The sequence below is a fragment of the Erinaceus europaeus genome, chromosome 3 (assembly GCF_950295315.1).
Source record: "Erinaceus europaeus chromosome 3, mEriEur2.1, whole genome shotgun sequence".
Classification (NCBI taxonomy): domain Eukaryota; kingdom Metazoa; phylum Chordata; class Mammalia; order Eulipotyphla; family Erinaceidae; genus Erinaceus; species Erinaceus europaeus.
In genome coordinates, this window is record NC_080164.1 from 45,800,089 (window position 1) to 46,088,446 (window position 288,358).

The following is a 288,358-nucleotide window of genomic DNA, read 5'->3' on the forward strand; positions in this document are numbered from 1 at the left end:
CTGGATAGTGTGCCTGCTTTGTTATGTGTGCAACCCAGGTTAGAGCCTGGTCCTCACTGCATTCAAAGACACTTGAGTTCTGTTATCTCTCCTCTCCTCCTCTCCTCTCTTCTCCTCTTCGCTCCTCTCCTCTCCTCTCCTCTCCGCTCCTCTTCTCTTCCTCTCCCTCTCCCTCTCCCTTTCCCTCTCTCTCTCTTTCTGCCAGCCCAGGTGGTAACAAAAAAATGAGTCCCCCATATATAGATAGCATCTGACCTCCACCTTCTTCCTGTGCCCTGCTCCCCAACCCCCCCTCCCTCCGATTTTTAGATAGAGAGGTAAAGAGGCAGAGAGAGACAGAGAAAGAAAGAGACTGAGAGACTGACTACAGCACCAAAGCTTCCTTCAATGCAGTGGGAACCAAGCTCAAAGTTGGGTCACATACTACCTGAGAGCTATTTCGCCAACCGCTCTGCTTTCTCTTTTAACACTCCTTCCCAAGACTCTGTCACCAAAGAAGTTTGGTGTTCAAATTCTGATTCTTTCATTGCTGTGGTTCACTGCTGTGTTTTCTTCCTGAGAAAGTCTGGGCTGTTTACTGCTTAGGTTCTTAGGTAGATATGGATCTAAACAGCATGCTCAGCTGGCCTGGATCATTCAGAGATGGCTTTGGTGCTAGTCACTCCACAATCATTTCCATACAACCAGGAAGGAAGGGGAGGCTGATTATAGTGAAGTGTACTCTCTAAACACATACTCTATAATAAATATGTGGGAAAAAAATGAAAGGGAAAACTGTCTATGGGATTTTACTGGCCATAGTTTTCTAACTTGCACTGGGTGGAGAGCCTGTGATTGACTTGTTTCAGAAGGGATACATGTGGAGATAGTTCATCTGGCAGAGTGCATACCTTACCATGAGCAAGGTGCCAGTTCAAATCCCAGCACCCTTAAGAACTCCATGGCTTCTGCTTCCTCTCCCTCTCCCTCTCCCTCTCCCTCTCCCTCTCCCTCTCCCTCTCCGTCTCCCTCTCCCTCTCTCTCTCTTTCTCCCCCTCCTTACTTCCTCCCTCCCTCCCTCTGCCTCTCTCTTCTTCCCTTTCTCACTATCTGAAATTTAAAAATTAAAAAGATTGAAAAGAGTCAGTTTACAAGCAGCAGCATAACACATAGGCGCGCGCACACACACGCACACACACACACACACACACAGAAAAAATAGAAGAGGAGAAGGAAAAAGAGGGATAATCCTTAAGTTCCAGTCAATTAAAGCAACTATCTCAAAGGCAGCCTAGACCTATTCCTAGTGTTCATCAGGCTGCTTCTACACACAAACAGAATTTTTGATGTTCAAAGGAGACAGCTGCAGTGCCTGTGGGTGAAGGAATGCACATGCACCTCACACAGTTCTCAGGAAGACAGCTAGAATTTCAGTCAGCTCGCAGAGCAAGGTATCCCATACCGTTCAAATACAAAGAGATATCACTGCCCTTGAAGAGAAAATTGTTTCTTTGCTTAAATTTCTTTCCCCCCTCCAGTTCAGGGGGTCTCGTACATGTGTGGTTTCATCTCACCAGGTCACATTTTCATTCAGATACAGAGAAAAAGACACCAAAGCACCAGAGCTTCCTCCAGTACCATAGGACGTCCTATGTGGTACAGGGATTTGAGCCTGGGTGCCTCTCATATGCACCACTCAGTAAATGATCTCTCAGACCTTTTATTTATGAAAGAAAGAGAAAGCAAGAACCAGAGCATTGCTTTGGCATCTGGAGTGCCTTAGGGTCTACCTCATGCATGCAAATCCAGCACTCTAGCCACTGCACATCCTTCCAGGTCACCTAAATCTCACTCTATGTATTTTTTTTTCTGAGTCCTTTTATACCACTGGCTGAGAAAGAAATTCATAGCTCCCGATTTACCTGTGAAGATATTTCCCAACATATATACATGTATATGTGTAATAAAATAAACTGGGGCTGGGGAGATAGCATTGTGGTTATGCAAAAAGATATACATGCCTGAGGGACCAGTGTCCCAGGTTCAATCCCCAGCACTACCAGAGTTGATCAATGCTTTGATAAAAATAAATAAATAAATAAATAAATGAAAAAGAGCTCATTAAAGTTAAGGTTCTTCTTCTAGCGTTTGCCCGGCTAGGAAGGATCGTCAGTTTCCCCAATGAATGGGTACTCACGAGATGCACCACGGGAAGGTTCATCCAATGCATCCCAAAGTTAAGGTAAGGGGGTGTTTCTTTAAACAACAGCTAGATCTACTGATATCAAATACTATGAAAAAATAAATTTTCATTTAGTCCTTCACTAGCCCAATGAGTTTAGTACTAACTTTACTAAAAATATGGAAACTTTAAAACCAATTTATCTTTCATTCAAAATCAGGTTCTGCCACTTACTAGCTGGGTAACAACATTAGTTAAGTTGCTAAATTCACTAGGTCTCCGTTGTTTTCATATAAAAGGGGGGGTAGAACTGATCTGATGATTGTGTGGATAAATGAGATAGACATGATGCCAAAGGCAGAGTATTAACATTTTGGATATTAGTTTTCCTTTTATTTCAATTTAATTTAGAATAAATATTATAAATTCTTTTTAAAAAAATTCCTTGTTTTATGTTTGGCTTAAATGAATAGGATTTTTTTTTTTTTGGTAAAACTATAGATGTAGACTGACTCTTGAAGATGTTGGGGTGAAAACAATGATTTAAGCATAAGAATATACTTTGATTTGGGTTGCTCTTTCATTTATAAAATGATAGCTTCTATCTTGATTAAATAGATTTTCTGGAGGAATGGAGGCACCTGTGCAAAGATCCTAGTTTAAGCCCTTGATTCCCATCTGTACTGGGGGAAGCTTCATGAACAGTGAAGCAGTGCTACAGTTATCTCTTTCTTCCTCTCTGTCTCTATGAGGGGAAAAAAAATAGGAAAAGGAAGTAAGTGACCAACCACTAGTAATGATGGAGCTATCATGTAGCCACTAAGCCCATGTGATTACCCTGGTGCCAAAAAAGTGACTGATTAAAATTTTAAAAATAACAAAATATTTTCTGGGGCCAGGCAGTGGTATGCCTAATCCAATTCTCACATGACCATGTGCAGGGACCCAGATTCAAGCCCTTGATCCTAACCTGCAGAGGAAAATGTCAAGAATAGTAGAGCAGTACTGCACTTGTCTTTCTTTCTTTCCCTCTGTATCTATCAGAAATGGAAAGAAAAAAGGAAAATAAATCATCACTAGGGAGCAGTGGTGAAGTTCTCATGCAGCTACTGAGCCCCAGAAATAAGTCTGGTGACATTTTTTAATTATAAAAAGATTTTCCAATTCTGAATAGAACATGTTCATTCGTTTGATTCTGCTACTACATCCCTTTACCCTCAATTTTGTGTGTAAGCAGGGAACAGAGGGTGAAACTGCTGGGCCTCCCCCCCCCCCCCCAGCTTAGACAAGCACAGTGAACTTGAGGTGCACAATCCAGGAGGAAACAGGCAACAAGTCCATTTTCAGGTCCTAGTTAGGCATCTTGGGAAATAGGAGAAGAGCATATAGAGACTCTGATTATGTCCCTCCTGTAGGGCAGACTAATCTAGAGAGGAGACTGAGGAGCTGCCAGAAACAGGCAGCGCCAATCTGAAAAATGGCACAGATGGTGAAGGGTTTCAGGGGCCCTGAGAGTAAGTTCTAGTGCACACCTGAAAAGTCCTATGTCCCAGGGCCTCACATAAAGCCCTTACTGCGGATTCCTAAGGGTTGAGAAGGCACAGCATCCTCTGACGAATGTATTAAAGAGAATGGCTTCTCAGAAGGAGCAAAAGATAGAGGAGGAGAAGAACTTTCAAAATCTCTTTGTACAGTGGTGCTTGCTGCTCAAATGTTTACGCCACTTGGCCTGGTGCTTCCTCTTTGTAACTAGGTTCCTCAGTTCACATGAAATAGACTCAGCAAAAGTCTTTCAGCTGGGGAAACAACTCCACCCACAGAGCATCAGCTTTACATGACTGAGACTGGGGTTGGATCCATAGAGCCACCACATGTCCCAGAGTGGTGTTCTGACTAGTCTCTCTGCCTCTGTCTCATGTGAGTTTCTCTCTCACGTGCAATAAATAAAATAATAAATATTTAAAAAGGCCATCCTCAGAGTGAGTCATAGGTCAAGGAAACAGAAGTGACTGCCTCCCCCAAGAGAATGGGTCTTCCTTGGTGCAGGTAAGGCTGGGCAGGTCAAAAGAAGGGTTGGTCCTCAAGCCGTAGCACCTAGCGAATGAATATGTTGGTCACTGCCTCTTGTGAAAGGCTGACTGTCTATGAAATGGCCCCGGCGAACCTATACATGATCACCAAGAAACCTATAGTCCTTGCATTCTCTGCTCTGAATGTCTTCCCAAGTTCCCGCCACGTCCCCAAACTCCAGTCCCGGGAATCGGTTCTAGACCACAAATCCAAGCGGGCTACCTAGCTAGCTCCAGCTCAAACAGCTCTCTGAACAGGTGCAGCAGGTGGCAAGCTACTAGCTCCTAGCTGTCTGTGCCCAGGTAGGGTGCGTTGGGATGGAGGTAAAGGAGATTGTGGAAAACTAGACTCCCTGTAGTCAGAGATACGTGTTCACTATCAGTCCCAGGTCAAATGTATAAAAACTGGTGATGACAGAACGCCCGCCAAGTGGCAGGGTGGCTGTGCACTGGCTGCAGGTGTCCCTGAAACCGTTCTTTACTGGGGTGAGACGCAGGTAGAAACCCTGGCTTAATAAATTCTTCACTTGATTGTGGGGAGCACTTTCCTCGAGCCAAGTCCTGGCAGGCGTCCCGGGAAGTTCACAAGTCCTAGTCTGGGCGGAGTTCCCAGTCCTTGGCCTCGAGAGCCCCTCTCCGCAGCGGTCCCCGCAGGTGAGCTGGGCCGGGCGGCTCCGCTCCGCCCCCTGGAGCCGAGAAGCCGCCACTGCGCCTGGACGCCCGGGCTCCCCGGCGAGCAGCGGCCCTGCGCTGGGGGCCCGCGGCCGGCCGCCCCGCTGGGCCGAGCGTGGCGTCTCCTGCCCGGCGCTTCCTGCCTTTTCCTCGCCGTGGGTGCCGGGCTGGCGCTGCCGGGCTCACAGAAGCCCGGGGTTGCCCCGCCCTGCCGGGTGCGCACGGCGTCCCCGCCCCCAGCCCCACACCCCCACCCCGTGTGCCCTTAGGGGGGCACCCCCACGAAGGCGGGAGGGTGGTCCTCCGTGCCCCGGTCGCCGAGTGGCGGAGAGGTGACGGTAACCGCCTTCCCATTTCCGCCCGCCCGACTGCGAGGCCGGGCGAGAGCCAGCGGGTGAGAGCCAGCAGAGGAGCGCTCGCCCGCCCGGTCCTCCCTCCGCCCGCCCGCGCGGGGGCCGGCCCTGCCTCGCCGGCGCCTTTTCCCCCCCGCAGCGCGGCGCAGCTCCGCCACTCGGGCACTGCAGGTAGGGCGGGAGGCTGGAGCGCCCGCTGCCCGCTGCCCGCCGCCCTTAAAATGGTCACCTCGGTCGGACAGCTCGCCCTGTTCGCGCTGGGTACGTACTGCCTGCCGCGCCCCCCCACCCGCGCTTCACCGGGGCCCCCTGTTGCTCTTTGCAAGGTTGGGGGTGGGGGTGGCTCCGCGCGCCCAAGGGAGTCGAGGGAGGCTAAGGCTTTCTAGGGGCTGGAGACTGGGACGCCACCGGATGTCGCTGGGGATCACCAGGAATTTGAGGCGCCCATTCCAAAGTGCCCAGAAGGGTGGGGGAACGTCGAGTGCCCTGGCTGTCCCCGGGAAAGGACCGCCCGGGCCGTGCGTGAGAACGCGTGCCCGAGACTGGGGAGCTCCGTGTGGACGCGCTTGAACTTTAATCCGCAGCGGCTGTGTGTTCCTGCACATGCCCACACCTACCTGCTTACCTGGCCGCCTAGGAGCCCGGGCTCTCCGGCGTGGGCTGCGTGCGCGCTGGGCGAGGGTGACGGGCGACCCCCCTATGTCCCCCTACCCACCCCGCCTACCTGCCTCCGAGCCCCGGCGGCGGGCAGATGTGTGCGCTCTGCAGAGGTTCCCTCGACCTTTGCACTTTTAAGAGCTTTGGAACGCCGGGGTAGGTTTTGGGATTTGTTGTTGTTGTTGTTGTTTAGTTTTGGTGAGGATTAACTGGTCTTTTAATCAAGTTCCCGGGGAGAAGTGGTTTAAATGCCAGCCCAGGGCAGGAGTGAAACCCTAGACCGAGCGATGCCAATTTCCTTGGAGTTTGTTCTAGGAAGGGAACGCGGGGTGGAGGAAGGGAGAGGAAGGTGAACCCCTCAAACCCGGTCAGGTGGTGCAGGAGCCGAGGAGTTCCTCGGCGGGGATGTTCTCAGGTGTGTGATAAGCGGAGGAGACACCCCCGCCACCCCACGCCCGCAGCCCCGCGCCGAGCCGCCGAGCCGCCGAGCCGCCGAGCCGGGTCTCCGCTGTTGCGAAGGTGAATTCACTGCCCAGGTGTCCGGGCCACCCCTGCTGCTTCCGTGAAACGAATCGCTCCGTTGATATCCCTAGTTTAACCCTGTGAAGCAAGTTATTCACGATGGCTAAAGGGTGATCAATTCGATTTTGAGGACTAGGGATTCCCCCTCATCCACTCAAAAAGAGAGAAAAAAAAAGTGTCCAGAGCCGCCGCTTGATTCAGTTCTGTGGACAGTTTCTGGGCTTCGTAGACCCGCCTGTAATCTGGGCATCCTCTCAGGGAAATGCAGAGAACTAGTGGAGCCGATGCGGGGAGCTGTACCCTCGCCAGAACTCACCAACAGGTAGCATGATTGTGGGTGCCTTTCTCCCCTCACCCCTTCTTGTATTGACAATTGTTCTTATTTGATTTTTATTTACTTATTTTGGATAAAGACAGAGAAAAATTGAGAGGGAAGGGGGGGAGGAGGAGAGATGGCAGCAACACTGCTTGTGAAACTTCCTCTCTGCAGATTGGAACCTGGGCTTGAACCCAGTTATTTGAACAGGATAACATGTGTGCTCAGTCAGGTGTGCCACCTGTATCTCTCACTTTTTTTTAAGTGATTAAACATTGTCAGTATGGTGGAAGTCTTCTGTTTGCAACTCCCAATTGTAATGTTTTGTTTGGCTGCAGATATTACTAGTAGTAACAGTAGTAATCTAGTAATCGTAATAGCTAATTTTAGAGCCTTTACTCTGAATAGTACCAGGAACTGTTTTAGGTGCTAAGCATGTATTACCTTTCCACATTAATTTGATGAAGAAAGCATCACCAGCCCTATTTTATAGAAGAGAGGGAAGCACACAGTAGCTGGCCCAGAATTATTAAAATGTTACAAAATGTGGATAGAAAAAGCTGCAGTCAAAAAAGAAAGAAAGAAAGAAGGAAAGGAAGAAATAAAGAAAGAAAGAAAGAAAGAGAAAAAGGGAAAGAAAGAAGGAGAAAAGAAAGAGCTGCAGCCCTGTCTATAGCCACATCTCTCAGGTTTGGGACTTTTTCTTGAAACTAAACTATGTGTAATTCCCTGGAACTTGCTGTTAAATGAGGTTTTCTGTTGGATTTGTATGATGTCAAGGTGGTCTTAGATTACTGAGTGGACAACAGAGGCAGAAAATGCAGAAAGTAAACAAATGGAGGAAGCACTTGGAAATTTCCCTCCGGCCCCTCCTCCCTCATAATAATTTTCCCATGAAGATCCTCCTCACTCATTTTGTCTTTTGCTTAAGGGCTTTGAATTCATCTGTGAACCCCTCCAAAAAGTGTGTGTAAAATTTAAAATATTAATATGCAAAATTTACCTCATATAACTCCAAAATAAAGGCTTTTAGAAAAAGTGGAGGAGGGGACCAAGGTTATGGCACACCTTGTTGAGCCCCATATCCCGCCTGCAGGGGAAGCTTCATGAGGGGTGAAACAGTGTTTCAGGTGTCTCTTTTACACTCTCCTTCTCCATCTCTCCTCTCCTCTCAATTTCTGTCTCTACCCAAAATTTTAAAAATATTTTTAAAAAGAAGAGAAAAGGGCAGGAGTCATTTATGCCATTGCGGGTATGTGTTAATTCCTTATTTATTTTTGGAGAGAAAGAGAGACATCACAGCACCAAGCTTCCTTCCAGGCTCAAACCTAGAACTAGTGCAAGACAAAGCAGCACACTATGCGTGTGATCTAGCTCATCAGCTTCCATGCATTTAACAGTCATTGGTTCTATGCATTTGCTTGAATATCTCTCCCCCTCCTCGTTTTCTGCTACATTACTAAATACTCATCACGTCACATGTATCTCTAATCTGCACATTTCTCCCAGAGCTGCTTTCCTCTTTTTTTTTTCCTCTTAAATTAGTTGACAGCTGTTCCAGGCATATCAGCCAGTATTCCATCCCTAAGATGCAGAAGCCTGAGATCTCTCCCCACCTTCAGGACAGCCTGAGAAGGAACTTGCTGTTAAAAACCTCTGTTGGTCAACAATCCTTAGTACTTGGAGCCAGAGCATTAAAGTTTTGGCCAGTGACACGTGGAGACTATTGCTTAAATGGCAACACTGGGACTATAATCCAGATTCCTGTGGTGGCTACTCTCCCATGTTGGGTTTCCATTGTTGGCAGAGCAAACCTCACAGGGGCTTAGCACCTCAGCTTCCACAGCGTCTTCTGCATCCAGAAAGAAAGATGTGTAATCTTTGGCAAGTCAGTTAGTTTCTCCATGCCTTGTTTTTTTCTCATCTGTAAAGTGATAAGATGAATAAAGCTATCAAATAGCTATATATATATATGTGTGTGTGTGTGTGTGTGTGTGTGTGTGTGTGTGTGTGTATGTATGTATATAGATCTTACTAAATAGATTTAATGGACATAAAATGGTGCCTGAATAAGAGCTTATTTTTTAATTTAATTTAATTATTATTTTTTTGCCTCCAGGGTTATTGCTGGAGCTCGGTGCCTACACTACGAAGCCACTGCTCCTGGAGGCTATTTTTCCCATTTTGTTGCCCTTGTTTGCTTGTTGTAGTTGTTATTGTTGTCATAGCTGTTGTTGTTGGATAGAACAGAGAGAAATGGAGAGAGGAGGGGAAGACAGAGAGGAGGAGAGAAAGATAAATACCTGCAGACCTGCTTCATCGCTTGGAAAGCAACCTCCTGCAGGTGGGGAGCCGGGGGCTCGAAACAGGATCCTTATGCCAGCCCTTGTGTTTTTTGCCATGTGCGCTTAACCCACTGTGCTACTTCCCGACTCCCAGAGCTTAATTTTTTTTAAAGATTTATTTATTCTAATTTTTAATTGAGAGAAAGAAAGCATCCTCTGTTATGACATGTGAGGTTCAGGGATCTAACCTGAGGCCGTATATATACGTGCTCTACTGTGGAATCACCTACGCATCACTTAACTTTCTTTTTTTTTAAATTTTTTTATGTATTTATTTATTTTCCCTTGTTTTTTATTGTTGTTGTAGTTATTGCTATTGTTATTGATGTTGTCATTGTTTGGACAGAGAGAAGTGGAGAGAGGAGGGGAAGACAGAGAGGGGGAGAGAAAGATAGACACCTGCAGACCTGCTTCACAACCTATGAAGCGACTCCCCTGCAGGTGGGGAGCTAGGGGCTCAAACTGGGTTCCTTATCCAGGTCCTTGCATTCGGCGCCATGTGCACTTAACCCGCAGCGCTACCACCTGACTCCCCAAGCCTACAGGCACCCAGTATTCCTAGGCGGTCTCCCATCCAAGTACTAACCAGGCCTGACCCTGCTTAGCTTCCAAGATCAGACGAGATTGGGTGTGTCCAGGGTGGCATGGCTGTAGAGTCACTTAACTTTAATGCCATCATCATCACCCTTGTTATTTTGAGTCCTCAAAGTTCCAGCTATGTTGTGGCGATTCTGTGACTGGGAGAGATTGTCTTTTTTTCTTTTCACATCTTCCAGTTCCCTACCTTTCCTAACCCAGAATAATACCACCCAACCTAAAAAACTCCCGGATGATTTGAGTGAATATCATTTGGCAGATGACAGGTGCAAGGAAGTTTGAAAGTTATCTTGGGTGTCATGAATTCTTTCATTTTTGATACAGAGCATTTGTATTTCCTTCATAACATTCAGAAACTTGTTATTTATTGAAGTCAGTGCTAGGTTCCAGTTTTCTCCTTTGTAAAGTGGGAACAATAAACTATACCCACCTTACAGGTTGTGGGAATCAAATGAAATGAAAAACGTAAAAGCTCTTTATAAACTATAAACATAAAAGCCCCCACACAAAGTGAAATTGATTTTACAGCACAAAAACGGGTTTTACTTTAAGCTATGAGACACTTTTTGTTTTATTAAAGTAGCACTGGTTTGTAACTTTGTTTAGTTTTCACAGGATGATAAATCAACACCTATCGTATACACTGCATTGTGTTCACTACCAAAAGTCCATTTTCCACCCAATTCCCCATACAATTGACCACCCTCCCCCCCCCTTTTTTTTCCTTTGGCCAGAAACAGGTTTTTATAAACCAGAAGTAAACATCTTTATGGTAGCTTCCAAAAGTAGACCTGGATGTTGGCTTAAAATTGGAGCTGTCCTTAAGGACTGGTAGAAATGTAACATGTCAGCTTCCTAGTGGATTTGGATCTCAGAGGCCAGTAGGAGGCATGTAAGATGTCTTTCACAGTAGATGGTAGAGGTTTGCCCAGAACACATTTCCCTTGTTGGGCAACAGAACTGGGAATATTCACTTGGACAGTGGACTATAAAGGTGTATATGGAACCCTTAGAAAGCTAAATTTCCCATATTTGCTTTTCTGATTCTTCAGGATAGAGTGCTCTTTCTGTGGGTACCTAATGTCCCCTGCAAAGAGGATCTTTCTTATAAGAGTAAATGATGCTTCATGTGTGGTAACATGAAAAACAGCTGACTTTTCCATTTGACATATCTCTAAGGACCTTTTGAAAATGTATTTGGAACAAGATCCTACTCTTTGGGCTGCCCACTAAATGGCATGGGGAAATGGGAAGTCGAGGTTGGGGCAACCAAAATGGAAATAACCCAACACACTGAATTGGATGTCTTGTCCTCAGTTTCACATGCATATCCCCTGTAATAGTCACAATCACCTGGAGGGCTTGGTAAACCAGATTGCCCCACAGGAGTGGGAGGGTTAGCATGTCTAGCCAGTTCCCAGATGTGGCTTCTGCCTCTGGTGGAGAAAGAAAGGGAAGGACACTGACAAAAGCTGCCATAGTCATTTGCTATTAGAGAGACTTCTGGTTGAACGATTTGCGTTTTATCTAAAGTACATTCTGATGCTGATAAATTCTCGCTATGGAATTATGATCCATTCTTGAAGGCCTTTTTCCAGCCTTCCTTGCTTACCAGGGAAGAGTTAGAACTTCTAGATCCAAAGTGAGATGTCCTAATGATTCTAAGTGTTCCTTTGTACTTGCCCGGGAATCATCTCTTAACAATGCATATACTAAAACCAGACTGAAGTAGAAAAGATTAGCATGGCCCCTGCACAAGGATGACCTGAAAATTTATGAAGCTGTCCACATTAAGAACTGTCAACCTAAGGAACATCTGAAAAAATGCTCCAAGTCATTGATTGCCAGAGAAATGCAAATAAAGACAACAATGAGACACCACTTCACTCCTGAGAGGATGCCATACATCAGAAAAGGTAGCAACAAATGCTGGAGAGGTTGTGGGGACAAAGGAACCCTCCTGCACTGCTGGTGGGAATGTAAATTAGTCCAACTCCTGTGGAGAGCAGTCTGGAGAACTCTCAGAAGGCTAGAAGTGGATCTACTCTATGACCCTGCAATTCCTCTCCTGGGGATAGATCCTAAGGAACTAAACACACCCATCCAAAAGACTTGTGTCTACCTACGTTCATAGCACAATTTGTAGTAGCCCAAACTTAGAAACTACCCAGGTGTCCAACAGATGAGTGGCAGAGAACGTTGTGGTGTATATACACAATGGGATATTACTCAGCTATTAAAAATGATGACTTCACCTTCTTCATCTTGGATGGAGCTTGAAGGAATCATGTTAACTGAGATAAGCCAGAAAGAGAAGAATGAATATGGGATCATCTCACTCATAGAAGTTGAAAAACAAGATCAGAAGGGAAAACACAAAGCAGAACTTGGACTGGAGTTGGTGTATTGCACAAAAATAAAAGAATCTGGGGTGGGGGTGAGGGTTCAGGCCCTGGAACATGATGGTGGGGGGAGGGGGGAATGATCCTGTCCACTGCTGGTTAGTTATTAGCCTCAGTCATCATTTGTGGGATAATCCCCTGTGGCTCAAGATACTATTCTTACACAAATATGTAGGATTTCAGTTTGATTCCATTATTTTGTATTTTTTACCCTTATTGTTGATTTTTTCATGTTTCTTCTACCAATATTTATTGACTGAACATTCTGTACTGGAATGCTTCTAAATACTGGGAAGTTAGTTAGACAGCACCAAGAGCTAGTCCAAGTCCATGACCTTATGAAGCTTGTATTCTAGAGGTGAAACTTTTTCTCTATTTTCATAGGTTATTGCTGATATTTAAAGACTTTTAAGTTATTTTGTTCTTATAAAAATACATTTTTCTTATAGATTGTTTTTTTTTTTTTTTTTGAGGGGATTGTTTGTTGTCACCAGGCAGGATTACCACTGGGTCTCAGTGCCTACATAACTCCACTGCTTCTGGTGGCTTTTTTTTTTTTTTAAATAAAAGGTGAGAAGCAGACGGAGATGGAGAGAAAGAGATAGAAAGGAGAAATACCTACAGCACTACTCTACTGCTCATCAAGTTTCCCTCCTACAGGTGGAAATTTCTATAAATTTTGTTCATTCTAACCACCTTGTAATTATCTGCTAGATTTTACCAGGAATAATAGTTCCCTTCCACTTAATATTTTTATCTCATTATATTTTCCAGTAGTGCTGACTAGCTGTATGAGAATAGCACTTTTTAAAAGCCAGTGCATAGTTTCTTGACTTAATGAAATTGTATGTATCAGTTAACAGTTAAGTATGAAGATGATTTTTGGTTATGTTATTTATGAGTATATATATATTTAAATACAAATATTTGTGAAATATATACATGCTTATGTACATATATTCCTTATGCTAATAAAATATAGCCCTTGTCATAACTTGCCGAAAGATGTGATTTTTACTTTAGTCTTTTAAAGCAGGAAAAATAATATGTGTTATTTCATTTTTTTCAAGTGTCTTGAGGATATTTACTGACTATTCTGTAAAAGCCATGTTTAAATTTCTGGCATGAACCCTTCTTGACTATGTGATGTTATTCTCTGTATGTACTTCTAGGTTTGACTCATTTAAAATACTTGGGGACTAGTTTTCTTTTTTTAGATTTTGATAACAGCATTATGTCAGCTTTATATAAAATTTTAAGACATTTCATCTGTTTTGTGCTCTAGAATAGTTGAAATATCAAAATCAATGATTTTGTGAAGGCTTGGAAGAAATTTCTGGCAAAGCTTCTGGGCCTGGTCCCTTTTTGGTAACTAATTGAAGTTTTATACTTTTTAGAATCAGTTTTGACAGTTAATTATCTCACAGTCTATTTGATTCACATGTCTAATTTTTATCATTGACTTATAAATGGGTTCCCTTTAACTTAAATTTTTCTTTTGCATCTGTGGCCTGGTTAATGTGACTTTGCCACATAGGAAATTAAGTAATCATGTAGACCTCCAAAATAAAACATTTTAAAGTTTACATTTCTTGATAATGATATTTGGGGGGAAGAAACATCATCTTAATCATTAAACCAATTTTAGTAGGAACTATCATATTTAATTGTGTTCTCAGAAGCCCAGGTAAATAACTAGCATGTTAGAATAGTGTTTTGGTAATGCTATTTCTGATTTGGATGTTGTGTGACATTGTAATTTCTATTAGTGGCTGCTAAATAGTTTTCTGATAGCTCCTTAAGCTTTTTAAAACTTAAAAAATTGAAAATACACTGTTGAGTCCACTAGATACTACTGCAGTGTTTGAAGAAAGATGACACCTATGTTTATGAGGATGGGGGAGTGTTACTTGCTTTATTATATATTTTTTCTAGCTTTCTTTTATTTTTAAGATAAGTACTTCCAGATTAAAATACTGGATCCTTACAAAAAGATCATATTTCATACTTGGGTTCTTTGACGTCCTTAGTCTTGAGTTTGAGTGAGGTCAGTAAACAGTTCTCTTGGATGTGTAGAGGGTAGATGTACCTTTACTGCTCTTTCATCATCTCTTGCCAGGTCTAAGGCATTCTCTATGTAGTTACTCTACTTCCAAGAGGTACAGGAGATTATCTGGCTAAATGGTACAGGTAATGTGGTGACACAAAAGCAGCCAAAGCTGATAAATGAGAGGTTTTCAATTACATACTCCCCTCCCCTCCAGACCTTGGCAACCAATAAGGGAAACACAAACAGGACCCTTTTCTAAGTTGAAAGACCTGTAATTTTTTTATTTCTTTTTTATTTATATAATTTTTATTTATAAAATGAAAATATTGACAAAACCATAGGATAAGAGGGGTACATTTCCACACAGTTCTCACCACCAGAATTCCATATCCAATCCCCTCCCTTAATAGCTTTCCTATTCTTTATCCCTCTGGGAGTATGGACCCAGAATCATTATGGGGTACAGAAGGTCTGGCTTCTGTAGCTGCTTCTCTGCTGACCATGGGTGTTGGCAGGTCGATCCATACTCCCAGCCTGTCTCTTTCTTTCCCTAGTGGGGAATCGATCTGTGGAGGTGAAGCTCCAGGACACATTAGTGGGGTCATCTGCCCAGGGAAGTCAGGTTGTCAGCACGGTAATTTCAGGAACCTGTGGCTGAAAAAGAGTTAAGATAGAAAGCAGAACAAATTGTTGACTAATCATGAACCTAAGGGCTGGAATATTGCAGATGAAGATTTGGGGTCTTCATTTTAGAAAAAGCTAGTAGGTCTATTTTAGGTATATTCCAAGGGGCCCATGATTTTACTAGTTTTTGTCTGAGCCTAATATCTAATATGCAGGTGGACTCAGGTTATTGTCTGGGGAGATGGTATCACAGTTGGAAAAAGGGCTAGAAAGCTGGATCAGGGAAGAGAGTAGCTCCCAAATAATGGGAAAATTATATAAATATTATTAACTGTAAGCCCCATTGGTTTGATCTGGGGCCCATGTTCAGCATAGGAGCCTCTGTAACCTCTGTATCCCTGTAGGTCTGAGCTCACATTCTGTGGTCATGGCTAGGAACATTCAAGGTTGCAATAATTTCAGGACCCATCTTCCTTGAGTGTTAGATAAGAGTATGTTGTCCAACCTCCCTTCAGAGAATGGAACATTCCCTACTCTTGTTGATCCACATTGAGGACAAGGACTTATAGGGCCCCACAAAGGGGTCCATTACGTTGTTCCTGATGGAGATGACCAGTGACAAGTGGTAAGAGGGATCTGTTAGAGGTCTAGGTTCATCATGTCTGTGTGGGAATCCCAGGACTCCCCAACTAGGACCCCAGGTCATGGAGTGGCCTGGTAGTGACTAAAGAGTCATCATTAAAGTATGCCAGTCTCTGGCTCTTATTCAGCTTTTGTAGCCCTTACTTTGTCTGACATGGTTAGCTTTGGAGTGATTGAGGGACGTGTAATAGGAGCTAGGTGAGGAGGGTACGCAGGTCTTAGTAGAAACTATTTCATTAGGTACTTTATGGAGTCTTTTTGGTTCTTTCTAACTTTCTTGCTTGATTTATTGACTCACTGCAAACTATTATGCACTTTTGCTTTAAGAATATATATATTCCCTCAACTTGTGGATACATGTATACATAAGTGCTATCCCATGGGCCCTGGTCTATATCTAGGTTTTGATGTTTTGTTAAGAAGTTCGTCACCCGAAATGGAATTAAGGAGTCCTATGAGCTAGGAAAGGTCTCACCAGAGTAATGAAGCTGAAGGGTTGACATTCCATGTCTGACGTCTCTGGGCATGGTTCGAAGTGTAACATGCCGAGGTGGTACTGGTTGCATTACTTAGGTTGGGATCAGCAGATACAGTATCAGTTGCTATGAACTGAGAGAAGCATGCAGGAAAGTGAGCCCCACCCTAGAGGTTTCAGGCCTGGGAAAAATATGGGCTTTATAGAGAAAGCAAGTGGAAGGTTCCTTTTGTCAAGGTTTAAGAAGGCAATAGATAGTTATTGCTATAACCAGATTATTTGGCAGTTAGGTTAACTTTGAAAATCCCATTGTTAGGGCTTGCTGTATCATACGAGACCTCACTATAATTTATGTCCTTTTATGCTATTTACAGATAGCTGTATCTTATAAAGTAATGCCACCAGTTGCTTCTATTCTCCCTAGTCTGAGTTTTTAGGAGATTGAATATTTCAAAGAATAAGTCATTATTAGAAATGTATTAACAATTTGAGACCACTGTTAAAATTCAGTTTGATTACCACTTTGAAGTTTTAAGTGCTTAGATTGAAGGAACATATACTCAGAGCTATGGTCTACACAGAAAAGAAGTTTGAGACATTTGATCCATTTTTCCACTTTCATATTAATTAAATAGTGATTTATGAGACTATAAGTTAATAGGAATGTTTATTAACACCATCTGCACCACCAAGGTCTGTGTCCCTCCCCCCGCAACCCCTCTCCCAGTGAAGCTAACCATTAACCTTCACCCTCCACCCAGAGATTTTTACTTTGGTGCCCTACTCCAAACTCAGTCAGATTCTGCTTCGAGTTTCCCTTTCTGTTCTTCTTTCTTAATTTCTGTTTATGAGTGGGATCACCCCATACTCATCTTTGTCTTTCTGACTTAGCTCACTTAACATAATTCCTTCTAGCTCCATCCAAGATGGGTCAGAGAAGGTGGGTTCATTGTTCTTGATAGCTGCATAATATTCCATTGTGTATATATACACAGCTTTCTCAGCCATTCATCTGTTGTTGGGCACCTGGTTTGCTTCCAGGTTTTAGTTATTACAAATCGTGTTGCTATGAACATAGATATACACATATCTTTTTAGTTGGGTGTTATGAAGTTCTTAGGATATATCCCTAGGAGAGAAATTACAGGGTCATATGGGAAGTCTACTTCTAGCCTTGTGAGTTCTCCAGACTTCTCTCCATAGAGGTTGAGCCAACTTAAATTCCTAACAGCAGTGCAGGAGGGTTCCTTTGTCCTCACAACTTCTCCAGCATTTGTTGCTGTTGTTATTTTTGATGTATGACATTTTCACAGGGGTGAGGTGGTATCTCAATGTTGTCTTTATTTTCATTTCTCTGACAATCTGGAGCAATTTTTCATGTGTTTGTTAGCCTTTTGGATCTCTTCTATAGTGAATATTCTGTTCATCTTTTTTGCCCATTATTTATTTATTTATTCCCATTTGTTGCCTTTGTTGTTTTACTGTTGTAGTTACTGTTGTTGTTATTGATGTCATCATTGTTGGATAGGACAGACAGAAATGGAGAGAAGAGGGGGAGATACAGAGGGGGAGAGAAAGATAGAAACCTGCAGACCTGCTTCACCGCCTGTGAAGCAACTCCTCTGCAGGTGGGGAGCCGGGGGCTCGAATCGGGATCCTTATGCCGGTCCTTGTGCTTTGCACCATGTGTGCTTAACCCGTTGAGCTACTGCCCAACTCCCTTCTTTGCCCATTTTTAATAGGGTCATTTGCTTTTTTTGTTGCTAAGTTTGGTGAACTCTTTGTATATTTTGGTTATTAGTCTCTTGTCTGATGTATGGCATGTGAAGATCTTCTCCCATTCTGTGAGGGAAGACCTGTAACTTATATTGTGGCAGTGGGTCTTAGGAATCATCATAGGAACTGGAGGGACATAGCCTGTCCACCTTGTTGGTCATCAGACTCACTTTGGAAGCTCCAGGTTGCAGAGCCCTTTTCACGTTGGGATCCTTTATGGGTCGTTTCTGCATTGAAGGAGCACATATTTGGTCCGTTTACATGCTATACACACTCCCTGCCAGTAGATTTAAACAATGACAGATGTTTTTTGCACATAGCAGACCTTGGGTGTTATAATTAGGGTTTCAGGAGATGAATCATAGGTCCCTGAACTGGAATGAAAGCAAGCCTGGGGCTTGAGCATTCTGTGGGGGGAGCTAAGGTCAACTTGCAGATCATACAGATGAGGAAATCATTCTTAACCTGGGCTTTCCCTAAATCTCATCAACCACTCTCCTGGCTCCCAGAGAAACCCCCTTCCCCACCCCCAAGTAACTTTTGGAACAGCCACTGTGCAGGCCACTTAGTGTTTGCCCTCTGGTTAATCCATCCCTGAATAGGCCATTCATGAGGAGAAGCTCATTCTCTGTAGCCTTGGTTAAATACTACTCACTTCTCTCCAAATAACTTTGAAATCAGATTCAAGAAGTAAAAACATCTAAAAAATAGCCCCAATTCGTTCACCAGAGATGTCCTGTTGCTTTAATTAGCAGGTGTCTTATCAGATCTCTTTCTGCGTTTGGACATAGATATTTGTAAATTCTTTTTTTCTCTCTTTAAAAATGCCATTTAGGGGGCCAGGTGGTGGTGAACCTGGTTGAGCAGACATATTACAATTAGCAAGGACCCAGGTTCAAGCCCATGGTCCCACCTGCAGGGAGAAAGCTTTGCAAGTGGTGAAGCAGTGCTGCAGGTGTCTCTCTGTCTCTCTCCCTCTCTGTCACCCTCTACCCTCTTGATTTCTGACTGTCTCTATCCAATAAATAAATAAAGATTTAAAAAAATTAAAATGGCATTTGGTAAATTATGTTTTAAAATCTTTTCACTTGAAGTATATAGAAAAAACCATTAAAATGTATCAACCTAGTATTTTTAAATTACTATAATACATTCCAGTATACAACTATAATTGCCTATTTATCCATTCCTTTTTGATAGAGATGTAGGTATTTCATACTTCAAATATTTAAACTTGAAATGAGAATTCTTACAAAGTCATTGCAATCATCTTTTAATTATTTTTATGGGCAAATCCTCAGAAATGGATTACAGGTCAAAGGCTACATTACTTTTTTTTTTTTGGCTCTTAATTTGTTTTGATAATCTGTTTTCATAAACTATACAAATTTATGCTTTCATCACCTACCACTATATGATTATCATAAAACTTGTCTACAATGTAGATTATAATTTTTCAAACAATAACCTGTTTCAATTTTATTTATTTATTTTTTACTGAGGTAACATTCACTTACATGACTCCATGTAATTAAGGGGTACAACTTCACACCTCTTCAAAATATGTTTAAGGGGCCAGTGAAATAGCTCATTTGGATAGTGTGCTGCCTTGCCAAGCACTTGACCCAGGCTCGAGCCCAGCTCCCACTGCACTGAAGGAAACTTTAGTGCTATGGTCTCTTTCACTCTCTCTGCCTCTGCCTCTATCTTAAAAGAGAAGAAAAGGAAAGAAAAGAGTGTTACCACACCTACACCATACCTATAACCAAACTACTGTTTAATCAAAACCAAAAGCTTGCACAATTAAAGGCTTTGGGGCTGTATGTGCGGCCTATTTATGTCCTAGATTATGTTTTGGGGAGTTTAGTTGTTTTCTTAACAATCTATAAGCAGTCTTTAAAAAAAGATGTATGGCATTTTCTTCTCTCGTTTTCCTTTTAAATTGATACGTGTTGTGTTTGGGTTAAGAGAGGTATGGTCTTGTTTTAACTTTTAAGGATGTAAAATGTGTTCATAATTTCTTTATGAAGAAGTCACAAAGTAGAAGACTTGTGTGCAGTAGAAGTCTTGGGGGTAGGAAAGGATTTACTATGATCTTTGACCCCTCACTCCCCTTAAACTTTTATGTTTATTGTTTATGCTTATGTATTTTATGTATATATTTATGTTTGTGTTACTTTTTGAATTTAATTTTCAATTCCTTTTGGTTTATCTTTCAATGTGCTAAAGAGCAAAGCCAGGGCCTCTGCATGCACTTTGCTGCTTCACAATCCATGGAGTTCCCCTTCTTGTACTCGGTGCTCTCGTGTGGTGCCAGGAGCCCATTCACTGCTGCTTGTGTGGAAAGTATAGATTTTACCCACTGAGAACCTCTCCAGCCCCCTTAATTTTAATTCCTTAGAGATGTATTTTGGTGTAAGGTTTGATATAATTATGTAACTAGCCTCTTGCCAAATAGTAATCTAGTTACTCTAACACCATTTGCTAAATATGTTTTTTTCTACTTACTGATTTTAAGTTCCAGAATTTGGTCTTTTTGTTGATTTTTTTTTTATTCTGCTCTTATTAATCTGAAGCTCATCTCTTTTTTAATTAGTTATTTAATAATCTGCAAAGATAACAGGGATATAATTTCATACTGTTCCCACCACTAGAACTCTGTGTCCCCATCCCCCCCCCACTGGAAAATGCAGCAGTTCTCCCAAGGTCACAGATATTATTTCTATAAATATAAATTATATATATATATTTGCTCATTTTTTACTATGGTCCTGCCTTCTCTTCCTTTCTGAGTCATATTTACACCTATTACTACTTCTGACTGTCCTTCCCTTTTTCCTCTTTTCTCTCAGAATCCTGATAGAATAGAGGTTAAGAGCCCTCTGGTCATCTTCCCCTAACATTTATCCCCCTCTGGGCATATGGATCAAGATTCTTTATGGGCAGCAGAAGGTGGGAGGTCTGGCTTCTGTAATTGCTTCTCTGCTGAATATGGGCATTGGCAGGTCGATCCACACCTCCAACCTGTTTCTGTCATTCTCTAGTGGGGTAGGGCTCTGGAGAGGTGAAGTTCTAGGACACATTGATGAGGTTGTCTGCCCAGGGAGTTCAAGATAGAATCCTAGTAACACCTGAAACTTGGTGGCTAAAAGGCAGTATGTTTAATAAACAGGAAATAAAAAAATAGGAATAGAGCAAATGAGGAAAGGGATTTCGGGTGGAAAGAAGCTAGTAAGCTATTTTATGTATTTCCTAGGGACCCATGACTTGAGTAAATTTTGCTTAACCTTGATAGCTAAGATGGAGGTAGACTAAAAAAATTGTCTGATAAAATAGTGTCAGAGTTGAGACTAGAACTAGGAAGCTGGATTAGGGCAGAGAATAGCTCCCAAACTTGAAGAAAATATATAAATACAATGAACTGTTTACCACATCAGTCTGACCCATGGCCCAGATATATTCATTCATATTTAGCAGAGGAGCTGTGTAACCTCCAAGTCCCTGTCAGCCTATGAAACTCATCTTTTCATTAACCATTCTTTCAGATTGGGAGCATATCACTGCCCCAGGATGTCAGGGCAGAAAATATTAAAAACTCAGAAAGTAGTACTGTATTCTCCCATTAAAGACAAACATCAACTTCCCTCCCCACTAGAGTGTTTTGGAGGAAGAAACTTGCAGTGGTGGTGAGAATTAGTTCCATGTTTTGATCTTTGGGGAGAAAGAATGACTTACTTCATTCCTCACCTTGGTTGAATACTGATGCGCTTTGGGTCTCACTTACCAAAAAGCATTCTTGGTGAACTTATGTTCTTCTATTTTTTCTGGAACTGCATGCTTAGATGGAATTGAGAGTATGAGAACTGACCTAAATTCTCCATGTGGCATTCTGGTTTACTGACTCTATAATATATACTTCCATGTCCCCTTCTCAAATGGGAGAACTATGGAATATAATTGCAACCATAGACCAAACCTCACTTATATCCCTGGAATAAGGAATAATTGTTTAAATTGTAACTTAATTAGCTAGATATAGCCTTGATTTATTGTTTTTTTATTATCTCTTTATTTTTTGGATATAGACAACTAGAAATCAAGAGGGGAGGAGTAAGTAGGGAAGGAGAGAGGAAGCCACCTGCAGCACTGCCTCACCACTTGCAAAGCTTCCCCTCTTCAGGTGGGGACCGGGGCCTCAAACCTAGGTCCTTGCTCATTGTCACTAACGTGTGGTCAATAAGACCTGGCTCCTCTATAACCTTGTTTTGTATATTAAAGTGAACTCAGGTTGCTAGTTGATAGAATACAAGATGGAAACATCAAAGTTAATTTTAGGGTATAAGCCTTAAAATAGTATTTTCCCCTTTGAGTATTTTAAACTATGCCCCCAGACTCTACAGAAATGAATATGAACTTATCTTTGCTGTTCAGTCAGTTTCAATGGAAAATTTTGATAAGTACTGTCTCACATATGGATGACTAATCTTCAAATACTTGAAGTATAGCAAAACAGTAGCTAATTGGTAGGTGTGGTGAGTTGCATATATACATACATATAGGTGTGAAACTATGCTCCTAAAATTTTATAGTATTGTAAACCAACATTAATCAGTTAAAAGGTACAGTCACTCATACAGTTTTATCATCCAGCTACTTAACTTGGATTCAATTTACCTTTCTTTGTCTAAGTTTTCCTAAAATGAACATTTTGATTGATTTTCTGGGTGAAGATTGAACCCAGGGTCTTAGGCATGCAAGGTATTCTCTCTATTACTGAGCTACATTCCTGCCCCTAGATTATTGATTTTCTGTTATTCTACTTTTCTAATATATTTATTCAGTGCTTTACATACCCTTCGAAGCTCTGCTTTTACTACATCCCACACAATTTTATGAGTTGTATTTCCATTTTACTTAGTCAAAATGAAGACAAAAATATTTGTCTTCTTTTGAAATTTCTTCTTTTGGTCTCTGTTATTTAGAAGTGTGTTTAATCTCCAGTATTAGGGAAATTTCCAATAACAGTTCTGTTATCAGTTTTTAGTTAAGCTCCATTTGTGGACTGAAAGCAGATACTGTATTTCTGTCCCTTTAAAAGTATTAAGCATGCTATATAGCCCAGAATGTGCTGTCCTATTGGTTGTTCATATGAGTTTAAGAAGAACTGTTATTGGATGAAGTAGTCTATAAATGTCAGTATGTCAAGTGACTGATGGTATTGAGTTCAACTATATTCTTTTTTAAAAAAAATTTTAATATTTATTTTCCCTTTTGCTGCTCTTGTTGTTTTTCATTGTTGTTGTAGTTATTATTGTTGTTGGATAGGACAGAGAGAAATGGAGAGAGGAGGGGAAGACAGAGAGGGGGAGAGAAAGACACCTGCAGATCTGCTTCACCACTTGTGAAGCAACTCCCCTGCAGGTGGGGAGCCGGGGTCCTGAACCCAGATCCTTACTCTGGTCCTTGCACTTTGCGCCATGTGCGCTTAACCCGCTGCGCTATCACCCGACTCTCTCAACTATTCTTAATGATATTTTTGCCTGCTAGATCTGTCCATTTCTGCAAGAGGGTGTTGAAGCCTTAAACTATAATAGTGGATTCAATAGTTTCTCCTATTATTTTTAAAAATATTTGTTTATTCCCTTTTTGTTGACCTTGTTTTTTTATTGTTGTAGTTATTGTTGTTGTTGTTATTGATGTCGTCCTTGTTGGATAGGAGAGAGAGAAATGGAGAGAGGAGGGGAAGACAGAGAGGGAAGAGAAAGATAGACACCTGCAGACCTGCTTCACCACCTGTGAAGCGACTCCCCTGCAGGTGGGAAGCCGGGTCCTCCAACCGGGATCCTTATGCAGGTCCTTGTGCTTTGTGTCACGTGCACTTAACCCGCTCCACTACTGTCTGACTCCCTCTCCTATTATTTTTACCCCCTATATTTTGCTGTTGTGTTGTTAGGCACACATATATTAACGTATGGAAGCTATTTCAAAGTCTCTTGGTGCCTGAAGGTCATCACCAGCCATTGCATTATCCCCATGTGGTACCTGTAGTGGATGCTAGAGTCCCCTGTAAAAAGAATGTTTCAGTGAGTAAAGTTTTCTTCCTGATCTAAGCAGACTCTGCCCTATTTGAATGTGTGGAGAGAAACCAATATAAGAGGGCACTAATCCAAGTTTGTGGGCTTGTGCTCAATTAGACCAAGGTAGTAGGACCTACATTGATTGAGTCCATTATTTTAAATATTCTTATTTCAAACCCTCTGTAGGTTGTAGAAGGTTTTGGCCAGTGGACTGGTTATGCACCAGTAAACCACTTAAAAGTTAGATATTTATGCTTAGGGATACAACATCAACTCCCTATGTAATGTGAGCTTATTTCCTTGTGAAGTATCTCTTTCCCTTACTGTGGAACAGAGGAAAAAATAAACAAAGCATTTCTTTTTAACTTAATTAAACTTGTTGGATTTCAGATAAAAGGCAGAACATTTTCTATTTAACAGTAACAACAAAGGCATTGGGAGTATCTCAGCTGTCATCCCATGTAGAATACACCCAAATGATCAAATAATAGTCATGATTTTTGTGCACAGAACCTGTTATAAATTTTGATTCTTATTTCATCTGTGGTAACTGCTTTATTCACCTTATGCTGTACCGTAGAGCCAAAGAGATGAATAATAAAACTAAGATTTCTCAGCTCAAAGTGAGGTATGCTATTTATTTGGATTCTTTTATTACATATATAATGCATATGGCAAGCATTTAACTATGTATCAGACCCTCTACTGTGCTCTGTGATAATTTTGTTGTTTTCTTTAGACTTACTTACTTAAAGAGAGATTGAGGGGGAATGATCATCACTCTGGCATATGATGCCAGGGACAGAACTTGGTACCTCAGGTCTGCAAGTCCTGTGCTCACTCACTGAGCTGCATCCCCAGACACTGGTCTTGGTGATAATAGATGCCACAAAGGGGCAGGACCTAATCTCTGCCCACAGCCCCTAAATTCTTTATATCAGTATATTGAGGCAGAAGCAGACACACTATTTACCACAGTAACATGAGAAACACAGTGAATACTTTGGGCTCAAGAGGTGGTTCTTTGATGTGACAGGACAAGACATTCTTTCCTGAGGAGATGACAGTACCCTGGCACATGCTGATTTCTTTGTGTGCTTTACATTTTACACAAGCTCCTTTAACCCGTCTAGTGATCCTATGAGATATCATGACTACCCCCATTTTATAGATGAAGTAAACAAGGCACAAAAATGTTAAGTAACTTAATGCACCAGCCAGTGAGTGGAAGAACATGGGTTTGAACATAGCGCCCTCCCTCCCTCCTGGCCATCCTGTTTTCCTGCCTCTCTGTACCTGTCATGGAAGCTCCCTGGAGTCACCTCCATTTCTTTTTTTTTTTTAATTTGACAAATAAAAATTATTTAATAGTGAAATTTTTCTTCTTTCTCCACGAGTACATGTCTTTTACATAACCATTATGCTACCCTCCTCAATAATAGTGAATCATTTAATTTTTTAATGATTTTTATTAGTGATTTAACAATGATTAACATGATTGTAAAAATAACAGGGATACAATTCCACACAGTTCCCAGCATCAGAGTCCTGTGTCCCATCCCTTCTATTGGAAGCTTCCCTATTCTCTGTCCCTGTCTGAGAGTATGGACCAAATTTCTTTATGGGGAGCATAAGGTGGAAGGTCTGACTTCTATAATTGCTTCTCCTCTGGACATGGATATTGGCAGAAGACCACTATCTTGTAGCAGACATGAGGCTGAATGTAGTCAAGCTTTCAGGCAACGCTGCTCCTAAAAATTGACCATATTGAAAAATTGCCATGCAAGTGACTGAAAAGGAACATGACTGTGACTGTGGGAGTCGAGTGGTAGCTCAGCAGGTTAAGCGCAGGTGGCCTTAAGCACAAGGACTAGCTCAGCAGGTTAAGCACAGGTGGCCTTAAGCACAAGGACTGGCATAAGGATCCTGTTTCAAGCCCTGGCTCCCCACAAGCAGTGAAGCAGGTCTGCAGGTGTCTGTCTTTCTCTCCTCCTCTCTATCTTCCACTCCTCTCTCGATTTCTCTCTGTCCTATCCAACAACATCAATAATAACTACAACAATAAAACAAGGGCAACAAAAGGGGATAAATAAATGTGGTTTTTTTTCTAAAAAAAAAAAAAAAAAAAAAGGAGCATGACTGCTGATTCCCAGTGCTGTGAAATACAAAGAAACATATCTGGTTAAGTTTCCCCACCCACCACCTGAGTTCAGATATTTAGAAAACAGATAACCAGATGAGATTTGCTACTTGATAAATTTTGTTGTGACCAGCAGACTTTTAATAATAAATTTGCTGGTGGAGGCCCATTTGTAATTCTACTATATATTTTAACCAGTGTTTGTCTGAAAGGGTACTGTCTTCTGTTTATGCAGTGAGCCTCTCACTGCGTGACACGTGTGAGAATTTCAGCACTTGTAAACTACTGCCTCTCAGCCCCTATACAAGGTACTGGCCTTGCCACCCTCTCACCTTACTGCTGTACCTCACATGTTAATGTTTTCCCCAGATAATAACAGAAGATGTCAAGTGTCTTTAACACTTTGACACTTTCAGTTCTCAACTAAAGATAGAATCTATATTAGTACATTTGCTAATAACTGGCTTACTTTAAATCACCTCACCCCCAGCTTTAGCAATGGTGTGCTCACAAAATACAGGCCTCCTTATTGACTTGACAGAATAGCAGATCAGGACGAAAGTCATATTTTCTGCTACCCTGCATGTAGGGACTGCCTTCATTCAGCCAGCAACAATATTTCCAGGGGCCTTTGCACCTTTGATAGAGGCTGATCCCCAGGTGTTTGAGCAGAGGCAGGGTGCACATTTCCACAGATGCTTATTAAAAGTGATTTCTCCCCTCTAGGTAAAGGAGCTGTCCAATATTTACTTTTTTTTTAAATTTATTTATTCCCTTTTGTTGCCCTTGTTGTTTTATTGTTGTAGTTATTATTGTTGTTATCGTTGTTGGATAGGACAGAGAGAAATGGAGAGAGGAGGGGAAGACAGAGGAGGAGAGAAAGATAGACACCCGCAGACCTGCTTCACCGCCTGTGAAGCGACTCCCCTGCAGGTGGGGAGCCGGGGTTCGAACCGGGATCCTTATGCTGGTCCTTGTGCTTTGCGCCACTTGCGCTTAACCCGCTGCACTACAGCCCGACTCCCCCCAATATTTACTTTTAAGTAAAAGAAAGAGACTTTTTTTTTTAAATTGCCATCTGGGTTATCACTTGGATTCTGTACCGGCACTACAAATCCACCACTCCCAGTGATCATTTTCCCCCTTTTTTAATTTGTATTTTTCCCCTTCTATTTTGTTTTGATTGGACAGAGAGAAATTGAGAGGGGAAGGGAAGAGGGCAAGAGAAGGACACCTGCAGACCTGCTTCACCAATCCTGAAGTGCCCCCCACACACAGGTGGGTGGGTGTGGGGTGGAGGGGGAAAGACTATTTTAATATAAATAATTACTAGAGCAGGTGGTGGTACATCCAGTAGAGCACACGTTACCACACACGAGGACCCATGTTCAAGTCCCCGGTCCCCACCTGCAGGGGAGAAGCTTCACAAGCAGTAAAGCAGTACTACAGGTGTATCTCTCAATGTCCTCCTAGCTATTGATTTCTCTCTGTCTCTATCCAAATAAATAAAGTACTTATAAAGTTAAAAAAAAAAAAAAGATCTCTTCCACTGTTGTGCTCCACCCCCAAGTTGATGGTTAATAATCTGCTAACTATGGGATAGCCCATCCTCCTGGCCCAGCCCGGAACAGAAAGGTTGATGTTGTATGAGGCTAAACTACCCTCTGAGATTTAAACACACAGATGATAACTGCTTATAAAAAGTCTGTTGTTTTCTGAGCAGAGGGCCTTCTTGCACTTCTCGTGGCTTTTTTTCCACACTGTGCTCTATAACATAGACTTTCTGGCTCTTCACTTGATTCACTTAATCTCTTACTGACCCATTAGCTAACATTTCTTCCTCTCGTTGATGCTCTTTAGTTGTAATATTTAAGGGAAAAGGGAAGAGCTAGCCTTTTGGAACAAAGAGGTCCTTTGGGTTCAAGGTTTTTTCTCCTAATTTTTTTAAATGTATTTGTTCTTATTTTTAGATAGAGAGCAAGAGAGTGAAATTGAGAGGAAAGGGGAAGAGAAAAGAGGAGACACACCTGCAGTGCTTCACTGCTTGTGAAGCTCCCCCAGCCCCCACTCTTCCTTACAGGTAGGGTCCAAAAGTCTTGAACCTGGGTCCTTACACATTGTAATATGTGCACTTTTACCACCGCCCAGCCCCTGAGCTCAAAATTTCTTCATCTTTTCAGCTTGTATCTTGGAACCCAAGAAACCAAAATTACTCGAAGCTGGTGAGCAATACCAAGGCTAACAGTTTAGTGGAGTAAACCTCCTTGTTTCCCAGCAGTAAAGAAAACAAATGTGCTTAATCACTCATAGATGTGCTTCACCTACTAATCAGGGAATGACACTTTCCGGCTGTTTTCTGTTCTCCTGTGGGAGGAACCGCCCGAAGCAGGGAGCGGGTTCTGCTCCAGTGAGTGACTGTTCACAGGCCAAGGATGGAGACGGCCTGTCTGAGAGAGGCAGCTCCCAGCTCAGAGAAGCCCGTGAGTCTGTCTTTCTGATGATCAGTTTATCTGAGCTCACAGCCTTGAGAAGTGAGCCACTGGGGTGTTGGAAGGGGTATTTTTTGTTTGTTTTTGTTTTATCTCAGAAAATAGGATCCAATATGTTTCTTTCCCTTGAGTGTAGCTCATTAAACGGTGTGTAGTGGCTGCCCTTGTTAAGTGAGGGAGAGTGTCAAGCCCCTTCTCTGCGTGTGGTCTTCATCCCAAGGGTGCTGGGCCTCTGAAGACTGGTCCAGGCTCAGCCAAGAAAACTTTTGCGGGCCCATGAGATCATCTGACTCAACTGCCAGCAGAGCACAAGTGGGCAAATGGCCTCACTGTCTGGCCTTGAAGATAAAGGTGTAAGCTTCCAAATAAGATAGCTAGAAAGCATTGGAGAAATCTGGATTGGGGTCGGGTGGTTGCGCATCTGGTTGAGTGCATGTGTTACTATGCACAAGGATCCAGGTTCAAGCCCCTGGTCCCCACCTGCAGGGGGAAAGCTTCGCAAGAGGTGAAACAGGGCTGCAGGTGTCTGTCTGTCTCTCCCTCTCTGTCTTTCCCTTCCTTTCAATTTCTGGCTGTCTCTATCCAGTAAATAAATAAAGATAATAAATTTTTTGAAAAGAAACCTGGACTGCTCTAAACTATAGACACACCGTTCTTGGTTTCCTCCCCTCTGGCTTCTTTCATAAACGCTTCTGTCACCATACTCATCTTGGTTAGTTATCACCTGATGAGTTATTTGCAGAAACTTTAGAGGCAGACATTTTCTGAAAATCTAGGATTTTGTTTACTTAAAAAAACCTTTTCCTAGTGGTCCAGGAGGTGGCGCAGTGGATAAAACATTGGACTCTCAAACATGAGGTCCTGAGTTTGATCCCCAGCAATGCATGTACCGGAGGGATGTCTGGTGTTCTCTCTCTCTCTCCCTCTCTCTCTCTTTCCTGTCCCTCTCATTAATAAATAAGTAAAATATTTTTTTAAAAAAACTTGCTGGAGCAGGAATTATACAAAGAGACTTTCATGCCTAAGATTCCAAAGTCCCAGGTTCAAGCCCTCATACCACCATAAGCCAGACGTGAGCAGTGCTCTAGGGAGAGAAAATATTTTTTCTTAAAAAAAAAAAAAAAACATAAGTAGACAGTCTCTAGGATATTGTGAGAACTATGGTGGTTGTAGCTGTGACGGAGTTCAGAACTTTGGTGGTGGATACAGTGTGGTATGCAATCTTGTACACCACTATTAAATTACTAATAAACACATAAATGCCTTTTGCCTTGGTACCTGGCAGTGGTGCACCTAGTAGAATACATGTGTCACAGTGCACACCAACCCAGGTTCAAGGCCCTGGCCCCTACGTGAAGGGAGAAAGCTTCATGAGCTGCAGGTAGCACTACTCCCTCCTTCTCTGTCTCCCTCCTTCATTCTTGATTTCTGTCTCTATGCAATAAAGGATTTTTTTTAACTAAAAGAATTCTTTTTTTTTAATTTTCTTTTTTTTTATTTAAGAAAGAAGACATTAACAAAACCATAGAATAAGAGGGGTACAATTCCGCACAATTCCCATAACCCGATCTCCATATCCCATCCCCTCCCCTGATAGCCTTCCCAGTCTCTATGTCTCTGGGAGTATGGATCCAGGGTCGTTGTGGGTTACAGAGGGTGGAAGGTCTGGCTTCTGTAATTGCTTCCCCGCTGAACATGGGCATTGACTGGTCGATCCATACTCCCAGCCTGTCTCTCTCTTTCCCTAGTAGGGTGGGTCTCTGAGGAAGCAGAGCTCCAGTACACATTGATGGGGTCATCTGTCCAGGGAAGTCTGGTCAGCATCTTGCTGGCATCTGGAACCTGGTGGCTGAAAAGAGAGTTAACATACAAAGCCAAACAAATTGTTGAACAATCATGGACCTAAAGACTGGAATAGTGCAGATGAAGTGTTGGGGGGTATTCCCTGCATGCTCTTGTGTGCTTCTGCTTTCGGGTATATATTTTTCCCCCTAGTTTATGGGCACAGGTGAACCTATGCTCTATCTCAGGGGACCTGGACTATATCTAGGTTTGGGGACTTCATTGGGGAGTGGAACACCTGGAATGGAATTAGAGAATACTATGAAAGGAAAGGTCTCACCCGAGTGATGAAGCTGAAGGGTTGTCATTCCACACCTGAAGTCTCTGGGGAAGGGGGGTAGTGGAGGTGGGGGGGTGGGGGGGGGTGGGACACAGTCTTTTGGTGGTGGGAGTGGTGTTTATATACAATCCTATTAAAGTGTAAACATATAAACCACTATTTAATTAATATGAGAGGGGAAAAATTGATCATATATCTAGAATTTCTTAAAACACAGACTGTCTTTTTAATACATAGGCTGTCTTTGATATGTTGACTCTCTCAAAAGCCTAGACCAGGGAAAACAGAAGCAACCGGTAGCACAGCTATATACAAGATGCTGGGTGTTGTACCCCAAACCCTAACAAAGGGACTTTCCAAAGTTAACCCTATCACCAAATAATGTGACAATAACAATAGCTATCTAATGTCTTCTTGAACCCTAAGACAACAGGAACCTCACATTTCCACTATAGAGCCTATATTTCCCCCAGTCCTGGAACCTTAGGGTGGGGCCCACTTTTCTGCATGCTGCTCTCAATTCAAATCAAATAATATTGCATCCACAGATCGCAACCTAATCAACGCAACGAGTGCCACCCCAGCATGCTTCCCTTCAGACTGTGAAAGAATTATTTTAAAGCTCTTTTGCTTTGAGGAGTTGGATATGAACAACTATTAGAGACTTCAGCCTGGTCTCCCTTTTACTGTATGTTTAAAATAAAAACTCCTCTCTTGTTTTGTGGCCATAGGAATAGGTATGTCAGTCTGGCTTCTTGCGTGTTTCATGCAGAAGTTTCATTTGCTACTTCATGGACTTTTTATTTCACCTGTCTCCTGCACCTATTTTCAACTTCAATGTTTTGTGTACAATATCTAACATTTAATCATTGACCAGTATGTTTTCATTGATAAACAATTTACTCTCAGAGTTCTCCTCACTCCTCTCTTCCTTTTTTTTCCCTTCCTCACCCCCTTAGTACCTAATTTGATATAACAATAGATTTTTTTTTAGGATGGAGGAAGTGATACCTGAGCTTTGTATTTACTTTCCTGCTTGAGAGGGAAGCACCTTTTCCTTAAGAATGAGAAAAAAAGGCATGTGTTTCCAAGGAAGTGGTTGCAGATGCCCTCATTTATGTTGCTAGCATTTCATGGCTTTTTTTAGACAGAGAAAGTGTGTGTGTGTGTGTGTGTGTGTGTGTGTGTGTGTGTGTGTGTGTGTGTGTGTGTGTGTGTATTGGTAGAATTCTGATTTTTTCTCTTTATAGAAGGATTAGTGGTTTACAGTCAACAGTAAAATACAATAGTTTTTATATGCATAACATTTCCACATAACAATATAACCCCCACTAGTTCCTCCTCTGCAATCATGTTCCAAGACCTAAGCCTCCCACCCCCGTCCAGCCCAGAATCTTTTACATTGATGCAGTAGAATTCTGGTTTTTTAAAAAAAGGTATTCCATAAACCCAGTGATGTACCTATGTAGAAGTGCTCCAGTGTTTTGTTAAACACGATTAGCATCTCAGCACAGCCACACTCATGAGAGTGTACACTGGTATGTGCTATCATCATTGAGGACACTGGGGGATTTGCCTTCCTTCAAAGTAAGAGGCAGAAAACCGCAACTAAAACTGGATGTCAAAGCGATGTTGATGTACAGGTCTGCTGATCTTGGGCCCTTGTTGAGTTAAAAGCTGGAGTGTCCTGGCTATCTGCTAATCTGAGAGCACTCATCTGCATAAAAGTCCACTGCGGTGGTAGGACAGAACTCAGAGCAGTGAGCAGTGTTGGGGTCTGTACTTTGCTGTGTGATGGAGGAAAGACACTATTGCACCAAAGCTTCCCCTAGTGCAGTGGGGGCCTGGCTCAAACACATACACATTGCAAAACAGATACACCAGCCAAGTGAGCCATGTTGCCAACACTCGTTCTTGCTACTATTGTATTCTGTGCCCTCCATCAACAGAGCTGATGCCAAGTTGACAGCAGATCGAAAATAGCATTTCCAATTTATCCTCAGCTGGGAGACAGCACATTGAGGATTTGGCATGTTACTTTAGAAACCACAGGAGTAAAGCCATTTGTCCTGAAACCAGGATACTAGATTTCCTGAACTGTCCCAAGGCTGTCCAGGTTCCTACCTGTGCCTGTCAACTTCTCCAGGGTTTTCTGACAGACCCTTGACTCACTGACATCCCCTTCCACTGAAGTCACCTCTACTGCCTCTTCCGATGCTCATTTCCATAGGAATCATGGCTCTCTACTTCCAGAGAACATTAGGGTACACAGTGACCCTGCCTGGTCAGTTGCTGATGAAAGCTGGCCATTGCTTCTTCCTGGGAACCTCTGTCTATAAACATTTATTGAGCACAACTCTAATGTATATTTCACTTTATGTCAGAACTAATTGGGCTTCTTGTCCTCCCTGAACTTGCAGTGGGCTAGAATTCATAGCCATGGCAAAAGGTTGCCCAGGAAGTGAGCTTCATTGTCTCAACATTCAACTGAGCTGATGAGGCAAACGGTGATGCCAAGAAGTAGGTGGCTCCATGGAAGGTTGAGCAGTGTCCTTACATTTGCAGCAAAGTCCAACCCAAGCTAGTTAAGGCATCAATCACCTTCCTAGGAGATGGATCTCTTACTTAAACTTAGGGGATCAGTTGGACTGGACAATTCAGAATGTGGAGTAGAATAATCTGACTTCAAAGTGTTGTAATTAACACCAGCTGGTTTCTGTTTTTAGTGAACTATCCATTTAGAGGAGTTTCAGGTTTATAGAAAAATTGAGTAGAAAAAGGAATGTTTCTGTCTGCTCTCTCCCATTGTCCCGTTTTTCTTATTACTAACATCTCACTTGAATGTGGTACATCTTCTGCAATTGATTAGCCAATATCTGTATGTTATTATTGACCAAAATTAATGGTGTTTATTAATAAAGTCCACTATACACTAAAGTCTCTAGTCTATGCTAGGTTTTATCCTTTGTGCTGGGTTTTCAGTGAGTTCTGATAAATGTGTGTAATGACTTGTGCTCCCATTAAAGCCCTATAGTGAATAGTCACATTGCTTTAGAAACTCTGGTGTTTCCTTATTCTTCCTGCCTCCTCTCACACTCAGACCCCGACAACCACTGACCCTTCTTCTAGCCCCACGTTTTCTGTGGACATACCTTTTCAGTTATTGGGGGAAATGCATGCCAACCTTGATGCTGCACTTGATGATGAAACTGTGTGTAGTTTTACTGGAACCCCATAGACTGTCCTCGAATGTAACTTCCTCTTTGCACGAGCTAGTTTAGGGTCCCACATAGCTTCTACTTTGCTGTGTCTAATTTTTCTAGATGATAAAAATATGGTGAATGTTAATAATCCAAACCCCTCTGCTCACATACTTTAATCTGAGACATAACCGTGCAGACTTGCCTCCTACATTCTCCTTTTTACCGTTCTCTTGTTTCTGCAGGAACTAAAACATCCTAATGAGGAACTTCTTCTCCTGCCTGCTGCTGCCTCCTTTTGCTTCTCATCTCTGTCCTTCACCCAACAATAGAAAGAATTAAGTAGGAAAGGGGCAACTGAAGAGTTGGTGTGGGAGACCTCATTAACTTTTTTCCACTGGAGGGCTATTAAATCTTTCCTTGTTTCCTTTTGTTATCCTCAAAAATATTTCTAAGTTGACACCACTAGAATCTGCATGATACTCTCCAGCTTAAAAATGTGGAGACAATTCTACCTTGACTCATATTGATTTGTCTCCAGAGTTAGCCAGAACTCTCTCCATATGACTAAATACACCTGGGCATTCACTGAATAGTTTGGTACATGTGGCTGAAAGAACAAGCAGTGAGCCCAAGGGAAATTCATCAAGGTTTCTAAAATTGGGCAGCAGACCAAGAGACAGTCCAACTCATCATCTCCCTTGTCATCTCCCTCCCTCTTGGGGCTCCTGGGAGTCTCTTTGGAAGCCCATGATTATAAAACATGGAGTGGGTTTTGTTTGTGGCTCATCAGTCTTCTTACTTTATAGGTAGGCTTCATGTTGTGCAACCCAAGTGCTTCAGGTTAGTACTGAGAAACAGACAGATGCACATAAAATGGAGAGAACTTCTGGTTGGGGAGGGAGCATCCCAGTTAGCCACAGTCCCACTGTAAGCCTTCCTGAGATCTTTGAAAGACAGTCAGGCATTGCTTGTCCATTCACAGGTTCACTCCATTTCCTCAGAATTTGGGGTTCTTCTACATATGTACAGTCAGAGGCTGAGTGACTCATGGTTGAAGAGATTTTGTCTGTGGGATCCAGAATTTCCCAGTAGGGTGCATTATTAGCATCTTGAGCAGGACAAAGGCCTGGACATTACAGAAATTTAATATCCCTGACCTGGCCCACTAAATACCAAGAATTCTTCCCTCTCCCCCTCCCCCGCCCCGGTCATTGTGACAGTCAAAAACTAGCCCACTGATTCCCAAATATCCCACTGCTAGTGGTAAGAACCCTTGTGCTGAGCAGTGGTCGAGGGTCGTAGAGAATGAGGTCATTCTAAACTCTTCCTGACCACTCTTCATCCGGGCTCTTTTTAGCAACTGGTTGTTAGCCAGGTCCTTTCTCACATCCTCTCTGCTCTCCCTCCTCCTCACTTCCAACACCCAAAGAAAAGAATGTAGCCATCTTTCCTGTCTACAGTGTGGTGTAGGTTGAGAAATGTAGGGTTATAAGGACCCCGGGTGTTTTCCCCTTAGTTCTGGAAAGTCTACAGTTCTGGGTATTTGTTTCCTCCCTCTGGACCCTGATTCTCATCAGCAGCCTTAATCTTGTCGGATGAGTTCTCCAAAGGGGTGTCCCGAGGCCAGCTCCCAGAACACAGGGCAAGCCTGACCTTGTTGCTCAGCATTAATGCAGAGCTATTCACTATTATACACACACACATACACACACACACACACACACACACACACACCACCCCACTCCACACCACATCACACACCACACCACACCACATCACACCACACACACCAGTGCTGCATTGACCTGAAATTCCACCAAGTGACACTGGTGTTTATCTTGGCCTGAACCCCAAGCCTGGCAGTGCTTTCTGCAGGGTGGTTCCAGGGGTGTCCTGAGTTTGTGGAAAGGGGGAAGAGATGAATTTGTCATCGTCAGGCTACTCACATGGAGGAAATGGGGCAAAGTTCAAGGATTGCTTATTTTTCACCTCCTCCTCACATATAACCTACTTCCCTGCCATTCTAGCCATGGCAGGGCTGCTCTGTGGGTCTGGGCCCACAAGCAAAGCTCCTGCTGACCTGGTCCCCAGGATAGAATTCTGGGGCCACCACAAGACCAGGAACTGGGGGTGGGGGGGGTGCACATCCACGGCAGAAGGGTTTGTAATATTACAGGGAACCTTTCCCAGAGTTGGTGTTTAAGTCCTGAACTTTCTTTTGGGCTGGGCTCCTCTGACTGGGTTCACAGCACCAAAAGGCCTAATCTCTGCAGATCTCTGTCTGCCTCTCATTCCCCTGGGACTCTAGAAGAGCAGCCCTTCCACAGACACCTTGAGGCTGCTGCAGTCAGTGTCTGTCAGATGGAACAAGTTTCCTCTGTGCTATAGCTTGGCAGAGCTTCTCACAGTCTCAGAGATCTGCCCTGGTAGAGCCTGTTGGTGATTCAACAGACAGGGAACTCCAGCCAGCCCAGGAAGCTCAATGGTACTGCCCTGATACCCTACCATCTCCAGCCAGGCACTCCGCCAGCCAGCAAGTCCTACGGAAGAGGAAGTTTGACTCAGTCCCCAGTCCCTGGTCCAGGTCTTTGATAAGGCTTTATCTCTGCCAAGGAAAGGACTGCTTCCTCCTCACACACCAGGGTGTGGTGCAGGCCTACAAGGCTGCACAGAAATTGCTCAGCGCATCCTGGTTAACTCTTGGAGAAAGATACTTTGCCCTAGTCTATCACTTGCCCTAGTCTATAACTTAAAGGTGGAATTCCCTTCAGACTCCAGATCAGTGAGTGGCATTGTCTTCTGAAGCTTGGAGTGGGTAGGGGTGTTAGGAGCATAGCATGGAGGTTGGCTGTGCAGCACTGTGAGCTGTGTATGACGCTTGCTAGCTCTCAGGAGCTAAGGGGTCTCACCAGCTAATGCCTGCCGCCTCCTGCCAAGCTTTCTGCAGCCTTCTTATTGAGTCACGTATTTTCTGCTTTTCTGCGAGTCAGGAGAAGCTTGTGTTATGTCCTCTCACAGCTGCATTGCTTTCCCATTGCCTTTTATTTTTTTTTGGGGGGGGGAGCATCAGTCCTGCCCTTGATTGGGACTCCAAAGAACTTTGTGCCTTTTGCAAATATTTTATTTTGCCCTTTGAAACAGGGAAAAAAAGATAGTCATCAATGGGAGGGAGGGGTGCCCAGGCTGGGGTGAGGAGGTTTTCAGGGAGATGCAGTGTGAGTGGGTGTCAGGAAGGGGCAGGCATGGTGTCTGCTGGAGTAGTGGGGGCGGGGGGGAGGGTGATCAGCATCAAGCAGGATCTGAAAGGCCAAGGAGAAATGAGATTGGGACAGCAGGAGGGTTTGAACAGATTCATGTATTTTCAAGATCTGGGGCATGCTGGCTGGCTAGGAAGCATGAGGAGTCTGTGTGGAACGCAAGGAGTGTGTTTAAATTATCTCCTTGGTCAGGCAGTGGTGCCCCCAGTTAAATACATATGCTACCTTGTGCAATGACCTTTGCAGGTTTGAGCCCTCGTTCCCCACCTGCAAAGAGAGAAGCTTCACGATCAGTGAAGAAGGTCTACAGGTGTCTATCTTTCTCTCTCCCTCTCTACCTTCCCCCTCTCAATTTCTCTCTGCCCTATCAAATAAAATAGAAAGCAAAAATATATATGGCCACTAGAAGCAGTGGTTTCGTAGTGCCAGCACCACGCCCCTGTGATAACTCTGGTGGGAAATTAATCAACTAATTAATTAAAAAACTTATCTCCTCATCCAGACTTTAAACTCCCTGTGGCTTTACCTGAAGAGCCCCTGTAAACATAGTGTTAATAAACATTCCTTGGGCTGCTCCATCCAATACCTTTCAATGCGCCCCACACCCCTCCCATCCCTGCTGTCTCCTTCTTGGGGTCACCTTTATAAGAAACAGGTCTTCCTGTTTTCTTATTAAAGGCTTTAGGAAAAGCCTACAGCATGAGTTGGGAATGTGAAAATAAAATACCCAGGGGGTTGGTTAGTGGTGCACATGGTTGAGCACACGTGTTACAATGCAGGAGGACCAAGGTTCAAGCCCCCAGTCCCCAGAGGGACTGCAGAGGGAAAACTTCACAAGTGTCACTTGCAGCAGTGCTGCAAGTGTCTCTTCTCTTCTCTCTCTCTCTCTCTCCCTTTATATCCCCCTTTCTTCTCACTTTCTGGCTGTCTCTATCAAATAAACAAAGATAATAAAAAAAATTTTTTTAAGGATAAAGCAAATACCCCAGGGGTGTGGAAGTCTACATTGTAATCTTAACAATCTTGTAATATACTATTGATAACCAATAAAAAATATTTTAAAAGTAATAATAAAATAAAATAACCCAGCAAAGAGTAAAACTCCCTCATTCCTCCATGAATTTCTCTGTAGTCTAGCTACTACCTTGAATTAGAAGACACGTTTAAACTCACCACCCACTCTCATGATGGTGCAGCCAAACATGTATAATTGTGTCCAAAACTTGACTGGGAGGATGTTTTCTCATAGTTTGTTGGGAGTCAGGCGGTAGCGCAGCGGGTTAAAAGCACGTGGCGCAAAGCACAAGGACCGGCGGAAGGATACTGTTTCAAGCCTCCGTACCCCATCTGCAGGGGAATTGCTTTACAGGTGGTGAAGCAGGTCTGCAGGTGTCTATCTTTCTCTCCCCCTCTCTGTCTCCTCCCTCCTCTCTCCATTTCTATCTGTCCTATCCAACAATAACATCAATAATAACAATAATAACTACAACAACAATAAAAACAAGGACAACAAAAAGGGAAAATAAAAAAAGAGTTTGTTACAGAATGTGTAAGAACAGAAACTTTCAATCTACTCTCTTTCTCTGTAAAGACCTATAACTTTTACTATGTAACATCACCGTGCAGTGGTCCTGGTCCTCAGTACACAATTGCTGAATGAATGAATGAATGCCAGATTCCCAGTGTTCTCCAACTCCACTGAAATCATCATAAGAAACAAAACTTGGGGCTGGGCAGTGGCACACTGGGTAGAGCACACATGTTACAATGTGTTTCTTTACCAGGCTAAAAAATATAAATAAATAAATAAATAAATAAATAAATAAATAAATAAAAACCAGGCTCAAGCTCCCCTATGCTACCTGCAAGGGGTGGAAGCCTCATGATCGAGGAAGCAGTGCTGCAGGTATCTCTCTTCCTCTCTCCCTCTCTATCTTCCCTTCTCTATTTCTCTCTGTCTTTATCCAAAATAAATAATTTAATTTAAGGGGGAAAAAAAAGAAGCACAACTATGGCAGTGACTGTGGGAATCTCAGAGAGAAGTGAGAAAGGACTTGCTGAAGACCAGCTGGCCTTCCCATTCTCCATCTGCCCACTTGCAGAACTTGTACCTCTTCACCTGTTTTCAAGGTTGTGGCTGCCTAGAAAAATCAAGTCCACATACCTTTAGTGCTGGGGATCAAACCCATTGACCTCCTACGTATAAGGGGAGGGGGGAAAATGTATTTAGGAGTGAGGCATCGTGGCAGGTGCAAGGGTGGGAATGAATGTGGCACAGACTGCACTCGAGGGAATCACAGATGAGGTGTGAAAACTTCGTAACAGCTCTGAGAAAGAAATGATTCTTTCTGACATTTGAATGAGTCTCTTGGGAGAAAATCTGATTCTGATGGGTGGAGGAATGGGCTTGCTAACTTGAGAGGAGCACGATATTAGCAGTTAACTCCCAGCAACAGCAGACCATTTGTCACATGTTCTTTGTGTACCACTCCCGCATAGTGTGTGTTTCTCACATGTACCCTCAGCTCATGTCTACAGTAGCACTGTGTGGAAAATGGATAGCTTTCTCTCTTTTTGCAGTAAAGGAAACCAAGGTGGAGGGAACTAAGCAAAAGGCACACAGGTATAAGGGTTTCAGTCGGGGTCTTCTCTAGTGTAAGCTCTAGGCAGGGCAGCTTGTGTGCAAGGACAAGAGGGACAGTGCCAGACAGCTGGAGTCAGAACGTGGGACAGGAGTGACTGGGAGGGCTAGGTAGATTTGGGCTTTAGACTAGGTTTTGCACCTTAAATCTCTGCTCGGGACTTTGAATAGCGTTCTGTCAGTGAGTGAATCCATGAAGACTCTGGGAGTTTAGAGCAAAAAGAGTACTGCTTTAGAGCCCTTAGGTAGCTCATTCTGGCAAGAAGAGCAAAGATTTTTAAAAAATAATAAGTTGTTGTCAGCAAAACCAGTTAGGCAGCTATTGTGAGAGCCCTGGAGAGATGATGAGGCCCAAATTGGGACACTGGCAGTAGGGATGCAGGGGGATGGATAAGATGGACCAAGCGGAGGTAGAATATGTAGGAGGCCTTGGCTTAGATGTGGGCTGGATAGGGAGAGGGAGGGGTTGGTGATGACTGTCGGGTCTTCATCCCCACCCAGGTCTTAGGAGGAGGAGACAGAGCAGGTCAGGGTGCATCTATTTTTGAACGCATGGTTTACGTATAGTGCAGAGGCATAGAGAATGACTGGAGTTAGAGATCATTCTTGGGATGTGGAGACAGGGACAATGTCTGTGGGGGTCTGGGAGCCAGGTGGTGCTTTTTATAACTCATACTCATCTGCCTTTGCTATGGGTGGAAGCTTCCATCTTTCTCTGTTAGAGTGGTTATTATTGCAGTCAAATCTGTCTTGGACATGTTGACAGCAAAACACACCTCAGTTTTTTTTTTTTAATTTGTTCACTGTCAGTGTTCAGTAAACATTTCACTATTATAGATAAAGAGCAAAGTTTAACCTTCAAAAGGCATAATATTCCAAAATTGGAATATTTTGGAATTGAAACAGCAATGACCTGGAGTCAAGTGTCCCTGGAGCCTCAAGTAAAATCTGTCATTGCAGTCCTGTTGGTGAATCCAGGCGAGAAGAAGGGCTGGAGGGTCATGACCCACCTCCTCATTCCTGAACTGCCTGGAAGTTATGATGACACAAGTCAAAGAGAAAAACCTGGATAAGACACCACTGACTGTCATGAGACACCATTGACTGACTACTCACAGCAGCCTGGGGACTTTGCCCCATTTCATTTCATCTTTGCAATAGTCATGTGTGGAGATGTTATCTTTATTTATAGATGAGGGCACTGAGGCTCAGTGAGGTTAGATAAGAGAATCACAGTCTCACAGGTAAGGAGTAAGCAAGGCTCACTCACTTCTGCTATGCTTCAGTAAGTCCTGAATTGAAATTAGAAAACAATTGGAGTTTGTAATGTAAGTCAACACCTCCCCGTCTTGTGTACCTCCTTGATCCTGAAGGTTCATTCTGAATACTTTTGGTTTTTCCCAACTGCAAGTCTATTGAGGTGGATGTGGAAAATGCCCCCAAGCATTCAGCTAGATTTGTTTTCCATGATATCATAATCATGGGGTATTGTCTTAGCCTCACCAAGTTGAAATTGGATGTTCATGACCACCCCAAGTGTCACTAAAGGAAGGACAACTGAAAGTCATAAACATACTCACCCAAGTGCGTTCTTTATGGAGTATGAGCTTCTGTCATCAGCCAGCATCGAGAAGCCTGCACTGAAAATGCTGCAATGGAAAGTGCCCATTTAGTCTTAAGATTTTTCCCAGCTTCTGACATTTGACATCATGCTAAACTCAAAAACAAAAAATTATCATAAATCAAGCATACTCATTAAAACAAACATAGCATTCATTTTTGCTGGATTCCCATTCAAGCCAAAGAATCTGCTTACAAAGTGCTGGAATGTGTCTTAGGAGGAAGATGGAAAAATCCTATCACTTCTTAGGTACCTGGAATTTAGAGACAGGTCAGATCTTCTGCCACAACTCTGTGAATTAAAGATAAATAACTGGAGTAAATGAAGTTGAAGTGACTTGAAGAAGGTGATAGCATTCATAGATAACTCTAGTCCCTGGGCTCTCCTTCAGTCTGCTTTCTCTTGGCTGGCTTACATCCAGGAGAGAAGAGAGGAAGTAGTCTTTTCTAGCAAGTCTGTGATCTTTGTGTTTCACAGGGTAAGCAAAAACAAAATCAGGCCAGCTGGGCCTATAAAATGATCTCACATGTCTGTCACTTAGAAGCTGGGTGAGCTTGGGCAGATTACTTCATCTCACCTCTAAAATGGGATTGTATTAGTACCTACTTTCTAGGACTTGTTTCAGGTTATTGATTGAGATGATACAGGCCATGTAGTCAAGCAAATGTTGCTACTGTTCTTATTAATAACAGTGTCAGCCTTGATCCTATGACATGGCTAATGGATGGCAGAAGAAAGCTTGGAGACCAGCCAGGCTCCAGTGCTCTTCCTTTCACCATCAGACCACTGGCATAGAAATGTCTTCCTATGGTTTACTGCACTAAGCAAAAGATGCTGGGGGTAGAGGGGAGGGGTAAAGATGGAGAGGGTTTTGGGGTCCTGGTGCATAATGGTGGAAAAAGACCTGAATTGAGGTTGAAAATGTTCTGCAGACACCTGCTACAAGGAGATGAGCAATTGTACCCAGATGTCAGCAACTGTAAACCATTAACTCCCAATAAAATGATTAAAAAAGAAAAGAAGATAAAAGTCTTCCTAGATGATTAAAAAAGAAAAGAAGATAAAAGTCTTCCTAGATAATTTGTGCATCAGCATGGCAGTCTTTGGGTACCAATGCCAGGACCTTACTGGAAGGTTTATAACTAAAGGCCCCCTGCTCCCTGTGTAGTTGGTCTCTTTTCTGTGTGTGTCAGGATTTGCCACCTAAAACCCAACACTGACCCTTTCAAATAATTTATTGCTAAGTGTTCCAGATGCTGGAATAGTGAAAAAAGGAGCCCTCTGTCCCATGATCCCATCTGCTCAAGTTGATTCATTCCTGTGTCACATATTTCTAAATTCCCTCTTTCCTTCCCCAGAGTTTTCCTAATCCCATCTGACAAGTTCTGCCAAAAGTTCTTCTGTAGCTGTGCCTGACATTCTCTCATGTCACTGTTGTCTCTCTAAGGAGGACTACATGAGAACTGTTTCCTCTAACTTGGGGAGAAACTGTGGTCTCTCTTGGGTCCATGTTCTTTACACTGGGATTCTGGGTTGCCTTGTGACCAAGAGCTTCCTTGCTTCCTTTGTTGATGGTATTGATGAATAGTCTCTCCTAGGGCCAGGCTTCTGGTCTCCTAGTTCTGCCAGCCTCCCTCCTGACCCTTGCCTGCAATCCATTCCCTTTTTCTTTCTTGCCAAATCAGTTCTTACCCTAATATCAGCATTTTCACTCAGATAGCAAAAGCTCTTGCATTTGAAAATACTGATAAGGGGACCAGGACATAGCTCACCCAATAGCTGTGGACCTTACTATGCATTCTCAAGTTCCACATGTGGATGACCGAGAGGTGCTTTGGTGTCCCTCCTCTCTGTATCTCTCTCTCTTTTGCTTCCTCCTTTCTCCCTTTTTCTCTAAATAAATGGGGTGGGGGCGGCTGGGAGGTCACTTAGTATTATTGTACAAGAATGAGACCCTTAGTTCACGTTTCAGTGCCTCATTAAAAAAAAAAAAACTGTTAAGGGACCATGGAGGTGGCTTAGTGATAGAGTTCCTGCCATACACATGTGGGGCAGCAAGGAAAGCTTCACAGGTCATAGGGTGGTGTGCTTTCTCTCTGTACACATCTGTACACACACACACACATACACACACACACTCTGTCTCTCTCTCTCTCTCGACAGAGATGGCAGAAAGTATGAGAGACCACAGCACAAAAACTTTCTTTCATGTGGTGGGGACTGGGTTCAAACCTAGGGCGCTCAGGTGGCAATATTCAAGTGAGCTATTTCACTGGCTTGGTGCACTGTTCTCCTTCTCCTACTCTCAATCTCTCTCGCTGTCTCTCTTTATCTCTCACTCCATAAAAAAAAAAGTTGGGGGCCGGATGGTGGCGCACCTGGTTGAGCGCACACGTTACGATGTGCAAGGACCTGGGTTCAAGCCCCCAGTCCTCACCTACAGGGGGCAAGCTGCACAAGTGGTGGAGCAGTGCTGCAGGTGTCTCTCTGTCTCTCACCCTCTCTATCCCTCCCTTCCCTCTCAATTTCTGACTGTCTCTATTCAATCGATAAATAAAGATAGTTAAAAAAAAAGTTGGGGCAGCAGGGAGGTAGCTCAGTGGTAACGTGCATGCACGAGATTCTGGCTTCAGTCTGTAGCACAGTGTGAAAAAAGAAAATAAGTTTAAAAATAAATAACTAAAAATACCTGTACAAACCATACAGTGCCGCAGTGTTTGTTGTGCACTTAAAATCCTGCCATATTTGGGGATGAAATGTTGGAATATCACTCATAAGGGAAGTTGCTACAGAACCTGCACCAGCAGCCCTGCTTCTGTTGACCCACTTACACTTATTTACACATATTTCCCTACCCACATGGCTATCCAATGGATGCCACAGTAGACTTCCTGCTGAGTTGCAGGATTCTCTCTCCTCACCACTCACCACTTCCTGAGCTCCTGGTTCTGCCCCTCTTAACCCCCAGCCCCTAGTTTAGTTGGAGAGGAAGAGGGATCTGGCAACAGACTAACAGCAGTGCCCACTCCTGCCTCTTATTCTGAATGCCCTCTGCGCCCATTCTGTGTTAGCTCTGGCTTTGCACACCTTTCCTGATTCTTCCTCTAAATCCTCCATCCAAAAGGACCTGCAGCATCTTTTCTCCATTCTCCCCATATGTCCCTGACACTGAGCCCCACTTTCACCCTTTCACTCAGGAAACCTGACTCGGGATCCCCAAATGGATGGGCTGCAGAGCTCTTGATTTCCCAGGGGGAAATAGCTCACTGGTTTATACAGTGGAATAGGTAGGATCCTGGAAGCAAATACTACTTCAGAGTCCTGAGCCCCTAGGGCAAGGTCAACTCTTATGGAGTGACGGGGCCTTAGGAGGCTTCACTCTGATCCAGGCACTAGAGCTGGGTGTCCAAAGGGGTGCTGGCCACCAGGCTGCTGATGTGTGCAAGAGGATGGGCCAGTAATCCTGCCTCATTTTATATTCTTTCTGCTGGATTGTTTTTCAATCAGAACACCGCACGGCTCTGGTTTATGGTGGTGATAGGGATTGAACTTGGAACCTCTGGTGCCTCAGGCATGAAAGTCAGATGTGATATTAATGGTACTATCTGCCCAGTTCTGGGAGAAGCATACTCAGCCTCTTGTAGCCTCAGAAGAGTTGGCCTTGCCCTGCTCAAGTCTCTGCAATAGTATTTGCTTCCTGGCTCCTACCTACCCCCTTAATTATTTTCCTTAGGAAATCAGGAGCTCTCTTTCCCATCCATTTGGGGATCCCCTGATCTAGGCTTCCCAAGTAAAGGAGTGAAGGTGGGGTTCAGTGTCAGGGAAGCATAGGGAGGATGGAAAAAATGCTGCAGGTCTTTCCAGACAAAAGATGTGAGGGATGAGGGGCAGCAAGGAATAGTGTACAGGGCAAGAGCTAATGCAGGCCCTGGAGACTTTGATCTGAATTCCAGACAGTAGAATCACAGGCTCCACACGCCTTGTCCTTCCTGGAGAGCAGGCCTGGGTCTACACTGGGGTGGAGGCATCAACCTTTCATAGTTTATCTTCAGTTATATGTGGTTTTACCCCTCACACTTAACCGCTTTTCTTTTTTCTTTGTAAGGTTCTCAGTCTAGGTAACCCCACCCCACCCCCCACGCTCCAGGAGCTATTTAAATAGAAATGGGAGCAGCTAAAAAGAACCTTGGGGTCCTGGTGCATGATGATGCAGAAAAGGCTAGGTTGTGGGTGTGTGTTCTGTAGAGAATTTCCCCAGGGAGATGAGAAACTGTACCCATGCAGCTGCACTGCAAACCATTAGCCTTCCAGTAAGAATGATTAAAAATAATAATAAACAGAAATGGGAGGCTGGCAGGAGCTGCTTGGAAGGCACATGTGCTCGGAAGGTGGCCCTGGGAGTCCACCTCCCTAGGCCCAAGGCCTGTGGCAGACCCAGCTTTGGCCATGGGCTGTGGCCACCATCTGAATGAATGTTGTCTCCCTGGAGCCACTTGTGTACAACTGTCCCCACAGCTGTGCTGGCCCCCACGCAAGTGCCCCAAATCACCTTTGTTACTGATAAGCCTCAGAGTCCCCAAGGTCCCTGTTACTAGAAGACCTTCACACAGCTCAGTTCTTCCACACTCGGCCCAGGTACCTGACCCACCTGATTGGGGGTCTGCACATTCACCTCTGCCCCCCCCCCACCCCAAAATGACCTTATTCAGAATGCGGGAAATAGTGCCCTCTGGAAGAGATGGATTAAGTCCCACCTGCTAGACCTACAACAGAATCTTTGTTTGGACTCATGGTGGGGTTGGGGGGGGGGTGTATATAACTGGAGTGTTCACACTTAGCAGTGTGGCCTGACACACTGCACTCAGTGGACCACTGTGAGGTTCACAGTTAAACACTGTCTTAGAACTACATGCACCTAGGGAGTCGGGCTGTAGTGTAGCGGGTTAAGCGCACATGGAGCAAAGCGCAAGGACCAGCTTAAGGATCCCAGTTAGAGCCCTCGGCTCCCTACTTGCAGGGGAGTCACTTCATAAGCAGTGAAGTAGGTCTGTAGGTGTTTATCTTTGTCTCCCTCTCTCTGTCTTCTCCTCCTCTCTCCATTTCTCTCTGACCTATTCAACAACAACAGCATCAATAATAACTACAACAATAAAACAACAAGCACAACAAAAGGGAATATATAAATATTTAAAAAAAAAAAAGAACTATGTGCACCTAACTGGTTGCACAGCACCTGGCCCCTACACTGTCTTAGACATGGGAGTTGGTCAGACTCAAGTTTAGATTTGGCTCCGGAGCTTGGGCAAATATCCTTTCTATTTGTCTGGTTTTTTATTGCCCCAAGATTATTGCTAGGGTTCTGTGCCAGCACTACAAATCAGCTACTCCCAAGAGCCAGTTTTCCTCCCCCACCACTTTTTTTTTCTTTTCTATTTTATTTGATAGGACAGAGAGAAATTGAGACGGAGAGAGAAAGATAGGCACCTGAAGACCTGCTTCACTGCTTGTGAAGCATGCCCTCCTACAGATGGGGGACAGGGGCTTGAACTCAGGTCCTTGCACATGGTAATGTGTGTGCTCAACCAGTTGAATTATTGCCCAGCCCCTAGGCAAATGTCCTTTCAAAATTTCACATTCCTCACCTGTAAAAACCAGGTGTTTCCATAGGTTAGAATAAAAGACAAAACATCAGCTTTTTTAAATTTTTTATTATTTTTTAAATATTGTGTTTATTTTAATGATAAAGAGAGACACCAGAACACTGCTTAGCTCTGGCTTATGGTGATGTTGGGAATTGAACTGGGACCTCAGAGCCTCAGGCTTGAAAATCTCTTTGTATAACCATTATGTTGTCTCCTCAGATCTGTCATCAGTTCTTCTGAGGACAAAATCAGGTAACACATGTAAATTTTCCCCACTGGGCTGGGAACCGGTACCATCCAGATCACTGGAACCTCACACAAGTGGCCCCCACCCCCCAGGGGTAAGAACAACCTGCCTGTCTCAGAGCTGGAAAACTTTTAGGAAGCTCATTCATAGAAAAGGAGAGCAGCAGCCCCACCTCACTTCACAGGGCCTCAGCTCAAGTGGTGTCTGCATCAGGATTGCAGGGAAGAGCCCAGCACATTAAGAAGTTATAGTCCAGGTTGGAGAGATATCTCACTGAGTAGGGCATGTGCCATGCTATGCCCACAGTCCAACTTCAAACCCGAGTACCACATGGGTGATTACTGGAGGAAGTTCTAGTGCAGTGAAATCATGCATATATATAGCCTTATCTAGGGGACAGGGGGGCGTTGTTTGCCATGGGAGTGGGAGGGGATAGAAAGGAACTATTCTTCTCCTATTGCTCAAATTATGAATAAAACCCAGTGTCCTTCATCTATAGGGCATAGTGGTATTACAAACTCAAATTAGTTCCCCAGACACTTTTGTGTGTTTGGCAGCTGAACACTAGCAGGTAAGGTGTGGAGGGAATGTAGTCACTTGTCCCCAAAGCTAGGGGAGCAGTCAGTTTCTTCCACACTCTTAGAGAATTGGTATTGGCTCTGCTCAGTCCTGTCTGGGGTTGAAATGTACTTGCTTTCTTGTCTTGGTTTTGCTAAAACAGAGGCAGACACGAAGCTGACTGCACTTCCTCTGACTGATGTGGGGCACAGAGGGAGGTGGCAAGATAATTCATTCCTTTCAGGGACACTTTGTGACAGGCAAGTGGCACTTCCTCTAGACAGGTATGCAAAGCATTCTGTGTCATTCTTTATGTCACTGCAGGTCACTGTCTGGCTTTGGCCCAGAGTGGTTTGTGGTGGGGCCAGCAAAGTCAGCTCACAAAGGGGCCCCAGCTGACAGTGTAGAGTTAGGCTTTTCCCAGCTTCGGCAGGAATGCCTCACTTTTTTGCCTGGCATGTGGATTGTACTCTCAGCCTTTTAGCTATGTCCAGGGGAACTAGACACTAGTTTCTAGTGTGCTTTCTAGTGTTACTGAGCAGCCAGGGAAAAAAAAAAAAAAAGCACTGTGAAAAAGTGATTTTATTTTCTCTCCTCACCCCTATTTCCAGTGCCCCCCCCACACACACACACACCTCTCCCTCCCAACCCCTTCAACCAAATATCTGGTTCAGGACTCTGCAGGAACTTTTGGGAAATCAATGCCAGTCCTCCGAAAGCAGTCTGAAGTTTTCATGATGTTTCTCATCTGAGTACCTGAAGGAATGCTGTGAGCCCGACTGCTTTCTCCCTTCAGATGTGCTTCTTTCCAGAGAGCTTGGGACTTTTGTGTCTATGCCCTGAGTGGAAAGGGGTAAGGAAGGCCCAGGGACTGCCTAGCAGGACTGCAACGGTCCTGCCCCACATGATGGAGGCCTAGCAGAACAGCGTGCACTTTGTTTTCCTGTGTCATCCTGCCTTTCTGAGCAAATGGTGGTAGTATCCTTTTGCGTCTCAGTTTTAGGAAGTCTTATGTAGTTCATGCTGATTGCATAACTGGTGAGAGGTTCCTTCTTCACTGGAATTGCGCTGCTGTTTTTCCAGAAACCTCAGCTACTGTAATGTGGGGGGCACATGCGGTCATTTGCTGGTGGTTGTGGCTTCCTGGAGATATAGCCTCTGTGGTCATTATACATAGTCTCACACTCAGACAGACTCCAAGTTTGGTATTTAATGCTATATAGATGCACCTTGTCATTCTTAATAGTTTCCCCCACCCTTTAGATTTGCATCTTGTAAATGGAATCCAGTGGAACCATGGACTGTGGGCTGGGGACTTGGAGCCTTTCTCCCCTTGGTGGGTTCTTATCCCTGCCACACTCCACCCTGCTGGACCCTGGACACCAAAAAGGTTAAGATAGCTACGTACAAAAGAAGAATGGGGAGGAGAAGGAGGAGGAGAGGAAAGCATTGTACTTCTTCCCTCCTCCTTCTCCTTCTTCTTCTCCTTCTTCTTCTTCTTCTTCTTCTTCTTCTTCTTCTCCTCCTCCTCCTCCTCCTCCTCCTCCTCCTCCTCCTCCTTCTCCTTCTCTTCCTCCTCCTCCTTCTTCTTCTTTTTATAAAATGGAAACATTGACAAGACCATAGGATAAGAGGGGTACATTTCCACACAATCCCCAGAGCTCCATATGTAATCCCCTCACTTAATAGCTTCCCTATTCTTTAACCCTCTGGGAGTATGGACCCAGGGTCATTGTGAGGTGCAAAAGGTGGAAGGTCTGGCTCCTATAGCTGCTTCTCTGCTGAACATGGGCATTGGCAGGTCGATCCATACTCCCAGTCTGTCTCTCTCTTTCCCTAATGGGGCAAGAGTCTGGGGAGGCGGGGCTCCAAGACACATGGTGGGGTACTTCTTATGGTAGTTTTTCCATACCTTTTGAAATAAGGGTCCCACATTTTCAAATTGCCCTGAACCCCACAGATGTTGCAGCCAGCCCAGTCTCATGACCACAAGGGAACTGCCCCCTTCTTTTCCTGAGAAAAGTTATGGACTGGGCAGACTCTTATCTTTTTCTTCTTCTTGCCCTTCACAGGTATCTTGTTGGCTGTGTGCCAGGCCCTGGAGAACACCACATCCTCCCTGAGTGGTGAGTCATGTGCTCTTGCTGTGGGGTGGCCTGTGGCTATGGGGACACATGGAGAACTAGGGATGGTGGGGGGGGGGCAGAGCAGGGCAGGTTTGTGGAGCCTGAACTCTAAGCTTCTTCCCAGGCCCTCTGCCCGCTGAGCTCATGTGGGCACAGCAGTTCCGGCACTTCTCTGCCTCCTGTCTGAGGAGTTGAAGTCAAACTCATAGGTGATCTTAACTGCAGGTCCCATGTGTGCTGTTCCCAACTGTCCTAGTGCCAATACCTCTCCCGTCTCTCCACTGTTCGACAATAATGTGGCAAGAATGCTGGAAAGCAGAGTCTGTGGGATCCACATGCTCAGACACCTCCCCTTTTTGTAAGCCCAGATAATAATCCGCTTAAAAAAGAATCCAGATTTATGGATTTTGCTGGTCTGTTTCTGCCTCCTGATCTTTTTAAAAAAATTATTAGTGATTTAATATTGATTTATAAAATTATGAGATAACAGGGGTATAATTCCACACTGTTCTCACCACCAGAGTTCTATGTCCTCATGCCCTCCAGTGGAAACTGCATTCGCTCTCCCAAGGTCACAGATATGGGTTGGCTATTATTTCTATAACTGTCTATATATATGTATATGTACATGTACATGTACATATACATATACATATATATATATTCCCATTTTTTCCTATGGTCCTGACTTCTCTTTCTAAGTCACACTTATACCTATTGCTACTTCTGAATGTCCTCCCTTTTTTCCTTTTCTCTTTCTGGAATTGGAGTCAAGATTCCTCTGGTCATCTTCCCGTATCATTTCTCCCTGACTGGGAGTATAGATCAAAGTTCTTTATGGAGTGCAAAAAGTGGGAGTTCTGGCTTCTGTAATTGTTTCTTCACTGTACATGGGCCTTGGCAGATCAATCCATACCCCCAGCCTGTTTCTCTCTTTCCCTAGTGGGGTAGAGCTCTGAAAAGGTGAGGTTCCAGGACACAATGGTGAGGTCATCTGCCCAGGGAAGTCAGGATGGAATCATAGTAGCATCTGCAACTTGATGGCTGAAAGGCAGTAAGATAAAAATCAGGACAAAATATTTAATAAATAGGAACCAAAAAAGTAGGAATAGAGGAGGTGAGTCTGCGGACTGCCTAGTGATCTTTTATTAGTTATTTTCCAGTTTACCTTTTGACATTTGTAGTCATGTTTTCCATGTCTCACTTTAAGGTGCCTAGATTAAGAGATGAGAAAGTATGAGGCGTGTCAGAGGCTCACCATTGGTGGCCAGAGATGCTACAGACACTGCTCATCATCTCTAGCCTTTGTCCCTGTGAGCTAGTATTTTCATATAATTAGTCATAGCAAAGGATCTGTTTTGATTCCTGTGTTGTGCATTTTTCCATGTTGCTGGAAAGTCTTGAAATTTATCCTTTTCAAATGTCATGATGTTCCAAAAATAAAATGTCATGATGTTCCATTAAAACATTAAAACAGCCGTGTGTAACTTCATTAAGTAGTCCCCATTGACTATTTATATTGCCTCCAGTTCAAGTCATAATGTAACACCTCCATGTACAGAAACTTTTCCCTTCTTTTGTATGATTTCCTTATGCTAGATCTCCAGTAGCAAGAATAAATATATGTATGTTCCTTGGTACAAATTGCCAAATACCCTTCCAAGTGAAATGAGCTGACTTTTTGTTTTCTGCTAGTGATGCATGCTTGTGTCAGTTCCACTATTCCCTCCTGACACGGAGTATGCTCCCATCTGTTACTGAAATACCCCCTATTGCTCTGTCTTCCTGATTGTCTCAGGGAGTCTACACAGGGGAGGAGGTGCTGTTTCTTCATATATTCAGAAACTCTAACCAACTCCACAGGACCCCTGGTATCTTGCTCTTCTCTTCCATCCCTTACCCTCCTGACACACTGGAAGTGATGTTGCTACTCCCACAGGGTGCCACTCCTTCTGCAGCCCCTCAGCCTTCTCTCTGAGCTGTTGTCCTTGATACTCTTGACCTCCCTAGGTTTCCAGACTACTTGGTGGTCCATGATATCACTTATACACACACACACACACACACACACACACACACACTTTTCCTCTGCATTATAGCTGCTTTGTTAGGAATGCTTCTAGGATCAAGGGCCTGCCAGCACTTGTCCCCAGGTTGCCCCAGATGTATCCTTAGCCCCTCCAGGTCCTGATAGACTAAAAACCAGGTTCTTTATTGAGTCACTTGCAGGTGATGACAAGTGCTGACGTGACCATCCACGAAGAGGCAGTACACCAGATTACAAAACTTCCCCACAAGTCTTCTTCCATTCAGATGGATAAGACCTCTGAGCATGTTGTACCTCAACCTGTTTCCTCAGGAGCTTTCTCTGACTTCTGCCTAGGCCTTCTGGGGGCTTCCTGGTCTTTTCTGGAAAGAACTACATTTACTCAAAAATGACTGTCCTTGCTGTGGTAGTGGCCAACCTCTGTTCTGTCTTCACTTTCTGGATTTCTTTCCTGGGGTGGGGGGGAGAAGAGAGAGGTTGATTACATGCATATAGTTGTGTCCACTACATTGTATGTTGCTTTGTAACTGGCCAAGTGCTACCCAGTGACCCCATAGAGTGGGTGAGGACAGAGATTGTGCCACAGTCTCTAGTTTCTAGGGAATCTTGAGGTCCTGGAATCAGTGGTTTGTGGAGAAAAGAAATACGCTGCCCATCTGCCTCCATGCTACTCTCGGTTTGATAAATCACTTAGCTATGGAATTTAGAGGTTAACGATGGTTTTTTTTCCAGTTTTCTTTACTCTCTTACCCTGCCCCCATTGGACCCAGACATGAATCTAGAGAGAGCTGAGCTAGGAGATGAGTCCAAATGTGACAACTGTGTCATAGCCACTCTCATAAAGACAAAGACAATGACTACATGAGACTTGCTTGCTTAATTTTCTCTTCCCTAGAAAAACTTTCTTCCCTCCTAGGAGACTCCTTGGTTCCTGATAGGCCTTGATCACCACCCCCTCTCTGTCCTCACCAGACATAGTTGAAAGCCTGTGGTGGTTGCAGTTCGAACTAGGGGTCACACCCACCAACCACACTTCCCTAGCAGTGGAGTGTGGGGATTTAACACTTGGTTAATATACCACATAAAACTTGTGTTAGTACAAATTATAGAGGGGCTGGGTGGTGGCACACCTGGTTGAGCATACATGTTACAATGAGCAAGGACCCAGGTTCGAGCCCTCTGGTCCCCACTTGCAGGGGAAAAGGTTTTATAAGTGGTGAGGCAGTGCTGCAGATAAATCTTTCTCTCCCCCTCTACCTCCCCCTTCTCCATTTCTGGGTGTCATGATACAACAAGTAAATAAAACTGGAAAAAATGTAAATACATACTGTAGAAATCCACAGACACAGAAGAGAATAGGGGGATCAGTCCCCATGTACCCATCTCCTGGCTTTAATCACTAGCATTGCTCTGATATGTTTCTTGTAGTCATCACCAGGAATTCTAGGATGATGTTTTTTTCCCCTCAAAAATACAGAAAGGCAGAGAGAGAAGGAAAGAAACCACAACAATGAAAATCCTTTCAGTGCAGTGGAGGCCAAGCATGAACCTGGGTCACATACATGGATGGCTAATTAGCATACTTGTCAAGTGAACTATTTAGTGGGCCCTGACATTTTTCTCTCATCTCCCCACCTTTTTAGGTGTTGTTTTTTGCTTTTCTGGGATATTTTATACCACAAAACCCACAATAGTTCTTTTTGGTTAGATCTTAAATATGGGAAGCAGGTGATGCTATATTCAGTGTTGTGGCACTTCATTCTGATTTGCATTTGCTTTAGTATTTTCGTATTTTGTGTTCTCCGGTTTTTTTTTTTTTTTTTTCAGGTAAACACTGTCTTGCAAAAGGTGCTTATTTATAAGCTGGGAGGTTGATTTTCACAGTGACACACTCCAAACCCCTTATTCTCTGGGTGCTATGGGCTCATTTACTAAACTCTAGAGCTACCCAGGTTGGTATAAAGATAGTGCTAGGGCAGCTGTCGCAAGGACTTCGCAGTGATGCACATGTGCAAGTGGGCCTACTCAGCATGAAACCTTCATGTTTTGATGGGTCAACATAGAAAAAAAATAGCCAAGTCTGTGTGCCAGTGAAGGGTGATACATGGTGCTGGTGGAACAGGCATTAGTCCCATGAAAATAATTTGTGCTTTTTGACAAAAAAAAAAAATTCCGTGTTTGTATTATACAATTGTCCTGCCCTTTCCTAATGAAGCTTCATTAGTTTCTTCTCCTCTTTCTTTTTCTTAGATCCCCAAATGTAGGGTAGATGATGCCATAGGCACAGAAAACTGACATTATTGTCATCAGCAAATGCTCCCCAGGCAGCTACTTTGGGTGAGATGTTGGAAAGCTACTAGAAGCTGAGGTCAGGAGTCTTGGGTATAGGGCCCAACTGGATTCAGTTTTGCCATGTCTCAAGGCAAGTTTATTCATCTGGATCCTGTTTGGATCTTATTTCCCTCATCTATTGGATTTGAATCAGGACTAGCGCCTGTAAGATTTTTCATATGACTATTTTGATAGTTTAGTAAGACTACTTGGAAAACTGTTGAGGGTCATAAGGCTGTCTTCAGATTGTTGAGAAATATAGCAGTGACCAATTGGTGATACCTACCCTAGACCCAACACACGAAAATGGTCATGTGATTACCATTAGTGTAGTTTAATTCTTTTGGAAGCAGATGCTATTTACCTTCAAGTTCAGGCATCCTAAGTATGGGGACATACAAAAAAGCAGTCTTTCTTTGTCCTTGTCCTCAAGGAGTCCGCCACAAAGGGGCAGCTCATAAGGAGAACCTCAAAATAACAGAAGGCAAACTCAGCTGACTGTCTAGTGCAGGATTTAGAAAAAAATTTGCTCCAGGAGTGAAACAATACAGTTAGTCTGGGGCTTGGGACAGACAGTTTTCAGCTGGTTGGTTGTGGCTTTGTAAAGCATACAGAGAAACATTAGCTGGAGGCAGGGTAAGGATGGCAGCGCCCACAGCTGAGAACATCAGTCACACCCTCTAAAGGAAGGTGCTATGATGTATCTTCAAAAGGCACCTTTTAATATCCCTTAAAAGGGACAGAATGCACCCAGTTAAGTTGTTGGGTGACTGCTTGCTTAACCCTCCCAAATATTGCAGTGTTCCCAGGCTGCTCATCTGGTTCTCATATTTTCATGAGACTCACTCTGATGACCTAGGGGTGTGGTGAGGGCCCTGTTCAGGCACCTGGGAACCAGGTCCCGGCTTCCTCCTGCTGTCTGCCTTGCACGATCTGGGTGCTTGGGGTGGTTCTTTTAACCTCTGAACCTCTCCTTCCCCTAGCCTGTGTCTAAGGACACCCACCTGGAATCAGGGAGTGTCTGAATGCTTTTGAACACTTCCTTAATTTAGTGTCTGGGAGACTTTTCAGAGGCAGTGATGAAAGAACATGAAAACTCAGAGTGGTGTTATTCATGGGAAGGTCACCATTATCAGCTTGCTTGGGGAGATGGTGGTCAGATCCTTGTGGGGACATTAGATTTAACTATGTTGAGAAGGCGAGTTTGGACCTGGGGTGAACAGAGGAAGGTCAAAGCAGATTATAGGGAAAAATCTTTGAAGGTGTTACTTGTTTGGAAAACAGGTAGAACATGGGTCAGCCAGAAAGCAAGGGATCTGTTTATTGCTCATCTTGCTTAACAAAAGCTATTCAGAAGAGCAAAGTGCTTCCCCGTTCCATTGTGTGGAGTTTTCCCACGTGGAGCTGAAATCATTCTAAAATTAGAAGGCTCACCTGTTCAACGAGGTACTTGGGTCACTGTTCCAAATATGTCTATAGCACAGGAGATTTAGTATGTCTTCACATGGGAGTAAACACACACACACACACACACACACACACAACTGCAAGTGCTAAAACTCAAGTTCCTTGAAGGATGAAGCAGTCTTATTCTCTTATATTTCTCCAGCAGGAAAAGAATGCGGGATTAGTTCTTTTCTCTCTAGGATTTATTTACCTTTGTGATGATCCATTTTCTTATTTTACCTTCTACTTTTTGCAAGAAAATTATGTTGGGTCAGAGGGAAGGTTGTTCAAAGTAGTAGACAAGCCATAAGACATGGAATCAAGGATTATCATTCTGACTCACTAACTGTGACTTCAGTAGAGTTAGCTCTTAAATCTTCCTGAACTATGGTTCCCCCTACCTTCAAAATGAGTGGGATTAAGGCAGTATCTTTTCAAACTGAGTCACAAAATCACTTTAATGAGTCATGACTAACTTTTTAATGAGATAGGTAGTTCAGAGTAGAGAATTTCAGAGTACATTACATAAAGAACAGGTACTTTTTAATGATGCTCTTGTTTTAGTTATGCATGGATTCATATATTGGTATTCTGCAGCATTTTACTTGTGTAAGTATATAATACTTCTCTAGAATTTTCAGATTTTTTTCTTTAGTCTAAGAACTTGAACATTCCTGGGAGATAGTATAGTGATTATGCAAAAGACTTTCATGCCCAGTGCTCCCAAGTTCAATACCTAGCACTACCATAAGCTAGAGCTAAGCAGTGCAGTGCTCTGGTTTCAAAAAAAAGAGCTTAGACACTTTTAGTATAAATATTTTATAGTTATATATACACAAACACACTTAATCTTCTCTTAGTCTTTCAGACTTCTCCTTTATCACCATTGATTTGACAGAATTCTTTTCATCTAGTCTTTCCAAACATTCCAGCTTATAATAGAAGAAGAATAATAGAAACAAATAGCTCTTCCCTTATGCAACGGTATTTCATTAATTTACATAATATGTAATTATCAATAAATTACACAAATACAATAATGAGTACAACTGACATAAATGGGTTTAGGAACAAACACAAATGTCCTCTTAGTAGATATACAGCTTGACTGGTAAAAACAGAAATGGGCTGGTAAAATAGATTAGTATTCAACTATCTCAACTTCTTACACAGAAGACATTGGCTAGATGTTTAAGAAAAAGAATGGAGAATATGAGATTGAATAAATCAGTAGTTTAGTTAAAATTGATCTTGATAAGAGGGAGGGGGAAGCAAATTATACAGTTCATAGGTTGTAAGATTCTAGGCCTAGAGCTGGGCAGACAGCATAATGTTTATGCCAAAGATTTTCATGCCTGAAGTTCTGAGGTCCCAGGTTTAATCCCCAACACCATGATATACACCAGAGCTGACCAGTGTTCTGGTCTTTTTCTTTCTATATCTTCTTTTTTTTCTGTATATCTCTCTTTCATTAAAAAAAAATTAGGGGAGGGAGAACACAAAGTGAAACATGGACTGGACATGGTGATTTAGGTGAGTATTAAACATGAGTCTTGCCATTAAAGGACACAAGGCCAAGCAGATAATGTTGATGGCTTTTACATCACAGAGTAAATCACAAGCATAGAGAGGCATAACTTACCCAGATAGATTTATGTAGAGGAAACACCTACTTCTACCATACTCAGACTTTTTAGTTTTTATGGAAGTGTCACACTATTTGTAAATATATAGTATAGAACTATCTGTGGTATATGTATGTACGTGTTTGTATATGCATTATGTATGGATATACTATGTGTACTATTTTTTCTATGATAAAGTTTGAATTATAAATTACAGTAAATACCACAACAACTAATAATAAAATAGGACAATTATAATAATATACTATAATAAAATTACACAAATGTGGTCTCTCATAATAATCTTAGTACATACGTAACATTTCTAGCTGCAGTTGACCCCAAGTAACTAAAACTATGAAAAACTAAATTTGTTAAAATGTTAAGCTACATCTTGCTAGGTTTGGCCTGTGGTGCTGGGATGGTTTTCCATCGAACTGGTCACTCTTCTGGACTGGTTATCAGTTGTGAAGTTAGAAAAGATGATCTCTGCCAGCCACATTGTGTTGCAAGAGTAGATCCCAACTACCTATCAGCCAAGTAGGAAGCAGGTAATTTAAGGAGTCAGGCCTCTATAAATCCACAAATGGGTTGAGTGGCTTGGATCCAAGTTGTGGAGCAGCCAGGCTGATGATAGGACTTAGCTGCGGGAGTTATGAGCCCTGTACTCTGGCCCTGTACCTACTATGAGGATAGTTCTACAACCAGCCCAGTCCTCTGCCTTCTAGCTCAGTCTCAAGAGGGAATGAGATTGACTCTTCTAGTCAAAGGGTCTCATAGCAGGTGGAAGAGAAAGGAAGGGAAGGGAAGGCCACAGGGTAGCCAGGTGCCAGTGCTGGGTAGGCCCCTCATCAGACCTGGAGGAGGCCAAGGCCAGTGGCACTCATCCAGAGTGACATTTGTCACTGAGTCATCTATTCAATCAACAACTAATTTTCATTTAAAAATTATTATTATTGTTTTAACATCAGTTTATAAAATTGAAAGATTTCAAGGGTATAGTTTCATACACACATATGTGTGCATGTGTGTTTGCACATGTACAACTTACCACACCCACCACCCACGTTGCTGTGCTCACACCCCACTTCCCTCTGACAGCAGCCAGTCCACAAGACAGTTTGGTTAGTATGTGTTTGTGAGTTCACTTGCTTTAGTTATGCTATACATCCTATAGTTGTCTTTCCCCTTTGCTTACTTAAGTTACTTTTTGCTTACTTAGTTAACAAAAAGTTGTTGAGTGCTGACTATGTGCCTGACCCTAACTACAGTAGAAAAAGGCTCTGTTCGCAGAGACTCTATGCTCCTCTCTGGTGGAGATAGGCATAGTATATTTTTTTCATCTGTGTCATATTTTTGAGAGTGGCAATACTGAATGCTAGAGTGTCAGGTTTATATTTTATTAATGAACAGGCATCTTGGCTTTCTGGGAAATTCCTTAGTACTAGTAACCAAGAACTTTAAAATTGTTCATACTCTGTGGCCCAATAGTTACAAGATGTTAGGTGATTATCCATCATCATGAAATGATATCAGTTTAAATGTCAACAAGTAGGAGATTGTTATGAAACAGGAATAGTGAAATCTTTTTAAAACCATGTTGACAAATAATATTGATATGGGGAAGTGAATATAATAGATATATAAATAGCAAAGTAGTATGTAAAACTAAATGAAATATTATCTCAGTTTTATAAATTATGCTTAGTTGTAAACATAAAGCCAAACTTAAAGTACAGGTTAATATGTTTTGGTTATAATTACATTGTGAATCAAGACCTATTTCTTTGCAGTGCTCATGTCACCTTGAGTAAAGTCCTGAGGTTGTAGTTCTCACATTTCAGGAGCATTAAGAATCGTCCTACTGACTATTTTTAAATATAGGTTCATGGACACACACATACACACACACCAGCATGCAGCCCAGAAATCTGTACTTCTAATTTGCATCCACATTCTGCTATAGCCAAGCAAGAAGAAGCAGAGTGATGCTATCCTGGAAACTAAGGTGTAGCATCACTTTCCTAGCCCTGGATCCCTTGCTGAATGATGCTGTTTACTGGGAGTCTAACTGTTTGGGACTAATTTTGAAGCATTCACGCAGGAGATCACAAAGTCTCAGAACTTGAGACCTCTACTCTAAACACTTCCTTTCTCATGAGCCTTGCTGTAATGAAATGCATGCAGTGACTTGTGAGTAGTGTAAGTCCAAATCTCCAGCTTCTAAGTTTGGGGAAGAGCCTGGAGTTATCAGGTTACTTACTGATGAAGGACCTTTAGGCTACTATAAACTATCCAGACTCCAGTGTCCTCTGTACTGTTTAAACCACCATTTGATTTGCCGATTCTAAATTTCTGTTTCCTTTCTCAACAGTTATGGCCCTACACCTTCATCAGAATGTTGTACATACCTGGCCATTTTGTCATAAGCTGCATTGTCTAAAATCTTTCTTTTTAAAAAATTATTGGTGATTTAATATTAATTTACAAAATTTTAAGGTAACAGGTATAAATAATTGCACACTATTCCCACCACCAGAATTCTGTGTCCCCGTGCCCTCCATTGGAAACTGCACTAGTTCTCCCAAGATCACAGATATGGGTTGACCATTATTTCTATAACTCGTTAAATGTAGTAACAGTATGTCCTAGAGTCGTAAGAGTTAAATCAAGTGAGCCAGTCTCTTGCCTTTATCTAGTTTTTGTAGTCCTTTCTTTATCTATGATATACCCCTCCCACGCCGACTCCCTTGCCTTACATAGTAGGCAATTTTGAGATCTTGAAAGTGGAAGATGTTAGATCTTACTGTGAAATTTGCCACTTAAAAAAAATCTCCCAGTAAGACTTACAAGAACTATGGTGGTTATCTTTGGGAGTTGGGAGGGTAAGGACACAAAACTTTAGTGGTGGGTATAGTGTGTAATTGTGTTAAATAAATGCAGTCTAGCACAGTGAAAGCCCTAAACATCGAGATACACGCCTAGCCAAATTACAGCCAGTTTATAGTAGTATTGTAGGCATAGTGCCAAGGATTTAACCCTAGGTCAGTACTTCCCAACTTTATTCAGAATAAAGGCCCAATTTGAATACCAAAAGTACATGAGTTGATAGGTGTGCCTTTAGTGCTAATATACTACAACTGCTGTGAGAACTCAGCCACACTTGAAAATAAAATTGTATTGATTTCAGTAGAATTCACATAGTAACCATACAAGCTAGCACTTACAAAACTTTATGCTCTGGATACTGGTCTATATGTCCTCATTTAACTCCTACAACTAAGAACATACTGTTACCACATTTTACAGTTGACAGAACTGAAGCACAAAGAAACTTACCCAAGATCACATAGTTAAAAAACCATCAGAGGAGGCCTAGTGTTAGTGCAGTGGATTAAGTGCACATGGTGCAAAACACAAGGACCGGCATAAGGACCCCAATTCGAGCCCCCAGTTCCCCACCTGAAGAGGGAGTCTCTTCACAAGCGCTGATGCAGGTCTTTCTCTCCCCCCTCTGTCTTCCCTTCTCTCAATTTCTCTCTGCCCTATTCTTCCCTTCTCTCAATTTCTCTCTGTCTTATCCAACAACAATGACAGCAGTAGAGACAACAATGATAAACAACAAGGGCAACAAAAGGGGAAAGGTGGCCTCCAGGAGCAGTGGATTCATAGTGCAGGCACAGAGCCCCAACAATAACCATAGAAGCAAAAAACAAACAAAAAAAGCCATCAGAGCTGAGATTTGAACCCAGATTACTGCAGATTCTAAGCATGTTGCTTCAACTAGGCTTTAAAAAGAGATTTTAAGACAGAATCTCAGGATTAAAAGTATTGTGTGAGAGAGAATTACGAGCACCTTTTATAAAGTAACTCTGTGGTTCTCTTTTCTTCCCTTTCTTAGGACATATATAGAACTACTTTTTTGGATTTTTTAATTCTCCATGCACTAAAGACATGTTTTGTTTTTTTGTTTGTTAGATAACATTGGTTTATATCATTGTACATGTTTTCAGCAGTGCCTTTTCATACTTCTTCAAAAGTATACTATCAAAACCACAGCTATCACCAAAGTTCTGAAATCTCTTCACCACTGTTGGGTCCGTTGCCTTAGTGTCCCTCCATCTCCTACCTACCCACCCCCTTGACTATCTCAATCTAAGGGTTAGTTTTAGATTGGTGTTTAGATATGCATCCTAAACACCAAAGGTGGGCGCAAGGAATAACATCATTGCAAGACTGGCCAGCTCCTCATGGGGCGCGAGCGCTTCCACACTACGATCATCATCTCTGGCATTATGCTATTCCACTGCAGAATACTGTGCCCCAGTATGGTTCCGTAGCCCCCATGTCCACTTGGTCGATTCCAAATTATATTCCTCCATGAGGATAATTTCTGGAACCATCCGTTCCACCCCGGTTCCATGGCTGCCAGTTCTTAGCAACATCGCCCCGCCAGATATTCGTCGGGATGCAGCATCATCTAAGTTCATTTCCCACGTCTACGCTCAACCGGACCTGCCAATATACGCGGATATCTTCACCCACCCTGTCCAACACTTGACGTCTCGTCATCCAATCTGGTCTCCTACGCCTACACTGAACTTCTCTGTTCCAGACTCTTGGAAACAAGAGTTGGCAGTCAGCTGAGGTAAAGAACAAACACCTCATCACAGACCCCTGCAAGCGTCAACCTGGCTTTGACCTAGCACATTATGATTGGGCCCTCCTCAATCGCTATGGAACAGGCCATGGCCGGTGCGCCGCTATGTTCCATCGCTGGGGAGCCAGAGACGACCCGAACTGCCCCTGCGGCTACAGACAGACTATGACCCACATAGTCAACGACTGCCACCTCTCCAGATTCAAAGGAGGTCTCGAAACTTTACATCAGGCTCAACCTGACGCTGTTGACTGGCTACGGAAGAAGGGCAAACGCTAGAAGAAGAATGCATCCTAAAATGACATATGAGTATGTATGTATGTGTGGACACATATGCATGTGTGAATGTACCTGTGTGTGTAAATATAAGCTTTAAATATGTGTTCTTTTTTTTTAATTATGAGAGAAAGGCTGGAGATCAAACCCAAGGTCACACCAAGGCAAGGCATGTGCTCTACTGGTGAACCAACTCCTTGGCCCTTGTTTAATATTCTTAACACAAAGCTATGCAGCTTTCCTTTTCTGCACTTATTCTTTCATTCAGCAAAGACTAAGTTCATTTCATGTCATGTGCTGAGACACAGAGGGAACAACTAAAACATCATACTTGCCCTTGAAAACCTCACCTGCACACCCAGTTGAGCACACACGTTATCATGCGCAAGGGCCTGAGGTTCAAGACCCAGCTCCCCACCTGCAAGAAGGATGCTTTACAAATGGCGAAGCAGGTCTGCAGGTGTCTGTCTTTCTCTCTCCTTTTCTATCTCCCCTTCCTTTCTTCAATTTCTCTTTGCCCTGTCAAATAAAATAGAAAGGGGAAAAAAAAAAGGAGAAAATGTCCGCCAAGGAGTGAATTTGCTGTGCAGGCACCAAGCCCCAGCAATAATCCTGGTGGCAAAGGTAAAAAAAGTCTCTCATTTACTCAGAACAGAATTGTCTGGTCAGCAAAGAGTGATACTCTGTGGAGTACTGGTGGGGGGGTACTGAAGGGGGAGAAAAAGGAACTCAGTCTTATTCTTTAGGAGACATCAGGGAAAGGAAGTGATTTCTGAACTGCATTAGAGGCTGAAGTGGAGTTGGGCAAGCAAAGTCTGGAAGAATGCATACTTTGTGGATATGGAATGAGTTTGGAAGAAAGAAGTAGCCAGAGGAAGGAAATTATGCATGAACTCTGTTCTGAAGTATATAGATTGCTGATATTATTTTAAATATTTTGCATAGGGGGCAGGATGGTGGTGCACCTGGCTGGGTGCACATGTTAACATATGCAAGGGCCCAGGATCAAGCCCCCAGCCCCCACCAGCAGAGGGGAAGCTTCACAAATACTGAAGCAATACTGCGGGTGTCTCTTTCTCCCTCTCTGTCTCCCCCTCCTATCTCAATTTCTCTCTGTCCTATTAAAAGTATGGGTGGGGGGGATGGCCAACAGGAGCAATGGATTAATTGTGCAGGCACCAAGCCCCAGCAGTAACCCAGGTGACAATAAATTAATTAATTAATTAATTAAATGCTTTGCACCGATCTAGTCATGAATTCCTAAAAGGATCTTTTCACAAATTGGTCTAAGATCTCTATTACTGGGTTTGTGAAGTAGGGGAGATCAGATCCCATAAGACTCCCAAGTTCACAAAGTCCATGTGACTTAAAATACAGTCCTTCCACTCTTTCATATTATTATGAGCAGTTATCCCTCCCTTTTTTTTTTTTATGCCTTAGGTGTGTATCCAGTGGGTCTGGCTTCTAGATTAGACATTCTTACTTTATTCTAAGAACTTACACTTTATTTGATTTCAGCCTCTCATTAGAAGGTGGTAGAATTGTACCTTTCTTTTCTTTTCTTTCTTTATTTATTTATTGTTGTAGTTATTACTGATGTCGTCATTGTTGGATAGGACAAAGAGAAATGGAGAGATAATGGGAAGACAGAGAGAGGTAGAGAAAGACAGACACCTGCAGACCTGTTTCACCGCCTGTGAAGCGACTCCCCTGCAGGTGGGGAGCTGGGGGCTTGAACCATATCCTTATGCCAGTCCTTGCACTTTGTACCACATGCGCTTAACCCGCTGCGTTACACCCCACTCCCAGAATTGTGCCTTTCTATCTATTTGACTTTGCCTTGATGAAAAGATGCCTAAAGATAAAAATCATAAAGTTTGCACAAGGTTTACAGTAGAGTCCAGAGCAAGCCAGTCTGTTAACTAATTTCTGCTCCAGCTTCTCCATCTGGAAAGAGGAGAGAATAGCAGAGCATAGCCATCACACAGCTAAGCAAGATGATCTGTAAACTACTTGATCTATGTCAGATGCATATTAAGTTCTAAGAAAATATTTTTCGTATAGATCTTTTCATTTAAATTTACAAGGAAACAATGAAGTAATGTGAGAAAAGGTTTCTGAAAAATCTAGATGGCCTGAATTGTAGGTGGCTGGGAAGTGAGTAGAGTTTAAAGACACAAAACAGTGAGTGAGTGGAGGAGTTTCCTCTCAGGGACATGCCCTTGGAACTTGAAGGATGGTTGAAGGAAGCCCTACTTTGCTTTTGGGGAAGTGGTGTTATGGAATCTACCTCTCTAGTAGCTGTCCAAACATTAAGTGTTTCCTTTTAGAATAGTGTTAGCCATAGCAGAGGAAATAATAACCTGCCCCTTTAGTGACACTTATGAAAGATGTGGGACATGTTACTCTATTGTGAGCTGTAAGATTTAAAGAAACTAGAGACAACCACTGGGTATGCCATGCAGAAAGGCTGAAGACCAGAGAAATCACATCACTGGGCAGAAACAAGACATAGGAGCTCCCCCCCCCTTCTCTAGGACAGATGTCACAGCACATGTCACAGGAGCACAGCAGTGAGGGTGGCAGGTTTCTTATCTAAGTTCATGTTCTCATTGTCTATGTGGAATCTCTTTGATGCCAATGAGCAGATAAAGCAGAAATGAATTTCTCTCACTTCATGTGAAGGGTTCAGAGAGAGGTTGATGATCACATGTGGGGACTATTTATAGAGTTTTTTTTTTTTGAGTAGAGTAATTTTTTTTCTTTTTTTTCTTTTTTATTTAAGAAAGGATTAATTAACAAAACCATAGGGTAGGAGGGGTACAATTCCACACAATTCCTACCACCCAATCTCCATATCCCACCCCCTCCCCTGATAGCTCTCCCATTCTCTAACCCTCTGGGAGCATGGACCCAAGGTCATTGTGGGTTGCAGAAGGTAGAAGGTCTGGCTTCTGTAATTGCTTCCCCGCTGAACATGGGCGCTGACTGGTCAGTCCATACTCCCAGTCTGCCTCTCTCTTTCCCTAGTAGGGTGGGTCTCTGGGGAAGCGGAGCTCCAGGACACATTGGTGGGGTCTTCAGTCCAGGGAAGCCTGGCAGGCATCCTGATGACATCTAGAACCTGGTGACTGAAAAGAGAGTTAACATACGAAGCCAAACAAATTGTTGAGCAATCATGGACCCAAAGCTTGGAATAGTGGAGAGGAAGTGTTAGGGGGGTGCTCACTGCAAACTCTAGTGTGCTTCTGCTTTCAGGTATATATTTTGCAGTAGTTTACGGATATGTGTGAAGATATGCTCGCTCTCACAGAAACTGGTGTATATCTAGGTTTTGGGACTTTGTTAGAAAGTGAACCACCTGAGATGGAATTAGAGTATACTATGAAAGGAAAGGTCTCACCCGAGTAATGAAGCTGAAGAGTTGTCATTCCACATGTGAAGTCTCTGGACACAGTCTGAAGTGAAACATATTGAGGTGGCAATCGTTGTGTTGTATATATAGAGATTTATATGAGAAAAAGTTCACTTCTAATTTCCCTTTTGACTATGATTATTTAAGAAACATTTGAGAAACTTAAGTACAGGTCAAAATGTATCAAGATAGAAAAGTGATTAGATAAAGTGAGAGTATTCATAATTGTGGGACTAGAATTATGGGGATTAAATGGCTTTGGGGATTGACTAGGTAACAACATGGATGGGGCAGAAGAAATATATCTTTTTAAAAAAGTTTTATTCATAATTTAATACTGATTTACAAAATTATAACAAAGGTATAATTCCGCACTGTTCCCACCACAAGAGTTCAGTGTCCCCATTCCTCCCCTGGAAACTGCATTAGTTCTCCCAAGATCACAGATATGGGCTGACTATCATTCCTATAACTACCTATATTTACATATATTTGCCCATTTTTTTCCTATGGTCCTGCCTTCCTAAGTCAACACCTATGCCTATTGCTACTTCTGAATATCCTTGTTTTTTTCTCTTCTCTTTTCGGGTCCTAAAGGAATTGGAGTTCAGAGCCTACTGGTCATCTTCCCCTAACACTTCACCTCCTCTGGAAGTATGAACCAGAATTCTTTTTGGGATGCAAAAGGAGAGAGTTCTGGCTTCTATTATTGTTTCTCCTCTGGACATGGGCCTTAGCAGGTCGATCCATCCCTTAAGACTGTTGTTATCTTTCCCTAGTGGGGGAATATAGCTTTTTTAAAGGGGGTGGAGGGATAGTTCTTTGTTACCTTTGAGAAAGAGGACACTAAGGATCCTTGCTTTGATTCAAGTTGACTTGCTTTTTAGAATTCTCATGGCTCAATATGATCACTTATTGCAAAGGGCTAAGCTAGGCACCAGGATGGACTAGGGCCATTCATTCCCTGTCCCGGAGTCCTGAAAGTGTACGGGGTAAGAAATACCTGGAAACCCTCACTGGAATGAAGTGACTGCCACCAGAGGTATAAATAAAGGACTGGATTCAAGCTGCCCTCTGCTTAGGGAAATTGGAGAAATCACCCCAGAAAAGCAAAAGTTTTAAAAATGTGTATTTATTTAATGTGAGAGAACCAGAGCGTCGCTCTGGCACATGCAGTTCTCAGGATTGAACTTGGGACCTCACACATGAAAGTCCTGAACTCTACCACTGAGCCACTAAGCAGGATTTTTTTTTAAACCTGACTGTTTTTAAAAAATTATTTGTTTTTTATAGAGACAGAGACATGGAAGAGGCTAGGGGAATAGGAGTTGAGACGAGTCACCTGTAGCACTGCTTCAACACTTGCAAAGCTTTTCCCCGAGGGTGGGGGCTGGGAGTTTGAACCGGGGTCCTTGCACATTGCAATGAATGTACTCAACCAGGCGTGTCACCACCCAACTCTATCTAAATATTCTCTAGACTATTTCTTAACCAGTGAAATTTAATATCTGTCAGGAGTTCTGACATGCAATGAAAAGCCAAAGCCTCCTATTACCCCTGTATTCCTTGGCATGACTCATGCTGATTTTGCCCACAAATGGCTTCCCTAGAAGGAAGAACACCTGTGATTAGGATTTTGCAGAGGAGGCACCAGACGGCTTGTTTATACTGTGCTTCAGGGAGGTTGCTCAGCAGAGCTGCCCTTGCTGCTTCCCAGTCACCTCTTAAGCTAAAATCAGCAGCTTTGGTAAAGAGTGCTGGCACCGTAGAGCTCTCAAAGTAGTAGCTCCCATAAAGTGTCATAGTGTGAATCAGCCAAAGACTCTGCAAAGGTACCTTTTTTGCCATTATATTTGCCACTTACTTTTTTAACTTGACTTACACAGAGGGAGAGAGAAGGTGAGAATCAGGATATTGTTTGGAAAGAGCTCTGACAGTGTCAATCAGTATCTTAAAACACCAATATATTTTTATTAGTGTTAAAAATTTTTTTTTAATTTGGCACATAGAGGCTGTTCAGTTCATGTCTTGTAAGTGACTAAGTGTCCAATGCTCTGGTCAGTTGCCTGTGAGCCCTCCTTGAAAACAGTATGTCAGGCTGGATGGTGGTGCACTGAGTAGAGCACACATGTTCCTATGCACAAGACCTGGGTTCATGCCCACAGTCCCCATCTCCCCTCTCTATTTCTCTCTGCTTTTATAAAAGAAAAAAAAATGGTCACCAGGAGGTGTAGATTTGTCAGGCAGGTGCAGAGTCCTAGTGATAACTCTGGTAACAATAGGAAGGGAGGGAGGGAAAGAGGAAAGGAAGAGAGTGTATCTTTAGAACCTCTGTCTAGAACTGCATTGTTGCAGTGGTGTTGAAGTTACATTGTTACATGTGGTGTTGAAGTGCTAGCCCCATGGCTTATCCCAGTTGAGCCGTGTTAAAACATAGACTACGCATCAGCTTTTTGAGGCTTTGTAAATAAAGAAGAGTGAATGATATTTTATCAGTAAATGGTCATGTTGTTCATTGATTCATTGAGATTGTTTTGACTGTGCTAAGCTAAATGGAATATTCAAATAAATTTCACCTTTTTCCCTCTAAAGGTGACTACTAAAAAGTATAAGATTACCTTGTGTTGGTTTACATTCACTTTTACTGGACAGCCCAGCTCTAGAACCCTATAGCACATTTGTGTTCATTTTCACCACTTTCCTCCATCCTGCATCTTTGCCTAAATGTCAGCTCTCCTGGGTCACACTGCAATAATACTCCCTAGCCCATCTGTCTGGTGCTTTTTCATGTCACCATATGTGTGAAAATGTTCTGTTTAGGGAGTGTTGACTTGGTCCTATAAGATCCTGGTCATTTATCTCTTTGGATTAAAAAAAAAAAAAGTTCCTCTTTTGTCTCACACTCCCCCATTATTGAAATATTTGTTCTTTCCCCTGCTCCTTAAGGACAAGGGGACTGATGATATTTTATCTCAGTATACAGTGAACACTTGATAAATGCTTGACACAGTAGGTACATAGTAAAAGTTGAGTGAATGAATTCACTTGCTATAGCTTACCCATTTCTGTGTAAGGAGCACAGCAAGTTAATTTAGCATTGGGTTTGCTTCTAAAAGTTGGAAGCCACTGGCTTCTAGCTTAAAGACCTAGAGGGGCCAGGCCAAAGCATACCCGGTAGAGCACACATAGAAAGGGAGAAAGATACCTGCAGCACTACTCCACTGTGCATGGAGCTTCCCCTCTGCAGATAGGGACCTGGAGTTTGAACCTGCAACCCCACATCATCTGTGTGCAGCCCCCACCTCCTCCTCTAGCAGCAGATCACACCTCTTCCCTCCTTATCCTTCATGCCCCAACACTGACTTTTTCTCTAGGCTTTTAAACTTGCTCTTCCTTCTACCTTGAGGCACTTTCCCAGACTTACAGGTCCTTGGGTCTCAGATCTGCTTCAGCTTCTTGGAGAGGTCTTCCCGGATTGGTGTCCTTTTACCCAGCTCTCCATCACATCTCTGCTCATTTCTTCTGTGGCACTCACTACTGTCTGTAATGATTTCATGTGTTTATTTACTTATCTGTGTCCCTAGAGGGCAGGGATCTTGTCAGTCTAGTTCACCAATGTATCTCCAGTGTCCAGCACAGTACTTGGCACATACAAGCCACTTGATACTCAGTGAGTGAGTGAGTGAGTGAGTGAGTGAGTGAGTGAGTGAGTGAGTGAGTGAGTGAAGGAAAGAAGTGAATGAATATAAGGCACCATACCAAGTACCTTTCATCATGCTACAGACTTACAGCATGAGAGAACTAAGGCCTGGAGTGTTTCAGGGGCATGCCCAAGGAAGAATTAGACAATAATAGTGAGCTGAGATTTAATCTACCTCTCCCTACCTGAAAAGTTCATACAATACTAAGGTTTTGGGGAGTCAGGCAGTAGCACAGCGGGTTAAGTGCAGGTGGCGCAAAGCGCAAGGACCAGCGTAAGGATCCCGGTTAAAGCCCCCTCTCCCCACCTGCAGGCAGTCACTTCACAAGCAGTGAAGCAGGTCTGCAGGTGTCTATCTTTCTCTCCCCCCTCTCTGTCTTCCCCTTCTCTCTCCATTTCTCTCTGTCCTATCCAACAACAACAACAACAATAATAACTACAACAATAAAACAACAAGGGCAACAAAAGGGAATAAATAAATAAATATTTAAAATTCTTTTAAAAATTACTAATTTTTTTTCATTTTATTTATTTATTTATTTTGGATAAACACAGAGAAATTCAGTGGGAGGGGGATATAGAGAGGGAAAGAAAGAGACACCTGTTTCACCATTTATGAAGTGCTGCTGTCCTCCCACCCTTCTGCCCTCCACAAAGGAGACTAAGGGCTTGAACCTGGGTCCTTGCACACTGTAATGTGTATGTGTGTGCACCACTGCCCAGCCACTCCATATTAAACTTTTGCCTTCTCTGTTCTCATAGCTTTGTTTGTGGGAAGTGATGTATTCATTCTTGTGGTTCAAAACTTGCCGTCCATGACCTTTGAAATGGCTCATTTCCCACTGTTTTGCACAAAATATCTTGGTGATAATGGGGAAGAATTCTGGTGGAAGCAGTTCTAAGGAGGAATAGCTATTTTAAAGTCTAGTTTCTGGATAACAAAACAATGAATCTAATTGTGACAGCACTTGGAAAGCAGGCCCACACTCTATAGACAGCAGTGAACTGTTTAACTATATACCTGGCCAATACACACAGACCACCATAATTCCTGTTAGAAATATTGAGTATCTTATAAGGTGTGAGTAAGAAAATAATCAATGATTTCCCTATCAACAATTAATAAAATATTGTGGAAAATATTTTTATTTTATTTCCTTTCTATTTTATTTGATAGGACAGAGATAAATTGAGAAGAGGAGGGGAAGTTAAGCGAGGGAAAGAGAGGGGCCAGGCGGTGGTACACCTGGCTGAATGCACAGGTTAGGTGGTACACCTGGCTGAATGCACAGGTTACAATGCACAAGGACCTGGGTTCAAGCCACCAGTTCCCCCTGCATGGAGAAAGCTTCACAAGTGGTGAAGTAGTAATGCAGGCCTCTCTCTCTCTCTCTCTCTCTCTCTCTCTCTCTCTCTCTCTCTCCCCCTCCCTCCCTCCCTCCTTTTCCCTCCCTCTCTCTTTTTCCATATATATCTATCCCCCTATCAATTTCTCTCTGTCTCTAGCCAATAAATATTTTTAAAAGGTGTGTTCAGCATCCATTTGAAGGATACTGTAAAGCCTTTCTCTGAAGAGGTTTGACTAGGTAAAGAGACTTGTGCTTTGAGAACAAAGCAGAATGTGGTAAAAAAAAAAAAAATGTTAGTTCTCCCCCCTTTTTTACTTTAGAAACTTAAGGCAGTTCAAGTTAGTTTTCCCATGGGTCATGATGAATCACTAAGTGATTCTAAAGTTTGCCTTTATGAATAAAGCAGCAAAAAATGTTGATTAAACGAGTAGAGGGAGTGACACCACCAAATATCAATAAATAGCATAAAATTGCATTAATTGAAACATTGTAAGTCTGACACAAATATACATTCATTAGCCACAGTGGAAAGCCCCAGAAAAAGTTTTTCCATATAAGTAGTTGACAGTTTTTAAAAAGTAATTATTTATAAGGGGGGAGAGGGGAACTCCAGAGCAGTACTATGGCTCGTACAGTGCCAGGCAGGGATCAAACTCAGGACCTCATGCTCAAGGGTTCAGAGCTTTATCCACTTCACCACCTCTCAGGCCATAACACGTTTTAAATAAATAGTTTTTTGTATCCCTAAGGAATAGACAGGGTGATGTCACAAATGAATTCTGGGTTATATACCAAACATTGAAAAAGAGAAAAGGTTAGAGCTTGCAGGTGCTACCATGATTCCATCCTGAATTCTCTGGACAGACTACCTCACCAATGTGTCCTGGAACCTTACCTCTCCAGAGCCTTACTCCACTAAGCACCAGGTTCCAGATACTACCATGATGCCAACCGGACTTCTCTGGGCAGACGACCCACCAGTGTGTCCTAGGGCTCTGCTTCCCCAAAGTTCTGCCCCACTAGGGAAAGAGAGAGACAGGATGAAAGTATGGATCAACCTGCCAATGCCCACATTCATCAGGGAAGCAATTACAGAAGCCAGACCTCCTACCTTCTGCACCCCATAGTGACCCTGGGTCCATACTCCCAGAGGGTTAAGGAATAAGAAAGCTATGGGGAGTTCTGTGTCCCCATTCCCTCCACTGGAAACTGCATTAGTTCTCCCAAGATCACAGATAATGGGTTGACTATTATTCCTATAATTATACTTGATCTTAGCCAAAAGGCTAAGAAGTGATTTTTCTATAACTATCTATCTATATTTATATATATTTGCTCATTTTTTTCTATGATTCTGTATTTTCTCCCTTTCTAAGTCACACCTTCAGTGTCCTTCCTCCCCCCACCCCAAGTCCTGATGCAATTGGAGTTCAGAGCCCTCAGGTCAGTTTCCCCTAATATTTACCACTGGAAGTATGAACCAAATTAATGTATGATATTTTTATACCTACCTATTTATTCATTTATTGGATAGAGGCAGAGAAATGGAAAAGTAGGAGGGATAGAGATAGGAAAACAGACGCCTACAGAACTGCTTCATACCTCTTAAAGCTTCCTCCTGTAGGTGAGGGCCAGGCATTTGAACCCAGGTCCTTGCACAATGCAACATGTTCGTTCTACCAGATGTATCACCTGACCCTGGCCCTGATGAATATCTTTCACGCAGAAAGTACTTTAAAGCCAGTAAGTTTTCCTTTGGCTTACCATACCAGTAGGAGACTATGCAAATCATTTAAAGAGATTAAGTCACAAAATAGCCAATAGACAGAAAAGATATTTTGCTTTGTTAAGTCCTCCAAGAAATACAAATAAATTCATTGCATTTTCATTGATCAAATGGGTAATGATAAAAATAATTCATGTCCAAGGTAGATAAGGCTGGAGACTCCTGCTGTTGGGTGTGTCAGTTGTTACAGCTTTTATGAAAGCGATTTGGTAACCCACACCATAAAGACTAAAATGCCCTGCTTACCTGTAGACCCAGTAATACCACTTCTAAGAATTTATCCTAAAGAAATAAACATGGGTAGATTTGTGTCAAGACTTAGTGACAACAATGTTCATTGCAGCAAGATGTTTACCAGGAAAACTCCAAGCGTTGAGGTGCTGTGAGGTGCCCAGGAAGGTTTAGAAGTGCTTTGAATTGTCAGGGCAGGGTTTGTTCTGTATTACTGGACTACGTAATGTTCAGGTCATTAAATGAAGGCCAAGTGAGACATACATGTAAATGGCAGTGATGCATTCGATGGCCTGGCATTTGAGCATTTTGATTAGTGATTTACAAAATTGTAAGATACCAGAGTCCGGTGCCTGTATCCCCCTCCAAAATAAACTGCTATAGTTCTCCCAAGGTCATAGATATGGGTGGGAGACATATTTAGTCTTTCGTTTTTCCCCTTTGTTTTTATTCACTTCTATGACCCTGCCTTCACTTCCTTTCTAAGCTGCACCGACATCTATTGCTGCTTCCAGGTGTCCTTCCCGTTTTCCTCATCCCTCTCAGATAAGAGAAAAAGCACCTGCCTCCCTCTGGTGTTTTCCAGATTCTCTTCCCTTTCGATGATGGTATAAAACAAACATTCCAGGTCCCAGTAGGCCTGGGTTCAGAACCCTCTGGTCATCGTCTCTTAACATTTCCCCTCTCTGGAAGCATGTACCAAAATTCTTTTGGGGGTGCAGAAGGAAGGTGTCCTGGCTTTTGTAATGCTTCTCTGCTGGACACGGATGTTAACTGGTCAATCCATACCCCCAGCCTGTCTTTCTCTAGTAAAGTAGGGTTCTGGAGAGGTGAGGTTCCAGGACATATTGGCGAGACCATCTATTTAGGGAGATCAGGATGACATTGTAGTAGCATCTGCAACTTGGTGGGTGAAAAGCACTAGGATATAAAGCAGGATAATATGTTTAATAAACAAGGGCCAAAAGGTAAGAATAGTGTGAATGAGAATAGGGACCCTAGGGTGGAAAGAAGAAGGGTGTCTATTTAAGGTATGTTTCTAGGAGTTGGCAATTTGTTTTTATGGAAGACTTTTAGATGTGTATCTTTCAGGAAATTTTGGAGCCAAATTTCTTTCTTAACATTTTGTTATTTGACACCTGTTAAGGATACTACTGGTGAACATAGTCTTTTTTTTTTTATTTCAACTTACCTTGCCCATTGGACTATAATTATACAAACAGGATGTGTTGCTTTCTTCTTCATACTGCTTTACCTAATTTTGCATGTTTGAAGGACATTAGACTTGCAAATATTTTTCTGCAGACAAGAAAAGGAATGAGTGGACAAACAGAAGAAGGTTCTTTTTGTTTAGTGTAGTAGACTGAATAATGGTTTCCCCCCAAAGATGTCCATATCCTGAGCTTCAGAACCTGTGAAAATGTCTTACAAAGCAAGGGGGACTTTGGAAGTTAATTAAATTAAAGGCCTTGAACCAGAGGTATTCTGCTGGTAGAGGAAGGGATGGTGCAGGTAAAAGTCAGAGGAGGAGAAATAAAGGAAACAGATTCTGTAGTGCAGCTTTAAGACAAATAATTCTGGCAAGAACTCTCAAAGATGGAAAAGTTAAGAAGAGAGTAATTTCCCTAGAATCTATCGGAAAAACCAGTCCTGACGACACTGATTTTAGCTCCAGAAGAGTCCTTCCAAGCTTTTGACTTACAGAATGATAAATGGATGTTATCTTAAGTCACTGAGTTTGTGGTAGTTTTTGATGGTAGCAGCAGATAACAATTATATTTGGGGGGGGAGGAAAAAACAAACTTACATTTGAACCATAGTTTGGTTCTGAGTGAGATGTTCAGAGACCTAAATTCTGGTCACAGACTTGGGAAAGCCACCTCTCTGGATCTTGTATTTTCATCGCTACACTCCTTACTCTAAAGTTCTGTTCCTCCTTAAACATTTGTTTACCATCATTAAACTCATCATTGTTGTGACACTGATAGTTATGGGTGAGATTACTCAATAGATTTTAGTTTATTTGTTTTGGACGTTAGCTATGCTATTGTTAGCATTTTGCCTTTTGGGGTGTGTGTGCCTGGGTGTGTGGTGTTCTCTTATGGAAGATCCCAGAGTATTGCAGTGGAGGCAAGTAAAGACATACACAGGTTAAAAGCCACCAGGACCATATTAAATGGAGAGCAAAATACACCTGACAGGTGGCGGCATAAGCCTCACAGAGTGTTCACAACGATCCTTCTTAGGACTTTCTAGAAGATCCATCCTACTCAGACCCCTGCTCCAAATTACTGCAAAGATATGCACATATAGGTTGAGGTTATAATGTTAGTTCAAGACTTAACAGCAAAAGAAACTAGTGTCCACAATCACTGTAGCCAACCTACAAACCAGAAGGGAAAGTGGGATTTAGTCTTCTCTTCTCACATACTGTCTTCTCTCTGACCCATAGAAGAGGCACAGTAAATGTAACTAAAGAATTTGTTGGGGCCAGGTGGTGGTGCACCTGGTTGAGTGCATAGGTTACCATGCACAAGGACCCAGGTTTGAACCCCTAATGCTCACCTGCAGGAGCAGAATTTTGCTAGTGGTGAAGCAGTGTTGCAGGTGTCTTTCTGTCTCTCTCCTTCTCTATTTCCCTCTCCCCTCTCAGTTCCTGTCTCTATCCAACAAATAAAGACAGTTTTAAAAAAGTTAAGGGTGCGAGGTGGCCGTGCACCGGGCTAACATACATAATACAAAGTGCAAGAACCCACACAAGGATCCCAGTTCAACCTCCCCTTCCACCTGTGGGGGAGGTCACTTGGCAAGCGGTGAAGCAGGTCTGCAGGTGTCTGTCTTTTCTCTCCCCCTCTCTATCTTCCCTTCCTCTCTCAACGTTTCTCTGTCCTATTCAATAAAAATTTAAAAAGAAATGGGAAAAATGGCCTCCAGAAGTAGAGGATTCCTAGTGCCGGCACTGAGCTCCAGCGATAACCCTGGAAACAAAAAAGAAAAAAAAGTTAATAAACAAAGAAAGAAAATTGGTTTTTTTTAAAAAGGCATTTACACTGAGAGTTTATCATTTGATAACACAAAGTATATAGTTGCTTCACTCTTGTTTGTGAGCATTTGGGGGCACTATCTGTAATTCTTTCCTCTAATGTAAGCACAAGAACTTCCTAATCAAGATTCAGTAGTGTTTGAGTTTTAATATATTAAAGAGAATTATGCACATCTTCTTTTCATGTAAGTGTTTGTGTTCATAAGGGAGAGAACATTACTCTTATCACCACTAGAAAAAAACCACAGTAGAACTTAGCATTTATATATACCAGGGGAAAATACATCTGTTTTTATTGAGGAATGACATAAAAGACACCTTTGTTTTTCAGGGTACTTTTAAAGCACAATTGGTGATTTAAAAGCATGGAAAGGGTGTGGGGGTCATAGTTATAACTTGTCATCCCAGCATGTGGAGAGGTTGTGAAATAGAACTGGGGTTTTGAAGTTAAACACAGAAATATGGAAAACCCCTACTTTCTACAAATTCAGCACAATAAGCAAAGGGGCTATCAGTAAGTTTTCTTTCCTATAGTAAGTTTTCTTGTACAGGTTAAAAAAAAAAGTAAAATAAAAATAAAAAACTAGTCACTAGTTGGAGTAAAAATTTTGTAGTTTAAATATTCCACCTACAAAAAAAAAAAAACAGAGACAGAGCTCATCTGTGCAGCTCATTTCCTGGATTTGTGAATTTTTTTTAATGTTTATTGAATTATTTATTCCCTTTTGTTGTCCTTGTTTTTTTATTGTTGTAGTTATTGATGTTGTTGGATAGGACAGAGAGAAATGGAGAGAGGAGGGGAAGACAGAGAGGGGGAGAGAAGGATAGACACCTGCAGACCTGCTTTCACTGCCTGTGAAGTGAACCCTCTGTAGGTGGGGAGCCAGGGGCTCGAACCAGGATCTTTACACAGGTCCTTGTACCACCTGCACTTAACCCGTTGCACTACCGCCCAACTCCCGGTTTGTGACTTCTTGATCATAAGGAATAAAAGTGGTGGCCCAGAGTTTTCCAAGGAATGAGAATAAAAAATTTGGTGGTTGCAGTACCTTCCCCAGTAGCATTTCTCCATGGTAAGGAAGTTGTATGTGAGCCTTTTCTTAGTGGGTCAGAGGAGAACAAGGAGGGATTTTCATTCAGTAGAGGGAGCCTTTCTGAGATGAGTAGTAGTACCAGCAGCTATGTGAATGACATGCTTTTAAATCACCATCACCAGAAAAGCCACATAGCTTGTTGGGGACAGTCCACATTTGTGCCCTTTTTGAATGGTGTTTTGAAAGAAAAAAAAAAAAACAAACAAGAATTCCATAGGCTCATAAGCAATTTAAGGAGAGTCATGAACACACAGGTGCACTAAGATGGAGCTCTTATTATCTACATATCAGTGTTCCGCTTTGTCTAACAAATGACTTAAGGTCTCCTCCCTATCTCCCCACCCATTCTGCTCATTTGATATATTCTTTTTCTACCCTCAAGACCCTCCCTGCCTACAGGATATTATTAAGCCTACCAGCTAAACCCCTCGCAACAGTTGCTAAGGAAGTTCCTACCTTTCCCAGCCACCTTTTACCTTTCTCTGTTCCTTTCCTAACCATGTATGGTATTGTCAAGCCACTTCCATTTCCGAATTGCCACTTCCGTTTTCCGGCCTTTAAGAGCTTGGGTGGGGAAATGAATAAAGATTTTGAACTGCCTCACCACCACCATCTCAGTTCCTGGGTCATCTCTCTCACGTCGGTGACCTGGCAAGAAAAGCCACATGGCTGGGGACAGTCCACATTTGTGCCCTTTTTGAATGGTGTTTTGAAAAAAAAAACAAGATTTCCATAGGCCCATAAGCAATTTAAGGAGACTCATGAACACACAGGTGCACTAAGATGGTGCTCTCCTACATGGAATCTATCTCCTTTGCATACTTGGAGTAGGGTAACTGCTAGAAAATGTGGTTTGGGTGTGGGGCAGGAGAGGGGAAGGAGGTTGTTGATTCACTGTGCTCCTCTAAACTGAAAATTGCTGATTCTGCCCAACCCAACACTTCCTTGCTGTCCTGTTTTGGTGTGATTTTGGCCTAGGGGGTTCTCTTCTACCCCTTGGTTGGCACTGCATAGCTGAAGACTAACTAGCTTGACAGATGCCCCATCCAATAAGTAGTTCAGGACCTTGTCCTCAGCACCACTCAGAGAAATGTGCTAGGTTTCTGGTGGGGCTGTGGGAGCCAACAGTGCCTCCTTTCGGATAAAAGGGTGGGTGTTTAAACTCCATGCTGCCCCTGGGCTTGGAAGACTACATACTAACCATTTTTTCTGCTGTCAGTTCCCACTGAATATGGCCATGTTCTACATAAAAATTTGATATGATTGGAGAAATCTGTGCCAGGCCTCACTTTATATTTTCCACCGTCAGTTTTATGAATGGTTGGAATTGAGAAGAAAGGCACTCAATGGTACATGTCTTCACATGGCAGTGCTGGCATGCTACAGGCCCAGGTTAACCTGGAGCACTAGAAGCCCCTGGACTTTTCTTCTGCACTGATGTCCTGCCTAGGTGGCTGGAACGTTAGGGCAGATGCCTTTTCATAGCTCACCTATGAGTTTAAAGCAAATAAGGCAGGAAGTGAGAGAGAGACCAATTCATACCCCCTTGATTATTTTTTCAACATGATGCTGAAAGACATTTGTGTTTTTTGGAAGTTCTGTTCCCTGGCAGTGAAATAAGACTTCCTTTCTAGGCTAGAAGGATTGATGTCCAACTACATTAAAGGAGTTGTGAGTAAAAGGAAACTCTGTATTCTGCAATGAACACAAGAACTTCCACTGTTGCTTGTGTAACTGTAGTACAAAGAGCATTATCGAACCTGAAATCTGCAGTTCAGAAAATAAAATTGTGCTAATATAAGCCTGAAGAATAAAGATATCCCCATTTTCTGTGATTTTAAAACTATTATATGGGCCTGGGGAGGTAGCATAATGGTTATGCCTAAAGACTTTCATGCCTGAGACTCCAACATCCCGGGTTCAGTTCAGAGCACCACCATAAGCCAGAGCAGAGCAGTGAACTGGAAGGAATAAAAAGCACTATACTAGAGAGAAGGTTTTTTCTTTTTTCTTAGACACAAAGTAGGATGAAGATAGCTAGAGAGTATAGCTGCCAGGGAGATTGTTTAGTGGTAGAGCACAGGACTTGCAAGCTTGAGTTTAATACCCAGTACTGCATATGCCAAAGTGATGCTGTTGTCTCCCTCTCTCCCACTCCTCCTCCTCCTTCTTCTTCTCTCTCTCTCATTATATAAATAGATATTATAAGTGTGCTATTCATCCTTTTTTATTTTACTTAAAAACAATAATTTCTGCCTTATCTACAGTTTTGGTTTTTATGATTTCAGTTAAGTGGTCCAAAAACATTACATGTGGTAAGCTATTTGAGAAAGAAAATGAGACCATACTCATATAGCTCTTATGACAAGTATGATCTTGTAATAATTCTGTTGGGGCTGTTAATCTCTTGCTGAACCTAATTTATAAATTACACTTTAACATAACAATGTGTTTATACCCAGAATTTGCACCCAGAGCTGTGCCAGAGTGGCCAGGCTAGCAGCCCTCGAGGGCACATGCACTCTGATGCCCTGCACTGCCTGCCTCCCTCGGCAGGTGAACACCTTCTCCCCCCACCTGTCAGAAAGGTGGGCGTTGGAATGCTGCTACCAGGCACCCTGGCCTCACTCAGCCTGGCGTTTCACACACCCATTCCTTAGCCTCATTCTCTGCCCATTTCATTCCTCTTCCCACGCAGTGTTTACTAAAATCTCTCCTCCCCACCAGATGAAGCCGGAGACCAGGGTTCCTTGGGCTGCCTGGGGAATGTTCCCACAACCAGGCGAGCCGCCAAAGCAGAGAATACAGGTTGCCACCCCGTAGCCCACAACACCTGGCCTCCCACTTGAGAGGAAGGACCCCATTTCCACCTTGGAAGTGACCAATGTTCCCACAGGCAAGGAAACCCTCTTTTCTTTCAGAGTTGCCATAAAGTGAGCAAACAAAAACAACAACAAACCTTACAAGGAAAAGACTAGAGAGCTAGGCAGCTGTGCCATTTGTTTACAGAGCAGGGTATAGAAGTCAAGAGAAAAGTTAGGCATGCACAAAAGTTCCCAGATCCCAGTATCCTGGATGTTCCAAGAAAGGGGCCTCCCTCCCCCCCCTTTAAGAGAGACAGAGTTAGAAACCACAGCACTGAGCACTAGACTCAAGGCAAAGAAGAGCATTTTGCTCAGTGCTTCCCATTCCCTCTCATCACCTAGAAAGGTCTGCTTCACAGCCATAACCTCATGTTAATTTACCTGAATTCAAGAAACCTTAGGTGTAACAAGAAAACTTAGGTAGTGTATTGCACCAAAGTAAAAGATTCTGAGGTGGGGGTCAGGGGAGGGTTCAGGTCCTGGAACATGATGGCAGAGGACCTAGTGGGGGTTGTATTGTTATGTGGAAAACTGGGAAATGTTATGTATGTACAAACTACTGTATTTACTGTTGACTATAAACCATTAATCCCCCAATAAAGAAATTTTAAAAAGGCAAAATAAAAAGAAAAGAAACCTTAGGCCTAGGCTCAACCTTCTCAGCTAGGCTCTCTCTGCACAGAGTGGGTGACTCTGTAGAACTGCCACTTGAGACTGATAACAGCCATATGCAAACTGACCCAAACTCCATTTTCATGCACTACTGCTCTCAAGTCAACAAGTCAAAAGTCTATCATGGGCCCTGTTTTTTTTTTGTTGTTGTTTTGTTTTGGTTTGGTTTTTTTTGGTCACCTCAGATCTACTCTGCCTCTTCCTGACCCCACCCCAAGTACTTGTGTCTCTCTCTACCTTCCCACACACATTCCACACTGAGGGGAACAATTCCATATGTTAGCTATGCCTCTCAAGATCCTGTGTTCAAGCTGACCTACAACATGTGTTCTCAGATTAAGCCAGTCACATTAAAACAATTATCTCCTTATTCTTTATCCCTTCAGCAACTAAGCATATATTAAAAATAGATAGTATGTTTTAATTTCTTTAGGACTCCATCATCCTCAAAAGAGTATCTCAACTACCATTTAACTTTTGATAAAATTTTAATACAAAAGAAACCTTTAACTATGTAGGGGGAGGTTATTATACAGAGGAGTAAGCTGGGGCTCAGAGGAGGGAGTGGCTTGGTCAAAATCATCAACAGTGGGGGTATCCAGGTCACCACCACACTGCCAATTCAGAGTGTTTTGTGTCATCGTGCAGCCAACCCAGTCACACTACTACAGCTTGTAGTGCCTGATACTGCAGTAGGTCAGTGTGACTGGAAGTCTCTGCAGATCCTATCAAAAATGGACAACACTAAGCCAGGGGAGTTACACAGAAATAATGAACTCAGCAATGGTTATTTTGTGTGGGAGTTCTTTGGGGCTTTATTGCAGGGAACTGAGTTAATGCAAAAATCTTGTTTGTGACTAGAGTGATTTTACATTTAAATGGTCCATTTCTAATTTAATTTGTAGTATCAGTCTCTGGAAGATTTAGATATGAAGGAGGAAACTTGTCATTGACGCTGAAGTTCATCTAGAAAAAAATAAGTAGATGAGAATATTTTGTCTTTTTAAAATTGAGGGAGGGAGCAAGGGAAGTAATCAATTTATACTGATAGATAGTAAATTATATTACAAAGTTACAGTAAATAAATTGGTTTGGTGAGAATATGGAGCTAGAATCTCAATTGCATTAAAAGGAATGATCATAAAAAATGAGAGTATAACAAAGATAATTATGTCAAATCAATGGGAAATCATGAGACAGTCATTAACTGTTATTGTAGTAATTGACTGTTTAGAATTTAATAAGTTATACACTACAAACTAAAATAAATTGTGGGTGGTATAGAATGAAATGTAAATAATAAAATAGTAGAAGGAAATGTAGGTAAATATTTGTATAATTTCTTTAAACCTTTTGGGTTTTGCTTTTGTTTTTTGAGACCAGAGCACTACTCAGCTCTGGTTTATTGGTGGTACAGGGAATTGAACCTGGGACTTTGGAGCCTCAGGCATGGAGGTCTGTTTGCTTAACCATTATGCTATCTACCCCCTATGTATTTGTATAATTTAAGGAATGGAAATCCCCTAATCATAGTCAAGGTGACTTCTACATGACTAAACTGAAGATGTAAACCACAAATTATTTGAAATGCATATGTAACAGTATGTATAGTTACCATTCTTAATATTTTAATTAGTTCTTATAAGTAAGCAGGAAATAACATAGAAGGTGAAAAATAAGCAAAGGTATAAACACCTAATTAACCAAAACTGAAAAGCAAATGCTAGATAAATTATTTGATATGATAAAATATAAATATGATATAAAACTGTTTAACATCATCGTTTATCAAGAAAATGAGATTCCTACATACGTCTGCAAAATTAGCAAAAAGGGAAATGAAAGGCAGTATCTAGTACTGGGAAGAATTTGACAAAACATTGTCTCCTCCTCATGGAAATATACATTTATAGTCCCTCCTGGGACTATACATATTCTAGAATGCAGCTTGACAATGTCTTAGGAGTCTTAAAAATGAGCACCCTTTTGTCACACTAATTCACTTCCCAGGAAATAATTATAATTGTGCGAGAACATAGATCTTTGTGGAAGGATAATCATTTCTGGAGTGAGATATTAGAAAATTATCCCAGAGACTGGTTAAAGAAAATTTCAGTCATTGAAAGTTATCTTGGAATGTCATGCTGAGTTGAATAAACACCATTATTTCACTCTTTATTGGGGACAGAGTATGACACAGAATAACAGTACTACTCTGAAATATTAAGTGCTTGTGGAATTTCTACTTATTTATTTTTTTGTCCTTTCTTTGTGCTTTTCAGCTCTCGTGTTTGTTTGTTTTTTCTCAAACATATTTTGCTTTTGTAAGTTCAAAAGTTATTAAACAAAAAAAAAAAAAAGGCAGAGGTACATATGTGGAAATAAGTAGGACTTAACATAGTTGTTTTTTGAGAGACCACATAGGCAATTATGATTAGGGTCTGGTGCCCACAGGAGAAAGGCACTCTAGAGGTATCCAAAAAAGAATCAAAGATAAAAGATTCTACCCTTGTTCTCTGACAAGATACTTTTTCTTGAACAATTGTTCCACAAAGTTGCTGTGGAATAGACTAGAATGTTTGTTTCACTACCACAGTCTATAGAGGACAGTTTTGCTATGTTGTCAGGACGCAAAATACAGACTCCTACTTGCAGGAAGTATCTCACAAATGAGTACATGCAGGGAAGATTCACATCAGTGGGCAGTAGAAATCCATGACTTTCTAACTTGATAGGATAGGAAGAAAAAAAGAAAAAAAGAACTCAGGGTACATTGAGTAGGAGGCTTGCTATGTGAGCATTTGCCTTTTAAATACCATCACCTTGCCACCTAGAAGATTAGACAATTCTGAGTAATACCATTGTGAATTGTGGCTTCATGTTAAGTGGTACATTGTTGACACTTATGTAACTTACTAGTAGGTATATAAACAGACCTCCCAACTTCTGAACCCCATAAAGAATTTTGTTCCATATCCCCAGAGAAGATGGCTTGAGGGCTCTGAACTCCAATTCCATCAGGACCTGGAGAGAGAAAAGAAGGGGAAAAAAAAAAAAGGACACTCAGAAGTAGTAGTTATAACTTAGAAAGTAAGAGAAGGCGGGACCATAGAAAAAAATAGATAGATAGATAGATAGATAGATAGATAGATAGATAGATAGATAGATACATAGATAGATAGATACATAGATAGATAGATAGATAGATAGATAGATAGATAGATAGATAGATAGATAGATAGATAGATAGATATAGAAATAATAATCAATGGAAAGTGCACAGACCGGCATCAGGATCCCGGTTGGAGCCCCCGGGTCCCCACCTGCAGAGGGTTCACTTCACAGGCAGTGAAAGCAGGTCTGCAGGTGTCTATCTTTCTCTCCCCCTCTCTGTCTTCCCCTCCTCTCTCGTTTTCTCTTTGTCCTATCCAACAGCAATGACAGCAATAACAATAACAGAGGGAAAGCTTTACGAGTGGTGAAGCAGGGCTGTAGGTGTCTCTCTCCCTTTCTGTCTCCCTCTCCTTTCTCAGTTTCTCTCTGTCTCTATCCAATAATAAAAAATAAAATAACAACAATGAAAAACAACAAGAGCAACAAAAGGGAAAAATAATAAATAAATAAATAGAAATAATAGTCAACCTATATCTGTGATCTTGGGAGAGCTAATACAGTTTCCAAGGGAGGGACTAGGGACACAGAGCTCTAGTGGTGGGAAAAGTGTTGATACCCCTATTATCTTATAATTTTTACACCAATATTAAATCAGTAATAAAAATTAATTAGTATATGTAAGTATGTATAATCAATGGCCTATGACAATTCTAGCAGAAATAGACTATAGCCTGCAAAGACAGGAGTAGCAAAAGAGCCACCCTGTTCTAATCAGTATGTCCTTAAGTAGAAATTAAGGCAGATGTCTTCATTTGGGAGTGAGAAAGATTCAAATAAAGCTTGAAAGCCAAAATACACAGAGAAATTGAAAATTAAGGAGCTCCGCTTCCCCAGAGTCCCACCCTACTAGGGAAAGAGGGAGGCTGGGAGTATGGATCGACCTGTCAACTCCCATGTTCATCGGGGAAGCAATTACAGAAGCCAGACCTTCCACCTTCTGCATCCCATAATGACCTTGGGTCCATACTCCCAGAGGGATAAAGAATGGGAAAGCTATCAGGGGAGGGGATGGGATATGGAGATCTAGTGGTGGGAATTGTGTGGAATTGTACCCATCTTATCCTATGATTTTGTTAATGTCTCCTTTTTTAAATAAATTAAAAAAATTTAAAAAAAGAAAATTAAGTAGCACCTTTGGATTGGTCCTTAGTTCTAGTTATAATGTCAAGAATAATTTTAAATTTCACAAAATATTAAAGCAGGCCATAAGTTTTGTGTATCAATTTAGAAGGAAAAGGTTGAATTGAAGAATAATGATGTGCTAATACTACAGACTTACATATCACTTTGGTCACAGTTAAGAGACAAACTTTTAAAGTTTGTAACAGTAAAAGAAGGAAGCAAACTAGACATAGTTCAGCTTTAGGAAAGCAGAGTCTACAAAAAATCAGAGAGAAAAAAAGGTGTAGGAGTCTATACTATAAAGAACCTTGGCTTAAGAAGGTAGAGAGACTTGTACTGCTTCCAAGTTTATAGTCAGGGTGCATGAGAAAGAAGGTATATAAGCATTGAAGGAAAACTCAAGTACATTTGCAGAAGGATTCTCTGGTATACCATTTAGTAAGTTGTGCAGAACAGATGGAAAGAAAGCTATGTCCCAAGAGGTCTAACAAAGAGCATTACTCAAAATGGCACTTAGTTAAGTAAATAAGCACATTGGCACCTTCTGAGTACTAGCAGGTATTAATAAGAAAGTTGTTTTTGGAGCAAAGAAAAAAGGAAAGAATAAGTGCATTATTTGGGGCAAGTGGAATAAGATAAGTACAGAACCAGGAAAAGCCTACTCCTGACTGAAACTTAGTTTTCATTTTTTCTGTCAAGGAAAAGGGTCTCCAAACTAGAGGAGTTAACACATAGTGAATGTGCAGTATAAGACCTATGCATGACCCAGGTTCAAACCCAGCTCTCCCTGCATTTAAGAAAGTTTCAGTGGTCTCTCTCACTCCTTCTTTCTCCATTGCTGACTACCTATCTTTAAAAAGTTGGAATAAGGTTGAATGAGAGTCCTAGAAAAGACTACTTGGTGTCATAAATAAATGCATTTTCAAGGAAATTATAATGTAATTCATTGCATATTAATTACAGTCTTGTACACTAGGGATACTTGTAGTAAAAGTCATTTGGGATTTTTTTAAGTGAATCAGTTGTAAAAACTGCTCAGAGAATAGATAAAGACAAATGTTTCTGATTTTAAGTAAGTAAAACCACCTGCAGATTCTTTAGACTATAGATAGTAAAAGTTAATGATACTCCCAGGAAAATTGTAGACCAAAGTCTCAAGCTCAACAGTAGATTGAGAGTAGCTGGGCATATGAATGAACCCACCAAAAATTGATTCATAGTTAACTAACATATATACATATAAATATATATATGATTTTTATTTAGGAAACACTGACAAAAAGCATAGGATAAGAGGAGTACAACTCCACGCAATTCCCACCACTAGAACTCCGTATCCCATCCCCTCCCCTGATAGCTTTCCTATTCTTTATCCCTCTGGGAGTATGGTCATTATGGGGTGCAGAAGGTGGAAGGTCTGGCTTCTGTAGTTGCTTCCCTGCTGAACATGGGTGTTGACAGGTTGATCCATACTCCCAGTCTGTCTCTCTCTTTCTCTGGTGGAGTGGGGCTCTGGGGAAATGGGGACCCAAGACACATTAGTAGGGTTGTCTGCCCAGGGAAGTCCATTTGGCATCACAGTAGCATCTGGAACCTGGTGACTGAAAGAAGAGTTAATATATAAAGCGAAACAAATTGTTGACTAATCATGAACTTAAAGGCTGGATTAGTGCAGATGAAGATTTGGGTTCTTTGTTTTGTAGCTAGTTAGTAGACCTATTTTAGTTATATTCCAAAGGGCCTATGGCTATACTACTGTTTGTTTGTTTGTTTTGTTTTGTTTCGTTTCGTTCTCTGAGCCTGACATCTGATATGCAGGTGGACCCAAGTTATTGTCTGGGGAGATAATGTCATAGCTGGAAAAAGGACCAGAAAGTTGGATCAAGGAAGAGAGTAGCTCCCAAGTATGGGAAAGGGGTATAATTATTGTTGACTGTAAATCTCATCAGTTTGATCTGACCTGGGGCCCATATTCAGCTTAGGAGCCTATGTGACCTCTGCATCCCTGTAGATCTGAGCTCACATTCTGTGGTGATGAGTAGTAATTTTCCAAGCTGCCCCAATTAGAGGATAGATCAGAAGAGAAATGCTACCAGGATAATGCTAGCAAGATAAGAGAATTTGATCTTAACAAAGCACATGACAAAACCAACATTTTCAGTCAGTTAAAATGGAGAAACATGAGCTTCAAAGGCAGCTGGTTAGTGCAATGGAACAGTGACAGTGAGCCCCTTAAATCAGTGGAACCCCAGGCACACATGACACAGATTCATGTGTTTGCTTTGGAGAAGATAAGGAAGTTTTTAAAGCAGAACATCCCCAGAAAGTGTTCACTGATGTATTCATCTTGACCTGGAGGGAGGTCTCAAAGGTATGCCATTGGAATTTGTCTTTCTTGTCTATTGAGAAATATGAACAAATTGAAAAAGACATATTAGGCAAATTTATCAGATTTAGAGGTAGCACAAAGCCCTGAGTAATAACTGTACAATAGGATCAAGACTCCAAGGGGAAAAAAATATTGAGTTACAATGATGGATCAAAGTCACCTTAAACAGTGACACATTTAACAGTATTTAGGTTAAGAATAATTATTTAATTAGGAAAAATATGAAGCCAAACTTAACAGTAGTTAATGTGGAGAAAAGGTTTTAGTTGACCACAGTCTTTTGGAGTAAACAACATTCCAAGACTGCTAGAAAGATTGGAGAATTGGTTATGTTAGTGTAGAAATCAGGTCATGGAAGGTGGCATCCTACTGTTGTCTGCTCCTATAGCCCAGAGTTGTAGAGCTCTGGGCTCTATTAACTCTGGAGGTTAGTCTGCCTATTTATTTCCCCTCTGTCTTCCCAGTTCTCTCCTGTGTTCCTCATCTGTAAAATGAATAAAGTAGAACTATGTACAGGCTTCTATTTTTGTTTGTTTGTTTAAAGAATTGGCTGAGACAGTACTTGTAAAATTCTTAATACAGAACAAATCATGTTTTTGGTGGTGCTGTTTTCATTGGTATTCTGTGATGGACTATTTTAACAAAGTCAAAAAAATGTATCCTGAGGTTAAAAAAAAAGTCTCATAATGTATATATGAACTTGGAGAATATATTCATTAGTTATTGCCGTGTGATAAATGACTCCCAAAATTTAGCATCTTACTTCTATAAACATTTCTATCTCACACATGTTCTGAAAGTTAGGCGCTCAGGAGCATCTTGGCTAGGGGCTTCTATTCAGAGTTTCTTATATAGCTCGCTGTCAAGATAGCAACACTGTCATCTGAAGGCTTGACTGGGGCCTGAGAATAGCTCACTCACATAAATTGTCTGGAGACCTCAGTATGTGCCACATGGACTTCTCCATTGAGAAGAATCCTAATCACCTGGCAACTTAGTTTCCATAGGGTAAGTTATCTAAGAAAGAGCCAGGAGGAAGTGGCAGTGCTTTTCTTGTCCTAGCCTCTGAAGCCCCATACTGTTCATGTTCTCTTGGTCACACAGACCAACCCTGAGATATTGTGGGAGGAGATTCACAGGGCCATGAATTGCAGGAGCTAAGGATCACTCTGTTGGAGGCTGACCATGATGGGAAAGCTAGTACTATAAAGACTTAATAATGTGGGCACTGACTGTAGGCATATTGAAAGATCATTGTATAGGAAAGGGAGACTAATTCTATGTGACTTCCAAGGACACGATTCAAACCAGTAGTTGGGGGTTTCTGACAAACAGATGTCCACTTGGGCCTCCTTGCTCAGCTAGAATCTGCTGGCTTAGGGGTAGCACAGGCCTGGCCTCCTTTCAGGGAAGTCATATGGAGGTCCTCTGGGTAGGCTAGAAAGATAGACCTGAGCACTTCCATCACTGCTATTTTATTCCTGCGTTAGGGAAGAATTTTGAGAAATGAGACCCTGTAGGACTTTTGTTTCTATAATTTCACTTGTGCTAGCAATGTTTCACTATAATATGAAGCCTTTGTTTCTGTAACAGCATATTGGGTTGTTGGAAAAGACATGGTGCATTTTTGCATAGAAAAGCAGAAAAATATGTCATGACTTTTCTGACAACCCAATAATAGCTTAATGTGACCTTGCAGTTTTCTGGAATTCTTTAATATTTTTCCTTTTTTATTTTTAATTATTTTATTATCTTTATTTATTTATTGGATGGAGATAGTCAGAAATCTAGCACAAGGGAAAGCTAGAGAGGGAAAGAGACAGAAAGAGACCTGGATCCCTGCTTTACCACTCGCAAAACTTTCCCCTCTGCAGGTGGGGACCAGGGGCTTGAACCTGGGTCCTTGTGCATTGCAACATGTGCTCTCAACCAGGTGCGCCACCACCCAGCCCCAATAATATTTTTCCTTTTAAGAACAAAGTTCTGACATAGTTGGTTTACACTTAGCCCATGAGTTTAAATCAGGAATTACCTTTTTTTTTTACATGACAGAGTGTTTTAGATTATGAACAGGGCAGGAACATTGGCACTGTGTGTGTATTACATACATATATAAACATGCAGAAGATATCAGCATATCATGGAAAGAGACATGAGGATACATACATTGCATACTTTTCTGGAGGCTATTGGCCAAGTCTGGCTCAGGCCCACGAGGGGAAACAAGTCTACTAGGTGAGCAGGCAGCAGAACTTTCTGACACTTCACTAGGGATTTCCACAGGGAAAACTGAAAATGCACTCCTCCTTAAATAGACTCCTCGAGGATCTTTTAGATGTTTGTTTGTATAAAGAGACACTGTTATATTGGCCACCCCCTATGAACACAATATACAAAGTGTCTATAGGAACCGAAGGGAGACCTAGGTATATCTCTTTTACTCCTCCTTTCTCCCATCTATCCTTGGATATTCATTTAAATGACTGACCAGTGGAATATGAATCTATTATTAAACTATTATTAAGCTTGTATTTGTACTAGGAGTTCTGAAGAATTTCTGCCCATGAAAGTGCAGATAGAATTCCTCCTGCTCCAGTGCAACAACCATTACTCCAGAAGGTGCAGAAATTCTCGAGCAGATACATTAATAGCCTCCCCAACCTCAGGAGGCCAGAGCATGAAGGTGAAGACTGACCACAAGGCAATGGAGATAGAGGGGATCTGTCTGAATCCTTTTGGAAAGGACACCAGTTAGGGCCACACTGAATGATGAGCTCAATCAGCTCTTCTGACATGGTACAGGTACCTGGCAGATAAGAGGGAAAATCAAATCTGACTCATAGGTAAAACCCTCTGCTATACTCCTTGCATTGAGCTCTACAAAGCTGATTTCTCAGGTATTTGAAGTCAACATATTTATACTTAGGCTTTGCTGTCTTTATATGGACCCCAAGTAGTATACAGCGCTACATGCATAAATAGGCTCTGATAGGACCCACCTTAACATCCCATATACTTTTCATAGTAGAACTTTGTCTGTGGAAATGATGGTGAAAGAAAGTACTGGCCACATGAAAAGACTTATTATGTGGAAATTTCTTGAGAAATTTCAATGACTGTCTCTTCTAAGTAAGAGTTGTTGATAATCCCCTACTTTTGTGGTCAAGACTGAAACTGACATTGCATCTATGAGACCACAGCAGGGAAACAGATACAGAGAGATGAAAAAAAAAATGGCAGTCAATTTTGAACTCACAGTGAGCTACAGATTGGATGTTACAGTAAGTAAAATCCTAGAAAAATAACCTGGAAAACTTCTCCCAGAACTGAAAAGAACACATTATAAAAACTCAAAAATAATTGAGTAATAATTCTGAGGGGGGGAGCAAATAGTTGAAACAATCATCAAAGAAATTTGTCAATGTTTCCTTTTTATAAATACAGTTTTTTTTTAAAAAAAAGAAAGAAATATAACTGTTAAACTGAAGGAAAAAAGCATTGTCCTTAAGATTGAAACTATTAAGTTTTCATTACAGTGAAATTGTAAAATTCTACAAATTGTGACCCAAGTTGTCATTCATGTACAAAGCCTTCAATGAAGCTGGATGAGAAAAATAAAGATGTTCTCAGTTTTACATAATATTTCATCATGTAGACATGTCCCACATGTGCCCTTTCTACATAGAAAGCATAAGTTCAGACCCTCTTCAGTTAAGTAACATATGTATCAAGATAAGAAAACTAAAACAAGAAAAATTAGCTGTAAAATATATATAAATATATATAGATAGATAGGTAATGTGTGTCAGTTTATTTGTACTAGTACAGATGTCAAAAAACGTGAGAGGTGAAGCAGGGCTGCAGGTGTCTCTCTGTCTTTTTCCCTCTCTATCTCCCCCTCTCAGTTTTTCTCTGTCTCTATCCAATAATAAATAAAAATATTTAAAAATAATAAAAAAGAAGTTATACATGAAAGTAATATAATGAGACTGTGAAATCATATGTTAGTAGCGACTGGTAATTAATTATAACTGGAGACAAAAGGGAGAAAGACTAGGATGATAAATTTCTTACCTAGTGGGATATTCAATTTCATTCTTTTTTATTATTTTTATTTATAAAAAGGAAACACTGACAAAAAAAAACACAGGATAAGATGGATACAACTACACACAGTTCCCACCACCAGAACTCCATATCCCATCCCCTCCCTTGAAAGTTTTCCTATTCTTTATCCCTCTGAGAGTATGGACCCAGGGTCATTATGGAGTGCAGAAGGTGGAAGGTCTGGCTTCTGTAATTGCTTCCCTGCTGAATATGGGCATTGGCAGGTCGATTCATACTCCCAGCCTATCTCTCTCTTTCCCTAATGGAATGAGTTACATTTTTAAAAGTTAAAAAAATAACAATCCACTGATGAAACCAAGATACATATATTCTAGATCACTACTAGGAAAACATAGTCAAAAGAACATAGTTTCATATGCAAAAGACAAAAAACAATTAGAAATAATAAGCATTTGTAAAATGCTTATTATTCAGTAGTAAGATGGCAAGTAATTTTCTTATGATTTTTGTATGAGCATGTATTACTCATTTACGTGTTATTACCTTTTAAATCAGCAAACTCTTTGAGGCTGTTATAAAAGTTATTTTAGACATTGAGAATAGGAAAACCATACAAAAGATCAATGAAAGTAAATGTTGGTTCTTCGAAAGAGTAAACAAAATCGACAAACCTTTAGCCAGACTCACAAAACAAAAAAGGGAGAAGACCCAAATAAATCGGATAGTAAATGAAAGAGGAGATATCACAACAGACACTGCAGAAATTCAACATATCATGCGAGGCTTCTATGAACAACTATATGCCACCAAGCTAGAGAACCTGGAAGAAATGAATGATTTCCTAGATACCTACCAACTTCCAAAACTAAGTAAAGAGGAAGTGGATAACATGAACAGGCCCATCACAGCTAATGAAATTGAAACAGTTATCAAAAATCTTCCCAAAAATAAAAGTCCTGGACCAGATGGTTTTACAAATGAATTCTACAAAACTTTCAAAGAAGAACTAATACCTCTACTTTTAAAAGTCTTCCAGAAGATTGAAGACACTGGAATACTCCCTGCCAGCTTCTATGAAGCCAACATCACCCTGATACCAAAAGCAGACAGGGACACAACCAAAAAAGAAAACTACAGACCAATATCTCAGATGAACATAGATGCGAAAATATTGAACAAAATTCTAGCCAACCGGATACAGCAGTATATCAAAAAGATTGTTCATCATGACCAAGTGGGGTTTATCCCAGGCATGCAAGGTTGGTTTAATATACATAAATCAATCAATGTGATCCACCACATCAACAAAAGCAAGACCAAAAACCACATGGTCATATCAATAGATGCAGAGAAAGCCTTTGACAAAATACAACATCCCTTTATGATCAAAACACTACAAAGAATGGGAATAGATGGAAAATTCCTGAAGATAGTGGAGTCTATATATAGCAAACCTACAGCCAACATCATACTCAATGGTGAAAAACTGGAAGCATTTCCACTCAGATCAGGTACTAGACAGGGCTGCCCACTATCACCATTACTATTCAACATAGTGTTGGAAGTTCTTGCCATAGCAATCAGGCAGGAGCAAGGAATTAAAGGAATACAGATTGGAAGAGAAGAAGTCAAACTCTCCTTATTTGCAGATGACATGATAGTATACATGGAAAAACCTAAGGAATCCAGCAAGAAGCTTTTGGAAATCATCAGGCAATACAGTAATGTGTCAGCTTACAAAATTAACATTCAAAAGTCAGTGGCATTCCTCTATGCAAACACTAAGTTAGAAGAAATTGAAATCCAGAAATCAGTTCCTTTTTCTATAGCAACAAAAACAATAAAATATCTAGGAGTAAACCTAACCAAAGAAGTGAAAGACTTGTATACTGAAAATTATGAGTCACTACTCAAAGAAATTGAAAAAGACACAAAGAAGTGGAAAGATATTCCATGCTCATGGGTTGGAAGAATTAACATCATCAAAATGAATATATTACCCAGAGCCATCTACAAATTTAATGCTATCCCCATCAAGATCCCAAGCACATTTTTTAGGAGAATAGAACAAATGCTACAAATGTTTATCTGGAACCAGAAAAGACCTAGAATTGCCAAAACAATCTTGAGAAAAAAGAACAGAACCGGAGGCATCACACTCCCAGATCTCAAACTGTATTATAGGGCCATTGTCATCAAAACTGCTTGGTACTGGAACATGAACAGACACACTGACCAGTGGAATAGAATTGAGAGCCCAGAAATGAGGCCCCACACGTATGGACATCTAATCTTTGACAAAGGGGCCCAGACTATTACATGGGGAAAGCAGAGTCTCTTCAACAAATGGTGTTGGAAACAATGGGTTGAAACATGCAGAAGAATGAAACTGAATCACTGTATTTCACCAAATACAAAAGTAAATTCCAAGTGGATCAAGGACTTGGATGTTAGACCAGAAACTATCAGATACTTAGAGGAAAATATTGGCAGAACTTTTTTCCGCATAAATTTTAAAGACATTTTCAATGAAACGAATCCAATTACAAGGAAGACTAAGGCAAGTATAAACCTATGGGACTACATCAAATTAAAAAGCTTCTTCACAGCAAAAGAAACCACTACCCAAACCAAAAGACCCCTCACAGAATGGGAGAAGATCTTTACATGCCATACATCAGATAAGAGTTTAATAACCAATATATATAAAGAGCTTGCCAGAATCAACAACAAGACAACAAATAACCCCATCCAAAAATGGGGGGAGGACTTGGACAGAATATTCACCACAGAAGAGATCCAAAAGGCTGAGAAACACAAAGGCTGAAAAAATGCTCCAAGTCTCTGATTGTCAGAGAAATGCAAATCAAGATAACAATGAGATATCACTTCACTCCTGTGAGAATGTCATACATCAGAAAAGGTAACAGCAGCAAATGCTGGAGAGGGTGTGGGGTCAAAGGAACCCTCCTGCACTGCTGGTGGGAATGTCAATTGGTCCAACCTCTGTGGAGAACAGTCTGGAGAACTCTCAGAAGGCTAGAAATGGACCTACCCTATGACCCTGTAATTCCCCTCCTGGGGATATATCCTAAGGAACCCAACACATCCATCCAAAAAGATCTGTGTACACATATGTTCTTGGCGGCACAATTTGTAATAGCCAAAACCTGGAAGCAACCCAGGTGTCCAACAACAGATGAGTGGCTGAGCAAGTTGTGGTATATATACACAATGGAATACTACTCAGCCGTAAAAAATGGTGACTTCACCGTTTTCAGCCGATCTTGGATGGACCTTGAAAAAATCATGTTGAGTGAAATAAGTCAGAAACAGAAGGATGAATATGGGATGATCTCACTCTCAGGCCGAAGTTGAAAAACAAGACCAGAAAAGAAAACACAAGTCGAACCTGAAATGGAATTGGAGTATTACACCAAAGTAAAAGACTCTGGGGTGGGTGGGTGGGTGGGGAGAATACAGGTCCATGAAAAATGATGAATGAAATAGTGGGGGTTGTATTGTTAAATGGGAATCTGGGGAATGTTATGCATGTTCAAACTATTGTATTTACTGTTGAATGTAAAGCATTAATTCACCAATAAAGAAATAAATTATTTTTTTAAAAAAAGTTATTTTAGACATGATTAACAATTAAGCTAGATGAAACACCTCTAAGGATAGTGAGATATTATCAAGATATTCTAGGCCAGAGTGGTCTTGTAATTTTCCTTGTTATTGATTTTTTGCAATTGCTGAGATGCAGAGACAGCAATTTGGAGAAACTGTATGACACCTACCTGCTGTGTCAAGAAGATTGAAGTTGTAGTAATTGGTGCTATCTTGCCTTGGTGATTTTTGTTAGGAGGATTTTGATAACCCATTACATTCACATCAGCTGTGTCATTTCAATCAAAATTGCTTATCCTGCTGACTGTTGATTGTTGTGTTGCTTTATATGTTGTTTTGTTCTCAGACTTAACACTAGAAGCAGTAGCCTTTGTCCCATTCTATACTTTGTTTGCTTACAAATTTTGGTTTCAAATATGCAGAACAAGAACAGGTCACCTTGGCCCCGTATTGAGTATCACTACCCTTGTAGAGGATTGTGAGGGTTGTGCTAAGCCTTCTAGGCTGGAGAGTAGATAGGACATACCTTAAAGAACCAGTTAGGGTTTCAAACTGGAGGCTACCAATCAGTCATATTGACTTCAGACTCTTTAATTATAAGACATGTTGAATTTATTTGGGTGAGGCCCCAGAAAGACTGTTAGGAGAATATGGGGGGAAAAATAACATAGTTTATTATGAGGATTTCTCCCTCATCAGAAACTCATTAAACGGCCTAGTGGTAGCACACCAAAGGAGAACACACATTACAGTTGCCAGGGATCTAGGTTCAGCCTTCAGTCCCTACCTGTAGCGGGGGGTGGGGGGGGGGGCTCACAGGTGTTGAAACAGTGCTGCAGGTGTCTCCCTCTGTTTCCCTCTTCCATCTCAGTTTCTGTCTCTACCAATAAATAAATAAGTGGTGGATTTGTTATGCAGGCACCAAGCCCCAGTGATAATCCTAATGAAAAAAAGAAAAGAAGGAAGGAAGGGGGGAAAGAAGGAAGGAAGGAAGGGAGGGAGGGAGGGAGGGAGGGAGGGAGGGAGGATAAAGAAATTCATGAAACAACCCCAAAACACTGTACAGACTTCCAGCATGCATGAGAGTTTAACACTTCCTGGTATAATAGAAATGGCTAAATTCTTTATTTCCTATTCATGTCAAGGTGTGTGCAGGAGTTCCAAGCCTTGAATGTGGTTCTTCAAGAACCCATGCTATTCTGTCTTGTGACTCTTCCCTCCTCCATGTCCTTGCAGGAGTTATCTATTCAGCCAAGATGTAGGAAAAAGAAAAATGGAGATCTTGGGCCAGTAAGAAAATTAACTCATCTGGGAAGATGCCTCTTCTGCCATGTTTGTGACCCAGGTTGAAACACAACCCATATAACACCAAGGGTGGTGTCAGTGCTATGATGGTTTTTGCTCTCTATCTGAAAATGTCACTTTGGATAGGTAAAGCCCATGTGGTGGCAAAAACAATTTTAAGATATCTCAGCTGAGCAGATTTTTTTTTAATTTTTATCTATAAAAAGGAAACACTGACAAAAACCATAGGACAAGAGGGATACAACTTCACACAGTTCCCACCACCAGAACTCCGTATCCCATCCCCTTCCCTGATAGCTTTCCAATTCTTTATCCCTCTGGGAGTGTGGACCCAGGGTCATTATGGGTTGCAGAAGGTGGAAGGTCTGGCTTCTGTAATTCCTTCCCTGCTGAACATGGGCATTGACAGATCGATCCATAGTCCCAGCCTGTCTCTCTCTTTCCCCAGTAGGGTGGGGCTCTGGGAAATAGGGATCCAGGATACATTGGTGTGGTCATCTGCTAGGCAGATTTTTATGGACCAAATTTAGGAGTAACACATATTTCTTCTGTTAATACCCAGTGGCCATAACCTTGTCATGTGATCATATAATTGCAAGGGAGATTGGAAATGTAGTCTGCATGCCCAGGAAGGAAAACATCACAGGTTTGGGAAACTTCCTAGGACCCTCTTTCATCTTCTCAGAATAGTTTCCCTGCTGCCTTCAATTTATTTATTTATTTTTATTAGTGACTTAATAGCGGTTTATAAGATTACAGGGTATAGCTCTATAACACACCCACCACCAAACTTTTGTGTCCCCATCTTCCCAGTGATAACCACCATAGTTCTCACACAGTCATAGAAACAGTTTAACAACTTTCAATTTTTTAAATGATAGGAATGTAGTGGTTTGGAAGTGACATGAATCAAATAGCCTGTGTTCTTTATGGGGTTTGGAGCATGTGAGGTTTCTAGAGGCCAAACTTGAGGTCAGCTTTTACTAAATATCTTTCATATGAGCATTGTCTATCTTCTCTATGTTACTCATGTCTCTGTACTCCTTACCCACTTTTAGTGATAAAACACAAAACATGATTTATCTTTTGTGGGTTCAAATGTAGATTCCGTAAGGCCAGCATTCTGAAATACTGTAGCTCTTTCTGTGAGCAACACGATAAAAATAAGATTCTTTAAGCTTTTTTATAGTTTGGAATTTTAATTTTAAAATAATGTTTATGTTCAAAACTCTAAATTTTTCATTTTATAAGATTTGGAAAATGACAAAAGAGAAAATGATTATCTATAACCTATCACTTCTTAATGCCTCAGTATATTACCTCTGGCATGCATATATATATATATATATATGTATATTTGTAACAAAAAAAGTTTATTAATAGAACAGTAAATGAAGTCAAGACAAATAGAAAAGAACAGTAAATAGGAAACATATACTCCATGGAGTGTCAGTCCTTAGGATAAAACTTCTCAGAATATAATTTTTTTTATTTTAATGAGAAAGACATAAAGAGAAAGACCAGAACACTGCTTAGCTCTGGTTTATGGTAGTTCTGGAGATTGAACCTGAATATAATTTTCATTAAAAGATTTTTATCAGGGAATCGGGCGGTAGCGCAGTGGGTTAAGCACAAAGCACAAGGACTGGCCTAAGGATCCCGGTTCAAGCCCCTGGTTCCCCACCTGCAAGAGAGTCACTTCACAGGCGGTGAAGCAGGTCTGCAGGTGTCTATCTGTCTCTCCCCCTCTCTGTCTTCCCTCCTCTCTCCATTTCTCTCTGTCCTATCCAATGACAACATCAATAATAACAACAACAATGACTACAACACTAAAACAACAAGGGCAACAAAGGGGAATAAATAAATAAAAATAATAAAAAATATATTTTTATCTAAGGACAACCAAAAACCATCAAAATATAAAATTCATGCTGAGTTGTCTGGGAAGTGGTGCAATGGATAAAACATTGCACTCTCAAGTATGAGGTCCTGAGCATTACATGTGCCAGAGCAGTATTCTTTTTTTTTTATGAGATATCTTTTGTTTTTATTTATTTTTTAATTTTGTATTTATAAAAAGGAAACATTGACTAAACCATAGGATAAGAGGGGTACAACTCCACACAATTCCCACCACCAGAACTCCGTATCCCATCCCCTCCCCTGATAGCTTTCCTATTCTTTAACCTTCTGGGAGTATGAACCCAAGGTCATTGTGGGTTGCAGAAGGTGGAAGGTCTGGCTTCTGTAATTGCTTCCCCACTGAACATGGGCGTTGACAGGTCTATCCATACTCCCAGCCTGTCTCTCTCTTTCCCTAGCGGCGAAGGGCAGAGCAGTATTCTTATTCTCTCTCTCTCTCTCTCTCTCTCTCTCTCTCTCTCTCTTCTCCTATTAAGTAAATAAATGTTTAAAGTTGTCTTTTTTTTTTTTTTTTGGTCATCAAAGTTCCAACCACAAATTCACATCTGTTTTTAAGGTTGTTAAACTTGATTTAAATTTATCTCTGGATTCCTTACTTAAAATGAGGAGACTCCTTCACCCACCCAGACTACATCTGTAGACGTTAGATTAAAAGGACATCTGTCAAAAGTTCTAAGGGCATGGAATGTTCCAGAAAGACAGTCATCCCAGTAGTGCCTACATGGATTCAGTGTGAAGGGTTTGAAGGGATTATGGTTCAAAGACTCTAGTAGCGGAAGCATTTTTTCCTAAGGGTACATTCAGGGTTTCCTGCCAACCACATTACCTAACACTTTTCATATTAAGAAAGAGAACAGAGACACACAGAGAAACTGCAAAACCAGGTAGCTCTGGGGTCTAACGGGGTTGTTCCTCCAACAAAGCCAAAAGAGAAATCCCCATCCTGTGGGGCCTCTAGTTCCCAGAGCCACTCACATTCAGGTTCAAAGCTGGCTAATGAGAGCCAAAACATAGATACCCTTGTTTACTTTGTAAGTGGAAATTTGAAATGAAGTATTTTCAGAATGCTGCTTGACACTCCGGAGGTTGTAATTAGAATAAGGGACTTTCTGGTTTGAAGCTATAAAGGAAAGAAATGATCTGTTTCTTTGAAATCATATTACTACATAATAAAAAGGGAGGGAGGATTGGCTTTGGGTCTTCAAAGCAAAATCATGACCTGCAATTTTCTTAATTTGTTTTTTGCTTAAAACTACTGAGGCCAAGATAGGGATAGAAGTAGTAACCTGGGGGCTGGTGAACAGGGTCATGAGAAAGGAAAACAGTTCAGTGGGGAGTGTGGATACTCTTCTGTGTCCTGTGCATTTCGCTTCTGTTTCCATCTCATTTTGATCTATTATGAATGTAGAATGCCATTTAGAGACTGCTTGGGGCGCCTTACACATATCTTTCCCTTCTTGTTTCCTTTGGAAGGGAGGTGGAGGCCCTAGGGAGAGATAGGTGCAGGTAAGATGCCAAGTTGAAATATGTCTTCTATGCATATTCAAATAGTTATGCACAGACTCTGTTTTCAGCCCATACTTCACATGGTTTCACTGAGACTTTATGTTGGATTCCTAAATCTTATTTGCTACTTAAAGCCATTTTGCCTTGAGACTTTAAGCTCTTTTATTGATAATTCTGAAATGGTCCTGAATATGTCATGCTTAATTCCTGATTTGTTTGCTCTCCAAATGAGTTGTCTTAACTGTGGAAGGGTGGCATTTCTTTTTTTTAATATTTATTTATTTATTCCCTTTTGTTGCCCTTGTTTTTTTTTTATTGTTGTAGATGTTGTTGGATAGGACAGAGAGAAATGGAGAGAGGAAGGGAAGACAGAGAGGGGAAGAGAAAGATAGACACCTGCAGAGCTTAACCTGCTGTGCTACCACCTGACTCCCAGGGTGGCATTTCTTTTTTTTTTTTTCCCTCCTCCAGGGTTATTGCTGGGCTGGGTGCCTGCACTATGAATCCACCACGCCTGGAGGCCATTTTTCCCCCCTTTTGTTGCCCTTATTGTAGCTTTGTTGTGGTTATTATTATTGCCCTTGTTGACACAATTCGTTGTTGGATAGGACAGAGAGAAATGGAGAGAGGAGGGGAAGACAGAGAAGGGGAGAGAAAGATAGACACCTGCAGACCTGCTTCACCGCCTGTGAAGTGACTCCCCTGCAGGTGGGGAGCCGGGGGCTCGAACCGGGATCCTTACGCCGGTCCCTGCGCTTTGCGCCACATGCGCTTAACCCACTGCGCCACCGCCCGACCCCCAGGGTGGCATTTCGTAACCCTCAGTTCATTCTCTCTTCCTTCTCCCTCAATCTCTTCCCTCCTCCTCCACCACGTACACCTATACTCACACCCACACATAGAGGTACTGTGTTTCTCATAACATATCTTTGTACAAAGGTAGGAACTTGGTTGTTTGCCTCCTTATCAATACCTTTTCTTTTTTCTTTTTCTTTGCTTCCAGGGTTATCGCTGGAAATGCTAACTCGTGCCTGCACCATGAATCCACTGCTCTAGCAGCCATGTTTTTCCATTATTGTTGTTGTTGCTGTTATGGTGGTTGGCTAGGACAGAGAGAAATTGAGAAAGGTGTGGAAGACAGAGAGGGGGAGAGAAATATTAGACACCTGCAGACCTGCTTCAATGCTTTTGAAGTGACCCCCCTGCAGGTGGGGAGTCGGGGGCTCAAACCAGGATCCCAAACCTGGATCCCTATGCTTCACACTATGTGTACTTTTAAGCCAGTGTGCTACTGCCCCCATCAATATATTTTCTTTCAGATGGTTCTTTCATGTCAGGTGCCTCTTGGGTTTTACCCAAAGAAAGAAATGGCCTGAGAGAGTTAAGTTAGCGCAGATGTTCCCTTAGGCTTCCCCAAGCATCTTGCTTAAAGCTGCAATCACAATTCAAGAGTGCACCTTAGCTCTGTTGTGGGCCAGAAACTCCAGTTTCAGAAGTGAGCATCTCGGTTTGAGCCCCTGGCTCCCCACCTGCAGGGGGAGTCGACTCACAAGCGGTGAATCAGGTCTGCAGGAGTCTCTCTTTCTCTCCTCCTCTCTGTCTTCCCCTCCTCTCTCCATTTCTTTCTGGCCTATCCAACAACGACAACATCAATAACAACTACAACAATAAAACAACAAGGACAACAAAAGGAATAAATAAATAAATAAATAAATAAATAAAATTTTTTTTTTTTATTTAAGAAAGGAGACATTAACAAAACCATAGAATAAGAGGGGTACAATTCCGCACAATTCCCATAACCCGATCTCCATATCCCATCCCTTCCCCTGGTAGCCTTCCCATTCTCTATCTCTCTGGGAGTATGGATCCAGGGTCGTTGTGGGGTGCAGAGGGTGGAAGGTCTAGCTTCTGTAACTGGACTGTGTAGGACTCACTGGAATAAATATTAAAGTAGTGCTGCTATTGAGTTTGAACTAAGGTTATAGTAGTAATCATTTAAATGTACAATTTTTTTTCTAGAAACAATTTTATTTTTCTTTTTTTTATTTTATTAATGATTATATTTATTTATTTTTTTTTTAATTTTTTATTTAAGAAAGGATTAGTGAACAAAAGCATAAGGTAGGAGGAGTACAACTCCACACAATTCCCAACACCCAATCCCCATAACCCACCCCCTCCCATGGTAGCTTTCCCATTCTCTATCCCTCTGGGAGCATGGACCCAGGGTCGTTGAGGGTTGCACTTTTTTTTAAAAAAAGAAGTGAGCATCAAATAGTGGGTGATGTGGGCAGTTGAAGGAGAGGTGGTGGGAGGAGCTTTGTGGAACAACTTAGTGCCATCCTGCAAGCTAGCCTCTACTCTATTTCCAGCTATTCCTCCCTTAACCATCGTCTGTGGATGTTTAAAAATTTCTTTTACATTTATTTGTGTTTTTCTAACCACTGTCCCTTACAGGTATAATAAATTCCATATGTATAGTTTCTCACTCCTCCCCTAAATAAAGTAATACTTCCTCTTGTTTCTCCTATAAGTGCCCCTTTCTGATTACTAAAAGCTGCCTACCAAGTTAACTGTTCCCCTTCCTCACTGCCCCCATGGTTTGTAGGTTTTGATTATGTGCCTTCCCAGAGTTTGGTCTTCTGGATGTGATTGGTGACTTAACTTCTACAGCTCTTTATTTTCCTAAGATCAGGAGGACCTGAGATAAAATGTTAAATTGTAGTACTTTCTTCCCCTGTGTCCACTGGAAAGTTTATCTAGGCATTAATTTTTGTTTCTTCATCTAAAACACAGGGGCTAGTAAGTTTATCACATAGAGTGGTTTTGAGATTTAATATGGTTTTCCTGTCTTTAAAGGGGGAGGAGGTGGTGTTTGTGTGGGAGGGTATGAGACCAGTGTAAGATCAGGGAAAGATGAAGGTCAAAAACTAACCAATACTGGAAAAGATTTCTGAAGAATTAGTAAATCTGTGCTCAGATCATTTTATAAGAAAACTGTGTGTCTCTTAAGTATTCCTATACTCAGAAAATTGAGACTGTGGGTAGGAGAATGGTACTGACAAAAAAAAAAAAAATGGAGCTACCCTCTCCACCCACCCACTCCCCTCATTGTATGGAATGGCAGGAGAATTTATTTGCCTTTATTTTTCTTTTTATTGAGAGAGAGACCAGAGTACTGCCAATTTGTGTGGTGTTGGGAGGGATAGAACCCTATACCTCATGCTGATCCATCTCCCCAGCCCTCAAAATGGTAGTGCAATTTATAGCTATTTTTCCTTCATTGCTAAACAAGCATGAATGTCTCTTCTCTTAAAAGTGAAACTATGCTCTGCTTTTAAATTGCTTTATCTTGATTATTTTTATAAAATATCTACCATTCTTGGTTTTAGTAGTGTGTAGTTAAATTTATCTCACTCTCACCACCACACTAAAGCCCACTAAACAGCAAAACGGAGTTCCCTACCCAGTTTCCCTTGAGAAATAAGATAAGTGCCCTATTCCTGCACAGGTAACTGGAATTACTGTTGTGTTTTCTGCTCCCATGCACTGCCTGTCTCAGGAGACATCTAGATGTGCTATCTTCCATAAAGGGTCGGTTCAGTGGTTGGTTCAGTGGTGTTGCCACAGTCACTAATAGCAGTGCTCTTACTCATCAAGACCATTTATAAAACATACAAGAATTATCAGACTCACCCTGCAAATGCCCAGGGTTCCTGCTCACTAGCCTCTATCTGGAGATGTGCCTCCTGTTCTGCACCATCAGTTTCTCTGAGCCCTGGCTTAGCACTTCTGCTCCCCACTCCCACCATGGGCGTGAGCCTCTGTACCAGCCTTTTCTTGCACACTGGCTCATTTTGCAGGTTCATACACTGCTTCGTGTGAGCTCGTAGTTCCAGGGCTGTAAACTGGGCCTCATAAAAGTGAGCCTCTCCTATCACAGAACTGAGCCCAGAGTTGTGTGCGTCCCTGGGCTGCCCTGAGGTAATTACGCAGCCTTGACACTGAGCACATCCCAGTACAGATCTCAGATGTACACACTCCCTTGTCTTCTCCAACTCCCATCTTCATTGCATTCATCGACTGCCTTTTCTCCTAGACATTCCAGGAGCATTAGTTGACTGCCATTGTAGTGTCTAACGAGAAAATATGCAGTCCCAGGTCAAAAACCTTGGCTGAGAGTTCCTAGAAAAAAGCCCAGCGCTGTTGTTACCGTCAGAAGTTAAAAAGTTCACCATGATATTGGAGGAAGTAGTGAAGTGACTATAAATGATGTAAGCTTTGCAATAGGCAGATGTGTTCACAGTTTCTGACATCTGGAGAAGAGAGTGAGGAGCCTCAATCTCAGCTAGCTCCCACCAACAACTCAGCCGAAAGTCCAATTAGGGCAACTTTGAAAGGGGAGTGACTGCACTTAGTGTGTCAGATGCTGGTCCCCAAGGAACTGTCCAGATGGCTGTCTCCCTGGCCCTTCTGAATCAGAGACCCCCAGTGGATTCAAACTATAGTTTCTGTGTCCCTCAATTGCTATTCCAGACCCTCTTCCCATGATTGGGCCTGAGCTCCAAGCCCCATTAGTGGGTCTATGGTCCCTGGGCAAAGTTTTCATAGCTTCCCCTGAGAACAGCGGTGTCTGCATGATGTACATTTGGTTAACATGGTGAAGAGGCCACTCATAAATTTCAGAGCAACAGGAACTGAGCAGCTTTGAAACTTCAGCTGTGCATGAGCTTAGTATGTGATCTGCTCTGAAAACTAGAACATTTGATTTTCCAATCAGCCCTGGTGCTAATCAGACCCAGAGGAACTAATGCAGAGCCCTGGGGAGTGGAGCCAGCCCTGGGTGTCCTGAGCCTTCACTGCCATACATTTCTAAGTATTTTTCCATAATGTTCCCGATTTTAAGTGTGTAGGCCTTTTTATCCTTCAGTTGAAAATTCTTTGAGTTGTCAGAAAGAAGAAAAAAATGTTTGAAGGGAGAGAGTGGGGGAAGTAATAGAAAAAGGAAAGGAGAAGGCAGAGGGAGGGAGGGAAGGAGGGAAGGAAGAAGAGATGGAGGGATTGAGAGAGGGACTAGGAGATTCATTTTCTGGGAAAATTCTGGAAAACTTGGGAGTTTCCTTGTGAAACTGTCTTTCATAGAAGTAAGTATAGGCAGTTTCACATACCCACCTACCACAAGGAGCTGGTGCTAAGGTACTAAGCAAATCCTCTGCCTATCATGACCACCTGCCCTGGCAGGATTTGTGAGTTGCTGTAGGGAAAGCAAGCACCTGGAAGAGGGCAAACTCAGTGAGTGACAATCCCTCTCCTCCCCTCCGCAGCCTTCCCCAGAATCCTTTCCTCCACCCACCCCCCCCCAAGCATGGTGGAGCTCAGGAACATCAGTGAAAATGCTCTTGTGTGTCTTGACTGACCATGTCACCATGTTGGGGGTTTCTCAACTACTTCTGGTGATATATAAGACAAGAAACTCTGAAAGTCCCCCAACGAGAGCACTTACCCTCACCCCTTTGTGATGCTTTTCATTCTTTGCACAGAGCTGCTCACTGCCTTAGTCCTTAAGGCCTGCAGAAGCCCTGCTGGAGTGGATGAGCACCCACTCATTCTGTGATTGTTCCACCCTGCGGTTGCACAGTGCAGTGAGGGCAAGAGCCCAGATGTGTCTCACCCTTGGTGCAGTTGTCTGGCTCCCTCCTTCCTGTCTACCTACTCTTCAAGTTGGAATCACAGCTCCCCAATCTGCCAAATGTGCTACTGGAGACCCTGCACACCACTAGCAACATCCTATTGCATTTCTTTGCACCTGTGCACAGTCTTGAACTAAGCACTCACTTTTTTTCCTATTACTTATTTGTAATTAATAGCTGGGTACACGATTGTAAGATTACAGTGTATTGTTCCACACCATACCCACCACCAGAGTTCTGTATCCCTACCTCCCACATCCCAAAGATAACCACTATAGTTCTCATAAATCTCTCTCTATATATAAGTATATATAAATTTATATATCTGTAAATCATTATAGCTCTCATAAATCTCGTAAAACAGTTTGCTTGCTGCTTCTTTTTTCTTTTTTCCCCAAGTTCATGTGAATCAGATCTCTAGATGCCATGTAAGTGAAACCATCTGGTAGTTGTTTTTCATCTCTTCACTTACTTCACTAAGCATAGTCACCTCCAGTTCCATCCATTTTGTCCCAAAGGACATAATATCATCTTTTTTCATTACAGAGTAGTATTCCATAGAGTATACATTCCATAACCCCTTTATTTAGTCGTCGGTGGATGAACATTTAGGCTGTTTCCACTCTTTGGCTGCTGTAAGCCCACACTTTTAAAATGTGTCTTGATATCTGCTTTGCCATGTGCATGACCCAGGTTCAAATCCAGCCCCCACTACATTAAAGGAAGCTTCTGGGCTATTTTCCACCCTGTCTGTATGTCTTCTTCCTGACCCCACTGCACATGTGTGTGTACACACACCTCTTTCCCATTTTCACCCCATTTTGTAAAGCCGTCTCAAGTCATTTTTGAGAAGAGGCAGTATATTCATAAATGCAGGTTCCATGAGACCTTGCCACTGAGTTCACTATACATCAGTCAGTTTGGAGAACCGCAGTATCAAAAGACAAATCCAGAGGTTTCCTTTTGGTATGTTCCTATGAACCTGACACCTGACCACAAAAATTTCTTTAAAATATTTTTTAAATAAAACTTATGCAGATTTCAAACGTTAGTGTCACACAAGCTTAAAATGCAGGAATATGTTCAGGAAGGTCACTTTCAGGCCCTCCTGTTTGTTTATATTCCTAAAAGGCCTTTTCTTCTCTCCTTTCCAGTGTAATTCAAGCCTATGTCTCAATTATTTGCCTGCATCCAAAAAATGGTACAATATATCAGTTTTGTTTCAATCAGCTGACTTTAAAAAAAACCGCCTGGATTTGTTACACAGATTCCTGTGCTCCACCTCTAGATCTAATCCAGTCCTTCTGGGGCAGGGCCCATGGACGGGCTTTCCAGCAAACTCCTGGAATATGAAGTTGTGGGTCCACAGACCACACCTTGAGGAAGTGGGATCGGAGCCAGGACAAGAGCCTCCCTCTAACTACTTGGAGGTGGCTGTCTAAAGGCTTTTTGTGGAGCTTATCAAAAGCCTTTTCAATGATCAAATCAAATTAGATGCACTAGTCTCCAGCCCCTTCATATCTCCATTTTCACTCCTTGGTGGGTTTAATGAGTACAGAGGAGCCAGTTGTGTGAATGAACTCCCACACACCCTTCCAATTTCAATTTAACATCTCAGTGCTCACTGTCAGCCCCTTCATCAACTCCTCAGGCCTAGGACTCACAAACAACGGAAATCAGCCAAGGCTACCGGAGCCATTACAAGAGGCTCCTTCCAACCAGCCCAAGCTACAGCTGGGAGCAAGACTGGCCACCCTGGCTTTCTCTGCTTGTCCTCACATTGTGGAAGTAATGGTTAGAGATTACTCAGCCTTGAAGTTACACCTCACCAAATGTATGAGGGTGGGGGGACAGGATATTATGTATCATAGTGGTCTAATTACATATAGAATTTGTTACCATTTTGGAATTGTCAGTGATGATATAGATAAGCTGAGTGTTGTGTACCAATTTGTTGAGAACAGTACTTAATGAGGTTGGAGGAGAGAGGCATAGACATCTATCTTAATGAGGTAGTCAGGAAAATTCTAATACTTCAGCCAACTGGCAGAAGCAGGACTCAAACCTCTAAATTACACACTCATAACCACTAAGGACTCTCACGCTCTCCATAGTAAGGATTCTATTGCATCTTTTGTCTCTGCTTTTTCTACTAGGATTACTAGATTTCCAAAATCATGACAACTTCTGGAAGCAGTTCATAAATGGAGAGCCAGCAGTGAGTTTGATGTTTAGTGGAAGTCTAAAGCCCCTACAAGAGGCAAACAGTCTGCCCTTTCTCAAAAACCAAGAGCTCCAAGGTCTTGCTTTCTTTTAAAAATATATATATAATGAGGCAAGACCAACTCCTCAAATACCCAAAAGCCCATGCCTCCAAACAGAAGAGGACTCTGTAGAAGAAACAGCATAAACTCACATACTGTTTTGAAATACCAACCTACTGTGTCTCACATGTATTGGACTTATCTAGGTGATTAGAGTCTTTAAAAAAATTAGTCCAAAAATGGTATGTTTAGGTCTAATCAACAGATCAGTTTGTTTACTATCCCTTTACAGTGCTTCTGGTTAGCTATTTTTATAGTTGTGAGAAAGCCAAAGAAAACAGTTCCTGAAAGATCTGGTGATGGCCCAGGCTCTGGAGAACTGTGGACTATGTGATTAGGACCTGTCTCTATTTCAAACTTGTCCCTCTTAGCTTTCCCAGTACTGCCTGTGCTGTTCCCAGTAGGATTCTGAGCCTTAGCTGGTCCTCAGAGCATAGGACTAGGCAATATCACACCTGGTAGAGCATACATATTACAGTGTACAAAGACCCAGGTTCAAGCCCCTGGTCCCCACCTGTAGAAGGGATTTTCACAAATAGTGAAGCAGTGCTACAGATGTCTTTCTTTCTCCCTCTATACCTCCCCCACCCCTATTGATTTCTTTCTCTTTCTGCCCAATAAATAAATAAGAAAAAATATCACTCCTGGGGCCGGGCAGTAGGTAGCACAGCGGGTTAAGTGCACATGGTGCAAAGCGCAAGGAGCCACATAAGGATCCTGGTTCGAGGCCCCGGTTCCCCACCTGCAGGGGAGTTGCTTCAAAGGTGGTGAAGCAAGTCTATAGGTGTCTTTCTCTCCCCCGTCTTCCCCTCCCCTCTCAATTTCTCTCTGTCCTATCCAACAACAATGACAACAATAATAGTAACAACAACACTGATAAACAACAAGGGCAACAAAAGGGGGGAAAATGGCCTCTAGGAGCAGTGGATTTGTGGTGCAGCCACCAAGCCCTAGCGATAACCCTGGAGGCAGAAAGAAAAAAAAAATCATTCCTAGCACCACCACTGCAAAGAAATTGAACTACCATTGTTGTGTGCATTCTTCCCAGAGTTTATATCTAAATGTCTCCATGTGTAAATGCTTCATTAGAATCACACTACACAGACCATACAGGAAACATCTCTATTTCATTTACAACAACTAGCATGAGTATCTTTTTTACATTATTCACTGTTCTTCCCCAGCATTGATTTAATGGTTACAAGGTATTCTTATTGAACCTTTCTTCCAGTTGCTTGATTTTAAAAGAGATTTTTAGGAAGGCTGTATTTTAGAAATGATCACTGTCACTATGCAGAAGTAAAATTAGGTCCCCCTTGGTTAAAAGACTTCTAATACTAAAATTACTTTGTTATCTGCATGTAATTGAATTGCACTGAATCTTTTTGGGAGTCTTTTATTTTCTACAAATTTCAATAAATTAAGCTCTGCTGGAAAGCATGCAATATGGGAGTCTGGCTGGTACTAGACTGCCCATTCATACAATATGGGAGTCGGGCTGGTACTAGACTGCCCATTCATACAATATGGGAGTTGGGTTGGTACTAGACTGCCCATTCAAAAGTGAAAATTGAAGAAGGGGTGTTCTCATGGGGACCAGAAATTCCAGCCACTTGTGGACCAGTGAATCAGGGCCAGGGGAAACATCACTCTACTCTACCTACCATGCATGGATAATGAGCCAAACGTCTTTTCTCTCCTCAGCAGAGCCCCCTGTGGCCGCAGCTGTGGTGTCCCACTTTAATGACTGTCCGGACTCCCACAGTCAGTACTGCTTCCATGGAACCTGCAGGTTTTTGATACAGGAGGAGGAACTAGCCTGCGTGTAAGTGTCCCCTGGAGTCCTGGGGTGTGGGGGCTGGGGCAACCCAACAGCCAAGTCAAAGAGTATCCCACGAAATCTATGAACAAAAAGAGAGGGATCCAGGTGGTGGCACACCTGCTTAAGTGCACACATTACAGTGTGCAAGGGCCCAGGTTCAAGCCCCTCCAGGAGGGAAGTTTCATGAGTGGTGAAGCAGTATCTCTCTGTCTCTCTCCTTCATCTCTCCTCCTCATGTCAGTTTTTCTTTGTCTCTATCCAGTAGTAAATAAATAAGTTTTTTTTTTTAAAAAAAAAAAGAGGTACTGGGGGGGTGGCTCCATAGTGAAGCTCATGCCTAGTACTCATGAAGCCCTGGGTTCGAGCCCTAGTACTATAGAAAAACAAAAAAAGACAAAAACCAAATGGAACAGGCTGCAGCAGTAGCAGAGTACAAGACTAAGGTTCTGAGTTTCAACCCTAGCACCCCATGTACTAGACTAGTGGTCTGCTGCTCTCTCCTGCTTTTGCTCTCACTCTGTAGTGAACAAATAAATCAGAATATTTAAAGTGGTCTGGAGAAATAGCATAATGGTTACACAAAAGACTTTCCTTTGATATTTTATTTATTTATGTTGGATAGAGACAAATCAAGAGGAGACATGTCGATCAGATAGGTAAGCCTATTGAAGAGAGCTTTTCCTTTTTAGGCAATGGGAGTCATGCCAGTTTTGAAAAGAAGTTGCTCAAGATGATCTGCAGTCAGTGAGATAGCTGTGGTGAGGCACCTGCCTCACAGTGTGTGCTTTCCTGGCTCAAGCCCCTGGAGGACTATAGTACTGGAGTACTATGGGGAGTCAAGCGGTAGTGCAGCGGATTAAGCGCAGGTGGCACAAAGCACAAGGACCGGAATGAGGATCCCGGTTCGAGCCCTCGGCTCCCCACCTGCAGGGGAGTCGCTTCACAGGTGGTGAAGCAGGTCTGCAGGTGTCTATCTTTCTCTCCCCCTCTCTGTCTTCCCCTCTTCTCCCCATTTCTCTCTGTCCTATCTAACAAGGACGACATCAGTAACAACAACAATAATAACTACAACAACAATAAAAAAACAACAAGGGCAACAAAAGGGAAAATAAATAAATATAATTTTTTTAAAAGAGTACTATGACACCTTGGAAAGCTTTGGTGCTGTGTTCAGTCCCTTCTGCCACCCACCCACCCACCCCCTTTCATTCACTCTCTCTCTTTCCACTCTTTCTCTCTTTCTACTCCTATCTCATTGCCTATCTGTCTCTTCCTCTCTATCTGGAAAAGTTGGCCTGGGGCATTGAAATTGTATATGTGCAGGAGACCCCAAGAGGAAAAAAAGAGGGAACATTTGTCCACTGTAGAATACTGTTAGATGGCCCTATGTTCAGCCTTGGCACTCTTGACATTGGAGCTGGAAAATCCCATGTTGGGGACAGGAAGAGAGATCCTGTATAAGGCATCCCTGACCTCCACCCACTAGACTCCAGTAGCATACCATCCCATCCAGGACCACCAGAAATATCTCCACAGCTAAGAGTGTGGACTGACCTGTCAACGCCCATGTTCAGTGGGGAAGCAATTACAGAAGCCAGACCTTCCACCTTCTGCACCTCATAATGATCCTGGGTCCATACTTCCAGAGGGATAAAGAATAGGAAAGCTATCAGGGGAAGGGATAGGATATGGAGTTCTGGTGGTGGGAATTGGGTGGAAATGTACCCCTCTTATACTATGGTCTTGTCAATATTTCCATTTTATAAGTAAAACATAAGTGGTCCAGGAGGTGGCACAGTGTATAAAGCATTGGACTCTCAAGCATGAGGTCCAGAGTTCAATCTCAGGCAGCACATGTGCCAGAGTGATGTCTCGTCCGTTCTCTCTCTCCATCTCTCTCTCTCTCTCTCTCTTTCTGCCTATCATTCTTCATGAATAAATAAAACACTTTAAAAATAAATAAATAAATCTTTAGAAAGAAATGTCTCCAGACATTTGTAGGTGTCAGGGGAGTAGGAAGGCGCAAAATCCACGCCACACACACCCATTAAGAACCAAGCAAATAGCACTGAATTTTAATCAAAAGCTGGAATTTATTGAGCTTTTGTATATTGCTAGTCAGAATCCATGTATTTACTCATGCAATACTCATAATGAGCCCTGAGCTGTGCTGTGCCTAGGTCATGTAGCAGAGCCTAGATTCAAAGACAGACTGTCTGGCTCCAGAAACTGAGTACTTAGACATGATATTGAAGGGTATCAGATGCATTGTTAGTCCAGGAGAGGGGGTACCAGGAGAGCCTACTGCAGCAAGAAGTGGCAGGTTGTTGTTTCTTCCTCCTGAGACGCAGCTATGTGAGCATGGACAGCCCTAGAAAGGCACACTGGCGACCTTCCTTCTGTGTGTGAGACCCCCAAGTCATGTCTGCAGAGCTAAGAGGTTTCAGGCTGAGAGCCCTCCCCAGCCCATAAATACAAAGCACAGTGATAATGGTAGATACTGTCATTATTCATGATTAGCATTCTCTTTCAAACACACAACCCCCTCCCTGGGGGGACTAATGGGATCCTTTAGTCAGTAGTCAGGTCATTTGTGGAAAAACACTAGAGGCCTCTCAGCCCAAATGTCAGGAAGCTTCCCAGGCAGCAGGCACAAGGCATTTTCCCCTCCAGCAGTACCTGTACCTCTTTGGGAAGAGAGGTTCTGATAAAAACTACCACATTAGGGGCTGGTGCAAGCTTTCTGAGTGTTAGCAACCTCAAGTTTGGGTTACCCAAGGGGCCAAATCAATGGCCTTATCTGTGACTGAGATACTGTCGGGCAACCCCTCCCCAATCCTCTCCCCCTCCAGCCCAACCAGCTTCTGAAAGGGGGGAGGGGCATGAGGGGGAATGCTCTTCTGTTCCTGTCTGGGTCTCAAGTCCTGCCTGCTCTTGGCTCCCGGGAGCTCATTATCCATCACATTTACACACTAATAGATTTTTGTACACAGAGTGACCAGCTGACTCTCCTCTTTCACATCACTATTAACATCACTATTATTTATTTATTGGGTGGAGACAGAAACTGAAATGGAAGGGGAAGATAGCAAAAAGAGACACCTGCAGCACCATTCCACCACTCATGAAACTCCACCCCCCCACCCCCACAGGTAGGGACCAGGAATTTGAACCTAGGTCCTTGTTCTTGATAATGTGTACACTCAGTAGGGTGCACTCCAGCTCAGCCCCATTATTAATGTTAACCCTAGCACTTTGCCTGCAGTGACTATGGAGTCCTCATAGCTCCCCCTCTCAACTTGGGTTTCTCACCCTTGTTGAGTAAATGAGAAAGTAGAAACTCAGACAAATGCAGCAACTTATCCCGAGCTAGCAAATGACAGAGCTGGGATTCATTCCATTCTAACCTCAAAACCATGTTCTTAGTTATTGCCCCAAAGGTCACCTTGCTCTAGCCTCAGAATTTTCAGCTCAGATCACTAAGCTATGTTGTTTCCAGGGGGGAAGGTGTCAGCACCTCCCGCCCCCACACCCCCCCAAGTAAAACTTCCTCCAGAAAAAGAGTAGAGTCAATCCCCAGCAACTTGCCCTGACCACAGACTTTTACCAAGTACTTCCTGTGGGCTGAGTGAGGGGCCCTGCATAAACAATCAAGATCCCCTTGCAGTTTGAAAAAAACTAGCTGTCTTTGGGGAAGGGGGCTGACCATGCAAGTAATGACTGCCAATTCACCACAGTGTCCCTAGTGGATCTTGGTGTCCCATAGTCCCCTGTTAGGTGTGATGGAAGATGATCCTTGCCATTCTCTAATTAAGTACTCAGCATCTTAGAAGTCAGGTTCTGCTTCTCCATGCAGATAGATGAACCCCTCCCACTTCAAAATAAATCATTTCTGCAACTCCCACCTATCCCCACTGCTGTTTGTACTGGAGCAGATGCCAGTCACTGTCATCATCCTACTGCTGCCTCTGGCCTGCTTCCTCCAGCCCTCTTTGCTCACTTTGGTCACCACCATGTGAGTTTGTAAGCTTCCTGAGGACAGAATCATACCTTAGACCTTTTAATATTTGTGGAATCTAAGAGCATGTTCTACTTAATTAATTCCCACTAAATCAGAAACTCTGAACCCTTGCAGAGAGGGCTGTTGGTGAGAAACTTCTACCCTTTTAGGTCTGTGCAGCTGGAAAATGATTAAATTGACACAAGAAAGATAGCATGACAAGACAGACTTCAGTTACACTTGCATAGAGGTTCATACACAGTACAAAGGAGTCTCTCACCTGGTCTTTCTCCTGGGGTTACTTGGTCTAAAAGGATGTAGTAAATGAAGGAGAGAAAAATAACTTTGCAATTTAAAGGAAAAGAAACCTTGCAAGGTTTACTTACATATGCACTGAAAACAGGCCCTGCAGACTCTGACCTGAGGGTTTAAGGCTGTGGTGATTAGGTCTGTTACCTCCTGGGTCACCGCAGAGATTTTTTTTTTTTCCTGTTTTTAGGAAGACAAAGCTAGCACATTCTTTTTTTTTTTAACTTGGCTTATATATTTAAAGATTTATTTATTATGAGAGAGAAAGAGAATGAGCAAGAAACGGGAGAGAGCTGGGATCAGAACACTGCTCAGCTCAAGTATAAGGGGGTCCATGAATTGAATCTTCACCTTCTGGGGCCTCCATCATGCAAGTTGATGCTCTAACAGGCTAAGCTGTCTCTCCCACACTGACACATTCTTGTGAAAACTGAGTTTTCACAAAAATCTGAGGTATTGCTTCATGGGCTTACAGAGAAAACCCATGCAGTCTGAAAAAAGGGAACTCACACTTTCTAAAATGCTGATATCCTTAAGCTTTGTTTTTCATAAGAGTAATAGCCTTGGTTTCCAGAGAATCTAAAGAGATAGCTTATCTTAAAAATACGTGGTTAAAAAAAAAGTCAAAGCAAATTTAAAAAATAAAATAAAACAATTAGATAGTTAGGGGTAGCCAAGAATAATGAAAATCACTCTTAAACATTTACACTTCACATGAAGCTATTTGTATTTAATGTTTCCCTTCAGTGAATCCCCACTCATGCCCAACTTTATCAGAAAACAAATGGAAAAAGATTACCAAAGAAAATAGTGCTATGGAAATACAAGATTAGGATCATAACCCCATTTTTCCCTTGAGATAGACTGCCCAAAACTCATGATATGCTGCCCGTAGTGGCCTTCAGAGAAAGGAATATCACTGAAGGAAGCCATCTATGCAGCAGGTTTTAAGGTTCCCATGTCCACACCAGTAGCAACCAGTTCCTCACCTGTCCACAGTGCTTCTCCGCTGACTGAAATCCTGGACTTAACTTTCCCACAGCAAAGTGTGAAAACAAAGCACTTCGGGCCAAGGAAAACATTCCTCATGGTCCTGGCCACAGCACATTCCAGTAGGATCTGAACAGTCAAACACGCAGAGAGGAGTGACTGCCATCAGCATGTCAGCAGGCTGCCCAAGTGACCCAGAGCACACCTCCCAGGGGTCAGGAAGAGGAATGGTTTCTGCTGGTGCTTGAGTCACCTTTCTGTAGCTCATCTAGCTTCTGGGGTGGGGTGCAGGGGCTACAGGGGCTTAAGAAGTGATGGTATCTGTGGGGGTTACAGGTAGCTCTGTGGAGCACATATTACCATGCACAGGGACCCAGGTTTAAGCCCCCAACTACCACATGGGAGCACCTGTAATAGGGAAGCTTCATGAGCAGTGGTGGAACAGTGCTGCAGTGTCTCTCCTTCTTTCTGTCTCTCTGTCTCTCTCTCTCTCTCTCTGACTCTCCTTCTCTTTCACTGTGTATCTAAAAAAAAAAGAAGAAAAATAAAATAATAATCATTTCTGGGAGGAATGTGGTTATGCAGGCAGTACGCCCCAGTGATAACTCTGGTGACAAAAAAAAAAAAAAAAATCCTGACATCATTACTGCCATCCAGGTGCCTGAAGAAAACACATGTCCTCATTCTCTCCCTCTACCCTCCCCATTAAGTGGACACTGAGATTCAAACACCTGCAGAGCAATTCAGGGCATGGATTTGAAAGTCAGACAGATCTGAGTGCCTTATACCAGTGCTTTGTTTTCACACTTTGCTGTGGGAAAGTTAAGTCCAGGATTTCAGTCAGCAGAGAAGCACTGTGGACAGGTGAGGAACTGGTTGCTACTGGCATGGACACTGGAACCTTAAAACCTGCTGCACAGGTGGCTTCCTTCAGTGATATTCCTTTCTTTGAAGGCTTCTGCAGGCAGCATGTCATGAGTTTTGGGCAATACGTAGTTTGTGTATTACAACAGAAGACTAGCTTTTCAGAGGACTGTACCAAGGACCCATGACCACAGTACATGTAAGGCAACTACATTCCAAGATGGTGCCCACTAGACACATGTGCCCATTTCAATGAATGGATTTCAAGTGTCTCAGTAGCATCAGCCACATTTCAAGTACTTGGCCTCAATGCAGCTAGTGACTGCTCTGTAAATCAGCACAAAATCATCACAGAAAGTTCTATTAAACAGCGCTGGAGATCATTCAAGAACCATTTCCAACAGAGCCTACGAGCTCAACTTGTAGTTGTTATCAGCACCATCACTGCTGAAATCAACTCATTATTACTATCCAGTAGCTGAAGAATGTTGTAAAGCCCTAACTAAAAGGAATAGTGAAAGCCCAGGAAGCCCTTGAGTCAGAGTTTACTCCATCCAACCTCCTCCTCCCTGCCCTGGAGCAGAGAGGCTACAGGATTAGCAAATCCAGTTCTAGGGACCAAGAGTGGGTATACCCAATCCAAGTGCCAAGAGTCACTAAATTCAGTGCCCTAGTCCCACCCCAGCATGTGGAGGTCACCCATGTTAAGGAAAATCTGGCATAAAGCACATTTCTGGGTTGTTGGTTTGTTGGTTTGTTTGTTTTCTAAGACTTATATTGAGAGAGCAACCAGACCACTGCTTTGGCATTATGGTACCAGGGATTGGACCTTGGGTCCCATGTATGCAAGTTCTGCACTTACCCTACTGAATCACCTCCTTTGCCACAGTGATTTCTTTATGTGTTTGTTTATTTTATAAGAAAAACTAGAGTACTGCTTAGTTATGTGCAGTGCCAGGAAATGAACCCCTAGCCTCAGGCTTGCAGTGCCTGCACTATATGCACAGAGCCACTGCCCAGGCAACTCATGCTGTAGTGTGTTAAGTTTGTTTAGTGTCTTTGTTTTTTGTTTGTTTGTTTGTTTGTTTTGTTTTGTTTTATTTACCACAGCTCTGGTTTATGGTGGTGCAAGGGGATTGAACCTGGGGCTTTGGAGCCTCAGGCATGAGAGTATCTTTGTATAACTATTATGCTATCTATCCCCACCCATTTGTTTAGTGTTTTTATCACATCATTAGATGCAGACTCAATGGCACCTAAAGGTAAAGTCGCTTTCTTAAAGTCATACAGGTAGCACATGGGGAATGAGATTTGAATTTGAGCTTACATAGCAGCCTGTCTCCAAAGTCCGTGCTGTAGTTTATCCACTTTTGAGACTCTGCCCTGAGGAAATAGTCTCAGATGCAAGTGGGATGTATACTCAGAGATAATCACCCACCATGATTTACATTATCAAAGTTGAATACAGCCAAAATGATAAGGGTCTAGTGACATAGACTGTGTACTAAATTACTGTGCTACCATCTGAAACACGTTTGGTAGAGTGTCGTTGTTGTTGTTATTGCTGGGGCTTGGTGCCAGCACTATGAATCCACCATTCCCAGCATCCATATTTTCTTTTTTTTCTTTTTTCTATTTCAATTAATAGGACAGAGAGAAATTAAGAATGGAGGGGGAGATTGAAAAGGGAGAGAGAAAGATACTTGCAGACCTGCTTCACCGCCTGTGAAGCATCCCCTACAGGGGTTCAATTTCTGACACTGCACATATCTGAGCAGTGCTCTGGTCTTTCTCATAAAATAAACAAGCCCATGAAGAAATCTTTGTAGCGGGGCCAGGTGGTGGCACACCTGGTTGAGCATACGTATTGCAATGTGCAAGGACCCAGGTTTGAGCCCCTGCTCCCCACCTGCAGGGGGAAAGTTTTGCGAGTGGTGAAGCAGTGCTGCAGGTGTCTCTCTGTCTCTCTCCCTCTCTATCCCCCTTCCCTCTAAATTTCTCTGTCCTGTCAAGTTAAATAAATAAGTAGAGTTTTAAAAATAATAATATATGTAAATATAATTTTAAAATAATATTTATATGTAAAAATAAAATAAATATTGTATAAGTATAGATCTGCATGCATTACCATGCTGCTTTTTTTTTATTTAAGAAAGGATTAATTAACAAAACCACAGGGTAGGAGGGGTACAACTCCACACAATTCCCACCACCCAATCGCCATATCCCACCCCCTCCCATGATAGCTTTCCCATTCTCCATCCCTCTGGGAGCATGGACCCAGGGTCATTGTGGGATGCAGAAGGTAGAAGGTCTGGCTTCTGTAATTGCTTCCCCACTGAACATGGGCGTTGACTGGTCAGTCCATACTCCCAGTCTGCCTCTCTCTTTCCCTAGTAGGGTGGGTCTCTGAGGAAGCTGAGCTCCAGGACACATTGGTGGGGTCTTCAGTCCAGGGAAGCCTGGCCAGCATCCTGATGGCATCTGGAACCTGGTTACTGAAAAGAGAGTTAACATACGAAGCCAAACAAATTGTTGAGCAATCATGGATCCAAAGCTTGGAATAGTGGAGAGGAAGTGTTAGGGAGGTACTCACTGCAAGCTCTAGTGTACTTCTGCTTTCAGGTATATATTTTGCAGTAGTTTATAGATACGTGTGAATATATGCTCGCTCTCACAGAAACTGGTGTATATCTAGGTTTTGGGACTTAGTTAGAAAGTGAACCACCTGAGATGAAAGTAGAGTATACTATGAAAGGAAAGGTCTCACCCGAGTAATGAAGCTGAAGGGTTGACATTCCACACGTTAAGTCTCTGGACACAGTCTGAGCTGAAGCATGTTGAGGTGGCAATCGTTGCGTTGGTTAGGTTGTGATCAGCGGATGCAATATTATTTGGTTTGGATTGGGAGAGGCATATGGGAAAGTGGGCCGTATCCAAGGGTTCCAGGACTGGGGGAAGTAGGGGCTCTATAGTGGAGATGTGAGGTTCCTGCTGTCTTAGGGTTCAAAAAGACAATCGATAGTTAATGTTATCACATTTTCATGCCTAAGACACCAGAGATCCAGGTTCAATCCCCAGAACTACCATAAACCAGAGCTGTACAGTGCTTGGGGTGGGGGGGGAGGGAAGGAAGGAAGGAAGGAAGGAAGGGAGGGAGGGAGGAAGGAAGGAAAGAAGGAAGGAAAAAAGGAAGGAAAGAAGAAAAGGGAAGGGAAGGAAAAAGACAAAGGTAGACTCTTTTTTCTTTTTTTAATAAGTAGTTTAGCTGTCATGTCCATTCTAGAAGAAAAAATTTTAAACCCAGCCTGTGAGGTCTGATGCAAGGATGCTTTTAAGGGAAGTCCCCTGTGGGAAGGAAGCTATCAGACAAGAACCTACACCCCACAAAGGGACCTGTGTGTGAGATAAGCAGTTCTTCAGTTAAGAAGACATGTATGAAGGGAGAAATGCATTATCAGAAGATGGTCATCACTTTTCTTGGGACAAGAAGAGATCTTGAGGGCCAGGAAAATAGCTCACTTGGTTACACTCTGCTTTGTCATGTTTATGACCCAGGGGTGAGTCCTGTCCCCATCATATTGAAGAAGCTTTATGATCTCTTCCTCTATCTTTTGTGTTCTCTCTCTCTCTTTCTCTCTCTCTCTCTCTCTCTCTCTTTCTCCCACCTCTGTCTCTATTAAAAAATAGAAGTATTGAGGAACCATCATACAAGTACCATTAGATCTAGAATGGGGCTTGTCACACCCACTAAAGTTCACAGTTATCATGTGGAGAGCCCAGGTTTGAGGACCCATCCCCCTCCTGTAGGGGAGAAGCTTCATGAGTGATGGAGCAGGATGTAGATGTCCCCCTCTTTTGCCCTATTCCTCTCTATTTCTATCATAATAAAGTAAAATTTTAAAAAAGAAAAAAATGGCTACTGGGAGAAGTAGGTTGATCATGCAAGCACTAAGCCCCAGCAATAGCCCTGGTAGCAAAAAAGAAAAAAAAAATGTGGGAAGGGTGTTTATGACATGGGGAGCTAGACGGGAGAAACAAAGAAGAAGCTGTTCCTGGAATGACAGATGCCAAAGAGCCTCTGTGTAGCAGCAGTACCCATGGTATATCGCCTTGTAGGGTTATCACCCCTTGCAGACTACATGTCTGCTCATGAACCTGACCTCACGCATGCCCTTACTCATCCTCTAGTGGAGCCAGGCCAGTGTGACAGGAAATGGGGATATGAAGTTCACAGATCAGTGGCTTCTTGCATCTTACAATTACCAGGTAGTGGCACTGGTCCAGACTTTAGTCTGTGCTGCTCACACCCAGTAACTGCTGACAGAACTCCCTGAACTAAATGGGGAAGATAATAAAGCAGCTGAAACCTGAGTCTTCCTCTGACTTCACATGTCCTTTTTCTCTCATCATCAGAAATTCTGAATGTACATGTTTAATTTAAAAATAACTTGGCTTTTTATGAACTGCCAAAATGGACTTCATGCTACATAATACATTTGCAGGGCTGGGGAGATAACATAGTGGTTCTGCAAGAGATTTTCATGTCTGAGCCTCTCAGGACCTAGGTTCAATCTCTGGCAATATCATAAGCCAGAGCTGAGCAGTGCTCTGGTAAATAAATAAATACAGCATTTCCTCTCTCCCTTCACTCCCCAAATACTGACACTGTAACAATAACAAGAGGTGTCTCTTTTAAGATAACAAAGCTGATTTGGTTACTCCAAGCAGGAGATATCTGTTTAGAGGAATAGGAACAATTTTACTCACACTTTGCCTCTAATCAAGAACGTTGGTGGGACCCCTTTGGGCATTTTCCTTGGGTTTTGAGCCCCTGAGGAAGTTAAGAGAACTAGATCTTCTGCCTAGAAACCACGTGATGTTGTTTTCTTCCCCAGGTGCCATTCTGGGTACGTAGGTGCCCGCTGTGAGCATGCGGACCTCCTGGCCGTGGTAGCAGCCAGCCAGAAGAAGCAGGCCATCACTGCCTTGGTTGTGGTCTCCATTGTGGGCCTGGCTGTCCTCATCATCACGTGTGTACTGATACAGTGAGTATCTGCTGTCGCTCGGCCAGCTCCCCTGCCCACCCACCCTACCAGGGATGTCTGTGGCACACTCAGATACAGGATCACTTCAGCACGGTTTATTGTTGTGCTGCCTGACTGATGTCAACAAAGTCACAAGGGACTTTAGTGGCAACAAACCTGAGGAAAGAGAGCATTCTGGAAGTCTCTCTCCACAGTGGGCCTACACATCATGGCAGCCAGTATAGAGATAAATGAAGACTCTCCACTCTTGGTTTCAAAATTGTGACAGGGTGTTTAGGTCATCTAGAGAGAATTGGCGATGACTTCGTGCCTTTTCTGGACAGTAGCCTCTTTACAGAAGACATGTGCAAATCCTAAAGCCATGTTGAAGGCCACTGTTATTCTTATGACAAACTAATGATAGCCTTGCCCCCTTTCCCCACTTGTCAGCCCTTCCTCATCCTCCAAAGTTTCCACATGGCATCTTCCAGATGCTTAAAGCAATAGAGACCCTTTCCAGGTGGTTTTTCTTTTTCTGCCCTCCCCCCCCCCCCCGAGTTCTTTGCTTTGGTGCAATACACCACCAGTTCAAGTTTTACTTTGTGTTTCCACTTTCTTTTCTTGTTTATTAAGTTCTGCCCATGAGTGAGATTATCTCATATTCATCCTTCTCTTTCTCACTTATCTCACTTAACATGATTCCTTAAAGCTTTATCCAAGATAAGGTAAAGAATGTGGCTTCATCATTTTTGATAGCTGAATAGTATTCCATAGCTGAATATATACCACAACTTTCTTCGTCACTCATCTGTTGTTAGACACCTATGTTGCTTCCAAGTTTGGGCTATTACAAATTGTGCTGCTTTTAATGTAGATATACACGGGTCTCTTTTCATGTGTTTCTTAACTTTTATCTATTTGCCTGTGTACTCCAAGTAGACTGTTATGCAAAAGGAGAGGCCCTCAGACTGTATCCCCAGTATCTATAGCAGCATATTCCCTGGGAATATCTGGAGATGTATAAATCACAGGGCATCCCCTAGAGAATTGATACCTACGTCTAAGCTGATGATACAGAAGTAATTCACAGAGCTGCTAAAAAGTTGCCGGTCAGCTCAGTGTAGATTAACTCATAGTGAAGAGTGGGCTGTAATACAAGCAGCCCCACAACCCAAGTTGCGTAAGATTTGAGGGATGTAAATAATAGTCTCTGTCCTGTCTGTGTATGGGTTTGTTGCATTAGGGGTGTCTAAAACATACACTTCTGGGGGGTCAGGCGGTGTCACACCTGACTGAGCACATGTGTTATTATGCACAAGGATCTAGATTGAAACCTCTGTTCTTTTTTTTTTTTTTTTCCCTATAATTCTTTTTTTTTTTTTTTTTTTATTTAAATTTTTAATTTAAGAAAGGGAAACCTCTGTTCTATACCTGCATGGGAGAAGCTTCATGTGTGGTGTCGTAATGCTGAAGGTATCTGTCTTTTCCTCTCCCTCTGTAGTCCTCCTCCCCCTCTTAATTTCTCTCTGTCCTATCAAATTAAATAAAATTTTAAAAGTGATAATAAATTCTATAGCATTAATAAAGTAAATTAAAATGAAATAAGATTGGGGGCCAGGCAGTGGCACACCTGGTTAAATGCTTACATTATAGCACAGAGGGTCCCGGATTCAAGATCCTGGTCCCCACCTGCAGGGAGAAAGCTTCACAGGTGGTAAAGCAGGGCTGCAGGTGTCCCTCTGTCTCTCTCTATCTCTGTCTGCCCCTTCCCTCTCAATTTCTCTCTGTCTCTATCCAATAGTAAATGAGCAAATATATTTTTTAAAAGTCATTTCATTATTTTTAAAAATTGAAATAAGATTAAAGCATACATTACTAGTATTGGTAGTGAATGAAGCACCCCTTAGAGCCCCAGATGGTTGTCAGGGCCACTGACCTTGAATCTCATAGCAGGCTGATTGTGTATCCTCACCCATTACTTCCATGGCCCTGTTTATATGGTTAGGAGGGTCCCAGACAGAGCCTCGGGAACAAGGTTGGGCACCCATAAGGGTAGGCACAGAGAGGACTTAAGAGCCAAGGTATTCTGGAGACAGGGCCTATCTAGGCTCCCTGGACAGCCCCTCGTCTTCTCCAGGAAACCACCAATCCTACCACTTCTCATCCTTTCCCAGCCCATCCTTCCCAGAGACCCAAGTTCAGAAGCCCTGAGCCAGAGACTAAGCCGTCACCCCTGGCAGGCAGACTGAATGACCTAGGCCCAGGACTCTTCTGACTTGCAAAGTCAATGAGGAGCAGCTCATCTCATGCCAGAAGAATCAAGAAGAATCAGTTCCACTGTTCTGGGTCACTTCTGATAGGGAAACTGTGGGGCCAGTCTGCTCTGCTCCTGACTGGTTAGCAGTCACTACTGGGTCTGGAAAAATGCCTCTTGATCCTTCCAGCATGGGATGTGCTCATCCCAGCCTGGGCAGCCCCACTGGCCCCTCCTTATCCACCTGGAGCCAAAGTAGATCATTCCAAGACCCCTACTCAGCAATGCCAACCCAAAATTCAGGGATCCAAGTAACTCTCACAGGATAGCGCTGCGAAACCAGGTTACGGATGGGATTGTGAATTCAGTCACACCGCACCCAGAGGAAAGCCCAGCAAACATCTGTTCCCTCCTTTCTATTTTTGAGCTCCTATGAGCTGAAAGCCCCTCCCAGCCTCTATTGGCAGGTGCATCAGTTGCAAGGCTAGAAAGAGTAGGGGAAAAGCCTTCTGCGCTGCCCCAGGTGTTTCCAGGCAACTAATGTCTTACTCAGTGCTTTGTTCCCTGCTCTTCTTTGGGGTTTTCTGGTTCTTTTCTGTGCTTATTCTGCAAGCTGTATACTTTTTCCCATAAAGGGAGGCAGGAGCATTCATAACCTGATGCCTCTGGGCTCTTCAGGGGTTCAGTTTGCCACAACTGGAGAATGTTTTACTCAGAGGAGGATCCAGTGCCTCTAAGATGAGTGGCTCCAATGGCTCACTCTCTCCTTTCCATGGGTCCGTTCCTTTATGATTTTACTGCTGGCTGTACCTGGTAATCACACACACACACACACACACACACACACACACACACACTCACACACACACACCCCTTCAGAGTACTGCAAGCCTGAAGCAACTGCGTACTCCCAATAGCAGTTCTGAGGCTATTACTACATTCAGAGAATTCTCAATTGCTGCTTTTTGGGAAGAGCAGCCAAGTGGATGGCCAGGTTGCCCCATGAGCCCAGAGCAGGGCTGCACAACTAAGGCAGGTACTTCCAGGTAGTCAGCAATCTGCCTCAAAGGCCACTGCCCCATAAGGCCCTCAGTCCCAAGCTGTGTCCATCTTTCTGGAGGCCTCCATAGGAAGGTTGGTTTTGAGGCCAGAGCTGCCCAGTAGATCCTGCACCAGTCAGGCACTCCTGCCAGGCTCCTGCCCAGACTGTGTTCCATGTCTTTGCAGCTGCTGCCAGGTTCGAAAACACTGTGAGTGGTGCCGGGCCTTCATCTGCCGGCACGAGAAGCCCAGTGCCCTCCTGAAAGGAAGGACTGCATGCTGCCACTCAGAAACAGGTAAGAGGCACTATTGACAAAAAGCCTTTTCTCCCTCAGTAGACAGAAAACAGCTTCTCCAGGATAGGGCAGGAGTTCTCAGAGGATGAAGCAGGAAGGAGAAAGCAAAGGGAGAAGATATTGATCCTCCCAAGTTAGATTGTTGATTTTAAGGTGTTCTTTACTCTGAAAGGGGCTCGTTTATTCTTACTGGCAACTGTGTGACTTTTGAAAAGTCACCTAACCTATGTAAGCCTTCATTTTCTTAGAAGAGAGGTACAAATCAATACAAAGTACGTAGCATGGTGTGTCATATGCTAGGCCATAGAAAGGTAATAGATGTTCTCTTCCTCTTGAGACAGTCACCTCCCTTTTAGACTCTTTAAACTCCTAGGTTTTGTGATCTTCATTAAATTTATCACTATTTCGGGAGTCGGGCTGTAGTACAGCGGGCTAAGCGCAGGTGGCGCAAAGCACAAAGACTGGCATAAGGATCCCGGTTCGAACCCCGGCTCCCCACCTGCAGGGGAGTCGCTTCACAGGCAGTGAAGCAGGTCTGCAGGTGTCTATCTTTCTCTCCTCCTCTCTGTCTTCCCCTCCCTCTCTCCATTTCTCTCTGTCCTATCCAACAATAGCAATAACAATAATAACTACAACAATAAAACAACAAGGGCAACAAAAGGGAAAAAATAAATAAAATAAATATAAAAAATTTAAAATAATAATAAAAATAAAAAATAAAAATTTATCACTATTTCATGAATATTTTACCCAACATCCATAAAGAAGTTTGGGCATCTAGATGTGGGACCAATCCTGACATCAGGAACCTTCTTCTGGGTATCACTAACTTGGGGCTCATGGGATCAAATAGCTCTTTTTTTAACAAGTTCTAAAAAAAAAAATTTCTACAACTCCTAAAAATTTACCAGCAAGGTTTCTGGAATACTACTTTGACCAGTAGAGCTGATCACAAAGCTAACATTCATCTTCAAGAAGCAAGGGGTTTGAAAACAGTCACCAAAGTCTAATATAATGTTGGACAGGGAGGTGTGACTATAAAAAGTTGGCTCCAGGAGAAAGAAGGAAAAAGGGAGGGACATTTGGATGTAGTAATATGGTTATGTGTGGCTTGGAGGAGAAGAAAGGACTGAACCTGGAAGAAAAGGGGAGCAATTATGTACAAATGTAAACAGATAGTTGTAGAGATAACAGTTAACCCATGTTTGCAACCTTGGGAGAACTGCTGTGGCTTACAGTGGAGGGACTGGGGATTCAAATTTCTGGTGATGGAGAGGATATAGAATTATATCCCTGTCAACGTGTAATTTTTTAAGTCAATATTAAATAACTAATACAATTAAACAAAAAACAGTTGGCTCCAGAAGCCTAAGTGTGCACAGGAAGGGTGGGAAGAAAGATGACTGGGGAACTGAGGCTGGCATGTTCATTAAAGCTTGTGATGAGGGGCCTGGGTGCACCATGTAGAGCTCTCATGTTTTTTGTTTTGTTTTGTTTTGGTTTTGCCTCCAGGGTTATTGCTAGGGCTCGGTGCCTACACCAGGAATCCACAGCTCCTGGAAGCCATTTTTTCCTTTTTGTTGCCCTGGTTATTTTATCGTTGTTGTAGTTACCGTTGTCGCTGTTATATTGATGTCGTTGTTGGATAGGACAGAGAGAAATGGAGAGAGGAGGGGAAGACAGAGAGGGGGAGAGAAAGATAGACACCTGCAGACCTGCTTCACCGTCTGTGAAGCGACTCCCCTGCAGGTGGGGAGCCGGGGGCTCCAACCGGGATCCTTCCGCTGGTCCTTGCGCTTTGCACCAGGTGCGCTTAACCTGCTGCACTACCGCCCAACCCCCGAGCTCACATGTTTTTATTCACAAGGATTCAGGTTCAAGCCCTGGTCCCCCACGGGCAATGGGGAAGCTTTAGGAGAGGTAAAACAGTGCTGCAGATGTCTCTCTTTCTCTTTCACTCTCTTTCCCACTTCCCTCTCAATTTCTGTTTCTATTCAGTAAATAAAACTTTTTTAAAAAGAAGGGAGAAAAAAGGTTGTGGTGACCTGGCCTGGACAGAACTATACATCTACAGTTCAAATACATGTACCAGGAGTACATGTATTTGTTCTTCAAGAACCATAGAAGTCTGTTCCTTTTGGTTTAGGAATCCTACAGCTCCTGAAGATGTACACCCGTTAGTCCTCTAGTGGCTTAAAGGAGGATGATTTGTGAGTGATGGGGATATACTGATTTGGCCAAAGATCTGCTTAGGGGAAGAGTTCCTAAAGAGGCTTTGACTTACAGAGCAAATGGTACATAAAAACAAAGAGCACAGGGGCAGCAAAATCACTTGGAAAGTATACCTGCTTTGCCATGTGCAACCCAGGTTTGAGTCCCAGCCCCACCATACAGGGGGATGTGTCAGCACCATGGGATAGCGTGCGCTCTGTCTCTCTCTCTCTCTCTCTCTCTCTCTCTCGTGTTCTCTCTTTATCTCTCTGTCTGTCTAGCTAGCTAGCTAGCTAGCTCTGAAAAAGTCAACCCAGAGTGGTGAAGCCTCAGTAAGAAATAATAATTGGCAGTTTCACCCACTTTTTCTAAAGAAGAGGAGAAGAAAATGGGCTGTTGGAACAGCTCACTTGGGTAGTGTGCTGTCTTGCTAGGTGTATGACCCATGTTCAAGTCCAGCCAGTACTTTACAGAAGGAAACTTTGGTGCTGTGTTCTTTCTCCTAAGAGAGGAGGAAGGAAGGAAGGAAGGAGGGAAGGAAGGAAAAAAGAAAGAAAGAAAGAAGAAAGAAAGAGAAAAAGAAAGGAAAAGAAAAGAAAGGAAGGAAAGAAGGAAGGGAGGGAGGGAGAATAACTTGGGTTTCAGAATAATTCCATGGGAGTTTGGCATCAGGACCAACTTTGGGAGAGTTACCCTTTGAACTAGTTAGGTTTTTTTTATTTTATTTTAGTGTGTTTTTTAACACCAACAGAAATTTTGTTTAAATCTTTGAAGCAAAGTTTCTGGGGTTTTTAATTATCTCACAAGATTTATTTATTATTTTAATGTATTATTTTTTGTGTTAATAGTAGGTTACAAGGTTATGGGTTACAGTGTATTGTTCTTTGCGTTTTATTTATTTATACATTGGATAGAGACAAAGAGAAATCAAGAGGAGGAGATAGAGAGGGAAAGAGACAGAGAGACACCTGCAACCCTGCTTCACCATTCATGAAGCTTCCCCCGCTACAGGTGGGGACAAGGGGCTTAAACCTGGGTCCTTAACACTCTGTAATGTGTGCGCTTAGCCAGGTGCACACCTTGTCCCACAGTGTATTGCTCTAAAACATGTTCACAACCAAAATTCTGTGCCTTCACCCTCCAATGGTAACCACCATAGTTCTCATAAAGTCTTAGAGACAATTTGTTAGTTTCTGGTTTCCCCCAGGGTCATGTATTCCAATTCTCTAGGTTCCATAATCAATAGAACAGTCCAGTAGTTGTCTTTCACCTCTTACTTCACTAAGCACATTTAGGCTGCTTCCAGTCTTTGGCTATGTTGGATAAGGCAGCTATATAGAGAGAGGTACATATGTCCCTTTGGTTAAGTGCAAAGAAATGTTTGATAGTAGATTTTGTTCCAGGCATCTGAACCTCAGAAAAGTAGAATGAGGGTTTTGTTATTTCTCTACCCACAATTGAGAAGATACTAGCTTTAAGCCTTGGATGGGCCTCACCTTCCAGAAACCCCCACCAAGGCTAAGCCAGTTCCTCTCCCTGAGATGATGTCTACCTCTACAGCCTCATGTTGCACCAGTGATGCGTGTTGATCCTGAGAGATGAGAAACTTGGCGTGCCTACATATGAGTCCTGCCTGGTCCTGGTTCTGTGGTGTTCCCCAGACCAGGGTGCTCCCTGCCCTCTCACCTCCAGAGGAACTGTGGGAGGGACCAGAGTGGTAGATATCCAGGCTGAGCTGGACTTAGGAGCTGCTGAGAATAGGGTCTTGTTGCTTCATCCAGACAACTACATAAGATGGCTTCAAGGCCACCAACCATTGAGCAACAAATGTTTTCTTATATGGCCCCAGGAAAAGCCATTCTGACCACCAGAGCCCAGGACCAGTTCAAGAACTGCCCTTTCAGCCACCCCCTGGGGTGAACCACCTCCAGTTAAGGCCTTCACCCAACTGTCCGTGCGCGTGCGTACACGCACGCACGCACACACACACACACACGTTGCCATAATACTCCCCATCATCCTTTTTTTTCATTTCTTTATTGGGGGAGATTAATGTTTTACAGTCAATAACAAATACAATAGTTTGTACATGCATAACATTTCCCAGATTTTCACATATCAGTACAACCTACAACCCCCACCAAGTCCTCCTCTCCCTGTGTTCCAGGACCAGAACCTTCCCCCCAGACCACCCCAAAGTCTTTTACTTTGGTGCAATATACCACATCCTTTTTTTTTTAATTGGATAGGAAAGAGATAAATTGAGAGAGGAGAGAGAGATGGAGAGGGAGAGGAAAAGATAGAAACTTATAAACTTGCTTCACAACTCATGAAGCTTCCCCCCTGCAGGCAGGAAGCCTGGGACTCGAACCCCGATCTTTGTGCGGGTAGTACTATGTGCACTTAACCAGGTGCACCACCGCCAAGCCCCACCCCCACCCCCATCATCCTTTCTTTTGATACTGGAAGCAAAATTTCAGAAGCTACTGCCCCTAAGGTTAAGCCTGTAGACTTTGGATTTAGACCTGACAGCCGGAAAGAAGCTGACAACGTTGATAGATAACGCCTCAAAGTTTCTGTCCCAACCTGTCTCCACAGCATGACCAGGGCCTGGCCCACAGTGTTTGAATTGTTCTTCCTTCCTTCCTTACAGTGGTCTGAAGAGCCCAGAGGTAGAGCTCAGCCAGGAGGATTCAGCAGCCAGATGGAGAAAGAACTTCCTGAGGATGGCACATGGGATGCCTGGGACATGCCAGAAGACCTTTCCTGTTCTGCCTGCGGCCACCTGTGCAATCTCTTTATCTCTAAGGGGTCTTCTATCAAAACTCTGTCAAGAACTCTGTCTGTTTGGGGTTATGTGGTGTGACCTAGAGAAGAAATCGACAGACCATCATTTAAAGATTGGTCTGAAACTAACTGCAATGGGATGAACTTTCTGTTTGCCTAGCTAAGGTGTGTGTGGCACTTGGCATCTGTGTTCAGATGTGTGTCTTCTGCCCATCATTGGTGCCAGCGGTGTTTCTCATGGGCCCATTTCCCTCAGCTGCACCTATACTGCCCAACACCGAAGATTCCTGTAGCTGTGACAGTTTTTGTCCTATCCTCTTTGGGGAGGAAGAAGGTAGAGACAAGCTACCTGCTCATTGTGATGTGAAGGTGCCAAGTGTCCCAGAGGAGCCACATCTGTCTTCTATCCAGTCTCTCCCACCAGCTCAGTGTCTTCCACGGACACACTGAGGACCTTCTCAGGCCATCACCACCCTTGGAGATAATGTCTTATTTATTAGATGGATGATAGGTTGTTTTTTTTTTTTTGATCTCTTAAGTCAATGTAAAAAAGCGTAAAACTCTTTCAGACTTCTACATGAATAATGTATGTGGCACTGGCTGTAAAATTATACTGATTAGAAGTGTCTGGCCTCTTCAGAACAGCTAAGGCTTGGGAAAAGCCACTTGGGGCAGGGGGGATGGGAAGGGGGCAGGGCAGAAATAAAAGCAGAAGATGAGTCACTGATGGGAACAAAGACTGGAATTAAGAGGTTGTGCCATTTAAGACATGAAGCAGGTTAATGTCCCTGGATACCTCTTGGTGGACTCTAGCAAGTCCAGCTGAGGAGACTTGCCACCACTGTCGGGGAAAGAGAACGGCTGCCTGTGTTGATGGCAGTACTGATGACAACGTCTGGTGGTTAAATGTGTGCGCTGCCTCGGTGAGCCCATGAAGAAAGAGGAGACTGAGAACAGCATGAGCAGAGTGTCGTGGGCATTTCGGGCCACATCCATGAAAGAGGAGCCAGTTATTTATTTTCCTGGTTGTTGCTAGGTTGATTTGTTGCTTTGCTTGTAAAAGGAGAAATTTAGCTTTCCTATTTACTTTCAAGCATTGAGAGAAATATTCCAGTGACTCTTAATTTTCCATTCAAGATGCTGGTTTTATTTAACAGAAGCTGTAACAAGCCACTTCTGCCATATAGGGCTCAATTTTCTCAGAGGAGAAATGGTTCTGAGTGTCTAGGCCCATTCTGGCCCACTGGGCCTGCCAATGGGAAGCAGTGAACACCCCCCCCACTCAACATTGGGGAGCTCACCCCTAAGAATGTTCTTAAAATTTGGGAAACATAGAGCCAGGCCGTGGCACACCTGGGTGAGTGCAGGCATATATGTTAAAATTTGGGAAACAGACAAGTAGTGAAATAATATACACACTATTTATGTGAGGGAATTCTTTATTCATGAACATCTGGAGAACAAGCTTCTACTATTTAACCCATCAGTGAATCTAACTCATCACATCATAAAAGGGACCTTCAAAATATGTCAAGTTGAAATTTCTACCAGGTAATTTTGTCTTCTCCTAATTCTCCTTCCCTCCTATTTCCATGGATTTCGTCCTCATTTCTTATGACTAAAGCAACTATAGTAGTCAACCCCTATCTGAACCTTGCCACTTTCATTAAATGATGCTGTAGCCAGAGCACTAAGATCAGAAGTGGCATCTCTTCACCAGCTGTCTCCCAACAGTGTAATGGACACAGCTCCCAGGTTTTGTTATAAAAAGAAGCAGGTTTAGGTCTGCACTCCCTACGCTTGTCTTCTTGCAGCAGACCAGTGGGATGATGAGACATTAGTGGAACATGTCTTGCAAAGATTGAACCCAACTGACACTGGTTATAGCCCCCTGTGTGCACTCGCTTTTCTCAGCAGGCTCTCCTGAAAATTGAGAGTCTGACGCAGAGAGATCGATGGAAGTGGAGTCACAGTCATTTAATTTTAGCTTGAGATCACATTGTCACTATGGGACAATCACTTCCCCAGTCTTTCAAGAAGTCTCTGAGGTCCGATTGCCTTCAAAGAGAATTAGCACAAAACATTTTGTTTCTGTGGGGTTCTCTTCACCTAACGGATAAAGTCAAGCCATTAAGCAATCCAAGAACCTTTGTAAAGGTCTGAGAAGAGGAGAATGGAAACAAAGGGAACTTCTCTGCTTTCCTGAAGGAACTTGATATTTAATGTCCATAAATGTACTAGTCCTCAGGTTCAGCCAATCACAGCTTCCCAGATTCTCTCCCTTGTGCCTGTACAACCATGCAGTGAACCATCTGGGACATATACCTCCCTCAAAGTGCCTCCAGAATCATCTTTTTTACCAGTGGGTCTGAAAAATGTTGGAAGGAGAAGGTGGGGCTAACGCAGGCCTGGTTGGGCCTTTGTCCACACCTCAGGATGTGAAAACCTTCCTTCTTTATTGATTTTTTTTTTCAGAAATCAGATAGCCAATAGAATTAGATTCCATGCCAGCTCACTACATTGACATTTATTTTGTTAGCTTTGGAAAATAACCTCTTTTCAGGTTGCAAAATTCACGTTCTATTCCATCTCTAATAAAAATGCCACCTTTTCAGATTTAAAATTTACCTCCCTTTCTATCACTGTAGGCTACCTATTTCCTCATGCTTTAGAAAGCCAAGTGTCCATTATGATGAGGGAATTATTCCTATAAACAGGAACATTATTCCTATGTTACCAGTGTCTATCTCAGGAGAAAAAGAAGCACTTTTAAGAAAGGAGGATGCTTCCAAATCTTTTGTAGAATGTGGGTTCTCCCACTGCTCTATAGGCAGTGACTTCTCTAAACACACAGGCAGGAAACCCCTTCCAGATGATAAGATACACAGCAGCCAGCATGGATTTAGAAGGCACATCTGGATACACATGGCACCAAGGAAGAGCTGAGCTTGTCATTCTGTCCCAGCAGAGGAGGTAGGCAGTAAGTGCCCAGAGTCTGTTTTCCTAGAAATGAAGGAGGAGGCAGGACTGGCAGTCCCCCACCCACACTGATGATGGAGGGGATAAGGCTCTAGAGCTTCTTGAGAAACTACACACTACAGGTGGAAAGAAGTAGCATCTTCTGGTCTTCTAGGGCCAGGATGTCCCAGTGTGCACAGGCCTGCTGGCTGCTCTTCTAGTCAATTTTGGCAGGGATGTATCAACAAGCTTCCAACATTGCTCAGGAGACCTTCCCCAATCTCTTTTTAAATGGCCTGAGTTTTGATTTCTCTCAACCTGCACACTCATTGGCAGTGGAACTGAGGGTAGAGGCAGGATTTGAAAACCCAGGACAAAGATAGATATCACAGAAAGAAGACAAATACACTTACTCTTAATGTTCTAACATAAGACCTGCTCTCTCTAGCCACTGATTATAGCAAAGTTTCCAAAATATTTAATGGTAAACATACACAGTAATAATAAAAAAAAATTCCCCAGTGTAATAACTTACGGAGTGCTCAATTCCTCATTATTGTTATAACCCAATGCCTTTTTTTTAAGAATCTGTTACTCTGATTTGTGTATATGTTGCACTGAAAAGTTAATATTTAAATGTTTTAATTTATTTTGTGTGGTAAGTTAATTTTGATTTCTGTAATGCATTAATGTGATTAGCAATTCCTTTCCTTAATATCTGAATTGTACTTATTTAAAGCATAGTGAGAAATATAAAATACAGTTGTGTTTTACAGTAATGTGCATTGTTCAGTTGTACTGTACCTTGTTTGAAAGGATGAAGGAATGAACTTTTTTTTCCTAAATCAAGACTGGAGCTGTTCTTTCTTAAAGAGATTAGGACATTGCTAAAGCATATAAATATTTACCTCTGCAAATGATGAAAAATTGGATATTTTAAATTAAAATAAGGAAATCCTAAAGAGAACCTCAGCTGATCCATCCCTCTGCCTGAAGAACTTCATCTTCTATGTATTCAACAATATGCTAATAATATGGCGGAAAATATGTAGTACATAATCCCTACCCCAAGGAATTAAGATTTGAGAAGGAAAAAAAAGACATTCAGAAAATGATTCCAGACTATTTCTAGCAAAATACATATAAACCATGCAATCATGAGGGAGAGACTATTACTAGCTGAGCTTCTTCAGATGCGATCCCTGGGCCACCAGCCTCAGTATCACCTAGAAACTTCTAAATATTACAAATTAGCAGACCTCACACCAGGATTATTAAATCCACCTTCCAGATGATTCTGAACTGTGCCATGGAACTCAGTAATGAGATGCACTAAATAGGGTTACAAACAGTTTTTAAGAAAAGCTCTGTAGCAGCTTCTGCAGAGATATGAAAACACAATTTACCCTTAGTGTGCAAGATGACTAGCCATCAGAAAGTGTGGTAGTGAACTAAGGCCTCCATTTATCTAAATCGCCTCTATTCTGCCGAACTGAAGGAAAATCAGGCTTATTCACAGCCTGCCACATTCCCTCATCCACCCACCGCCCTCCCCCCTGCCCAATTTCTATCTGTAAGTATTCTAAAGATATCAACCCAGTTCTTATGAGACTCACTGCACTCGAATTCCCATGGCCAAGCCTCGTCTCTCCTGCATACATGGGCACTTGCAACACAAGGAGCTCAGGGAGATGCAGCAGAAGGGGAAATGGTTGCTGGATGGCTTGAGCTCTTGGTTCCAAGGGAGGTTGAGTTATTTGAGAGGATGAGTTTGTGGAGCCTGCTGTCCAGGTCCTACCCACGTGACCTGGGGGCTGGCCCAGTTTACAGAAAGATGGGAACCTAGAAAACAAGAAATGGCAGAGCTGTGGTGAGGAGAGGAGGGACTGTTTCAGAGATATTTACTGAAACGGAAACTCAAATCCAGGTGCACAACTGCATAGGAGCCCGGGATGAGAGAGGCCTCAACTACCCAGAAAAGGGGAGGGGGGTTTCACCATGGAAAAAGGGATGAGTTGAGGACTAGGCAAGGGAACAACTCCACTACCAAGCGATGATCTTCTCTGCACCTCCCAGAAATTTCTCAGGTCTAAAAATATGGCCTGACTATGTCGCATCTCCTGAACTCAAGTACCCCCCATACCAAAAGACAGCTGTGCCCCACACCACAGCCAAAATCTCTTGTCTGTCTTTATAAAAGAAGCCCCTACTTGAGAAGATGAGTGTTTTGGGGTGAAGGGAGTCCCAGAAATGAAGCTACCTTATCCTGAGCCATGATCACTGGGTCTCAGATATTTGTCTATCTGTCTGTCTAATGACTTAATTAATTAAAAGAGCTGTTGAGATAAAGTCCATAAATTCCCACAGCCTAATATTTTGGAATAAAATCTAGAAAATGAGATAAGGAGAGGGTAATATAAAAAAATATTCCCAGAGAACCAGTAACAAATTGGGCCACCTCCGAGGGTCTTGGTCCCACGATGGCACCTTTAATGGTGGTAAAGGACCCGGAGAAGTGAGAAACTGGTCTTAGGCATGGGGAGGTATCATTCTGGCCTCAAACATTAACCAAAGATAAAAGGTTGTTTTCAACTCTATTAGTGTCTTTTGCAGGTCAGATCACCTGATCCTGACAGCCTCCTGTGCTGACGTTAAGGTGGTCAAGCAACGGCTGGGTGACCACTATGGCACTGGGGTGGGAAGAGGTGGGGCTGGTAAAGGGGAATTTGAGTTAGAAGGCCACTGGGGGCTGGTCACCACCAGCAATCTGACCACTGTCTCCTTCCTGCCTGTGAGTCCCTGGGACACAGCATCCTACTAGAATAGTCTCTGTGAGCCCAGACTTGAGCCTGTTCCCCACTTCCCCTTGTCCTGCACTGAGTACCAACCTGTAGCTAAACCATTCTGTAGGGGTTCCCATGCAGGGATTAGAGCCGCAATAATTCTGGGAAATGGACCTCTGCAACTCTCAAGTGCCTGAATGTGCTGGCTACTTGCACTCTGAGGTCAACTCTCCACCCTGATCCTATTCCCAGGAGGCTGAGCCTTTTACACAGTCTTCCTGGACTCTTGTGACTTCAGCCATTCAGTAGGATGCACTGGAGCAGGGATAGAGAACTTAACCCCCACTTCCCTCCCAGTTCTAGTGCTATTCCCCCAAATTCTTCCCCCCCTCTGACTTCATTACCACCATTTTTTTTTTGGCCTCCAGGGTTATTGTTGGGGGCTCAGTGCTGGCACTAAGTATCCACTGCTCCTGGCAACCTTTTTTTTAATTTTTGTAATATATTTATATAATATTTTTATATATTTATTACTGGAGTGTGACAGAGAGAAATTGAGAGGGGCAGGGGAGGTAGAGAGGGAGAGAGACAGAGACAGCTGAAGCCCTGCTTCACCACTTGTGAAGTTTCCCCCTACAGGTGGAGATCACAGGAGCTTGAATTTGAGTCCTTGCGTACTATACAACGTGTGCTTAACCAAGTGCGCCACCACCTGGTTCCCCCCCTTTCTCATTCAATAGGACAAAGAGAAATTGAGAGGGGGAGGAGAGTTAAAGAGAGAGAGAGACCTGAAGACCTATTTCACCACTCATGAAGCATCCTCACTACAGGTAGCAAGCAGGGGCTTGAACCTGGGCCCTTCTGTGGATCTTTGTGCTTAGTACTGTGTACGCTTAGCCGGGTGTGCCACCACCTGGCCCCCATTACCAGCCCTTCTCTCCATGCCCTCACCCTTCTATTCTGGGGGTCTTAGGGAAGGGAGTAATAACTTGTTACAGTTGCTAGTTTAACTGCCAGTCACACCACCACCATTACCACCCATCACCCTCCTTGCTCTGATTTCCAGGAATGCTTAAACAGAGGCTAAAAATGCTAATGCCTTCAAAAGTGAAGCTGGCAATCTGAATCAGTCCAGCTGCTCATGAAAGCTTGAATGTGCCCAAAGGTGGCAGGGTGTGACCCACTGGAGTGCACAGGCAGCACTCTGAAGGAGGCAATCACTTCTCAGTCCCAGCCCATAGTGGCTACCTACCCCACAGGGAGGTTGGGTTTTCCGTATTGTTGTTGTTGCTGCTGCTTTTGTTTCAAGGAAGCAGGAAATCGGAAGTCTTTCATAGAATCTTTCCTATTCTGAATATGGCTTCTACTTAACAAACCATGCTGTGGTCCCAGCAAAATTTGTCTGCAGGTCACCATCTGTTTCCAGTCTCCACTCTCAAGCTGTTTGCTTGTCTCCCCTCCACCAGACCCTTTCACACCTCTCTGCCTTCGTAGTGCTCTTTACTAGGAATGACTTTTTCTTTTCTTCTGCTTCTAACAAACGTCTAGTTATTTAAGAATCAGCTCACTAATCTATGGTGATTATCTTTGGGAAGCTGGAGGCACAGAACTTTGGTGGTAGGTATGGTGTGGTATAATACCTAGTAGTCGTACAGTCTTGTAAACCACTACTAATCACAATTTTTAAAAAGCTTTCATTTATTTATTAATGAGAAAGATAGGAAGAGAGAGAGAGCCAGGCATCACTCTGGTACATGTGCTGTCAGGGATTGAACTCAGGACCTCATGCTTGAGAGTCCAGTGCTTTATCCACTGCACCATCTCCAGTCCACATAATCACCATTTTTTAAATGATTTTACAAAAAAAGAAAAAAAATGGAATTAATTCACATCACATTTTCTCTCTAAAGTCTTCCATGAATCCCCATAAAGTCCCTTCCCAAGGTACCCAAAGCTTCAGGCCGGCTTCTACTCAAAAAAAAAAAAAAAAAAAAAAACAGATACTCAATCATGGTGCTGCTACTGTTGGTTGACAACTCCTCCACAGTTGTCCTGTGCCTAGGTCCTCAGTGCCCCAAGGTCAAGAACCTCTGTCCTGTGCACCTTTGTTGCCCAATTATTAACTTAAGGCCTAAGGCATGATAAGTAGTGCAGTAACATTTTCTTGAGCAAAGACATGTTATATTGGATTTGGTTGGCTTGGTGTACATCTCTGGAGGCAAAGAAGCAGTGTCACATGGGATCATGTGTTCCTATGGGGCTAAGTTATTGAGACTTCCTACAGCTTCTAAGCTTGTCACTATGTGGGTCGCTAAGTCTTTGTAGCCCTCTGTGATTCCCTAACTAGTTTGAGGAACCTTAGTTCCAGAAAAAAATATCGATATCTTACATGTTCTGGCCAATGGCTTATGGAGAACTTTGTCACTAGTTGGATTTGAAAGGAGTTTTCTTCTTTTTTCCTTTTACTTCCAGCTTTATTGAGATGTAATCTTTTATTTATTTATTTTACCAGAGCACTGTTCATCTCTGGCTTATGGTGGTGCAGGGGATTGAACCTGGGACTTTGGAGCCTCAGGCATGAGAGTCTCTTTGCATAGCCATTATGCTATCTACCCCTGCCCTATTGAGATATAATCGACACATGATATTGTGTAACTTGAAGATGTTCAACATGATGATTTGTAATGTGGATGTATTGTGAAACCATTACCACAGTGGGGTTAGTCAATACTTCCATTGCTTCAGACAATTACCTTTGTGGCGGGGGGGGGGGGGGGGGGGGGCGGGGGAGGGCGGTAATACAGCATAGTGTTTTAACTATAATCACCATGCTGAGCGTTAGATGCCCAAAACATTGCATTTTCTAGTGTCCATTTCCCCATCCTACTCCCAATCCTAACAACCACCATTCTAATTTCTGTTTCTCTTTGAGTTTGAATCTTTTTTCTTTTTAGCTTACACAATAAATAAGATCATGCAGTATCTGTCTTCTGACTTATTTTGCACAGTACAGTGCCCTCAAGAATGTCATAATAATATATTTTTTAAAAAAGAATGTCATAATTGTGGTATGTCCTTTTCTTTTTTTTTTTTTTTTTTTTTTTTTTGCCTCTAAGATAATCGCTGGGGCTCAGTGCCTGCACTATGAATCCACCGCTCCTGGCAGCCATTTTTTTTCATTGTTGTTGTTGCTGTTATTGTTGTTGTTGCTGCTGCTGTTGTTATTGCATAGGACAAAGAGAAACCAAGAGAAAAGAGGAAGACAAAAGAAGGGGAGAGAAAGAGACACCTGCAGACCTACTTCACCGCTTGTGAAGCAACACAAGGAGCAGGGAGCAGAGGGTCCTTACACTTCTCACTATGTGCACTTAACCCAGTGCACTACCACCTGGCCCCCAGTGGCATGTCCTTCCTTCCTCATGACTGAATAAGATAAATAGGTGATAGATACTGGGTTGTTGGAAAAATCGTGACATTTTTCTATGATTTTCTATGCAAAAATGCTTCATGACTTTTATGACAGCCCAATATATTGATGGGAGGGCTGGGCGGGTAGTACACCCACTTAAGCACACATAGTACAATGTATAGATAGGTAGATAAGTAGGTAGGTAGGCAGGCAGGCAGGCAATCATATACAAAATCTTTATCAATGTATCTACCGATAGACATTTGTTTCCTTATGGTAGCTGTGGGATGTTGCAATGAACATGGGAATACAAGTACTTCTTTAAGGCAATGACTTCATTTCCTTCATATATAGACCTAGAAGTGGGGTTGCTGAACTAACATTGTAGTTCTGTCGATATTTTTCAGGAATCTCCATACTGTTTTCCATAGTAGTTACACTTATTTGCATTCCCATTAATAGTGCTCAAGGGTTCCTTCCTTCCCCCTTCTCCACACTGACACCCACACTTATCTCTTGTTAGTGACCCTAACAAGCATGAGGTGATTTCTCATCGGGGTTTTGATTTGCATTTCCTTTGTGATTAGTGATCTTCAGCACCTCATCATATATGTATATGTGCCATTCATTTGTGTATCTTCTTTTCCTTTTTAACTTTTTTTTTTTTTGGTGTGGGGGGGAGCGCCAGAGATCAAACATTAGGATCTCATATCTTCAAAGCATGTGCTCTACCCCTGAGTGACATTCCTGACTCTTTGAAAAAACATCTATTGAGATTCACTTTTTATATCAGATGGCTGTTAATTGCTTTGACTTTCCTATATTTTTGGATATGTTAGCCTCTTTTCAGGCTTGAAAGTATTTTCTGCCATCCTGGCAGGTTGTTTTTTCATTCTGTTGATGGTTCCCTTGATCTTTACAGAAGCTTCTTAATTTGATATAGTCTCGTGCATTTATGTTTACTTGTTTCTTGTGCTGATAAAACATAGCCAAGGACAATGTCAAGAAACTTTTTCCTATGTTTTATTCTAGGAGTTTTAGGGTTTCTGAGCTTACATTTTAGTCTTTCTTCGAGTTAGAGTCATTTTTGTGAGTAGTGTGAGACAGAGATCTGATTTCATTCTTCTGCAGGTGACATCATTTACTGAAGAGACCATTAGTTCCTCCATTGAGTATTCTTGGTTCCATTGTCAAAGCGACTACTGATTCTGCCCCATTGGTCTATGTGTCTATTTTTATGTGGCGGGGATTTCTTTTAATTTTATTTTATTTTATAAAAAGGAAACACTGACTAAACCATAGGATAAGATAGGTACAACTCCACATAATTCCCACCACCAGAACTCCGTAACCCATCCCCTCCCCTGATAGCTTTCCTATTCTTTAACCCTCTGGGAGTATGGACCCAGGGTCATTGTGGGATGCAGAAGGTGGAAGGTCTGGCTTCTGTAATTGCTTCCCCGCGGAACATGGGCGTTGACAGGTTGATCCAGACTCCCAGCCTGTGGAAGGAATTTCTAACCCCTTTAACGTGCTACCATCTCAGTAGCCCAGAGTGCACCTTACTGTGTGTTGTCCTCCAGTTTGAACCCCAGCACCACATAGGAGCACCAAGAGCAAGTACACAGGCAGCAGAGCAGCATCTCTGCTGTCTACAGATCAATCTGGAATTAAAAAAAGAACTTAATAAAAAAATTTAAGGGAGTCAGGCAGTAGTGCAACAGTTTAAGCGCAGGTGGCACAAAGCACGAGAACCAGCATAAGGATCTCGGTTCGAGCCCCCAGTTCCCCACCTGCAGGGGAGTCGCTTTCCCTCTCTTTCCCTCTCTATCCCCCTCCTCAAATTCTCTCTGTCTCTATCCAAAATAAATAAGTAAAATAAAAATATATATATTTAAATTTTTAAGTGGAAAAAGGGAGTTGGGTGGTAGCACAGAGGGTTAAGTGCACATGGCGCTAAGTACAAGGACCACATAAGGATCCTGGTTCAGTCCCCTAGCTCCCCACCTTCAGGGGAGTCGCTTCACAGGCAGAGAAGCAGGTCTGCAAGTGTCTATCTTTCTCTCCCCCTCTCTGTCTTCCCCTCCTCTCTCCATTTCTCTGTCCTATCCAACAACAGCATCAACAACAACAACAATAATAACTACAGTAGTAAAAATAAAACAAGGGCAACAAAAGAGAAAATAAATATTTTTAAAAGATTTTTTTTAAAAAAGAACTTAAAAGTTGACCTAGCAGTGACACAGAAAGAGAAAAAATACCTAATAATTTTTATGCTTTTTTTTAAAAATATTTATTTTGTTTATTTATTCCCTTTTGTTGCCCTTGTTGTTTTGTTGTAGTTATTATTGTTGTTGTTGTTGTTGGATAGGACAGAGAGAAATGGAGAGAGGAGGGGAAGACAGAGAGGAGGAGAGAAAGATAGACACCTGCAGACCTGCTTCACTGCCTGTGAAGCGACTCCCCTGCAGGTGGGGAGCCGGGGTTCGAACCGGGATCCTTATGCTGGTCCTTGTGCTTTGCGCCACCTGCGCTTAACCCGCTGCGCTACAGCCCGACTCCCACCTAATAACTTTTGTCTATTTTTTTTTTCTGGATTTCTTGCTGGATTTTCTGTCTTGCAAAGAAGTTTTTCTTTTCCTACCTCTGTGACTTAGAAATTATTCCAAACTCAGAAAGCTTTTCAATTCAAATTTGAAATAGGTATGAGTCAGGCAACATATGCACACAAGAGGGAAGAGAGAGAATGCTAAAGTTCAAGTTCATTTACAAATAGTTATTTTAGATCAAGTTTTAGATTTTTAATTTGAGGTATGCAAAAATAAAAATTATCATAACTAATAGAACTCTCAGAACTGCAGGGATGAAAAACAGAAAGTGTCGATGACATAATGATAAATCAAGTGAGAAAAGCCAAATGCTTGAACCAATATTTCCTGAAAAGCATTTGATAGAATCCAATCTCCATTTCATATAAAACTATAAAATCAAATAGTAGGAATAGAGATTACTGTCATCACATGATTTTTATTTAAATCAGTGGCTACCATCATTTTTTAAGATTTTATTTATTAATGAGAAAGATAGGAGACAACTAGACATCACTCTGGTACATGTGCTTCCAGGGATTGAACTCAGGACCTCATGCTTGAGAGTCCAATGTTTTATCCACTGTGCCACCTCCTGGACCACAACTACCATCATTCTTAACAGTAAACACTAAATAATTCATTTCCAGTTCATAAAATTTGCACCATCATTATGATTATTTAGTATTATTAGGAATGATGATATGAAACAGAAATTAGGAATATAAATATAAAAGGGGGTCAGATGGTGGCACACCTGGTTGAGCACACATGTTATAATATGCAAGGACCTGGGTTCAAGCCTCCAGTCCCCACCTACAGGGAGAAAGCTTCATGAGTGGTAAAGCAGTACTGCAGGTATCTCTCTCTCTTTCTCTCCCTCTCTCTCTCTCTCTCCTTCCTCCCTTTCAGTTATTCTCTCTCTCTCTCTCTCCAAAATAAATTAAGTAAAATAAATAAAACTATTTTTAGAATAAATATAAATATGGAAAAATGAGAAATATTGTCATTTACTTGTATACTTAGAAATTCCTAGCAAGCAACTGAAAACCAATTGTAGTCCACTTGTTTTGAAAAGTTTTATTTATTTGCTAGAGGGAGAGTGAACCAGAGTATCACTATGGTACATGTGATGCTGGGGGTAAGGCAGAATAGTATTACAACTCCTATGCTTGACCATTGGGCCCCTCCCCAGCCAAATATTGGCAACTAATTTAAAGAGTTTAATTAATTTAATGCTTGGCTAAATATAATATAAGCTTTTCAAGAATGAACAACATTCCTGCTTTCAGTTAATGTCATTTCCTCAGGATGCTCTCCTTCACCCCTCTTAGTTTTATTTGTCTGTGATATGCTTGAATGGTTTCTTTTTTTTTAATTTCTTTATTAGGGGATTAATAGTTTACAGTCAACAGTGAAATACAATAGTTTATACATGTATAACATTTCTGAGTTTTCCACATAACAATTCAACCCCCACTAGGTCTTCCTCTGCCATCATGTTCCAGGACCTGAACCCACACCCCCACCCCAGAGTCTTTTACTTTTGTGCAATACATCAATCCCAGTCCAAGTTCCGTTTATTGTTTTCCCTTCTGACATTGTTTCTCAACTTCTGTCTATGAATGAAATCATTCCATATTCATCCTTCTCTGACTTAACTCAACATGATTTCTTTCAGCTCCATCCAAAATCGGGTAAAGAAAGTGAATTCACCATTTTTAATAGCTAAGTAGTATTCCATTATATAGACCACAACTTACTCAGCCACTCATCTGTTGTTGGACACCTGGGTTGCTTCCAGGTTTGGGCTATTACAAATCATGCTGCTATGAACATAGGTATACACATACCTTTTGGGATGGGTGTATTTGGATCCTTACGATATATCCCCAGGAGAGGAATTTCAGAGTCATAGGATAAGTCCACTTCTAGCCTTCTGAGAGTTCTCCAGACTGCTCTCCACAGGGGATGGATCAATTGACATTCCCACCAGCAGTGAATGAGGGATTCTTTGTCCCCACAACCTCTCCAGCATTTGTTACTGCTACCTTTTCTGGCGTATGACATTCTCAAAGGAGTGAAGTAGTATCTCACTGCTGTCTTTATTTGCATTTCTCTGGCAATCAGTGACTTGGAGTATTTTTTCATGTTTATTGGCCTTTTGGATCTTTTCTTTTTTTAAAGTCTTTTTTCTTTTTCTTTTTTTTTTTTCTCTCCAGGGTTATTGCTGGGCTCGGTGCCTGCACCATGAATCCACCGCTCCTGGAGGCAATTTTTCCCCCTTTTGTTGCCCTTGTTGTTGTAGCCTCGTTGTGGTTATTATTATTGCCATTGTTGACGCTATTCGTTGTTGGATAGGACAGAGAGAAATGGAGAGAGGAGGGGAAGACAAAGAGGGGGAGAGAAAGATAGACACCTGCAGACCTGCTTCACCGCTTGTGAAGCGACTCCCCTGCAGGTGGGGAGCCGGGGCTTGAACCGGGATTCTTACGCAGGTCCTTGCGCTTTGCGCCACATGTGCTTAACCCACTGCGCCACCGCCCGACCCCCTTAAAGTCTTTTTTAACATTTATTTTTATTTATGTATTCCCTTTTGTTGCCCTTGTTATCATTGTTGTTGTTATTGCTGTCGTTGTTGTTGGGTAGGACAGAGAGAAATGGAGAGAAGAGGGGAAGACAAAGATGGGGAGAGAAAGACACCTGCAGACCTGCTTCGTCGCTTATAAAGCAACTCCCAAACAGGTGGGGAGCCGGGTCCTTGTGCTTTGCGCCACATGCACTGAACCCACTGCGCTACCACCCAACTCCCCTTTTGGATCTCTTCTATGGAGAATATTCTGTTCATATCCTCTCCCCAGGTTTGGATAGGGTCATTTGTTTACTTGTCGCTGAGTTTGCTGAGCTCTTTATGTGTTTTGGTTAATTAGACTCTTGTCTGGTATATTCTGTGGGTGGTTTCTTTGTTTGGATAATAGTTCTTTTGCTGTGCAAAAGCTTTTTTTTTTTTTTTTTTTGCAAAAGCTTTTAAATGTGATGTAGTCCCATTGGTTTATTTTTAATTTAGTCTTCTTTGTAATAGGATTTGTTTCATTGAAGATGTCTCTAAAATTTATACAGAAAAGAGTTCTGCCAATATTTTCCTCTAAATATTTGATAGTTTCTGGTCTAACATCCAAGTCCTTGATCCACTTGGAATTTACTTTTGTGTTTGGTGAAATATACTGGTTCAGTTTCATTCTTCTGCATGTTTCAACCCATTTTTTCTAACACCATTTGTTGAAGAGGCTCTGCTTTCCCATTTAATAGTCTGGGCACCTTTGTCAAAGATTAGATGTCCATAGGTGTGGGGGTGCTTGGATGGTTTCTTATTCTCTTCCCTCAATGCTCTTACCAATGTCATGGATACACATGAATTAGTTTGACTTTGATTAGTATTGGTCCCCCAGCAGCATTATAAGAAATGAGTAGGATATCCCTGTCTTTGCAAGTCACTAAACACCAGAGCTTAGAACCTAGTACATGATACTCAAAAATATTTACTAAATGAAATTTCATAGTCTTCTCATTAACAGTGGCGCAGTGGGTTAAGTGCATGTGGCGCAAAGTGCAAGGACCGTCATAGAGATCCCAGTTCGAGCCCCTGGCTCCCCACCTACAGGGGACTGGCTTCACAAGCGGTGAAGCAGGTCTGCAGGTGTCTTTCTTTCCCCCTCTATGTCTTCTCCTCCTCTCTCCATTTCTCTCTGTCCTATCCAACAACAAACAACATCAACAATGGCAATAATAATAACCACAACGAGGCTACAACAAGGGCAACAAAAGGGAGAAAAAATGGCCTCCAGGAGCGGTGGATTCATGGTGCAGGCACCGAGCCCAGCAATAACCCTGGAGAAAAATAAATAAATAACTGTGCCTAAGTAAATTATAAATCATCGCTTAATAAATTGTAACAAAAATATTAAAGATAATATTTATGAAGGTTTTTAGTGACATTGGGGAATATGTATGATTTAAAGTAGCGAAAAAGTTAAAATACAAAATTGTATGTAGAACATGACAGTTATGTATAGAGAAATATAATCTGTAACTTTATAAATACAACTCAATGGTGAATCTTTAGACTGGCAAAGTAATTTCTAAAGTAATAATTCTTTTGCTCTATTTTTCTTTACATTCATCATGGAAAAATAAGTATTTAAAAATATAGCTGGTGTGTGTGTGTGTGTGTGTGTGTGTGTGTGTGTGTGTAAGAGAGAGAAATGCTAGGAGAATGAACCCAGGACCTCAAGTATGATTGATAACATTACTGAGTGCCCTCCTTGGCATAATTTTTTTCACTTTTTCTTTATTAGAAAAAGGTAGAGCTCAGGAGATAGATAGCATAATGGTTATGAAAGGAGACTCTCGCTCATGCCTGAGGCTCCATAGTCCAAGGTTCAATCCCCAGCACCACCATATAAGCCAGAGCTGAGCAGTAGTCTGGTTAAAAACAAAATAAAATCAAAAATTTTAAAAAAGAAAGAAAAAGATAGAGACAGACACAAACAGAGAGAGTGGAAAAGCACCACAAAACCACCAGCCATGGAGTACCCCAGAGCTGTCCATGGTGTTCTCCTGTGAATCTAGGGGCTAGAGCCCAGGGCCTCACATATGGAAAGGATGTGCTCTACTGGGCAAGCTATCTCCTTGCTCCCCACATTTTCTTTATTGTAAAATTAATTCTCATGAACATATTTTCATGCTCAAGTACATAGGTTTATGATTAAGTCTTGGCCTAAGCTTATGTTATTTATTAGAATGAAGGCATTTTGGCCCAGTAGGTGACACTACCATACAGTGCTAAACTTGTAATCATAAGGTACTTATTTCAACTCTGGGCATCACATCGTGGACTTCCAGAGGCAGGGTTACAGAGCAGGAGCAGCTGTGTTTCTCTCCTCTCCTCTCCTGGGTCAACTAGGAATACCAAAGGACACCACCTGGAATCACAACAAGGCAGGACTAGAATGACTTCAGGAAACCACCAACTCACCAGAGAATGCAAACACGTGTGGCTCATGGACAGAAAGAAGCCTAGGGAGAGATTAAGTGGCTGGTAACAGTCCGGCAGTATACCAATTGAGACACCACCTCCAGTCTTTTTCATCAACAAAAAGCTGGCTCAAGGGAGGAGAAGACTCCCCTGAGACTCCCAAATGCAACTGTGAGTCTCCATTGCTACTGCCTTCAAAATCTGGAGCAGCAGCAGGGAGGCCCTGTGCTGACACCAGGGGACAGAGAACTAACAAGGAAATTTAGGAGAAAATCTATACCTCGGTGGCCTAGTGGTGGGGCTGTGAAAGTCTCTTTGCATAACCACTGGGGATTATCTCTATCACACCCTGCTTTATCTCTTGGTCCAGAGTCAATGATTAAGCTAAGAAGCCTACTTATAATTTAAAAGCCCTTAGGCTCACATAGCTTACAGGGAAGAAAAAGAACAAAAGAGGCTTTTAAGCCACTGAGCTCCAACTCAGGGATTAAAATACTACTGAAACAACTGTCAATTTCCACAACTGTGAACCCACTAATTACCTTACTTAGACACAAGTCAATCCAGGCAAGAGTGATCAGTAATTTGAAAAGTATTGAAAGAGGGACCTCATAACATACTATATAGAATGGTGTTAAAATATCTCAGTCTTTGATATCAATAAATGTCAATGGCCTGAATTCACCTATTAAAAAGCATAGAGTAGGAAGATGTACCAGAAAACACAACTCAACAATCTGCTGTCTACAGGAAACCCACCTAATTCAACAAGACAAACACAGACTCAAAGTGAAAGGATGGAAAAATATTATACAAGCTAATGACCCACAAAAAAGGGCAGGAATAGCTATTCTCATATCTGACATAATAATTTTAAAGCAAATAAAATTTAAAAAGATAGGGATGGACACTACTTAATGCTCAGAGTATCAGTCCATCAAGAGGACTTAATAATTATTAACATCTATGCACCCAATGAGAAGCCATCTAAATACATCAAACATCTACTGAAAGTGCTACAGCAATATATTAACAGCAACACAGTCATAGTAGGGGACTTCAACACCCCACTCTCTCAACTCAACAGATCTTACAGGCAGAAAATCAATAAAGACATGAGGGAGCTAAATGAAGAGATAGATAAACTAGAACTATTGGACATTTTCAGAGTCATTCATCCCAAGAAACTGGAATACACATTTTACTCAAGTCCACATGGGTCATTCTCAAGGACAGACCATATGTTAGGCCACAAAGACAGCATCAGCAAATTCAAGAGCATTGAAATCATCCCAAGCATCTTCTAAGACCACAGTGGAATTAAACTAACACTAAACAATCTACAAAAGATTAGTAACAGTCCCAAAATGTGGAAGCTCAACAGTATACTCCTTAACAACTATTGGATCAAAAAGGAAATCAAAAAGAAATCAAAATGTTTTGAGAGTTCAATGAAAATGAAGACACAAGCTAGCAAAATATTTGGGACAGAGCTAAGGCAGTACTGAGAGGGAAGTTCATAGCTATACAAGCACACCTTAGGAAACAAGAAAAAGCACAAATAAACAGCCTGATTGCACATCTTAAAGACCTAGAAGGAGAATAACAAAGGAACCCTAAAGCAACCAGAAGGACAGAAATCACTAAAGTTAGAGCAGAAATCAGTAACACTGAAAATAAGAAAACCATACAAAGGATAAGGGAAAGTAAATGTTGGTTCTTGGAAAGAGTGAACAAAATCAACAAACCTTTAGCCAGACTCACAAAACAAGAAAGGGAGAAGACCCAAATAAACCAGATCGTACATGAAAGAGGAGATATCACAACAGACACCACATAAATTCAACATATCATGCAAGGCTTTAATGAACAACTATATGCCACCAAGCTAGAGAACCTGGAAGAAATGGACGATTTCCTAGATACCTACCAACTTCCAAAATTAAATAAAGAGTAAGTCGATAACTTGAACAGGCCCATCACAGCTAATGAAATTGAAACAGTTATCAAAAACCTTCCCAAGAATAAAAGTCCTGGACCAGATGGTTTTAGAAATGTGTTGTTTTTGCCAGGCTGGCTTCAGGGGCAGGAGACAGAGACGACCAGAGACCCATGGCTGAGCGGAGAAGCAGTATTTCTTTATTCACAAGCGAGTGGGGATACGGTTCAAAAAACCACTCTGATCTAATCACAGCCCCATTCTGTCCTGCATCCTTCTCCTCCTGCGGCAGCATCAGGAACCAAGGAAGTACACATAAGTCAGGGGGCGGGGAGAAGGAAGAAGCGGGAAGCAGCAAGGACTAAACCAAAATCTCCCAGAGGCAGGGGGAGCGAGACCAAACCAATGTAACAGAATGACCATGTAAATAGACCACAACGTCAAGCAATGTAACAGAAGGGGTCCCAGAAGCAGAACTAGAAGCATACCAACACAAATGAATTCTACAAAACCTTCAAAGAAGAACTAATACCTTTTAAAAGTCTTCCAGAAGACTGACGACACTGGAATACTCCCAGCTTCTATGAGGCCAACATCATTTTGATACCAAAAGCAGACAGGGACACAACCAAAAAAGAAAACTACAGACCAATATCTCTGATGAACATAGATGAGAAAATATTGAACAAAATTCTAGCCAACTAGATACAGCAGTATATTACAAAGATTGTACATCATGACCAAGTAGGGTTTATCCGAGGGATGCAAGGTTGGTTTAACATATGTAAATCAATCAGCGTGATCCACCACATCAACAAAAGCAAGACCAAAACCACATGGTCATATCAATAGATGCAGAGAAAGCCTTTGACAAAATACAACATCCCTTTATGATCAAAACACTACAAAAAGTGGGAATGTTGTAATTTAACTTTAAAAGGGTTTGGTTAAAGGTTGCTGGTGCAGTATACAAAGATTCACAATGGGGAGCTGGGAACTGGTTTAAACAATACAAGGTTTATTAGGGTAAAACAGGTAAAAGGCAAAATAATCACCAAGGGTTAAGAGTACGCTAGGTTCATAAAATCTGAATATAGTTATCAAAAGTTTAGTCCCATAAGATGAACAATTATCAGCTCTTGTAAAGGTTGCTCATGGCTATAGAGGGGTCTAAAAGTTTACCAGCTACCAGAGTCACACATGTTCAGTTCCCAGGAGAAGTAGCCATGGCGGGATACCTGGCACACCTCTGTCGAGATGCATCTGACCAGGAGAAGAAGCAGCAGCCAAAGAGTACAACCTGCTCAAAGTTCTGTGTTTTTATACATTTCCTTCTCTGAAGCACCTCCTCAGGGTGACATCATTTGTATGCTAATATCCCCAAACTCCTTTGGGGTCACAACAGGGAATAGATGGAAAATTCCTGAAGATAATGCAGTCTACATATAGCAAACCTACAGCCAACATCATACTCAATGGTGAAAAACTGGAAGCATTTCCCCTCAGATCAGGTATTAGACAGGGCTGCCCACTACCACCATTACTATTCAACATACTGTTGGAATTTCTTGCCATAGCAATCATGCAGGAGCAAGGAATTAAAGGCATACAGATTTGAAGAGAAGTCAATCTCTCATTATTTGCAGATAACATGATAGTATACATAGAAAAACCTAAGGAGGGGGTTGAGCAGTAGCCCAGCGAGTTAAGTGTACATGGTGTGAAGCACAAGGACCTGCATATGGATCCTGGTTCAAGCCCCCAGCTCCTCACTTGCAGGAGAGTCACTTCACAGGTGGTGGAGCAGATCTGCAGGTGTCTATCTTTCTCTCCGCCTCTCAGTCTTCCCCTCCTCTCTCGATCTGTCTCTGTCCTATCTAACGACAGCAACAATAACAATAATAATAATAATAATAATAACCACAACAATGATGGAATAACAAGGCAACAAAAGGGGAAAAAATGGCCTCCGGGACAGTGGATTCATGGTGCAGTCACTGAGCCCCAGCAATAACCCAGGAGGCAAAAAAAAAAAGAAAGAAAAGAAAAGAAAAACCTAAGGAATCCAGCAAGAAGCTTTTGGAAATCATCAGGCAATACAATAAGGTGTCAGGCTACAAAACTAACATTCAAAAGTCAGTGGCATTCCTCTATGCAAACACTAAGTGAGAAGTTGAAATCCAGAAATCAATTCCTTTTACTATAGCAACAGAAAAAATAAAATATCTAGGAGTAAACCTAACCAAAGAAGTGAAAGACTTGTATACTGAAAATTATGAGTCACTACTCAAGAAATTTGAAAAAGACACAAAGAAGTAGAAAGATACTCCATGTTCATGGGTTGGAAGAATTAACATCTTCAAAATGAATATACTACCCAGAGGCATATACAAATTTAATGCTATCCGCATCAAGATCCCAAACAAATTTTTTAGAAGAATAGAACAAATGCTACAAAAGAGAAGAGACCTAGAATTGCCAAAACAATCTTGAGAAGAAAGAACAGAACCAGAGGCATCACACTTCCAGATCTCAAATTGTATTATAGGGCCATTGTCATCAAAACTGCTTGGTACTGAAACATGCATAGACACACTGACCAGTGGAATACAACTGAGAGCCCAGAAGTAAGCCCCCACACCTATGGACATCTAATCTTTGACAAAGGTGCCCAGACTGTTAAATGGGGAAAGCAGAGTCTCTTCAACAAATGGTGTTGGAAAAAATGGGTTGAAACATGCAGAAGAATGAAATTGAACCACTATATTTCACCAAATACTAAAGTAAATTCCAAGTGGATCAAGGACTTGGATGTTAGACCAGAAATTATCAGATACTTAGAGGAAAATATTAGCAGAACTCGTTTCTGCATAAATTTTAAAGATATCTTCAATGAAACTAATCCAATTACAAAGAAGACTAAGGCAAGCATAAACCTATGGGACCTACATCAAATCAACTCTGGGCATCACATATGCCAGAGTAATGCTCTGGTATCTCTCTCTCTCTCTCTCTCTCTCTCTCTTGCCTTCAGGTTTATTGCTGGGTGCTGACACTACAAATCCACTGCGCCTGGTGGCCATTTTGTTTCCACTTTATTGGATAGGACAGAGAAAAATTGAGAGAGGATGGGGAGATAGAGAGGGAAAGAGAAAGATAGACACCTGCAGACCTTCTTCACCACTTGTGAAGTGCCTTCCCTGCAGGTGGAGAGCTGGGGCTCAAACCAGGATCCTTGAGCAGGTCTATGTACTTCATGCTATGTGCACTTAACCCAGTGTGCCACCGCCCAACTCCCTCTTTCTATCTTTATACCTTTCTTCATCTATATCTATATATCTGTACCTATATCTTTAATATAATAGATCATTTTCTAAAAATTAAGTTACTAATGGTACCTAACTCTGGAAAGTTTTATGAGGTTTAAATAAACTCATGCATGAAGACTAGTAGCTCAAAGACTGGTGCATACCAAATGCTCAATGAATAGCTATTGTATTAATTTTTATTAGCAATATAAACAATCTGTATTCCACATCTGTCTGATTTGTTGATGTTACCCTCATTGATCTATGGAGATCATACTATGTGCACATAAAGCAATCTCGTTCAATGCAGGTGTGTTGTGAATGATCTTTGAAGGCAGTTCCCACTACCGTGTCAGGTGTCTGCTAAGGGAACACAGTGGAGATGAGGGGAAGCCAAATGTTCGGAGGGGAGCTGGGCCAGCCAGTTTTCATCATGCCAGCTGCCTGAGAAATGCATGCAGACCTGTGCCCCGCAACTCAGCAGTCATTGCACAAGACCCAGGGAACACACCCTCAGGGAGGTGCACTTAGTCACAAAGCAGGTATAGTGTGTTTGCCAGGGTCCCCACCCCTAAACCAGAGGGCAATGAGAGGTGACAGACACAATAATGAAAATCAGAAGTTCCTGTGGCATCCTCATTCCTCAGGGACTCCAGCAGACCTTCTATACTCACACATCTTCCAGCAGACCCCTTGAATCTGGAAGGGACAGCTTAGAGGGTCCTTCAGTGCTGACTAAGCTTTCTGTGTTGTTACTCAGTAAGCACTTTGCAATGTTCTCCCGCATTGGCAGGAGGCTAACACAGATGCTTTCCTGTCCATCCCAGTGCCGCTAAAGAAACCAGGGGCATATGTGGTTAACACCTAGGAATGGTTCAATGCATACTAATTAGACTTAACCCCAAAGGAGTCATACTCAGAGCACAATTTTTGTTGGATTTGAGTCCAAGGTTCAAGCCCCTGGTCCCCATCTGTAGGGGGAAAGTTCATGAGTGGTGAAGCAGTGCTGCAGGTGTCTCTTTGTCTCTTTGCCTCTCTTTATCTCCCCCACCCCTCTTGATTTCTCTCTGTCTCTATCTAATAATAAATAAGTAAATAACATTTAAAAAAAATAAAAGAGAAAGAGACGAGAGCACTGCCCAGCTCTGGTTTATGGTGGAGCTTTAGATTGAACCTATGATGTCAGAGTTTCATTATTTGTATAACCATTACTTTGTCTACCTAGCCCAATTTTATTTATTAACAACAGAGAGTGGAGAAAGAGAGTACCAGAACATAGCTCCAGCACATGTGATGTTGGGAACCTGGGACCTCATTCTTAAGAGATAAATGCTCTAGTCATTACTTCAACTCTTGAAACTATTATGGTATGCTTTTTAATTTTATATCATGTTTGTCATCTAGAACAGGATTAAGGATCTGTCCTTCAAAAGTTCAAGCTCTTGGGCCAGGTGATGCACCTGGTTAAGTGCACACAGTACATTGCATAGGGACCTGAGTTCAAACTCCCAGCCCCCCCACCTGCAGGGGGAAGCTTCACAAGTGGTAAAGCAGTGGAGCAGGTATCTTTCTGTCTCTCTCCCTCTCTGTCCCCCTTCTCTCTAAATTTCTCTCTTCACTGTCAAATAAAATAAATAAATAAAGTTAAAATTTTTTATTTTTTTACATTTATTTTCCCTTTTGTTGTCCTTGTTGTTTATCTTATTGTTGTTATTGCTGTCATTGTTGTTGGATAGGACAGAGAGAAATGGAGAGAGGAGGGGAAGACAGAGAGGGGGTGAGAAAGATAGACACCTGCAGACCTGCTTCACCGCCTGTGAAGCGACTCCCCTGCAGGTAGGAAGCCGGGGGCTCGAATCGGGATCCTTATGCAGGTCCTTCCACTTTGTGCCACCTACGCTTAACCTGCTGAGCCACACCTGACTCCCTAAAAATATATTTTAATATTATTTCAAAAAAAGTTCAAACTTGCATGCCCATTTCTCTGTATCTTCACTCCCCCTACTCCGCACCCCTAGTCCCCAATTCACCTGTCCCCCAATTTCTGCTTCCAGTATATCCCTATAAATCATAAAATCAGTAAGTAAAAGGATATATCCACCCCAACAAAACGTTTTATTTTTTTTATTTTATTTATTCCCTTTTGTTGCCCTTGTTGTTGTTTTTTTATTGTTGTAGTTATTATTGTTGTTGTTGTCGTTGGATAGGACAGAGAGAAATGGAGAGAGGAGGGGAAGACAGAGAGGAGGAGAGAAAGACAGACACCTGCAGACCTGCTTCACCGCCTGTGAAGCGACTCCCCTGCAGGTGGGGAGCCGGGGCTCGAACCGGGATCCTTATGCCGGTCCTTGTGCTTTGCGCCACCTGCGCCTAACCCGCTGCGCTACAGCCTGACTCCCCCCACAAAACTTTAACAACATTTCAGGTTTCTCTTGAGACATAAGAAGGCCTGACTAACTCTCCTGGGTCACATGTGGCAATAACCACTTGTCTCTAGCTGTTCTTTTTCACTGGGAGAGCAAATATGTTACCATACACAAAGACTCCACCTGCAGGGAGGGAAGATTCATGAGTGGTAGAGCAGGGCCACGGGTGTTTCTCTGTCTCTCCCTATCGCCTCTTTCCCTCACAATTTCTCTCTGTCCTATCATATTATCAATAAATATTTTTTAAAGTGAGTAATATAATCTATTTGCTATGGGAGTTGGGAGCAGGATGTTTCCAGACCTAAGCAATTCACCGGTTTGATGCCACTGCCAACAAACTAGATACTTTTCAACCTTTCTGCTCTGCCAAGCTCAGCACAGTGACTGTATCACCCCTCCCAGGGGCAAGCCAGCTGCTGCAGATTCAGGAATCACACCCACAAATGACAGCATCTGTAAAGAAGGACTTTTCTCCCCCATAGAATGAGTCTTCACTTGGTAAGTTGGTTCTTGGAAGCTGTAACTTTAATTGAAGTGAAAGATAGAGAAGGAAGGTCATTAAACAACAACGAAATGACAGAAAGAAATGGCACTATGTGAGGACCTTCTGTACATCCCCCACCCCACTTTTTTTTTTACCAGAGCAATGCTCAGCTCTGGTTTATGGTGGTGCAAGGTATTGAACCTGGGACTAAGAAACTTTAGGCATGGGAGCCTCTGTATAACCACTATGCTATCTCCCCCCACCACCACCCTGCACATCTCCTTTCATCCTAGAAAGTTATCTTTACCAGGAGCCTCCCTCCTTCTCCCAGCTGCCGAGCAGACTTTCTATCAGTTCCCATTAGCTTGAGCTAATCAAAAGAATAATTACTGTGATCTGTCTGAATCTGGGGGTTCCCATCTGCAGATAAACCGGACAATGACAGCTTCTTCCCTCAGTAAATGAGGTCAACAAATCCCACCTGACAGCAAGGAAGAATGGGGAATAACTGCTGAGTGGATGACTCTTAGCACATCACCTATTAGCAGTGCTCACTTCAAGGCCCAGCTCAAGTACATCTGCCTCTGGACTCTTTTTTTTCCAAGAAACTTTTTATTTTATTTTTTATTTATAAAAAAGAAACATTGGGGGATCGGGCGGTGGCGCAGTGGGTTAAGCGCATGTGGCGCAAAGCGCAAGGACTAGCATAAGGATCCCGGTTCGAGCCCCCGGCTCCCCACCTGCAGGGGACTCGCTTCACAGGCGGTGAAGCAAGTCTGCAGGTGTCTATTTTTCTCTCCCCCTCTCTGTCTTCCCCTCCTCTCTCCATTTCTCTCTGTCCTATCCAACAACGAACAACATCAACAATGGCAATAATAATAACTACAACAAGGCTACAACAACAAGGGCAACAAAAGGGGGAAAAAATGGCTTCTAGGAGCGGTGGATTCATGGTGCAGATACCGAGCCCAGCAATAACCCTGGAGGGGAAAAAAAAAAGAAAAGAAAAGAAAAAAAGGAAAAAAAGAAACACTGATAAAACCATAGGATAAGAGGTGTACAACTCCACACAGTTACCACCACCAGAACTCCGCATCCCAATTCCTTCCTTGATAGCTTTCCTATTCTTTAACCCCATTGGAGTATGGACCCAAGGTCATTGTGGGATGCAGAAGATGATAGGTCTGACTTCTGTAATTGCTTCCCCACTGAACATGGGTGTTGACAGGTCGATCCATACTCCCAGCCTGCCTCTCTCTTTCCCTGGTGGGGCAGTGTTTGGGCGGGGGAGGGGGGAAGTAATAATAGCCACAGGCCCTTTGGAATATGACTAAAATATGCCTACTAGCTATCTACAAAATGAAGGACCCCCCTCCAACTCTTCATCTGCACTATTCAAACCAATAGGTTCATGATTAATCAACAATTTGTTTGGCTTTATATGTTAACTCTCTTTTCAGTCACCAGGTTCCAGATGCTACTGTGATGCCAACCAGACTTCCCTGGATGGACAGCCTCTGGACTATTAACCTGTGGACCAGAACACTGATTATCTAGATACCTTCTTTGTCATTGACAACTCAAAGTCTTGTGGAATTTCCTGAGTGAGCTTAACACAAGGACAAAGTCAACTATCACAGAATGGCAGGTGAATGAGCAGATGAACGAATTAATAAATTAATGAGAAAATGAATAAGTGAATAGTTATATGATCAAAAAGACTAGAGGAGGGATGTAACCAGAAGAAGCCAGCAAACCAGTGCTTCATTCTGGGGAGGGAGAAAGAACTTAGGCTAAGGTTGAAAAATGAATCCTATTTTAGAAATCTCAGTAAATTCTAGTCACTAGCAGAATGTGGCGATAGAGAAACATAACAGGGGGCTAAGTAGTGTAGCACCTGGTTGAGTGCACATGTTACAATATACAAGGACCCAGGTTCAAGCCTCTAGTTCCCACCAACAAGGGAAAAGTTTCACAAGTAGTGAAACAGTGCTTCAGGTGTCTTTGTCTCATTCCTTTTCTAGCTCCCCACTCCCCTCTTAATTTCTTTCTGTCTCTGTGTGTGTGTGTGTGTGTGTGTGTTTTAAGGGATAAGCATGATGGTGCCTCATTTTTTCTATTTCTAGCATAAAGTCTAATTCTATTCATAGGAAATGGAGGGCACAGGCTTTAAGAATAATCAACTTTGGGGCCAGGTGGTAGCACAACAAATTAAGCTCAAGGACCAGTATAAGGATGCTGGTTCAAGCCTCCAGCTCCCCACCTGCAGAGGCTCTGGTCGCTTCACAAGCAGTGAAGCAGGTCTTCAGGTGTCTATATTTCTCTCTCCCTCTCTGTCTTCCCCTCCTCTCTCAATTTCTCTCTGTCCTCTCCAACAACAATGGCAAAAATAATAATAATAACCACAACAATGATTAAAAAAAAAAAACCAAGGCAACAAAAGGGAAAAAATAACCTTCAGGAGCAGTGGATTCATGATGCAGGCACTGATCCCCAGAAATAACTCTGGAGGCAAAAAAAAAGAATGCATTCTCAAATTAGCAATATAGCTCACTTAGATAGTGTGCTACTTTACCATGTATGACATCCACAGCACTAAAGGAAGCTTTGCTGGACAGGGTGAAATTTTTACTGTGCATTTTTCTGCAATTCTGGACTCATTTTCCCTCAGAGCAAATAAAGGATCTGAGCAGGCATATCACAGAAGAATCACAACTGGCCCGTAACATTTACCCAAATTCATTAATAAAATACTTGAATATCAAAATAACACTACATCACTTTCACCTATCAGATAAGCAAAGATAGAAATGGATCTGTTGAGTCCAGGTCCTGCTTCTATGATGGTGTCTTGGGACATGGAAAGAACAGAGATCTACGAGTAGGAATGCAAAAGTCACCAACTTGCAGTTGCTACCATGATGCCAACCTGACTTCCCTGGGCAGATAATTTCACCAATGTGTGCTGCAACCCCACCTTTCCAGAGCCCAGCCCCACTACAGAAAGACGGAAACAGGCTGGGAGTATCCATTGACCTGCCAATGCCCATGTCCAGCAGAGAAGCAGTTTCAGAAGCCAGACCTTGCTCTGTGTGCACCCCATAAAGATCTCTGGTCCACACTACCGGAGGAGTAGGGAAGCCTCTAGTGGAGGGGGTGGTGGTATACAGAACTCTGGTGGTGGGAATTGTGTGGGTTTATACCCATCTTATCCTGCAGTCATATCAATAATTATTAAATAAAATAAATAAATAAATAAATATTTTCAGGCCTGAAAAAAAAAACAAATTAATGAATCTGTGGCCTGGGAAATGACTCAACTAATAAAGCTCAGGACTTGCATACCCGAGGCTCCTAATTCAATCCCTGGCACCACGTGTACCAGAGTAGTGTTCTGACCTCCATCTCTTTCTCTCTCTCTCTCTCTCTCTCTCTCTCTCTCTCTCTATCTATCTATCTCTTCCTCTTTTTCTCAACATGCTGTTTCACATGAAATAAATATATCTTGTCTACGGTCATACCACCCTGAACACACCTGATCTCGTATGATCTCAGAAATAAATATATCTTAGGGGCCAGGTGGTGGCGCACCTGTTTAAGTGCACACATTACAGTGAGCAAGGACCCAGGTTTCAAGCTCTTGGTCCCCACCTGCAGGAGGAAGCTTCACAAACGGTGAAGCAGGGCTGCAAGAGTCTCTCTGTCTCTTTCCCTTACTATCTTCCCCTCTCCTCCCAATTTCTGTCTCTGTCTAATAAATATATAATTTTTTAATTAATGAAATAAATATATATTTAAGAAAAAGACATGAATCTTAACATCCTGTATTAGTAAGGGATTTTTAGATTCTATTCATAGAAATAAAATGTAGAACAGTTATAGAGGGAATAACTTGACAGCTGTTTATAACTGTGACACATTTAATCACTGTCACCCATCTAATGTGAATTTATACTTCAAGAATGTTAACACAAATGTGTAGATATATATATATGAAAAGAGCTGTAAGCTGTATGTAGCAGGGGAAAATGGAAAGAACCTAAGTCTCCAATAATAGGGACTGGTAAAGAGAAGAATGCTATAGACATACCATGGATTTCTATGCAGCCATTAAAAGCAAAGACTTTATTAGTTTTTGCTTGAATCTGACATCTGATATGCAGGTGGATCTAGATTATTGTCTGTGGAGATGATGTCATGGCTGGAAAAAGGGCTACAAAGCTGGATCAGGGAAAAGAGTAGCTCCCAAATATGGAAAAAGTATATAAATGCTGTTGACTGTAAACCCCATCGATTTGATCTGGGGCCCATATTCAGCATAGGAGCCTATGTGACCTGTAGGTCTGAACTTGTGTTCTATGGTCATCCAGTAGGAACAATCCAAGTTGCACCAATTTCAGGACCCACCTTCTTCAGGTGGTAGGTAGAGTTTGTTATCCAACCCCCCGTTGGAAGTTGGGACATTCTCTACCATTATTGATTCACATTGAGGGCAAGGTCCTATGGGGACCTCCAAAGGGATCCATTATGTTGTTCCTGATGGAGATGGCCAGTGATAATGGGGAGAAGAATCTATTTGAGGTCTAGGCCCATCATGTCTGTTTGGGAATCTCAGGACTCCCAACTAGGGCCCCAGCTGATGAGGTGGCCTGATAGTAACTAAAGTGTCATCACTGGGAGTTGGGCAGTAGCGCAGCGGGTTAAGCGCATGTGGCACAAAGCACAAGGACCCACATAAGGATCCTGGTTCGAGCCCTCAGCTCCCCACCTGCAGGGGAGTGACTTCACAAGTGGCAAAAGCAGGTCTGTAGGTGTCTATCTTTCTCTCCCTCTCTCTGTCTTCCCCTCCTCTCTCCATTTCTCTCTGTCCTATCCAACAACAACTACAACAATAAAATAATAAGAGCAACAAAAGCAAATAAATAAATAAATATTTTTAAAAAGAGTCATCATTAAAGTGTGCCAGTCTCTTGTCCTTATTCAGCTTTTGTAGTCCTTACTTTGATAAGGTTAGCTTTGGAATGACTGAGGGAAGTGTAATAGGAAATAGGCAAGGAGGGTATCTAGTTCTAAGTAGGAACCATTTCATTAAGATGTCAGGCTCAGGCGAAAACTAATAATCATGGGCCCTTTGGAATATACCTAAAATAGACCTACTAACTATTTCCAGAATGGAGACCTCAAATCTTCATCTGCACTATTCCAGCCATTAGGTTCATGATTAATCAACAATGTGTACGGCTTTACATGTTAACTCTTTTTCAGCCACCAGGTTCCAGATGCTACCATGATGCCAACCAGACTTCCCTGGACAGACAACCTCACCAATGTGTCCTGGAGCTCTGATTCCCCAGAGCCCTACCCCACTAGGGAAAGAGAGAGGCAGGCTGGGAGTATGGATCAACCTGTCAACACCCATGTTCAGTGGGGAAGCAATTACAGAAGCCAGACCTTCCACTTTCTGCACCCCATAATGACCCTAGGTCCATACTCCCACAGGGTTAAAGAATAGGAAAGCTATCAGGGGAGGGGAGGGAATACGGAGCTCTGGTGGTGGGAATTGTACCCCTCTTATCCTATGGTCGTGTCAGTGTTTCCATTTTATAAGTAAATAATTTAAAAAAAAAAAAAAAAGCAATGACATGGAGATGAAGAGATAGCCCACCCAGCGGAGCACTCACCTTACCATATGCAAAACCTGGGCTCATACCCTGCACCACATAGCTCCTACATAAAGCAAACAAGCAGAAGAGAAAGAAAGAAGAAAAACACTTCAAAACAGTGGGTGGCTTTTTGGGGAGGAGGTGGGCTTGTTTGCTTTTACCAGGGCTCTGCTGGGGCTTTGTAGCTATGCACTTTCACCACTCCTAACAGATCTTTCTTTCTTTCTTTCTCCCTTTCTTTCTTTATATTTTCTTGGGCAGATAGAGGGTAAGAGACTGAGAGAGGAGAGACATCACGGAATGACCCCACCAGTTGTGAAGACTTCCCTTTGCATAGTGCCCCTACATGGTGACCAGGGTTTGAATCCAGTTTCTTGACTATGAGTAAAGTGTGCTCCATTGTGTGAGCTATATCCTGACTCCCTAAAACATTGACATTTAAAAAAAAATTTTTTTTAATGAGACAGATACAGAGAGAGAAACCAGAGCACCACTCAGCTCTGGCTTATGGTGGTACTGGGGATTAAACCTGGGGCCTCAGAGCCTCAGACATCAAAGTCTTTTGTATAATCATTATACAATCTCTACAGCCCAAAACATTGACTCTTAAAGTGAAATCACCATACTAAAAATGCAAATTCTCAAGCCCTAGACTATAAGAATCATAATCTCTTGGAGTGAGGCCCAGTCCTCTAGTGTACAAACCTCCAGGACTCAACCCTAAAGGCAGTGTAGTGGATAAAGAAAGCACTGGACTCTCAAGCATGAAGTCCTGAGTTCAATCCCCAGCAGCACATATACCAGAGTGATATCTGGTTCTCTTTCTCTCTCCCCTGATCTCTCTCAAAAATAAATAAAAATCTTCTTTACAATTACCTCCAGGTTACTCTGATGCTCACTAAACTTTGAGAATCACTACCTTATAAGGAATGTTTATTGATCAGTGGAGAGAGAAGAGACATAGCTGAGGAGAGGAAGGGTCAGCAGGGGTTTCTAGTTACTCATTTACTTCTGCACCATTGGAGAAAATTAATTATGTTCATGAGGGATTCTTCTCAAAGTCATGTGCACATCCTATTCGGTTGTGGTGCCTTACCAGTTGAATCAAATTCTGTGCTCTACTTGGAAAACCCACAGTGTGAAAATTAAAATTTGTGAAGTTAATAACATAGAAAAAGGGCTGCGGAGACAACATAGCGGTTATGCAAAAGACTTTCATGCCTGAGGCTCCGAAGTCCCAGGTTCGAACCTCAGCATCATCCCAAGCCAGAGCTGCTGGGCTAGTGTGGAGGTACCTCTTCCCGTGCGCGTACTCTCTGGGTTGGAGAGAACTCGACCTGAGCCAGCCTGGGCTGCTACTCACTCAGCTATGCAAGGGAGATGACTCATGAACAAAGCTCGTGTCAGCAAGGCAATTCAACTCTTTATTGATCAGGGAGCCCAGGCTTTTAAAGGTCGGACCCAGAAGTGGCAAGTCAGAAATGGAAATGGCTTGACATGGTTTGGAAAGGGATGGAGAAAAGCAAAAAGGGCTGGGAAAAGTAGGAACTTCCTTAGCAACTGTTGAGAGGGTTTTACTGGTAGGATTAATAATACCCTGCAGGCAGGGAGGGTCTTGAGGGTAGAAAGAAGATAGATCAAAGGGATGGAATGGGTGGGGATCTTTCAGCAAAACAATAATTATGTAGATAGGCCATAGTATCGGGAATGCAGGGTGGAGCAGGGGGAGCTGGCTTAATGTTTTAAGGAATGCCAGGCTCCTGGAGGCAGAAAAATGCAGGGTGCTTTGTGAGGCAGGGAGTCTGATAAGAGAGGGCAAATCTGGGGGAGTCATGTCCCTCCTTGCTCAATCTCTCAGTAGAGAGAGAGACTGAGAGGATGATGTCCCCTCAAGTCAAACCCTGCCAAGCTCAACCACATCCTCACAATTTCCCAATGCAGAGCTGCTAATTACTCTTTCTTTCTGTGTATCTTTGTCTCTGTATCTCTCTTTCATTAAAAAAAATAAAATATTCTTTTAAAGATGACATAGAAAGTTATTTACAGGGGGCCAGGCAGTAGCACAGCAGGTTAAGCAAACGTGGCAAAAAGCACAAAGACGGGCATAAGGATCCCGGTTCGAGCCCCTGGCTCCCCACCTGCAGGGGGGTCTCTTCACAGGTGGTGAAACAGGTCTGCAGGTGTCTTTCTCTCCCCCTCTCTGTCTTCCCCTCCTCTCTCAGTTTCTCTCTGTCCTATCCGACAACGAATGATATCATCAACAACAACAATAATAACTACAACAAAGCTACAACAACAAGGGCAACAAAAGGGGGGAAAAAAGGCCTCCAGGAGCAGTGGATTCATGGTGCAGGCACTGAGCCCCAGCAATAACCCTGGAGGCAAAAAAAAGAAAGAAAGAAAGTTATTTACATTACGGGGTAGTTTCTGATATTGCCAGAGTGAAAGAAAAGAAGCCCATGTGTTGGGAATTGACCCTGCTGTGTGAGCTAAAGGAAAGGAACTAAGACTCTGAGCATCCCTTCACGTGTAACTGACGATGACAACAGCCACCACATGTCCTTGCCTGCCGTGGAGAGAAGCAGACAACCCACAGAAAACATGTTACTAAGTATCATATTAGTAGTACCTAGGACTCTTTTTTTATCCAGAACACCAAAGCTCCTTAAAATGTCAAAGTGCTCTCAATAACTTGGTCAACCCACTCCACCTTTCAGAAATATTATTTATGGAAAAAAAATCCAAAAAAAGTAAGGTGATGGTACACCCAGTAGAGCACACATGTTACCGTGCATAAGGACCTAGAAGAAGAAGGACCTAGGTTCAAGTTTCTGGTCCCCACCTGCAAGGGAGAAATCTTCCTGAGTGGTGGAGTAGTACTACAGATGTCTCTCCTTCTCTTTCTTTCCCCACCCCAATATATGGCCACCCAGAGCAGTGGAGCAGGCAATAAGATCTGGCAAGAACCCTACTAGAAAGAAAGAAAGAAAGAAAGAAAGAAAGAAAGAAAGAAAGAAAGAAAGAAAGAAAGAAAGAAAGAAAGAGAGAAAGAGAGAAAGAGAGAAAGAGAGAGAAAGAGAGAAAGAAAAAGAGAGAAAGAAAGAAAGAAAGAAAGAAAGAGAGAAATAAGGAGGAGGCAGGCGGTGAAGCAAGTCTGCAGGTGTCTCCCCCCTGTCTTCCCCTCCTCTCTCTGTCCTATCCAACAACGATGACATCAATAACAAAAACAATAATAACCACTACAACAATAAAAAAAAAGGGCAACAAAAGGGAGAGAGCAAATTTAAAAAAAAAAAAAAAAAGGAGAAGGAAAGAAGAGACAGATGATGACCCTAATAAAGACATCTCTGTCAAAGAGCCTTGACACATGCCTGCCCAGATGGATTTCACTGCTGAAACAAATGAAACCCTGATGAGCCAGCAAATTGGTGCAAATGATTTCTTTCCACCCGTTCCCAAGCCCTGCCGCCTATCCACCTCAAGCCTGCTTTGTGTGTGTCATTTTTTTATGGTCTGTGAAAAGCTTTCTTCTTGTCTCTCACCTCCCTGTCCTCAGACAACAAAGCAGCTTTCTCTATTTGCACAAAGTGCTTGTTGCTTTCTTGATCCATGAGAAAACATGGAACTGAAGAACAATAACATGCTGCTTCTTTCTGCTCCAATAAAAAGGAGTTATGAAACAGAAGCCCGGGGCCAAAGCAGGCTTGCTATCGTATGTTTTGACAAAGAATTTTTTTCTGTCAGCACAGTCCCCAGGCAGGTGGCTGTAAAAGACTCCACGCAGATCATGTCAGATCCATAAATCATGTCATTGGAGGCTCCTGCCCCACTGCTGGGACGCTAGTGTCTAGACTCAGCTAGGTGCTCAAAGTAGCAACAGGACCCCAGCCTCCCATTCAGAAGACCCTAAGTTCTCCTGTAGGAAGAGAGGTGCAGAACCTCCTCCAATTATTTGAGGCTGGAGACCACTGGTGGGGACTGAAGTCCCCAGCCCTGCCCCACCCATCTGGCTGCCATGAAACTTGGCACAAATGCAAGTGGTGTCTCTGGGTTTCCCCACTAACGAACTGATTGATCTGACAGATCTGGAGAGAAGCCCAGGTTTTGTGTTTTGTTTTGTTTTGTTGTTTTTACCTCTCTGGATGATTCAAGGGATTGGCCAGATTTATCAATAAGAACATGTCTTAGAATTATCTAAAAAAAAAAAAAACTCCCTATCCACAAAACCTTGACTGTGTCTAGCACAACTATTCCTGCCACCCATCTTGGCTGTCTGCCCATTCTTCACATGGGCTGTCAAAAGGAGCTCCTACCAGTAGAAACCAATTGCTCCCTTGCCACATCTCTCTCAGCCCCAAAAGGTGAGAAGGAGGGGAGGCAACTGGGTCCAACTCAAAGCTTTGACACTTCCAGTCCATGTGCCTGAGAAGCTGACTTAAGCATTTGAGCCCCAGTTTCCTCTGTTAGGAAGCAGAAATGATGATTGCTGCATAAAGCACCTGGATGCAGGAACAAAACAGACAGGGTGGAGCATCAGCACAGGTCACAGTTATTCACAGGTCTTAGTCCAGAGTTCTACACCTAGTTAATGGGTCTCCCACACTGGTTTCAACATCCTTAGTTCATATTTGACCATTCCTCTGTGTGTTGGGGAAGGAGGAGAATGTGAGGCCCAGTAGGCAGGGTGTAGAATGTGGAGATTTTCTGCTTGAACTATAGGACCTCTGCTATGTGTAGTGTTCACACACACACACACACACACACGCACACGCACACACACACACACACACCTAGAAGATGTTTTTGGTTATTTTTATATTTTTATTTATTTTGGATGGAGATATCAGGAGTGAGGGGGAGATAGTGAAGGAGAGGAAGAGGGAAAGAGGGAGAGGGGGAGACAGAGAGAGAGAGAGAGGGGCCTGCAGACATGCCTTATCACTTGCAAAGCTTTGTTCCCTGCAGATGGGAGCAGGGGCTTGAACTTGGATCCTTGTGCACTATAACATGTGTGCTTAACCTGATGCCCCACCATTTGGCCCCTGATTTTAGAATTTGGACACATACAATTTCACAACTTCAGAATGCTTTTTCATTCACATAGAGAGAGAAGGAGACACACCACAGCACTAGAGCTTCCCCCCACTGCCAAATCACCTCCCATGTGGTGCCAGGGCCCAAACCTGGGCTTTGCACATGGCAAGATTTGCGCCCTCCCCAGTAAGCTATCTTTCTGATCCCCAAGAGTTTCTTTAGAAAAGTGTTTCTGCACTGCAGACTGGGAAGGAGCTGGTGGCTGTGGTATGTCTTATGTGTGTCAGGAACTATACTTCTGATTGAGAATATAAAGATATTGTGACTAAAAAGCAAGGCTTGGGGGGGAACAGGTGGTGACATGCCCAGTTGAGCTCATATTACCATATGCAAGAACCCAGGTTCAGACTTTGGCTCCCCACATGCAGGAAAGAAGTTTCACAAACAGTAAAACAATGCTGCAGGTGGCTATCCTCTCAATTTCTTTGTCTAAAAAGGAAAGAAAGAAAGAAAGAAAGAGAGAGAGAAAGAAAGAAAGAAAGAAAGGAAAGCATGTCCACTGGGAATAGTGGACTATATGTGCAGGCTCCAAGCCCCAATGATAACCCTAGTGGCAAAATAAATAAACAAATAAATAAATAGTAAGATTTGTTCACTTAATTTCCAAAAGGAGCACATTCAAAGGGAAAATGTCACAAGAAGCAGAGTGGTGTTGAGGTGTCTTTCCTTCTCTCTCTCTCTGTCTCTTTCTCTCTCTCTTCCTCTCTCTCTCTCTCTCTCTCTCTGTTTCTCACCCAGTAGAAAGAAAAAAATGACACTGGGAGTGGTGGAGTCATGCAGGCCCTGAACCCCAGCAATAACCCTGGTGACTGTATGTGTGTGTGTGTGTGTGTGTGTGTGTGTGTGTGTGTATAATGGCTCTAAAGACATGGGCAGCAAAGCCACCAGCCTCGGCTTCTACATTCCTGGATGAGAGCCACCACAATAATTTCCATCTGGCCTCTGCTTTTAGGCCTCCTCCTCCTCCTCCTCCATTGGCTACTCCCGCTCTAGATGGAGTCAGCCCTGTGGCACATCAAGGGGGGCAGCCTGACAAGGCATCTCTGTGCCCACGCAGAAACAGCTCTATGCAGCTGGCAGCCTTTGGTAAAGCCACACGGAAAGACTCTCTCAGGCAGCAGCAAGCCGGCGGAGCGCTGATTGGCCCACAGCAGCTCTGTGCCAGGACTGGCTACCTCCTGCCTCCCACCCACTTCAGAAGCAGGGCCTCAGTAACCGCCTTCATGTTGAGCTCTAAAGTGGACCCAGGTGTGGGGAGCTCCTTGTTTTTCAGATGTGGCTTCTGTCCTGCTTTGAATGATGGCCATTGATAAGCCCTCAGCAGCTATCAACCTGCAAGGCTTGATTGAGCCCTTACTATTTCATTTCATGCAGCGGATATGGTTTTCTTCCAAATCATTTTATTAGGGAAGTGGTGATTTACAAGACAGTTGATGTCGTATGGGTATGATTTTTTAATAATCATTTTATTGAGGTATGAGTTTAATTTTTTTTATCTCTCAGAGATAGTTTTCTGCACACCACTCCCACCAGCGGCTTGAGTCCTTCACCATTTTGTACTGGTTCCACAACACAATAGATATTTCTTTAACATGCTCACTTGTACACAGTTACAACCAAATATTCAAATAAAGACAAGGTAGGGAGTAGAGGTATGGGGGGGGGCGGTTGCTGGGAAGTAGTGCACCCAGTAGAGCACACGCATTACCTGGGTTCAAGACCCCAGTCCCTAATTCTGGGGCAGGGGGTAGAGGGGGAGCTTCACAAGTGAAGAAGCAGTGCCGCCACATGCATAAAGAAGAGAGGGGCAACCTTCCAGACACCAAGTTACAGGTGCTACCATGATTCCACCCCAATTTCTCTGGGCAGAAGACCTCACCAATGTGTCTTGGACCCTCACATCTCAGAGCTCTGGTCCACTAGGGAAAGATAGAAACAGGCTGGGGTTATGGATCCACCTGTCAGCCAACGCTCATGCTCAGTGGAGAAGCAGCTACAGAAGCCAGAACTCCTACCTTCTGCTTCCCATAAACAACCTTGACCCATACTTCCAGTAGGGGAGAAATGATAAGAGGACTCTGCACTCCAGCTCCATCAGCACCCAGAGAGTGAGAAGGAAAAGGAGAGGGACATATGGAGGTAGTTATGATGTCATGAGTGGCTTAGAGGGGAAGAGAGAATTGAATCAGAAAGAGAAGGGGCAACTACGTATAAATGTGGACAGATAGTTGTAGAGAAGATGGTTGACCCATGTCTACAACTTTAGGGGAACTGTGGTGGATTGCAGTGGGGAGAGTGAAGATTCAGAACTCTGCTGGTGGCAATGGTGTGGATTCAAACCCCTCTCAACATGTAATTCTGTGATAGAAAAATAAATAAATAAATAAATAAATAAATAAATAAATAAATAAATGAGAGAGGAGTCAAGACTCCAGGACAGAGGTCCCTCTTAGGGATTGAAAGGGGCCCAATTGTTATTCAGGCCCAGTAAGCATTACCAGGACCCTGCTAGGTTGTCTGTTGTTAAAATTTCGGATGCTCTTGCCGGGCCGGCTAGCTTCACGGTGGTGAACAGAGACGCGGAGACAACGGCTGGGCAGGGCAGCTGTATTTCTTTATTCAGGAACAACGATTCACAAACTAAGACAAACTAATCACCAAACAGAACTCTGCTGTCTCTTTGCGGCGGCGCAAGCACTCTTTCTTTTACTCTGGAACTCAGGAACCCTCCAACTCTGGAACTCTGGAACTCTCGTACTTGAGAACCCTCTGAAACTCTGGCACACTGGAACTCTCTCTTACTCTGTAACCCTGAAACTCTCGAACTCAGGAACTCAGGAACTCTGGCTAACTCTGGCACTCTCGAACTCCGGAACCCTCTCCCAGGGTCCCTTGGGGCGGGGCCAAGCAGGCCCGCGAAATTAACAGGACTCATCCAATTCTCTTGGAGGGGGAGGGCTAGAGCAAGCCAATGTAAAGCATACAACAATTCCCCCTTTTCTTTTTAACTAAATGACTATAGTATCAAGGGTGTGGGGTGAACAGAAACATATATAACCAAAACCAGCATGTTGCCAAGGGAAGGCCTGAGGGGGCCATATCTGAAAAAAAAAACATTTCTTGCCTCTGGGGGGCTACTTGCCTCGACGGGCATTTGCATGGGGGCGGGGAACGGCCTAGGGTCCCAAAGGCAGCTGGCTGCAACTTACTTACTATGAAACAAAACTTGTTATTAGCATATCTACTGCACGATCTAACATTTCTAATAGAGAAGGAATTTGAGACTTTTACATATCAACAACGTCTTTTAACCTTTTGTTACACCCATTCAAGATGGAGACACACCCTAGGTGTGGGCCGGAGAGGAAACCTCAGGCATGAGAATAATTAGCATAGCCATTGTGCGATCTACCATTTCTAATAGAGAAGGTAGTGTTTTACATATCAACAAGTCTATTTAACCTTTTGTTTAGACCAACTTAGTTGAAATATATTGATTGTTAACTAATTTTTACCTCAGACTTTAAATGTAAGTTAATTTTTATCTTTATGAGAATTACGTTGAAAACCTTTTTCGTTTATCTTTGACTAGTAAGAATTTAGCCTTAAAGCTACTGTTTACCAAACTTTAAACATACACATAAACATAGTCATTAATACACGAGGAGAGAAACCTTTGTTACGAAGACATGTCATTTTAAACACGAATTTAAATCTGTACTGTCTTAGTTGTTGGGGGGGGGGTTCACCATCCGGAGGTGGCTTCCCGTGTAGCTCCACTTCTAGGAATTGCAGGTTGCGATCTCTGCACGAATCTCTGCGTACTCCAGCTTGTCTGCCTTCAGACCGGACCGGCGGCTGGAGATCTCGTGTGCCCAGTTTCGGCAGGGAGCCCGGGGGTCCGGGAGGCCCGGGATGGTTCCAGAATTCATAGAAAGAGAGCAGGCAGGCCATCTTTGTAGAAGTCGTGAGCCTAGGTGCCCAGGGGTGGCGGCCATGATAGGCCGCCGCGGCCCTGCCCCATGGCCCTGCCATGTCTGCTGCCCTGCTCGCAGTGGCCAAGCAGTGTGGAGGGATCACGCGTCCAGTGCCCTGCGCCACGCGGTGGAGAGCCGGCTCCTGTGGGCTGGCCTCGGGCTCTTGCGTGTTGGCATAGAGCTCCAGCATGTTGGCATTGGGCTCCAGCATGTTGGCATCGGGCTCTAGCGAGCTGGCATCAGGCTCTTGCATGGTGGCGTAGGCCTCCTGCGGGCTGTGGGGCTGCGGGGCTGTGGGCGCGGTTCGCGGGGTTGTCTGGGCGCAGCCGGCTGGCTGACTGTTTAACCAGGTGGAAACGGCAGCTCCGTGCCTTGCCTCCCGCCCGCTGGCTCTTCCCGCTGGCTGTTCTGAGTCCGCCCGAGAGAGTAGAAACCACAGAGTGGTCCAGAGATAAATGTTCCAGAAACAGCAAAACAGTCTCGTGAAGAAAGAGCAGAGGCCTTTGGAGATCTCTTCACAAGCAGAAGAGAAGGCCATCGTGCATAGGTAGCCAAATTGTCTTTACTTATCTGAGAGATGCGCAGGTCAGGTCCACGTGGGCGCCATTTGTTGTTAAAATTCGTAGGCTCTAGCTGGGCAGGTTGGCCTCGGCCGGCTAGCTTCACGGTGGTGAACAGAGACGCGGAGACAACGGCTGGGCAGGGCAGCTGTATTTCTTTATTCAGGAACAACGATTCACAAACTAAGACAAACTAATCACCAAACAGAACTCTGCTGTCTCTTTGCGGCGGCGCAAGCACTCTTTCTTTTACTCTGGAACTCAGGAACCCTCCAACTCTGGAACTCTGGAACTCTCGTACTTGAGAACCCTCTGAAACTCTGGCACACTGGAACTCTCTCTTACTCTGTAACCCTGAAACTCTCGAACTCAGGAACTCAGGAACTCTGGCTAACTCTGGCACTCTCGAACTCCGGAACCCTCTCCCAGGGTCCCTTGGGGCGGGGCCAAGCAGGCCCGCGAAATTAACAGGACTCATCCAATTCTCTTGGAGGGGGAGGGCTAGAGCAAGCCAATGTAAAGCATACGACAGTTGTCTGTCTTTAATCTTCCCAAGAGAGATAATCTGGTGGGATACATTTGTCATCATTCAGTTCAGGGTTCCCAGCTTTGATCTGCCTTTCACCAGGCTACCTCTGGCTACCATGTCAGTGCTCTTGCCCAAACCTCTCTGCTCAAGATGTTTGCAACATCCAGCTGCTGTCCCTTTGGATCCAACACAGCATTCACAATCCACATTCTGTCCTGGTTTCTCTTAGCTCCAGGATGCTTCCATCTTTCTACTCTGCCATCCTCAGTACATTCTGACGAGACTGCCTTCATCATCCCAACATAGCTGCCATGACTCCAAACATCAATATGCAATCACCAGTAAGCGTAAGACAACACCCAGAAAGAGACTTAGGCATTTCTTAATTTATGCTATTCATACTTTACCATGTGGAGCTGAATACTGGTCTATTCTAAAGACAAGAAAAGGGACAGCAGAGACAGCATAATGGTTATGCAAAAAGGGCTTTCATGCCTGAAACACCAAAGGTCCCAAATTCAATCCCCAGCACCACCAAAAGCCAGAACAGAACAGTGCTCTGGGTTCTCTCTCTCTCTCTCTTTCTCTCTCTCTCTATCTGTGTGTGTGTATGTGTTTCTGTATCTCTCTCATTAAGTAAATAAATAAATATTTTTAAAATAATAATAAAGACAAAAAAGGTGGGGAGCAAGAACTAAAACCTAGGCATCATCCAACAGTGTCTCCTCCTATTGGGAATTCATGATTCATTGTGCCTGTTAATTGCCCAGAGCCAAAAACAAAGAGAAAGATAGGGCCTTGCAGGCTCATCTTTTCTAGTGATCAATATGTTCTTGAATGCTTTTTGTTTAGGGTAAAATGCACAAATAGATAAAATAAATTTCCATTGTGGAGAAAACAGAAGGCCCAGTGAGGGGAAGGGGCAGGTAGTCACATGCCATTTTTTTTTCCAGACCACTGCTCAGCTCTGGCTTATGGTGAGGCTGGGGACCATTGGTGCCTCAGGCATGAAAGCCTTTTTGCATAACCATTATGCTACCTCCCCCGCCATTTATCAAAGTGGCTCCTACTCATCCCTTAGAGCCAAATCCAGCCCATCACCTTTTTATGTACAGTGCACAAGCAAGGAGGGTTTTCAGATTTCTTTAATGACTAGGAGGGGGAAAAAATCAAAAGAACAAATGCAAGACATGTGAAGCTTGTCTGAAATTCAAATTCCAGTGTCCGTGAATGACGTCTTCTTGGAAGACAACTGTGCTCACTCATTTACATAATGTCTCTGACTGTTTTCCTGCTTTAACAGCAATCAAATAGCTACGACACAGATCAAATGGCCCGTGAAAACCTAAAATATTGACTAACTGGCCCTTTCCAGTCTAAGCGTGCTGACCCATGTCTTGGACTAAAAGCCCTGGTGGGAGCCCCAGGTTGGGAGGGGTTGGAGAGCGGCTTGCCTAGAGCCTCCAGAAGAGCCATCCCTCAGCCTCTATGCCAGCAAGACTATCCCTTCCCTACTGAGCAGGAAAGGAATATTCTGCTGAATCCACTTAGACCCGCCTTTTCAAACTGGCTGCACATTAGAATCACCTGGGGAGCATTTTCAACATACCAATCTTGGTTCCTGCCCAAATCAATTACAGTAAAGTCTTTGGGGATGGGACCAGGCATCTGTGGCTTTCAAAAGCTCCTGGGTGATTGCAAAATGCAGTCAAGTTTGAGAACCACTGCTAAGAGGTTCCTTTATCAAAGTCTAGCCTCATTTCCAAAAACTTTTTTAATATATATATTAAAAATATGGAACTTTTATTAACTCTTTTTTTATTTATAAAAGGGAAGTATTGAAAAACCATAGGATAAGAGGAGTACAACTCCACACCATTCCCACCACCAGATCTCTGTATCCCATCCCATCCCCTGATAGCTTTCCTATTCTTTAGCCCTCTGGGAGTATGGACCCAAGATCATTGTGGGATACAGAAGGTGGAAGGTCTGGCTCCTGTAATTGCTTCCCCACTGAACATGGGTATTTACAGGTCTATCCATACTCCCAGCCTGTCTCTCTCTTTCCTTAGTAGGGTGGGGTTCTGGGGAGTTGGAGTGCCAGGAATCATAGGTGGGGTTGTCAGCCCAGGGAAGTCCGGTTGGCATCATGTTAGCATCTGGAACCTGGTGGCTGAAAAGAGAGTTAACTTATAAAGCCAAACAAATTGATGAAGAATCATGAACCTAAAGGCTGGAATAGTGCAGATGAAGAGTTGGGGGGGGTCCTCCATTTTGTAGATAACTAGTAGGCATGTTTTAGTTATATTCCAAAGGTGCTGTGGCTATACTAGATTTTTTTTTTTTCCCTGAGCCTGAAATCTGATATGCAGGTGGATCCAAGTTATTGTCTGGGGAGATGATGTCATACCTGGAAAAGGAGCAGAAAGCTGGATCAGGAAAGAGAGCAGCTCCCTAATATGGTAAAGGGGTATAAATATTGTTAACTGTAAGCCCCATCGATTTGATTTGGTCTGAGGCCCATATTCAGCTTAGGAGCCTATGTGACCTCTGCATCCCTCTAGATCTGAGCTCACATTCTGTGGTCATGAGTAGGAATATTCCAAGCTGCCCCAATATCAGACCATCTTCCTCAGGTGTAGCATAGAGTATCTGTCCAGCCTCCCTTCAGAGGATGGAACATTCTCTACCATTGTTGATCCAATTGAGGACAAGGTCCTATGGGGGGCCGACAAAGGGTGTCTATTTTGTTGTTCCTGATATAGATGACCAGTAACACTGGAGAGAGGGATTTATTTGAGGTCTAGGCCCATCATGTATGTTTGGGAATCTTAGGACTCCCCAATTAGGTCCCCAGCTGATGGGGTGGCCTGATAGTGACAAAAGAGTAATCATTAAAGTATGCCAGTCTCTTGCCCTTATTCCGCTTTTGCAGTCCTTGCTTTGCTAAGATTAGCTTTGGAGTGAGTGAGAGAACTGTAATAGGAAGTAGGTGAGGAGAGTATCTAAGTCTAATTAGATACTATTTCATTAGGAACTTTATACTGATTCAGCGCAGACTATTGTGTACTTTTGCTTTCAGGTATATATTTTGCCCTAGTTTATGGATACATGTGAGCATATGCTCTATCTCATGGGACCTGGTCTATATCTAGGTTTTGGAACTTTGTTAGGAAGTGAACCACCTGGAATGGAATTAGAGAATACTATGAAAGGAAATGTCTCACCCAAGTAATAAGGCTGAAGGGTTGACATTCTACGCCTGGACACAGTCTGAAGGGAAGCATGCCCAGGTGGTACTCGTTGAGTTGATTAGGTTGGGATCAGCGGATACAATATCATTTGCTATAAATTGAGAGAAGCATGCAGGAAAGTGAGCCCCACCCTAGAGGTTCCTGGTCTGGGGGAAACATAGGCTCTATAGAGGAAGTGGGAGATTCCTGCTGTCTTAGGGTCAAGAAGACAATAGATAGTTATTGCTATAATCACATTATTTGGCAATTGGGTTAACTTTGAAAAATCCCTCTGTTAGGCTTTGTTGTATCATACACAACATCACCATAATTTGTGCCTTTGACATTATTTGTATATAGCTGTGCCACTGGTTGCTTCTGTTCTCCCTAGTCTAAGCTTTGAAGAGAGTCAACGTATCAAAGACTCAGCCTATGTATTTAAAAGACTCAGTCTGGATCCCACAGCTCATCTGCAGAAGTTAGCTCTACCAAAAGTGAAGAGTAGTGGAGCTTCCAAAGAAAAAAAGTGCAGAGGGTCAACTAGGAATACCAAAGGGGACCACCTAGGACTGCAACAAGACAGGACTAGAATGACTTCAGGAAACCACCAACTCACCAGAGTATGCAAACACATGTGGCTCATGGACAGAGAGAAGCCTAGGGAGAGATTAAGTGGCTGGTAACAGTCCGCAGTTTACCAGCTGAGGCACCACCTCCAATCTGTTTCATCAACAAAAAGCTGGCTCAAGACAGGAGAGGACTCCCCTGAGACTCACCAAATGCAACTGTGAGTCTCCATTGCTACTGCCTTCAAAATCTGGAGCAGCAGCAGGGAGGCCCTGTGCTGACACCAGGGGACAGAGAACTAACAAGGAAATTTAGGAGAAAATCTATACCTCGGTGGCCTAGTGGTGGGGCTGTGAAAGTCTCTTTGCATAACCACTGGGGATTATCTCTGTCACACCCTGCTTTATCTCTTGGTCCAGAGTCAATGATTAAGCTAAGAAGCCTACTTATAATTTAAAAGCCCTTAGGCTCACATAGCTTACAGGGAAGAAAAAGAACAAAAGAGGCTTTTAAAACACTGAGCTCCAACTCAGGGATTAAAATACTACTGAAACAACTGTCAATTTCCACAACTGTGAACCCACTAATTACCTTACTTAGACACAAGTCAATCCAGGCAAGAGTGATCAGTAATTTGAAAAGTACTGAGAGAGGGAACTCATAACTTACTATATAGAATGCTTAAACCAACAAAAAGAAGTATTGGAGAAATGAACCAGGACAAAAGTCCAGCTAAAAGCCCCCCAAAGGGTGAAGCACAAAATAATGAGGTCAACATCCAAACATTAGCTAAGGAAATAATCACAGGAGTGAGTAAAGAGTTTGAAAGAATTGTCATCAGAAATACAGGAACAACAAAAGGGACACTGGAAGAAAACACTAATTATCTCAAGGTTATTAGAGAGCTGAAAGCTGAAATAGCTGAACTAAGAACACAATTAGCTGAACAAGCTAAAACAGTATCAGAACAGGGTAACAAAATAGATGAACTCCAGAAAACAGTAGAGGGGAAAGAGAATAGAATCAATGAGGCTGAAGACAGAATTAGCAAGATTGAGGATGAATTAGAGACAACTAAAAAAGAAGCCAGAGATCTCAAAAAGAGATTAAGAGATACTGAAAACGACAACAGAGACCTATGGGATGACTTCTAAAAACATTATATATGCATTATTGGCTTACCAGAGGAATAAAGAGAGGGCGGGGAAGAAAGCATTCTTCAGGACATAATAGCTGAGAACTTCTCTGGTCTAGGCAACATCAAAGACATAAAGGTTCAAGAAACCCAGAGGGTCCCAGACAGAATTAACCCAGACTTAAAGACACCAAGACACACCATATTTAAAATGGAAAGGAATAAGGATAAAGAAAGGATCCTGAAGGCTGCAAGAGAAAAACAAAGAGTCACCTACAGAGGAACACCCATAAGATTAGCAGCAGACTTCTCCGCACCAACACTATGTAAGGCCAGAAGACAATGGCAAGATATCTATTGAGTGCTCAATGAGAAAGGCTTTCAACCAAGACTACTGTATCCTGCTAGACTGTCATTCAGACTACATGGAAGCATAAAAACCTTCTCAGACAAGCAACAGTTGAAAGAATCCACTATCACCAAGCCTGCCCTGAAAGAAGTTCTGAAAGGTCTCCTATAACAGTCAGACTACCATAAAAGTTTGCACACAAATGACCTAGTGCCTGTCAAATATTTATCTATTTGTTTTGATCATATAGGTTACCAAGGAATCTTGTATTTAAGCAGAAAAAGTTGGTTTGGGTCTGGATTGATATCACTGATTCTCATCACTCTGGACTAAGCAAGCATGGTACTAGGGCTAATTTTCTTCTCAAATACCTCAAAGGAAGGTCACACCACTACCCTGTTTAGCTCTCACTTAAAGAATTTTAGGCTTCTCACAATGTTTTCCTTGTTTCTAGCAAAAGTCTTCGGCCTTAATCTCAATTTTCAGTGGATGGGAGGTATGGAAGAGTGAGAGGAAAGGGGCCTTTGTCTAAGCACTAGACACACAGGCCTTTAACTTTCTTTGAGTGCTATTAGTTAGAAGTGAACAGGCATGTCAAGTACTTGTTACTCACAGGAGGACACACAGCAGTTTCCAAGGGATAGAAATCAGTCTTTGGTCCAGGATAGAGATGAAATTTTGCTCTGGCTGTTCTCACCAATAGTGCAGTCTTGGGGAGGTTAGTTTCCTTGCTCTCGTTTTTCTTATGTGTAAAATAGAAACTGCATCTATGACACAGGTTGTATGAGGAGCAGATAGAATCATGTAGGGCATGGTAGAGCTGGGCCAGAAAAATAGTTCAGATAGATTGTATTTTTTTTTTTTTTGCCTCTTATTGCTGGAGCTCGGTGCCTGCACTATGAATCCACTGCTCCTGGAGGCTATTTTTTTCCCTTTTGTTGCCCTTGTTTTTCTTTTGTTTCCCTTATTGTTTATCGTTGTTGTTGTTGTTGTTGTTGCTGTCATTGTTGTTTGATAGGACAGAGAGAAATGGAGAGAGGAGGGGAAGACAGAGAGGGAAGAGAAAGATAGACACCTGCAGACCTGCTTCACCACCTGTGAAGCGACTCCCCTGCAGGTGGGGAGCCGGGGCTCCAGCCTGGATGGTTACACTGGTCCTTGCACATGCGCCATGTACGCTTAACCTGCCACGCTACCACCCAGCCCCCGATTGTATTCGTTTTTACCATATGTTCTATCCAGGTTTGAGCCCAGCACCACTGCATGAAAGGAAGCTATGGTGCTGTGATCTCTTTCTGTCACTGTATTAAAAAAAAAAAAAACATGGTAGAACTAGAACCATCACAACTACAACTACTATTATTACAATTTCCTTGTCAGATATTGTTGTTATTATTAATATTTATTAATTTATTTACTTGGAGTAAATTTGAGAGGAAATGGTGAGATAGAGGGAGAGATAAGCCTGCCACACTGCTTCACCACTTACAAAGCTTTCCCCCTGTAGGTAGAGACTGGGGCCTTGAACCCAGATCCTCATGCATAGTTCATGTGCACTCAACCAAGTGCACCACTGCCCGGCCCTCACTATTTATTTATAATAGCATAGGACCTTTCCCTGACTTTTACTTTAGATAAAAATCCCACTTTGTTTTTTATTTTTATTTATTTATTGCATAGAGGCAGCCAGAAATTGAGAGGGAAGGGGGTGATAGGGAAAGAGGCAAGAGAGACACCTGCAGCCCTGCTTCACCACTTGTTAAGCTTTCCCCCTGCAGGTGGTGATGGGGGCTAGAACCTGGGTCCTTGTGCACTGTAGTGTGTGAGCTTAACCACTTGTGCCACCACTTGGCCCCTAAAAATCCCACTTTAAAGCTAGCAGTCCCTTCATGAATCCCAGGCATTTGGCATTGGTTGAGTATATGTTTCCAGAGACACTTTTCTGCATGAAGGAAAAAAAAGAGGGACATTGTTCCTGTTTAACTAATAAGGACATAATCCCAAGAACTCCACATCTTTAAGTCTTCTATTATCCCAGAGACCTGCACAAGTGGGAGAGACCAGAGATTACTGAGTTGAGTGCAAACTTGAATTTTACTGCAAATGAGACCTTTTAGGATCTAAATGTTATTGACATGATCCTAAAAGGAAGAGGATAGGATTTTCCAAAGCTCTCCCAGAGTCAGTGACACCCTTTATGTCAAAGTCCCTGATCATCATCAAAAGTCACTTGAGGGTGCTGGGCACTAGTGCAGCAGGTTACGCACATATGGCACAAAATGCAAGGACTGGCATAAGGATTTTTATTTGAGCCCCAGGCCCCCCACCTACAGTGGTGTTGCTTCACGAGCAGTAAAGCAGCTCTGCAGGTGTCTATCTTTCTCTCCCCCTCTCTGTTTTTCCCTCCTCTCTCCATTTCTCTCTGTCCTACCCAACAACAATAATAACCACAACAAAGATAAAACAAGGTCAACAAAAGGGGAAAAAAATAGCCTCCAGGAGCAGTGGATTTGTGGTGCAGGCACTGAGCCCCAAGCAATAACTCTGGAGGCAAAAAAAAAAAAAGTCACTGGAGTGTGGGGAAGAATAAGATTTCCTCATAGCCCTCATCAACATCAAAAATGACCTTGTGGACTTAATTGCTTGCATGTATGTACACATTTCCATTTGTTCCATTTTCCCGACTTCTACAACAGCATGAGGCAGGTGAGCATAAATGGTCTCTGAATGCACACATTCCTGTTGGCAGCTCTGATTTCCTGTGTTCACCATCAACAAGACTAAAGGCACTGCACTCACACTGGTCCCCAGGTTGGGAAAAATTGTTGCCACTATCACAAGGACCAGTGTAAGGATCCCAATTCAAGCCCCTGGCTTCCCACCTTCAGGGGAGTCGCTTCACAAGCGGTGAAGCAGGTCTACAGGTGTCTATCTTTCTCTCCCCCTCTCTGTCTTCCCCTCCTCTCTTGACTTCTCTCTGTCCTATCCAACAACAATGAAGACATCAATAACAACAACAATAATAACTACAACAATAAAAAAAGAAAGAAAGAAGATGGCCTCCAGGATCAGTGGATTCATAATGCAGGCACTGAGCCCCAGTGATAACCCTGGAGGCAAAAAAAAAAATTCTCTCTTATATCAAAACCCAACAGAAGACACATCCAAATTCTCCTATCTCATCTGAATTTTTCAGTTATTTGCTATTATACATAATAACTGTCTTTCTGAGTTGGTTGACTCAAGAGTTTATCTCTCCTGGTAATATCAGAATTTTTTTCTTTTTCTTTAATTTTTCCTTTTATTTTATTTTTCCTAAGATTGGATTCTTTTAAATTATATTTTAATTTGTTTATATTGGATAGAGACAGAGAGAAAGTGAGAGGGTAGGGGAGGTGGAGAGAGAAAGAGACACCTGCAGCCCTGCTTCACCACTTGTGAAGTTTTCCCCCTGTAGGTGGGGACCAGGGGCTCAAAAGTAGTCCTTGCGCACTATATCATGTGCACTCAACCAGGTGCACCACTGCCTGGTCCCAATTTTATTTTATTTTATTACCACCAGTGTTATCTATGGAGCTCAGTACCTGCACTACAAATCCACTGTTTCCAGGCTTTTTTTTTTTTTATCAGATAGAGAAAAACTGAGAGGGGATAGGGAAAGAGAGAGAGAGAAACACAACTTCACTGCTTGTGAAGCTTCCCATTTGCAAGTGAGGACTGGATGTTTGTGCACTGTAATGTGTGCACTCAATCAAGTGCACTATTTCCTGGCCTCAGATTCAGAATAACTTTAAAGCAGACTGGGGGTATGGATCAGCCTGTCAACGCCCAAGCTCAGCAGAAAAGCAGCTACAGAAGCCAGAACTCCTACCTTCTGCTCTCCATAAACGACCTTAACCCATACTCCCAAGGAGGGTGAAGTGACAGAATGAAGATAAGAGGACTCTGCACTCCAGCTCCATCAGCACCCAGAGAGAGAGAAGGAAAAGGAGAGGGACATCTGGAAGTAGTTATGATGTCATAAGTGGCTTAGGGGGGAAAGAGGATTGAATAAGAAAAAGAAGGGGCAACTATGTATAAATGTGGACAGACGGTTGTAGAGAAGATGGTTGGCCCATGTCTACAACTTTAGGGGAGCTGTGATGGATTGCAGTGGGGAGAGTGAAGATTCAGAACTCTGGTGGTGGCAATGGTGTGGATTCAAACATGTAATTCTGTAATGTAAAAATATTTTTAAAAATTTAAAAGAATAACTTTAAAGTGGCAACCTGTGTGGAAAGATAGCATATTGATTATGCAAAATGCTTCCACACCTGAGGCTCAGAGATCCCAGCTTCAACCCTTGGCACCACCACAAACTAGAGCAGTGCTCTGGCTTAAATAACAAATAAACAAACAAAGTGGTACTCAACTTTTCACTATCCAAGAACAATACAGATGGAAGCAACATAATGAAAAGAAATTGTGTTTTTCATTAGCTTGTAATTTTCCTTTAATGGATCTACCTTCTCGTTTCACCTGTCATGGTAAAAGATAGATGGGGTGACTTAATTCACAGAGGTGCTCCAGAGCTCTGGGCACAGGTGACAGCTCTAAAACCCCAGACAAGCATCTTATCTCAATAGGTCCTCCTCCTACCAAAGATCAAGGACCATCCAGAATTCTTCTTAATGAAATTTAAAAACAAAAAAAAATACCATGAATCTTCTAAAATAGTGGTTTTCCTGCCAAAGTTAAAAAAAAAAAGGAAGGAAGGACAAAAGAAAGAAAGAAAGAAAGAAAGAAAGAAAGAAAGAAAGAAAGAAAGAAAAAAAGAAAGAAAGAAAATGTTAGGTGTGCAGTTTCCTGAAGTTTGACATGCTCATTGCCTCATCCAGAATCCCTCTCTTCCCTTGAACCCTCAGACCTCACAGATCAAGCATCACATTAACTACAAGAGAATGCCATCCCAAGTTAAAAAGATAGTTCGCCAGGTTGGGCACATGCCTTATACTGCTATGGCCTAGGGTCAGACCCTAACACTATATGGGAAATGCCTTAGTACCAGGGAAACTTGAGTACTGAAGTGTCTCTCACTTTTTTCTGCCTCTATCTCTCTATATGAATGAATAAAAGTGACTCAAAAGCAGTAAAAGCATGGATGTATGAGGCCCCAGTTCAGAGAGTGGGGGGGGGGGAATAATGCCATCATTTAACCACTACAAAGAACTGAACACTAGGACTCCAACAAAAAGGAATCAAAGACCTAACTGATTCAGAAAGAGATCTACCAGGGTCTGCTTTCTTTTCTTAGCATTTAAATTTTTATTTATTAATTTATTTCTATAAAGACAGAGATAAATGGAGAGGGAAGGGGGGATATAAAGGAAGAAAGAGGAAGCCGGGCAGTAGCACATCCGGTTAAGAGCACATGGTGTGAAAAGCAAGGACTGGCATAAGGATCCCAGTTCAAGCCCCCGGCTCCCCACCTGCAGGAGAGTTGCTTCACAAGATGTGAAGCAGGCCTGCAGATGCCTAGCTTTCTCTCCCCCTCTCTGTCTTCCTTTCCTCTCTTGATTTTTCTCTGTCCTATCCAACAATGACATCAATAACAACAATGATAATAACCACAACAACGATAAAACAACAAAAGCAACAAAAGGGAAAAAAATAGTCCCCAGGAGCAGTGGATTTGTGGTGCAGGCACCAAGCCCCAGCAATAACCCTGGAGGCAAAAAGAAAAAAAGAAAAAAAGAAAAAAAGAAGGAAGCAAGGAAGGAAGGACGACAGTTGCAGCACTGCTTCGCTGATCATGAAGCTTCCTCCCTACAGTGAGGACCAGGGAATTGAACCTGGGTTTATTTGTTTATTTGTTTGCCAGATCACGACTCAACTCTTGAGTATAGTGGTGCCTGGGATTGAACCTGGGATCTCAAAGTCTCAGGCATGAGAGTCTTTTTGCTTAAACATTATGCTATCTCCACTGACCAAATCCTGGGTCTTTCATCATACTAATATGGGCACTCTACATGGTGGGCCACTTTTCCCTTCAGTGACTGTTTGCTAGGAAGGGGTTGGTAGGCCCTTACTAAACGCCACCTTCTCAGAAGAGTCAACTGTACTCCATTTTCTAAAAGCCCTCAGCTTTCCATTAGGGCCAACAGTCCAAAATCCATCTCTCATCCTCTCTACTGGCAGACAATCCAATTTGGGTGCCAAGAAAGTGGTACTTTAGCTTGGGGTGGGGGCTAACAAGTGGAAAGGAAAAGGCACTTAACTACCGCTGTACTCAGTCTTGATGTCAGGGTCTGGAAACTGAAGTGGGGGGATGGAGAAAGGGGAGGGATATTGGTTTGGAAACCACCTTGCACTTTCCAAATCAAACAAGCTGTTTTCTCAAGTCCATGTTCTGTCTCTGTCCCTACTTCTTTACTTCTTTTTTTAAATAGAACAGAGAGAAATGGAAAGAGGAGGGGAGGACAGAGAGGGGGAGAGAAAGATAGACAACTGCAAACCTGCTTCACCGCCTGTGAAGCTACTCCCCTTCAGGTAGGGAACCAGGGGCTCTAACTGGGATCCTTAATGCCCCTTCTGCTTTGCACCACATGAGCTTAACCCACTGTGCTACCGCCCTACTCCCCCTACCTCTCTACTAATTCTTATCTCTCCTAAGAGCTCTCTTCCTCTACCCAAAGTCCCACTTTCATTAGAGTCTAGGGAATTTGCCCTAGGTCCCTAGGACCTGAACGCTCACATGTCTCTTTTACCTGTCCTTGTGTTAAAAACACCAAGAAGAGGGAGTCAGGCAGTAACGCAGTGGGTTAAGCGCAGGTGGTGCAAAGCGCAAGGACTGGTGGAAGGATGCCGGTTCAAACCCCCGGCTCCCCACCTGCAGGGAAGTCGCTTCACAGGCAGTGAAGCAGGTCTGCAGGTGTCTATCTTTCTCTCCCCCTCTCTGTTTTCCCCTCCTCTCTCCATTTCTCTCTGTCCTATCCAACAACAATGACATCAATAACAACAATAATAATAACTATAACAATAAAACAAAAAGGGCAACAAAAGGGAATAAATAAATAAAACACCAAGAAGAGATCAAGGTCCCATCTTCTCTTTGGAGTCTTTCCTGAAAATCACAACCATTTCTGCCTGCTTTCTCTCTTCACTAGGCTTGAAACTGACTGAGTCATTCATGTGAGCACTTGCAGATTTTTTTGTGTAAGTATCCTTTCTTCCTAGGAAAACTGTAACTTTCCTAAAATCTAGAACTGGATCATGCAGTTCTGAGGGGCATGTGACTATCATCACTCTGAACACAGAGGAATTATTTCAACTCAAGGGGCTGGGAACACAGCATAATGGTTATGCAAAAAGACTCTCATACCTGACAGTGTAGGAAGGTGAATCAGAAAGCACAACCTAACAATATGCTGTCTACAGGAAACCCACCAAACTCAGCAAGACAAACACAGACTCAAAGTGAAAGGATGGGAAACTATCATACAAGCCAATGGCCCACAAAAAAAAAAGAGCAGGAACAGCCTTCCTCATATCTGATACAATAGACTTTAAAATAAATAAAATTTTAAAATATAGGGATGGACACTACTTAATGCTCAGAGGATCAGTCAATCAAGAGGAGTTAACAATTATTAACATCTATGCACCCAATGAGAAGCCATCTAAATACATCAAACATCTACTGAAAGAACTACATCAATATATTAACAGCAACACAGTCATAGTAGGGGACTTCAACACCCCACTCTCTCAACTTGACAGATCATTAGGCAGAAAATCAAAAAAGACATGAGGGAGCTAAATGAAGAGATAGATAAACTAAAACTATTGGACATTTTCAGAATCATTCATCCCAAGAAACTGGAATACACATTCTACTTAAGTCCACATCAGTCATTCTCAAGGTAGGCCATATGTTCGGCCACAAAGACAGCATCAGAAAATTCAAGAGCATTGAAATCATCCGAAGCATCTTCTCAGACCACAGTGGAATGAAAATAACACTGAACAGTCAACAAAAGATTAGTAATAATCCCAAAATGTGGAAGCTCAGCAGTATACTCCTTAACAACTATTGGATCAAAGAGGAAATCAAGAAGAAATCAAAATGTTTCGAGAGTTCAATGAAAATGAAGACACAAGCTATCAAAATACTTGGGACACAGCTAAGGCAGTACTGAGAGGGAAATTCGTAGCCATACAAGCACACCTTAGGAAACTAGAAAAAGCACAAATAAACAGCCTGATTGCACATCGTAAACACCTAGAAGAAGAATAATAAAGGAACCCTAAAGCAACCAGAAGGATAGAAATTAACTAAAGTTAGAGCAGAAATAAATAACATTGAAAATAAAATCATACAAAAGATCAACAAAAGTAAATGTTGTTTCTTCGAAAGAGTGAACAAAACTGACAAACCTTTGGCCGGACTCACAAAACAAAAAAGGGAGAAGACCCAAATACATCGGATACGAAATGAAAGAGGAGATATCACAACAGACACCAAAGAAATTCAACATATCATGCAAGGCTTCTATGAACAACTATATGCCACCAAGCTAGAGAACCTGGAAGAAATGGACAATTTCCTAGATACCTATGAACCCCCAAAATAAAGTGAAGAGGAGCTAGATAATATGAACAGTCCCGTCACAGCCAAAGAAATTGAAACAGTTATCAAAAACCTTCCCAAGAATACAAGTCCTGGAGTAGATGGTTTTATAAATGAATTCTACAAAACCTTCAAAGAAGAACTAATACCTCTACTTTTAAAAGTCTTCCAGAAGACTGAAGACACTGGAATACTCCCTTCCAGCTTCTATGAAGCCAACATCACTTTGATACCAAAGTTCATCAGGATCAAGTGGGTTTTATCCCAGGGATGCAAGGTTGGGTTAATATACGTAAATCAATCAACGTGATCTACCACATCAATAAAAGCAAGACCAAAAACCACATGATCATATCAATAGATGCAGAGAAAGCTTTTAACAAAATCCAACAGCCCTTTATGATAAAAAAAAACACTGCCAAAAAATGGGACTAGGGAGTCTGGTGGTAGCGCAGTGGGTTATGCACATGTGGCGCGAAGCGCAAGGACCCGAGTAAGGATCCCGGTTCAAGCCCCCGGCTCCCCACCTGTAGGGGAGTTGCTTCACAGGCAGTGCAGGTCTGCAGGTGTCTATCTTTCTCTCCCACTCTCTGTCTCCCCTCCTCTCTCGATTTTTCTCTGTCCTATCCAACAACGACATCAACAACAATAATAATAATAACCACAACAATGATAAAACAACAAAGGCAACAAAAGGGGGGAAAATGGTTTCCAGGAGCAGTGGATTCATAGTGCAGGCACCAAGCCCTGGCAATAACCCTGGAGGCAAAAAAAAAATGGAATAGATGGAAAATTCCTCAAGATAATGAAGTCTATATATAGCAAACCTACAGCCAACATCATACTCAATGGTGAAAAACTGGAAGCAGTTCCACTCAGATCAGGTACTAGACAGGGCTGCCCACTATCACCATTACTATTCAACATAGTGTTGAAAGTTCTTGCCATAGCAATCAGGCAGGAGCAAGGAATTAAAGGGATACAGACTGGAAGAGAAGAAGTCAAACTCTCCCTATTTGTAGATGACATGATAGTATACACAGAAAAACCTAAAGAATCCAGCAAGAAGCTTTTGGAAATCGTCAGCCAATACAGTAAGGTACCAGGCTACAAAATTAACATTCAAAAGTCAGTGGCATTCCTCTATCCAAACACTAAGTTAGAAGAAGTTGAAATCCATAAGTCAATTCCTTTTACTACAGCAACAGAAACAATAAAATATCTAGGAATAAACCTAATGAAAGAAGTGAAAGACTTGTATAGTGAAAATTATGAGTCACTACTCAAGGAAATTGAAAAAGACACAAAGAAGTAGAAAGAAATTCTATGTTCGTGGGTTGAAAGAATTAGCACCATCAAAATGAATATAGTACCCAGAGCCATATATAAATTTAATGCTCTCCCCCTCAAGATCCCAACCACATTTTTGCTGGATTCTCTTCACCAATCTCCACACACCACCACATGCAAGTAGAGAATGAACAGACTTTCTCAAAGAAACAATTTCTTTAGTTTTGTTAGTCCATTCATGTAGAACAGCACTCTGGGGTTAAAGAGAGACAGACAGACATGAATGAAATGAAGGCTCTGCTGCAGCCCTGGCCTAGGTCCAAGAAAGCAGTGCCCTTCATCCCTGGGGTTAAACAGGCTGCTCCCAACCCAGCTACACTGAGAGGCTCAGGCAGGGGTGGGGTGACACCTCTCTCCACTAAATGCACACTGCCTTCTCACTCTCTCCATAGCTGCAGCTGCTCCCTACAATCTACTCTGGTAGTAACTGCCTATGCTTGGAAAACCACCAAAGCAAAGAGGAAAAACAGCATCTGAGTTGGTAGGAAGTATTGCTTAAAGTCTTGGAAATAGTCAGCCTCCTGATTCTCTAAGAATATAGGCACCAAGTCCTGACTGCAATAAATAAATCAATATGGTCATAAAGATAGCACAGAAATTATATTACTTGGGGGAAAGTATAAGTTGATTTTTTTAAATGCAGCTAGTTTTGTGAATTATGCCCATATTTAGAGGAAACCAAGTAGAAACAAAAAGGAAGCTCAACAAAAATAGATAAATAAATATCACTCCACCTCCCCCTTTTAATAAGAGACTTATCAGATGGACAGGTTTATCTAGAACTTACTAAATAACAAAGATCACAGTGACATCAAGGACCAGGAGGCAGCTCTAGCACAGGAAGCCCATAAATGAGTCTCTGAGCTGGCAGCCAGCACCATTTGGGAGCACTATGGGCAGCACCAGAGAATTCCATGGGTAGTGGAGCAGTGCTTTGATATCTCTCTCTCTCTCTCTGTTTTCTTTCCCAGAAAAGTAAAGACTAGAAAATTGAGCCATGGAAGATGCTTAGAGGTATTGCACACGTACACAAGGCTCTGAGCATATTCTTTGGCACCAAGTTTTTTTTAAAAATCATTAAAACAAAGGAAATTCATGTCAAAATCTTTCTCTAACCTTGCCTGAATTCATTTGACTATTTGCAAATGAGCCATGTCTAACTGCGTATGTGAAAATCTCTATGAATTGAATAAAATTTTGGTTACATGCTGTACCTTAAATTAAATAGAACCTTATCCCATACTAGTCAGAGAAACTAGGAAACATTGGCCACAACACAAAGTCCCAAAACCCACCCTCTGTAGTTACAGCACTAAAGTCTGTTAAGAGTCATTGGAGCAAAACAGTCACTCCACACAGTCTCACATTAGTTTAGGTACCTTCCCAGTTCAGGGCTTGGTGCTTTCATTTCTTCCCACTAATGATTCAGCTTTAGCAGCTCTCTGGGGTTTTCATGGGCCTGACACCAACTACTGCTTCTTGGAAAGTATGACATGTTCAAGGCATCACAAAGGTTACCCACGGCTGCAGTTTTCAGCATGTCTTGTTTAATAGGAGGTAAAACTTTCTTCTCAATATCCAACCACACATGAACTCCAAAGAGGGTTGGTTAGCCAGTGCTAAATAAGGATTTAAAATTTAAAATCTAAAGTCTGTGTGCAGAAAATAAAATATTAATATGGATTGGACTAGAGGGAACACGTTAGATGAGGTCAGTCAGAAGTACAAGGATGAAAGCTGGATGATCTCACTCATAGATGGGCTCTAAGAAACAAAGCAAAAGATAACACAGGGGGGATTCTCAGTGGACTGTGGTCTACCACAGCAGATTCAAAGATTCAGAAGGGGGAAAGGAGGACTACTAGAGGGAAGTTGGGGGCCTAAGTCTCTATGGTAGAATAAGATGATGGTCTGGTTGAGGAAATATACAGATACCTATGTTAGGGAAATGTGGAAATATACCCTTGTGACCACAAAGACCCTGCAAATCAACATTTCCTCAACAAAGTGATACTGGGACTAGAAAAGAAGAGAAGAGAAGAGAAAATATTAATGAGAGGCAAGAGAAATGGCTCATCTGGTGGGTAAAGTGACTGCATTGCCATGTGAGAGAATCAGGTCTGACACCATACAAATGATACTGTGGCAGCAGTGACATATTGGGTTCTGTGATGTCTCCCCTTCTCTCTGTCGCTCTCTACTGACTGAAGGAGGAAAAAAATGAGCCAGAGCCGTGAAATTGCATAAGCACAAGGCCCAAGTTTCACCAAGAAAAAAGAAAAATTCGTGGAATATACAGACAAAAAACACTGTGTTCATGTATATGAATACTTAGTAAACAGTAAGGAGTAAATGAAGGATCTCGTCTAGTTTGCCCAAGCTGGTCCCCATCTTCTGTGGAAAAGTGTAATGACCCCAGGGCCTTTATTCTCTTTATTGGCTTCCTGGAGACCACACCACTGGCTACCAGTAAACAAAGGAAGTGAATGCCCTATTCTTGAATGTGGGATTTTTCTGCTATAATGGCAATGATAGTTACCACCCACATTGGTTTAACAAAAATGGCTAACTGTCTCCCTCCCCTTATAATCAAAAAGAAAACTGACACTGGAATAAAGAAAATCAAAAGAGTCTTAGAGTATATAAATGCAATTAGGTGCCCCCCAACACCGGTGGCTTTGCAACGGAATGCTAATTGTTCTGCAGAAAAAGGACAAGACAGATAAGCTTTTCAGTTGGCTTTTCATTCATTAAGGAAAGGAAGCCCACCAGCCAAACCCTGCTGTTAATATCATAATCAGGGAAAAAAGCCAATTCTGATATACAATAGACTTAAGGAATGAGCAGGGCAGGATGAATCAACCTAACCTGCTGGGAAAACAAATGGGCTGAGATCCAGGTGTGGGAGAGATTTCAAAGTGACTTTCGCTAACCTCATCAAAGCAAGGACTGCAAAAGCTGAATAAGGGCAAGAGACTGGCATATTTTAACAATGACTCTGTAGTCACTATCAGGCCACCCCATCAGCTAGGGCCCTATTCGGGGAGTCCTGAGATTCCCAAACAGACATGATGGGCCTAGATCTCGAATAAATCCCTCTCTCCATTGTTATCGGTCATTCCTATCAGGAACAACACAATAGACCCTTTTGTGGGCCCCCTTAGGACCTTGGCCTCAAATTGGATCAACAATGGTAGAGAATGTTCCATCCTCCAAAGGGAGGATGGACAATATACTCTATGCTACACCTGAGGAAGATGAGTCCTGATATTGGGGCAGCTTGGAACGTTCCTACTTATGACCACAGAATATCAGGTCTAGAGGGATGCAGAGGTCACATAGGCTCGTAAGCTGAATATGGGCCTGAGATCACATCAAATAGATGGGGTTTACAATCAACAACATTTATACACCTTTCCCATATTGGGGAGCTACTCTCTTCCCTGATTCAGCTTTCTGGTCCTTCTGTCAACCATGACATCACCTCCCCAGATAATAACTTGGATCCACCTGCACATCAGACTTCAGGCTGAGGGGGAAAAAAAAAAAAAAAAACACTAGTATAGCCACAGGCCCTTTGGAATATAACTAAAATATGCCTACTAGCTATCTACAAAATGGAGGACCCCCCCCCAACTCTTCATCTGCACTATTCCAACCTTTAGGTCCATGACTGTTGTTATGATTTGTTAACATACAAAGCCAAACGACTTGTTTGGCTTTGTATATTAACTCTATTTTCAACCACCAGGTTCCAGATGCTAGCATGATGCTGACCAGAATTCCCTGGACAGACAACTCCACCAATGTGTCCCAGAGCTTCACTTCCCCAGAGCTCTTTCCCACTAGGGAAAGAGAGAGGCAGGCTGGGAGTATGGATAGACCTGTCAATGCCCATGTTCAGTGGGGAAGCAATTACAGAAGCCAGACTTTCCATCTTCTGCATCCCACAATGACCTTGGGTCCATACTCCCAGAGGGTTAAAGAATAGGAAAGCTATTAGGGGAGTGGATGGGATATGGAGTTCTGTTGGTGGGAATTGTGTGTAGTTGTACCCCTCTTATCCTATGGTTTAATCAATGTTTCCTTTTTAATAAAAAATTAAAATTTTTTTAAAAAGTAACTTTCACAGCCCGGAAGAGAATGGGAAGTCCTGAACTCTTAGAGGAACACTGGTGGAAGCAACTTGTGAGGAAACCTTACAGAGACCACACTTCCTACTATGCCCAACACTAGCCCCTGGGAACATGGAAATGAGCTAGACTGCCATCTCCTACCCTACCTTTCTAGAAATGACAGTCCTTCTCAAAAGAAGAGACTAATGCCCTTGGAATGATCAGAAAATCACCCAGACGTCACTGCCAGTAGCCAGTGATATTCCAAGACTAAGGACAGCCTCCATCCACACACCAAAAATACATTCAAGGAAGGATTAGGGTAGTCTGATCTCATCAGAGATGTGAGAAGGAAGAAATGCTAAATTGGGCACTTAGGGGGACAGATGAGGAAGAACATCCCAAATTGTCGGGGGGCGAGGGCAGTGGAAGGAAAGAGGAAGAAGGAGGTTTCATTACAAAATAGAGTCAGTAGTTGTTTTCTAAGCTAGGGCTTAAGAATTATGGAAGACTCATGAGGGTTTGGTTCTGGTTTTCTTCTATCCTCCTCCCTCTTTTTCTCCTGCAGATGTGCATTTTGTCCAGTTATGAAACCAGAAGACATCATTATGCAATAAGGAAGTAAAGGCAGACCTTTGAATCTCTATGAACTGAATAAAAGTTTGGTTAAATTGCTGCACCTTAAATTAAATAGAACCTTATCCCATACTAGTCAGAGAGACTAGGAAAGATTGGCCACAACACAAAGTCCCAAAACCCACCCTCTGTAGTCACACTCCCTTGTAGTTATAGCACTAAAGTGCTCAGATTGCCTCAGAATAATTTAAAAATGCTTAATGGCTTCCTCCCCTGGAGATATATCCTAAGGAACTCAACAAACCCATCCAAAAAGAATCTGTGTACACATATGTCCTTAGCAGCACACTTTTTAATAGCCAAAACCTGGAAGCAACCAGGTGTCCAACAACAGATGAGTGGCTGAGCAAGTTATGGTATATATACACAATGGAATACTACTCAGCTGTAAAAAATGGTGACTTCACCGTTTTCAGCCGATCTTGGATGGACCTTGAAAAATTCATGTTAAGTGAAATAAGTCAGAAACATAAGGATGAATATGGGATGATCTCACTCTCAGGCTGAAGTTGAAAAATAAGATCAGAAGAGCAAACACAAGTAGAACCTGAACTGGAATTGGTGTGTTGCACCAAAGTAAAAGACTCTGGGGTGAGCAGGAGGGAGAATACAGGTCCAAGAAGGATGACAGAGGACCTAGTGGGGGTTGTATTGTTGTATAGAAAACTGAGAAATGCTATGCATGTACAAACTATTGTATTTACTGTTGACTATAAAACATTAACTCCCCAATAAAGAAATTTTTTTTTAAAAAGCTTATTGGCAAATAAGGGTGACAACTACAACTCCTTACAGGCAGGTAAATCAGGTAGGAGAGAGAGAACTGTGATTCATACTTCCTCACAATAGAAACTAGGCTCCCTGACAGGGTCGGACAGTCCCTAACTCTTCCAGAGCTGGTGACCAAGAGTGTCTCGTGGGTTTAATGAGCTTACTCAACCTACCTTCTCCAGAAGGTGGGGACAGCTCAGAAAAAGAGCACCTCATTGATTCTAGGGAATTCAAATATGAGACATTAAAGACTTCATCCCCCTTTCACAGAACCTATTTCCCTAAGCATGTCATAACTTCAAAATAAACATCCCAGAAGACCAGTCATATGGATAGTCTTCAGACATCACTTGCTCATTGACAGACACAATTGTAAATCCTAAAGAGAGGAATGAACTGTCCAAGCCACAAGCAAATTCCTGTCAAACTGGAACCCAGGCTTCCTGAGTCAATTAAGCCTGTTTATATTAACAAAAGCAGGAATTGGCAAACTACAGGACATTTTTGGAGGGCCCCCAAAAATGCCCTATACACTAATCATGTGGAAATTAATCCACAACAAATCTGGCATCAATCTGACATTGTAAATGTTCAAAAAAAAATGTTGTCATTAACATGTGTTAACTCTCTAAGTAACCTGAGTTTGTTTAAAGTCTAAGGTAAAAATTAGTTAAAAATCAATATATTTTAACTAAATCTGGTCTGAAGATCCTATGCACACCTAGGGTGAGTCTCCATCTTAAATGGGTGTAACAAAAGGTAGAAAAGACGCTATTGATATGTAAAGCTCTCATATACCTTCTCAATTAAAGAGGTAGAACCAGCCTGGCTAGCTGAGTCGGTAGAGCATGAGACTCTTAATCTCAGGGTCGTGGGTTCATGCCCCACGTTGGGCGCCAGATGTCGGGTTACGTCTCAGAGGAGAAAAGAGACCAGGAACTCGTGGCTGAGCAGGAACACAATGCAATGCCTTTATTGATCAGACACAATGCCTTTATATCTTTTGAAATGGAAGTTGCAGGTCGAAAAAGGAAATAGCTAGGAGAAGGGGTGGAGAAAAAAAAAAAAGACAGCGTGAAGGTAAAAAGCTTCCATAGCAGCTATTGTGAAGGTTCTAACCAATGGGATAAACCAATACCCTGCAGGCAGGGTGGATCTCAGGCAAAACAATGATTATGTAAATAGACCACAGCATCAAGCAATGCAGGGGACCTGATGTAACGACCAACATCTTGACATCACACTGGCTTTTGCTGCTCTCCTGCATGTCCCTCCCAGTCTTATTCCAGTTCTTTTTAAAAATGTCTGCATGATATAGGTTTCTGTTCACCCCCACACTGATATTCCTCTGACAGAAATGGAGTCTTTTACAGACATTGACCCATTTATATATGGCCATTAAGAAAGAGGGAGATGTTGGGATATTGTGACGATGTAGTTGAGCTTGGCAGGGCTTGAACCTGAGGGGTGTGTCAATCCTGTTAGTCTCTCTCTCTACCGAGAGGTTGAGCAAGGAGGGACAGTAGAACCCCAAAGGTGTGCATCCTCCTATCAGACTCCCTGCCTCACAAAGCACCCCACATTCCTGATATTATGGCCATTAGATAAAAAGAAATGGGGAGGTGTTGGTCATTACGCTCTTTTCTTTTCTCCACCCCTTCTCCTAGCCATTTCCTTTTCTGACCTGCCACTTCCATTTCAAAAGATATAAAGGCACTGTCTCTGATCCATAAAGGCATTGCATTGCATTCCCACTCAGCCACAAGTTTCTGGTCTCTTCTCTCCCCTGCAATACAACCTGACAGCAAACTGTTTGTTCATTTGTTTGTTTTGCCACCAGGACTATCACTGTGTCTCAAGTCTGCCCGATGACTCTACCACTTCTTGTGGCTTTCTTTTTCTTTTTGATAGATGGTAAGACAGAGAGACAGAGAGAAGGAGAGACACCAGCAGCATTGGCCCACTGTTTGTGAATATTCCCCACTAGAGCTGGGGACTTGGAGCTTGAACCTAGGTCCTAAGAAATGGTAGTATGTGTGCTCTATCTGGTGTACTTGGAATTTCTCTACAAAGATTGGTTGGTTATATTTTGGTCTTTCCATTTTTTATTGTTTTTTTTTTTCTGTCTCCAGGGATACCGCTGGGGCTCAGTGCATCCACCACAAATCCACTGCTCCTGGCAGTCATCTTCCACTTTTGTTGTTCCTGTTGTTGGATAAGACAAAGAGAAATTGAGAGAGGAGGAGAAGGCAGATGCCTGCAGACCTGCTTCACCACTTATAAAGCAACCAGGTGCTGGAACCAGGATCCTTGCATGGGTCCTTGCATTTAGTACTATATGCACTTAACACATTGTGCTACTAGCCAGATCCCCTTTCCAGATTTTTACATCTTTTCTTAAGACAATCATATCATAAAAATTAGAAAAAAGTATTCAGATTTGAAAATAAGTAGAACTAACTCTGTTCATAATCTTCTGTATGGAAAACCCTAAGAGGGGCCAGGTGGTAGCTCACCTGGTTGAATGCACATGTTACAATGCACAAGGACCCTGGTTCAAGCCCCTGCTCCCCACCTGCAGAAAGTTTTGCGAGTGAAGCAGTGTTACAGGCCTCTCTCTCTCTCTCTCTCTCTCTCTCTCTCTCTCTTTCTCTCTCTGTCTCTATCCAACAAATAAATACTTAATAAAAATAAAACATTATTTTTAAAAAAAAAACCCTAAGACATTCACTAAAAATCTGTTGACAACAGAAAGCAAGTTCAAATAAGTTATAATACAAAAGGTCAGGGGCACAAGGACCTGAACAAGGATCCCAATTCAAGCCCTGGATCCACACCAGCAGGGAGGTTGCTTCATAAGTGGTAAAGCAGGTCTGTAGGTGTCTATCTTTCTCTCTCCCTCTCTATCTTTCAGCCCCTCAATATCTCTCTGTCTTATCCAATAAGAAATGAAAAAATGACCACCAGGAACAGTGGATTTGCAGTGCCATCATGGAGCCCCAGCTATAACCCTGGGTAGGGAAATAAATAAATAAATACAGAAGATCAGGGGCCAGGTGGTGATGCACCTGGTTGAGTGCACACATGTGCCAAGACCTGGGTTCAAGCCTCTAATCCCCACCTGCCAGTGGTGAAGCAGGTCTATGAGTGTCTCTCTTCTCTCTCCCTCTTTATATTCCCCTCCCGTCTTGATTTCTCTCTGTCATAGCAAATAAATTAAAAAATAAAAAAGCAGGGAGGCGGAGCTACGAGCAGCAGATCGCTTTCTCTCCTCTCCTCTCCTCTCCTCTCCTCTCCCGTATCAACTAAGAATACCAAAGGAGACCACCCAGACCGAAACAAGACAGGACTAGAATGACCACAGGAACCCAGTAAATCACCTGTGAGTACAAACACACGTGGCTGGTGACAGAGAGGAGAGAGGGGCCTAAGGAGAGATTAAGTGACTGCTAACAATTCAAAAGTTTATCAGTGGAGACACCACCTCCAGTCTGCTCCACAACAAGGGGACAGCTGAAGGGAGGAAAGGACTCCTCAGAGACTCACTAAGTGCAACTCTGAGTCTCCATTGCTACTACCCTCAGAATCTGGAGCAGCAACAGGGAGTGACACCAGGGGACAGAGATCTAACCGGGAAACTCAGGAGAAGACCTATACCTAGGTGGCATAGCTGAGGGGCTGTGAAAGTCTCTTTGCATAACCACTAGATTATCTCTGCCACACCCTGCTTTTATCTCTTGGTCAGTAGTCAGTGATTAAGCTAAGAAGCTTATTGATAGTTTAAAAGCCCTCAGGCTCCCATAGCCTACAGGGAAGAAAAAAAAAAGAGGCTTTTACACCACTGAGCTCCAACTCAGGGATTGAAAAAACTGTTAACATATATAAAATGGTAAAAACAACAAGAAAAAATATTGGAGACTCGAACCAGGACAAGAGTCCAGCTAAAAGTCCTCCAGAGGGTGACGCACAAAACAATGAGTTCAACATCCAAACATTAGCTAAGGAAATAATAATAGGAGTGAGTAAAGAATTTGAAAAAATTGTAATCAGAAATGCAGGAACAACAAATGAGAAAATGGAAGAAAATTCTAATTACCTCATGGTTATTAGAGAGCTGAAAGCTGAAATCGCTGAGCTAAGAAGGCAACTAGCTGAACAAGCTAAAACAGTATCAGAGCAGGGCAACAAAATAGATGAACTCCAGAAAGCAGTAGAGGGCAGAGAGAATAGAATCTATGAGGCTGAAAACAGAATTAGCAAGATTGAGGATGAATTAGAGACAACTAAAAAAGAAGTAAGAGATCTCAAAAAGAGATTAAGAGATGCTGAAAACAACAACAGAGACCTATGGGATGACTTCAAAAGAAACAATATACACATTATTGGCATACCAGAGGAAGAAAGAGAAGGGGAGGAAGAAAGCATTCTCCAGGCCATAATAGCTGAAAATTTCTCTAGTCTAGACAACATCAAATACATAAAGATTCAAGAAGCCCAGAGGGTCCCAAACAGAATTAACCCAGACCTAAAGACACCAAGACATGTCATACTTAGATTGGAAAGGAATAAGGATAAAGAAAGGATCCTGAAGGCTGCAAGAGAAAAACAAAGAGTCACCTACAAAGGAAAACCCATAAGATTAGCAGCAGACTTCTCCATACAAACACTACAGGCCAGAAGAGAATGGCAAGATATCTATCGAGTGCTCAATGAGAAAGGCTTTCAGCCAAGAATACTATATCCTGCTAGACTGTCATTCAGACTAGATGGAAGCATCAAAACCTTCTCAGACAAGCAACAGTTGAAGGAAGCAACCATCACCAAGCCTGCCCTGAAAGAAGTTCTGAAAAGTCTCCTATAAACAACCAGACCACCACAAATAGGACATATATCAAAACACTCTAAAACTCTACAAGAATGGCATTAAAATATCTTCAATCTTTGATATCAATAAATGTCAATGGCCTGAATTCACCTATTAAAAGACACAGAGTAGGAAGATGGATCAGAAAACACAACCCAACAATATGTTGTCTACAGGAAACTCACCTAACTCAACAAGACAAACACAGACCTAAAGTGAAAGGATGGAAAACTATCATACAAGCCAATGGCCCACAAAAAAGGGCAGGAACAGCTATTCTCATATCTGACATGATAGACTTTAAAATAGATAAGATTAAAAAAGATAGGAATGGACACTACTTAATGCTCAGAGGATCAGTCAATCAAGAGGACTTAACAATTATTAACATCTATGCACCCAATGAGAAGCCATCTAAATACATCAAACTTCTACTGAAAGAGCTACAGCAATATATTAACAGTAACACAATCATAGTAGGGGACTTCAACACCCCACTATCTCAACTTGACAGATCATCCAGGCAGAAAATCAATAAAGACATAAGGGAGCTAAATGAAGAGATAGATAAATTAGAACTATTGGACATTTTCAGAGTCATTCATCCCAAGAAACTGGAATACACATTTTACTCAAATCCACATGGATCATTCTCAAGGATAGACCATATGTTAGGCCACAAAGACAGCATCAGCCTATTCAAGAGCACTGAAATCATCCCAAGCATCTTCTCAGACCACAGTGGAGTGAAACTAACACTTAACAATCAACAAAAGATTAGTAACAGTCCCAAAATGTGGAAGCTCAACAGTACACTTCTTAACAACTTCTGGGTCAAAGAGGAAATCAAGGAAGAAATCAAAATGTTTCGAGACTTCAATGAAAATGAAGACACAAGTTATCAAAATATTTGGGACACAGCTAAAGCAGTCCTAAGAGGGAAGTTCATAGCTATACAAGCACACATTAGGAAACAAGAAAAGGCACAAATAAACAGCCTGATTGCACATCTTAAAGACCTAGAAGAAGAACAACAAAGGAATCCTAAAGCAACCAGAAGGACAGAAATCACTAAAGTTAGGGCAGAAATAAATAACATTGAGAATAGGAAAACCATACAAAAGATCAATGAAAGTAAATGTTGGTTCTTCGAAAGAGTAAACAAAATCGACAAACCTTTAGCCAGACTCACAAAACAAAAAAGGGAGAAGACCCAAATAAATCAAAGAGTAAATGAAAGAGGAGATATCACAACAGACACTACAGAAATTCAACATATCATGCGAGGCTTCTATGAACAACTATATGCCACCAAGCTAGAGAACCTGGAAGAAATGAATGATTTCCTAGATACCTACCAACTTCCAAAACTAAGTAAAGAGGAAGTGGATAACATGAACAGGCCCATCACAGCTAATGAAATTGAAACAGTTATCAAAAATCTTCCCAAAAATAAAAGTCCTGGACCAGATGGTTTTACAAATGAATTCTACAAAACTTTCAAAGAAGAACTAATACCTCTACTTTTAAAAGTCTTCCAGAAGATTGAAGACACTGGAATACTCCCTGCCAGCTTCTATGAAGCCAACATCACCCTGATATCAAAAGCAGACAGGGACACAACCAAAAAAGAAAACTACAGACCAATATCTCTGATGAACATAGATGCAAAAATATTGAACAAAATTCTAGCCAACCGGACACAGCAGTATATCAAAAAGATTGTTCATCATGACCAAGTGGGGATTATCCCAGGCATGCAAGGTTGGTTTAATATACATAAATCAATCAATGTGATCCACCACATCAACAAAAGCAAGACCAAAAACCACATGGTCATATCAATAGATGCAGAGAAAGCCTTTGACAAAATACAACATCCCTTTATGATCAAAACACTACAAAAAATGGGAATAGATAGAAAATTCCTGAAGATAGTGGAGTCTGTATATAGCAAACCTACAGCCAACATCATACTCAATGGTGAAAAACTGGAAGCATTTCCCCTCAGATCAGGTACTAGACAGGGCTGCCCACTATCACCATTACTATTCAACATAGTGTTGGAAGTTCTTGCCATAGCAATCAGGCAGGAGCAAGGAATTAAAGGCATACAGATTGGAAGAGAAGAAGTCAAACTCTCCTTATTTGCAGATGACATGATAGTATACATGGAAAAACCTAAGGAATCCAGCAAGAAGCTTTTGGAAATCATCGGGCAATACAGTAAGGTGTCAGGCTATAAAATTAACATTCAAAAGTCAGTGGCATTCCTCTATGCAAACACTAATTTAGAAGAAATTGAAATCCAGAAATCAGTTCCTTTTTCTATAGCAACAAAAACAATAAAATATCTAGGAGTAAACCTAACCAAAGAAGTGAAAGACTTGTATACTGAAAATTATGAGTCACTACTCAAAGAAATTGAAAAAGACACAAAGAAGTGGAAAGATATTCCATGTTCATGGGTTGGAAGAATTAACATCATCAAAATGAATATATTACCCAGAGCCATCTACAAATTTAATGCTATCCCCATCAAGATCCCAAGCACATTTTTTAGGAGAATAGAAAAAATGCTACAAATGTTTCGGAGAATAGAAAAAATGCTACAAATGCTACAAATGTTTTAGGAGAATAGAAAAAAATGCTACAAAAGAATTGCCAAAACAATCTTGAGAAAAAAGAACAGAACCGGAGGCACCACACTCCCAGATCTCAAACTGTATTATAGGACCATTGTCATCAAAACTGCTTGGTACTGGAACATGAACAGACCCACTGACCAGTGGAATAGAATTGAGAGCCCAGAAATGAGGCCCCACACGTATGGACATCTAATCTTTGACAAAGGGGCCCAGACTATTACATGGGGAAAGCAGAATCTCTTCAACAAATGGTGTTGGAAACAATGGGCTGAAACATGCAAAAGAATGAAACTGAACCACTGTATTTCACCAAATACAAAAGTAAATTCCAAGTGGATCAAGGACTTGGATGTTAGACCAGAAACTATCAGATACTTAGAGGAAAATATTGGCAGAACTTTTTTCCACATAAATTTTAAAGACATTTTTAATTAAACGAATCCAATTATAAGGAAGACTAAGGCAAGTATAAACCTATGGGACTACATCAAATTAAAAAGCTTCTTCACAGCAAAAGAAACCACTACCCAAACCAAGAGACCCCTCACAGAATGGGAGAAGATCTTTACATGCCATACATCAGATAAGAGTTTAATAACCAATATATATAAAGAGCTTGCCAGACTCAACAACAAGACAACAAATAACCCCATCCAAAAATGGGGGAAGGACTTGGACAGAATATTCACCACAGAAGAGATCCAAAAGGCCGAGAAACACATGAAAAAATGCTCCAAGTCTCTGATTGTCAGAGAAATGCAAATCAAGACAACAATGAGATATCACTTCACTCCTGTGAGAATGTCATACATCAGAAAAGGTAACAGCAGCAAATGCTGGAGAGGCTGTGGGGTCAAAGGAACCCTCCTGCACTGCTGGTGGGAATGTCAATTGGTCCAACCTCTGTGGAGAACAGTCTGGAGAACTCTCAGAAGGCTAGAAATGGACCTACCCTATGACCCTGCAATTCCCCTCCTGGGGATATATCCTAAGGAACCCAACACATCCATCCAAAAAGATCTGTGTACACATATGTTCTTGGCAGCACAATTTGTAATAGCCAAAACCTGGAAGCAACCCAGGTGTCCAACAACAGATGAGTGGCTGAGCAAGTCGTGGTATATATACACAGTGGAATACTACTCAGCTGTAAAAAATGGTGACTTCACCGTTTTCAGCCGATCTTGGATGGACCTTGAAAAAATCATGTTGAGTGAAATAAGTCAGAAACAGAAGGATGAATATGGGATGATCTCACTCTCAAGCCAAAGTTGAAAAACAAGACCAGAAAAGAAAACACAAGTCGAACCTGAAATGGAATTGGAGTATTACACCAAAGTAAAAGACTCTGGGGTGGGTGGGTAGGTGGGGAGAATACAGGTCCATGAAAAATGATGAATGAAATAGTGGCGGTTGTATTGTTAAATGGGAATCTGGGGAATGTTATGCATGTTCAAACTATTGTATTTACTGTTGAATGTAAAGCATTAATTCCCCAATAAAGAAATAAATTATTTTTTATAAAATAATAAATAAATAAATATTTTTTAATCTATTTTTATTATATTTATTGGATAGAGAGAGCCAGAAATCGAGAGGATAGAGGGAGCTAGGGTTGTAGAAAGAGATAAATAAATAAATAAATAAATAAATAAATACAAATAAAAAAGCAAAAAGTGGCCTCTAAGAGTAGTAGATTTGTAGCACAGGCATCAAGCCCCAACAGCAGCCCTTTGTCAATCAAAAAAAAAAAAAAAAACAGTACTTAGAATGATCTATTTGTAAATTAATTTAATTCCATTCTCAATAGCATCAAAAAAAATAATAAAATGCTTTGGCCTGCTTTACCAGGTTAGGTTTGAGCCCAGCTGTGGTGTCTTTCTCTTTTTCTCTCATCTCTTCCTTGTCTCCCTTTTCTGTCTGAAAAAGTTGGCCTGGAAAAGTGAAGCCCAAAATAGATAGATTAATTAATTAATTAATTAATTTGGAATAAATTTAACCCCCAAAATTAAAAAAGAAGTATGTTCTACTTTCAAATCTATAAAGTATTGGGAAGATCAAGAAAATCTATAATGTGCTGGGAAAATCAAGGAAATCTAAATAAATGGAAAACATCACATGTCCATGAATCAGCAGGCTTAGCACTGTTATTCTGGCAAACTCCACAAATTGGTCACCTTAGTAAAAAACCTATCAGAATCCCAGATGGATTCTTTAAAGAAATTTCAAGAGAATTGAAAATTCATATGATGTTCAAGAGACCAAAAATGACTAAATAATTCTGAAAAAGAACAAAACAGAACTCACACTTCCCAATTTCAAATTTTGCTGCAAATCAGCAGTAACCAAAGCAGTGTGAACAAAGATAAACACAGATCTGATCTAATGGAATAAAATTAAGAGTCCAAAAATAGCATTTTTTAATTGACTTTTAACAAAGGTATCAAGGCCATTCATTCAGAAGGGAGTCAGGGGAGATAGCATAATGGTTATGCAAAAAGACTCTGATGCCTGAGACTTCAAAGTCCCAGGTTCAATCTCCCACACCACCATAAACCAGAGATGAACAGTACTTTGGTAAAACATACAAACAAACAAAAACCCTATAACTTTGGAGCCTCAGGCATGAGAGTCTCTTTGCATAACTATTATGCTATCTCCCTCACCCCCAAAATTAGAGGTTCAGTCACCCATACCACCACAAGCCAGAGCTGAGCAGTGCTCTGACTAAAGAAATCAGGGCTGTGTAGTAGCAGCACCTGGTTGAGCACACATTTTATAGTGCTCAAGGACCTGGGTCTGAGCCCCTGTCTCTACCTGCAGGGGGGAGCTTTGCAAGTGGTTAACTAATGCTGCAGGTGTCTTTCTCCACCCCTCCCTTTTTTTTTTTTTTCTGCCTCCAGGGTTATCACTGGGGCTCAGTGCCTGCACTACAAATCCACTGCTCCTGGAGGCCATTTTTTCCATTTTGTATTGGATAAGACAGAGGGAAATTGAGAGGGGAGGATAGAGAGGGACAGAGGAAGATAGACACCTGCAGACCTGCTTCACCATTTGTGAAGTGACCCCCCCCCACTCCTGCAGGTCGGGAACCAGGGGCTTGAACCAGGATCCTTGGGCTTCGTACTGTGTGCACTTAATCCAATGCACTACCACACCACCCCCTTTCTCTCTACCTCTCTATCTCTCTTCCCTCAAAGTTTCTGACTGTTTCTATCCTATAAATAAAGATATTAAAACAATTTTAATCATTTAGTAAAGAAAGAACAGTTTTTTCAACAAAATATGCCAGATAACTGGGATTCAGGAGGTAGCGTAGTGGGTTAAGCGCACGTGGTGCAAAGTGCAAGGACCGGACTAAGGATCCAGGTTCAAGCCCCAGCTCCCCACTGCAGGGGAGTCACTTCACAGGCAGTGAAGCAGGTCTGCAGGTGTCCGTCTTTCTCTCCCCCTCTCTGTCTTCCCCTCCTCTCTCAATTTCTCTCTGTCCTATCCAACAATGACGACATTAATAACAATAATAACTACAACAATTTTTAAAAGGGCAACAAAAGGGAATAAATAAATAAATATTTTTTAAATAAAACAAAAAATATTCCAGATAACTACATTGTTAAGTGCAATCTTTATCCCACACCATATGGGGTGGGGGAAGTAACTCAGGGCTAAGGAGGTTGCACATTAATTATGAAAAAAAGACTTTCTTGTAGCCTGAGGCTCCAAGGTTCCCAGGTTGAATCTATACATTGCAGCTGAGCAGTGCTCTGGATTAAAAAAAAAAAATGTAATTCAATTGTTCATTAAGGAAGTATAAATCAAAATCACAGTAGTAAGATATGACTTGATACCTGCAAGGATGACTACAAATTAAAAACTGAAAAACAAGGGGCCAGATGGTAGCACACATGGTTAAGTGCACACATCACTGTGCATAAGGAACCAGGTTCAAGTCCCTGGTCCCCAACTGCAAGGGGAAAGCTTTAAAAGTGGTTGAGTAGGGAGCCAGGCAGTAGTGCAGCCGGTTAAGTGCACATGAAACAAAGTGCAAGGACCAGGTAAGGGTCCCAGTTTGAGCCCCCAGCTCCCCACCAGCAGGAGGGTCGCTTCACAAGCGGTGAAGCATGTCTGCAGGTGTCTTTCTCTCCCCCTCTCTGTCTTCCCCTCATCTCTCGATTTCTCTCTGTCCTATCCAACAACAACAGCAATAATAATAACAACAACAAGGGCAACAACAATGGGACAAATGGCCTACAGGAGCAGTGGGATTCATAGTGCAGGCACCAAGCACCAGCAATAATCCTGGAGGAAAAAAAAAGAGTGGTTAAACAGTGCTGCAGGTGTCTCTCTGTCTCTTTCCTTCTCTATTTCCCCCCTTCATCCCTGCTCAATTTCTCTGTCTCTATCCAATAATAAATAAATTTTTAAAAAAGCTGAAAAACTGGCACAGCTATTTACAAGATACTGGATACTATACAGCAAACCCTAACAAAAGGACTTTTCAAAGTTAACCCAATTACCAAATAATATGATGATAACATTAACTATCCATTGTCTTTTGGAACCCTAAGACAGCAGGAACCTCACATCTCCACTATAGAGCCTATATTTCTCCCAATCCTGGAACCTTAGGATAAGGCCCACTTTCCCGCATGCCTCTCCCAATCCATATCAAATAATATTGCATCAGCCGATCGCAACCTAATCAACACAACAATTGCCACCTCAACATGCTTCAGCTCAGACTGTCCAGAAACTTCAGGTGTGGAATGACAACCCTTCAGCTTCATTACTCGGGTGAGACCTTTCCTTTCATATCATTCTCTAATTCCATCCCAGGTGGATCACTTTCTAACAAAGTCCCAAAACCTAGATCTACACCAGGTTCTGTGAGAGAGAGCATATGTTCACAGGTATCCATAAACAAGTGCAAAATATATACCTGAAAGCAGAAGTACACTAGAGTTTGCAGTGAGCACCCCCCCCCAACACTTCCTCTCCACTATTCCAAGCTTTGGGTCCATGATTGCTCAACAATTTGTTTGGCTTTGTATGTTAACTCTCTTTTCAGCCACCAGGTTCCAGATGCCATTAGGATGCCAGCCAGGCTTCCCTGGACTGAAGACCCCACCAATGTGTCCTGGAGCTCCGCTTCCCCAGAGACCCACCCTACTAGGGAAAGAGAGAGGCAGACTGGGAGTATGGACTGACCAGTCAACGTCCATGTTCAGCGGGGAAGCAATTACAGAAGCCAGACCTTCCACCTTCTGCAACCCATAACGACCCTGGGTCCATGCTCCCAGAGGGATAGAGAATGGGAAAGCTGTCAGGGGAGGGGATGGGATATGGAGATTGAGTGGTGGGAATTGTGTGGAATTGTACCCATCCTACCCTATGATTTTGTTAATTTATCCTTTCTTAAATAAAAAATAAATTAAAAAAAGAAATAGAAAGAAAAAGAAAAAACTGAAAAACAACAAAACTTGGTGAGAATATGGAGAAATTGGAATTTCCCATGCAATACAGGTAGAAATATAAAAGAAGGCTATGAAAAGCAGTTTCGGGAGTCGGGCTCTAGCGCAGCGGGTTAAGCGCAGGTGGCGCAAAGCACAAGGACCAGCATAAGGATCTCGGTTCGAACCCCGGCTCCCCACCTGCAGGGGAGTCGCTTCACAAGCGGTGAAGCAGGTCTGCAGGTGTCTATCTTTCTCTCCCCTCTCTGTCTCCCCCTCCTCTCTGCATTTCTCTCTGTCCTATCCAACAACGACAACAACAATAATAACTACAACAAGGGCAACAAAAGGGAATAAATAAATATAAAAAAAAGAAAAGCAGTTTCATAGTTCCTCAAAAAGATAAACGTAGCAATACCATATATTCCAACATTTCCACTCAGATATATACTCAAGAATAACAAAAATATATATTCACGGGAGTAGGGCGATAGCGCAGTGAGTTAAGTGCGCATGGCGCAAAGCTCAAGGACCAGCGTAAGGATACCATTTGAGCACTCCCCCACACCCCCATTGCCCACCCACCCACCCCGCGGGCCCCCATCTGCAGGGGAGTCGCTTCACAGGCGGTGAAGCAGGTCTGCAGGTGTCTGTCTTTCTCTCTCCCTATCTGTCTTCCCCTCCTCTCTCCATTTCTCTCTGTCCTATCCAACGACAGCAACAACAACAACAATAATAATAACCACAACAATGATAAAACAACAAGGGCAACAAAAGGGGAAAAAATGGTCTCCAGGAGCAGTGGATTCGTGGTGCAGGCACCGAACCCTCGCAATAACCCTGGAGGTAAATATATATATGTATGTATATATATATTCACATAGAAACATCCACAGATGTTTATAACAGAAGTATTCATAATAGTCAAAAGACAGAAACAGTATTCCAGGGGGCTGTGCAGTGGCATATATATCACCATGTGCAAGGACCCAGGTTCAATCCCCCATTCCCCACCTGCAGGGGAAATGCTTCATGAGCTTTGAAGCAGGTCTGCAGGTGTCTATCTTTCTCTCCTCCTTTCTATCTCCCCTCCCCTCTCAATTTCTCTCTGTCTTGTCAAATAAAAATAGAAAGGAAAAAAGAGGAAAAAATGGCCACCTGGCTCCAGTGGATTTGTAGTTCAGGCACTGAGTACCAGCAATAACCCCAGTGGCAAAAAGTAAAACAATATTCCATAGATTTATGAGCAGACAAAAATGTAATATATATAATATATACCCAGACACAAGAGTGATATAAGCTACTACTGGGTGAACTTGAAAACATTATGCTAAAAGAAAGCCAATCACAGAGGCCAGGAAGTGGTGTACCCAGTTGAGCACACATGTTACTAGGCACAAGGACCTGGATTTGAGCCCCCACTCACACTTGCAGGAAGAAACTTCATGAATAGTAAAGCAGGTCTTTTTTTTAAATATGTATTTATTTATTCCCTTTTATTGGCCTTGTTTTTTGTTGTTGTAGCTATTATTGATGTCGTCGGTGCTGGATAGGACAGAGAGAAATGGAGAGAGGAGGGGAAGACAGAGAAGGAAAGAGAAAGATATACACCTGCAGACCTGCTTCACCACCTGTGAAGCGACTCCCCTGCTGGTGGGGAGCCGGGCGGTTGAACTGGGATCCTTACGCCAGTCCTTGTGCTTTGCACCACCTGCGCTTAACCCTCTGCACTACAGACTCCCAGTAAAGCAGGTCTTACAGGTGCCTCTTTCTCACTCCCTCTTCATCTCCCCCTCCCTTCTCCATTTCTTTCTGTCTTATTTAATAAAAAAATAAGAAAATAGGGAGTCGGGCTGTAGAGCAAAGGGTTAAGCGCAGGTGACACAAAGCACAAGGACTGGCATAAGGATCCCGGTTGGAACCCCGGCTCCCCACCTGCAGGGGAGTCACTTCACAGGCGGTGAAGCAGGTCTGCAGGTATCTTTCTCTCCTCCTCTCTGTCTTCCCCTCCTCTCTGCATTTCTCTCTGTCCTATCCAACAATGACAACAACAATAATAACTACAACAATAAAACAACAAGGGCAACAAAAGGGAATAAATAAATAAAATAAATATTTTTAATTGTGTTATAAAAAAATAAGAAAATAATTTTTAAAAAAGAAATACATTAAAAAGAAAGTCAATCACAAAAGTAACGTAAGTTGCATGACTCCTTTCGTATGAAAGACCAGAACAAGGAAATTCTAGAGTCAGAAAGTGCATTAGCAGTTGTTTAGGGCTGAGGTGGGGTACAAAGAGAAAATGATTTCTAGAAGGTGGAGAATTTCTTTTGGAAGTGATAAAATGTTCTAAAATTAACTGTGGTGATAGTTACATGATTATGTGTATACTAAGGATCAGTGAGTGGATTGTACACTTTAAAGGGGTGATTTGTATGCTGTGTGAACTACATCTCAATGAAGCTGGAGAGTGGGTCTTTTTTCTTTTTAAAATGATTTTATTTATTTAATTATTATTGAATAGAGACAGAGAAATTGAGAGGGGAGGGAAATTGATAGAGAGGGAGAGAGACAGAGAGATACCTACAAAACCATAGGAGAGTGGTTTTAAAGACTCCATTCCTCCTCCAACTTGCACACACTCACACAAAGCTATGCTGTCTCTACATCCATGCCAGAAGTTTTTTTGGTTTTGTTTTTGTTTTTCAATTTGGTCAACTCATTCACCGACTTTAGGGAACTGACCCTTATTTGAGATTTCTAGGCCCTTTTTGACAGTTGGCGGTAACTTACTCACAGGGCAAAGTAATACTTTGCTAATTACTAAAGCCACAGTTCTGAATCTGGGCCATTTGAAGTTTGGAAAAACACAGTCATGAATTCCCGCAGCCAGGCTTCCATGAAAGGAGACTTCAGCTTGTGATAACTCTCGAGTACATTCCTAGCACACTCCACCCTTCTCTAACACTTTCTTCCCCATTTTAGCAAGTTTCCTTTCCTCTCTTTACCCTCACCTCAACACACTCTGGACCTTGAGGAAAAGGGAAAACATTCCCATCATCCACTTTCCAACTGAACTCAACTGCCTTCAGCCCCAGCATGAGCACCCACACATGCTGCACGCACACACACACACACACACACACACACAGAGAGAGAGAGAGAGAGAGAGAGAGAGAGAGAGAGATCTGAATTAAAAAGCTTTGTGTTATATGTACTAACAAGCTAGAATTTTTGCCATTTTCCTCCATCTCACATTACTTTGTTTCCAAGTGGGCCAACTCAGAAGAAATCCTTCCAGTCAATGGCTTCAGTTTAGATCTAAATATCCATGCCTTTTACTCCAGAGGAATAAGAAACAGACAGAAGAAAAACATGTTGCAACACAGTTATTGCATTATTTCTTTACAGCCAAGGTCTCCAATGGGGGTGGGGCAGGGGATGAAAGGTTTTCATATTTAATGAATAAATCCCTTGTAGTTCTCTTTGGCTTTTCTTTAAAGAGTGTGAAACATATTGCAAATGTTCATTTAATTCTCCATTTGCCAGTCTCTTCTGAAAGAGGGAATTGGAAAAGTAAAACCCATTTCACAGATACAGTTTCAGAAATAAAGACAGCAAGTAACCTGATAAATTTCTTTCTCCCCAAATAAGTTATTTGTCTACAACTTTTTTTTTTGCCTCCAGGATTATTGCTGGGGCTCTGTGCCTGCACCATGAATCCATTGCTCCTGGGGGCTATTTTTTCTCTTTTTTGCCTTTGTTGTTGTTATTGCTGTCATTGTTGTTGGATAGGACAGAGAGAAATGGAGAGAGGAGAGGAAGACAGAGAGGGGGAGAGAAAGATAGACACCTGCAGACCTGCTTCACTGCTCATGAAGCGGCCCTCCTGCAGGTGGGGAGCTGGGGCTCAGGCTGGGATCTTTACTCTGGTCCTTGTGCTTCATGCCCACTGTGTGCACTTAACCCGCTGCTCTACTGCCCAACCAACGCCATGTCTACAACTTTCACTATCATCTTTATTTCTCACTTTTATTTTAATATTCCTCCTAGATTCCCATAACTTGCTTTTCCAAGTCAAACCCTACATCCACACAAGGCTTCTTAGTTTATGATGCATCTACCAAAACTCAGTCTATACTGATCCTTGCTTCTCTGGTGCACATAAAATCAAATCCCAAGATTCATATTCTCTAGTTGTTTCTGTGTGGGTAGAATGTTCTCGAAGAGTGCCATCTTGCAAGATTACTTGGGGAGGAGGGGTTGTTTTCTGTACATGAAGAATTACCTGCTTCTTCAAAACAATGTCTATGACATAATGTAAAATAACCAATAAAGTTTTTACGGGCTGGCGAAATAAATTGCTTGAGTAGTGTGTTGCTTTGCCATGTGCACAACCCAGGTGTGAGCCTGGCACCCCACCACATTGAAGGAAGCTTCAGTACTGTGTTCTCTCTCCCTCTCCCTCCCTCTCTCCCTCTCCCTCTCGTGTGTGTGTGTGTGTGTGTGTGTGTGTGTGTGTGTGTGTGTGTGTGTGCACGCGCGCTTCTCTGCCTATCTCTAAAAAAAAGGTTCAAATAAATGAAACAAAGATGTAATACCTTTAAGGCATGATAAATGAATAACATCTGTTGAGCTCAAATTGAACTGATGCACAAATTAATGGAACTAGAAGGGGAATAATCAATATAGATTATTGGAATAATTGATTAGTTATTTGTAAAATAGGTCAATTTAGATCCTTACCTTACACCATAGCCCAAAATCAATTCCAAAATGATTAAAGAATAAATGGAATAAAATCAAATCATACCTCATGTGGTTAATTTTTCTCTTTTTTTATTTGTTATTAATAGTTTATTACAAGATTGTAAAATTACAATGTATAGTTCCATACCATACCCGCCACCAAAGTTCTGTATCCAGCCTCCCAAAGATAACCACCAGAGTTCTCACAAGTCTTACAGCTTGCTTGCCTCTGTTTTGTTTGGATTTGTTTGTTTGTTTGTTTGTTTTTGTGGGGGAGGACAAGTTCATGTAAATCAGATCTCTGAATTTCATGTGGTTAATTTTATGAGTTATTTTGACTGAGCCATAAGATAATGAGAGGTTTGACCAAATATAATTCTAGATATTTCTGTGAAGACTTGTGGGTAAGATTAAATTTAAACTGGTAAATGAGTCAAGTAGATGGGCCTCCAAATATATTAATATAATATATGTGGTGGGCCACATATATTCAATTGAATATCTGAATGGAACAAAAAGTTAAACATTGTGGTCCAGGCAGTGGCACAGTGGGTAAAACATTGTACTCTCAAGCATGAGGTCCCAAATTCAATCTCTTGCATCATATGTATCAGATGTCTGGTTCTTTCTCTCTCTGTCCTCCTATACTTCTCATTAACAAATAAATAAATAGTTATTGAAAGTAAAGTTAACCCTCCCACCAAGAATGACAATCAAGTACATTGTATATGTATATGCACGAGCCATGGTCACACATCATGATCAACAACGGACCAACAATCATTGTAAAATAACTCACAACTTCAAAATGATAAAATATTATTTTTAATCTTAGCATCAAAGAAATATAATTTCTTTTCTTTTTTTTCTAGAGCACATTCACCTCTGATTTGTACCTCTGGTACTAGGGACTGAACTTTTGTACTCAGAGCCTCAGGCATGGAAATGTAATCTTAAATCTATGGTGACTTAGAATCAAATATCCTACCTATATGATCTTGCTAAAAGGAATAATGGAAACAGACTATGTGTCCTGTGTGGACCTTTACCTCAAAGTTCATAGGAAAGTTGAGAACACCAGGGCTCTAAGAAAGATATTAGAAGCCATCCAAGCTATGCCAAGTCTACAGATGAGAACATCTGGCCCCAGGGGACTAGAGACTTGCTGAGCTTCTCTCAGATGGGAAGAAAGTGAGTCCCCCTTCAGCACATATGTTCATGTCAGCATGTAATACACATGGCCCTGAGAGCTAAAGCAAATATTACATCTTACCAGAGAAACGGCAAAAGATTTTCAAATAAAATAAAATTTTAAAAGATGGACCCAAAGGTGTTTCACTCAGTAGGAGAACAAATGTTTTCTGTATAAGGATCTGGGTTTGAGTCCCTATTCACCACATGGGAAATATTTGCAGGTGGGGAGAGGGGAGCTTCACAAGCTAAAGAGCAGTGTATATGTCTGTTTGTCTCTGTCTCTCTCTTAAATATTTATTTAATACTTATTTATTTACCAGAAACAAGAGGAGGAGAGAGAACCAGAACATCATTCTGGCACATAATGTGCTGGGGATCAAACTCAAGTCCTCATGCTTAAGAGTCTGACACTCCTTGGGATCTGGGAGGTGGTGTAGTGGGTAAAGCATTGCACTCAAAAGCAAAAGTCTGTCACTCCATACACGGCACAATCTCATGGGCCTCTCTCCCTCTCTTTTCCTTTCCCTCTTCCTTTTCGGCTTCTTCTCTCCTTCCCTCATCCTCTGTCTCCTTCCTTTTTCCTCTATTCCCTCTCTATCTCTCTATGTCTTCACCCTTCATCTAAAAGAAAAAAAAAAAAAAGACTCCTAGGGCTGGTGAAGTTCTATAGGCACTGAGATTCATGATGATCTTGGTGGCAAAAAAAGGATGACTGCATTGTATTAATAATTGTCTTTCATTGTTTTTGAGTAAATTGTAGGTGCTGATAAAGATACAAGTAATTTATATCTGCAGAAATGTAAATGAACTATAGCTCCAAAAAAAAAAAAAAAACGCATCTGATTGGACCATAGAGTAGCTCACTTACACAGTGTTCTGCTTTGCTACCCAAGTGGCCCAAGTTTGAGCCTGGCCTCCAGTTGCTTTGAAGGAAGCCTCAGTGTTATGATCTTTTTCACCCTCTTTCTGCCTCTATCTAAAAATGAAATAAAATGGCAACTGATTATTAGCCTTTGCATAATTCAGTTTCGTACCTGCTTATAAATACATGTCAATGTTCCCTATTGTCTATATGTGGGTAGATCTTTAAATTCACCTTTAAACCAATGACAGTGTCTTGCTGCTTCCCTCATTTATTAAAGATTTAAGTGAAATCCTTGATGTGTGTTCATTTTATTTGTATGAAAATCATAACTTACTTTTGAAAAACTACTCATTCCTCTGGGGAGACAGCATAATGGTTATGCAAAAAGACTTTCATGCCTGAGGTTCCAAGGTCCCAAGTTCAATCCCATCACCACCATAAATCAGAGCTGAGCAATGCTATCTGTCTGTCTGCCTCTCTCCCTCTCTCTCTCTCTCTCTCCTCTCCCTATCTTCTCTTATTAAAATAAAATAAGTGGACTTCCAGAGGTGGGGCTATGAGCAGCAGAAGATCTGTTTCTCTCCTCTCCCAAATCAACTAGGAATACCAAAGGAGACCACCTGGGACTGAAACAAGACAGGACTAGACCGACTACAGGAACCCACCAAATCACTGGTGAGTGCAAACACATGCAGCTGGTGACAGAGAGAAGCTGGTAACAGTCCAACGGTCTATCAGTTGAGACACCACCTCCAGTCTGTTCCACCAACAAGGGGACAGATGAAGGGAGGAGAGGACTCCCCGGAGATTCACCAAGTGCAACCCTGAGTCTCCATTGCTACTGCCCTCAGAATCTAGAGCAGCGGCAGGGAGGGACACCGGGGGACAGAGATCTAACCAGAAAATTCAGGAGAAGACCTATACCTTGGTGGCATAGCTGTGGGGCTGTGAAAGTCTCTTTGCATAAACACTGGACTATCTCTGCCACACCCTGCCTTATCTCTTGGTTAGGAGTCAGTGATTAACTTAAGAAGCCTACTTATAGTTAGAAACCCTCAGGCTCCCATAACCTACAGAGAAGGGAAAAAAACAATAAAAAGAGGCTTTTAAATCACTGAGCTCCAACTCAGGGATTAAAATACTATTGAAACAACTGTTAATTTCCACCAGTGTGAATCCACTAATTACCTTACTTAGACACAAGTCAATCCAGGCAAGAGTGATCAGTAATTTGAAAAGTACTAAAAGAGGTAACTCATAACAATATATAAAATGGGCAAACCAACAAGAAGAAATATTGGAGAAATGAACTAGGACAAAAGTCCAGCTAAAAGCCCCCCAAAGGGTGAAGCACAAAATAATGAGTTAAACATCCAAACATTATTAGCTAAGGAAATAATCACAGGAGTGAGTAAAGAATTTGAAAGAATTGTAATGAGAAATACAGGAACAACAAATGAGACTCTGGAAGAAAACACTAACTATCTCAAGGTTATTAGAGAGCTGAAAGCTGAAATCGCTGAGCTAAGAAGGCAACTAGCTGAACAAGCTAAAACAGTATCAGAACAGGGTAACAAAATAGATGAACTCCAGAAAACAGTAAAGGGGAGAGAGAATAGAATCAATGAGGCTGAAGACAGAATTATCAAGATTGAAGATGAATTAGAGACAACTAAAAAAGAAGTCAGAGATCTCAAAAAGAGATTAAGAGATGCTGAAAACGACAACAGAGACCAATGGGATGACTTCAAAAGAAACAATATATATATTATTGGCTTACCAGAGGAAGAAAGAGAGGGAGAGGAAGAAAGCATTTTCCAGGTCATAATAGCTGAGAACTTCTCTAGTCTAGACAACATCAAATACATAAAGATTCAAGAAGCCCAGAGGGTCCCAAACAGAATTAACCCAGACTTAAAGACACCAAGACACATCATACTTAGAATGGAAAGGAATAAGGATAAAGAAAGTATCCTGAAGGCTGCAAGAGAAAAACAAAGAGTCACCTACAAAGGAAAACCCATAAGATTAGCAGCAGACTTCTCCACACAAACATTACAGGCAAGAAGAGAATGGCAAGATATCTATGGAGTGCTCATTGAGAAAGGCTTTCAACCAAGAATACTATATCCTGCTAGACTGTCATTCAGACTAGATGGAGGCATCAAAACCTTCTCAGACAAGCAACAGTTGAAGGAATCAAATATCACCAAGCCTGCCCTGTAAAAAGTTCTGAAAAGTCTTGAATAAATAGTCAGACAATCATAAATAGGACACATATCAGAACACTCTAAAACTCCACAAGAATGGCATTAAAATATCTTCAATCTTTGATATCAATAAATGTCAATGGCCTGAATTCACCTATTAAAAGACACAGAGTAGGAACATGGATCAGAAAATACAACCCAACAATATGCTGTCTACAGGAAAGCCACCTAACTCAACAAGACAAAAACAGATTTAAAGTGAAAGGATGGAAAACTCTCATAGAAGCCAATAGCCCACAAAAAAGGGCAGGAACAGCTATTCTCATATCTGACACGATAGACTTTAAAATAGATAAGATCACGCAGGTGGCGCAAAGCACAAGGACCGGCATAAGAATCCCAGTTCAAACCCCGGCTCCCCACCTGCAGGGGAGTCGCTTCACAGGTGGTGAAGCAGGTCTGCAGGTGTCTCTCTTTCTCTCCTCCTCTCTATCTTCCCCTCCTCTCTCCATTTCTCTCTGTCCTATCCAACGACAACAACAATAATAACTACAACAATAAAACAACAAGGGCAACAAAAGGGAATAAATAAATAAAATAAATATTAAAAAAATAGATAAGATCAAAAAATATAAGAATGGACACTACTTAATGCTCAGAGGATCAGTCAGTCAAGAGGACTTAACAGTTATTAACATCTATGCACCAATGAGAAGCCCTCTAAATACATCAAACGTCTACTGAAAGAGCTACAGCAATATATTAACAGCAACACAATCATAGTAGGGGACTTCAACACCCCACTCTCTCAACTTGACAGATCATCCAGGCAGAAAATCAATAAAGACATAAGGGAGCTAAATGAAGAGATAGATAAACTAGAAATATTGGACATTTTCAGAGTCATTCATCCCAAGAAACTGGAATACACATTTTACTGAAATCCACATGGGTCATTCTCAAGGATAGACCATATGTTCGGCCACAAAGACAGCATCAGCAAATTCAAGAACATTGAAATCATCCCAAGCATCTTCTCAGACCACAGTGGAGTGAAACTAGCACTTAACAATCAACAAAAGATTAGTAATAGTCCCAAAATATGCAAGCTCAACAGTACACTTCTTAACAACTTCTGGGTCAAAGAGGAAATCAAGGAAGAAATCAAAATGTTTCGAGACTTCAATGAAAATGAAGACACAAGTTATCAAAATATTTGGGACACAGCTAAAGCAGTCCTAAGAGGGAAGTTCATAGCTATACAAGTACACATTAGGAAAAAAGAAAAAGCACAAATAAACAGCCTGACTGCACATCGTAAACACCTAGAAGAAGAACAACAAAGGAACCCTAAAGCAACCAGAGGGACAGAAATCACTAAAGTTAGGGCAGAAATAAATAACATTGAGAATAAGAAAACCATACAAAAGATCAACAAAAGTAAATGTTGGTTCTTCGAAAGTGTAAACAAAATCGATAAACCTTTAGCCAGACTCACAAAACAGAAAAGGGAGAAGACCCAAATAAATCAGATAGTAAATGAAAGAGGAGATAACACAACAGACACCGCAGAAATTCATCATATCATGTGAGGCTTCTATGAACAACAATATGCCACCAAGCTAGAGAACCTGGAAGAAATGGACGATTTCCCAGATAACTACCAACTTCCAAAACTAAATAAAGAGGAAGTGGATAACATGAACAGGCCCATCACAGCTAATGAAATTGAAACAGTTATCAAAAATCTCCCCAAAAATAAAAGTCCTGGACCAGATGGTTTTACAAATGAATTCTACAAAACTTTCAAAGAAGAACTAATACCTCTACTTTTAAAAGTCTTCCAGAAGATTGAAGACACTGGAATACTCCCTGCCAGCTTCTATGAAGCCAACATCACCTTGATACCAAAAGCAGACAGGGACACAACCAAAAAAGAAAACTACAGACCAATATCTCTGATGAACATAGATGCGAAAATATTGAACAAAATTCTAGCCAACCGGATACAGCAGTATATCAAAAAGATTGTTCATCATGACCAAGTGGGGTTTATCCCAGGCATGCAAGGTTGGTTTAATATACGTAAATCAATCAATGTGATCCACCACATCAACAAAAGCAAGACCAAAAACCACATGGTCATATCAATAGATGCAGAGAAAGCCTTTGACAAAATACAACATCCCTTTATGATCAAAACACTACAAAAAATAGGAATAGATGGAAAATTCCTGAAGATAGTGGAGTCTATATATAGCAAACCTACAGCCAACATCATACTCAATGGTGAAAAACTGGAAGCATTTCCTCTCCGATCAGGTACTAGACAGGGCTGCCCACTATCACCATTACTATTCAACATAGTGTTGGAAGTTCTTGCCATAGCAATCAGGCAGGAGCAAGGAATTAAAGGAATACAGATTGGAAGAGAAGAAGTCAAACTCTCCTTATTTGCAGATGACATGATAGTATACATGGAAAAACCTAAGGAATCTAGCAAGAAGCTTTTGGAAATCATCAGGCAATACAGTAATGTGTCAGGCTATAAAATTAACATTCAAAAGTCAGTGGCATTCCTCTATGCAAACACTAAGTTAGAAGAAATTGAAATCCAGAAATCAGTTCCTTTTTCTATAGCAACAAAAACAATAAAATATCTAGGAATAAACCTAACCAAAGAAGTGAAAGACTTGTATACTGAAAATTATGAGTCACTACTCAAAGAAATTGAAAAAGACACAAAGAAGTGGAAAGATATTCCATGCTCATGGGTTGGAAGAATTAACATCATCAAAATGAATATATTACCCAGAGCCATCTACAAATTTAATGCTATCCCCATCAAGATCCCAAGCACATTTTTTAGGAGAATAGAACAAATGCTACAAATGTTTATCTGGAACCAGAAAAGACCTAGAATTGCCAAAACAATCTTGAGAAAAAAGAACAGAACCGGAGGCATCACACTGCCAGATCTCAAACTATATTATAGGGCCATTGTCATCAAAACTGCTTGGTACTGGAACATGAACAGACACACTGACCAGTGGAATAGAATTGAGAGCCCAGAAATGAAGCCCCACACCTATGGACATCTAATCTTTGACAAAGGGGCCCAGACTATTACATGGGGAAAGCAGAGTCTCTTCAACAAATGGTGTTCGAAACAATGGGTTGAAACATGCAGAAGAATGAAGCTGAATCACTGTATTGCACCAAATACAAAAGTAAATTCCAAGTGGATCAAGGACTTGGATGTTAGACCAGAAACTATCAGATACTTAGAGGAAAATATTGGAAGAACTTTTTTCCGCATAAATTTTAAAGACATTTTCAATGAAACGAATCCAATTACAAGGAAGACTAAGGCAAGTATAAACCTATGGGACTACATCAAATTAAAAAGCTTCTTCACAGCAAAAGAAACCACTACCCAAATCAAGAGACCCCTCACAGAATGGGAGAAGATCTTTACATGCCATACATCAGATAAGAGTTTAATAACCAACATATATAAAGAGCTTACCAGACTCAACAACAAGACAACAAATAACCCCATCCAAAAATGGGGGGAGGACTTGGACAGAATATTCACCACAGAAGAGATCCAAAAGGCCGAGAAACACATGAAAAAATGCTCCAAGTCTCTGATTGTCAGAGAAATGCAAATCAAGACAACAATGAGATATCACTTCACTCCTGTGAGAATGTCACACATCAGAAAAGGTAACAGCAGCAAATGCTGGAGAGGCTGTGGGGTCAAAGGAACCCTCCTGCACTGCTGGTGGGAATGTCAATTGGTCCAACCTCTGTGGAGAACAGTCTGGAGAACTCTCAGAAGGCTAGAAATGGACCTACCCTATGACCCTGCAATTCCCCTCCTGGGGATATATCCTAAGGAACCCAACACATCCCTCCAAAAAGATCTGTGTACACATATGTTCTTGGCAGCAGAATTTGTAATAGCCAAAACCTGGAAGCAACCCAGGTGTCCAACAACAGATGAGTGGCTGAGCAAATTGTGGTATATATACACAATGGAATACTACTCAGCTGTAAAAAATGGTGACTTCACCGTTTTCAGCCGATCTTTGATGGACCTTGAAAAAATCATGTTGAGTGAAATAAGTGAGAAACAGAAGGATGAATATGGGATGATCTCACTCTCAGGCCGAAGTTGAAAAACAAGATTAGAAAAGAAAACACAAGTCGAACCTGAAATGGAATTGGAGTATTACACCAAAGTAACAGACTCTGGGGTGGGTGGGTGGGTGGGGAGAATACAGGTCCATGAAAAATGATGAATGAAATAGTGGGGGTTGTAAAAAAAAAAAATACGTAAAACAATCAATGTGATCCACCACATCAACAAAAGCAAGACCAAAAACCACATGGTCATATCAATAGATGCAGAGAAAGCCTTTGACAAAATACAACATCCCTTTATGATCAAAACACTACAAAAAATGGGAATAGATGGAAAATTCCTGAAGATAGTGGAGTCTATATATAGCAAACCTACAGCCAACATCATAATCAATGGTGAAAAACTGGAAGCATTTCCCCTCAGATCAGGTACTAGACAGGGCTGCCCACTATCACCATTACTATTCAACATAGTGTTGGAAGTTCTTGCCATAGCAATCAGGCAGGAGCAAGGAATTAAAGGAATACAGATTGGAAGAGAAGAAGTCAAATTCTCCCTATTTGCAAGTGACATGATAGTATACAGAGAAAAACCTAAGGAATCCAGCAAGAAGCTTTTGGAAATCATCAGGAAATACAGTAAGGTGTCACACTACAAAATTAACATTCAAAAGTCAGTGGCATTCCTCTATGCAAACACTAAGCTAGAAGAAATTGAAATCCAGAAATCAATTCCTTTTACTATAGCAACAAAATCAATAAAATATCTAGGTGTAAACCTAACCAAAGAAGTAAAAGACTTGTATACTGAAAATTATGAGTCACTACTCAAGGAAATTGAAAAAGACACAAAGAAGTAAAAAGATATTCCATGTTCATGGGTTAGTAGAATTAACATCATCAAAATGAATATACTACCCAGAGCCATCTACAAATTTAATGCTATCCCCATCAAGATCCCAAGCTCATCTTTTAGGAGAATAGAACAAATGCTACAAATGTTTATCAGGAACCAGAAAAGACCTAGAATTGCCAAAACAATCTTGAGAAAAAAGAACAGAACCGGATGCATCACACTGCCAGATCTCAAACTGTATTATAGGGCCATTGTCATCAAAACTGCTTGGTACTGGAACATGAATAGACACACTGACCAGTGGAATAGAATTGAGAGCCCAGAAGTGAGCCCCCACACCTATGGACATCTAATCTTTGACAAAGGGGCTCAGACTATTAAATGAGGAAAGCAGAGTCTCTTCAACAAATGGTGTTGGAAAAAAATGGGTTGAAACATGCAGAAGAATGAAACTGAACCACTGTATTTCACTAAACACAAAAGTAAATTCCAAGTGGATCAAGGACTTGGATTTAGACCACAAACTATCAAATTCTTAGAAGAAAATATTGGCAAAACTTTTTTTTGCATAAATTTCAAAGACATCTTCAATGAAATGAATCCAATTACAAAAAAGACTAAGGCAAGTATAAACCTATGGGACTACATCAAATTAAAAAGCTTCTTCACACCCCACCAATGTGTCCTGGAGCTCAGCTTCCCCAGAGACATACCTTACTAGGGAAAGAGAGAGGCAGACTGGGAGTATGGACCGACCAGTCAACGCCCATGTTCAGCGGGGAAGCAATTACAGAAGCCAGACCTTCTACCTTCTGCAACCCACAATGACCCTGGGTCCAGAGGGCTAGAGAATGGGAAAGCTACCATGGGAGGGGGGGGATTATGGGGATTGGGTGGTGGGAATTGTGTGGAGTTGTACCCCTTCTACCTTATGTTTTTGTTCACTAATCCTTTCTTAAATAAAAAATTAAAAAATAAATAAATAAAAATAAAAAATAAAAAGCTTCTTCACAGCGAAAGGAACCACTACCCAAACCAAGAGACCCCTCACAGAATGGGAGAAGATCTTTACATGCCATACATCAGACAAGTGTTTAATAACCAACATATATAAAGAGCTTGCCAAACTCAACATCAAGACAACAAATAACCCCGTCCAAAAATGGGAGGAGGACATGGACAGAATATTCACTGCAGAAGAGATCCAAAAGGCCAAGAAACACATGAAAAAAATGCTCCAAGTCTCTGACTGTCAGAGAAATGCAAATAAAGACAACAATGAGATACCACTTCACTCCTGTGAGACTGTCACACATCAGAAAAGGTAACAGCAGCAAATGCTGAGAGGGTGTGGGGTCAAAGGAACCCTCCTGCACTGCTGGTGGGAATGTCAATTGGTCCAACCTCTGTGGAGAACAGTCTGGAGAACTCTCAGAAGGCTAGAAATGGACCTACCCTGTGACCCTGCAACTCCTCTCCTGGGGATAGATCCTAAGGAACCCAACACATCCATCCAAAAAGATCTGTGTACACATATGTTCTTGGCAGCACAATTTGTAATAGCCAAAACCTGGAAGCAACCCAGGTGTCCAACAACAGATGAGTGGCTGAGCAAGTTGTGGTATATATACACAACAGAATACTACTTAGCTATAAAAAAAATGGTGACTTCACCGTTTTCAGCCGATCTTGGATGGACCTTGAAAAAATCATGTTGAGTGAAATAAGTGAGAAACAGAAGGATGAATATGGGATGATCTCACTCTCAGGCCGAAGTTGAAAAACAAGATCAGAAAAGAAAACACAAGTAGGACCTGAAATGGAATTGGCATATCGCACCAAAGTAAAAGACTCTGGGGTGGATGGGTGGGGAAGAATACAGGTCCATGAAGGATGACAGAGGACCTAGTGGGGGTTGTATTGTTATATGGAAAACTGGCATGTGTTATGTATGTACAAACTATTGTACTTACTCTTGAATGTAAAACATTAATTCCCCAATTAAAAAAAAAGTGGAGGGAAAAAAAAAAAGGAGAAACACAAGTAGAACCTGAACTGGAGTTGGTGTATTGCACCAAAGTAAAAGACTCTGAGGTGGGTGGAGGGGAGAGTACAGGTCCAAGAAGGATGAGAGGACCTAGTGGGGGTTGTATTGTTATGTGGAAAACTGAGAAATTTTATGCATGTATTGTATTTAACTATTGCATTTACTGTTGAATGTAAAATATTAATCCGCCAATAAAGAAATAAAAAATAAATAGGGAGTCCGGTGGTAGCACAGCAGGTTAAGCGCAGGTGGTGCAAAGCGCGGGGACCAGAGTAAGGATCCTGGTTCAAGCCTCGGCTCCCCACCTGCAGGGGAGTCACTTCACAGGCGGTGAAGCAGGTCTGCAGGTGTCTGTCTTTCTCTCCCCCTCTCTGTCTTCCCCTCCTCTCTCTATTTCTCTCTGTCCTATCCAACGACAACATCAACGACAAAAACTACAACAACAGAATAGCAAGGACAACAAAAGGGAAAATAAATAATAATTTAAAAAAATTTAAAAATAAATAAATAAATAAAACATTAAGAAAAATATACTTGACTTAAAAATAAAGTCTTTTCCTGAATTCTGTGGGCAGATGACCTCACCAATGTGTCCCAGAATTCACAGCTCCAGATCCCTGCCCCACTAGGTAAAGATAGGAACAGGCTGGGGATATGGGTCAACCTGCCAACATCCATGTCCAGCGGAGAAGCAATTACAGAAGCCAGACTTTCTACTTTCTGTACCTCATAAAGAATTTTGGTCCATACTTCCAGAGAGCTAAATGTTAGAGGAAGATGACCAGAGGGCTCTGAACTTTAATTCCATCAGGTCCTGGAGAAGGAAGAAGAAGGAAAAATAAATGAATAAAAGGAGGGTGGGGTGGGGAAGGACACTCAGAAGTAGGTGTGACTTAGAGAGAAAGAGAAGGCAGAACCATAGGGGGGGAAATGGCCAAAGATAGATAGATAGATAGATAGATAGATAGATAGATAGATAGATAGATAGATATAGGAATAATAGTTGGGAGTCGGGCAATAGCGCAGCGGGTTAAGTGCACATGACCTGAAGCGCAAGGTCGCTGCCTAAGGATTCCAGTTCAAGCCCACGGCTCCCCACCTGCAGGGGTGTCGCTTCACCCTTCTTTCTCTCCCCCTCTCTGTCTTCCCGTCCTCTCTCTATTTCTCTCTGTCCTATCCAACAACAACGACATCAACAACAATAACAAAACAACCAGGGCAACAAAAGGGAATAAATAAATAAATATTTAAAAATTTTATAAAAAGAAAAGAAATAAGTCAACCCATTATATGTGATCTTGGGAGAACTAATGTAGTTTCGATGGAGGGGGTGGGGACACAGAACTCTGGTGATGGGAAAGGTGTGGAATTATACTCCATTATCTTATAATTTTGTGAGTCAGTATTAAATCACCAATAAAAATATAAATAGCCTTTTAAAAAAAGAAAAAATATTAATTAATTATCTATAAGATAAATATAAGTCAGCCATAAAAAGTATGTTTATAAAAAACTGCCTAAGAAGTTGTGTTAATTGAAGCAAGCAAAACACAATATGAACACAATAAGAATATGAAAACACAATAAAAAAATATAAAGGAACTCTAATGGAAAAAAATAAAACTGAGAATAGCAATTGCAAATAAGTATAAGAGTTGTGGGTTGCTGTTTTCTGTTTGTTTTTTTCTTGCTTCTTTATAACTTCCTGCACTGGGCACATTTTTTATAGTGAACAAGATTGTTTTTATAGTTACCAAAAAAATATTTGATGAGGAAAAACTAAAATATATGCAAGTCTCAAAGTAAAACCTGAGACAGTAAGAAACAGGTAGAACAGGGTTCAGGAAACAGACAGCACCTGCAATAAATGACCAAATGCCTTCACAACAGAGAGCCAACTGGCAGCTTGCCAGGAAACTAAAGCACTTCATGCATTTCATGGATATTTTATTTTTCCTTTTTGCAGAGGGAAACATGCATAGCTCAGTATTTGCACCTAGAGAAATAATTGTTAGGATAATCAGTGTAAAAATAAATAAATATTTAAATTTAAATTATATGTGTAGCCTGGAAAAACACTTACCCAGACTTTAATCTCCACCAAGATGCTCATTAGGTAGTTTAGTGAATGCTTATTTACCGGCCCCTGTCAAAGACAGGTGCAGGATCTTTTCTCAGTCAGGAAACTTACTAGAATCACATTCCAGAGACTTCCAGAATTACACAAACCAGAATAACATCCCAAAGTGCTGTGTTTAACAGTTGTCAGTCACTATTACAAAAAGACACACTACATAAGGATGAAATGTTGTGCCCAAATAAAATAATAAAATGAATTCACTTATGTTCATTTTATATCTAATTTATAATAAAAGTATTTCTGCTTATTTGTCAGATGCTTTTCTGAGGTCAAAGTTCATATGCCTTCCAATTTCCCAAATCCCCACCTTCCCTGGGCCTGATACAAGGTTAGCCCTCTCACAGTTGTAATCGCGTCAAGAGAGGAGAGGGGCCTAAAAGATGGCAGCATGGATAAAAGTGTTGCACTGTCAAATATGAGGTCCTGAGTTCACATGTGCTAGACTGGTACTCTGGGTCTCTCTCATTAACAAAGCAGTCATAGGTCTTTAAAAAAAGAGAGAAAGATACTCTTAGTAAATTTAAAATGAAAAACTTATGTCTGTGAGACAGTTCATGGATATCCTATATGTAAAAGACCTTGTGTTCATCTCCAGACTCTGGTTGGTTTGTTGGTTGGTTTGTTTGTTTTTCTTCTTTCTTCATTTTTTTTTCTTTTCAACAGAGCACTGTTTGGCTCTGGAGAATGGTAGTGCCTTGGCTTGAATCTGAGACATTTAAGTCTTTCAATGATTGTGCTACCTCCCACCCCCTGACTTTATATTTAAAAAAAAAAAAATGTAGGAAAGAGCAGAAAAGGTAAAGTCAAGGAGTTTTAGCTTTCAGATTTTTTTGTGTTCAAAGACTCTTACTACTATAGTTTATATCTGTTACCCAATGACCCCCATTTCTCTGAAAGACAAGATGGTTGTTGTTGTTTTTTTTTTTTTTTTTTTTTTTGCAACCAGAGTTATTGCTGGGCTCAGTGTCCGCACTATGAATCCACTGCCATTTTTTCCATTTTACTGGATAGGACAGAGAGAAATTGAGAAAGGAGGGGAAGACAGAGAAGGGAAGAGAAAGAGAGATATCTGCAGGCCTACTTCACTACTTGTGAAGCAACCCCCTGCAGGTGGAGAACTGGTGTCTCAAACTAGGTGCACTTAACCCAATCCGCCGTGGCCCAGCCATGGCTCTCACTCATGTGGAATTTAGAGAATTGAAATACATGAAATTGTAAGGCAGGAGAGATAGTGTACTTGTTGTGCAAAAAGCCTACCATGTCTAATTAGGGCTCACAAGTCCCAGGTGCAATCCCCAGCACTACCATAATCTAGAGTTGAGCATAGGGACATGGGGGAGGGGGAGTAGCCAATGTCTGGAGGCGTGGCTACTAAGTAGGATCTGTTTCAAACTGCTCTCCTGTAAAACTAGAAAAAGCAAGGGAAAATCCAACCAGAATTTCTTTGGAAATTCACTAAACCACAGACACCAAGTTGCAGATGTTACAATGATTCCATCCTGAAATTCCTGGGCAGATGACCTCACCAATGTGTCCTGAAACTTCACCTCTCCAGAGCCCTACCCCACTAGGGAAAGATAGAAATAGGCTGGAGGTATGGATCAACCTGGCAACATCCATGTCCAGCGGAAAAATAATTACAAAAGCCAGAACTCCCAAAAGAATTTTATATTTCTGCACTCCAAAAAAAATTTTATACTCCCAGAGGGGGAAAAATGTTAGAGGAAGATGACTAGAGGGCTTTGAACCCCAATTCGATCAGGACCCAGAAAGAGGAGAGGAAAAACAGAAGGACATTGGGAAGAGTAATAGATGTAGGTGTGACTTAGAAAGACCATGGGGGGAAGGGCAAAGTTAGATAGATAGATAGATAGATAGATAGATAGACATAGAAATAATAGTCAACCCGTAACTGTGACCTTGGTATAACTACTGCAGTTTCCAGTGGAGGGGATAGGGACACAGAACTCTGGTTGTGGGAATAGTGTAGAATTATACTCCTGTTGTCTTATAATTTTATAAATCAATATTGAGTAACCCCCCACAAAAAAAAGTAGACAAGCTGTCTCTAAAACTTTGCAAGAACTGTGATAGTTATCCTTGGAGTAGAGGTAGAAGACTTTGGTGCTGGGTATGGCGAGGAGCTATATCCCTGTAATCTTATGATCTTGTAAACTAAATCACTATTAAAAACTAATAGGGAGCCAGGAGGTAGCGCAGCGGGTTAAGCGCACGTGGAGCAAAGCGCAAGGACCTAAGGATCCCGGTTGGAGCCCCCAGCTCCCCTCATGTAGGGAAGTCACTTCACAGGCAGTGAAGCAGGTCTGCAGGTGTCTATCTTTCTCTCCTCCTCTCTGTATTTCCCCTCCTCTCTCCATTTCTCTCTGTCCTATCCAACAACAACAATAACTACAACAACAACAACAAAAAGGGCAACAAAATGGAAAATAAATATTTTAAATTTAATAATAACAATAATGATGAAAAATATAAAAATAAGAGAAGAGAGTGGCAAAATAATTGTCTTCCTCAAAATTTATGTGCTGAAACCATAACCCTCAGTGTGACTGTATTTGGAGATGGAGCCTTTATAAGAGAATTAGGGATTAATGAGGTCACAGTGATGGGAGTCCTGATCTGTAGGGTTGGGGTCCTTATTAAATGTGACACTAGGGGGCATGGAATACAGCACAGTGTTTATACAAACAGACTCTTACACCTGAGGCTCGGAAGTCCTAGGTTTAATCCCCCATACCATCATAAGCCAGAGCTGAACAACGCTATGGTAAAAATAAAATAAAACCAAAAAATTCACTTTTTTCTCATTATTGGAAATCAGAGGAAAGACCCTGTGAGTACAAAGCAATGGTCTATAAGCCAGGAAGGAAGTTCTCACCAGAAATAAACACTACCAAAACCTTGATCCAGAACTATAAGAAAATTAATTTCTTCAGAAACAACAAAATAGACCCCTTTGTGGGCCTATTTTTAGGACCTTGCCCTCAACTTGGATCAACAATGATAGAGAATGTTCCATCCTCCAAAGGGAGGACAGACAACATACTCTATGCTACACCTGAGGAAGATGGGTCGATATTGGGGCAGCTTAGAATGTTCCTACTCATGACCACAGAATGTGAGCTCAGATCTAGAGGGATGCAGAAGTCACACAGGCTCCTAAGCTAATTATGGGCCCCCAATCACATCAAATCGATGGGGTTTACAGTCAACAATATTTATACCCCTTTCCCATATTAGGGAGCTACTCTCTTCCCTGATCCAGCTTTCTGCTCCTTGTCCCAGCCATGACATTATCTCCCCAGACAATAATTAGGATCCACCTGCATATCAGATTTCAGACTCGGGCAAAAAAAAAAAAAAAAAAAAAAAGCACTAGTATATCTAAAGACCCTTTGAAATATAACTAAAATATGCCTACTAGCTATCTACAAAATGGAGGACTCCCCAGCACTTGATCTGCACTATTCAGGCCTTCAGGTCCATGATTGTTCAACAATTTGTTTGGCTTTGTATGTTAACTCTCTTTTCAGCCACGAGGTCCCATCACGATGCCGACCAGACTTCCCTGGACAGACAACCCCACCAATGTGCCTTGGAGCTCCACTTCCCCAGAGCCCTTCCACACTAGGGAAAGAGAGAGGCTGGCTGGGAGTGTGGATAGACCTGTCAACACCCATGTTCATCAGGGAAGCAATTACAGAAGCCAGACCTTCCACCTTCTGCATCTCACAATGATTTTGGGTCAGTACACCCAGAGGGTTAAAGAATAGGAAAGCTATCAAGGAAGGGGATGGGATACGGAGGTCTGGTGGTGGGAATTGTGCAAAGTTGTACCCCTGTTATCCTATGGCTTTGTCAATGTTTCCTTTTTATAAATAAAAAGAATTTTTAATTAATTTCTGCTGGGAGTCAGGTGGTAGCGCAGTGGGTTAAGCGCAAGTGGCGCAAAGCTCAAGGACGGGCGTAAGGATCCCGGTTAGAGCCCCCTGCTCCCCACCTGCAGGGGAGTCACTTCACAGGCAGTGAAGCAGGTCTGCAGGTGTCTGTCTTTCTCTTCTCCCCCTCTCCATTTCTGTCTGTCCTATCCAAAAATGACATCAATAACTACAACAATGGAGCAACAAAAGGGAATAAGTAAATATAAAAAATTAATTTCTGCTATCTAAATCACTGTGTATGGTACTTTGTTATGATGACTAGACTAAGACACTACCCCTATGTCCTCTTTTTTCTATTTTAGATCATAAAGGGTTGTTGTATTTTGTCAAAGGCTTTCTCTGCATCTATTGATATGACCATGTGGTTTTTGGTATTGCTTTCGTTGATGTGGTGGATCACATTGATTGTTTTACGTATGTTAAACCAACCTTGCATGCCTGGGATAAACCCCACTTGGTCATGATGAACAATCTTTTTGATATACTGCTGTATCCGGTTGGCTAGAATTTTGTTCAATATTTTCGCATCTATGTTCATCAAAGATATTGGTCTGTAGTTTTCTTTTTTGGTTGTGTCCCTGTCTGCTTTTGGTATCAGAATGATGTTGGCTTCATAGAAGCTGGCAGGGAGTATTCCAGTGTCTTCAATCTTCTGGAAGACTTAAAAGTAGAGGTATTAGTTCTTCTTTGAAGGTTTTGTAGAATTCATTTGTAAAACCATCTGGTCCAGGACTTTTATTTTTGGGGAGATTTTTGATAACTGTTTCAATTTCATTAGCTGTGATGGGCCTGTTCATGTTATCCACTTTCTCTTTACTTAGTTTTGGAAGTTGGTAGTTATCTGGGAAATCATCCATTTCTTCCAGGTTCTCTAGCTTGGTGGCATATAGTTGTTCATAGAAGCCTCGCATGATATGTTGAATTTCTGCGGTGTCTGTTGTGTTATCTCCTCTTTCATTTACTATCTGATTTATTTGGGTCTTCTCCCTTTTTTGTTTTGTGAGTCTGGCTAAAGGTTTGTCGATTTTGTTTACTCTTTCGAAGAACCAACATTTACTTTTGTTGATCTTTTGTATGGTTTTCTTATTCTCAATGTTATTTATTTCTGCCCTAACTTAAGTGATTTCTGTCCCTCTGGTTGCTTTAGGGTTCCTTTGTTGTTCTTCTTCTAGGTGTTTACGATGTGCAATCAGGCTGTTTATTTGTGCTTTTTCTTGTTTCCTAATGTGTGCTTGTATAGCTATGAACTTCCCTCTTAGTACTACTTTAGCTGTGTCCCAAATATTTTGATAGCTTGTGTCTTCATTTTCATTGAAGTCTCAAAACATTTTGATTTCTTCTTGATTTCCTCTTTGACCCAGAAGTTGTTAAGTAGTGTACTGTTGAGCTTCCACATTTTGGGACTGTTACTAATCTTTTGTTGATTGTTAAGCATTAGTTTAATTCCACTGTGGTCTGAGAAGATGCTTGGGATGATTTCAATGTTCTTGAATTTGCTGATGCTGTCTTTGTGGCCTAATATATGGTCTATCCTTGAGAATGACCCATGTGGATTTGAATAAAATGTGTATTCCAGTTTCTTGGGATGAATCACTCTGAAAATGTCCAATAGTTCCAGTTTATCTATCTCTTCATTTAACTCCCTTATGTATTTGTTGATTTTCTGCCTGGATGATCTGTCAATGTTGGTATGCTTCTAATTCTGCTTCTAAAAACCCCTTCTGTTTCACTGGTTTAATACCCCCTGCTTAACACTGTATTCAATTTACATAACCACTGTATTCTATTTACATAACCACTGCAGGGTATTGGTTTAATCCCCACTGGTTAGATGGAAACTTTCTATGTTCTGTTTGTGCTCTTTTTTTTTGCTCCACCCCCTCTCCTGGTCATTTCCTTTCCCTTACCACTTCCGGTGAAGAGATGCATAAAAGGCGATTTATCTGATTAATAAAAGAGATACTGCTTCCCAGTTCAGCCATGAGTCCCTGGTCATCTGTCTCCCGCCTGCGAAGCTAGACGGGCAACTGGCACTCTGAACTGGGACTGGCATGTCAATTTGAGAGAGTGGGGTGTTGAAGTCCCCTACTATGATTGTGTTGCTGTTAATATATTGCTGTAGCTCTTTCAGTAGAAGTTTGATGTATTTAGATGGCTTCTCATTGGGTGCATAGATGATAATAACTGTTAAGTCCTCTTGATTGACTGATCCTCTGAGCATTAAGTAGTGTCCATTCCTACCTTTTTTTTTTATCTTTTTTTTTTCCTCCTCCAGGGTTATTGCTGGGCTCAGTGCCTGCACCATGAATCCACCGCTCCTGGAGGCCATTTTTCCCCCTTTTGTTGCCCTTGCTGTAGCTTCGTTGTGGTTATTATTATTGCCCTTGTTGATGTAATTCATTGTTGGATAGGACAGAGAGAAATTGAGAGAGGCGGGGAAGACAGAGAAGGGGAGAGAAAGATAGACACCTGCAGACAAGCTTCACCGCCTGTGAAGCGACTCCCCTGCAGGTGGGGAGCCGGGGGCTCGAACCAGGATCCTTACGCCGGTCCCTGCGCTTTGCGCCACATGCGCTTAACCCACTGCGCCACCGCCCGACCCCCTCCTAACTTTTTTAATCTTATTTATTTAAAGTCTATCATGTCAGATATGAGAATAGCTGTTCCTGCCCTTTTTTGTGGGCTATTGGCTTGTATGAGAGTTTTCCATCCTTTCACTTTAAGTCTGTGTTTGTCTTGTTGAGTTAGGTGGGTTTCCTGTAGACAGCATATTGTTGGGTTGTATTTTCTGATCCATCTTCCTACTCTGTGTCTTTTAATAGGTGAATTCAGGCCATTGACATTTATTGATATCAAAGATTGAAGATATTTTAACGCCATTCTTGTAGAGTTTTAGAGTGTTTTGATATATGTCCTATTTGTGGTGGTCTAATTGTTTATAGAAGACCTTTCAGAACTTCTTTCAGGGCAGGCTTGGTGATGGTTTATTCCTTCAACTGTTGCTTGTCTGAGAAGGTTTTGATGCCTCCATCTAATCTGAATGACAGTCTAGCAGGATATAGTGTTCTTGGTTGAAAGCCTTTCTCATTGAGCACTCGATAGATATTTTGCCATTCTCTTCTGGCATGTAGTGTTTCTATGGAGAAGTCTGCTGCTAATCTTATGGGTTTTCCTTTGTAGGTGACTCTTTGTTTTTCTCTTGCAGCCTTCAGGATACTTTCTTTATCCTTATTCCTTTCCATTCTAAATATGATGTGTCTTGGTGTCTTTAGGTCTGGGTTAATTCTGTTTGGCACCCTCTGGGCTTCTTGAATCTTTATGTCTTTGATGTTGTCTAGACTAGAGAAGTTTTCAGCTATTATGGTCTGGAAAATGCTTTCTTCCTCTCCCTCTCTTTCTTCCTCTGGTAAGCCAATAATGTGCATATTGTTTCTTTTGAAGTCATCCCATAGGACTCTGTTGTTGTTTTCAGCATCTCTTAATCTCTTTTTTTTTTTTCCTCCTCCGGGGTTATTGCTGGGCTCGGTGGCTGCACCATTAATCCACCACTCCTGAAGGCCATTTTTCCCCCTTTTGTTGCCCTTGTTGTAGCTTCATTGTGGTTATTATTATTGCTCTTGTTGACGCAATTTGTTGTTGGATAGGACAGAAAGAAATGGAGAGAGGAGGGGAAGACAGAGAAGGGGAGAGAAAGATAGACACCTGCAGACCTGCTTCACCGCCTGTGAAGCGACTCCCCTGCAGGTGAGGAGCCAGGGGCTCGAACCGGGATCCTTACACCGGTCCCTGTGCTTTGCGCCACATGCGCTTAACCCACTGCACCACCGCCCGACCCCCCTCTTAATCTCTTTTTGAGGTCTCTGACTTCTTTTTTGGTTGTCTCTAATTCATCCTCAATCTTGCTAATTCTGTCTTCAGCCTCATTGATTCTATTCTCTCTCCCCTCTACTGTTTTCTGGAGTTCATCTGTTTTGTTTCCCTGTTCTGATACTGTTTTAGCTTGTTCAACTAGTTGTGTTCTTAGCTCAGCGATTTCAGCTTTCAGCTCTCTAATAACCATGAGATAATTAGTATTTTCTTCCATATTCTCATTTGTTGTACCTATATTTCTGATTACCATTTTTTCAAATTCTTTACTCAATCCTGTTATTATTTCCATAGCTAATGTTTGGATGTTGAACTCCAACATCCAAACATTATTTTGTGCTTCACCCTCTGGAGGACTTTTAGCTGGACTCTTGTCCTGGTTTGATTCTCCAATATTTCTTCTTGTTGTTTTAACCATTTTATACACTATGTTATGAGTTCCCTTTATCAGTAATTTTCAAATTACTGATCGCTATTGCTTGGAATGACTCGTGTCTAAGTAAGTTAATTAAAGGGTTCACAGTGGTGGAAATTAACCGTTGTTTCAATAGTATTTTAATCCCTGAGTTGGAGCTCAGTGATTTAAAAGCCTCTTTTTTTTTTCTTCCCTGTAGGCTATGGGAGACTGAGGGCTTTTAAACTATCAGTAGGCTTCAGCTTAATCACTGACTCCTGACCAAGAGATAAAGCAGGGTGTGGCAGAGATAATCCAGTGGTTATGCAAAGAGACTTTCACATCCCCTCAGCTATGCCACCGAGGTATAGGTCTTCTCCTGAGTTTCCTGGTTAGATCTCTGTCCCCTGGTGTCCCTCCCTGTCACTGCTCCAGATTCTGAGGGCAGTAGCAATGGAGACTCAGAGTTGCACTTGGTGAGTCTCTGGGGAGTCCTCTCCTCCCTTCAGCTGTCCCCTTGTTGGTGGAGTCTTGGAGGTGATGTCTCAATTGATAAACTGCTGGACTGTTAGCAGTCACTTAATCTCTCCTTACGTTCCTCTCTCCTCTCTGTCACCAGCCACACGTGTTTGTACTGACCGGTGATTTAGTGGGTTCCTGTGGTCATTCTAGTCCTGTCTTGTTTCCGTCCTGGGTGGTCTCCTTTGGTATTCCTAGTTGATCAGGGAGAGGAGAGAAAGCAATCTGCTGCTCTCATAGCTCCACCTCCGGAAGTCTCCATAAAGATAACTTTTAAGTGAATTATTTGCTTTCACAAAACTGTATATTCTGATACATTAGCTAAGCACATATTATAAGCCATCTACACTAAACTAAGCTTTGGAAATAGGAATTCTCTGACTTGGGAAATTTAGAATCTAATAAGAAGTCTGCACATACACAGAATTTTATTACAGATGATAGATGCCATAGCTGAGACATATGAGAGTAGCTAAGGAATGCAGAAGAAATGTATGGTCTGGCCTCGAAAGCCTTTCTGGAGTGGCATAGACAATTACACTGAATAGCAGTAAATAGTTCTTCCACTCAGATAAAAAATGAAGGACTACACCTATGGACATCTAATCTTTGACAAAGGGGCTCAGACTATTAAATGAGGAAAGCAGAGTCTCTTCAACAAATGGTGTTGGAAAAAAATGGGTTGAAACATGCAGAAGAATGAAACTGAACCACTGTATTTCACTAAACACAAAAGTAAATTCCAAGTGGATCAAGGACTTGGATTTAGACCACAAACTATCAAATTCTTAGAAGAAAATATTGGCAAAACTTTTTTTTGCATAAATTTCAAAGACATCTTCAATGAAATGAATCCAATTACAAAGAAGACTAAGGCAAGTATAAACCTATGGGACTACATCAAATTAAAAAGATTCTTCACAGCAAAAGGAACCACTACCCAAACCAAGAGACCCCTCACAGAATGGGAGAAGATCTTTACATGCCATACATCAGACAAGAGTTTAATAACCAACATATATAAAGAGCTTGCCAAAATCAACAACAAGACAACAAATAACCCCATCCAAAAATGGGAGGAGGACATGGACAGAATATTCACTGCAGAAGAGATCCAAAAGGCCAAGAAACACATGAAAAAATGCTCCAAGTCTCTGATTGTCAGAGAAATGCAAATAAAGACAACAGTGAGATACCACTTGACTCCTGTGAGAATGTCACACATCAGAAAAGATAACAGCAGCAAATGCTGGAGAGGGTGTGGGGTCAAAGGAACCCTCCTGCACTGCTGGTGGAAATGTCAATTGGTCCAACCTCTGTGGAGAACAGTCTGGAGAACTCTCAGAAGGCTAGAAATGGACCTACCCTGTGATCCTGCAACTCCTCTCCTGGGGATAGATCCTAAGGAACCCGACACATCCATCTAAAAAGATCTGTGTGCACATATGTTCTTGGCAGCACAATTTGTAATAGCCAAAACCTGGAAGCAACCACAACCCAGGTGTCCAACAACAGATGAGTGGCTGAGCAAGGTATATATATATATATATATATATATATATATATATATATATATATATATATATACATACCATGGAATACTACTCAGCTATAAAAAATTGTGACTTCACCATTTTCAGCCAATCTTGGATGGACCTTGAAAAATTCATGTTAAGTGAAATAAGTCAGAAACAGAAGGATGAATATGGGATGATCTCACTCTCAGGCAGAAGTTGAAAAACAAGATCAGAAAAGAAAACACAAGTAGAACCTGAACTGGAATTGGCATATCACACCAAAGTAAAAGACTCTGGGGTGGGTGGGTGGGGAGAATACAGGTCCAAGAAGGATTCAGAGGACCTAGTGGGGGTTGTATTGTTATATGGGAAACTGGGGGATGTTATGCTTATACAAACTATTGTATTTACTGTTGAATGTAAAACATTAATTCGGCAATAAAGAAAAAAAAAGTAAAGGACTATGTAGGAGAAAGATACAGCTTGAGCTCCAGCACAGAAGGAAAAGAGCAGTGTCATGAACCTGCAGTTCTGAGGCAAAACATAAGAAGTGAATGGCCATATGACCAGAAGTGAGATTGAAAAGGTAAAGCAGGAGCCAGGTTCCTTAGTAACAATCAGATGAAGCTTAAAAAATCTTCCAAGGTCAGTCCACTGATGCCCTTTATCACACTGTCAACTGCCCTGCCAGAATGCCTTGAGTAGCCATCTGAGGGCACTGTTCTGACACTGTGGTGAGTATCATCCTGATTTATTAATTTATAGACTTTATAATTTATTGGCACAATTTCCAGTGTGGTGGTGAATTTTATGTGTCACACTGATTGGTCACAGGATACCCAGTATCTTTTTTTTTTTACTTTTTTTCCTTTCTTTTAACTTTTTTTCCTTTCTTTTATTTGATAGCAGAGATAGCAAGGGAAAGAGAAGAGGCCAGGCCACCGGTGGTGCACCTGGTTAAGCACACACATCATAATGCTCAATGGCCCAGGTTCAAACCCCTGGCTCCCACTTGCATGGGGAAAGCTTCACAAGTGGTGAAGTGGGGCTGCAGGTGTCTCTCTGTCTCTTTCACTCTCTATCACTCTTGTCTAAATTTCTCTCGGTCTCTATCCATAATAAATAAATAAAATTTAAGAAGAGAGAGGAAAAGAGAGACACCTGCAGCACTACTTCACTACCTGTGAATCTTCCCCTCTGCAGGTGGAGACTGGGGGTTTGAACCCGGGTCCTTGTGCATAGTAACATGCGCTCAGCCAGGTATGACACCATTCAGCCCCCAGGGTGCCTAGAGTAATGGATTCACAAGTGTGATAACCTGAGTTCCATCTCTGACATTGCATATGCCACTGATAACTCTAGTTCATGTCCTTTCTCTCTCTCTCTCTCTCTCTCTCTCTTTTTCTCTCTCTCTCTCTCCTTCTCCTTAATAAAGTAAATAAATCTGAAAAACTCAAAAGAGAAAGAAAGGGAGGGAGGTTAGGACAAGTCTGTGAGCTTCCACTGGAGGTTTGGGGGACATGGATCCCCAGAGAAACAGAGTGGTCTCAAAGATGCAGGAAATTTCTGCTTCTTATACATCCATTCTCCCTGTGCCCCATGTGAAAAGTCCTGCTAATTTCGCGGGCCCGCTTGGCCCCGCCCCAAGGAACCCCGCGAGAGCTCCAAAGTTGGAGAGTTCCAGAGTTGGAGAGTGGCAGAGTAAGAGAGTTCAGAGGGTTCCTGAGTTCCAGAGTTCCTGAGTTGCAGAGTAAGAGAGAGTGCTTGTGCCACCGCAAAGAGACAGCAGAGTTCTGTTTGGTGATTAGTTTGGTTTAGTTTATAAATCGTTGTTCCTGAATAAAGAAATACAGCTTCCCTGCCCAGCCGTTGTCTCCGCATCTTTGTTACCCGCCCGTGAAGCTAGCCCGGCCAGCAAGAGCTTCCCAAATTTTAACAACAAATGGCGCCCACGTGGACCTGACCTGCGCATCTCTCAGATAAGTAAAGACAATTTGGCTACCTATGCACTATGGCCTTCTCTTCTGCTTGTGAAGAGATCTCCAAAGGCCTCTGCTCTTTCTTCACGAGAATGTTTTGCTATTTCTGGAACATTTATCTCTGGACCACTCTGTGGTTTCCACTCGCTCGGGCGAACTCAGAACAGCCAGCAGGAAGAGCCAGCAGGAGGGAGGCGAGGCGCGGAGCTGCTGTTTCCACCTGGTTAAACAGCCAGCCAGCCAGCTGCACCCAGACAACCCCGCGCACCGCGCCCACAGCCCCGCAGCCCCGCAGCCCACAGGAGGCCGACGCCAGCACGCTGGAGCCCAATGCCAACACGCTGGAGCCCGATGCCAACACGCTGGAGCCCGATTCCACCACGCAAGAGCCCGATGCCAGCACGCAGGCCAGCCCACAGGAGCCGGCTCTCCACAGCGTAGCACAGGGCATTGGATGCATGATCCCTCCACGCTGCTCGGCCACTGCGAGCAGGGCAGCAGACATGGCAGGGCCATGGGGCAGGGCCGCGGCAGCCTATCATGGCCGCCACCCCTGGGCACCTAGGCCCACGCCTTCTACAAGCCTGGCCTGCCTGCCCTCTTGCTATGAATTCTGGAACAATCCTGGACCTCCCGGACCCCCAGGCTCCCTGCCGAAACTGGGCACATGAGATCTCCAGCTGCCGGTCCGGTCTGAAGGCAGACAAGCTGGAGTACGCAGAGATTTGTGCAGAGATCGCAACCTGCAATTCCTAGAAGTGAAGCTGCGTGGGAAGCCACCTCCGGATGGTGAACCCCCCCGCAACAACTAAGACAGTACAGATTTAAATTCGTGTTTAAAATGACATGTCTTTGTAACAAAGGTTTCTCTCCTTGTGTACTAATGACCATGTTTATGTATATGTTTAAAGTTTGGTAAATAGTAACTTTAAGGCTAAATTCTTACTAGACAAAGTTAAATGAAAAAGGTTTTCAACGTAATTCTCATAAAGATAAAATTAACTTACATTTAAAGTCTGAGGTAAAAATTAGTTAACAATCAATATATTTTAACTAAGTTGGTCTAAACAAAAGGTTAAATAGACTTGTTGATATGTAAAACTCTCCATTACCTTCTCTATTAGAAATGGTAGATCGCACAATGGCTATGCTAATTATTCTCATGCCTGCGGTTTCCTTTCCTGAGTACAACATGACTCCATCTTGAATGGGTGTAACAAAAGGTTAAAAGACGTTGTTGATATGTAAAAGTCTCAAATTCTTTCTCTATTAGAAATATGCTAATAACAAGTTTTGTTTCATAGTAAGTAAATTGCAGCCAGCTGCCTTTGGGACTCTAGGCCGTTCCCCACCCCCATGCAAATGCCCGTCGAGGCAAGTAGCCCCCCAGAGACAAGAAATGTTTTTTTTTAAGCTGATAAAGTTTAGCCCACAGAGGCAGATATGGCCCCCTCAGGCCTTCCCTCAGCAGCACACTGGTTCTTGTTTCTCCATGTTTGTGCCAGTTTCTTTTTATAAAAATGCCTGTACGATATAGGTTTCTGTTCACCCCACACCCTTGATACTGTAGCCATTTAGTTAAAAGAAAAGGGGGAATTGTTGTATGCTTTACATTGGGTTCTAGTTATACCCCGCCAAGAGAATTGGATCAGTCCTGCTAATTTCTCGGGCCCGCTTGGCCCCGCCCCAAGGAACCCCGAGAGAGGGTTCCTGAGTTACAGAGTTCCAGAGTTCCAGAGTTGGAGAGTTACAGAGGAAGAGAGAGTTACACAGTTGGAGAGTTGAAGAGTTTCAGAGGGCCAGAGTTTCAGAGTTCGAGAGTAAGAGAGGGTTCCTGAGTTCCTGAGTTCCTGAGTTCCAGAGTTAGAGAGAGTGCTTGTGCCACGGCAAAGAGACAGCAGAGTTCTGTTTGGTCATTAGTTTGGTTTGGTTTATGAATCATTGTTCCTGAATAAAGAAATACAGCTTCCCTGCCCAGCCGTTGTCTCCGCGTCTCTGTTACCCACCCATGAAGCTAACCCGGCTAGAGCCTTCCGAATTTTAACAACAAACATGAACCCACCCACACCAAATCCACTGCCTTCTCACTCACCCAGAGTCTTATAGTCCATCTCAAGAAACTATCTGTGCCCAGAAGCACATTCCCTGGGATTTTAAAACCCATTCTGCATTTCAAAATAAAGTTAAGTTGCCTTTGCTTTATGATGTGTGGTATGGTTTGAGCATACTTGCACCATGCCAGGCTTCTAGCTTTGGTGATTTACTTCATATTTACCTCTTCCACCAGTGGAGCCAAGCTGCTGGAGTCCTCTCCACAATAAACCTCTTTTCTTCTGCACAGAAAGTGCCATTTGGCCCAGTCTGAAAGGAGTGGTCCCTTTAGGCCCCTGGTACAGTACCACCCAGAATTGATGCTGACACATCACTTGCTGGGCTAGCCTGGGGGTGCCTCTTCCCAGGCACATACTCTCTGGGTTGGAGAGAACAAGGCCGGGTCCAGCCTGGGCTGCTACTCACTCAGTGGCACAAGGGAGAGATGACTCATGAACTTATGGTGGCCGGGCAATGCAATGTCTTTACTGATCTGAGAGACAACGCTTTTAAAGGATAGACCCGGAAGTGGCAAGTCAACAGAAATGGCTAGGAAGGGAGTGGAGAAAAGCAAAATTGAGCTGGATATGTAGGAATTTCCTTAGCAAATGTTGCGAGGGTTTTAACTGGTAGGATTAATATTACCATGCAGGCAGGGAGGGTCTCAAGGGTAGAAAATATAGATCAAAGGAATGGAATGAGTGGGGATCTTTCAGGCAAAACAATGATTATGTAGATAGGCCATAGTATCAGGAATGCAGGGTGGAGCAAGGGGAGCTGACTTAATGTCTTAAGGAATGTGAGGCTCCTCACAATTTCCCAACAATCCCTCTGCCCCCTCTTTGGCCTGAGGGAACTATGGAACCCAGAGGTGGTTTTACTTAAATTTTCTCTGCAGCTTGAACTGACAGAACTGGGCCTCCTTAGCTGGGGGAAGACTGGGCCTAAAATAAAGTAAATACCTTTCACCAATCCAACTAAAGAAATGGAACTGGGCTTACTGGGAAAACATTTTTTAAGGTTAAGATTATATTTACTGGGAGTCATGCAGTTGCGCAGCAGGTTAAGTGCAGGTGGTGCAAAGCACAAGGACCGCCCTAAGGATCCCAGCTCCCCACCTGCAGAGGAGTCACTTCACAAATGGTGAAGCAGGTCTGCAGGTGTCTATCTTTCTCTCCTCCTCTCTGTCTTCCCCTCCTCTCTCCATTTCTCTCTGTCCTATCCAACAACAATGATATCAATCATAACTACAACAATAAAACAACAAGGGCAACAAAAGAGAATAAATAATAAATAAATATTTTTTTAAAGATTATATTTACTTGTCAATGAGATAGGAGGAGAGAGAGAGAGTGGGAGAGAGACTACGGCAATGCTGTGGGACATGTGCTGCCAGAGATTGAACTCAGAACCTTATGCTTCAATATCCAGTTCTTTTATCCACTGGACCACCACCCAAACCACTCAATGGGAGAAGTTACGAATAGAAGGATAGAATTCTGTTGTTGACTCAGTGACTCAAGGGCAGAGAGGGTTATTACTTTTTATCTTTTTAAAAATATTTTTATTTATTTATTAATGAGAAACATAAGAGGAGAGAGAAAGAGCCAGACATCATTCTGGTACATGTGCTGCCAGGGATTGAACTCAGGACCTCATGCTCGAGAGTCCGATGCTTTATCCACTGAGCCACCTCCCAGACCACACTTTTTATCTTTTTAATTTTATTTTATGTATTTATTTACTTTGGATAGAGACAGGGGAAAATGAGAGGAAGAAAGAAATACCTGTAGCACTGTTTCACCACTCAGGAAGCCTTTCTCCTGCAGATGAGGACTGGGGACTTGAACTTGAGTCCCTTACTCACTATAGTGTGTGGACTCAACCAGGTGCACTAACAGTTCCTTCAAAACTGTAGTTTCAAAGCACCTCAGAGGTCAGATAAATATGGAACAAGGCAAGTCTCTTGCCATGGACAAGGCACTAGCGGTAGCTCTAATTCTGTGGCGCCCCCCTCCATATATATAAATGTGAAGTATATATAGGCAGCCTGGGATAGTGAAATCATGCACATGAGACCCCAGTATCACAAAAATAAAATTAAAATATATGTGCACATGGGGCCAGGCGATGGTGCACCCAGTTGAGCAAGGATCTGGGTTCAAGCCTCAGGTTCCCACCTGCAAGAGAGAATCTTCACAAGTGGTAAAGCAAGGCTGTAGGTTTCTCTTTCTCTTTCTCTATCACCTCCTCCTCTCAATTTTTCTCTGTCCTATCGAAATAAATATATTTAAAGTCATTTAAAAATAAATTAAAATTTATGTTTTAATTTCTTCATAAAATATGTGCACATAAATAAACACATGAAGAACATTTGGGAAGTATACAATAAACAAAAAATTTAAAAAAATAATCTCCTATCCCAGCTGCAATGCCACCTCAGCTGCCTGAGAGTCCTGTTGGAAAGGGCCATCGTCTGCTCTGGGACCCTCAAAGCGTGATGTCAAGCTGTCCACAAAGGAGTCTAGCACAATTCAATCCAGGAGCTCTCCTATTCCACATTGCACCCTAAAGTCTACAAAGGTCACCATGCCACCCACCACTGGCTATTCAAACTGCCTAACACCCAAGTGTTGAAATTTCCCATGACTACTGCAATGTTTTTGTTCTTTAGCAATGAATATCAAAATCTTACAACAAATGGTCCCCTTCCCGATCTTTGTAAATATTTCTTTCATTTTTGCCTTGTGCTGTTGGGAATTTTTGTGTCCTCGTTTCTTGGTGCCCTAAATAAGTTGCACAGTCTGCCTTTGATGAATCCTGGAGCACTCTCTCCTCACCCCCTAGAAGGCTGTGCTGTGAAGACACACCCAGGTTGCCTGCCCCCACCCACCCCACATCTCTCCCTCCTGTCTCAGTCTCTCCATTGTGTCCAAGGCAAGCTGCAGAACAATGAATTCTCAGCGTATGATGGGGTTGCCCTCTGTCCCCTTACTGAGTCAACCTCAGTTATGCCTGGCATCCTGGAGTCAGCATTTTGTAGGCTTCTGTGACATTTGAAAGCTCATATCCCACTTCTTCTAGCATTTGGAAAAGAGAAGAAAGGAAGTAGAACCACCAATGAGCTCATCGTTCCTGGAGAAGCAATAAGAAAGCTAAACTTCACCCCATGAATCATGAAAAAGCACACATTCTCCCAGCTGCCTAACCTCTCTTTTAAAAAAAGAGAATTAGGGTTAGGGAGATAATAAAATGGTTATGCAAAAAGACTCTCAGGCCTGAGACATCAAAAGGCCCTCACACTACCATAAATCAGAGCTGGAGGGCCAGGTGGCAGCACATCTGGTTAAGTGCACAGATTACAGGATTCAAGGTTCAAGCCTCTGGTCCCCACCTGCAGGGGGATGACTTCACGAGTGGTGAAGCAGGGCTGCAGGTGTCTCTCTGTCTCTCTCCCTGTCTACCTCCCCCTCCACTCTCAGTTTCTCTCTCTCCCCAATAATAAATAAATAAATAAGAAATAAACCTTTAATTAAAAAACAGTGTGGGGTGGATAGACAGCATGGTTATGCAAAGATACTCTCATGCCTGAGGCTCCAAAGTCCCAGGTTCAATTCCCCACAACAACATAAGCCAGAATTGAGAAGTGTTCTGATAAAAAACAAAAACAAAACAAATAAATAATAACACTAAAGTGAGACTTCCTTCCTAAAATGAAATAGCTGGTTAAACAAACACATTTTTAGTGTAATAAACTCTTCACACTGTCCACCTGGATCTTCCAATGTCACAGAAATATCTTTTAGAGGCTACTTGTACCTGACATCACTTCTGGGAGTCCTCTCCAACCTCCACACTAGGGGCAGCATAACCTTAGGCAAGCCCTTTAAGCATTCCAGTTTCTGTCTCAGTGGGCAGACTGGCAATACTAATTCCTATCATTTTGTCTCATTGAAACTGTTCACATTGAGATCTTTAAACAAATTTTCTTGGGAAATAATCTAACTGAACATAATGATTTCCCAACTAACCACTGGATAAATGGCACCATAGAATTTTGTCTACACTCCAGGTCAAAGTCACTGAGTTGTCAGCCTAAGCCTTACAGAATAGTGATCTAATTCTCCCATCACCCACTCCTCAGAATGCAAGAAGTCTCAGTATTATCAGCCAGTGTTATTAGGTCTTTTTTTCAAACTCAATTAACCTTACAAAGTCTGCTGCTGAGTTTTACTCCAGATCCTGTAACTATGGGACCAGTTTTTCTTGTTCTCTAAATCATTGCCTTCCATTTATTTTCAACTGTTTATCTCTAAGTTGTTTTTTTGTTTGTTTTGTTTTGTTTTTACTTTCTTTAGTGGGAAGTTTGAAGACTTAGGCATCAGTATCTATAACCAGTATCCCTGGACTGCAAGGCATCTGATTCATCTTCCTACCATCCAATTTTTCATGCTCCTGCCATGAAAATTATGCACTGATTCAGGATCTAAGTTTGGTCCAGAATTAGAGTTTACATCCCAGAGAGCAATAGCTTCCTGGCAGCTTTGTATAGATGGTCTCTGTTGTTGCAGAGCTTGAAATTGGTACACATTTACTCTAAGTTATCTGTTAGCCCACCTCTAGACTGTAGACTGATGGTTATTATTTCTAGATTGCCTGTTTCATGGCACTAAAAGCCAATAATAATGTGAGAGTAGTCAGAAGTCATAGGAAATAAAGAGAAAGCTTTTGGGTCCTTGGTGATTTCCTCATCCATTGATCCAAAACTTCTGCAAGTAAAGGCAAAACTATGGAGACAAAAGAAAAAAAAAAAGTCAGTGATTTCCAGGAGAGGAGGAGTGGAGATAAATGAATAGACAGAGCACAGAGGATTTTTAGGGCAGCAAAAATGTTCTGTGTTATATTATAGAGACAGATAAATGTCATACATTTGTTCAAAACAGTAGAATGTAAAACTTCAAAATTTAACTATGCACTTCTGGTGATTATGATGTGTCATTGTAGACTCATTCTTGATATATAGGTAGATAGATAGGTAGAGAGATAGATAGATATATAGATATAGATATATATGTAACAAAAAAGAATTAGGGCTGAGGACATAGCATCATGGTTATGTAAAAAATTTCAGTGCCTGAGGGTCCAATGTCCCAGGTTCAATCTCCTGCACCACCATGTGCCAGAGCTGAGAAATTATGTGGCAAAAAAAAAAAAAGTGCCATTCTAGTGAGTGGTAATTCTTCTTCTAGCGTTTGCCCTTCTTCCGTAGCCAGTCAACAGCATCAGGTTGAAAGCTGTCAGGAGCTGCTTGTTGCTGGCTTTGAAAGTGACTGGGATCCATGTGGATTCAGCCGGCTAGGAAGGATCGTCAGTTTCCCCAATGAATGGGTACTCACGGGATGCACCACGAGAAGGTCGATCCAATGCATCCCGTGAGTGGTAATAGTGAGGATAGTTACGCATGAGTGAAAGCAGAGAGTATGCAGAGAATCTCCATGTTCCTCTCAATTTTACCATCTTTATTTATTGGCTAGAGACAGCCAAATATTGAGAGGGGAGAGGGAGAAGGAGATAGAGAGGAAGACAGACATCTGAAGACCTACTTCACCATTTGTGAACCTTTCTGTTTGCAGGTGGGGACCAGGGGCTTGAACTCAGGTCCATATGCACTGTAACATGTGCACTCAACTGGGAGAGCCACCACACAGCCCCATCCCTCTCAATTTTATTATAAGCATAAAGCTCAAAAAAATTAAGCCTTTAGAAAAAAAATTCATTTGTGAGGGGTTTGGTAGTGAAACACTCAGTAGAGTGTACACATTACCATGAGCAAAGAGCAAGCTCTTCTGACACACACACACACCTGCAGGGGAGAAGATTCACAAGTAGTGGGGCAGTGTTTCAGGTGTCTCTCTTGTCTCTCTCCCTCTATTTTTCTTTCACCCTTCAGTGAAAAAAGAGAGGGAAAAGTGTTTTTGCCAACAGAAGCAGTGAAGCCTTTGTACAGGCACTTCTTCTTCTTCTAGCGTTGTACAGGCACTAAACTCCAGTAATGACACTGGTTAAAAGGAAAAAAAAAACTTCTAGAAAGGATAACTTTCTTAATTAGCTAGAGAGCTTTCATGATTGTTTAGAGGGAACAATTACAGACTTAGAAATCTGACCCCAGATGCATTCTGCTCTTTCTCCATAAAATTATCATCTTCTTTTTATCCTCCTTTGCTCTTTTTTGCTTTCCGCTGACTCTTTTTCTTCATCTAAGGCCTACTTTTCTCCAGTCTCTGCCCTTGTTTGTCATGATCATTTTTATCCTCATAGATATGTATCCCAGAAAGCTCAGGAAGTGGCACAGCAGCTAGAGCTTTGGACTTAAAGGCATATTGCCCCAAGTGTAATCCCTGGGCATTACATGTACTAGAGTAATGTGTTGATTCTCTCTCTTCCCTTTCTTGTGTTAATAAATTGTTTTTTCACTTGATTTCTTTTTTTTTAATTTTTTAATATCTTTATTTATTGGATAGAAACAGCCAGAAATTGAGAGGGAAGGAGGAGATAGAGAGACACCTGCAGCCCTGCTTCACCACTCACAAAGCTTTCCCCCTGCAGGTGGGGATCAGGGACTCGAACCTGGCTTCTTTCATACTGTAACATGTCGCTCAGCCAGGTGGCTACCAAACAGCCCTTTCACTTGCTTTATTTTATTTTATTTTAGGCCTCCAGGATTATTGCTGGGGCTCAGTGCCTGCACCATGAATCCACTGCTCCTGGAGGCCATTTTTTCCCTTTTATTGGCCTTGTTGTTTATCATTGTTGTGGCTATTATTTTTATTGATGTAGTTGTTGTTGGATAGGACAGAGAGAAATGGAGAGAGGAGGGGAGGAAACAGAGGGAAAGAGAAAGAGAGATACCTGCAGACCTGCTTCACCACTTGTGAAGTGACCTCCCTGCAGGTGGGGAGCTGGGGGCTCCAACTGGGATCCTGAAGCCATGTGCGCTTAATTGGCTGCACTACTACTCAACCCCCGCTTTATTTTTATTTTAAGTGAGAGAGAGCCAGAGCACCACTCTAGCATATGTGTTGCCAAGGATTGAATTCAGGACCTCATGGTTCAAAATCCAGTACTCTAGTTACTTCACCACCCTGCAGGCAACAACAAATTAAGCATTTTTAAAGAAACTTAGAGTCAAAAAGACAGCACTTTAATTTTGCAAAATATTTTTTTTATATTTATCTATTTTCCCTTTTGTTGTTTTTTACTGTTGTTGTAGTTATTGTTGTTGTTGATAATGTCGTTGTTGTTGGATAGGACAGAGAGAAATGGAGAGAGAAGGGAAGACGGGGAGAGAAAGACAGACACCTGCAGATCTGCTTCACCGCCTGTGAAAGGACTCCCCTGTAGGTGGGGAGCCGGGGGCTCGAACCAGGATTCTTACTCGGGTTCTTGCACTTTGCCCTATGTGCGCTTAACCCAAAGTGCTAACGCCAGACTCCTGCAAAATATCTTATGCCTGAGGCTCCGAGATTCCTGGTTCAGTCTCTCACACTACCATAAGCCAATACTGAGCAGTGCTCTGGGGATTTAAAAAAAAAAAAAAAGTAATAGTGTCCCCTCAGGAACAGTAATAAGTGTAGATGTTAGAAAGGAAGAGAAGGCAAGAGCAGGTGGTGGCGCAGAGGGTTAAGCACACATGGCCCGAAGCGCAAGGACCAGTGTAAGAATCAGGGTCCTGGCTCCCCACCTGCAGGGGTGTCGCTTCACAGGCGGTGAAGCAGGTCTGCAGGTGTTTATCTTTCTCTCCCCCTCTTTGTCTTCCCCTCCTCTCTCCATTTCTCTCTGTCCTATCCAACAACAACAACAACAGCAATAACAATAATAACTACAACGACAATAAACAACATGGGCAACAAAAGGGGGGGAATTAAGAAAGAAAGAGAGAGAGAGAGAAAGAAAGAAAGAAAGAAAGAAAGAAAGAAAGAAAGAAAGAAAGAAAGAAAGAAAATTCAACTGATTAGATGAGACCCGCCTTCCTTTATGGAGACTAATCACTTCACATAGAAAATTTAGAAACACTGACTTAACCTCATTTTCAAATGGAAAAACAGACTAAGAAGAAGGCATGAGTAGCCTACCCAAGATAGCAGGCTAATCTTTCTTTCAGCCACTCAGGAGAAAGATGATCTGTAGAAGATTCACAAGGATGCTAAAAACCTCCTAGTCTCTGGTGCGGAGTGGACCCTAGGGCCACAAGAGACTGAGGGGCTGCTGGGAGTCTAAGGGAGAGGGGGAAGACTGGAGTTATTCCTAGAATCTTTTTTTAGAAACATTTTTTTTGCCTCCAGGGTTATCACTGGGACTCGGTGCTTGCACTACGAATTCATTGCTTCTGGAGACTATTTTTTCCCTTTTGTTGCCCTTCTTGTTAATCATTGTTATTATTATTGTTGTTGCCATTGCTGTTGTTGGATAGGACAGAGAGAAATGGAGAGAGGAGAGAGGAAGACAGAGAGAGGGAGAGAAAGATAGACACCTGCAGACCTGCTTCATCACATGTGAAGCAAACCCCCCTTGCAGGAGGGTGGGGGGCCTCGAACCAGGATCCGTATGCCTGTCCTTGCTCTTCACGCCATGTGCACTAAACTAGCTGAGCCACCACCCATCCCCCTAGAATCTTCAAAATGTTAAACATTTTTAATGCGAGATGGGGAGGTGGCTGGATAGTGGCACATCTCGTTGAATATACATATTGCAATGCAGAAGGACCTGGGTTGAAGCCCCTATTTCAGTGTGTGTGGGGGGGTGTTCTGAGCAGTGAAGCAATGCTACAGGTCTCTCCATTTCTCTCTATATCCCCTTCTATTTCCCTCTTCCCTCATGATTTGTCCCAGTCTCTATTCAATAAATAAATAAGCCTACCTTAAAAAAAATAGGATGAGGGTAGATAGCATAATGGTTATGCAAAGAGACTCACATGCCTGAGGCTTCAAAGTCCCAGGTTCAATCCCCCAACTACCATAAACCAGAGCTGAGCAGTGCTCTGATTAAAAAAAAAAAAAAAAAAAGTGGTGGTCCAGGAGGTGGCGCAGTGGATAAAGCATCAGACTCTCAAGCATGAGGTCCTGATTTAAATCCCTGGCAGCACATGTACCAGGGTGATGCCTGGTTCTTTCTCTCTCCTCCTATGTTTCTCATTAATAAATAAATAAAATCTTTTTTTTAAAGTGGACCTTGAGCCAGATGTAGAGGTGTTATTCTTTTCAGGATATGTATAACCACATAGAGAGCTTATCAATAACTTGCAAGCTAATGGGGGAGGTCTAATTGTCTAATTAATCTCTGTGTCTACCGTCCCAGCAAGACTCCAGAAGTGAGTTCTCTCACTGTGAATGCTGGCATAAACCACGGTGAAACCAGATCCATTCAGCTCTGCTGTGCTGCTGGCAGTTAGACCTTACAGATACACTGGCATCCAGCCACCCAAAGACATCTCTGGCACTCACACCAGGAAACTGGAGAAAAACTGCCACTTGACCATCACCTTTCCTGCAGTGACCCCTGCTGCCAGGACCTGAAGACACACATGGAAAACGTGGTGCAAGCTTGAGAGCAGCTCTGGCCCCTCTAGCTGTCCCCATCCTGGGCCCAAATGCCACTCATTCAAGCAAAGCCCACCAAATGGAATCAGACATGTACGTGGATTAGGAGCTCACAGTGCAGAGAGCCTAGGAAGTGAGGGAGGGCTAGACAGGCTTCTCCGTGGATGTGTGGAGCTACTTTGCAGAGGGAATGGTGTCAAAACTGATCCATAGAGCTGTTACATTCATGCTGGAGGAATGCATGGAGTTGCTTCCAATGAAAGAAAGTTCCAGATCGTTTTTGCAGATTTGCCCACCAGCCTACCCAATGTTATAACTAAAGAAAATGCTTTCATTTATAAGGTTTTTATCACTCTGAGAGATGAGAAATGGCTCAGCAGGTAGAAGTACATACTTTGTGGTGTCTGAGGTCTTGGGTTCAATTCCCAGCACTATATAGAAGCTCCATGGGTGGTATCCAGTGCATTGGTCTCTCTCTCTCTCTCTCTCTCTTTCAATTTATTATCTTTATTGGATTGAGACAGCCAAAAATCAAGAGGGGAGGGGGTGATAGAGAGTGAGAGAGACAAAGACACCTGCAACGCTGCTTCACCACTTGCAAAGCTTTCCCTCTGCAGATGGGGACCAGGGACTCAAACCGGGGTCCTTGTGCACTGTAACATGTGCACTCAACCAGCTGCATGACCACCTGCCTCCCCCCCTCAATAAAAGGAAGGATTGGGTGACTGGGGATGGGGACGTAGCTCAACTAATAGAGCATGGTATTCACATGCCTAAAGCTCCTGGTTCAAACCTCAGTATATACCAGAGTGGCATTCTGGGTGTTTTCTCTCTCTCTCTCTCTCTCTCTCTCTCTCATCTGCCTAATATGAAATAAATAAAAAATAAATTTAAAAAAGGAGAAGTATCTGGTGCAGGTCTGGTAGGAATCAACCTGTAACCCGTTAACATAAAATAAATGTAACTCTCTGCCTTCCAAAAAAAAAAAAGTATTGGATTAGGAGATCACTCAACAATGCTACCTATGCACAAAGCCCTTAGATAATTCTCCCTTGCTACATGAAAATAAAAATCACTTTAAGTCATCACTTAATGCCAACATGACAGAAGCAATAGATGCAAATATGAGTCCTGAGGGGCCAGGTGGTGGCACACCTGATTGGACACACGTGTTGCAAATATGAGTCCTGAAATCATGAGGCAGAGCAGGTTCTGCAGAAGAAGGAGAAGGAGGAGGAGGGGGAGGGGGAGGAGGGGAAGGGGAAGGGGAAAGGGAAGGGGAAGGGGAAGGAGAAGAGGAAGGAGAAGGAGAAGGAGAAGGAGAAGGAGAAGGAGAAGGAGAAGGAGAAGGAGAAGGAGAAGGAGAAGGAGAAGGAGAAGGAGAAGGAGAAGGAGAAGAATGGGATGTGAGAGATGGTGCACTGGATAAAGCACTGAGCCCTCAGGCATGAGGTCTTGAATCTGGTCCCTGGTATCACCAGTGCCAGAGTGATGCTTGTTCTCTTTCCTTCTCTAGTTCATGTTTAATGAATAAAAAAATGTCTTTTTTTGGGGGGGGGCCTGGCAGTAGCGCAACTGGTTAAGCACACATGATGTGAAACACAAGGACTGGTGTAAGGATCCAGGTTCAAGCCCCCAGCTTCCCACCAGCAGAGAGGTCACTTCACAAGCGGTGAAGCAGGTCTGCAGGTATCTTTCTCCCCCCCTCTCTGTCTTCTCCTCCTCTCTCGATTTCTCTCTGTCCTATCCAGCCACAATAACAACAAAGGCAACAAAAATGGGGGGGAAAAAATAGCCTCCAGGAGCAGTGGATTTGTAGTGCAGGCACCAAGCCCCAGAAATAAATCCTGGAAGCAAAAAAAAAAAAAAAGCCTTTTTATTTTTTTAATGCAGCCCTGCCACTTACTAGTTTTGTCACCTTATATAAGTCAATGCTTCAGTGCCCTCATTTGAAAATGAGTTTGGCAATTTAAAAATCCATATAAAAGCACTTATAATAATCATTGTCTGCCTGATACATAGCAGATGTTTCCTGAGTAAGTAGCACTGCCATCACCAGCTACTATATCACAGAGCCTGCAAAAGGAGACTCCCAAGTGTTGTTTTCGACGGGTTATGTCGTTTTCGCTGGGCTGGCTTCACGGGCGGGTAACAGACGACCAGGGACTCATGGTTGAGCTGTAGGCAGTATCTCTTTATTCATGCAGGACACAGCACAATCTAAGACGAGCTAAGCTGAACTCAAGGCAAGGTACCCTAAAACTCACAATGCTGTCTTTATATATACTTGCCAAGTAGGGTGGAAACAGGATGTGACATAGAGAGGGTGGAGAGAAAAGTGACTGGTGACAATCAGAGTGTAACGGGAGGATCAGGGTGGAGCAAAAACATATCATGAAACAGTGGGGATTGAACCAATGCCCTGGAGGGAGGGTAGTGCTTGTTAACAGCAGTTATGTAAATAGAATGAAGTGGTTATGTAAATAGAATAGTGTTAAGCAGGGGGGATTTAAACCAAATGAAACAGAAGGGGTCTCATGCATACCAACACCCAAGAAAGATTTGGTAAAGAAAGAACTAGCTGTTTATTGTTGACTACCAAATGTGTGCCAGTCCAAAATACATGTTTGTTTCATTTACTTCTCATGATACCTAGCAATGGCTTGCTGCCTGGTGGCACAGAAAGTGAAACACTTGTCACCAACTTTTGTAGGAAGGAACCTTTATTACAGACTGGAAGGCAACAGAGGCAGAAGCAATATTTAGTTCTCCTAGTAGACTGTTATATCTGTTATACAGGTAGAGTGGTGCTAGAAACATTTTTGGGAGGATCCAGGTTGTGGCGCACCTGGTTGAGTACACACATGACAGTGCGCAAGGACCCAGGTTCAAGCCCCTGGCCCCTACCTGCAGGGGGAAAGCTCCACAAGTGGTGAAGCAGGGCTGCAGGTCTCTCTGTCCCTCTCTATCTCCCCCTTACCTCTCAATTTCTCTTGGTCTCTATCCAATAATAAATAAATAAAATATTTTATATATTTTTTATTTATTTATAATGAGAAAGATAGTAGTAGAGAGAGAAAGAATCAGACATCCTTCTGTTACATGTGCTGTCAGGGATTGAACTCAGGACCTCATGCTTGAGAGTCCAATGCTTCACCCACTGAGTCACCTCCTGGACCACATAAAATATTCTTTAAAAAGAAAATCTCCACAACTTTGTAAAAAATAAAAATTAAAAAATTAAAAACTAAATGTGTTTTTCTTTTTTTTTCTTTTTTTTTTTTTTTGGTATCATCACTGGGTCTTCACCACTCCAGGCAGGTCTACTATTTATTTATTTATTATTGAATAGAGACAGAAATTGAGAGGTGAGGGGGAGGTAGAGAAGGAAAGGGACAGCTTTACCACTTGTGAAGATTTTCCCCTGTAGGTGTAGAGCAGGGGCTTGAACCTGGGTTCATGCATGCTGTAGTGCGTGCATTTAACTAGATGTTAAATGCCTGGCCCCCTCCAGGTCTACTTTTTCATGTAAAAAGATGGAGTATCACAGTTATACACTGGTTTTCATTCTCTCCTCCTATCCCTTTCCTAAATAAAATCTTTTAAAATAAATAAATAAAACACTACCATACTAATAATGTTAATAATTTAAGAAATGAAAGAAAGACTCGGGGGGTGGGGGGGGCCCAGGGTACATTGGTGAGGTTGTCAGCCCAGGGGAGTCAGGTTGCCATCATGGTAGCATCTGCAACTTGGTGTCTGAAAAAGCACTCAGATATAAAGAAGAACAAATTCTTTAATAATCTGTAACCTAAAGGGAAGAGTACAACAGATGAGATTTGAGGTTTCCATTTTGGAAAAAGTTAGTAGGTCTATTTTAGGTACATTCCAAGGGGCCCATGACTTTACTAGTTTTTGCCTGAGCCAGATAGCTAACATGCAGCAGGCGGGCCAAAGGTATTATCTGGGGAGATGGTGTCAGGGTTGGAAATAGGACCAGAAAGCTGTATTGGGGAAGAGAGTAGCTCCCAAATCTTGGAAAAGTATACAAATACCATTAACTGTAAACCCCATCGATTTGATCTGGGGCCTATATTCAATGCAGGAGCCTATGTAACCTCTGCATCCCTGTAGGTCTGAGCTCACATTCTGTAGTCATAGCTAGGAATGTTCTAAGTTACACCCATTGCCAGACCCATCTTTCTCAAGTGGTAGGGGATTTTGGTCCTACCTCCCTTCGGAGAATGGAACATTCCCTACCACTGTTGATCCTCATTGAGGGCAAGGTCCTATAGAGGCCCAAAGAGGGGCCCGTTATGTTGTTCCTGATGGAGATGACCACTGACAGTGGAGAGAGGGATCTATTAGAGGTCTAGGCCCATGATGTTTGTGTGGGAATCCCAGGATTACCTGACTAGGGTCCCAGGAGATGAAGTAGCCTGGTAGTAAGCTGCCAGTTCTTAGCAACATCGCCCCGCCAGATATTCGTCAGGATGCAGCAGCATCTAAGTTCATTTCCCACGTCTACGCTCAACCGGACCTGCCAATATACGCGGATATCTTCACCCACCCTGTCCAACGCTTGACATCTCGTCACCCAATCTGATCCCCTATGCCTACACTGAACTTCTCTGTTCCAGTCTCTTGGAAACAGAGCTGGCAGTCAGCTGAGGTAAAGAACAAACACCTCATCACAGACCCCTGCAAGCGTCAATCCGGCTTTGACCTAGCACGTTATGATTGGGCCCTCCTCAATCGCTATCAAACAGGCCATGGCCGGTGCGCTGCTATGTTCCATCGCTGGGGAGCCAGAGATGACCCGAACTGCCCCTGTGGCTACAGACAGACTATGACCCACATAGTCAACGACTGCCACCTCTCCAGATTCAAAGGAGGTCTCGAAATTTTACATCAGGCTCAACCTGACGCTGTTGACTGGCTACGGAAGAAGGGCAAACGCTAGAAGAAGAAGTAAGCCAAAAAGCCATCATTAAAGTAGGCCAGTCTCTTGCTCTTATCTAGCTTTTGTAGTCCTTACTTTGTCTGACAAGGTTAGCCTTGGAATGATTGAGGTAAGTGAAATAGGAAATAGGTGAGGAGAGTACCTAGGTCTAAGTTGAAACTATTTGATTAAGTACTTTATGTTCTCTTTTTTAGGTCTTTCTTCTTGCTTGCAGCACTTATTGGGTCAGTGAAAACTATAGTGCACTTTTGCTTTAAGGTGTATATTTTCCCCTAACTTACGGATACATGTGTACATGTGCTCTGTCTCTTGGGCTCTGGTTCATATCTAAGTGTTGGGGCTTTATTAGTAAGTGCAGTACCCGAGCTGGAATCAAGGAGTCCTATGAGCTAGGAATGGCCTCACCAGAGTACTGGAGCTAAATGGTTGACATCATAGGTCTGTGATCTGTAGACACAGTCCAAAGTGAAACATGTAAAGGTGTTACTGGTTGTATTGATTAAGTTGAGCCTTGCCCACTAGGGAAAGATAGAAACAGGCTTGGAGTATGGATTGACCTGCCAACGCCTATGTCCAGTGGAGAAGCAATTACAGAAGCCAGACCTTCTGCCTTCAGCACCCCATAATGATCCTGAGTCCATACTCCCAGAAAGATAAAGAATAGATAGTTTCCAGTAGAAGGGATGGGTTTAGAACTCTGGTGGTGGGGAATGTGTGGAATTTTACCCCTCTTATCCTATAGTTTTGACAATATTTTCTATTTTTTATTTTATAAATTAAATAAATAAATAAAGCAAAGAAATGAAAGAGAAAGAGATATCACAGCACAGAACTTCCTTTAGTGCTCTAGGGACCATGTTTGAACCTGGGGTTATGCACACAATAAAGCAAGCACACTATCCACTAACTTACTGTGTGCTAAAAACTTCTACCTTAAAAACTAGTATAGCCACAGTCCCTTTGGAATATAACTAAAATATGCCTACTAGCTATTGACAAAATGGAGCCCCCTCCCCAACTCTTCATCTGCACTATTCCAGCTTTTAGGTTCATGATTAGTCAACAATTTGTTTGGCTTTATATGTTAACTCTCTTTTCAGCCACCAGGTTCCAAATGCTAACATGATGCCATCCAGACTTCCCTGGACAGACAACCCCACCAATGTGTCCTGGAGCTCCAATTCCCCAGAACCCCACCCCACTAGGGAAAGAGAGAGACAGGCTGGGAGTATGGATTGACCTGTCAATGCCCATGTTCAGCGGGGAAGCAATTACAGAAGCCAGACCTTCCACCTTCTGCATCCCACAATAACCCTGGGTCCATACTCCCAGAGGGTTAAAGAATAGGAAAGCTATCAGGGGAGGGGATAGGATACAGAGTTCTGGTGGTGGGAACTGTGTGGATTTGTACCCCTCTTATCCTATGGTTTTGTCAGTGTTTCCTTTTTATAAATAAGTAAATTAATAATAATAAAAATCTTCTACCTTATCCACTTCTTTCTTTCTTTCAATAATATTTGTTTATATTTATTTATTTATTCCCTTTTGTTGCCCTTGTTTTAGTGTTGTAGTTATTATTGTTGTTGCTATTGATGTCGTCATTGTTGGATAGGACAGAAAGAAATGGAGAGAGAAGGGGAAGATGGGGGGGGAAGATAGACACCTGCAGACCTGCTTCACCACCTGTGAAGCAACTCCCCTGCAGGTGGGGAGCCAAGGGTTAGAATCGGGATCCTTAACGCTGGTCCTTGCGCTTTGCACCACCTGTGCTTAACCTGCTGAGCTACCGCCCAACTCCCTCAATCATTTATTTTATGCCACCAGACAGACAAATCCACCACTCCTGGCAGTCATTTTTCCCTCTTTTTTTTTTCTTATTTGATAAAGCAGAGAGAAATTGAGAGGGAAGGAGGAGATAGAGAGGGAGAGATAAAGAGAGACACCTGCAGACCTGCTTTACCACTTATGACACTATTCCTCGTGCAGGTGCAAATCGGGGGCTTGAACCATGGTCCTTTTGCAGAGTAATCAACTCAACCAGGTGCCTTACTACCCAGCTCCTGCTTGTCAGTTTCTTAAAGCAAAAACAAAGAGGGTGTAGAGCATTCCAAGAGGTGGCACAGTGGCTAGAGCAGCAAAATTGTATGCCTGAGTTCCCAGATTCCACCCATGGCATTGCATGTGCCAAAGTGATCTTCTGGTGTTCTCTCTTCTCCTCTCTCCCCCCCCCCACTGCTCTCTCCAATAAGTAAATAAATCATTTAAAAAAAATAAAATAGGAAATATGACTTGGGGTAAACAGGAGAGTTATTGAAGCCATCAGGTCATCTGGCTTTCTGGATCATGGCTGCTTTTGTATTGTTGTTTATTTGTTTGTTTTTTAACAATATCTCAGTGTGTTTTTATTTGTATACCTCTGATAATTAGTAATATTAACCATCTTTTGTGTACCTCTTGGTCATTTGTATGTCTTCTTTTTAAAGTAATTTTATTGGGAGCTTGGTGGTAGCGCAGCGGGTTAAGCGCACATGGTGCAAAGCGCAAGGACTGGCATAAGGATCCCAGTTAGAGCCCCAGGCTCCGCACCTGCAGGGGAGTCGCTTCACAGGCGACGAAGCAGGTCTGCAGGTGTCTTTCTCTCCCCCTCTCTGTCTTCCCCTCCTCTCTCCATTTCTCTCTGTCCTATCCAACAACAACAACAGCTATGACAACAATAACTACAATAAGCCCAACAACAAGGGCAACAAAATGGCATAAATAGCCTCCAGAAGCAGTAGATTCATAGTGCAGGCACCAAGCCCCAGCGATAACCCTGGAGGCAGAATAATAATAATAATAATAATAATAATAATTTTATTAGTGATTAGAAAGATTATAAGATCATAGGGGTGTAATTCTACACCTCTACACCAACAAAGTTCAGACCCTCCCCCACCTCCAGCTGTAACCACCATAATTCTCACAAGGTCACAGATATGTGATTTTTTTTTCAAATGTATGTGTTTCAATTCTCTTTATTTCACATATGAGTGAAATCATCCCGGAGTTGTCCATCACTTCCTTACTTACTCCACTAAGCATAATCACTTCTAGTTTCATCCACCGTGCCCCCAAAGGACACTAGAGATAACTGCTTTTCTGTAATAGGACATATTACACAGAGGACTCCATGCAGTAGGTCTAGAGCACTGTTACTTGCCCAGAAAAACAAAAAGACTGGAGTCTCATTTATTTGTACATTCACTCTTAACATATTATTTCTTGCAAAATACATCCTGCTCAACAGAGTACTAGACTGGCAATTTTTTGCCTAACCCAACTTATTAATTTCATTCACCTCATTCATCTAGGACTATGTCAGGCAGTCCTGCCCTTTGGAGCAATAGTTTCACTTAAAGCAACCCCAGAAATACACTATTTTTGGAGAAATAATAATAAAAGTAACCCAAGATCTTCGAAAATGCTTTCTGGGAACCAATGTGGTTACTAGTGTTTCACACACAGAAAGCACTTAAAAAATGTTTCATTGGTCTCTAAGGAAACATGAATACAGTTTAGGACCTGCTTCCATAAAGAAAATTAAACTCGGGAGTCGAGTGGTAGCATGGGTTAAGTGCAGGGGGAACAAAGAGCAAGGACTGGCGTAAGGATCCCAGTTCCAGCCCCTGGCTCCCCACCTGCAGGGGAATCGCTTCACAGGCGGTGAAGCAGGTCTGCAGGTGTCTCTCTTGCTCTCCTCCTCTCTGTCTTCCCCTCCTCTCTGTCTTCCACTCCTCTCTCCATTTCTCTCTGTCTTATCCAACAACAAGGACAACAAGAATAACTACAACAGGGCAGGGGTAGATAGCATAATGGTTATGCAAAGAGAGGCTCCAAAGTTCCAGGTTCAACCCCCTGCACCACCATAAGCCAGAGCTAAGCAGTGCTCTGGTAAAAAAGAAATAAAAATTTAAAAAAAGAATTACTACGACAGTAAAACAACAAGGGCAACAAAATTTTATTAAAATTAATTAATAAAACTCTCATCACAAGTCTCATTAAGAAAAAAAACTGGGAGTCGGGCTGTAGTGCAGCGGGTTAAGCGCAGGTGGTGCAAAGCACAAGGACCGGCGGCATAAGGATCCCGGTTCGAACCCCGGCTCCCCACCTGCAGGGGAGTTCGCTTCACAGGCGGTGAAGCAGGTCTGCAGGTGTCTATCTTTCTCTCCCCCGTCTTCCCCTCCTCTCTCCGTTTCTCTCTGTCCTATCCAACAACGACGACAACAACAATAAAACAACAAGGACAACAAAAGGGAATAAATAAAATAAAATATTTAAAAAAAATTTTAGAAAAAAGAAAAAAGAAAAAAACTACTCCAATTTCTAGTCAATATTTTTTCTTGTCTCTACTGATGGACTAGGAAGGATCAAAGCAAAAAGTAAGCTAGCCAAGAGCATCCCTGTTCATAACATAGCTAGCAATTGTACAGAACTCTATAGCCTGTAACATTTTTGAGTGTATATATGTTTATAAATAATTTGGAGAAGGGCCAGGAAAGTAGTTCACTTGGATAGTGTATTGTTTTGCAATTTGTACAACCCAAGTTTGAGCCTGGCCACCAAAACTGAAGGAAGCTTCAATATTGTAGTCTCTTTCACTCTCTCCCTCTGCCTTGTCTTTCTCTCTAAAAAAAAAAACAATAATAACAACAAATAATAATAAAAAGTAAAAGAATATGGGGCTGGCTGGTGACATACATGTTACCATGAACAAGGACCCAAGTTCAAATCCCCAGTTCCCACCTGCAGGGGAAGTTTCACAAGTGGTGAAGCGGTGCTACAGATATCTTTCTCTCTCCCTCTCTACCTCCCCCTTCTACCTCAGTTTCTCTCTGTCTCTATCCAATAAATAATCAAATATTAATAAAACTTTCTACTATTTAATTAATTTATTGTTAGATAGAAACCGAGAGAAATTGAGAAGGGAGAGGAAGATAGAAAGGAAGAGAGATAGAGAGACACCTGTAGCCCTGCTTCACCACTCATGAAGCTTTCCCCCTGAAGATGGGAACCAGAGGCTTGAACCTGGGTCCTTGTGCACTATAATATATGCACTTAACCAGGTGCACCACCACCTGGCCCCTTTTTTATATATATTTTATTTATTATTGGATAGAGACAGAGAAATTGAGAGGGGAGGGGGAGATAGATGAAACTTTTTAATTACGAATATAAATAGGTTGACAGTAGAATCTTATCATTATTCATAGCAAACAAGTTACCAGAGTGTCTCTTCTCTCAGATATACTTTGGGCACTCTAGTAGTTCATCAGAACCCAAGCCAAAGTCCCAGGGTTCTCTGTACAGTGTCCTCTGTCTGTTCTCTGTACTCAAGATTATCTGCACACACCAACTCCCCACTTTCCCAGAGTCACAGACAAGAAAGATAATTCTGTTAAACTGTGAGTGATTGCATGTTCAAGGCAGCAAAGAAATGTGTAGGAGGATGTTTTCCTCAAATTGAAGGAGGTGGAAAGGAAAGAAGAAAAAAAAATCCCGTTGTAGCAATCAGATCATCCGGACCACAGAGAGTGACTCAGGGCAGGTCCTTAGCAAACAAGACACTGTGTTAGAGTGAGCCCCGCCCTCAGCATCAGAATAGCATGTGGTGATCCAAGTGGGAAGGAATGTATCCATTCAGGAAGCCAGGTGAGGTGAGGCTGTCATTAAGTCAATCTGGGCAGAGCTGTGATTACACATGGACAAACCCTCCAGGATGAAACCGGAAAGTCACAGAACTGGCTCTCTGCTTTGCAGCCCTGCTTTCTGTCGCTGCCCTTTGCCCAGTTAGAGTATCTGTACTGTGACATGGTTTCAAGTCTTTGCATGGAAAAAAACCTGATAGTGAACACAGAGATAAATCTGATTTGTTGAGTGAACTGCATTGCGACTTGAGCAGATAAATCCTCTCTCAGGCTCATCTATTATGATATTATGATGGATTTTTTTGTTTTCTTTTCACCAAAGTACTGCTCAGCTCTGGCCTATGGTAGTGCTAGGGATTGATCCTAGGGCCTCAGAGCCTCAGACATGGAAGTGTTTTTACATAATCACTATGCTATCTCCTCATATGTAATATTCCAACTTGAGAGAATTTTTTTCTATCACTCAGGCAAACACATTTACTGGAGAATACTTAGAAGCTCCATATGAGCATTTAGGAAAATGATCATCATTTATTTTTAATGATGTTTATTTCTGGTGACTTTTATATACTTATTTAGATGTTTTTTAGATAGAAACAGAGAAACCAAGATGGAAGGGTGAGCTAGAGAGAAAGAGAGAAAGAGAGACACTTAAATCATAGCTTCACTGTTTGTAAAGTGTCCCCCATGTAGGGGGAAACAGAGGCCTGGAACCCAGGTCCTTGCACACTGTAACATATGCATTCTAAGGGCAGCAGCACCATCAGCCCCAATGGTCATTTATAATCCCACCTTGCACATATAACAAATCTTAACATTTTGTTGTGTAGCTCTCCAAACATTCTTCTGTGCATATATATGTGTTTAATTCTTAATAAAAATAAAATTAAAATGCATAGGATCTTTTGTAATTTTTAATTACTCTACCTAACAATATTTCTGTGTCATTAAAATATACTCCCAGGAGTCGGGTGGCAGCGCAGCAGGGTAAGCGCAGGTGGTGCAAAGCTCAAGGACTGGCATGAGGATCCTGGTTTGAGCCCCCCAGCTCCCCACCTGCAGGACAGTCGCTTCATAAACGGTGAAGCAGTCTGCAGGTGTCTATCTTTCTCTCCCCCTCTCTGTCTTCCCCTCCTCTCTCCATTTCTCTCTGTCCTATCCAACACAACAATAATAACAACAACAGTAAAACAAAAGCTGTGGGTCTTGTGCAAGGTTGAGTGTGGACGGTCGACCCCCCCCCCCAAGCCTGTGTGTTAGTGTCCCACTGGCATGCCAGCCATTGTGGTTGAGCAAAGCTGGGCCAGAGTACACGGGGAATTCCAACCAGCCTATCAGTCTCCCCGCATCACTTCACACACACCCCCATCTGGTAGGTTTCGCCTTCTTTAAGCTTTTATTTCCCCGTTCCAGCATCACCATCTACACCATCTGTACCTTCTCATTACCTTGCTTTTTTTTTTTTCCTTATAAGGAGATATTGGTCTCATTGGCCAGCTTGGCTACTTCCCCTGCACAGCTACCCCTTTATAAACTTGTAACTGAAACAATAAAGTGTTCCGTCCACTGCCACAGTGCCCCGAGGTGCTTTGTTGTACCGTCTGCTGCCACGATGTGCTGGAAGACCGCTCAGCGAGCTCATCCCTGCCACTGCTGGCCCGAGATTCCCACTCTCCGTCTGTCTCTGGTGGCCAACGGACCAGACAGTGAAGTGGGAGCCAGGCCGGCCGTTCCCCTGAGGAACCCGGCAAAGAACAACAAAAAGGAATAAATAAAAAAAATATTGGGAATCAAGAGGTAGCACAGCGGGTTAAGCGTAGGTGGCGCAAAGCACAAGGATCCTGGTTCGAGCCCCCGGCTCCCCACCTGCAGGGGAGTCACTTCACAAGCGGTGAAGCAGGTCTGTAGGTGTCTATCTTTCTCTCCCCTCTCTGTCTTCCCCTCTTCTCTCCGTTTCTCTCTGTCCTATCCAACAACAATAATAATAACTACAACAACAAGGGCAACAAAAGGGGATAAATAAGTATTAAAATATATTTTATATATATATATATATATATATATATATATATATATATATATTCCCAGGGAGTCGATTCACAAGCAGCGAAGCAGGTCTGCAGGTGTCTATCCTTCTCTCCCCTCTCTGTCTTCCCCTCCTCTCTCCATTTCCCTCTGTCCTATCCAACAACAGTGACATCAACAACAACAATAATGACTAAAACAACAATAAAAAACAAGGGCAACAAAAGGTAAAATAAATTAATATTAAAATTATCATATTAATATTATGTTAATATTAATTTTTAATATTAAATTACATTAATATTATATATATATATATATTCCCAGAGAGTATATAGGCAGTGGTGGACCTGGTTAAGCACATATGTTACTATGCACAAGGACTCAGGTTCAAACCTTTGGTCCCCATCTGCAGGAAGAAAGTTTCACAAACAATGAAGCAATGTTGCAAGTGTCTCTCTTTCTCTCTCACTCTCTTCCCTTTCCATCTCAATTTTTCTTTCTCTATCAAATAAATAAATAAATAATAATAATCATTTTAAATATTCCTACAGTATCATTATTTATGTCTGTAGCATACTTCATTGTATGACATTTTCATTAGAATTTAATTAGTTTCCTGTTATACACATTTAGTTTCTACCAAATATGAACTATCATAAATGTTGTGACCAAATATGGACTATCAGAAATGTGCTAAAAAAATTCTTGTTCACATATATTTCCAAAAGTTTCTGATTCTCTCCCTGGGCTTGCCTCCTCTTCCTCCTCCTTCTTTTCATTTGATTTATTCTTTTAATGAGAGTGGAACAGAATGAAGATACAGAAAGAAAGAGAGAGAGAGGAAGGAAGGAAGGAAGGAAGGAAAGAGAGAGGAAGGGTGAGAGAGAGAAGGAAAGAAGGAGGGAAAGAAGGGAGGGAGGGAGGAAGGAAGGAAGGAAGGAAGGGAAGAAGGAAGGGGCTGGGTGGTGGCACACCAGGTTAAGAACACATAGTACAAGGAGCAAGGATCCGCACAAGGATCCTGGTTAGAGCCCCCGACTCCCATCTGCAAGGGGTCGCTTCACAAACAGTGAAGCAGTTCTGCAGGTGTCTCTCTCCCTCTCTATCTTACCCTCCCCTCTCAATTTCTCTCTGTCCTATCCAAAATATATATATATATCGAAAGAAAAAAAACGAACACAGGATCAATGAATTTGTAGTGAAGGCACTGAACTCCATCAATAATCCTGGAAGGAAGTAGCCTGCAAACAAACAGGAAAAGGGGTGATTACTAAACGGTTTCACTCATGTGTGGATACACATAATTAAAATGAACAATGTATAAATATATCAAGATATAGAAACATATATGCAGATATAAATGAGATGTAGAGAGAACCAGGAGATAGTTCACCTGGTAGAAAGCACAATTTACCATGCACAAAGATGAGATTAAACACTAACTACCACATGGAAGAAGAAGCTTAACAAGCAGTGGAATAGTGGTATTGTATCTCTTCTCTCTCTCTCTCTCTCTCTCTCTCTCTCTCGCCATCTATAAAAAGGTGGCTCAATGACAGCCCACCACATAAAGCACACAAATTACTATGTCCAAGGACTCAAGGTCAAGTCCCTGATCACCACCTGCAGGGAGAAACTTCATGACCAGTGCTGTAAGTCTCTCTCTCTCTCTCTCTCTCTCTTTGGCTATCCAAAACAGAAAGAAAGGTATTTTAAAATGGCCTTTGGGAACAGTGGGTTTCTTCAGTAACCAAGCTCCAGTAATAACCCTGGTTGCAAAAATAAAAATAAAATAAGAGTTCAGTGGGGGCTGGAGACGTGGCTCAACTTTGCATAGCACAATGGTTATGCAAAGACTCTGATATCTGAGGCTCCAAACTCCCAGGTTTAATCCCCTGCACCACCATAAGCCAGAGCTGAGCAGTATTCTGGAAAAAAAAGAAAGAAAGAAAGAAAGAAAGAAAGAAAGAAAGAAAGAAAGAAAGAAAGAAAGAGAAGGAAGGGAGAGAGAGAGAGAGAGAAAAGAAAACAAAAAAAAAAGAAAAGAAAAGAAAGGAAAGGAAAGGAAAGGAAAGGGAAAAATCATAAGGGTCAGGGAGAGACAGCATAATGGTTATGCAAAAAGACTCTTATTCCTGAGGCTCCAAAGCCCCAGGTTCAATCCTCTGCAACACCATAAGCCAGAGAGCTGAGCAGTCCTCTGGTCTTTCTTTGTATCTCTTATTAAAATAAAGCAAAATTTAAAAAAGAAGAATTCAGGGAGTCAGGTGGTAGCACAGTGGGTTAAGCACAGGGGGAGCAAAGCACAAGGACCAGCATAAGCATCCGGTTCGAGGCCCCGGCTCCCCAACTGCAGGGGAGTCGCTTCAGGCGGTGAAGCAGGTCTGCAGGTGTCTATCTTTCTCTCCCCCTCTCTGTCTTCCCCTCCTCTCTCCATTTCTCTCTGTCCTATCCAACAATGACGACAACAATAAGAACTAGAACAATTTTTAAAAAAGGCAACAAAAGGAAATAACTAAATAAATTTAAAAAAAGAAGAAGAAGAATTCAGCCACCAGGTTCCAGATGCTAGCATGATGCCAACCGGACTTCCCTGGGCAGACTACCCCACCAATATGTCATGGAGCCCCGCTTCCCCAGAGCCCCGCCCCACTAGGGAAAGAGAGAGACAGACTGGGAGTATGGATGACCTGCCAACGCCCATGTTCAAAGGGGAAGCAATTACAGAAGCCAGATCTTCCACCTTCTGCACCCCATAATGATCTTGGGTCCATGCTCCTAGGAGGGATATAGAATATGAAGCTACCAAGGTATGAGATAGAGAGTTCTGGTGGTGGGAAATGTGTGGAGTTGTACCCCTCTTATCCTATGGTTTTTGTCAGTGTTTCTTTTTTTTAATATTTATTTATTCCCTTTTGTTGCCCTTGCTGTTCTATTGTTGTAGTTATCATTGTTGTAGTTATCATTGTTGTTGTTGATGTTGTTGTTAGATAGGACAGAGAGAAATGGAGAGAGGAGGGGAAGACAGAGAGGGGGAGAGAAAGAGAGACACCTGCAGACCTGCCTCACCACCTGTGAAGCGACTCCCCCTGCAGGAAGGGAGCCGGGGGCTCGAGCCAGGATCCTTATTCCGGTCCTTGCACTTAGCGCCACCCACACTTAACCCACTGCGCTACCACCTGACTCCCTCAGTGTTTCCTTTTTATAAATAAAAATTTTTTAAAAAGAAGAAAAAAGGAAGGGTATTTTTTTAATTTTTATTTAGTTTTTTTAATTTTTTTATATTTATTTATTTTCCCTTTTGTTGCCCTTGTTGTTTTTATTGTTGTTGTAGTTATTATTGTTGTTGCTATTGTTGTCGTTGTTGGATAGGACAGAGAGAAATGGAGAGAGGAAGGGAAGACAGAGAGGGGGAGAGAAAGACAGACACCTGCAGACCTGCTTCACCGCTTGTGAAGTGACACCCCTGCAGGTGGGGATTTGGGGGCTTGAACCAGGATCCTTACTCCCATCCTTGTGATTCACGCCACATGCACTTAACCCACTGCACTACCGCCGACTCCCAGGAAGGGTATTTTAAGCATGAGTTTGTCTTGATTATATTTGATTTATGACTTGACTACCACTATACCAGCCCCTCCAACCATCTGTCTTCTCTGGGCGTTTCATCACTGTACCACTTAGGGTTTCCTAACTCAACTCTGACTCAGCTTCTTTCTTTTCCAATTTTCCACTGTGGCCACCAGATCTCATTTTGTTTATAATAAGTCTCCCTACACTGCCAGTCTCTCTACTAAATATTTCCTTTGCCTCCTTGCCTTAACTGAAATCTAAAATTGTTTTCCCTGGGGGATCCATTTCTAAAATATGTTTAAATTCTGCATGGGTGGGGAGATAGCCTAGTGATTATGCAAACAAAATCTCATGCCTGAAGGTCTGGAGTTTCAGGTTCAGTCCCCCACACACTATAAACTAGAGCTGAGCAGTTCTCTAGTAAACATGTACCTGAGGGAAAAATTAAAAAGTCAGACCACATCTAAGACTTTGGGAGAACTATGGTGGTTATTGTTTGGGGGTGGGAGGTAGAGGCACAAAGCTTTGGTGGTTGGAGTAATATAGAACTATTTAATATGGAAGTTGGGGTAGCACAGAGGGTTAAGCACACGTGGCACAAAGCACAAGGACTGGACTAAGGATCCCAGTTCGAGCCCCAGCTCCCCACCTGCAGAGGCGTCGCTTCACAGGCAGTGAAGCAGGTCTGCAGGTGTCTATCTTTCTCTCCCCTTCCCTGTCTTCCCCATCTCTCTTCATTTCTCTCTGTCCTGTCTAACAACAACATCAATAACAACAACAATAATAATTACAACAACAATAAAAAGGGGCAACAAAAGGGAAACTAAATTAAAAAATGAAAGAACTATTTAATATATTCCTACTATCTCATAATCTTAATAAAAGTATTCTTCAGGGGCCTGGGTGGTGGCTCACCTGGTTGGACACACACATTGTCATGTGCAAGGACCTGGGTTCAAGTCCAAATTCCCCACCTTGGGGGGTGGGCTGGTAGTGGGGAGATTCTCCATCAGTGAAGCAGATTTGCAGATGTCTTTCTCTCTCTCTCTCTGTCTCTTCCTCCCCTCTCAATCTCTCTGTCCTATCAAATAAAACAGAAAGGAGAGAGAGAAAAAAATGGCTGTCAGAAGCAGTGGATTCATAGTGCAGGCACTGAGCCCCAGTAATAACTATGATGGCAATTAAAATTAAAATCAAGTGCTGCTCCTGGTCCGGGTTCGTGTCCCCGGTCCCGCCGAGGCGGCGACTGCGGTAGGAGGAAGAAGGAGGTTGACCGCGCTGGCTGACCGCCGCTCTCTATCGCAGCCTTACCTCAGCTCAAAATGAACTATATGCCTGGCACCGCCAGCCTCATCGAGGACATCGACATCTCCCAGGTTCAATCCCCTGCACCACCATAAGCCAGAGCTGAGCAGTGCTTTGGTAAAAAAGAAAATGAACCAAGGTCTTAACACCTGAGAAGTATCACCATGCAACGTCCCCAACCCAATTTTTATGTACTAAGTACTTAGAGACACCAAATTACCACTGCTCCATCCATGTTGCTCCCAAGCAGTGTCAGGTATCAAACCCAGACCCTCATGCATGGATAAGAAAAGCACTTGGTTTTGCTTCGAGATGGAAGGACACTTACAGGCTTTTTAAGAAGCATCGATCAATTTGCTAACTTAGTGCTACATCAGACTGTGGAGCGTATTCATGTGGGCAAAAAATACGGTGATATTCCTCGAGGGATTTTTGTGGTGAGAGGAGAAAATGTGGTCCTACTAGGAGAAATAGACTTAGCAAAGGAGAGTGACACACCCCTGCAGCAAGTATCTATTGAAGAAATCCTCGAAGAGCAAAGAGTGGAACAGCAGACCAAGCTGGAAGCAGAGAAGCTAAAAGTTCAGGCACTCAAGGACCGGGGGCTCTCCATTCCTCGAGCAGATACTCTAGATGAGGATTAAGTCTCCTGCTCAGAGACTGTTGCTCTCAGACCTCCTGGTAACCTCACGCATATGACTAAAGACTATGAGTTTTGAAACGTCATTTTTATTTTCAATTCTCTCACATATGCAACTGAAGAAATCATGGTTTTGTTTTTTTCCTTTTTTAATCACAGAATCATTGTTTAAGAAACAGAGGTATGGACTCTTTTCACATCACTGTGGAGCCAACAACTACTTCTGTGTATTGCTCTTATGTCCACTTAGAGTTTACAGGGATGTATTTCACTTGTAAATAAAGTACAAATCTCAAAAAAAAAAAAAAATTAAAATCAAAGTGGTCCAGGAGGTGGCGCAGTGGCTAAGGCACTGGACTCTCAAGCATGAGGTCCTGAGTTCAATCCCTGGCAACACATGTACCAGAGTGATGTCTGGTTCTTTCTCTCTCTCCCCTATCTTTCTCATAAATAAATTTTAAAAAAATCTTTAAAAAAAATTAAAATAAAAAATTCTTCAGCCACAGAGATGGTTTAACCCAATCCTGCTCTTGTTTTTACCAGAGCACTGCTGGTGGTGCTGGGGATTGAACCTGGGACCTTTGATGCCTCAGGTGTTCCTGTTCTTATTATAAAGAAACTGAGTCCTAGGACTAAAGAAATAGCTCGCAGGGTAAGGTGCTTGCCTTGCCTTGCCATGCACACAGTCCAGGTTTGAGACTTGGTTTAGTATAGTGAGCACTATAATGGCACTGGGGAAAACAGTCTGTTTATCAAACTGTAAGTTGGACTGGAATCATCCAATCATGCATGTACCAAGCCAACTTTTATGTTAGATAAACAGACTGTACCCATAAATAAATAAAGAAGAAAAAGAAGAAAGGAAGAAACTGAGTCCTAGAGAGAGGATCTAAGATCAGCATAGATCCAAAGACTTCAACCAGAAGCCAGGGAGGTACTGCGGGGTTATAGCATCCTACTTAAAAGTATGAAGTCCTGTGGTCTGGGAGGTGGCACAGTGGATAAAGCATCAAACTCTCAAGCAAGAGGTCCTGAGTTTAATCCCCGGCAGCACATATGCCAGCGTGATGTCTGGTTCATTCTCTCTCTCCTCCATTTTTCTCATGAATAAATAAGATCTTTTTTAAAAAAAAAAAAGTATGAAGTCCTGGGGATGGCATAACAGCTTGAATGCTCACGTTATCATGGACAAGGGATGGATTCAAGTTCCTAGTCCCCAACTTCAGAGGTAACTCTACACAAGCAGTAAAGCAGGTCTTCAGGTGTCCATCTTTCTCTCTTCCTATCTCCTCCCCTCTCAGTTTCTCTCTGTCCTATCAAATAAAATTAAATTTAAAAAATTAGAAGGGGTGTGCAGTGGCACATTCAGTTAAGTGCACATATCACCATCTGCAAGGATCTGGGTTCAAGCCCCCACTCTCCACCTACAAGAGAATGTTTCATAGGATGAAGCAAGTCTGCAGGTGTCTATCTTTCTCTCTCCCTCTCTATCTCCCCTTCCCTCTGAATTTCTCTCTGTCCTGCCAAATAAAATAAAATAGAGGGGCCAGGCAGCAGTGCAGTGGGTTAACGCACATGGCACAAAGCACAAGGACCAGCGTACTGATCCCAGTTCAAGCCCCCAGGCTCCCCACCTGCAGGGGAGTCGCTTCACAAGTGGTGAAGCAGGTCTGCAGGTGTCTATCTTTCTCTCCCCCTCTCTGTCTTCCACTCCTCTCTCAATTTCTCTCTGTCCTATCCAACACAACAACAGCAATGACAACAACAACAATAACAACAACAATAATAATAACAACAATGATAAACAAAAAGGGCAACAAAAGGAAAAAATAGCCTCCAGGAGCAGTGGACTCATAGTGCAGGCACCGAGCCCCAGCAATAACCCTGGAGGCAAAAAAAAAAAAAAAAAGATAGAAAGAAAAAATGTTTTTTAAAAAAATTAAATAGAAAAAAATGTCCACAGGGAGCAGTGGGCTTGTAGTGCTACCACCAAGCCCCAGAAATAACCCTGGCTGGGGGTGGGGTGGAATTTCATGCCTGAAGCATCAAGGTCCCAAATTCAATCCCCAGCACCGCCATAAACCAGAGAAGGAGGGGAGGGCCAAGTGGTGGCGCACCAGGTTAAGTACACATAGTACTATGCACAAGGACCCAGATTCAAGGACCCACCCTTCTCCCCTCCTACAGCAGAGATGCCTCACGAGCAGTGAAGCAGGTCTACAAGTGTCTAACTTTCTGTCTTCCTCTCTATTTCTCCTTCCTCTCTCAATTTCTCCCTGTCCTGTAGTATAAAACAGAAAAAAAAAAAAAAAAGTAAAACATGATCATATGGAGGTGTGGATTCATAGTGCCGGCACTGAGCCTCAGCCAAAACCCTGGAAGGAAAAGAAAGAAAGAGAGAGAGAGAGAGAGAAAGAGGGAAGGAGGGAGGGAGGAAGGAAGGAAGGAAGGAAGGAAGGAAGAAAGGGAGGAAGGAAGGAGACAATGAAAAAGACTAGTAAGGAAGGGCTGGCAAAATAGTTCATGACCCACATTTGAGCCTGGCCCCCACTGCATTGAAGGAAGCTTCAATAATGCTCTCTTGCTCTCTCTCTCTCTTGCTCGCTCACTCTCTCTCTCTGACAAATAAATAAGGTCTCTCAAATCCTTCAGAGTTCACTGTAATGAGAAAAATCTTTTGGGTTAAGAAGTCTCCTCCCTCAGGCTAAACTGGACACCCCACATGTGGTCATTATGTGAGCTCCTCAGCACTCCTGCTCCCAAAGTCTGACCCACAGCAAGTGTCACAAATTATTATTATTATCATTATCATTGTTGTTTTTGCTATGACAACTGTTGGGCAGTACACCGGCTTCCCCCTACTTAACCCAGCAGTCTATTTACATAACCTGTTACCTAAGAACTGCCCTGCCTACAGGGCATTGGTTTAATCCCACTGGTTCGAACTGCATTTTTGCTCCGCCCCCTCTCCTTGTCACACCCTGATTTCCACCAATCTCTTTTTGCTCCACCCTCTGTACATTACATCCTGTTTCCACCCTACTTGGCGAGTATATATACAGCTGCTCTTCTGGTTGAATACACTTGGGATTGCCTTCTGTCTGAGAATCCCAGAGTCTCCTGCGACACTAGCCCTAACCCAGCACCAAGTTCCTGATCCCTCTCCCACGCAGCAGCCTAGGTTAGCTCCAGTCAAGTTCTCTCCAACCCAGAGATCACATGCTTGGGAAGAAGCACCCTCAGGCTATCCCAGCAGACAACCACAGTAATAAGAATGGGAGAGAGGGAAATGCGGAATTTCCAACAACAATAATTATTATTAGGGGGTTGGGCAGTAGCACATTGGGTTAAGTGCAAATGGTGCAAAGTGCCTAGGACCAGCGTAAGGATTCTGGTTTGAGCCCCCAGTTCTCCACCTGCAGAGGAGTTGCTTCACAGGCGGTGAAGCAGGTCTGCAGGTGTCTATCTTTCTCTCCCCCTCTCTATCTTCCCTTCCTCTCTCCATTTCTCTCTGTCCTATCCAACAACAAACAATATTAACAACAACAATAACCACAACAAGGCTACAACAACAAGGGCAACAAAAGGGGAAAAAATGGCCTCCAGGAACAGTGGATTTATGGTGCAGGCACTGAGCCTCAGCAATAACGCTGGAGGCAAAAAAAAAAAGCTGGTACACCACCGCCCAGCCCCCACAATCCTTAATCCTTATCATGTGGGTAATCTTCTGACACATAATCTTTCAAAGTCATTCTATTATGTTCTTTAAATTGTTAGTTGTAATTCCCTAATGTATTTCACTGCACACTGATGACTTGTGGCCCACAGGGGGTCGAGTGGTGGCGCATCTGGTTAAGTGCTCACATTACAGTACATAAGGACCTGGGTTCAAGCCCCCAGCCCCCCACCTACAGATGGAAAGTTTCACAAGTGGTGAAGCAGTGCTGCAGGTGTCTGTTTGTCTCTCTCTCTCTATATCCCCCTTCTCTCTAAATTTTTCTGTGTCCTATCTAATACGATAAATAAAGTTAAAGAAAGAAAAAAAAATTATGACCCACCATCTGAAAAACCTATCTTCACTTGCAAGATGAAAGTATAAGTCTCAACAAGAGCAACAAAAGGGAATTAATTAATTAATTAATTTTAAAAAAGAAAGTATAAATCTAAAAGAGGAGTACTGGATGAGATTCTTCAGCAATAAAACAGAGGAAATACACTTATAGGGGCCAGGCATGGAGCACCTAGTAGAACATACACATTACCATGCACAAGGACCAAGGTTCAAGGCCCCAGTTCCCACCTATAGGGAGAAAGCTTCATGGGCAGTGGTGCAGTGCTACAGGTCTCTCTCCTCTCTCTCTCTCTCTCATAAGATTTTATTTATTTATTAATGAGAAAGATAATGAGGATAGAGAGAAAGAACCACATATCACTCTGGTACATCTGCTGCTGGCAACTGAACTCTGGACCTCATGTTCAGAGTCCAGTGCCTTATTCATTGCACTATCTCCCAGACCATGTGTCTCTCTTTCTCTTTACTTCCCTTCCCACCTCTCTCTCTCCCTCCTTATTTATTTCTCACCATTTCTATAAGAAAAAGAAAAGGGATCAAGCGCAAGTGGCGCAAAGCGCAAGGACGGGCATAAAGATCCCTGTTCAAGCCCCCGGCTCCCCCCCTGCAGGGGAGTTGCTTCACAGCCAGTGAAGCAGGTCTGCAGGTGTCTGTCTTTCTCTCCCCCTCTCTGTCTTCCCCTCCTCTCTCCATTTCTCTCTGTCCTAACAACGACAACATCAATAACAATAGCAATAATAACTACAACAACAATAAAAAAACAGCAAGGGTAACAAAAGGGAAATAAATTTTTTTAAAAAGAAAATGAACATAGAGTCATATTTGTGAAATTAAGATATAATAGCAGAAGGTGCGGGGATAGATAGTACAATGATTATGCAAAGAGATTCTCATGCCTGAGACTCCAAAGTCCCAGATTCAATCCCCCACACCACCATAAGCTAGAGCTGATCAGTGCTCTGGTAAAATAATAATAATAATAAATAAAAGTTTTAAAAAGATATAATAACACACAACATCACCAATATGCTTCAGATAATAAAAAAAAAATTGGATAACATCACTCCACCTACATCAGTCTGCAACTTTAAGAAAAAGATTCTTTTTTCTTCCAACATTTAACCTGAATCTAAGCAAGCAGACACATAATAAATTATTACTGTGGGATATTCTTTTAGTTTTGTTGCTGTTGTGAGATATTCTACCAGACAATAATTGTGGAAATCTTTAAATTTCTCACTGTTATAAAAGACAAAAAAAGGTGAGAGGTTGTTACTAGATTGAAGAGACTTGACAGGAAAATATAATATGTGATCCTTAATTGGATTATGGCCTAGAGGAAGGAGAACAAGCCACCCACACATGAGAGGCACTCATATGTCATTAAATATTAGATATGATTGATTCAGGTTAAATGTCTTAGCTGTAAAATATGTCTTGAGTGTTTCCATATTATCATTACTTTTTTTTTTATCTGATAGAACTGATAGAAATTGAGGGGAAAGAGAAGATAGAGAGGGAGAGACACCTGCAGTACTAATTCACTGCTGATGAAGCTTCCCCTCTAAAGATGGGGACTGAGGGCTTGAACCTGCGTCCTTGCAGCTAGGTGTGCCACCACCCAGCCCTTGGTATTATATTTTTTTAATAATTTATTTCTTTATTGGGGAATTAATGTTTTACATTCAACAGTAAATACAATAGTTTGTACATGCATAACATTCCCCAGTTTCCTATTTAACAATACAACCCCCACTATGTCATTCATCATCTTTCATGGTCCTGTATTCTCCCCATCCACCCACCCACCCCAGAGTCTTTTACTTTGGTGTAATACTCCAATTCCATTTCAGATTCGACTTGTGTTTTCTTTTCTTTTTTTTTTTTTCTTCTCCTCCTTCCCCTCTTCTTTTTTTTTTTTTTTTTTGTAGAAGAATGATTTTTTCTTTTTCTTTTTTTCTTTTTTTTATTTTTTTTATTTTTTTATTTAAGAAAGGATTAATTAACAAAACCATAGGGTAGGAGGGGTACAACTCCATACAATTCCCACCACCCAATCTCCATATCCCACCCCCTCCCCCGATAGCTTTCCCATTCTCTATCCCTCTGGGAGCATGGACCCAGGGTTATTGTGGGTTGCAGAAGGTAGAAGGTCTGGCTTCTGTAATTGCTTCCCCACTGAACATGGGCGTTGACTGGTCGGTCCATACTCCCAGTCTGCCTCTCTCTTTCCCTAGTAGGGTGGGTCTCTGGGGAAGCTGAGCTCCAGGACACATTGGTGGGGTCTTCAATCCAGGGAAGTCTGGCCGGCATCCTGATGACACCTGGAACCTGGTGACTGAAAAGAGAGTTAACATACAAAGCCAAACAAATTGTTGAGCAATCATGGACCCAAAGCTTGGAAAAGTGGAGAGGAAGTATTAGGGAGGTACTCACTGCAAACTCTAGTGTACTTCTGCTTTCTTACTTTGGTGCCATACTCCAAACTCAGTCAATTTCTGCTTTGCGTTTCTACTTCTTCTTCCTTTTTTTTTTTTTTTACATGCATAACATTCCCCAGATTCCCATTTAACAATACAACCCCCACTATTTCATTCATCATTTTTCATGGACCTGTATTCTCCCCACCCACCCACCCACCCCAGAGTCTTTTACTTTGGTGTAATACTCCAATTCCATTTCAGGTTCGACTTGTGTTTTCTTTTCTAATCTTTTTTTTCAACTTCGGCCTGAGAGTGAGATCATCCCGTATTCATCCTTCTGTTTCTGACTTATTTTACTCAACATGATTTTTTCAAGCTCCATCCAAGATCGGCTGAAAACGGTGAAGTCACCATTTTTTACAGCTGAGTAGTATTCCATTGTGTATATATACCACGACTTGCTCAGCCACTCATCTGTTGTTGGACACCTGCGTTGCTTCCAGGTTTTGGCTATTACAAACTGTGCTGCCAAGAACATATGTGTACACAGATCTTTTTGGATGGATGTGTTGGGTTCCTTAGGATATATCCCCAGGAGGGGAATTGCAGGGTCATAGGGGAGGTCCATTTCTAGCCTTCTGAGAGTTCTCCAGACTGTTCTCCACAGAGGTTGGACCAATTGACATTCCCACCAGCAGTGCAGGAGGGTTCCTTTGACCCCACACCCTCTCCAGCATTTGCTGCTGTTACCTTTTCTGATGTGTGACATTCTCACAGGAGTGAAGTGATATCTCATTGTTGTCTTGATTTGCATTTCTCTGACAATCAGAGACTTGGAGCATTTTTTCATGTGTTTCTCGGCCTTTTGGATCTCTTCTGTGGTGAATATTCTGTCCAAGTCCTCCCCCCATTTTTGGATGGGTTTATTTGTTGTCTTGTTGTTGAGTCTGGCAAGCTCTTTATATATGTTGGTTATTAAACTCTTGGTATTATATTTTTAAAGTTCCTTATTAGGGAACTGAACAGTGTAATAGAAATGTGATAAAACTGGGTGTATAGATCAACCTGCCAATGCCCATGTTCAGTAGGGAAGCAATTACAGAACCCAGACCTTCCACCTTCTACACCCCATAGTGACCCTGGGTCCAAACTCCCAGAAAGATAAAGAATAGGGAAGCTATCAGGGGAGGGGATGGGATACGGAGTTCTGATGGTGGGAATTGTGTGGAGTAGTGCCCCTCCTATCCTATAGTCTTGTCAATATTTCCATTTTACAAATAAAAAGTTTAAAAAGGGGGGAGGCCAGGAGGTGGCACACCTGGTTGAGTGCACAGATCACAGTGCACAAGGACACAGGTCCAAGCCCCCAATTCCTACCTGCAGGGAAAAGCTTTGCAAGTGGTGAAGCAATGTTACAGTTGTCCTTCTGTCTCTTTCCCTGTCTCCCTCTACCCTCTCAATTTCTGAATAAACAATAACAAAAAAAATTTTAAAGAAAAGAAAGAAATGTGATAGAAAGCAAATGACCAGATGACTTTTCTTGGGAATAAAATTTCAGAGGAAGCCACTTGGGACATGTGCTTCTTTACCATGATCTTCTAGGACTGGACATCTTCAAAATGGAAGCAGTTTCTGCACTAAGGTTAAGAGCAGTTGGGCTAGAAAGTTAGCTCACTTGAATAGTGTTCTTGCTTTCTCATGGGGATGACCTAGGTTCAAATCCCATGTCCTTAGCACTAAGTTGCAGTGTTGTGGTGTCTCTCTCTATAGATTAGATAGATAGATTAGATAGATAGATAGATAGATAGATCTTTCTTTCTATCTGCAAAAGTCGGACTGGTCTAATAAAGTCCCACTAATGACCAAAATATTGTTTATACATGCTCCTAAAAGTGGCATAGTGGCTAAAACTTGAGACTTGGAAACATGGAGTCCTGAGTTCAGTCCCCAGCATCACATATGCCAGAGTGATGATCAGATTCTTTCTCACTCTCTGATGTTAAGAAATAAATAAATCTTAATATAATAAAATAAAATGAGGGGGGCAGAGCAGTAGCACAGCAGGTTGAGAGCACATGGTGCATAGCACAAGGACCAGCTTAAAGATCCCAGTTCAAGCCCCCAGCTCCCCACCTTCGGGGGATGGAGGGTCACTTCACAGGCGGTGAAGCAGGTCCGCAGGTGTCTATCTTTCTCTCCCCCACTCTATCTTCCCTGCCTCTCTCCATTTCTCTCTGTTCTCATTGTCTTCTTGAACCCTAAGACAACAGGAACCTCACATTTCCACTATAGAGCCTATATTTCCCCCAGTCCTGGAACCTTAGGGTGGGGCCCACTTTTCTGCATGCTGCTCTCAATTCAAACCAAATAATATAGCATCCGCGGATCGCAACCTAATCAACACAACGAGTGCCAACCCAGCATGCTTCCCTTCAGACTGTGACCAGAGACTTCAGGTGTGGAATGACAACCCTTCAGCTTCATCACTCGGGTGAGACCTTTCCTTTCATAGTATACTCTAATTCCATTCCAGGTGGTCCACTCCACAATAAAGTCCCCAAACCTAGATATAGTCCAGGTCCCCTGAGATAGAGCATAGGTTCACCCATGCCCATAAACTAGGGGAAAAATATATACCTGAAAGCAGAAGTACACAAGAGCATGCAGGGAATACCCCCAACACTTCATCTGCACTATTACAGTCTTTAGGTCCATGATTGTTCAACAATTTGTTTGGCTTTGTATGTTAACTCTCTTTTCAGCCACCAGGTTCCGGATGCCAGCAAGATGCTGACCAGACTTCCCAGGACAGACGACCCCATCAATGTGTACTGGAGCGCCACTTCCTCAGAGCCCCACCCTACTAGGGAAAGAGAGAGGCAGACTGGTAGTCTGCGCACATGTCAACGCACATGTTCAATGGGGAAGCAATTACAGAAGCCAGACCTTCCACCCTCTGCAACCCACAACGACCCTGGATCCATACTCCCAGAGAGATAGAGAATGGGAAGGCTATCAGGGGAGGGGGTGGGATGTGGAGATCAGGTTATGGGAATTGTGCGGAATTGTACCCCTCTTATTTTATGGTTTTGTTGATGTCTCCTTTCTTAAATAAATAAATAAATAAATAAGAAATGAACAAAACAGGGAGGCTGGGAGGTGGCGCACCTGGTTGAGTGCACATGCTACAACGCACAAGGACCCAGGTTTGAGTCCTTGGTCCCCACCTGCAGGGGGAAAGCTTCAAGAGTGGTGAAGCAGGGCTGCAGGTGTCTTTCTGTTTCTCTTCCTCTCTATCCCACCCTTCCCTCTCGATTTCTGACTGTCTCTGTCCAATAAATAAATAAAGATAGTTGGAAAAAAAATAAAAATAAAATAAAAAAAGAAATGAACAAAACTGTGGTCCGGGAGGCGGCACAGTGGTAAAGCTTTGGACTCTCAAGCATGAGGTCCCGAGTTCGAGCCCCAGCAGCACATGTGCCAGAGTGATGTCTGGTTCTTTCTCTCTCCTCCTATCTTTCTCAGAAATAAATAAAATCTTTAAAAAAAAAAAAGAAACAAACAAACAAACAAAACCTGCTTTTTAAAAATCAATATAATCCATAAAGTTTCATCTGGAGGGCTGGGGAGACAACATAATGTCTATGTAAATGAATGTGAGGCTCTGAACTCCCAGGTTTAATTCCCAGCCCCACCATAAAGCCGAAATGAAGACTGCTCTTTAAAAAAAAAGAAAATTCATCTGAAACTCTTCAGCCCAGGAGGGCCATAACTGGGTTTCTTTCTTCATCACTTACTGCTAACCTGAAGTTTTGGCAAGGTGACTACAGTGAGAAAATTTCACCTCCTCCTACCATCCCAGACCTCCAACCCCTAGTTACTCCTCCTATATCCTGAATATAAGTTAATAATAGAGACTCCTGATCTATCTAGCATCACTCTTTTTGATATTTATTTATTTTGCCTTTTGTTGTCCTTGTTGTTTTTTATTGTTGTTGTACTTATTGTTGTTGTTGATGTCATCATTGTTGGATAGGACAGAGAGAAATGGAGAGAGGAGGGGAAGACAGAGAGAGGGAGAGAAAGATAGACACCTACATACCTGATTTACTGCCTGTGAAGAGACTCCCCTGCAGGGGGGAAGCCGGGGTTTTCTAACCGGGATCCTTACTCCCTTCCTTACACCAGTCCTTGAGCTTTGCGCCACATGCACTTAACCTGCTGTGCTACAGCCCAACTCCCTCTAGCATCACTTTTTGTCTCTGGCAGAATGACTGAGCATATTTCACCAGGAGCTACAGCATTGCAGTTGCAGTGGAGAAGAAATCCAGACTATATCTACAGGGTTGGTGAAATAATTCACTTGGATAGTGCACTGCTTTGTCATGCACAACCTAGGTTCCAACCTGGCCCCTACTGCATTAAAAGAAGCTTCGGGGAGTCGGGCGGTAGCACAGCGGGTTAAGCGCAGGTGGCGCTAAGCACAAGGACCAGTGTAACGATCCCGGTTCGTGCCCCCGGCTCCCCACCTGCAGGGGAGTCGCTTCACAGGCGGTGAAGCAGGACTGCAGGTGTCTATCTTTCTCTCCCCTTCTTTGTCTTCCCCTCCTCTCTCCATTTCTCTCTGTCCTATCCAACAACAACGAGATCAACAACAACTACAACAATAAAACAACAAGGGCAACAAAAGGGAATAAATAAAAATAAATTAAAAAAGAAGCTTCGGTCCATATCTATCTATAGCTATCTATCTATCTGTCTTTATTTCTATCTATCTATCTATCCATATCTTTCTATATCTATTTATCTATCTATCTCCCTTCTCTGTTTCTTTCTGTCTAAAACAAACACAGACTACATCAACAACCATTCTTTAGGGGGTCTGGCGGTAGCACAACTGGTTAAGCACACGTGGTGCGAAGTGCAAGGACCTGCATAAGGATCCCAGTTCTAGCCCCCAGCTCCCCACCTGCAGGGGAGTCACTTCACAGATGGTAAAGCAGGTCTGCAGGTGTCTATCTTTCTCTCCCGTTCTCTGTCTTCCCCTCCCCTCTCCATTTCTCTCTGTCCTATCCAACAATGACAATATCAACAACAACAACAATAACTACAACAACAATAAGATAATAAGGGCAACAAAAGGGAAAATAAATAATAATAAAAAATTGTTTTAAAAAAACCATTCTTTAATACCATTCCTTTTTTAACTTTTTTATTATCTTTATTTATTTATTAGAAAGAGACAGCCAGAAATAGGGAGGGAAGGAGGTGATTGAGAGGGAAAGAAACAGAGAGACACCTGCAGCACTGCTTCACCACTCATGAAGCTTTCCCCCTGCATGTGGAGACCAGGGGTTTGAACCCAGGTCTTTGTGCACTGTAATGTGTGCACTTAACCAAGTGTGCCACCACCTCCCAGCCCCATTCATTTTGTATAAACACACTATCAAGGCTGCATTACCTTAAGTATTTAAATTTTCACTGTTTACTTTTTAAATATATTCTAATCATTTTATTTGAGAGAATGGGAGGGGTAGATAGCATAATGGTTATGCAAAGAAACTCTCATGCTTGAGTCTCCAAAGTTCTAGGTTCATTACCCCACACCACCATAAACCAGAACTGAACAGTGCTCCAGTTGAGAGAGAGAGAGAGAGATAATAGTATTATAGTGATGTGGGGAATTGAACATGGAACTTTGGAGCCTCAGGCATAAAAGTCTTTTTGCATAACCACTATACTATCTCCTTCACCTTAAGTCTTTAAGAAAGACCAGAACACACCTCTAGCATAGGGGTGGTGCCAAGGATTGAATTTGCTGCCACTGCAATAACAAGCGTGCAAACTGATGCTCTAAAAAGTGAGCTATTGTGGTCTGGGAGGTGGTGTACTGGTTAAGGCACTAGACTCTCAAGCATGAGGTCTCAAGTTCCAACCCCAGCAGCACATGTACCAGAGTGATGGGTGGTTCTTTCTCTCTCTCCTATCTTTCTCATGAATAAGTAAATAAATTAGTTTTTAAGTGAGCTATCTCCACAACTCTATCATTATTACTTTATTTTTATTATTACTATTTTACCAGAGCATTGCTCAACTCTGATGCTAGGGATCAAACTTGGGAGCTCAGAGTCTCAAGCATGAAAGTCGTTTGCATAACCATTATGCTATCTCCCCAGCCCACCCATACTGTTATATTTTTTTTCCCCCTCCAGGTTTATTGCTGGGCTCGGTGCCTGCACCATGAATCCACCGCTCCTGGAGACCATTTTTTCCCCCTTTTGTTGCCCTTGTTGTAGCCTCGTTGTGGTTATTATTATTGCATTGTTGACACTATTCGTTGTTGGATAGGACAGAGAGAAATGGAGAGAGGAAGGGAAGACAGAGAGGGGGAGAGAAAGATAGACACCTGCAGACCTGCTTCACCACCTGTGAAGTGACTCCCCTGCAGGTGGGGAGCCGAGAGGGCTCGAACCGGGATCCTTATGCCGGTCCCTGCGCTTTGCGCCACATGCGCTTAACCCACTGCGCCACCGCCCGATCCCCCATACTGTTATTCTTTATAAAAATATTTTATTGGGAGTCGGGCGGTAGCGCAGCGGATTAAGCTCAGGTGGCTCAAAGACCTCAAGGACCGGCGTAAGGATCCCGGTTCAAGACCCCGGCTCCCTGCCTGCAAGGGAGTCGCTTCACAGGCGGTGAAGCAGGTCTGCAGGTGTCTATCTTTCTCTCCCCCTCTCTGTCTTCCCCTCCTCTCTCCATTTTTCTCTGTCCTATCCAACAACAAAGACCGCAATAATAACTACAACAATAAAAAAAACAAGGACAACAAAAGGGAATAAATAAATAAATATTAAAAATTTTAAAAATATTATTGCACCAAAGTAAAAGACTCTGGGGTGGGTGGGTGGGGAGAATACAGGTTCATGAAGGATGATAAATGACATAGTGGGGGTTGTATTGTTAAATGGGAAACTGGGGAATGTTATGCATGTACAAACTATTGTATTTACTGTTGAATGTAAAACATTAATTCCCCTAAAAGAAATAAATTTTTTTTAATTTAAAATATATATATATTATTTTTAATGACAGAGGGACACAGAGAGCACTGCTCAGCTCTGGTTTATGGTGGTGTGTGGGGTTGAACCTGGGAATTTGGAACCTCAGGCATGAAAGTCTTTTGTATAACCATTTTGCTGCCTCCCTAGCCCCATCCCTTGTATTTTTAAGGGCTCCTACAAAGTACTTATTGGAGACATTCAATCTTACATTTTAATCATAAAATGGGAAAATGAACTTTTCAGAATGTACAATAAAAAAGAACTCTGGTGGTCCGGGAGGTGGTGCAGTGGCTAAGGCACTAGACTCTCAAGCATGAGGTCCCGAGTTTGATCCCCGGCAGCACATGTACCAGAGTGATGGCTGGTTCTTTCTCTCTCCTCCTATCTTTCTCATGAATAAATAAATAAATATTTTTTTTAAAAAAAGAACTTTGTAGAACTCAAAAACATAAATATAAAAACTATTATCAGCCACAACAGAGGTTTGCTTCTCTGTTTATGAAACTAGGATTCTAGCTCCACTAGCACCAAACCTTTGGCAAGTGGTTTCACCCCCAGAGGCATCTCAGTCTTCTGCTCTGAGCAAATCTCACCTCAGAGTACGTTGTAATAGTAGCAGACCTCAACCTGATTCTAGCAGTTTCTAGAGGCTACTGCTAGTCTGCTTTAAAGTGGAAAAGATTCCTCTAAACTTGAACATTGGTTTCCGGGATTAGGGTTACAGAGGGCCTTGCAGTTAAGTCTTGTCCCATTGCCCTCAAAACAGAGGCCTCCTGCCATCTAGTGCCCAATACCAGCAAATGCCTAAATCCCTATGTCAGAACCCCATCCTTGTGTCGCTCTAGGGTTCAACTTCCTTTTCTGCTTTATACTCAAGGAACATTTCTGCAGTCTGGGAAGTGGTGCAGTGGATAAAGTGTTGCACTCTCAAAACATGAGCTTCTGCGTTTGATCACTGGCAGCACATTATGTCAGATGTGATGTCTTGTTCTCTTTCTTTCTCCTCTTATCTCTCATTAATAAATAAAACTTTTTGGGGGTCGGGCGGTGGCGCAGTGGGTTAAGCGCATGTGGCGCAAAGCGCAGGGACCGGCGTAAGGATCACGGTTCGAGCCCCCGGCTCCCCACCTGCAGGGGAGTCGCTTCACAGGCGGTGAAGCAGGTCTGCAGGTGTCTATCTTTCTCTCCCCTTCTCTGTCTTCCCCTCCTCTCTCCATTTCTCTCTGTCCTATCCAACAACGAATTGTGTCAACAAAGGCAATGATAATAACCACAACGAAGCTACAACAAGGGCAACAAAAAAGGGGAAAAAATGGCCTCCGGGAGCGGTGGATTCATGGTGCAGGCACCGAGCCCAGCAATAACCCTGGAGGAGGAAAATAAATAAATAAATAAATAAAACTTTTTTATATACTTATTTATTTCCGTTTTGTTGCCCTTGACTTTTTATTGTTGTTGTAGTTATTATTGTTGTTGATGATGATGTCATCATTGTCGGATAGGACAGTGAGAAATGGAGAGAGGAGAGGAAGACAGAGGGCGAGAGAAAGACACCTGCTTCACTGCCTGTGAAAGGACTCCCCTGCAGGTGGGGAGCCAGGGGCTGAAACCGGGATCCTTGAGCTTTGCACCACCTGTGTTAACCCACCGCGCTACCTACCCCCAACTCCCTAAATAAAACTTTTTAAAGGGGCAGAGGTGTAGGGGAAAGCATCATAGTTATGCAAAAAGACTCTCATGCCTGAGGCTCTGTCCCCTACACCACCATAAGTCAGAGCTGGGCAGTGCTCTAGTAAAAATAGATTAATTGATTGAATTAATTAATTAATTAATTTAAAGTTAAACTTCTAGGGGTCAGGTAGTGGCGCACCCGGCTGAGCGCACATGCTATGATGCCCAAGGAGCCAGGTTCAAGCTGCCTGGTTCCCACCTACAAAGGAAAAGCTTTCCAAGTGGTGAAGCAGTGCTGCAGGTGTCTCGCTCCTTACCTGTCTATCCCTCCATTTTGATTTCTGGCAGTCTCTATCCAATAAAAGCAAACAAAGGGGAGTCGGGTGGTAGCACAGCGAGTTAAGCACACTTGACGCAAAGCGCAAGGACTGGCATAAGGATCCCGGTTCGAGCCCCTGGCTCCCCACCTGCAGGGGAGTCGCTTCACAGGCGGTGAAGCAGGTCTGCAGGTGTCTATCTTTCTCTTCCCCTCTCTGTCTTCCCTCCTCTCTCCATTTCTCTCTGTCCTATCCAACAACATCAGTAACAACAACAATAATAACTACAAAAATAAAACAGCAAGGGCAACAAAAGGGAATAAATAAATAAATATTTTTTAAAACAAGCAAAGACAAAAAATATTTTATTTTATTTTATTTATTTATTCCCTTTTGTTGCCCTTGTTGTTTTATTGTTGTAGTTATTATTGTTGTTGTCATCGTTGTTGGATAGGACAGAGAGAAATGGAGAGAGGAGGGGAAGACAGAGAGGAGGAGAGAAAGATAGACACCTGCAGACCTGCTTCACTGCCTGTGAAGCGACTCCCCTGCAGGTGGGGAGCCGGGGTTCGAACCGGGATCCTTATGCCGGTCCTTGTGCTTTGCGCAAAAAAATTTTTTTAAAGAGAAACTTTGGGAGTATGGTGGTAGTGCTGCGCGTTAAGCATAAGTGGTGCTAAGCACAAGGACCAGCATAAGGATCCTGGTTCAAGCCCCCAGCTCCCCACCTGCAGGGGAGTCGCTTCACAGGCGATGAAGCAGGTCTGCAGGTGTCTGTCTTTCTCTCCTCTTCTCTGTCTTCCCCTCCTCTCTCCATTCCTCACTGTCCTAACAACAGCGACATCAATAACAACAATAACTACAACAATGAAAAACAAGGGCAACAAAAAGGATAAATAAGTAAATAAATAAATAAATAAATATTTCTCCAAAATTTCAAATGCTTTCGCACTGTTGAGTTCACAGCAGCTCACCCTGCTTGGCATGACATTCTCTACCTTCTTGTGTACTGGGAAAACACCCACACATGATCTTTTATTTCCTTCTGGCATCCCAGGCCATCCCCTACAATGCATTGCCTGTGTCTGCTCTCTTAGCTCTAACAGATGGAACTCCCCACACCTTCAGCACCTTTATCTAGCAGATGCCCAATATGTGGTCAATGAATGAATGCACAGGGCTGGAAAGTTGGGGAAAAGCTCCCAGAAAGCTCTGTTTCAGGAGCTCAGCATCATCATCATCATCATCATCTGCTCTTGCTGCTTAAAGATGTAGATGATTCATTAACAATAGACTATTCCCCAGACAGGGAAGTGGTGCAGTGAATACAAAGTTGGACTCTTCAGGCAAGAGATCCTCTGGCAGTGGACCTGGTTCTCTTTCTTTTCTCTTAGATCTGTTATTAATATATAAATCAAAATTTTTAAACATTAAAAAGTAGCATGTTTGTAGCCCCTACATTGCCTTTAAGGCCAATTGTTTTTCATTACAAATAAATCAATAAATATATCAGCCATGCCGCCTATAGCTATTTATCTAAGAGAAACAGAAATCTAAGTCTAACAGAAGACTTGTTCAGGGGGTGCTATAGCTGTTACTGCTTTAGGGTAGATGAAATAGCTCACTCAGATATTGCTCTGCTTTGTTATGTACACAACCCAGGTTCAAACCCAGCCCCACCACATTGAATGAAGTTTCAGTGCTGTAATCTTTGTCATCCTCTACCATTCTTTCTATTAAAAGAGAAAGAAAATTGCTGTTTTATTTGTAAGAGTCAATAACTAGGAACAAAACAAATGTCCATCAACAGGAGAATGGAAATATGACCTTGGTATGCCCGTTAATAAAATACTATCCGGCAGCAAAGAAACAACCAATGGCAGGTTCAATCTCAGAAACATTTGTGCTAGGTGAGGAAGCCAGATACAGAGTACATACTGAATAAGTGCACAGATACAACATTCTAGAAGGAAAAATGTAATTTGTAGAGACAAGCACCAGGAGTGGAGGAATAAACAAGAAAGTGCAGAGACTGGCTTGAGTTTTGTGCTAACACCGAAGATGTACACCTAAAATTTTAGCATCTGTACCATGTTAATTATATTAACTTTGTCTTTTTTTAAAAAAATTATTTGTTTGCTTATTGTACAGAGACAGAAAGAAAAACCCACCAAACTGCTTCATTGCTTTTGGGGGGTTTTGTTTGTTTGTTTGTTTGTTTGTTTCCAGAACACTATTCAACCGTGATTTATGGTGGTGAAGGGGACTGAAGGACTTTGGAGCCTCAGGCAGGAGAGTCTCTTTGCATAACCATTATGCTACCTAGCCTCCACCCCTTCATTGCTTTTGAAGCTTTCCCCCTGCAGATGGGGACTGGTGACTTGAGCCTGGTCCCTATACATTGGACCACAGCCCAGCCATTTGTTTGTGTTTGTTTCAGAGCGGCAGGGAGAAGGATCAGAGTACTGCTACTCTCAGGCTTGTGATGGTGCTGGGAGCTGAACCTCAGATCTCAGAGCCTCAAGCATGGAAGTCTTGTTATTGCACCAAAGTAAAGGACTCTGGAGTGAGGGGGGAGTGTTTAGGTCCTGAAACATAATGGTGTAGGAGGACGTAGGTGGGGGGCTAGAGTATTATGTGAAAAACTGAGAAATGTTACACATGTACCAACTACTGTATTCTACTGTCTACTGTAAGCCATTAATCACCCCCACAATAAAGGGGAAAAGAGTATTTTGTTGTTGTTGTTTAATATTTTATTCTGGGAGTCGGGCGGTAGTGCACTGGGTTAAGTGCACAAGGCGCGAAGTGCACAGACTGGCAAAAGGATTCCAGTTCTAGCCCCTGTCTCCCCACCTGCAGGGGGGAGGGGTCGCCTCACAAGCAGTGAAGCAGGTCTGCAGGTGTCTCTCTTTCTCTCACCATTTCTGTCTTCCCGTCCTCTCTCCATTTCTCTCTGTCCTATCAAACAACGATGACATCAATAACAACAATAACTACAACAATAAAACAACAAGGGCAACAAAAGGGGGAAAAATGGCCTCCAGAAAAAAAAAATGACCTCCAGGAGCAGTGGATTCGAATTCCATCACTGAGCCCCAGCGATAACCCTGGAGGAGAAAGAAAGAGAGAGAGAGAGAGAGAGAGAGAGAGAGAGAGAGAGAAATAAGAGGAAGAAAGAAAAAGAAATAAAATATATTTTTATATTTGTTTTTTTCCTTTTCTTGCCCTTGTTTTTTATTGTTGTAGTTATTATGTTGTTGTTATTGATGTCCTCGTTGTTAGATAGGACAGAGAGAAATGGAGAGAGGAGGGAAAGACAGACGGGGAGAGAAAGATAGACACCTGCAGACCTGTTTCACCGTTTGTGAAGAGACTCCCCTGCAGTTGGGGAGCCAGGGGCTCAAACCCGGATCTTTATGCCACTCCTTGCACTTCGCGCCACGTGTGCTTAACTAGCTGAGAAAGAATATGTTTTATCCTTATGAAAGAGATATAGAGAGAAAGATGCACTCAGAAGGCTAGAAATGGACCTACCCTATGATCTTGCAATTCCTCTCCTGGGGATATATCCTAAGGAACCCAACATATCCATCCAAAAATCTGTGTACACATATGTTCTTGGCAGCACAATTTGTAATAGCCAAAACCTGGAAGCAACCCAGGTGTCCAACAACAGATGAGTGGCTGAGCAAGTTGTGGTATATATACACAATGGAATACTTCTCAGCTGTAAAAAATGGTGACTTCACTCTTTTCAGCCGATCTTGGATGGACCTTGAAAAAAATCATGTTGAGTGAAATAAGTCAGAAACAGAAGGATGAATATGGGATGATCTCACTCTCAGGCAGAAGTTGAAAAACAAGATCAGAAAAGAAAACACAAGTAGAACATGAAATGGAATTGGCGTATCACACCAAAGTAAAAGACTCTGGGGTGGGTGGGTGGGGAGAATACAGGTCCAAGAAGGATTCAGAGGACCTAGTGGGGGTTGTATTGTTATATGGGAAACTGGGGAATGTTATGCATGTACAAACCATTGTACTTACTGTTGAATGTAAAACATTAATTCCCCAATTTAAAAAAAAAGTGGAGGCAAAAAAAAGAAATAAAGAAAGATGCAGGGTGGGGGAGATAGTATAATGGTTTTGCAAAGAGACTCTCGTGCCTAAGGCTTTGAAGTCCCAGGTTCAATCCTCCGCACCACCGTAAGTCAGAGCTGAGCAGTGCTCTATTTTTTGAAAGGGGGAAGAGGCAGATAGAGCTAGAAATGAGGGGAGGGGTCAGGCAGTAGCTGCAGCGGGCTAAGCACATGCAAAGCGCAAGGACCGACATAAGGATCCCAGTTTGAGCCCCCAGTTCCTCACCTGCATGGGAGTCACTTTACAAGTGATGAAGCAGGTCTGCAGGTGTCTATCTTTCTCTCCCCCTCTCGGTCTTCCCTCCTCTCTCCATTTCTCTCTGTCCTATCTAACAATAACGATATCAACAGCAACAATAACTACAATAACAATGAAACAACAAGGGCAACAAAAGGGGAAATAAATAATAAAAATTCCAAAAAAATGAGAAAGAGATGGCATGAATACCTTTTGCAAAACCAATATTCTGTCTCCCCAGAAAATGTGTCTTAAAGATTTGAAGAACAAAGCAGGCAGGGCGGTAGCGCAGCAAGTTAAGCACACGTGGCACAAAGCGAAGGACCGGCTCAGGGATCCCAGTTCAAGCCCCTGGCTCCCCACCTATAGGAGAGTCGCTTCACAGGCAGTGAAGCAGGTCTGCAGGTGTCTATCTTTCTCTCCCCCTCTCTGTCTTCCCCTCCTCTCTCCATTTCTCTCTGTCCTATCTGGCAGTGACAACATAAATAATAACTACAACAATAAAACAACAATGGCAACAAAAGGGAATAAATAAATATTTTTTTAAAAGATTTGAAGGAGGCAGGGGTAGATAGCATAGTGGTTATGCAAAGTGCTATCATGCCTGAGGCTCCAAAGTCCCAGATTCAATCCCCTACGCCACCAAAAGCCTGAGGCAGTATAGTGCTGTGGTAAAAATAAAAATAAAAAAATCTGAATAAGGGAGGAAAATAGGGATGGGGAGAAAAGAAGTCCCTATCCGGGAGTCGGGCGGTGGCACAGCGGTTTAAGCGCACGTGGCGGGAAGCGCAAGGACCAGCATAAGGATGCCGGTTCGAGCACTCGGTTCCCCACCTGCAGGGGAGTCACTTCAGGTGTCTGTCTTTCTCTCCCCCTCTCTGTCTTCCCTTCCTCTCTCCATGTCTCTCTGTCCTGTCCAACAACGATGACATCAATAACAACAACAATAATAACTACAACAATAAAACAACAAGGGCAACAAAAGGCAATAAATAAACAAATATTTTTAAAAGGAGAAGGAGAAGAAGAAGTCCCTAGCCTTGGGGAGATCTGCTCAAGTCGCCCTTCTCTGCCCGGGGCAAACTTGGCCTAGGAGGCCACCAACTTTTGCCAGGCAGGAGCAAGACGAAGCTAGAGACAGGGGTCGGAGTAAAGCCCAGCGTGCAGTTGCTCCTCTCTGACGCCAGGTGGCAGCGTGGGCCCGGACTGGGCGGGCCGCAGTGACCCGGGAAGCCGCGGCGAGGGGGCGGGATCGTGCGCCGAGGTCCATGTGGGCGCCGGCGCGGCGGTGTGGTACGGGGTCGTCATGGCGGAGCTGCAGCAGCACCGGGTGCAGGAGGCGGTGGACACCATGATGAAGAGTCTAGAGAAGGAGAACATCCGAAAGATGCAGGTAGCCCGGCTGGGGTCGGCCCACAATGATCCCAGACTTTTCCCGAAAGCCCGGCGCAGCGCCCTGTATCGGCGGCCCTCCCTGTCAGACCTTTGGGGTCGCCGCACGCCTTGCCCTCGGACAGGATTTCTGGAGCTTCGGCTGAGCGGGTGAAATCGTGCTCCCTGGCCATGCACAAGGCCGGTTTGCACTTAGGCCGGCATGAATGGGGGTTGGGGGTGAGCGGGTGACAAGGCCTGGGTTAGATAAGCTCAGGTGTGCGGCTTTGTCCCCCCTCCACCACTCCGCTTATGCCGACACCGCCCCGTCTGCAGGTGAGCAGCCCACGTGTCAGAAAGGGCACCGCCAAGGTGAAAGCCCGGATAGGCTAATGCACTAGGCCTCCTCAATGACCAGGTCATACATACCCGGTTCTGTTCTGTCGAACACATCTATTACTGCGCTGGATTATATTGTTTTGCTGTGTTCCCCTATATGCAGACTGTTGTATCTGCCACCCTAATCTGGCTGTGGGTTTCCCTTGAGGTCCCCCTTCAGGGCATCAGTTGCCCCCTTTCAAAGGTAGCTATTGAACCCCGTGGCGTGATGGGAAGTCAGGTTCCTCTGACCCTGTGATGAACTGGCATCAAGAAAGCCCTGTAAGCATAACTAAGCACTGAGGATAATGTCCCTATTTAGAGCTTTATGGTCCTGATGTGTGTTATAAGAAAATATGCAAATCCCAGTTTCCTGTGCCTCTACAAGCATCTGTCCCCAGAGGCTCTGTCTCCTAACCTTGTGCTGCTTTTCCTTCCAGGAACTCATGTTCAAGTGCAGCGCTAACTGTTGTGAGGACACCCAGGCATCCATGCAGCAAGTGCACCAATGTATTGACCGCTGCCACGCACCTCTGGCTCAAGCCCAGGCCTTGGTGACCAGTGAGTTGGAGAAGTTTCAGGTGAGAAATGTCCCAAACAGAGGACAGCAGTCCTTGATATTGTTCTTTGGCAAGAGATAGGAAGCATTTATTCAAAACGCCTGTTTGGGGTCTGTTTCTTGATTCTGTTAATATTTATGATAGTCCTTTGGCCAACCTTCACAGGGTTTGAATTTTGGGGAAAAGTCCTAATGGTTAGTTAGCATTTTTCCATAGAACAAGGATGTAAAAAGGAATTGGTAACCAAGAGCCTTGTTTTCCTTGCCGTACACAATAAATGTAATATATATAGTTCATGGTGTACAACTTTCATGTATGTGTTTGTTTGCTTTTACCTTCCCACCAGAGCACTCACTGCCCAACTCTGGCTTCTGGTGGTGCTAGAAATGGAACCTTGGTTTCTCCTTTGGTTGTTTTGTTTTGTTTTTGTCCTCTAGTCAGACTTAATAATCTTTCACTGTGCCAGAGAAGTACTCTTGCCACTTCCCTCCACAGGGCTAAATCCTGTGATCATTTCTCATTCCTCATCTTACTTAGCCTATCTTCATCAATGACAAAACAGTCACTGCCCTTCGTGAAGAAATAGGAGGTCACCTGTTCAACTTGTCACCAGGACACCTCTCACTCTTCTGGTTTTCCACCTCCTCTCTTGGCCTCCTTTGCTGTCCTTGTACATGTATTCATTCCATTTAGGTCTCTGGTCTCACAGACTAAAATGCACAAATTTATATGTAGACATCTCCTATAATCATACCTGAAACCAGCTGTTTGTTCTGTTCAACATCTCCATTTATTTTGTCAGTCTTCAATCTTGCCTTATATGTAAGTTCTGAGAAGGCCAAACTTTGTTTCTTCGTCTTTGTATTCCTTAACATTAGCAGAATATCTGATAAGGGTAAATGGTCAACAGATATTTGCTGAATTGGTGTTTGTCTGTAACAAGAATCAACATTAAATCAGGATGTTTTTAAGTTTTCCTATAATAGCATAATAGTAACCTCTGGTTACTACTCCCTTCTTGGGAATACAATTTATTTTATTATTTGCCTGGCATCCGGTATTCCCTATTTCACCCAGGATAATCTTGGTTAATTACACAATACTATACCCTTTATTATAATTATACTGTTGTTTATATAGTTGTTTTCTTGTTTGTTTGTTTTACCAGAGCACTGATCAGCTCTGGTTTAGGGTGGTGCAAGGGATTGAACTTGGGACTTTGAAGCCTCAGGCATGACAGTCTGTTTGCATAACCATTATGTTATCTACCCCTGCCCGTTCTTATACTTTCTATGTGAAAAACTTTTACATATTTTTTTACGGTTTCATTCATTATAAATAAAATAATAAATTTAAAAAAGTTTAATCAAGGAAATGCACGTCAAATAATGTGCCAGTACAATGCTTGATTATAATGAGCATTTGATAAATGGAATTCACCCTGTCAACATTCTCTCCCCTTTTCTTTCTTGCTAAAGGATCGCCTGGCCCGCTGTACGATGCACTGCAATGACAAAGCCAAAGATTCAATAGATGCAGGTAGTAAAGAGCTTCAAGTGAAGCGGCAGCTGGAAAGTTGTGTGACCAAGTGTGTGGATGACCACATGCACCTCATCCCAACCATGACCAAGAAGATGAAGGAGTCTCTGTCATCCATTGGAAAATAGAAGTCTTTGCTGTTGACTATCAGGGCCAGGAACAGAGATCTGTTTTAAAAAGAGGAATGAGAATTTTGGTCTTTTAAGCAGAGTTTATGAATGAAGAAAAGAACAGCAAGTTTAAGGCATCTGTCACTTGCCTCTGAACACTGGTTCTTTAATGTTTTAGTCTATAAAGTGAAATAAGAAAAAAAAATGGTGCTAAAAGTTGGGTCAGAGATAGCACAGGAGTATTTCTGAGCGCCTAAATTTCATGTGAAAAGTGTTTATCCTGGTAGTAGGGATTACACCAGGCCGAAGCCCTCCAGCATCTCAAATTCTTCGTAGTACACAGGTATCAACTAGCTGACAGGCAACTCTAAACTGCTAGTGATCTGGCTGGCTGAGTATGAGAAGTGTTTCTGCTTGTTGCCAACCTCCCCCTTTATCATAAAGATCACAATGCTATTTTCCATAAATTATAAAACAGAAACCATGAGTCACTGATTTAAGTGGGAGAAAAGGTTTCTGGACCTTTGGTTTGCTTGGTTTTATTCTATATGCAAAGACATGAAATTGACTTAAGATGTGGAATTGGGAGGTTTGGATAGTTTGAGTAAGAACTT

At 42.4% G+C, this 288,358-nt stretch overlaps 2 protein-coding genes, 1 non-coding gene and 2 pseudogenes across 3 annotated transcripts in view; 3 read left to right on the plus strand and 2 right to left on the minus strand.

The window, feature by feature from the left end:
- Positions 1–5,344: 5,344 nt before the first annotated feature.
- TGFA (transforming growth factor alpha) lies at positions 5,345–132,861 on the plus strand. The gene is made up of 6 exons (XM_060187167.1): positions 5,345–5,516; positions 49,731–49,784; positions 109,162–109,282; positions 120,341–120,490; positions 123,951–124,060; positions 128,925–132,861. Exons 1-6 carry the CDS (start codon positions 5,477–5,479, stop codon positions 128,930–128,932), a joined length of 483 nt encoding a protein of 160 aa, XP_060043150.1. The 5' UTR covers positions 5,345–5,476; the 3' UTR covers positions 128,933–132,861.
- Positions 9,632–9,751, minus strand: LOC132537828 (5S ribosomal RNA; annotated as a pseudogene).
- Positions 11,383–11,487, plus strand: LOC132537881 (U6 spliceosomal RNA). Its single transcript, XR_009549302.1, has one exon. It is a non-coding gene; the product is annotated as a U6 spliceosomal RNA (small nuclear RNA).
- LOC132537785 (U2 spliceosomal RNA) lies at positions 71,791–71,931 on the minus strand (annotated as a pseudogene).
- Positions 132,862–285,021: 152,160 nt separating the features above from the next.
- Positions 285,022–288,358, plus strand: part of FAM136A (family with sequence similarity 136 member A) — a 3,963-nt gene continuing 626 nt past the window's right edge. The window contains exons 1-3 of the mRNA XM_007521241.3: positions 285,022–285,179; positions 285,976–286,116; positions 287,574–288,358. The exon at positions 287,574–288,358 is cut by the window's right edge and continues 626 nt beyond it. Coding sequence (XP_007521303.1) covers positions 285,093–285,179; positions 285,976–286,116; positions 287,574–287,762 — 417 coding nt within the window. The 5' untranslated portion in view covers positions 285,022–285,092 and the 3' untranslated portion in view covers positions 287,763–288,358. The remainder of the gene's footprint in view (positions 285,180–285,975; positions 286,117–287,573) is intronic.

Excerpts from the sequence above, each read along its gene's own strand:
- TGFA (XM_060187167.1), top strand. The coding sequence starts at position 5,477 with ATGGTCACCTCGGTCGGACAGCTCGCCCTGTTCGCGCTGG. Across the intron at positions 49,785-109,161 it reads CACCACATCCTCCCTGAGTG|CAGAGCCCCCTGTGGCCGCA; the intron begins GTGAGTCATGTG and ends TTCTCTCCTCAG. Across the intron at positions 109,283-120,340 it reads GAGGAGGAACTAGCCTGCGT|GTGCCATTCTGGGTACGTAG; the intron begins GTAAGTGTCCCC and ends TTTCTTCCCCAG.